The sequence below is a fragment of the Lutjanus erythropterus genome, chromosome 21 (assembly GCF_056507025.1).
Source record: "Lutjanus erythropterus isolate fLutEry1 chromosome 21, fLutEry1.hap2, whole genome shotgun sequence".
NCBI lineage: Eukaryota > Metazoa > Chordata > Actinopteri > Lutjaniformes > Lutjanidae > Lutjanus > Lutjanus erythropterus.
In genome coordinates this window covers 26,660,526-26,948,883 of record NC_139337.1, presented here as the reverse complement: position 1 = coordinate 26,948,883, position 288,358 = coordinate 26,660,526, and the positions used below count along the sequence as shown (strand labels likewise).

General features: G+C 39.6%; 7 protein-coding genes across 9 annotated transcripts; 2 read left to right on the top strand and 5 right to left on the bottom strand.

Annotated features, from left to right (window-relative positions):
- Positions 1-41,249: 41,249 nt before the first annotated feature.
- Positions 41,250-75,988, bottom strand: adgrg2a (adhesion G protein-coupled receptor G2a). The gene is made up of 37 exons (XM_084710404.1): positions 75,969-75,988; positions 71,854-71,951; positions 70,960-71,285; positions 68,650-68,908; positions 66,462-66,545; positions 64,698-64,745; positions 64,542-64,615; positions 63,020-63,115; positions 62,890-62,927; positions 62,179-62,321; positions 60,686-60,797; positions 60,543-60,601; positions 60,397-60,444; positions 60,015-60,082; positions 59,894-59,934; positions 59,374-59,413; positions 59,229-59,269; positions 58,926-59,047; positions 58,707-58,824; positions 57,483-57,631; positions 51,828-51,896; positions 50,961-51,395; positions 50,868-50,897; positions 50,433-50,564; positions 49,619-49,730; positions 49,377-49,533; positions 48,591-48,746; positions 48,300-48,422; positions 47,987-48,032; positions 47,795-47,898; positions 46,303-46,427; positions 45,926-46,194; positions 45,705-45,804; positions 44,124-44,410; positions 43,907-44,008; positions 42,536-42,655; positions 41,250-42,439 (listed from the first exon to the last, which is right to left on the bottom strand). Exons 1-37 carry the CDS (start codon positions 75,986-75,988, stop codon positions 42,312-42,314), a joined length of 4,479 nt encoding a protein of 1,492 aa, XP_084566530.1. The 3' UTR covers positions 41,250-42,311.
- Positions 75,989-84,252: 8,264 nt separating this feature from the next.
- On the bottom strand, positions 84,253-102,712 carry ptchd1 (patched domain containing 1). The gene is made up of 5 exons (XM_084710350.1): positions 102,317-102,712; positions 101,447-102,033; positions 95,265-95,979; positions 87,220-87,950; positions 84,253-85,915 (listed from the first exon to the last, which is right to left on the bottom strand). Exons 2-5 carry the CDS (start codon positions 101,858-101,860, stop codon positions 84,815-84,817), a joined length of 2,961 nt encoding a protein of 986 aa, XP_084566476.1. The 5' UTR covers positions 101,861-102,033; positions 102,317-102,712; the 3' UTR covers positions 84,253-84,814.
- A 13,102-nt stretch (positions 102,713-115,814) lies between these two features.
- phex (phosphate regulating endopeptidase homolog, X-linked) lies at positions 115,815-139,267 on the bottom strand. 2 transcript variants are annotated; one of them, XM_084746894.1, is made up of 22 exons: positions 139,094-139,267; positions 132,763-132,819; positions 132,500-132,661; positions 131,996-132,079; positions 131,140-131,366; positions 129,497-129,565; positions 127,426-127,542; positions 127,128-127,211; positions 126,365-126,507; positions 126,077-126,170; positions 124,438-124,566; positions 123,909-124,010; positions 122,819-122,896; positions 121,734-121,837; positions 121,575-121,633; positions 121,064-121,118; positions 119,949-120,016; positions 119,719-119,849; positions 118,843-118,908; positions 118,505-118,609; positions 117,121-117,197; positions 115,815-116,974 (listed from the first exon to the last, which is right to left on the bottom strand). In XM_084746894.1, exons 1-22 carry the CDS (start codon positions 139,215-139,217, stop codon positions 116,872-116,874), a joined length of 2,238 nt encoding a protein of 745 aa, XP_084603020.1. In that variant the 5' UTR covers positions 139,218-139,267; the 3' UTR covers positions 115,815-116,871. The 2 variants fall into 2 exon arrangements, with proteins under 2 accessions (XP_084603020.1, XP_084603021.1); XM_084746895.1 differs by lacking the exon at positions 139,094-139,267 and adding an exon at positions 132,925-133,065.
- Positions 139,268-142,621: 3,354 nt separating this feature from the next.
- Positions 142,622-161,030, bottom strand: mbtps2 (membrane-bound transcription factor peptidase, site 2). Its single transcript, XM_084746893.1, has 11 exons — positions 160,561-161,030; positions 158,224-158,372; positions 156,440-156,578; positions 155,517-155,620; positions 152,139-152,266; positions 149,941-150,059; positions 149,134-149,314; positions 147,615-147,718; positions 146,094-146,292; positions 145,632-145,707; positions 142,622-143,648 (listed from the first exon to the last, which is right to left on the bottom strand). Exons 1-11 carry the CDS (start codon positions 160,633-160,635, stop codon positions 143,426-143,428), a joined length of 1,497 nt encoding a protein of 498 aa, XP_084603019.1. The 5' UTR covers positions 160,636-161,030; the 3' UTR covers positions 142,622-143,425.
- A 3,417-nt stretch (positions 161,031-164,447) lies between these two features.
- Positions 164,448-187,782, top strand: smpx (small muscle protein X-linked). 2 transcript variants are annotated; one of them, XM_084747634.1, is made up of 6 exons: positions 164,448-164,471; positions 164,610-164,718; positions 171,370-171,429; positions 177,091-177,177; positions 179,039-179,191; positions 187,081-187,782. In XM_084747634.1, the coding sequence occupies exons 3-5, from the start codon at positions 171,394-171,396 to the stop codon at positions 179,186-179,188; spliced, it is 273 nt and encodes a 90-aa protein (XP_084603760.1). In that variant the 5' UTR covers positions 164,448-164,471; positions 164,610-164,718; positions 171,370-171,393; the 3' UTR covers positions 179,189-179,191; positions 187,081-187,782. The 2 variants fall into 2 exon arrangements, with proteins under 2 accessions (XP_084603760.1, XP_084603759.1); XM_084747633.1 differs by lacking the exons at positions 164,448-164,471; positions 164,610-164,718 and adding an exon at positions 166,935-167,090.
- A 3,686-nt stretch (positions 187,783-191,468) lies between these two features.
- On the top strand, positions 191,469-193,904 carry klhl34 (kelch-like family member 34). The gene has a single exon (XM_084747411.1). The coding sequence runs from the start codon at positions 191,753-191,755 to the stop codon at positions 193,550-193,552; it is 1,800 nt and encodes a 599-aa protein (XP_084603537.1). The 5' UTR covers positions 191,469-191,752; the 3' UTR covers positions 193,553-193,904.
- Positions 193,905-201,102: 7,198 nt separating this feature from the next.
- On the bottom strand, positions 201,103-261,539 carry cnksr2a (connector enhancer of kinase suppressor of Ras 2a). Its single transcript, XM_084710403.1, has 24 exons — positions 261,422-261,539; positions 260,703-260,866; positions 259,413-259,615; positions 247,780-247,867; positions 247,278-247,319; positions 244,351-244,470; positions 240,380-240,439; positions 240,000-240,068; positions 237,993-238,139; positions 234,446-234,558; positions 234,164-234,318; positions 231,152-231,241; positions 228,532-228,746; positions 225,346-225,397; positions 217,972-218,147; positions 215,804-215,877; positions 215,596-215,667; positions 213,523-213,590; positions 212,104-212,201; positions 211,329-211,547; positions 209,676-209,817; positions 207,693-207,917; positions 206,755-206,942; positions 201,103-202,647 (listed from the first exon to the last, which is right to left on the bottom strand). Exons 1-24 carry the CDS (start codon positions 261,537-261,539, stop codon positions 202,450-202,452), a joined length of 3,096 nt encoding a protein of 1,031 aa, XP_084566529.1. The 3' UTR covers positions 201,103-202,449.
- Positions 261,540-288,358: the final 26,819 nt, after the last annotated feature.

Genomic DNA, 288,358 nt, shown 5'->3' with positions numbered 1-288,358 from the left:
TACCACTGCTGATAAAGCTGTATGGGCTTTGGATTAACTTTAGAGCTACAACCTTAGCAGTATTCTAATAAGAAAATGCACCAAGGCCCAAGTGAGGAAAGTTTAGTGCGGTGGACAGAATAATAAGAAAAGAAAATAATCTCAGGGGCACAAAATAATAAGAAATTAACACAGTGCACAGGCCATTTGCATTTGGGGACAAAATAGAAGTCCTGAATCTGCCTTTTGCCTTGCTGCATATTATTGTTGTCATGTGAAAAGCTCCAGCCTTGGTGATTTTCATCTGTTTTGGTTGTAGGCTTGGCTGTGGTGGAGGTAGAGGAGGTTGACCATTAATCATTGGGATGGTGGTTTGATTGCTGGATAGTCAAATCAGCCCAATTACATACACAGTGGAAAACTCTGCGCTTTGTAAATTATGCTCAATGCCAAAGTTGAGTCCCAGCGCAGGAGGAAAGGAAAGAGTTCACCTCCTGTCACAGACCTGCAATTAGTGCTGGCGTTTATATTAATTAACCAAGTGTTTCAGCTGCTTTTCCCTAAACATGAATTAACCATAATTCATTTGCCATAACCACAATCAGTCCACATAACAGAGAGGAAGATGTTTTTAAATATATTGCCATGTTGTAATTGATTGTAATACAGGGTTTTGCAGAATTATCCATCATTGCTGTCTTTGTTTGGTAGCACACAGTTGAGACACACTAACCTGAGCAAGAAGCTGAAAGCCAAACTGTGGATGCATTGATTAGATATCATCATTTCACACTATTTTGACAGTATAAAGTTGTGTCTTTTGGAAGCAGATATATAAAATATATACAGTAAGTTCCTGTGGAGAAACTGTTGCAATCCAGTGTGATGTGTGTTCATTAAATCACAGGCTTCTTTGCTTCTTAAGAGTTGTTATTTCAAGGAACAAAGTGTCCATTAAACACCGATGTCATGCATCCACCTGTCACACAGGAGACATGTTAAACACAGGTGTAACTAATAGCATTAATAATGGCTGTCTTCAATCAGATGTTCCAGTTCCAGAGACTTGGCATTATAATAGACCTGCTGGCTTGCATGTCATGTCTTATAGGGATATTTAAATGGGATAAAGACATCATTATGAATGTTATTTGTTTCGCCTCTGAATATGCTGTGAGAGAGGTGTGCATGTTGGTGAACTTACTCACTCCGACGTATCCGACTTCACCTGCGTTTTCCTGGAAGTTATATCAACTACTGTGGAAACTCATTGTTACCTTGAACAAATTCCAGTTACTACTGATTTACAATAAAATATATGAGATATGATGCTCTATATCTGTGAAGCATCTTTACAGTTAGATTTTTCTACTTTAAAAAAATAAATCCTTAAATGGTTGGTTTGCTATTAAATTTCAAGTGACCAGGTCTGTCCGTAAGATTCCCCTCACTGACCCCATCATCTGTAGCTCTGTGACGCTTGCAGCTCTCGGCATAAAATAGACAGTGAGGCGGATCCACTGACAGTCATAGATATCATATCAGCAACATGACACCTCTCACTGCAGCTTCAATATCCTTATCTAGAAAATATGTCACTGTCATGAAAAAAAATCAGGTGAAGGGCAGGATTTTTCCTGTGCACTCTTTTCTCTTTCTGTCCCCTTTCCTTTTTCCCTCTCTCTCTCTCTCTGTACGGGAGGAAAAATATCTGAAGCTTTGGGTGCGTAAGGCTCTTCTTCTCTTAAGCTCTCTTCTGCAGACTCACTGTAGAGAGATAAGGCTGGTGGCAGCAGCGCTGCAGCAGGAACGCTGTCCGTGTGAGCAACAATGTTGACACAAACTGCAGCTGTTCAGCAAGGTTTCTTTACTTGATGAATGTGGGAGCAAACAGGCAAATACATCCAAAAAGGAAATCAAATTCCAAACAATATCAGGCAAAATCTAGAACACACCAGGAAACAAACATGTTTGGAACGCTTGACAGAAAAAGAAACTGTTCTGGAGTGAGTTGCAGAGTTTTGGAGCCGTAGAGATTTTTGTCTTCTCTCAGATTTAACTGAATAAGATGGCACCGGTCCTGTGGTGCTCAAAGCACTCAGCGGCGTCTCTTTCCAGAACTCATGACCCACTTGCTCAAAATAATCCACAGATCTTGTTGTGAGCAGTTTCATGTAGGAACTACTTTCTTCCTGCAGTAGAATTGTGTGGAAAGAAAGTCATTCCAACATGGAACTGCTCACAACAAGGTCTGCGGATTATCTTGAGTAACCAGGTCATGATTTGTGATTTGTGACATGATTTCATTGTGCTTTGAGCACCACAAGCTGAGCGCCATTTAGTCCCATTATATTGGAGAGAACCCAGACATCTTTACAGCCGATTTCTCCAAAATTCTGCAACTCACACAAAAAAAAAAATCTAGATGGATAAACAGCACTACAGGTCAGGGGAAAAATATGTATTCTTGATTTTGGGGTGAACTGTCCTTTAAATGTTCCAACCACTTAAACTTGAATGTGGTAGAAGTATCTTATCATGAAAACTGTGTGACTGTTCCAATCAATACTGACCCAGTTGTAAAAACAATTGAATATAAACTATTATCAGATCTACATTAATATGAATTCTCTGGTGTTCATGTCGTACTTATTAACCTCTGTGAACTCTGCTGGCAGCCATCGCTCCACCCACACACCATGGAAACAACTGCAGTGATCTTCTTACAGTAAGTACGTTTCAAGCTACAGTAGCAGTATTCTGCCGTGGGTTGTTTGAGAGTCACAGAGTCAGAATTGCAGGAAACAGGAGCGACATTGCATGTGCCAGCTGATCGCATTTGCCCAATCCCCTCAGTTCTACTGGAGCCTCCTTCCTCTATAAGGGAAACAGACGCAGCAAGGAAACCAAAAGGATGCTTTGGAGGCATTATCACAGAGCAATAACCATATGGTGAGAACATTCGCAGCATGGGGGGGAGTGAATTAGCAGATTCTGAACACATACTTCATAAAACAGCAGTCTGCGATGTCTCCAGCGCAGCTTGAAGGGAGCTGAATTTACATCTAAGAGAAATTTATGCAGTTTTTATTTATCCACACACATGCGCGACAGCCAGGCCTTGACTTAAATGTGAGAAACTGATATGACGCTCACACACTGCAAGAGAAATGTTCAGATCATCAGTGCAAAAGAGTAAACAGTCATTTCACAGCTCTTACTGCTCAAATTCAGTTTATGACATTGACAAATCTTAATCTGGTATCAATATAAAAATGTGCAGCACAGTCATCATCACTGAAAGCTTGTTTTGATTCATCAAAACCAGCTCATTTTTTTCAGCCCCCCCACTCCGAATTTCAGTTTTGGACAGATTTGTGTGACACTCCACGTTCCTCAGATTAATATTTCATTCATTGCTCGAGGCTGTATGGAGGCATTTTCTCCCATAATATTGCACAATAAGCTGTAAACCCTTACACAGATGTGTGACAGCTGGTGGCGTCATCCTGTTTAGTAACTCCACTGAAGCAGATGCTTTTTTCAATCTAATTTAGGGGAGCCAAAGTTCACAACTCTCTGCTGAGGTTTAGTTCGCTCAGACAAATTGAATATTTCCTCACAGTCACTTTTTAATCTTCAAGTGTAGTGATAGTGAAGGATGCATATATTGCACTGAAGCCTACAACCCATAAAATGAAGTTATTCACTAAATAAATGACATTTAGATTAAGTGATTACACTGCCTTACTGCTTTCTTGTCGAATGAGAGGATGTCTGGGAATCTGAATTAATGTGACCTATTCATAATGCAATATGAATAAGTAGAAGGATTTTTTAAAGATAATGCTGAGGACACACTCTCAGGAGACAACTTTTATTTAGGAAACAGATTTTGACAAACCACCAAAAAACAGTTTCCCATTAAGGTTTCAAGAACTGGGTCAGCTTGTTCTTGTAATAAATCAGTTTGTAAGTTTGTAAATTTGGCATTAGAGTGTACTGCAACAACAATAAAAAAAGAGTCTTATAATTATAAATAGGGCTGCAACTAACAGTTATTTTCATACTATATTAAGTGGTTTCTCAATTAATAGTTATTTGCCTAAAGAAATGCCAGAAAATGGTACAGAGCCCAAGATGACGTCCTCAAATGTCTTGTTTGGTCCATAACCCAAAGACATTCAGTTTACTGTCATAGAAGAGCAAAGAAACTAGAAAATATACACGTTTAAGAGGCTGGAATAAAAAAAACACTCAAACTGATTAATCGATTATTTAATCATCATTGCAGCTGTAACTATTATATTACAAATAACTATTTTTAAGACCATAAATAATTAATTCGATCTACTTGTCCTTTTTTGGATCAGTACATATTGAGGGTCAGATGACAATTGCTTCTGTACATGTGGAGCCCAAACTGCTCTCGTCCTGGCACCTGAGAGGAGGTGCATCTCTCTCTCTCTCTCTCTCTCACACACACACGCACACAGAAATGATCTCATCCTTCACATCTTATCTATGAATTTTAACAGAATAGTAGCCTTCATGTGTAAATATATACTAACTTTTTATCCTTGTGTTTGGCTGCGTTGTGGGAAAAAAGAGTTCATGGTTCCAGGATTTCACCTGTTTTGATGCTCTCTAAGCACTGATCAGCTGAGCTGAGAGTGCACTGGATGCTCTGGTTGCTGTGTACCTTGCTGTAGCACCGTGTGCGTGTGCGGTTTTGCATGCAAGTTATTAATAACTCACTCGGGCTTGCTGCTTTTGTCACTTGTCCCGTCCACGTGAACCCATAGTATTTTTTCTAAGTTGACCTGAATCAGTGAGCCCCCTGAACTGTGCTCATGGTTCTGACGTGTCTACATGCTACACTGGAGAGCAGACTGACAGCCATCAGCTCTCTGCCTCCCCAGTCATCCCACCTGCATTTACCAGAGTTCGTCTGGGAAGGTGAGAGGAAGACCAGACCTCATGTTTTGGTTCACCTCACTTTGCACTGCATCATAGGGCTTACAGTGTCTTGGGAGGATGGTGTGGGTGAAGCCTATAAACACAAGAGGCTTAAGTACGCTGAGCTGGCAGCTGCCGCTGAAGGTTCACCCAGTGGAGGCTGCCTGCAGAGCCTTTGTAGGCATGGTGACTACAAGGCGTCAGGCCTAATGTCAAGCCATCGTGGAACACTTGTTCTCACTGTACGTTTGCAACATGTGTTGACAGAAATAGTAAATCAGGATCAGTAAATTTCCAGCTGAACTGTATCTATTACAAACCTTCTGATAATGCTGCTGCTGAACCCGCAGCTCTGAGCCAGAGGCAGCATACTTTATTTAAAACAAAAGAGGAAGCCAAAGATAATCGTGGTCTCAGTAATTAAACGGCTGCAGCTTGATGTATCGGAAAATGCTCAGCTTTTATACCAGCAGGCCCCGCTCGTTCACTAATCCATACCACAGGAAATGCAAATGTCATTTCCTGTCTGGCTGCTGCAGTGGAGAATTGAGCGCTGCGGTGGAAACCTTAGCCAGGAGAGCAGCAATTACATTACTCACATTATTGTAAAGTGATCATGTGTGAAAGAAAAAAAAATGTAAGAGGGACGTTCAGCAGACAGAGATTTCAGAGTTCAAGTCAGTGCGTTTCATTTTCTCTCCTCTTCTGGATCGATTTCAACCGCTCTCCCGTAAGAAGGCAGGATTGACCTCTTTATGATACCAGAGATGGCTTCAGTGGCACATTCTTACTTATAGCACCATTATTGAAGAGCATTATAAATAACCTGTGAGTTTCAGTATATCTGTTAACAGAGCCTGATGCTTTCCTCTGTAGTTCACCCTGGTTTCAGCTTTATAGCTGAACGACTAAATTCCCTTTGATGATTTTAAGATCCCTCACCATTTTCCTACTTGAGCCTTTTTTTAAAAAAAACTACTTTATAAGATTATAGGTAGTTTATCTCAGCATTTTCAACCTGGCTTATATACACATTTATTGTATATAGTATTCTTACATTGTCTTATCTCATATATTTTCATTTTATTGTTTACTGCATTTCCCCTTTCGCTGCTGCTTCTTTTTATCTTGTGCTGCAGTGTCAAATTGAATTTTGACTTGGGGGATCAACAAAGGTACATCTTATCTTATCTAATCTTATACCTTAATCATCTAAAACTGCACGCTGCACAGTTTTTTCAGGCTCTCCTTGCTTCATTTGTTATATAATATCCATAATATATGCGACCTCATGTATCTATGCAAATAATAACTGTTGTCAGTGACTCAAAAAACCTTGATATTATCCGAACTGTGAGTTTTGTGAGCTGTCGCACCTCTGAATACTGAACTCTCGCTGAGCTCTGGGTCTTTGAACCATTCACACATACCAAACCTCACTCACATGGTTGAAGTGCCGACGTGCCTCTGATCCGGGGAGCTTTTGTCAGCGATCTCCAAAAATCTGTCTGCGAGTAGAACATCACAGCTGAAATTGTGTAGCATGAACAATCATTTTATTTGCACATACGTTTTTGTATGGATGAAACAAACAGCATAGAACATCTTAAAAAGTGAACTCGTTTTAATGGTATCTCCCAAAATGCCAAACTATTCCTTTAACCGAGTTTTAGTTGCCTAAATGTAACCAGACCTGCGAATTACAACTGTTGTCTGTCGCAAGAAAGGGTGGGAGTAACATGAGGTTAACAGACGCACACCATGTATGGACAGTTTCTACAGTGTGAATTCCTGGATTTTAAATGTTCAGCTACAATTTCCTGCAGTGGCCACAGAAACATTTGCTCTTAGTGTGCCGAAGCAGCAGATCACAACATGTTTAAGCTACATTTGAGTCAAAAAATGTTAGACGCATGCTGCAAGAACAATTCTTTCCACTCATATTGCATCTTAATATTTTTGTATTTATTTATTTTTTTATTATTTTTATATTTCTGGGAGCTTTTTAGCCTTTTAATGACGGCAGGAGAGGGAATTACATGCAGCAAGGACTCAGCGTCATGAGGCGTGCGCACTACCAGGTGAGCTAACCGACAGCTCTTGTGCCTTAAGAGGTTTCACTCGAAAGAGAACTTTTTTCCAATTCTAACTATTCTAATTATCTATTAACTCTATCTGCACTTTCATTTGTTTCTATCTGCAGGATATCGGTTGTATTCGGTGCTTGCTGGGAATGATTGTCATACGTGGTGCACAGAGAGCTGTTTTCTCTCCTCTGCTCTGTGCTGGACTGTTGCACTGTGAAACCATCGTCTCTGCTTCTCAGTTTAATGTTGTTTGTTTCCTGATTCATTCCATCATGGTGGGTATTGAATGATGTATTGTATTGTACTGTCTCTGTGCCATCTGTGCACATATGATGTAAGTGTGATGCGCTATAGTGACGTATTGACCAACTGTATGGACCGATTATTGATTTTCATAAATGTGTGTGTTTGAGCTCGTCTGGATGGACGCAGTAGGTCATGGACCATATCCTGCTTCGCATTTATCCAACTACTGACAGCCTTCAGGGGTGAAGCCTACACTAAACGGAAAGTAAGTCAGTATAAGCCGGTGGTTTTTGTGTGGGGTTTCTGGATAAGATGATTTTTTTGGGGGTCACCAGATGATCATGGAGGATAAAATAAAACAACATATTGTGGCAAACAGCAAAGAATGCGCACCAGAAATCAGTCTCCCAGGTAAAAACTGGTAAATGCAGGGATCTGCAACTTTTACTCTCAAAAGAAACATTTTTAGCCAAAAACAAGGAAGAAGAAATCTGTCTGGAGCCACAACTATTCTCTCCTCTGAGACGTTTTTTTTTTTTTGGATATGGCATCCATAGTTTGCCTCAGGAGACTCAAGACAAGCCACCAGCAAAATGTAGAGGAAAAGGCATCCAGCCACTTGGGCAATGACACACATTTTAGTTGATGAAATATTAACACATTAACATTTTTATCCTGTGTATACACTACACATCTTTACAACTGGAGATTGTAAAAATAACTTTAGACCTGCAATGAAAATTAAAGTGCCACTGAGAAGGGGCAAAAGAGCTGCAGGTTGCTGACCCCTGCTTTTAAAAACTTTTAAAAAGTGAGCTTCAGAATAGACATCATTAAGTTCAACTTTAATGTACTGTACTAAAATAAATATACTAATTATGGAATAACTGAAGTGATCTTTCAGTGTACTTACAAGAAGTGTACGTTTTAAAAGTATACTGAATTGCAAATACTTATAGAGGTTAAAAGGGAGCATTTCTTGATTTAAATATCTCCCAAAATACCAAACTATCCCTTTATCCATGTAGTTTTATTGCCTGGTCCTCACCAGACTCAACCACAGGTGGCAAATCAACACCAAATCAGGTCATAAATAACAACAGACGGCCTGTTTTGTTGTTCAGGTTGTCGAACATATTGGCTGTTTTCCTACACATTCAGTTTCACAGTGTTTTCTTTGTCTAAACATGTTAAATACGTGGAGGAAATAAATATTCAGAACTTCTAACCACTTCCATTACTGCCACCGTGAAATTACCCAGTTTAAACTGGAAATGTTGCTGGCATTCCCCAGACTGTGAGGTGCTGTGATCATTCATCTATTAATCAGCCTCCTGCTGAGCTCAACCGCTGCCAGATGCACGCATGAGGAGGCGTGTGCACGCTGGTTTGAAAAACAATTGAAAAAAAAAATAGTGGGTTTTACAAAAATGACTGCACTGTGTGTGAATGATAAGGGAAGGATGAAATAGCTTTAAAAAGAAAAACATTATTCAGATTTTTTTCATAAACTAATATAATTGTCATTTTTTAAAGCTCCAGCATCCTGTCCTAAACTATAATAACAGTGTTTGCAGTAAATCGCTGCATAGTTTCCTAAAATCACCGTCTGAATCGACACCAGTCATTGCAGGTGCAGTAATTTTAACACACTTCACATGCCACAGGAAAGTGCAGTATCACACTCATTACTTGTGCCACTAACACAATAAAAGCAGCACATGTTTAAAACAGTAGCTATGGCTGTATTTCTGTCCCCCCGGTGATATTAGCTGCTGAGCTCCCAGCTATTCATCGACCAAACTTTGCTCATGAATTACGCATTAAACACTGCATCTGCCATTCAAAAGACCTTGTCAGTTTTTTTTGGGAAGCCATTATGTAAATTTATTTCCAACATCTTTGACCCGATTATCATTCAGTATAAGTGAAACTGCTTTGATTGGTCAAATATTGGCTCACACTGTGATCTGTTGTTTACCGTCAGACTCCGCTGAGCCACTTTGGAGCCCAGCGCTGTTTTTTTTTTTTCCACCGATAATGAGGCTTGTGATTACCATCTTAATAGGCATTAATAAGAAATGAGTGATGGCACAAGGCACATTTGCAAACAGTACACAGAGAATGGAGTATCAAGGAATTAAACACACTTGGGAAGGGAGCTATAATCTCATGAAAATTCAATTAGCCCACTTTAGAAACGGATTATGCACGAGAAATAAAATTAGCAAGATAGGGAGGAAAATAAGAGCATGGAGCAGGAACCAGATAACAGTTGTTACTCCGACTTTCGCTCATACAGTCTCACAATTGTATTTTCACATTAAACACAACACACAGTCCTGTAGCAGTTGATGTGACTCCCTCCGTTGCCAGTTTGCCTCTGGAAATGTATTGACTTGACAGGGCCTCCATCATTAGTGTCTCATAATTAACTAATCAAAGAAGTCTCTCATTTATTGTAAATGCAACACTTACACAATGTTTCATTAAACAGCATCCAACTGATGTCATCTTCAGGATGAGAACGAAAGTGCGTCTGTGTGGGGGATGTGTCACGGCAACACAACCCTGGGAAAACTTGGCATACGCTCGTCTAGGGGCTTCCAGAGCTTGACTGCGTGCGCATATATTAACTTACAAGAAAGCCGTGTGTTCGGCTGCCAGGCTAAAGGTAACGTGTGTGGGCCCACCTGTTTCTTCTCTGACTCATCATTCAGCCAGCTCACTCTCCCAGGTCCATCATTCTGTTTGCGCTCCATTGACAATTTATTTTGTAGACATTAAACAGTGCAGTTGTCCAGACATTTGGCTCATAACAGAAATGTCAGCGTACTGACGGTGCCAGATTTAAAATCATCCATCACCAAAGTCAGCTGGATTTATACTCCAGGGAACATGAATGCCTGTACAAAGTGCCAATCCGTCCAATCGATGTCAAGGTATTCTCCAACTTTGATCTTCTCGTAGTGCTAGCTAAAAGTGGAGCAACAACTGAGTCATTTGAGCCCAACCCTCATCTGTCCAACAGCTGTTGAAATATTTTATTAAAAATCAAAAATGTCAGTTTCATTGTAAATCTAAAGGAAAAGTCAGGGGTCATCTCAGTCGTTAGGATTCATCATTCATTTTTGGGAACTTGAATTTCTGTATGAAATTTGCATGGCAATCCGTTCAGTAGTTTGGGAGACATTTTCCTCAGGACCAAATCGGCGGACTACCCAACAGGCGAACATCGCCTTCCTTTATCCTTTATATATCTTCTGGTGTATTTTTATTATCTGATCCAACGCAAACTAACTCTAAACTTACTGCAGCAGGGAGAAAAGTGTGTCTGACATAAGATGAACGAGTGCCCAGACATTGAATCAGAATAATGATTCTTTCTTTGGCAGCAGCTTCTGGTTCCAACAAGCTTTGTGGAGAAATTTCAAGCACCTTCGGGAGAGAATAATTGATCGGCTTCAGACAGTGTGATCAGCATGTTCCCTTTAAGCCTTTACTTTGTTCTTATTCATTCAAAGGACTTTAAAATTGAAAAATGATTGTCAGTGCCAGTCATGAAAGGGGAAGGAAAAAAAAAACATTTTCATATGGCAGTGGATTTTTTATTGAGCCAGCAAATATAACCAATACAGTTTTTGAAGAAATTAAAGTTACAGTAAAATATCTTGTTGTGAACCAATCAATTTGAGTCTGTGGAGGGTCCATTGATTCTCATGTTTGCAAATTAAGTGAAATGGAGAGTGGTGAACCCAGAAGTGACCCAACATGCTGGTAGTTTATCATCTAAACCTCCATATAGAGTGCGTTGAAAACCCATATAAAGATTCCTAATTGCCTAAATGAGTATTATTTTACAGTCACTTAGCAATTATTGAACAACAGCAACATTGTCTTTCAGCCAAGTGAACTAGACAAAAAGGCAGACGGACAGATGGATAGACAGATAAGTAGACGGTTGATTGGCTGCTCGAAATCATAGCGAGCTGAAAATTAGGCCATTTGTGGGTTAACCTTTTCACCTGACAGAGGGATTAAAAAAAACAAGTCTCCTGCAGTGAAATTAAAACAGACTTCAAAGTAAAGAGTCCAGATTTGTGTGATAATGATGTGGACTGGGCACTTCACCAAATTAAGGAGGTATGGTGCACAGCAGAAACTTTTTCTTTTCAGTTGAGCTGCAGCAGATCCATGAAGAGGACTGTGAAAAAATCACTTTCCATGGCAGGAGTCCTTGAATTTATGGTCTTATTTGTGAATATTTAAAGCCCCACTCCAGTGAATTTTGGTATTTTTATGATGTTTCACATTTTGTCTGACAAAGTTGATTTGCTAGGCCAAATATTTTTTTTGACAAATGTGCTTAATTTTGAAAAAAGCTGTAATAGATCATCTTCCAAGCTTGTTTGGGCTATATAAATAAAAAGTTTCAGCAATAAAATCCAAGAGCTGCTAGTCCTTTGTGTAGAAAGGAGCCAGTTGAGGTGGCTCAGGCATCTCATAAGGATGCTACCTGGTCGCCTCCCTAGGGAGGTGTTCCGGGCGTGTCCAGCTGGGAGGAGACCATGGGGCAGACCGAGGACTAGATGGAGGGATCTCCACCACGGGCTGGGAACGCCTCGGGATCCCCCAGTCAGAGCTGGTTAATAATGTAGCTGGGGAAAAGGATGTCTGGGGTCCTCTGCTGGAACTGTTACCTCCGATTTTTATACCAATTTTTCTAACACCAGTACTTTTACTTGTAACTGAGTAGGGTTGCAGTGTGAGCAGGGGATGTAGCTTGTCAGCAGGCGAGTATACAGATCTGCAGCTATATGTCCTGCTGAATTCAATGGGGGTGGTTCTCTTGGAGGAAGGCTGGGGAAGAGCAGATGCTGGGTGCCACCTTCCCTCAGTCACCTCATTGATGAGGGAGAAAGAGAGCCGCCCCATCCGAGCATCCAGCTCAGCAGCTCATAGTGAAAAGAAGCATGCATGCAACACTTTGATGATAACGCAATGTTTGTCACTCTGCAGACCATTAAATTTGCAAAAAAAAAAGGACAAAAATCTGAAACAAAAAAGTGTTGACTGTGAAAAAGGAGATACAGCTACTACTTCTCATCAAGTGTTTGCCAACCACCAGAATTTACGTCTTTCTGACTGTCAAGACTAAAATGATCAGTGTATGCTGATGTTGTTTGTCTGCAGCTTTTAAAGTAGACTTCTCACACACACTGCAACCTGTGTGTGCTGTCTGTGGTGACCTGCCCTACTTTCCACTGACCGGCACAGACTCTCCTCGATCTTAAAAATCAATCATGGTGAAATTGGGGTTATAACCAGCCTTTCTGCCTAGGAAATGTTGTTCCAGACTTTTAGCTTTGGACTCTTATTTCAAAAATCCACACTGTGAACAGATATTTGGCTAAAAGAATGGAAGAAATCCCCTCCAGGTTTTTAGTCTTTACTTCCAGAACAAATTGTTGTAACATCTTCCAAATTGAGAAAAACGCTGGCCGGTGTCTGCACTGTTTCCTTTGGTGACTGAGATGCACCAGGGATGATATAAAATCTGAGGGTCAGCGACCTTACAACCAAACACTGGTCATTAAACCTGCTCTACCTCTCTGAGGACAGATTTATAGATTTCAAGAAGAAGCTTTGCCTTACATCAATGATATAAAAGTGAAGTCATTCTGAGAAACACGCAGAGTGTCTTACAAAAATAATGACTTCTAGCAAATATGTTGCAGTTAATGTTGTCTTATAGTACATATTGAGAGAGGAATTTTGTCCATGCTGAAACATGTGCAGCCTGACAGGTCAGGAACAGGATGCTAAAATATGTATGGTTTGGCCTTTGGTCTTAGACCTATGGAGAGGCCATGAATAATAGATAGGCTATGGCTCCTATAGACTTATCTGTTTATGTTGGATTTCTTTAAAAAGAAGCATCTTCCTGAATTTCATATTGCACATGCAAGGTCAAACTCACGCCAACATCCTGCACCAGCAGTTACTCCAGGGTGACTTAAAAGAGTACAGTCTTAGTAGTTATGACTATCAAGTATTTTCAAAGTTATTTAGTTCTTAGCTGCTTTAGTATGAAATTGAATTGTTCTGGCCTCGTGTTTCCATGTTCAGCTGCAGGAAAATGGATGTTAATGGCCGACTGCAGTCACGTAAGTCGTCATCAATCTTCCCACTATTTGGCCTGACAGCATTTTTGCCACTGTTAGATTAGAAACCTTTTTTTTCCATTTGAATGCCATTATGCAGCATTGCAAATTGGAGAGGTTAAACTGCCAGTCAGAGCAATCGCTCAAAGAAGACCTTTCCTGCTCCAAGAGAAACGGTCACGTTTCATCTTTGTTGAAGATGAAGTAACGCTTTTTTTATTTGCTGAAGGAATTACACGTTTCTTTATTCATGAGCAACATACTTGGGCTTCTCTCTCTCTCGTGTTGAAAGATGCCAGTGGCGAGCCGTCTCGGGGAATCTTGTTGACAGTCATTGGATTTCAGGCTTGCTGAGTTGACAAAATGAGACAAGTCGACCGTGATGAGGTGAGGAAAACATGAATCAAGAAAATGTGTGCATGTGTGAGTGCTGCGTGTGTGAGTGCTGCGTGTGTGGTACTGCGACCATGTTCGGGAATGTCTTTCCTTTTCAAGAAAAAAAAAAAGCACTACAAGATACCTCTGTCCACTTCTGAGACTTCAACAAGGCAGCTGTGTGCTTTTTCTTTTTGTCACGAAGTGAAGCAATAAACTCGTATTGATCACTTTGTATTGCCAAACCTTCCCCAACTTTCTCAGTCACGAGAGGACTGATTTCCAAGTCCTAGACTCAGGACAGTTTTTCAAGTTTTTTAATGTTAAGGTGAATATTAGCATAGTTAACAAGCTAATGCTTAGCTAATGTTAGCCTCACAGCTAAGTAACCTTTATATCAGTGAGGCTGGAAACTCACTGTTTTATTATCACTTGTTTTACTTTCAAATTCAAAGTTTAGGACTTGGGACTTGCAAACTTTGGTCCCACCTCTGCTAATAAGCGAATTTCCGATAAGATAGTAAATTTGATTTATGTATATATTTTTTTATTTATTTAACTTTAGGACAGAGCTAGGCTAGCTAGAGGTTAGCAACCTGCAGCTCTTTTGCTCTTTTCAGTGGCTCTCTGTGACTGACAAAAAATTATATGCTAAGCTATGAGTAATGCAGCTGCTGCCTGTAGCTTCATAGTTAATCTCTGTACACATACCAGAATCTGTCATAAAAAAGGACTACAATCAGAATCTGTCATAAAAATGGACTACAATCACGTTTGAGCAGCTTTGGTTGCATGCAAGTAAACAATCTGTGCGGAGATGCATTGGGTGAAATGCAACCTCAGAACCCATTAGCTACTGTCTGACAGTGATTGAGCTTTTGATTAGCTTGTTTAAAAATATATTTGCATTCATCTCCAGATATCTATTTATAGAGAATAGCTTCCAATTCCAGTCTCACATCTCAAGTTGCTAATCGGACTGTAAACAATAGTCAGTACACCAAAGAGAAAGGATATCTGGATATCCACTGATTATGCCTAAAAGCTTTAAAACGATGGTTGTTGCTCCTATAGATTTAATTGTTGTCAGAAAAAAGCCAGTGGGTTTCGACATTCCTTCATATTTATCAGATAGACATGGAAAGTGATGTTCTTCTTCTTCTTCTTGATCTTCTCACAGAAAGCACACAAGTTTATCTCCCAAAATGTCAAACTAGTCCTTTAAAGGTGAAGGCTCTTTTAAAAAAATATCCAAATCACTTTTGGCTTTCTGTCTAGCTCATAAAAAACACACTCCAGCAGGACACCTGCACCAAAATAACAGATTGCACAAAGATGGCAGCGAGCTCTGAGGCTGGCAAACAAAGCACTATAAGTTGGCAGTGGACTAAATAAAATTACTATTAATAAAATATCTTAACTGAATTTCAGATTCTGTTAATACGACCTCTATTTTCTCTTTGTTCTGTTTTTTTTTTTTTTTTTTTGGCTGCTCATAATTCAGCCCTGTTTGTTGAATAGATATCGAGCAAACAGACACATCTGGCATCTGCAACCGAATCCTGCTTTCATGTCTCCCTGACCTCGTTCACATCCGTCCTCTGAGCCCTCTGGCCTTCACCTGCAGCCTCTCTGAGGGACGGATGACACCTGATGAGATCAAGCTTTACCTTCAGATGATCTCCAACAGATCTCATACAAGATACATACGGAGTACACAGTTCGTCATACTCGTATTCAATAACACTGCTGCCCACACGTCCATCCCTGTTTATAGACCACAAACTGAGAAGGAAATGGACAGACATGCAAAGAGAGGATGATAAAAAACAGTCAGGGATGGAGCTGGAAAGAGATTAAAAACATAGTGTCCGCTCAATATTTAGAAACTTATAAAAGCAGCCATTTCAAAGACTGAAAAAAATCCCATGAAGCAGGTGATAAAAGCAGTGAAACAGATGAGAACAGGTGGGTGCATGGCTACGAATATAAAGTCATCTCTCCAGGTGAGCTGCAAGTTATACACCTTTGATCATCACAACCTGACATAATATTTTTAAGGAGACACTCTGTAGCTTTTAATAAATGGACAGGTTTTGCCTAAAATAATCAACTGCATGACTTAAAGAAATATTATGTAAATATATCCATTCTTTGCCCTGAACATCTGTTCTCACACTATGTAACTTTGGTGTCCAGATACTGACAAGGATGGCACAAAGTTGGACCACCAACCCAACTGGATCATATTTTATAGAGATTTGTTTTTGCTGGTGTTCCCCCTGATGTCGTCTGGCTGCTGAAAGTGAGGATACAAAATCACAAGCGCAACCAAATCTTACATAATGTTGCTTTAATTAGCAATTGTATCATCTAGAAAAGGTGTTGGAGAAGCAAAACTCAGGAAATGAGAGAACCTACATCTGATTATAAAAGGTGTAGTGCCACTTTGTGGAGCTGCAGTCAGATAATAACTCCATTCTGTCTTTGCCTTTTTCCAAACATTGCCACGGCTTCAAGACCCTGTTAGGTCTATCTGTTAGGAATACAAAGATCCCCTCAGCTGTGTTTTATATAACACATATTTTCCTACTCTGTGAGATGAAGCTGTTTACTAAGCAATTTGTGTATGAAGAGAGAGGAGCACCCTCGTCAAGAGCGAGAAGCTGTGGATTTTTTTTTTTTTCGACTCAAAGATGCTTCCTCCTCAAATTGCAGGTCAAGTGCTCCTTCAGGAGCTGAATCCATTAATAGTAATGTATTATACACGAGGCACTCGGAAACACAGGCAAACACCGCAGGTTTGGGGAAAGTCTTGATATCTAACCTCCAGGTAATATTGGATGAAAGCACAGAGGAAACAATAAATTATTTGGCTGTTTGTGCGTGCAAAAATTAAATTACAGCCATTGGCAAGGTCTATGTAATTAGGACATTTTGGCTTCATTAAACTGTAATTAACCTAAAATGTGCCTTTGGAGATACTCAAGTTAACATGATTACAGTGAAGTTTTTTTGCCCTTCATTTCGAATTGCTTTCTGCTTTTACTCAGTCATGACCAAGAAAAAAAGAAAATCTTTTGACATTTTGAAGAGGAAACCCACATTTTTTATGTCAAAAAAATCCTCAAGGTTTCCACTTCTCCTACTGACAAGGAAAATGAGAAGAAAAACCTTCACAACAAACTCCCAGAAGTGTGTCATTAGTTTTTAGAGAGCTACCACAGGAGGTGTTAAATCACCAGAGAGAGGAGACAAAATCCACTTTAAGGAAAATACCTCCCGCGCACTGTAAAATGCAGTTGGAGAAGTTCCTCATCTGGGAATGAAAAAAAAAACAATCTATCACGGTGTAACAATTTAGTGGAATTGTGCAATAAAATCCTTTGCCTTCGGTGGGAGTTTATATGTAGTGCTGCTGGTAAAGAGCAAGTTTCATCCCGCGAGAAATGAGCTGATGGAGGCTGACGTGTATAGTGGTATTGATCTGAGAGGAGCAGTATGTTTTCAGTCTGCTGAACACCATCTCTTTATGCATATTCAGGATACTGTCAGGCTCTGTGCTCTGCATACACACACACACACACACACACACACACACACACACACACACACACACACACACAATAGACCTTACTCCCTCCATGACCATTTGGTGCTTTGAGCGTTGCTCAAAAAGGAAACTCTACCCGCTGTTCCTCCCTCTGGTGCAAGCACATAAAACTTGCACAGATGATGCATGTCACCTGCTTTGTGGTAACCTGAATGAAAATTTGAGTGGGAGCATAAACTCGTTATCCAATGCTGGATCACCAACTGGATGAAGAGGGTAACTGGTCGTATCCTAACACTATCAGGGGCCCCAAAGACCCTTGGTTTGTGGCAAGCTGATTAATCATTAATATAAACTGAAATGGAAATGGGAATGGAGCGGGATGTGGCTCAGGCAGTAGAGCAGGTCGTCTACTGATCTCGGTGGCTCGATCCCCTCCTCCTCCTGTCCATACGTTGGGTGAGACACTGAACCTCCGCCACAGGGGATACACACCGGGGACGCACAAGAAAGCACATTCCGAATTTCGAGACAGTTGCATCAGGAAGGGTCTCTGGCTTAAAATCAAAAAGAGCGCAAAGGCGACGCCTGCATTTGTAATTTATCTCAAGGTCGTCATTTAAAATACCTTTCTTACATAATGCATACTCCGAAGAAAACTGCATTTTGTCATCTGAAAACAAACTAAGCTGAGGAACACAAGAAGTTCAATTAGGGTCCCCAGCTCATTCTTTGTCTGGATAAATGTGGCTCTGCTGCACAAGCAACTGTGCCAAGTACCAATGTTCTGTTAGATAAGAGTCTTTTTGGTAATTGTGGTACTAAAAGCAATCCTGGTATAATACAAAGTGGATTATACAACCAGCATTTTTTTTAAAGAACAGCCTGCATTCAGGAGACATTAAAATATATATTTTAAATATTTAATTCTTCAATAACATTTTGAAGTAAACACATCATGGAGGGGGGACAAATGTCCAAAACAACATAATAAAGTGTTCATTAGGGTTCCGTCAAGAGCTGCAACAATTAATTGATTCATTAATTATTAATCGATTATTAAGTTAACTGCCCACTATTTTGATCATGGATTGATTTGAGTTCAATTTTAAGAAAAAATACAGTAAAATTAATATATTTGGATTGTAAGAAAAACAAGATATTTGAAGACATCATCTTGGGCTTAAAAGTCCTTCCATTGCATAAAACGTGGTGAAGTGCATCACTTTTGGTGCGCTGGTACGGCATCACATGGTCACCTTTTGATTTGTTTCCTCCTCCCTCAGACAGTCTGACACTGCCACTGACGCCAGCTACATAACAGCAGTCAGGATGCCGTTTAAACTACTTTAACATCAAGAAAATTAGCTGCCTGTCAATCAGGTAAGTCTGTAAAAATCACCTTGGTTCTGCACTCCATCATCAAACTGGCCTTATAACATCTAATGAAATCTTTACGACCTTACGAGGTCGAGGGAATTATTCATGAGAGTTTTACAAAAGCATTTGACGGTGTAATAAAAGTCAATGACATCTTTATGACAAGTCCAAAATGTACCACTTTACTTGAGGTCAAGGAAAATATTCATGATGCATTTATAATGGTCTCATGACAGCCAGTGTAAAAACTACCTGCATTAAGTTTAATGTGATGTTAATACAGAAAGGTTAACACTTCCTCTAAGTTTGATAAGTTCAAACAATGTCAACTTTATGTTAAAAATGACATAAAAGACCGAATTAAACATTCATAAAGACATTCATGACAGAGGTCATGACATGGACAGGAGTCACAGGTGTCATGACATGATTTTGACAGTGTAATGTCAGTCTTATGCACAAAATCAACAATACTTTAAACTCCTGTTCCCCTGATGTTATATATTAAAATGTAGTGTTCAAAATATTAGTCACTGTTAGAGTCTGTACTGCAGGTACTTTTTTTAATCAAGGACATTACAAACATACGTGCGTATGTCGTCCTCTGAGAGGACACCTTTGGTGGAGGATTCAGAGAACAAAGTTGGACAGCTGCTTTGAACATGCTTTTAAATATTTCACATAACACTGATCAGATTAGGAACGAGAGCCAATGTAGGTCATATAGATCTCAGGTTGTAACTTCACACCAAATCAAAGTAACATGAGACAGACTTTGAAGTTCACACAGAGCCATCCGGATGACCTTGGGATCACATTTGAAACGCTCCATTGATATTGAACATGCGACAGAGATAGCACAGACATCGCCATCTGTGGTCCAATCAATGGCGGGCCTTTACCGCTTTCTCCTTCCTCTACCTTGGGGCACTGTGTCGCTTTACAACAGATTAAAAAGGCAGAGCAGACAGCGATGTTTGGCAAATCTCTAAAGGGATTTAAGGCTACAAATAAAAGATCTGTGACGTGAGGAAATAAGAGGGGAAAGAGAAGGTGAGTGTGTACTTTGCAGAGCTGCTAACTGAACAGGAACCTGTTTGGAATGAGGCATTTATCATATCCGCCTCACTGGAGAGGTCCTGAATGAAGTGGCTGCTTGTGGAGGTATTCTGATCTGCCTTTAACAATGTAATGACAACCAATCATCACACGACAATTGATGTGTGCTTTTCTTGAGCAACGCACTTCATCCCCAACTGCTTCAGAGGAACTTTTCAAAGGAAAACAGAGGAGGATAGGCTAGAAAAGCAGTGCATTCATTTTTAAATGATCAGATCACACAGCTCCTAGAATCTACTTTACTCCTGAAAAGTTTAAGTCTGCCAACCTCAATAAAAAAAGAATATTAGTTATGTTGTGCAACTGATAATATTTAGCCTTTAAATGTGATGTAGGCTAAGGTATGAAGGGACATAATTTTGCTTAATATGCACCTAACTTTTTGGGGATTTTTACAGTATTTCTCACATTCAGATGAAGACTTACTTTTAAGAGCCTATGAAGGAGTTTCTGCACATCAGTCCAGAAAAGCTTAGCAACCACAGCTGGGAACCGTAGGTCTATCAACAGGTCTTTCCATCAACTTATTTTTATGCGCATTTTAAAGTATCACATTAGAAAAGGTAGATGGAAGCAGCAAAATTCACAAAAAAATCTTCTGGTTCACTTGAGGTTGGTTTTTCTTCTACTTTTTTTCATTGCGAAAAAGAGAAGTGAAGTAGAAGAGTTCACTCAGTAGAGTGCAGATCCCTGCCAGGAAACAGATGGTGAAGCACCTACTGCAATGCCTCCAACCAGCAGTTGATCACTTGTGGTCCCTTTCACTTTGCGACAGTCATAAATGGTCAGCTCAAGGCTTATTTTTGTCTACCCTTCTCTGAAATCAAGGACTTGTTGCAAAAAAAAAGGTTTAACTGCTATCAATATATTGGGTGTGTTTACATGCGCTGTAATATCCTGGTTATGGTCAGGTTTTTGGAGTATCCTGGTGGTGATGGCGGGCGCTAACTTTTAAGTTTGTGAGCACGGCATTGGGAGAAGGCGGGTGACAGCAGATGGAGTGGGACCTTTGGTGTCACAGTTAAAAGTTCAAGGACTGAAAAAATTGCATTTTATTTTCACACTCTTTGGATGTATTTACCGGAAAGAAGGCGATGGGTTTGTGCACGCACCATGTGGCAAAGGAGGTAACTCATCATCATAGGATTTTTTGCCACTACACCAGAACAGAACATACAGACCAGAGATCAAGACAGATCAGAAACCTGGAAACTGTTATGATCCTGCACAGGGACATGAACAACCAGGTTTATCAAGTTCCATATCCCAAATGTTATCATAAAAAGGATGGGACACAAAAACAGGATACTGATGCACAATAAAACACACTCAAACTGCATTTGTGCATGAATGAAAGGTTTGACAGACGTAGCAACAGTAACTAAGGGGAACAGACGACCAAGGTCTGGAGTACATGGAAGTAATTAATACTTTTGTTGCACATTATAAAAAAAGCTCTGCAAGACTATAACATGCACCCTGGACCTCATCAGTCCAGGGACTTTCTTTTTAATTGCGGTACAAACTCAGACGCTAACAGGCCTAGCTGAAGATTTGAATAGCTAAAGAGGACACGGTGCTCCCACTAAACCCTCTTTTGATTAAGAAAATAGATGGTTACACTGGTTGAGATGTCACGCTAAAATATAGTTGTTTTGAGTGCTCGAGGACATTCACATAGACAGATAATGAGCTGCTAATCAGCCCTATGACAACAAAACAACGAATACGATGTGCCATAATCAACCCGTGATGAGATAATTACTTCCTCTTAATGAACAGCTCCTTGACCTAATAATAAAACTGTCCAGGGAAAACCATCACACACATCCAGATAGAGCATCTCCACAGCACCGTGTTTGTATCAGATCGGCGGTTGTGATATGTTTTATGTTGTGTAACTGATGATGAGTCTCTTATCTCAAAGCACACGTGTCCTTATCTTACCATCTCTTATCTACTGTATTTCTGGCCCTCAGAAATCAAATGTGAACGGGTTGCGTAACAAGCATGACAGCCCAAAGGTAAAAGCTTGAAAGACGGAGTGAGAGGGAGGACTAAAGTGAGGGCCAGCGCTGAACTCGGCAATCTGCTGACCTTGGTTTCTTTTTTTTTCTTGTACAGACGAGCTGAGACACGAACAGACATTAATGGATAGTCTCACCATAGTAACACTCCACTCTCTTCGTCTGTTTGACTTTCACTTGCTCTCCATTGTCCGGTCTTGGCTAGAAGAAGACATTTCCAGTCCTAACACAGCAGGAAAACCCAGGTCTGAGCTTTAATGAGGCCCCTGAGGGTTTTAAGTCAGGGGCCTGAGGGGCTCACCCAGTGAGGTTGAATGTACAGTCGTACCAGAGGGAACAAAGGTGAAAAGGTACGAGTGGGGAGTAATATGGAATCAGACAGAAAAACCAGAACAGCAAAAGTTTCAGAAAAAAAGTTTAAAATCTCGTGAGAGTGATCATGCAAACCTGTCATCTGTATTTTTGTAGCCAAATCACAAATGGGCCACTGAAAAACCAGGACATATGGACAAAAACAACCCTAAATGCTGCAGCAGACACAGGTCTGTCAACACATCCTCATCCAAATTTTCCACACTGACGATTTGTCTCAATCTATTTGGTTGGGTTTAGGAAAAAGATCATGTTTGGGTTGACAGTGACTGGTACGTTACATACGTCACATCACTGAAGCAACCCAGAAGATGAAAGTCATGTAACAAACGTCATGTTTCACTGAAGCAACTGACATTAACATCACATGACATGTAAGTCATGTGACACATCGGGGTGTAACATTGCATTGATCTGGATCGATTTATTCATCCAGTGTTCAACAATCCAATATGATTGATGCAAAGTGAGAATACTGATCTGTATCTCTCTGACTGTTGGTTGGAACAGCAGTCGCTTGTGTTAAAGTCACACTGTGTCCTTGTTTGCTCCTGGCAGGCAGGAGTCATAATTACTGCAGCTGCCAGAGGGCTTTGACACTTTCAAACATATGTGGTTAATCAGGATTGTTAAAACAAGCTCTCATTTTTCCTGAGAGAGAACTCACATTAAATATGAAAGCTACAACCAGCAAGATCCAAGAGATTTTATTTGTCACATATACATACAAGAAAAAGTGTCATGCATGTGTTTGTCCTGCTATAGCCGTAAAAAATAAAGCTAAGCATCAATCCACCTGCATCAATGTGTTTGGAAAAAAATCCAAAGAGGCCAGCTTAAGATCCCAGATAATCCCAGTAATTTTTTTAGCATAATTGAACAAAATTCATGCTGCATTCTTGTTGGTTGGTTAGTGGACGTATATGATAGCAGAAGTCATATTGTGAGATGGTTATCCTTAATTTTTGTCTCATTGTGGTCATTGTGCATCTCTTTGTAAATTCTTTGCATCTCTGTGGTCGTTTTGCACCTCTTTGTGGTCATTTTGTATCTCTTCATGGTTGTTTTGTATCTCTTTGTGGTGATTTTGCATGTCCTTTTGGTTATTCTGCATCTCTACATTGCAGTTTGGCATGTCATTAATAGTGGTTTTGTGTCTCTTTGTGGTTATTTTGCAACTCTCTGGGGTCATTTTGTGTCTTTGTATGGTTGTTTCATGCAAATTTTTGGTCATTTTAAGTCTCTTTGTGCCATTTTGTAACTCTTTGTAGTTATTTTGCACCTCTTTGTGGTCGTTTGTGTCACCTTGTACGTGACTTTGCATTTGTTTGTGGTAATTTTGTTTCTCTTCATAGTCGTATCGACTTTCCAGCAGGAAAATATTAACTTTCGCTTCATTCTGCTTATGTCCTGCTAATGCTGCAAGAGCTGGAGTGAACAGAAGATCACGCCTGCCTTTGTGCCGTGGATCCTCCATGGTGAAAGCTTCAGTCCAACATCAGGAAACTACAGTAGCACTACACCTCCGTCGTACCAAGAATTAATGAAATGAAGTGCTTTAATCAGTTTGAGACTGGGGAGAAATTGCTCGTAATCAATAGAGCACCAGATAGTTATATATTAATTAATGTGCTCAGCATTGACCAGAAGTTTCCCACAGAGTATCAGGTGTGGATTTTATGGTGGGCGACACTTGCCTGCCATGGTGCCCTTTTCTATGTTCTAGAAATGCCGTTAGGTACAATTATGAATCTGACTGTTAACACATCAATCCTCCTCTTAATTAGTAACGTTATAAAGACACGGCGCCCCATTATTTTTGGCACAGATAAGGCTGATTGAACAGAATAAATCAATGTGCCACCGTGTGATTTTCATGACAGCGCTCCTGGTTGTCAGGGGCAACCGAGTAGATCAGTAAATTGCATAAGAGGCAGTGGCGGGAGAATGAAACACTTGCATCATCCAGAGAAAGGGGCTTTGTCACTTTGTGCCGTGTTCTCTGGGAAACAAGGAGCATATGGATCTCAAAAATCTTTGTAACTCAAAACTTTAGGAATATGTGAGTGTTTTTACAAAAAGGTCCACTCTCAGAAATAAAGGTTCCAAAGGGGTTCTACCTGAAGGGCTTAAGGCCTTAAGGGTTCATGGTGGAACCCCTAAGGTGGAATCTAGATGAAAATCTTGCATGGGTTCTTGTTAGCACCCTTCAAAGGTGGTACAGTTCTGCATAGAACCTCCAGAGAGGGTTCTTGGTGGAATCAGAGGTTCTTTGTAGAACTAGGGGGGCTCTGGGTGACACTTTTCACAGATGATTCTAGGTATAACCCCTTAAGTTGGGTTCCAAGTAGAACTCTTTGACAGGTTTAGAGGTGTAATCTTTATGAAAAAGGTTCTACCAAAAGCTATAAGGGTTCTCCTATCATGAAAAGCCAAAGAACCCTTCATGGTTCTAGTTAGCACCTTTATTTCTAAGAGAGTACAGTCAGTTCAGAAGAAAAGTACGATGAGGCAAACATCTTTTTGTCAGAGAAAGTCGAACTTACATAAGGAGACGCAGCACAAGACTCACTCAAGAGTTTCAATAAAAACTTCCACATTAACTCCTCTCCTCTCCTCTCCTCTCCTCTCCTCTCCTGTCTGTCGCTCTTCTCTCTGCATTAAAAGCAAGATGTCTGCCACTAACTGACATGGTAAGCATGTCAAATTGATGGGCTATTTTTATCCCGAAAGCAAAGCGCAGAGGAGGGGACAGAGTCCATTTATAAAAGCCTCCCCTGGAGGTAAAGCTTTCAAGAGACAGATAATGTGACTGTTTCCTATAGGACCGATTTAAGCAGCTTTTTTTTTTTTCATCTTTACTTGAGCTTTTGTTGTGTCAGGGTTGAACTTGGACTCAAGGTTGGCGTAGAAGTCAACACAGAGCTGCAAAGCTGCCTGCAGTTCTTTATTGCAAAGTCAATATAGCTGGTCTTCCAAAACACTGGTTCACCAGTGTGTATCCTCTCGAGCTTTTTCATTGATTTTCTCCTCTCAAAACGTGCACTTTGATACATTTATATATAAAAAATAAATCTCCAAATCAGAAACTCTGCAGATTTCAAGTTTCAAATAAGAGGCACGTTTCTTGTTTTCCAAATTTTGCAAAATGCGGAGTTCAGTTTTTCTTTTTAGCGTCACATACTTGCAGCACTCACACTCGAAATTATGGACCTTTTTCCACAGCAATCATTTTGACAAGTGTAAACACAGTGATACTAATTAAGGTTTCAGTCCATTCAGGTCAGACAGGGTCAGGTTCCTGCTTTGTTCATATTAAACTGAACAGGGCCTCAGTTAGTATCATTGGTAACACCTGTGTTTTCCCCCCATGTTCGATCAATATGGCTGCCGTGAAAAAGTTCTATTCGACAGTGAGAATTATTATGAAAAGTTAACTTGATTTGCTTTTCAGTCAGTTCCAGACGAGACTGGCAGATTTTGAAAAACTTGTAATTATATGATTACATAAATGGATTAATTTTCCCGTGCCCCCAGGTAAAATGTTTCCTCTCCAATATGAAATATGGAAATAAATTACCCACACACTCTCTGAGATTTACTGCTGAGGTGAAACTTAAGCTCATTATGTGTTATCACTGAAGTTTGGAGTCACCTTGAGACATTTGCTTGTGAGGCAACACATTTTTAATAGATGTCAGAACACTTTTTGGTTTTGCAGAGAAAACTGTCAACTCTGTTTCTCGGCTGTCCTTCACTGAACTTGTCTGACAAGAAAAAGACAAAACAAAGAATTTATTTTTTGTACTTCTGTGATTATGAGAGTTTTTACAGCACCGTAACGCCACACTGTACAAGTGTTTGTCCCCTAGTTTGAAGTCAAAACTGCTCAAAGATTGTAGGTTAACCTCTGGAGAAACTTTATGAATCATAACAACATTGCTTCTGATCTAAGCCATGTCCCGAACACTGAATACAGATTGTTACCGTACAACCCGAGACGATGACATTAAAATGAGGAACTCTTTGTGCATGAGTTAATCCTAAAACTAAATATGGAGGTTTATCCCAGATCAAATGTAGTTAAAGGGCCTTGAATGTAATATTTTGCTTTTAGATGGTTAATTCTGCTAATTTTTGTCTCTTGTCTTAAGTTTTTGTGATTGCAAAACATGTTAAACATATTTATTTTGTTTCTTGAGTGAATGTTTGTCATCCGTGATGTGTGATGCAAGACTTGTTCTGACAATATACAGTTTTCTATCTTTGAGTAAACTGATGATCCCTGACTAAGTGACATTTTATGGATATTTTATTATATAATTAAAGCATAATAATAGCAGTACAGAAAAGATAAACTATACAATTAACCCAAATAGTGAATGTAATAAATGCAGGAATGTGTAAAACATTTGGATGATATTTGAGCAGATTATTTCTTGCATCAGAGATGAATTTTCCGAATATTTGTAAGAGCTTTTTATACATTTCTGTCTGTATTCTGTGTTTTAAAAACGTTTTAACCATCATACATACTTCTATTTTTGACAAATTTAATGTTTTCTTCTCCCTGACCCTTGGTCATTGTTCTCTGAGCTCTTTGGTTGTGTTAGCAGCTGGACGAGGCTATAAAATACTGCAGTCATAAGCTACAATTATGCTATGTTAATAAAATTAAAAGACCATCAGAGTACGGGCAGTATTTTTCTGGTGCACTCTCGGTGCCTGAACTGAGGTAAACAAAAATCATGAAACATTTTTTATTATTGATGCTCGTTATCAAAGGATAACTCACTATAGAAAAATATGACCGATGAGTTGCGGTGCCGCAGCAGAAACACCGTCTCTGTGGACGCCACATGCGTGCGAGCCACAGCAGTTCAGAGAAGTAGCTGTCACGCACAGGTAGAGGGAGGCAGTTTGTCCCGGGCGTACAGAGAGCATATAGGTCTGTCCGAAGCAGCAGGTCAAAAATTTATAAGCCTTCACAGCAGCAGCAGGGCTGAGATGTCAGTGCAATGACAGGAGGAGGCTCCCTTTCATCTTAGTGTAAATAATGCTGCAGAAAAGACAACTGACAGATTTAACTTCACATCCATGAATGTTTGTCAGTGGTGGAGGAAGAACTCCAATCCTTTACTTAAAGTTGGGGTAGGCAGCATATTTTTAGCATCACTGAGCAATAATTCTGTAATAATCTTTCACTATAATGTAAATCAAGTGATCTGAAATCCTCTTGGCTTTGTTTTCAGGTAGACTTTGGCCAATCATCGGTCATTTCAGAGACAGCGTGTTCTACTAATTCAGCTACGCACACATTCAGCTACGAACACATACAAATGTTTTGTAGACTCTGAGTGGATAGTAGGTATGTTGAATGAATTGGATTGATTATAATCACCTGAAAATAAGAATCATTGTGTTTGTGAGTCATTTAAATCTACAGAGGGCACAGTTCCTCTTCCACGGAGTATGCCATGTTGCACCACCATGTTTCTACAGTAGATTACAACAAAACAAACGCTGGCTCTACTTAGCGCCATTCCACATTTTTCACGGCCGTTGTAAGTTTGCCTCTTGGAAGGGGAGGGTGTTGGTTAGAGCGGATGCCATTAAATCCTACACATTGTTCCTTTAATGACCATGAGCCCAAAGTGAACTTTAATAAAATGATAAAAATAATCAAAAGGAAAAAGTAGCAAACCTCACATTTGAGAGACTAATCCAATGCATACAAGGACAATATTTACATGCACACAAAATTCCTGTTTTTCCTACATATTCTTGATCAGAATATGCTCCACTCATATGTCCAACTGGTATCAAAATCAGGGTATTGCCTTATTCTGAGTTGTAGTGGAAAAATTAGTGTGCATGTAAACGTAGCCAGTGTGAGAGGTTATAACAATCGTTTTCCTCCCCTGAGGCTCCTTTTTATGTTTCATTAACATTTAAAAAGCCAAATCAATACCATAATTACAGTTCCCAGAATTTTAGGAAAGTTATAGCCACTGGACATTTAAATTGATGAAGTTTAACTACTAACTCTGCAGCTCCTCAGCCAAATAGTAATTGTGTCTGCATGGAACCCCACTGGTTGTGTTTACTGAGCAGCATTCAGGCTGTAGCGTGCCGGCGCGAGCATGTCCCCGCTGTGTTATCAGCGGACGCGGCCGTCTCACACAGATCTGTACGGCTGATTAATGCACAAACATTCACATGCATTTGCACATGCGACTGATGCCGATTTAATATCTGCATTTCAAATGTGTCTTTATTATCCTGCCAACAGTATAACACACATCCCCTCTGCAGGACGGCTGACAGCCAGCACTAAGGACGATGTAATTTCAGCAACTCAAGTTTAAATGAGCCTGCATGTCAGAAAACTAGACACTTTAAAATTATTTCTATTAAAGAAAAAACTGTTTTGACTCCTCTTAAATGTCAGAGTGAACTATTAAGAATATTTTTTATTAAAGAAAGAAAACTGTTTTGACGTCTCTGAACACATACATATACAGATAAACAAATGAAGACAGAAACTATAAGAGTGAACTCAGGTCTGCCAGCAAGAATATTTGGATGCAACTTCTTTGTAATTAACATTTTGATTAGTAACCATAATTTAATTACATTTTTTGTCATTTAATTCCATGCAACTAGTTACTTTACAGCACTGCTAGTACCCTATGATATTTCTAATCAGTACATCTGAGTGCAAGTGGGAGTTGGCATCAAGTTTGAAGAAATTCCCTCAAGGTGTCCTTAAAATATCGTGGTCACAAGAATGGGATGAACATGAATGATCTCCAAAATCTAATCAGTTCATCTTTGAGTCAAACTTGTCATTTTTGCCAAGTTTGAAGGAATTCCCACAAGGTGTCCTTCAGAAGTTCACAAGAAAGGGATGACCTAAAAACATAATGCTTGTGGCCATGACTGTCAGTGGTGTGGGGGCATAAAAATCATTTCTTCAAAAATTAATCACAGTTGTATGCCGCCACCAACCAGTCATTTTGCAGTTTACATGTCCAGACTTCTAGAAGACTTTAACAGAGTTTAATGAAAGCAATTAGTGTACATTTTCCAGGGAGAATCAAAATTCCCTCAAGGCGTTCTTGACATATCGTGTTCAACATGAAAGGAATGACCCAAAAACAGAAAAACAAAGTCACACGGCTGTCACAGGTGTAGACAAATTAAAAAAGCTTTTCAAGGTTTTACAAAAATTGTAGATCACAGAGGTCCTTCAGCATACAATCATGAATGTGCACAAAAAAAATAGGTTGATCAGTCTAATCGTATGTGAGATTAGCTGCAGACAAGCTCCAGGTGTTGGTCACACACATGCAAGCGATGCCTTTAAATACACTTAACAAAACAATAAGAAAATACCCCTTTTTGATGAGTTGAAGTAAGAGATCTGAGACTTTTTCTGTGCACACAAAAGGTTTATTTCTCTCAAATTTTGCCCACGAATGTGATCAGCTCATCAACAAGCCTCTGCAGAAGCCTGATAGCAACCTGATCATTTGAATCAGGTGTGTTGGAGCAGGGAAACATCTAGAACATGCAGGGCAGTGTGCCTTGAGGACCAGGGTTGAGAAACACTGACACAGAGATGCTGATTAAGCAGCTTGATTACTGCACAGGTGTGTCTTGGTCACAATAAAAGGACACTCTAAAATGTGCTGTTTAGCTTGAAAAAATACATTTATTAGGCTCTGATTTATATGAATATTTCAGAATTACTTGCAGTATAGTCCAGACTTGCTCTATATTGTTGCAGTGCCCTGTTAAAATGTGGTGCTATACAAATAAAATAAAATGAATAGAATGAATAATCTGAATTGACTGGATAGTACTTGTTGCCTTTGTTAGTTTTGGACACAAGGAGTGATTGATTAAGATAAGGATATCAGGGGAAGCCAATCAGATGGAGATTTTGACAAATTTGTGATCAAAATTGAGACAAAAGCAAGTTGCATTTGATGCATTTTCTGGAAGTTGTGATTACTATGCAGCCAGCTTTAGCTACAAAAGGCAAACAAATGTGATCAAGCAAAAGCAGGTCAGAGGAAAAACAGCAACATGGCAAGTTCTTAAGCTGAGTGAAAACTGGCTGATATTTATACACAGGAGCGTAATGAGAGACAGGTGTGCAGGAGGGAGCAGGGTCAGGTGACCGGCAGAGGAGGGAAACTCAAGAGGGACGACTGGTGGACAGATGAGGAACTGCAAAGTCTGGAAGGACTACACCTGCATGGTGAGGCTAAAAACAGCTGCTTTTAGCCACATCACAGTGAAAACGATTCAAATCAAGAGAATCAATAAATCAGTTAGACAGAGTTTAATAAAACCCTGAACATTTACATGCAGGTCTCTGCAGTTTGTTGACAGAGCTGCTCCATGTTTGCCTGCTTTTAGCCACGTGGATAACTTGGTGAAATCCAGTCTGACTGCAGGCTGAAGAGGGACAGAGGCTGAGACAAAAGATATTATTTCACAAGACAAATGGTGGAGTCAAAGCTGGAAATGCAGAAACCTTTTTGCTGTGATCCGTCTGTGCGATCCTTCTGTAGACATTTGTATGCAAACTGTCAGTTCCTTATAGTTCTATGATAACTTGGATGTACTGTATATCATTTATAATGTTGGTATAAAGTGTGAATCACTGATGTGGGAGAATGAGCTGACAGGATGTACAGCATGTGCAAAAATATGATCACACTTACAAGAACCATCTGTTCTTCAAGAGGAAACTCTTTGATGGCGTTAAACATTATGTTCATTCAGATGCTTCTAATGTTTGGATTCAACACCTCTACTGTTGCCATGGTAATTGACATCCAAAATTCAGATTCGCTGTGGGTTTTGGGGGGTTCTGTGCCTCTTTGCTGGCGACAGCTGTAACTGGAGGCATTGTGTTTTTGGGGTTGTGTGAACACAATGTCTCAAGAATGCTTTGATGGTATTTCGTCAAACTTGGTACAAATGTGCTTTGCTGGAAGGATGAACCGAATGGATTTTGGTGGTCAAAGGTCAGACGTCACTGTGGCGTCAAAATGTGCTGCAGAAAGACTTGAAGCTCCCTTTGCCCAAAAATACACTTATTATATAGTTCCTTCAAAGTCTTGAGGGAGTATTTCTGTTCAGCAAGTACAAACGCAATCATGAAAGCACAGAGCTGTGACGAGCGCGGGTTTTACACTGTCTGCGTGCTGGAAACTGCTCAACACTTGCTCGCTCATGAAGTTGACTTTTGAGACTTTGGAGGCGGGGATGGAATAGACTGGTGTTTCACTTTTTTTTTTTTCTTGGAACCCACTTTCAAAGAAAGACAAACCATCATCACTGATTTTATTTCCTCTCATCTGGAAAATGATAGAAAACACTGTAGACTAGTGAATTATAATAAAATAATTCAGATACTATTAATTTTTTAAAAGATACTAGAAGGAACATTCGTATTGTGTTGTTTTTGGAGGCCTTTGTGGACAGAAGCGGTAGTGTTTCCACCATAATAACCACAAAATATAATGTCAAAAATAAAATTACCTGAATAAAAATCTCTTTTTTTAACTGCCTAATGTATGACTCACTGGAAAAAATGTGAACACAGCCTGATTTCAAGGACACTCTGACCCAGGAGGAGATATTAACAAATAAAACTGTGTTTTCTTCCTCACAGACCGTGATTTTAGATGTTTATTTGTTGACCAGAAGCAGAACCCGACACAGTTTCTCTTGCTGAGAGTAAAGACGGACCGTTGGTTTATTTATGCTGATAATGACTGACTTGACCATTTCCAGCAGTCTAAGTGTTTTGCTGACATCTCTCCATTCAGATCGAGCTCATTAAAAGTACAGATTAAAAATAACGGAGGTTTCTTTGGAAGTGGCGGTTCAGTTCCAAACGAGTGGCTGCTTGTCCAAGTTTTGTTTCCTATACTTAGTGCCAAAGTTTGTGCTTTTGAGCCTCGTATTCATCGTAGAATTCATTCATCATATCTCCCGCTGAGTGTGTTTTGCTTGATTTAAATGTCATCGTCTGATTACGAGTGTTGTGTTGTCATGAGGAAAGAGTGCCAGTCGAGCAGCTTTGTGTCTGTTTCTGGAAGGATTATTTGTGGTGGCTTGGCGTGAGTAACTGGAAGTTTTACTGTCACGCTTACTGAAGAAAACATAGTTTGATCTTTTACCTTCTGACTAAACACGAGCTGCTTCCAAGTGTGTGATAAAACTTTCGGCAGCTTGTCTCAGAGATGCGTTGTTCCGAATTCCTTTTAAAAGCTGGTATGAAAGACGAAAACTTGTTTATTTACGACATGAAGTACACAGGGACAGCTAATAAAACAGTCTTCAGCCCACCTGCTGAAGCTTTTGTTTTGGACTTTGATACTTTATTTGTCTCACATACTTTCAAATGTTTGTAGCAGCTGTTTGTTGCGACTTTGATTTTATTAATATTCTTAACAGGAATGAAATGCATGAGAAAAACATATAAAAGCAGCAGCTTACGACTGTGAAACCTAACACATCAAATAATAGACTGAAATTATTATTTTTTTTAAATGAAGTGTTTATTGGATGTTTTGACAAAATAAAAATAAATCAATTACAAATGATTCCTTTGCTTCATATGTGATACATCAGGAATTTATAGCAATTTATTGATCACAATAATATTTATTTTACAGACAAAAACAAATATTGTCTATTACTTTTGGAAAATTTCACTTGGTTTGGTTCATTTTTATACCTGCTGTATCATATTTATTACACAATTTTAACACAATTTTAGTATAAAATAAGGCACAAAAAATTAAAGGACCAGTGTGTAGGATTTATTGCCATCTAGTGGTGAGTTTTCAGATTGCTCACTTTGCCTCACCCTCCTGTTCCAAGTGTGCAGGAGACCCTACGGTCTGTATCTAGAGACACTGTTTGATTTTTCTGTTATTATAGAAACATGGCGGACTGCGTGGAAGAGGACCCGCCCCATCTGTTTGGAAAGCACAGCAGTATTTCTGTCTGTTGTACACACAGTATTCTCAATGTCAGTATCCAAAAAATACTGTGCAATGTGTTGTTATCAAGCTCAAACTTTTCCAACTTGTACTAAAACACACTAAACTCTGTTGTCATGTTATGTCCAGCTCGAACTTCTGAAAGGTAAATGGAATGCACCACATAAAGGGTTCATTTTAAAGTAAAGAAACCACAGTCTTATTTTCAGGTGATTATATGAAACATACTTATGAATTTTCTTTTCTTTTCTTTTCTTTCTTTTCTGCTTCATTCTGTCTGAGAATCTGCGTCAGACTGCATACAACAGGTTTTTCACAAGGGTTTTAATCACGTAAGCATTCACATTTCCTCTTCCTTCCTTTAGTTCAGATGCAGTCGACACACACTCATCCTATCTGTCCTTCTTGCTCGGGTCACATCAGGTTATTAAAATACATATTTCATGATTCACAGGAGCAAGAACGTTATCTCCAACTCTTCACTGGAACTGTAAATCTCTCAGTTGTGTTCCTCCTGCACAGTGATGAACATCCTCCCTTCACCAGATGCAAGCAGGACAAATAGGTATTGAATAAGACTTCCCCTGGGACTCTGCAACACTCTTGTCTTGTAATGTATTGTGTAACCGTGTTGTGTTTTTCTTCCCCTCCTGTCTGTCTCTTTGTAGTTTTTCTTTTCACGCCTCATTGTCTGGGATGGGAATGTACAGAAAGGTTGGAGGAACAGTCAGCTTTGTGAGTATGCTGTTACTCATAATAAAAAAAAAACTGATAGAACAAGAGTGTTGACTGATGCTCATGTTCAGCTGCATATTTCTGCCTTTCCTGCCTTGACTTTTAGCTGAAAATCTCCATCCACAAGTTACAGGCTCAGAGTGAAACTCAGGTGCAACACATTTAAAGTCAAGGTGAAATGAAAAATGTATTTTTAACCTCTTTTAGCTTCTATAAACTGTGGGTGGGCTTGTACTGTTGTTATTACACTGATAATGCATAAATACGTAAAACAACCCCACTTCAAATAATCTAACCCTTTAAGCTAAATGAAAGCTGCACATCTGCACATGTCGAATTATCATAATTCCCAAATGCACTGTGCAATTGGTCGATTAACTCCTTGTGAGCCACACAAAACAAGTTTCCAAAACTCTGCAGTAAATTATGTAGTTTGGATTTAATGTGACATGTTAACAAGCTTTGACTTTCTCCATTGATCTGTGTGAAACTAAACAAACTGAACAACCAAACTCATGTGACATTTAACATCTCTATGCATGTAAAAGGCCTCCTGTAATAGCTGGAGGACAATAAGCTCATAAGAACGACTTTAAATTCCCAATTTGCCAAACAATAAAAATCCTGCTGATTCAGTGGGTCCCTTCAATCAACATTTGATTGAGAGGTTCGCCTCATTGATCTGATGGTTCCCCGAGGACGCTTTTATTTCTGCTGATGCCAAGGAGAACACGTGTTATTAGCCATTCTGTTTGAAATAAAACGTCTCTATGCCGGCAGTACGAACAGTTTACAGCTTTATATTAAAAACTGGCAGCGATGGGAGAGCGCAGATTACAGTATCAGTGTGTGCTTTAAACGTTATCGAGGCTGAAAAGGAACAGCGAGTTCAGACCGTGAGTTCTCTGACATGTTTAGAAAAATGATATCAAATAAAAAAAAAAAATATGGACACACACACACACACACACACACACACACACACACAGAAATAAAAAAGCTGTTTTGCCTGAGCTCAGTTTTCCTGAGTTTTACTGCCCTCCATCGCCACAGAAGCTTACACAGCCTGTAATTCACACAGTTCCTTCATTATACTGCCTCTGTATCTATGATAATAAGCCATGCTTCAGAGATTCACATAAAAACAACTTTTGACCTTTAAACATCACTGTTGGGACATTTATCAGTCTTCACCACCACTACTGTCTCATAAGACTGTCTGCTGAATTGTCAATAAAGAAGTTAATTTTAGATACATCCCTTCTGTCTGCACCACCCGTTTGGTCTGTTATTTATTCTGAAGAGGGACCGAGGCAAAAATATTCAGGTGTGAGACAAAAAAATATCACTGGAGGGTACAAAGGAGAAAAGTTTGCACGCTGTCAGGCTGCAAATAAATATTTATTTCTCTTTTAGGAGATTCTCTTAAAAGGCAGCGATTCAATCTGCGAGATTTTCCTCAGGCAGATGACAAAGAGGACAACAGGCAGTTCTTCTGCAGGCATAATCAGCTCCAATCACCATCGCCTGCTGATCAGCAGGAAGCACAAGGTGGCATTCACAGAACTGCAGGAAATTACAAATCCCAGAATATACAGTTTAAAAAAAAAGAAAAGAAAAAGAAATGTGACAACACCCCAAAAATACATGGTGTGTCGTTTCATGAAAAATGATGAGAGGAATCACACAGATTTTAGATGCCACAGAGAATAAAACACACTAATTGTTGAAGTTTTGAAAGTGAAAGCTTGGTGAACAATTTCAAGGGCTAAACAGGGTCTCTGTTGTCGTATTCTTCGCTTCATAACGCACCACACACTTTCAACAGGAGACTGGTCTGGACTGCAGGCAGGTCAGTCTGGTACCTGAACTCTTTTACCACGCAGCCACACTGTTGTGCAGAACGTGTCTCTGTATTATTTTGCTGAAATAAGCAGGGACGTCTCTGAAAAAGACGTCTGGATGGCAGCACATGTTGCTCCAAATCCTGTGTGTTTTTCAGCATTAATGTCGCCTTCTCCTTCTGAAAAGTGGACTCGTCAGACTGCAGCACACTTTTCCACTGTGCTCAGGCCAAGAGAAGTCTGCAACGTCTTTGGATGTCGTTGATATACGTCTTTCTCTGCATGGTGCCACCTGAGGGGTCAAAGGTCACAGATATCCAATGTTGGTTTTCAGCCTTGTCATGCAGAGATTTCTCTGGATTCTAAATCTTTTAATAATATCATGGATTGTAGATGGTGAAATCTCTAAATCCCTGTAGTTTTGTGCGACATTGTTCTTAAACTGTTGGTTTGCCCGACAGCTTTTAACTAAGTGGTGAACCTCACCCCATCCCTGAGTCTTTTGAGGCCCTTTTCTTACCTGATCTGATACTGTCAACCTGTTTACCTGTTGAATGTTCCAAACAGGTGTTTCATTTGAGGATTCCACAACTTTCTCAGGCTCTTGTTGCCCCATTACAAAACAATTAAGTTTATCAGTTTGCAAATTAAATATCTTTAGTCTACCAGAAATTTCTTGGACCCAGTTATAGTGATTCCTACTAACTTTTATAATTGAAATGTCATCTGTTGCTGAGAGTTGCATGTTGGGCAGTTTGAGTAATTATAATAATGAGCTAATTAATTGGCAAAAACCTGCTTCTTGTTAACTAGAAAGGTGATCTAAGAGTTCAAGTGCATGTTTGTGATGTCCAACAATGTACTCAAGAGTTGTAACAAATCATCTAATGATGAGAAAATGGCCAAAAGGCAAAATACAGCATCTCATCTCAAATAGAAAAAGGTGTTTCCAAAACAGTATCAACAGGAGGAGGTCAGTCAGTAGAGTGCAGAGCCCACCAGGAAACAGATGATGAGGTGATGCCAAACCGCTGCAAACAACTGCCAGATGCAATCAGCTAACCTTTTTCCAGGCTTCCACCAGGCGGGTCACTGCAAATATGCACTTACTGGATCTAAAACATTGTTTGCAACAGTGCCTAAAGTGATGTCTTCAAATTTTTGTCTAGGTGACAATCTGAAGCCCAAAGATTGATTTGTTATCATAGATGACAAAGGAGGACGGCAAATCCTGGAACCAGCAGATGCTTGACATCTCTGCTTGAAAAATGTCTGAGCTGATCGATTAATTGTCAAAACGGTCGGCAATTAATTTTCTTCCGATCAACTTATCCAATAATCAACTAAATGTTGCAGCTCCACTGCCTTGGTTCATCATGTGAAGGTTATGGATCGGGGATGGAGTGAGTTAAAGGAAGGAAAACAAGGGAATTTGGGGCCAAAGAAACTAAAATATTCAAAGAAAATAACACACATGGTTGTCATCAATCCTCGTAAAAAAAAAAAAAAAAAAAAAAAAAAAAAAAAAAATCTAAATTCTCATTTTTGGACACCTAATAATAACCAAATAGTTTACATGCCATGACAGGTGCTCAGATTTTAGATAACAAGGATGAGATATTTTCTAAAATCTAAAATGTTCTTATGAGTGCAGACTAGCAGTAATATTTCATTTTATTTGGAAATAGATGTGATGTTCTCTGTATCTGTATCTCTGTGTGTCAACTGAGCTGTGTGATATAAACTGAGATATTTTGCAATCTGAGGGCTGCAGGCTGCAATATCTCAGAGTTCGTAATGTGAGTTCAGCTAAAAGTGATAACTGTAACAGGTGAAGTGCTGGAAGAACACTTTCCGACATCTGAAGTTATAAACTACTCCAGGATGCACGGCGTCTTTCGGTGTATATTTTAGGTAAACAGCATTCAAAGGATGTTTTTATTTCTGGCTGTATCACTGCGGGGCTCGGATTGCACCTTTGCTTTGGGACACAGACAGCCGAAGCAGACGAGGTTGAAATGTGAAGTTTTGTGAGGAGCGAGACTTCAGACCAGCTGGGAAATCAGAGTTGGGGTTAGTGATTGAAGAAACCAGAGCTCAACAACAACAAACAGCTGCTGAAATGCCAATGTTCAATAAACGTGAAAACTGTTAACAGGTTGTCTGTGTGTATGAATGTATATGTGTGTGTCCCTGATTGAAACCAGATGTTTCCCTGATTAGTCATTTTTTGAGAACCCCGTCCCCAGATACTCCATGTGTTCCTAAGAACATGTTGCGTTACAGCCTGTTGAAGTCAAAAAACCTCTTGAGGTCTCAGAACATTCATGGCATACACAGAATGAATTACGCTGTTAAATAGAATATGAAAGCATTACAGTACATTTTATTTATGTGACATGTTGGCTCTAAACCTATATTAAACTTGAGCAGGTCTAACTTGATCAAGTTCCTTGAAGAATGTAACATTTTGTTTATTCTTTTAGCTACCATAAAACAATGTAACGTTTGGTTAACTTTTTAGCCAGCTACCAAACACATTTTAACCTTTTAGGAAGCTAGCAAATGTTTTGTTAACGTTTTAGTTTCTATCAAACATGCTATAACTTTTTAGGAAGCTAGCAAACAATGCAATGATTTGTTGACTTTTAATGAACTACTGAACATATTTTAGCCCTTTCCGAAGCTAGCAAACAATGTCATGACTTGGGAACTTTTTAGCTAGCAAACAAAATGATACTTTGTTTATTTTTTTATCTAGCTACCAAACATGTTTTAACTTTTCAGCCCGCTAGCAAACAATGTAATGCTTTGTTAAGGAAGAGCAGCCAAACGTTTACAGTTTACCCCCCTCTTTTATACTTACTAGGTTCACTAAAATGTATAGTGTATTAATCAGTTTATTTTAATTTGGGTTAGAAAATATATACATACTGATTAAACTATTAAATTTCTGTTTACATCAATACACCTGGATTTATTAAGTAGAGACTAGTTTTTAATATTGCAACGGAGCTCTGCTTAATTTTAAATCTGGATTTTATTCATGTTCAACCTAGTTTTGCTGAACTGGTCTAAATATTATTTATGTATCATATATATATAAATAAAGTGCATGGGGGGAAAGCATCAGATCATCATATGTGTGAACTCTGGTAGGCTTTTAGACACGTTTCTTCAAACAAAATGAAAGGCTGCTGGTGTGACTTGCATGAAAAATGCTGGTCAGGTGTTAAGCTGCAGAAGCAACCCCCAGGGGAGAGACCGACCTTTCATTTGACCTGGATTAATTATTGATGGCCTGCGATAATAGAGGATAGAGCACAAATGTCTCTGTCACAGCACAGCGAGGGGGGTCAATCCTTTGCTAATGAACTTTAGAAGAGGGATTTTTTTCATGCGTGTATTCCCAGACCCTGAGAAGAGTTGTAAAATGTCCATTTAGAAATTAAATGCTAATCGATTTTGATGCATTTCTTCACTCCTTCACTCTTCCCACACTTCCATCATCAGTGAGGTTATAAAGACATGCTTGCCACACATGCACAGCTGCACTGAATGTTAACCTTCAAATTTAATTAAAACTCCAGACAAGAAAAAAAAAAAAAGCTGTTACCCTCGACTGACGTGTGATTAGTTAGTAAAATCTGCAAATTAGTCAAGTGAACCAGACAGCCACATTTATTCTGCATCCTGTGGTACTGAACCTGACAGGATCACAGCCAGACAAAAAACGATTCATGAATAATCAGGAAGGAAATTAGGATTTAAGGATTATGTTAATCAGTTGTTTTGGGTAATTTTCAGGTTGTTCCAGATGCGTTGCAACCATTATTTTAGAGAAACAGCATTGTAAGTGGGATGTTTTTCTTTTTACAAAACTCAAACTCTTCCCTTGACAATAACCTGACATGAAATTTCTGCAGTAAAGCTTCTCAATAGCAAGAAGATCAAGGCTGAACTGCTCAAACACAGTCTTCTTTCCTCATATAAATAAGAGCTGATGTCTGTGATGGGATTAAAAAGATGCAGGCTTATGCTGACATCTGGTGGAAGGTGTTTGAGCTTGCAGGGTATATTACAGTATTTAAGCACAATTATCCTGTCAATAATGTCATTATTCATAGAAGACTATTTGTATAAGATGCCTGACAGTTTTGTTGATGTTGGTTTTACTTCCACCAGTCATTTTCCTTTATTTAAACAGGTTAAAGTCTCATTGAGATCCAAAACTCTTTTTTTCACAACAGACCTGACAAAATGACAATGATGGCAAGGAATCTATGCAGGGAAAAAAAAACAAAACAACAAAAATCCACAAGATAACACTAGGATACTGACAAACCGACAAGGGCAAACTAGCAACTAAGGACGTAAAGACAGATTTAAATAGACTAGGGAACAGAGAACAGGTGAAAATAATCAGTGATAAAAAAAAGAGCGGGAAAACAGACAAAGAACTAATCAGGAACAGGTGAAACAAGTGCTAATCAAAGGGGCGGGAAAAGAACAAAGACAGGAAGTAAAGACACGACACATGAGGGAGGACCAGGACTACAAAATTAAACATGAACTAAACCCCGAACCATGACAAAAAAGGAATTAATCGTCAATTCTGTGCATTGAACAACCGAATCAGGTTCAACTGACAAATTTCTCAGTCAGGTGGATCCCTATTAATGACCTACAGGGTCTTATTTTTCCTCACATTGGTGTAATGGCCAAAAGTCACACTGATTATTCTTAATAGTTAATAGTAATTTCTTATCTGCACCGGAATCAGGATGAAAATTAATTAATGCAACTCGTGCTCATCACTGTAACATCTGTGTCTCCAGCATTATTCACGCAGCGTGCTCCCTCACTGGGTTCATGTTAGAGGTCACACTGATCCGCGATCTGAACTCATGTAAAACTTTTTAATAGCTCGCTGCTGCCGACCTCTGGGGCCGACCTTCACGGGCTGCGATTGAACTGGCGCCGGGCGGGCGTGAGGCGCTCCGCCGAAGGTCACACGACGACGGCACCGTGATGAGCGGGGAGTCTGTTGCCGGGGTTATAATTGGAGGCTTTTTTTTCAGTTGAACAGGTTTGATTAAAGATGTAAAGATGTCATGGAGATGTGAAACGCTCCAAAAAAACCAAACTGAAGACAGGTAATGAGTTAAAGTTTTATTATCTCGTCTTTCATGCACATGTTCCTGCAGCGTCTGTCCTTGCATGACTGTACTTAGTGTCTTTGTGCTTAAAAAAATATCTAATATACAGTATATAAACAATATATGACTCTTGAGTCTAACATCAACACTGCTGTAGCAAAGCAAAACAATATCTCACATTAAAAGAGGAATATATCCCCAAATACTCTCAATGACCAATTTGTAAATAAATAATTTCCACACTTTTGTATTAAAGGGCTAGTTCGGTATTTTTCAGCGTGGACCCTATTTTCCACATGTTTTTGTCTCTAAGTGTCTGATGTGGCGCTGCAGCAGAAAGGCGTACGAGCCACAGCAGTTCAGCTCGGTACACACAACCAGTGTGACCCGAGTGTTACTCTGCACAGAAAGCTCAGTCTCTGTAGGGATCTCTTCCATAATGTTGCCCTTTAGAATTACACTTCAGCTTTGTGGCTGACGGCTGTCAGCGCTCTCCCTCAATACTGGACCAATTTAAAAATTTAAAGTTACCCTTTAAGATCGAGCAGTTGAGTTTTGGCCTCCTTCAGTAAACTTTCTTGCTACAGACACAGTATCCCTTCACAGAGTGCCTTTTGACACCCCTTAAACGTGGGGATCAGACTTAAGGAAATGGTCAGTGGAGTCTCATAAATACATTAGAAATATCTTCATCTTTTCCGTTTATGTCTGTGAACAAAAAAATATACAAAAATACAGCACAATATCTTCAAAATAATATATACAGTGTTGACAGTGTCTCCTTTAGGCTACTAATCAATGCAATTTTGGATCTTTAAGTTATGGCATAACTTTTCTTGCAGACTCAAAACTATGTAACCGTTATATTTAATATTTATGGTACTAATTCTACAAGCTTTGAAACAAGCTAGACAGTCTGTACTCACACTGAGTCGCAGGTCTAACAGTGAAATAATGACATTTTTCAGTCAGAAATACACCATCTGTACACGTCCCACTGCTAACAAGTCCCTTCTGTGTTCATATATTCTACTTCAATGTAGAAAAGGTGTCAAGTCATACTTGTTGTATTCAAGCAATGATCATAATTACGTCCTCGCTAAAGGTACTTCAGTCTCCTCGTCGGCCGTCTTCTGTCCTTCATGACACCGTTAAAACCTTCTAACACTGAGGGTTTTCCTGTGTGCATCTACCCCCTGTCATCAGTTTGTTTGTTTACTCCAGCTGCAGGAGATCATTAGTCTCTGACCGCTCCTCTCAGATTAGATAATTATTGTAATCACAAGTGAGCGTTTGACGTGGTTGTCTGGCTCTCGCTGTGCAGCAGCAGATTTCGTCTGTGCAGCTCGTTGAGGACCACGTCGTTGCTGGAGCCGTCAGATATTCCGCTGTCAGCGAACACAGAGCCTGTCGGGGACCAGTGCAATGATAATGTAACTGCATGTTGCGTGGGTTGTATAGAAATGCAGGTGAAACTTTGCAAACTGTGACCCGTGAACGTACCACTACTGTTGGTGGCACTGCTGATGACGGAGGAGCTTCGAGAGGTGAGGTGGGGCGCTGAGGTGGTTGCTGTGGCGATCGATTGATTCCTGGTGTTCTGGGTGGCGGTCCGACTCCACTCTGCAAAAAAGTGTACATGACCAACTTATTAACTAATTTAAACATGAGACTTATAATTTAAGTTTCCATTAATATTAACATGAAAATGTATTTTTTCAATCCTCTTATCTGTCTGTGTCTGACTTCTTTTGGGTAGATAATCATACAAAGTTTATTTTAGCTTGTATTAGATTACATTTTGGCAAACTGGGAAAATTAAAAGTAATTCCCAATTAACTATTAGCAGTTCCTGTTTGCAGTGTATCAGATGAGTAACACTGGATTACTTTGAAACGGAAGAAAACTTAAAAACATGAAGATTCACAGGAAAGTTCTGAAGTTATAAGGAAGACTGATGGACATCTGTTTGGAATTAACATTGGAGATGATGATATCTTTAACAAGCATACATCACACAATCTAAAAATATGTGCATCATGTATGTATGTTTAGATTTGACTGTTGACTCTTTGAAAGGACCTTAAAGCAACACTATGGAACTATTTTACCTTAAAATAACAGCTTTAAAATACTTTTGAAGCTACACTCTCTGTGCTCTAAACTGTTTTTGCACTATTTAACTTGGGTTGCCAGATACTACAGTGCATCCTGAGAGGGCATAAAGTTTTACAGCACCATGTCACACACTGATTTTGCTGAAAATGAATCGTAGTTTTGTTTTCTGGTTTTCCCTTTGATGTCCTCAGTGATTTCAGAGAGTCCTGATGGTCAGATAGATTTACTTGCTGCTGAAGTAACTAACTGAATCCACAATGACCGAGTTAGCTCAAATAGCTGTGCAGCTAGCTGACTCTGGCTGACTAGGAGCTCAGAGGGGGAGTGATTTTCAGGTGTGAGGCAGGGGCCCTACCCAGTAGGGAATGCTGGCAGGTCACAGAGAACCAGAACCGGATCCATGTGACCGGCAGAGGCAAAGAGACCAATGAGGATGAAAGACGTTATAAGTGTTTCAAGTGACTCAGAAGTAACTGCAGGCCTGTCTGGTGCTCTCAAGAGCAGCAAACTCTTGCCACGTGTCAGACTTGGAAAATAGGTCCAAAAATACTAGCGCACACGGCTGGAGGCAACAAACTTTAATTAAGTGACTAACCCTTTGACGCCAACTGCATCGACTGAAGATGCTGTTGACGGAGGAGGCTGAGAAGAGATGAGAGAGTGACCAAGCAAGAGGCCGCTGGACAAGAGTAAATGTCGGACAGAACCCTGTCCAATCACATTACAAGAGATATAACAACACACTTAGGTGCCCACCTGAGTTTTCAGCCAGTCGCAGTCTGCCACAGCAAAGATAAGTCCTCCACTGCCTGCGGACGTTCTCCTTTACAGCACAGTGGAACACAAAGACAAGGAAACCTAAACAGGACAAAATAAAGAAGAAAGAAAGGAGCTTTTTGGATGCATTTGTGTGTTATGGTTTGGCTAATGTAGAAAAGCTTACATCAGTTTTTTTAATTTAAACAAGTCTGACCTTGCAGCGTGTTGAATATAGTGAACAGGTAAACGAAGGGTAGGTAGAGGGGTCCCCAGGCGAACAGGGCGAACCCCCAGGTGAGGCCGAGCAGGATGACGAGGCCGGCGATGCTGCGCAGGTCCGTCATCACTCCCCTGTTGGGAGACTGGTTCTGAGGGTTCTGCTTCTTGATCCGAGCCAGCTGGACCATCACCATGATGAAGACCAGCAGGCACAGAGAGAAGATCACCAGGAAGTAGGCCACCACGCCCACGTAGAAGGCGATGTCGTTACGCAGCCAACAGCTACAGCAGGACAGAAAAGACACAGACATGTTGGGGCTAAATTTTCAAAAGAAAATCATTCTTGCTGTTGCTTTGGTGGTTGTTACGTCCCCACCACCGTGTTAAAAGATATTTTCCTTGTTGCTCAGGTTGGTTAACAGGGTGTCATTTAATGGATAAAATGTTTTCTGTGTTTAACAAGGTGTGGCAAAGGTCAATGCTTTAGCATTAAATATCACTCCTATGGAATTTCCTGGTGGTTGCTAAGCAGCTGCATAATCTAATTTGCATTTACTTCTATCTGTGCTTTCAGCTGAATAGAGCTTTCACAAGAGAGTCATGAGGAAGGTCCATCCAGACAGAGACATATTTCCAGTATATGTAACAACTAGACTTGACTCTACTTTGCTTTCCGCTGTAGGCTGTATTCCCTCCACAATGGTGGAGCTGATCATCATAGTGATGGTGTTCCTGCAGTTGGGAAAGAAGACTCACACAGGTGTTCTGGACCCTTTATTCTTTATCCTTTATCAACTGTAACCTGCACTGTACATTTACTGCCAGAGTGACGACTTCACTGCTCATCTTTTCCTCCGCTCCAACGCAGTAACCGTCCCTCAACCGCACACTCACTACACACTACATTACAATATACTACTCTTACAACAGATGATATGAAAGAATAGTGGTCTTGATACATTTGCCCTTCATCAGTGAACCACAGCGTGATTTTGCAGGCTGCCATTTTTGAGTGAATGAAAAGATTTTGCTCCCTTGCAAACTCGACCGAGATGATACCAAAAAAAGTTCCAGGTATCCGGTATTAGAGTCTAAGGTAACAAAAACAAAAACGATTCTTATATTCAGAAACATACTTATGAGTGCTATATTCTGTAAATCCCCCTAAATCTCACATACTGCACCTTTAAGTCTTTCAGTATGTCAGTAATCCTGAAGAACAAAGAGGAAAATATTTAGAAATCCTAAATTTTATGTTGAAACAGTTCCTTAAAAAAAAAAAAAATCTTAATGAAAAGGATATTTAAAAAAAAAAATACTGCACACTGATAACTGCATGTCTGACCCCTGTGAATCCACTGCTCTGGCCTTTGATGAGAATAAAAACAAGACCTAGATCTAGTATAATCTAAATAAATATGCTTGAAAACTTATTAACACACATTCAGGCTACAGGGCAAGTCTTGTTCTGCCTGCTCTATTACGGGCTGGTTGAAAAAACAATCCAGGATACACAGATAATTTAAAAAATTAATCTGTATTTATAAAAAGTTAATAAGATTTAAGTATAACTTACAAGTCATCTGAGGTGCCGTCTGTGTATCTTCCATATGTGACCAGACCGTAGTTGTCTTTGTCCACTGATATTACAACAATCACCACAATAAGAGGAATACCTGCAAAAACCAGGGTGTGACATCAGCAACAGAACTTTCTCAGTGTAAATAAATAAAATGAAGAAAACACATAAATATACTATAATGTCTTAATAAACTCTCGTAGCTCAGTGTTACTCACCCCAGCCCATCAGTGAGAACTTGAGCATGTATCTGCTGAGGTAAGGCGTGAACACTTTGACGACGCTCAGGTACATGTGCAGGGCCTCGAGCCCCGCCCAGGTGAACGATGTCAGCAGGAAGTAGTGCAGGAAAAAGGCGGTGCTGATGCACAGCCCGACCGCCGGATAGAGCGCCAGCCATCCGTCCAGCAGGAAGACCAGGTTGAGTAGAAGGAGGGACATGCAGAGCTGGACCAGGATCTTGGCAGGAATGTCCCGCAGCAGCTTTCTGCACAGAAACAGTTTGTTAGGATGATTCTTATTAATTAGCCTGATTATTTCTTGAATAAAGCTCAGACTGAAGTGGTTTGGGGTTTAAAAAGAAGTGGATTCTTACTCAAATGAAAGATACGTCAGTAAGGTGGCAGCGAGAAAGATAGCAGAGATTCCACAGCCGATGTAGGTGATGAAAGTAAGAATTTGTGCATGCTGACGGTCAGTTAGTTCCTCTCTGGCCAAATCCTGCATTTAGGACAAGGAACACACACAGATACACAGTGAACACACACTGTACAACAGCTGGCTGCTGTACGCAGTATCATTTTGCACTTTAACCATGTAGAAACACTGTTCTTCAACTTGCTGTTGCCACTTTAACCAGTAGTTGTTCATTTAAGGGTAACTTGGGTATTTTTCAACCTGGATACTATTTTCCCACAGTTTCTGTCTGACTACTGGGTACAACAATCCTTGACATTGATCCATTATTGAGTGAGAGTGCTGCAGCCATAAAACAGGCTGCAAGTAATCCTTATGAGCAACTGCCAACTGTTAAAGTACATCCACTAAAAGTGCTTGTTTTTGCATTTGACAGGTTCAGATTGTAATTCGAGGTGTTCGACAACATTATGGAAAGGATTCACAGAGACAGGCGTTTTGGTTCGATAATAAAAATTGCAAACTTATGGGGAAAAAAAGCTCTGAAAAGCTAAGAGCGTGTCTGTGAGACTGGTCTTGCATTGCTAATGCTAAATGCTAATGTGCTCAAGCTTATAGTGTTCAGGGATGTCTGGCTCTGGTGCATCATCGAGCCACATTTCATATTCGCCCAAAAACAAAACAAAAAAAAACCTGGACACAGAACTTTTTTCTAACATGTATAATACATTTAGATGAAAATCTCTGAATTTCCTTTACAGAGCCTTTAAAGAAACAGTAATTTTATCGTCGTAAAACACACTTCAGTCAAACTTAACAGAAAAATGTCTTGGTTCGTCTTTCAACTGCTCCAACAATCACCAACTCTGTTTTGGTTAGAAACAAACCCTTAATTCGTGATGTTAGATGTGAAAATATCAGGAGATGAGTGACACATCAGAGGAGCAGAAACAGCATGTAGAACCAGAATATTTTCACATCTAACTTTTTAATTAAGGATTTATTTACCAGAGTTGGTGAAGATATGAATCAACACTTTTGTTTTGGTGAGTTTTACTTTTTTCCTGTTGAATTTGAATGAGGTGTGTTTTACAGTGATAATATTCCTGTTTCTGAAAATGAGTCTGATGGCTTTGGCGAGAGTGAAATTGGCTGTCAAACAAAGAATATCTCTTAAAATGGTCTATATCTGAGGGGATCCTTTCCATAATGTTGTCAGACACTTAGAAAAATAATGTGACCCTGTCAGTGGCGTGGCTGATAGCTGCAGCATTCTTGCTCAATATTGGACCAATTTCAAATATTGTTGTTCACATTATCACTTTGACACAAACATGGGAAAATAGAGGTTGAGAAATACCAGTGTTACCCTTTTATTCCCCATGTACATATTGTAATTGTGATTTGAAGCACTTTATTGATACAAAACAAACATGAACATGCACACAAACCAGCAGTATTGCAAAAGATGTGAGATGGTTGCAGCTGCAGGTCGTCTCTTCCGCTGTGGCGTTGACAAGAAAGCAGCCGGCAAAGCTCCAGCCTCCGTCTCCACCTAAACGAGAGGAACACAGCGAACAGGAATATTGATACCTGTGGCAATTTGGCTCTTAACCAGTTCAATTTGGTGTGTACGCACTCACCGTTCTGGGTGAAGTCCCAAAACGCACAGGAGGCTGAGTAGTTTCCCTGCAAACCAGGAAGCAATTAGAAGAAGAAAAGCATCTCAGAGGAACTTTGAATGATCTTTTAACACTGATTTCACTTGCTTGTAACGTAAGCTTTTATTCTGAAAGGTTTACTGAAAAAACGTCAGATTTTTAGTAGCGTTTAAACAACAAAAAGGGTTATTGTTACCATGTTTTTATCTAATTTGTGCAGGCTGTGCTGACTATGAAATTTGCATTCTTATAATAAACAGTAAGCAACACAAAGCTATAAATAAACAACCCTAACCTGTACTGGATCGATGTTTCGGATGGTAAACTGGATGTTCTCAGACAGGTTGCTTATCGACAGATTGGCCACACTGGAGCCCAGGACTGGACTGACAAGGGTTTGATTATGTAAGGATGCATCCTGTGAAAAAACAAAGAGATCATTTTGAACAAGGGTGATTTCAGTTTGCATTTCATTTGATCACAGTAACTGCTCTGATCTTTGGTCAAGCGTATCACCGTTCAAATTTAAAACAAATGTTGGACTTAGTTAAGAAAAAGAACACAGATAAAATACTTCGCAAAGTACCTGGAAGAGGGAAGAAGTGGTGTAGAAGGTGAACTGCACCCTGCTGGCCTGCTGCTGCTGCTCAGGACTGAGACCAGAGGTGAGGGAGGAGGGCAGGAACACAGACCCCAGAGCAGAGTCTGACCTCTTGAACCTGGATCTGCCCAGACCACGAATCTGGACACGCAAACAGGCAAGAAATGGTTAATAGAAGCAAAGATATGGCACGATGAACAGAATATAAATTTTGCATTAAGTTTGTCTTTGTTATACATTTCATTTTAGTTCACTTTGGTATAATATTTAAACTCCAATTTCATTAATACCTAACAAATGGTACAAGAAAATTGGTGGCTGACACAAATTCTCTAAAATCGCTGTTTTATGCCACATAAGAATGAATCTGTTTGTTTGAGCACGGATGGATTATGAGACAACAGAACTCTGGGTACAGATGGGTAAAAAGCCTCCCCACTCCTCCTTTATGGAAGCACACCCAGATTAAAAGACACACGGCGTCTCTTTGTAGTTGTTTTGTCTCTCTTTGTAATAGTTTTGTCCCTTTGATGTGTTTTGTGTCTTTTTGCAGTTGTTTTATGCCTCTTTGTATTGTGTTTCTGGTAGACATTTTTGTTCCAGTGTGGTAGTTTTGTGTTTCCTTGTGATAGTCTTGTACCTCTCTTGTGGCGCTTTTGTGATTTTGTATTTGAAATGTTAATAGTCTTTTCAACACTCTGGCCTGTGCCCACTAATTCATCAATGCCCACGAGTGGTTCTGGCATGAGGCCCACTGTAGTCTCATGTTACCTGGACATTATCGGTGTTGAAAATGTTGACAGATGTTGTTGGGAAGTTGGTCCCATCAACTGTCCTCACTGCCAGAACCAGCGAATTAGAAGAGAAGATCTCACTGTCACCGGTCACCACCAGCTTAAGGGCCAGATCATCTACCACTCGAATCAGCCTGTCAGCAGGGAAGAAGACAAAACACTTGAGAAACATCTCATATATGTGGATATGTGTGTCTGTGTGGGCTGTTTGAGCTGAACCTGTTGGCAGATGCAGAGAGGGCCACTGAGTCACCCTCCATCAGGTTGCTGATTATGTTGAGAGCCTTTCGTCCCACCGCCTGAGAGACTGTGGGGCCGTCCAGAAGCTTCTCTAACTGCCCTGCAACCTGCGCCACCTGCAACATCCATAAAATTATCAGCCATTCAAAACAACTCCAATAAGAGAGTGGTTGACACGAAGTCAGATGGAAACAAATCATTTTACTGTTTTGATTCTTTTATCTGGCTGACATTCTTTTTGGCAAAACAGCACCGTTCACAATCAACCTAAATTATATATTGACAGGTGAAGGTTTTTTTGGTGTTTAGTTTTTATTTCCATTTTAGCCTGCCAAATGAAATTAGCACTATCAATTTGACAGATATATTGCTACAGAAAGCAACATATCCAAATTGTTATTATGAGGCAGTTATGAGTTTTAATACTGGCCAAGTGTAAACCCACTGTGACATGACCTACTGGTTTGAGGATGACCATTTTGAAGCCTCTAGTCTGGCATTATGACATCTGTTTTCTGAAGCCAGAAGTGTCCATATTTGGAAAATAGCATATATCCCTCTGTCAATTTTACTCTAAATGAGTAACCATATTGACCATAACTTACAAAATAAATGCTGTATCAAGTAAGACTTGAAACTAGCAATTGAGACCACAAACCCATTAAGAAAATATTTACTGAGGTAATAAATCAATGAGAAGTAGGGTCATTTTCTCATAAGCTTACATACAATCAAATTTCTTTTTGCAACCAGCGGATGATACTAGCTCATATGTTCCAATTATTTCTAATACGTAAATAGATCAGTAGCTTTACCTGAGAGGAGTTCAGCTGAGATGCATCCTGTGTCTGATCCAGCAGCTCGTTTGCTTGTTCCTCCTGTGCCTCTTGGCTTTGAGTTGTTTGTGCAGTGGTTGTTCTGGTACCTTAGCAAAGAGGACGGAAAGTTGTCAAGGCAAGTCAAAGATAAGGTCAACCAGTCAAGGAGACTTTTATCAATATATCCTCCTGTTGAATATCATATCCACGCAGATTAAGGAGCTATACAAGTAATAAATCTATTGTTATGATGCATTTATTACTGGATACATGGGCTGCACAGTTGACCTCTTTCACAAGTGATATAAACTTTAAAAATCTCTCAAAAACACAAACTAATCCAACATACTGAGAAGCTTTATTTGTGGCTTCAACCGAAGTGTAAATGTTGAATTCTCAACTGCACATACCAAGTTTTGTTGAGGTGGTGAGGGTGGTTGCTTGGAGAGTTGTAGAAGATGGAGCTGTTGCAGTAGTGGTGCTAGTCTGGGCTAAAAGTGGACCATGTGTGGTTGAAGTAGCTGCTGTAGTAGTTAAATTGCCTCCTGGTACTTTGGCTGTCGTTAAACTGCTTGTAGTTGAGCTCAGGTTGAAGCCAGTTCCTGCTGTTCCTGCAGTTTCATTGTGATTAATAATGGGAGTGACACCAGTGGCAGCTGTGGTGGAACTGGTGTCATTCTTGTTGGGTGCTGTGAAGCTGTGAGGCACTCTGGCTGTGGTGTGATTTCCAGTCTGATTGTTCAGTGGAGCTACACTAGGCTTCGTGGTGTTGTTGACAACAGACGTCACATTGTCCACAGTTGAGTTTTTTGTGGACGCTGTTGTATTGTTAAGAGTTTCAACTGGTCTCACAGTTGTAGACATTGTCATGTTTTTACGAAGAGCAGTTGTGTTCTGTTGTGTTTCCTTGGTGGGTGAAGTGGTTACAGTGTTAATGGCTGTTTTATTTAGAGAAAAAGTCATGGTGGTTATATTGTTGGCTGTTGTGTAATTGTTGGCAGCTGTAGTTATATTGTGTACCACTGTGTTATTAGGAGAAGGTGTAAATGTGCTCATTGTTGTGTTAGTTGTAATTGTACCATTGTGTATGTTCCTGCTGCTGTCAGTTGTAGTTGTATTGTAATCTGTTGTGTAATTGTTAGTGGCTGTTGTGTTCTGTGCTGTGCGAATGTTAGAGGCTGTTGTGTAATTGCTGGAGGATGTGGTTGCATTGTACACTACTGTGTAATTGGGGGAAGGTGTAAATGTGTTCACTGTTGTATTACTTGTTATAGTTGTGCCATTGCCTAGGTTTCTGTTGCTGTCTGTTCCGTTGGCGACTGTAGTTACATTGTGCACTACTGTGTGATTGGGAAAAGGCGTGAATGTACTCATTGTTGTGTTACTTGTTGTGATTGTACCATTGTGTAGGTTCCTGTTGTTGTGTCCTGTTTGATTGTAGGATTTTGTTGTGTAATTGTTAAAGGCTGTAGTTACATTGTGCACTGTTGTATCATTTGGAGAAGATGTCAATGCACCTGTTGTAGTTACATTGTGCACTGTTGTATCATTTGGAGAAGTTGTAAATGCACCCGTTGTAGTTACATTGCGCGCTGTTGTATCATTTGGAGAAGTTGTAAATACACCTGTTGTAGTTACATTGTGTACTGTTGTATCGTTTGGAGAAGATGTCAATGCACCTGTTGTAGTTACATTGTGCACTGTTGTATCATTTGGAGAAGTTGTAAATGCATTGGTTGTAGTTACATTGTGCACTGTTGTATCGTTTGGAGAAGTTGTAAATACACCTGTTGTAGTTACATTGTGCACTGTTGTATGATTCAGAGAAGTTGTAAATGCACCTGTTGTAGTTACATTGTGTACTGTTGTATGATTCGGAGAAGGTGTAAATGCATTGGTTGTAGTTACATTGTGCACTGTGGTATCATTTGGAGAAGTTGTAAATGCATTGGTTGTAGTTACATTGTGTACTGTTGTATCATTTGGAGAAAATGTCAATGCACCTGTTGTAGTTACATTGTGTACTGTTGTATGATTCGGGGAAGTTGTAAATGCATTGGTTGTAGTTACATTGTGTACTGTTGTATCATTTGGAGAAGATGTCAATGCACCTGTTGTAGTTACATTGTGCACTGTTGTATGATTCGGAGAAGTTGTAAATGCACCTGTTGTAGTTACATTGTGCACTGTTGTATCATTTGGAGAAGATGTCAATGCACCTGTTGTAGTTACATTGTGCACTGTGGTATCATTTGGAGAAGTTGTAAATACACCTGTTGTAGTTACATTGTGCACTGTTGTATGATTCGGAGAAGGTGTAAATGCATTGGTTGTAGTTACATTGTGTACTGTTGTATGATTCGGAGAAGTTGTAAATGCACTGGTTGTAGTTACATTGTGTACTGTTGTATGATTCGGAGAAGTTGTAAATGCATTGGTTGTAGTTACATTGTGCACTGTTGTATCATTTGGAGAAGATGTCAATGCACCTGTTGTAGTTACATTGTGCACTGTGGTATCATTTGGAGAAGTTGTAAATACACCTGTTGTAGTTACATTGTGCACTGTTGTATGATTCGGAGAAGGTGTAAATGCATTGGTTGTAGTTACATTGTGTACTGTTGTATGATTCGGAGAAGTTGTAAATGCATTGGTTGTAGTTACATTGTGCACTGTGGTATGGTTTGGAGAAGTTGTAAATAAACCTGTTGTAGTTACATTGTGCACTGTTGTATGATTCGGAGAAGTTGTAAATACACCTGTTGTAGTTACATTGTGCACTGTTGTATCATTTGGAGAAGTTGTAAATACACCTGTTGTAGTTACATTGTGTACTGTTGTATCATTTGGAGAAGTTGTAAATACACCTGTTGTAGTTACATTGTGCACTGTTGTATCATTTGGAGAAGATGTAAATGCATTGGTTGTAGTTACATTGTGTACTGTTGTATCATTTGGAGAAGTTGTAAATGCACCTGTTGTAGTTACATTGTGCACTGTTGTATCATTTGGAGAAGATGTAAATGCATTGGTTGTAGTTACATTGTGTATTGTTGTATCGTTTGGAGAAGTTGTAAATGCACCTGTTGTAGTTACATTGTGCACTGTTGTATGATTCGGAGAAGGTGTAAATGCATTGGTTGTAGTTACATTGTGCACTGTTGTATCGTTTGGAGAAGTTGTAAATGCATTGGTTGTAGTTACATTGTGTACTGTTGTATCGTTTGGAGAAGTTGTAAATACACCTGTTGTAGTTACATTGTGCACTGTTGTATGATTCGGAGAAGGTGTAAATGCATTGGTTGTAGTTACATTGTGCACTGTTGTATCGTTTGGAGAAGTTGTAAATACACCTGTTGTAGTTACATTGTGCACTGTTGTATCATTTGGAGAAGATGTAAATGCATTGGTTGTAGTTACATTGTGCACTGTTGTATCATTTGGAGAAGTTGTAAATATACCTGTTGTAGTTACATTGTGCACTGTTGTATCATTTGGAGAAGTTGTAAATACACCTGTTGTAGTTACATTGTGCACTGTTGTATCGTTTGGAGAAGTTGTAAATACACCTGTTGTAGTTACATTGTGCACTGTTGTATCATTTGGAGAAGATGTAAATGCATTGGTTGTAGTTACATTGTGCACTGTTGTATCATTTGGAGAAGTTGTAAATACACCTGTTGTAGTTACATTGTGCACTGTTGTATCGTTTGGAGAAGTTGTAAATACACCTGTTGTAGTTACATTGTGCACTGTTGTATCATTTGGAGAAGATGTAAATGCATTGGTTGTAGTTACATTGTGCACTGTTGTATCATTTGGAGAAGTTGTAAATACACCTGTTGTAGTTACATTGTGCACTGTTGTATCGTTTGGAGAAGCTGTAAATGCATTGGTTGTAGTTACATTGTGCGCTGTTGTATCATTTGGAAAAGGTGTAAAGGCATCGGTTGTAGTTACATTGTGCGCTGTTGTATCATTTGGAGAAGTTGTAAATGCACCTGTTGTAGTTACATTGCGTACTGTTGTATCATGCGGAGAAGTTGTAAATCCATTGGTTGTAGTTACATTGTGCGCTGTTGTATCATTTGGAGAAGATGTCAATGCACCTGTTGTAGTTACATTGTGCACTGTTGTATCATTTGGCGAAGATGTCAATGCACCTGTTGTAGTTACATTGTGCACTGTTGTATGATTCAGAGAAGTTGTAAATGCACCTGTTGTAGTTACATTGTGTACTGTTGTATGATTCGGAGAAGGTGTAAATGCATTGGTTGTAGTTACATTGTGCACTGTGGTATCATTTGGAGAAGTTGTAAATGCATTGGTTGTAGTTACATTGTGTACTGTTGTATCATTTGGAGAAGATGTCAATGCACCTGTTGTAGTTACATTGTGTACTGTTGTATGATTCGGGGAAGTTGTAAATGCATTGGTTGTAGTTACATTGTGTGCTGTTGTATCATTTGGAGAAGCAGTAAATGCATCAAGTGTAGAATTGTGCGCTGTTGTATCATTTGGAGAAGATATCAATGCACCGGTTGTAGTTACATTGTGTACTGTTGTATGATTTGAAGAAGGTGTAAATGCATCGATTGTAGTTACATTGTGCACTGTTGTGTCATTTGGAGAAGCTGTAAATGCATCAAGTGTAGTTACATTGTGCACTGTTGTATTATTTGGAAAATGTGTAGTTGTATCAACTGTAGTTACATTGTGAACTTTTGTATCATTTGAAGAAGCTGTAAATGCATCGGTTGTAGTTACATTGTGCGCTGTTGTATTGTTTGGAAAAGGTGTAAATGCATCACCTGTAGTTACATTGTGCGCTGTTGTATCATTTGGAAAAGGTGTAATTGTATCAACTGTAGTTACATTGTGTGCTGTTGTATCATTTGTAAAAGGTGTAAATGCATCACCTGTAGTTACATTGTGCGCTGTTGTATTGTTTGGAGAAGCTGTAAAGGCATCGGTTGTAGTTACATTGTGCGCTGTTGTATTGTTTGGAGAAGTTGTAAATGCATCGGTTGTAGTTACATTGTGCGCTGTTGTATTGTTTGGAGAAGGTGTAATTGTATCAACTGTAGTTACATTGTGCACTGTTGTATTGTTTGGAGAAGGTGTAATTGTATCACCTGTAGTTACATGGTGCACTGTTGTATTGTTTGGAGAAGCTGTAAATGCATTGGTTGTAGTTACATTGTGTGCTGTTGTATTGTTTGGAGAAGGTGTAAATGCATCGGTTGTAGTTACATTGTGCGCTGTTGTATTGTATGGAGAAGGTGTAAATGTATCGGTTGTAGTTACATTGTGCGCTGTTGTATTGTTTGGAGAAGGTGTAATTGTATCACCTGTAGTTACATTGTGCACTGTTGTATTGTTTGGAGAAGGTGTAATTGTATCACCTGTAGTTACATTGTGCACTGTTGTATTGTTTGGAGAAGGTGTAATTGTATCAACTGTAGTTACATTGTGCACTGTTGTATTGTTTGGAGAAGGTGTAATTGTATCACCTGTAGTTACATTGTGCACTGTTGTATTGTTTGGAGAAGGTGTAAATGCATCGGTTGTAGTTACATTGTGCGCTGTTGTATTGTTTGGAGAAGGTGTAAATGCATTGGTTGTAGTTACATTATGCGCTGTTGTATTGTTTAGAGAAGGTGTTATTGTATCAACTGTAGTTACATTGTGCACTGTTGTATTGTTTGGAGAAGCTGTAAAGGCATTGGTTGTAGTTACATTGTGCGCTGTTGTATTGTTTGGAGAAGGTGTAAATGCATCGGTTGTAGTTACATTGTGCGTAGTTGTATTGTTTGGAGAAGGTGTAAATGCATCGGTTGTAGTTACATTGTGCGCTGTTGTATTGTTTGGAGAAGGTGTAAATGCATTGGTTGTAGTTACATTGTGCGCTGTTGTATTGTTTGGAGAAGGTGTAATTGTATCAACTGTAGTTACATTGTGCACTTTTGTATCATTTGGAGAAGGTGTTATTGTATCAACTGTAGTTACATTGTGTGCTGTTGTATTGTTTGGAGAAGTTGTAAATGCACTGGTTGTAGTTGCATTGTGCGCTGTTGTATTGTTTGGAGAAGGTGTAAATGCATTGGTTGTAGTTAAATTGTGCGATGTTGTATTGTTTGGAGAAGGTGTAAATGCATCGGTTGTAGTTACATTGTGCGCTGTTGTATTGTTTGGAGAAGGTGTAAATGCATCGGTTGTAGTTACATTGTGCGCTGTTGTATGGTTTGGAGAAGGTGTAAATGCATCGGTTGTAGTTACATTGTGCGCTGTTGTATTGTTTGGAGAAGGTGTAAATGCATTGGTTGTAGTTAAATTGTGCGCTGTTGTATTGTTTGGAGAAGGTGTAAATGCATCGGTTGTAGTTGCATTGTGCGCTGTTGTATTGTTTGGAGAAGGTGTAAATGCATCGGTTGTTGTTACATTGTGCGCTGTTGTATCATTTGGAGAAGTTGTAAATGCACTGGTTGTTGTTACATTGTGCGCTGTTGTATCATTTGGAGAAGTTGTAAATGCACTAGTTGTTGTTACATTGTGCACTGCTGTACTGTTTGGAGAAGCTGTAAATGCACTGTTTGCAGTTACATTGCGTATTGTTGTATCATCTGGAGAAGTTGTGAATGCACTGGGTGTAGTTACATTGTACACTGTTGCATGAGTGGGAGACAATGTAGTTGAATCAATAGGATCAGTTGTAGTGATTTGTAATGTTGAGTTCAAAGAAGATGATGTTATGAAATCTGTTGTGTTTCGGTGTTCCATGGTTGTGTTCAGCAGTGTTGTATTTTCAATGGGTGTCAACACTGTTACATTATTAGACACATTTGTGTGCTGTACTGTTGTGCTGCCAGAGAGAGTCACAGTCATGTTTTGTGAGCTGGTTTGGAGGACAGGTTGTGCTGTCGACGACTGTGTGCTGTTAATTGCTGTGAGTGGAGTAGTCGCATTAGGCTGAGATGCATTTGTCAGCTGAACTGCTGCAGCAGTTCCAGCTGTCGTGTTGGTTTTCTCAGTGGTGTTGGTCACAGATGGTGGTGAGGCTGCAGGACTTGTAGTGATGTTGCTGTTGGTCAGACTGGAAGGCTGCGTTGTGTTTTCCTGGGTTGTGGGAGAGCAGCTGTCACTCAGAAGTACAGCAAGCGTCTCATTTGCCTCACTAAAATGGAGCACAAAGAAAAATATTATATAACTCATATGAAGTGAAACACAATATTAACTTCCTTCTTTGAGGCCAGTTCCCTGTGGAAAATGTGATACACATTCATCTTATTAGGAGGAAACTTCCTTCACAGATAAAATAAATGACAGCCAAACATTTTAAAGGAATAGTTTGACATGTTGGAAAATCCATATTTTTTGCCCACATTTAAACGAGAAGATTGATACCACTCTCATTTCTGTGCAGCAACTGCTAGCAGCTTTTTAGCTTAGCACAGGACTGGAAACAGGAGGAAACAGCTATCCTGGCTCTATCCAAAGTTGGGTTGCATATTCTAAGCACTTTCAGTCATTGGTAACATTAACAAGCAACTAATTGACTGTACATTATTAAAGATACCAAACAATACTAGATGCATTTTTTTCCTGTCAGTCAAAGTCTTCTTTCCACAGTGACATATCGCATATTCCGTGATGGCATTACATAGTCTATGAAACATATGAAGACATAAAGGCCTGCTTATTAAGTAGATATACTTGAATATCAAATAACATACTCATGAGCATACTCATAAAAATAATCCGTTATATTGCAGATCATTTGGAGATTGCACTTATTAGAATTTCAATATTTTAATTAGCTCAAGTAATTTTAGGACAGAATAGTATCAGTCAGTAAATGACAAAAATAATATTAATAATAACAATAATTATCCTTTGCCCTGCCAAAATAGAGTCAGTCAGTGTGTATGTTTGGATCTAGAGTCTAATTCTGCAGATCATTTCTGAAAGAAAACCCCACCTACAGTGTGTTGCTCACAGTGTTGTTGTTGAATGCACAGCAGCTAGCTTGTCTTGTAATTTACATTTTCTTTCAGCCTGACTCATTGATGAACAAAGTGATTTCCTGAATTTCCCAGAAAAACTATAAACATCATTAGAGACATCATCAGTTTCACTTGTCCCTTTTTTCCACCAAAAGAAATGCAGATTACACTTTGTACAAATCAAAGGAAAACTTTGCAATGTCAGTTTCCTAAACCCATCACCAGAGAAATGTTGTATAGATTTACCATTTAAACAGAGTGGGGTCAGGTTGGCACACATCAGAGATCAGCAGGTCGCTGTCAACCCAGGTCAGGTTCAACTTCAACAGTTCACGAGCAGACAAACCAGGAGGACCACAAACCACTGCAGACACACAGACAGCATCATCAGTAATATATGTGCACATTAGCTATTTTTATGTGAGAGGCTTTGATTTGGAAAAAAACATCAAACTGCAGACTAACCCATGCGTGTAAGCGGCCTCTCGTTTGTAATGTCGCTGCTGCTGTCAATGAGTTGCTGCACTATTTTATTCAGGGAGCAACTATCGACAGGTCCAGACATCTCCAGCACCACCATGCAGCTGCTCAAACTGGAGATCAGCAGCAAAGAGGTCAATGATTTTCAGTGTCAAATTTCTTTAATATACATCTTTGTACTTCCTCTTTCCCAGGAATTTTAAAGAAATTCATTAATACCTTTTTTCAGCATGATTTGTTTGATACACTATTTTTAAGTGCACATTATAGACAACAGAAAAAAAAAACATATACCTCTGGTTTGTCCCATGACATTCCAGATGAGCGCCCTGGATAAAGAGAGAAATGAAGAAAGCATGATTAAAAGAGTTCAATGCATTTTTTTTATTTTATTTTAAGTGGTTTTGGGTAGTAAGATAGCAGTAAGATTTACCCGATAGTGCTTTAAAGTCTTTGAATCTTGGCACGTTGACCTGAAAACAAAGGAATTGTCCACATGTGTGAATCATCACCATCGTAACCTTTTCATATTCAGTATTTCAGTAACTTCCACATCATTTTATTTAACAGAAGAATGAAAATTCAACCGGTGGACAAATTATATTCTTTTTCTTATTTACTTATTGCAGCTAAAACACAGAATTCAACCATTAATACACTATACTAGCAAGCTCATAATAAACTTAAACATGCTCTGTTTCTCCTACCTACTTTTGATGAAACTATGCCTACTACCGTATTACGAAAGCCTAAATGACTCAAACTTTTCACTCTTATTCTTTCAATATTCAGACATTTAATTAGCCCACTCAACAACCATGATTAGAAAATAGCCAGTTAGCTAACTAATTCCTATCTCATGTGTGGTCTTCCACCTTAATGTAGAAAAAATAGGTTGGAAAAACAACAGACATGTATGAACTGTCAGTGATTCAAAGTAGATAGAGACTTACCCTGACGTTGTGTTGCATGTGTGGGCTGCAATTCTTGACAACTGTCAAATAAGGTTAGAAAGTCAGCACATAACATTTATACAATATAAAGTGTAGTTAATAGTTACTGTGCTGCACATACCAGTTTTTTTAGGCCGTCAACCGTAAAAGATAGTCTTATAACATTGATTCTTATGGCAAAAAACTGACCTGAAGAGAAAAAAGAGCAAAGTAAAAGTTGTCAGTGGCAGCTTAGGACATAATTTACAAAACACTGAGTATCAGTAAGTATCTTCAAATAATCTGAACTATCCCTTTAATCTTCTCATTTAGGAAAGCCATCATATTTCCCAAAATACTGAGGTACAGTTTGAATAATGTCCCATATCTTGAAAGTACACACTTAATTTTCACATTTAGCGGCTGCGCGTTGACAGATATGTGAACACATGTATATACACAAATAATTTTAGCTTGACGTTGCAGTGCAAACGTTTGCAGACAGTCAGAAAGACTTTTCTTACTTGCAGAATTACAGAAAGCAGTGCAGTCACAAAAGCGAGGTGCTTCTCCTGAACACAGGCACAGACAAACATGGTTACAGCAGCAGAAGCAGCAACAGTGAATTTTGGTGGATATAATTATGTGCGTCTCTGTTTCTGGTACTCACTGCTGCAGGACTCTGTGTTAGTCTGTGGTGCCGGGGAGGAGTTGGGCTCAATGACGGAGCTGGAGGATAAACACTGATAAGATACAGAGTAAACACATGTACAGACGTGCTCAGTGAGTGTATACAGAAAAAGTATTGCTCACCATGTCAGCGTGGTGGGTTTGTTTGCCCGACAGATATCATCCAGGGAAGATGTGGATGTGCACCTCACAAACCTGCCACTGGAGGGCAGCCCATCCTCACAAAGATCTCGACCTGATGTGGGCAAAATCAGCATGAGTAAGCTAATTATACTGTGTGTGTGTGTGTGTGTGTGTGTGTGTGTGTGTGTGTGTGTGTGTGTTCTTTTTTGGGGGATTTTACATCTTGAGAGTGAGGATATTTCTGGAATGTGAGGACACTCTGGCCTTTCGTAACCTGTTGTTATGAGTCACGGTTCAGGGCAAGGCGATGAATTATATTACGGAAGGCCCTCGCAAGTAAAGAAGCAGAAACGTGCTGGTGTGTTTTTATGCAAGGGCCAGATTTTTTAGACAGTGAGGACATTATTGAGATTTAAGTTAAGGTTGCACACACACAAACACACAGTTGGACTAAGACTAAAAGTAAAGTACTGATTCTACCTTTTTACTCAAGTAAAAGTGAAAGAGTACAGGCTCGTCATTTACATTGTTTTACTCTTGTTGTATCTTGTTTGTTTTCTTCTAGTTATATTGTTTTTAGTTCTTCTTGTTACATCTTATTATTATCGTCTTTTATGTAATTTTTTGTCTTGTTGCTTCTTCCATGCCATTTTCATCTTGTTATGTCTCATACATCATTTTGGATTTATTACATCTCGTTATGTCCTTTTGGTCTTGTTATGTCTTTACATAATTTTGGTCTTGTTATGTCTTGTTATGTTATTTTCATCTTTTTACATGGTTTTTGTCAAATTTTGTCCATTATGTCATTTTCACCTTGTTACACCAATTACGCTGGCAATATATGTGTATGCATATAATATTTATGGGAGTGTATGTGTCCACATACATGTATGGATGCATCACTAGAAGTATTTATGCACATTATATCTATGTGCATTTGTTTCTCTATCTGTGTGCAAATGTTCATGTGCAGGAGTGCAGACAGTACTTTCTGTTTTTGTTTCAGGCACTGTTCCACCTTTTCATGTGACCCACCAGATGTGTGTGTTTTTCTGTTGGTGTTTTGCATGTATACACAGATACATCTGTTTTTGTGTATTCGTGTGCTGACCTCACAGCACGAGAGAATTTTGCATGTTTGCAAAATAGCACAGGTATTTTGTGTATACTTGTATAACTGTGTGACAGATCATGGAAATACAGTCACATGATCCAAATGTAAACTACTTTATTCACTTACAAAATGGCCTCAACTGAAATCGATTGATTTTTCAATACACAAACTGACACTCGACTCATTTTAAAAATATTTTTCTGATGTTGTTTAAGGTTTCTATGCTGTGGGGTTATAGGTGTGCCATAAAAAGAATCAGAGTCTATAATTATTTATATATATGACTGTTTAGTTGTGATTTATAGGCTCATAAACGTCTTTTAACAGCAGTGTGTTTTTGTGTATCTGGAGGATGACGAGGAAGGCACATGCTCACCGACTCTCTCCACCTCTCCTATGATAGTCGCTTGTATTTGTATTTCGTCTCCAGCTTGCTGCAGTGCAGAGACTCCAGTACGCTGCAGTTCACACACTGAGACAGCGTGGCTGAGCTGCAACAGCACATCGCAGGTTGTGTTTCTGAAAACAAAGTATTTACACCACAGTGAGGAGATGCAGTCTGATGCGTATGCAGCAGTGAGGCTTGGGGAGTAACAGATTACATGTAACTGGATTACATAATAAGCATACAAATAAAGGTAACTGTATTTCATTACAGGTAAAGAAAAAATATGTAATCAGATCACAGATTTCTCCAGTAAAATGGGGATTATAAGACACATTACAATTTAAAATAAAGAATGATATAGAACCATGCACAACTCTGGTCTGCAGTGAAACCAGCTTAACTAGCAGTCAGTTCATTATCATGACCTCAAGTAAAAAAAAATCTTTCCTCTGTGGAAATTACAACATTATTTTGTCACAGTACAGTGACACTTCTGCCTCTAGCTGTAAAAATCATCTAAGAACCCAACATCTAATTTAAAGAAACATTTACAGGTTAGATCAACTCCTAATGTTAGATACATAGAACAGCCACTAACTTTACCTACACAGAACAACTCCTAACATTATCTGCACAAAACAAACGCTAACACTATCTATACAAACCAGCTACACAAAATACCCACTGACGTGCTGTTACCTTATGTTGTTTTTGTGCTTGCAGATCACTTGCACTAACTGTAAAGAGGAGAGAGAGGTTGCAGTCATTTGCTGCCTTAAAGGAGCAATTTTATTCTGGAAAGTGAAGCCTGTTTCTGGGACACACTGACCTGAAGTTGTCTGTCACCCTGACAGAAATCTATAGAGCCTGTTACTCCCTGCACTGTTTTATTGCTGTCACCGTGGCAACCAAACGCATTTGACACCTGAGTGACAGATGGAGAGACAGAGGCAGACAGATGCTGATACTGAGCAGGAGATGATGAGAGCTAAACACATACAGTTTAAATATTAGGACAGCGACAGATGTTTTTGGTTGGGTTTCCATCACTTTGGACTAGAAATGAAACAATGACCAAGGTCAGAGTCGTGAATTTCAGCTTTAATTTGCAGATGTTTTCATCCACACCAGGTGGACAAGTCAGGACATAGTGTAAAATGTAAATAAAAACAGAATGCAATAATTTGGTGCAACAAGTCTACACCTAAAAACATCTGTTTGGAACTTTCCAGTTTAATTGGTAATAGGATAACTTACTATACTTACTTTACTCACTTTATTTACTATACTTAATTTACTTACTTTACTTACTTTTCTTACTATACTTCCCATTCTTACTATACTTACTTTACTTACTTGACTTGCTTTACTTGTTATACTTGCTTTATTTATTTTACTTACTTTACTTACTATACTTGCTTTACTTACTATACTTACTTTACTTACTATACTTGCTTTACTTACTATACTTACTTTACTTACTATACTTGCTTTACTTACTATACTTACTTTACTTACTACACTTACTTTACTTACTATACTTACTTTACTTGCTTTACTTACTTTACTTACTATATTTGCTTTAATTACTTTACTTACTATACTTGCTTTACTTACTATACTTACTTTACTTACTATACTTACTATACTTACTATATTTGCTTTACTTACTTTACTTACTATACTTACTTTACTTAAAATACTTGCTTTACTTACTATACTTACTTTACTTAGTACACTTACTTTCTTGACTTACTATACTTATTTAACATACAAACTTACCTTACTTACTAACTTGTAAGTGAATATTTTATGTTGTACAGTATTAGTATTCTTACTTCAGAAAAGGATTGGAGTACTTCCCCCACCACTGATGATTTCTTTATATATTAGCTCATTCTAAACAGAAATACCTTAAACCCAGTGGTATTTAAAGCTGACAGTCAGCAGTTACAGCCTCAAACCCATTGTTTCATATTTAAAAGCGAAGTACTCAAGTACAGAGAAATGTGTTTCTGTCGAACTTCTGAGTGAGTGAAATACACATACATGCACATACTAATATGATTGACAGAATTAATACTGGAACCCGAGAAGGAAGGACAGACTGAAAAAGGTCAGTAAGGGAACATTGTTGACACATTGCCCAGGTGTATAATTTCAAAGTGTTATGCAGCAATGAACGGCTCCCAGTCGCAATCAAAATTAATTTCAGGTGCATCACAGGGTTGGAATGTGCTGCTCCTTCAAACTAATCTTGTTCCTGAAAGACTTGTTTGTGACAGGGGTGACATTTAAAACTATTAAAGGTATGATACGATGAAGGGCTAGAAACAAATTTTCATTCTTACCAAGTTGTGGACATCTGCTTCGGTCTTACTGGCCCCTGTGGTCTCCACACGCATGGACATCCAAAAGTAAGCAGCTGCAGAAGAAAACGAAGTTGTGAGCCCACAGATGGACTGAAATGAAACAATCTGATCGGACAAAAGGTGGATATTTCTTACTTTCATTGGAACAGAGTTGGCTGATGTCACAGTTTACCATTTGGGACCCTAGAAGAACAGAGGAAACAGAATTTTTTCAAGAAAAACATTAATTAGTAACATTATTATATATAGTCTCTAATTATATTCCCACACAAATATGCACTAAATGTGTTTTGTGTCAACTGAATGTGTGATGAAAGTGTAAAGGCAAAGTTTCTGGTAGTCAGTTTTCCCACTTATTATTCTTATTATCATAAAATATTTTTGAAAATAACATTAAATTATATAAAAATTATACTGACCAATAAAATTGTTGTCTTAACGGACAAAAATTATGGACAAAGTTAGAAAAAATAGGCCCAATTAAAATCATCCTATTTATTCACATTATAAGGGTATCATATCCCAAAGAAATGATGGACAAAGCTATAAAAAAGTAGGGACAATTTGAAAATATCACATCCTTAAAAAAAAAAAAATAAAAATAAGTATTAATATTAATTGGTAGCAAGGGTCAATTGCTATTACTGCTACTGATTAAATATTCAAAGGGCTTTTCTTATCATTTGTTCTCTCTAATTCACACACATGCAGGCATATACAAATCCACATACAGTATGCACCTCAGACAAATACACACAACACACATGCAAGTGTGTAAGTCACATGAATACACACTAATTTTAACGTTTTTCTTACCGGGTGCCCGACGTCTCAACCGTCTGCGGTCTACAAGACACATGAAAACATGCAGCATTCAACATCCAGCATGCTCTAACAACATGCACAACTACACAACATGCACAAGCAGTGTTAGACATAAAGACACCACTGAAGTCAGTTCATAAGTGTAATGTTCTGCATGCACTACTGATTATTGCTTCACACCCACAGTGAACATTATTATGATTATAAGAATGAAAAAAGACGAATTTCCGAGTTAGACTTGTGAGAGAAGAGGCTGCAGGGATCTCTGTAGTAACAGACGGGATAAGACGCATGCTCAAAGATTTCTACATGACAAATATAATCAAACATGCACAATTAAATACTGTAAGCTGGGTTGCACCAACAAGGATTGATTTTTAAACTTACAAATTATCTTAAAAATAAGAAAGATCCTATTTAGACTAGATTTTACTTCAAACCTAGATTAATTTTAATTCTGTTGTACCAAAATGTTAAACTCTAATTTAAACCATGATCCAATATTAACTTTAAACTTACACCTTAGGAGGTTTAATTTTATTTAAAACAAAGAGTCCTACAACAATGAAATATATGGAATTATATAAAAACAAATTAATTAAACATATACATAAAAATAGAGGAATTTATAGGAAAAAACAAATGTGAAAAAATGTGAAAATAAATTAAAATGCTTATTTACTATTTTATATTTTTCTGTCTTCATATTTATCGATTTATTCTTTTGGAGAACAAAAAATAATCATTATTAATTGGCAGCAAGGGTCAATTGCTAGAACCTTTAACATGAAATAACAGAGCTACAATAATGAAATTATGTAAAAACAAAAAAGGAAATTTATATAAATAAAAATAGAGGCACTTATATGAAAATAAATAAATGAACAAATAAGTGTGAAAATAAATGAAAATGCTTATTTACTCTTTTATGTATTTTGTTATCATTTTGTTTTTCATGGCACCCCTAAGACTCCACAGGGAAACAGTCCTCAGCATCTCAAATAGCACATACTGTACATAATAAGTATTATGGTCTGTATTTGGGACAAAGCTCCTCCTGTCAGCTTCTCTCACCTGTGACCTGTGACATCTGGTTGCTCAGGTGAGGTTCAGGTGTTGTTATGACAGGACTTGAGGTAGATCTAATTGAAGGCGCTCCTGGAAAAAGAAAGAAGGAAGAAGGATGTCAAGTGATCAAGAGGAGGAAGTAGCATAGTTTTTTTTTAATATAATTATAGCTATTATTTAATTTGTTATTAATGCCCTGAATGTTGCTTACCACGTGGGGAAAACCGGCCATATCCAGCTGTTAGAGCTGAAAAACAGTAAATGCAAATAAGTCTGGTGTTCTTTTACTTTCAGACCTATTTATCTCTCTCTGTTATATTCACTTTCTGTACAGTTGTGTAACATTTTCCACACTCAAAAATCATTCAAGATGCCATAATAGTTAAATAAAGGTTAATTTACAAATGAATAAACACTTAAAAAGTGGGTAATAAAACTATTAAATTCTCTTTGTATGTACTTCTATCTGTCCCCTCTTTTGTATGGCAAGCCCTTTAAACATTTAATCAGTAGAAATGACTTGTTAATAAGGACAATTATTCTGAGAAATATATTTTAAAAGATCAAACTTTTGGCTGTAAACCTTAACAGGCCAACCTCCTAGTCATTTAATTTTTTATTAAATGTGGATGTCAGCTCCATCAGATGGAAAATCTGAGTTGACGTCTTACAGAGTTGGCAGAATGTAATTTTTTTTTTTCCATTTCACAGCAAAGTCGTAGTGAGTAGCCTGTTTATGTCCCCATAAACATAGTAAAAGCTGCCAGTCGTCTGTGTTGCACGATGCAAAGGGAGACCAAGAGACTCTGTGCTGCTGCCAGAGAAGTGCTGACTAAGATTACAGCATGCATGGGAATAAATAACAAGTAAATAGATTTATGTATTTCTCACTTTGCCCCTGATGATCTGAATAAAAGGGTCAATTGCTATTACTGCTACAAATTAAATGTTAAAAGGGCTTTCCATGTCATTTGTCTTCTCTAATTCACACACATGCAGGCAAATACAAATACACATATTGTATGCACTGAGACACATATTCACAACATACATGTAAGTGTGTAAGTCACATGAATACACACCATTTGTAAAGTATCTCATACCACGTATCCAACGTCTCAACCTTCTACGGCCTACAAGACACGTGAAAACATGCAGCATTCAACATCCAACATGCTTTAACAACATGCACAACTACTGTGTTAGAAATAAAAGTAACGTTCTGCATGCAGTGTTATTACTTCACACCCAACAGAAAGTTTGTGTCAAATTATAGCAGTACTTAAGTTTCTCTGCAGCTCTTGACCACCATGACAAACAGTCTGATGAGTGTTATTTGAAAAAGACAAATTTCAGAGTTGCATTTGTGAGAGAAGAGCCTGAAGAGATCACTAGCAATACAGGATAACATGCATGATCAGGTTGATGCTCTCTATGACAAGTTTTAAACATGAACGTCTATGTTTAGGCTAGAATTGAAGTGTTTTAGGTTGGGTTGCACCAACAAGGATTCAATTATGTTGCACCAAACTTTAAAACTATCTTGAAATCAAGAAAGATGTCCTCATGGCTAACTGAGCTAACTAACATTTTTGCTTTGTAGCAAACAATGTAACTTTGTTTCACTTTTCAGTTAGCTCATAAACAATGCAACTTTTTTTTTTTTTACTTTAGATAGATAGCAAACAATTTAAAATTTTGTAAACTCTTTAGCTAGCTAGAAAACAAGTATTTTTTTCTTATGGCCAGCTCATAAACAATGCAGCATTTTATATTTTTACTTTTTAGCCAGCTAACAAACAGTACCATTTTGTTATTTTTTCTGCTAGCTAGCAATAATGTAACATTTTAAGGAATACCACCAGGAAGTTGATGGTTTTCTTCCTCTTTTATACTTACTAGCTAGGTGAGAGAAGTTTTTAATTGCACATCAGAGCTCCGCTTAATTTTAAATCTATATTTACACATTTAAACATAATGCTGCTAAACTTTGATTAGAACTAATCTCACATTAAATTAATTTTTGTTGGCGCAACCCAGTTTTACACTTATGAATTCTGTTAGAAATGCAATTAATAATTAGTAAGGAAGGTCATTCATGCATCATCAAGACCCCAAATCCCTTCATTTATCCAAATTAAAACGCAGATTTGGATAAATTTAATAAAGACAAGCTTATTTATGGCTGTCTCACCACACAGAAGGTAAGGGTCTCTCCGTATGGCCTTGGGACTGGTCACGCCCCAATACCGAGCATTCCAGCCAATCACGGTGCCGTCCTCGCAGAGGCCGTGGTCACTCAGGTCCGCCCACACGCGGAACAGGTACAGTTCCACTTGTCCGAGGACGGCTCCCGGGGGTTGGTCTCTGGGCCGGCAGCCCAGCCACAAGGAGCCGGAGGGGGGGATGGCCTGAGCGATGACCGTCCTCTGTGCCACCACCCTCCCATCAACCTGAAACATTTCAACATTAAACAGATAAACATAATTCTAATTCTGTTGAAGTTGTAATTGCTGGGCCTACACTAAATTGACCTTTTCTAAGTCCCGCCCCTTTCTGCTCTGTGCCCCAATAACAATTGAGCTAGCTTGATACCTCCGTCAACTTTCTTCTTCCCTGTTTCCGGTACTCAGATATTGAAATTGAACATGGTTACAAGATACATAAACAACAATTCACAACTTAAGTTAGCTAATGTTAGCAAAATGCTAGCTAACGAACCAGCTAATCTACATCACTTGTTAACTGGCTATAATTTTCCTGTCTTTTTTACAGGAACAAAGAAAGTTGACCGAGGTACCAAGCTTGGTCATTATTGGAGCGCTGAACAAAAAGGGGCGGGACTTAATAAGGGTCAATTTGCTCTCACTCATTGAGGAATAATTCTGTTTTATTACAACTTTTCCCTACTTTAGTTTATTGATAAGATGGGAAAGTGGTGAAAAATCATTTGAGAGGGCAAGAAAACACTGCACTCAGACGATACACATTTGAAAGGTTTTTCATTTTCTAGTCAATGACCTACAACCCCTGCCATTTTACCTCCAAATAAACATAATTTGACTTCATCGTTAGCTTGTTTACAACCTGATTGTCTGTGTTTCTTGCCCTCTAAGGTGATGTTAACATATCCACAGAAATCAGAAATACTTTTGGTGCATACAAAGTTAGAATAACTGATGTTACAAAAATAACACCAAAGTCGTAATAAACTGAAGGTATCCTTTAAGTTGTTGTGATTAGCTTTGCTAGCATGAAGCTCAAATTGTACAGGGCCACCCCCTTTATTACTATAATTGCAATTAAGAAAAAAAGAGACACTTTCCTTAGTAATATACTATACACAGATATTTTTCATGCATACTTATGTCCTGGGGATGGAAAAGGCACAAATTCGGAGGAACGATCCAAAGAATATACATTTGGTCTAAGTAAGTCTAAGTAAATTAGCATTAGCATTTTCTTAGAACAGTGAGGTAGTAAGTTTTACTGTTTTACTGGCAGGTGCTCTTCTGTGTAGGTCAAATGTCTACTCAGCTTAACTGCACAAACGTGAGCTTGTTTTAACTGTTTGGTTACCAGTACATTGTTTTTTCTTTCATTCCAAACTCCACCCACAACGGGAGCTATTTTTGCCAGATAAACTTGTTGAGCTGTATAAACAATCTATTTTTGCAAACACTGCTGTCTTTGTTTTGTGTAGACCTTGTGGCATACACATGAGTGCATTCTGTCTATTGTCTAGCCTACTTTAAGGATCTCATTACAAACTCCAGCACTTGGCAAACTAATGCACAGAGGTGGCAAAAGTACAAACATTTTGTTCTCAAGTTGAAGTTCACATACTAAAAAAAGACTGATAAAAGTGAAAGCACTGATTCAACTTCTTTATTAAAGTAAAAAGAAAAGGTTTAGGCACTGAAATGTACACAAAGTACACAAGTAAAGAGATGTCTTATTATGTCTTTTATGTTGTTTTCATCTGTTGACTTTTTATGCTTTTTTCATCTAATTACATCATTTTACGTTGTTTTTGTCATGTTACGTCTTTTATGATGTTTTCGTCTAGTTCTTTTTTTGTCGTTTTCTTTTTGTTTCATTTTTATGTTGTTGTTTTTTTTTTGTCTTTTTAAGTTGTTTTTGTCTTCTCACATCTTTTAACTTTGTTTTCATCTTGTTACAATGTTCATTCCGTTATCTGTTTTTATGTTGTTTTTGTCTTTTATGTCATTTTTGGTGTTTTGACTTTTTACATCACTTTCATCTTGTTACATTGTTTCCCTCTTGGATTAAAACTTAAGTAGCAAGCCTGTTCTGAAAATATAAGGAGTGGAAAGCACAGATATCTGTGTTAAACTGCAGGGGTAAAAGTGAAAAGTTGTCAAAAAAAGAAATGCTCAAGTAAAGCACAGACACCTGGGAAATCTACCTAAGTACAGTAACAAAGTATTTCTGCTTAGTTACTTCTCATATCTGCTTCTACACTGTAAATACAAAGTACTACCTGCAGGCTAAAGGAGTTGCGCAGTACATCTCTCCTCAGACACACCCTGTGCCAGTGTGCAGGGGACAGCCGGATAGGAAATCTGTGTCGGACCCTCAGCAGCCACCCGTACAGCGCCTCCTCGTCTCCCTCCAGACCCAGCTCAGGTCTGGGTGCGTGGACGGAGCTGTAAGAGAAGGCCACCCAGGCTCCGGGGACGACCACGCGGATGTCGACACACACAGTCATCTGAAAGAGCAGCGGCATGGCGGCCCTGTCCTGCAGGGTCCAGTAGTCCTCACAGCCATTTAATACTGCCTTAGTGTCTCCCAGGAAGCTACACTGAGCTGGAATGGGTGAAAGAAAAGGCAGATTAAAAGTTTAATGGCCGCACAGAGATGAACTAGAAGCAGAAAATGCCTATTTACGCATCCAGCACATATACAGACATATTAGCTTTCATTTGTTGTCATGTTTCTAGCTACCTGGTGAATTTAAGTCCAATATTCACTCCCTTTTTGCTCTGTTTTGGTCTCCACCAACTCCTGAGGGATATATCTGGTTCTCAGCTAAATGTTCCAGCATTTTAGCTCAATACTGCTATGCTATGTGAGGTACAGCCTCACAGGCAGCTAGTTGTAGGCATTAGCCTTTTATATTATCACATTGATTACTGTTTTTGTGGTTGTTAAATTTAGTCAGCAGTTTTTCAACAAGATAAACATGCTAACTAATAACAAGACAAATGTTAAGAACCACCAAAGTGTGCTATTTCAAGCTAAAGGCCACTTCATTTGCAGAAGAAAAATCCCATTTCCCTGAATTATAATCAATATTTAAAACTCTGTATCTTCTCCTCTTCCTCTTGTGACTCACTGCTTCTCTTCTTGTCTGTAAATGTGAATCACTAATTACCTTCGGGTGGAGCTGCTGCCAGCAGCAAAAGCCAGATGACTAGAAGGAAAGGATGTGTCCATCTCCACCGCCGCTCAAAACGAAGGCCATGCATCCTCCTGGAAAAATAACGTGACATAAATACACAAAACTTTAACATCCTCTACTCTTTTTCATTTTTGATAGAGGCCTATTTGCCTCATTCATGTCTGTGCCAAATACGTAAATTTAAATAAATTTTATTTCAAGGGTTGTAAGTGAGAACAAACACAAAATCCGCCTGTTTGCCAGCTTCCTCTTCCCATATTTCTGTAATCATCTTCCCTTTTCGTGCAGACCGCGTTCCCTTGGCGTGCATGTGATCACAGTGTATCATTGTTTCAGTGGTGGGATTACACACAAATTCTGCTTTCCACCTGGTAAACCAAAACGATCTAATACTATCTGCGGCTTTGTCCACACTGAGGGACTGACTGCAGGGCAGGGGTGGTCACAATAGATCGGGTTACACCTCACTGCATTCACACCTTCATAAATTACAGGTTATTGTTGCGTGTGCTTTTAAAATTTAGACAAGAGCTACAGTGCCTCACACCACACAAGTACTTTGTAACATAACAACTCAAAAAAAGCAAACTCAAAGCAGAACAAGGCTAACTCCTGTATTCTCTATTTGCTGTCAAGCAGGGGCGGATCTAGAGGGGTTGCATGGGGTGGCAGCTGCCAACACTAAAAGATGACTTACCACCCCAGCTGCCACCATAATTTTGGACTGTTGCAGTTCAAAATACATACATTTAAAATGTGTGGCTGATGGAAAATTCACTGAAACTCTGAAGTCTGAGTGCAAGTGAATGCAGCAAGAAATTATGCTCTTATGCAAGGGTCTGCAACTGTCACTATTTAAAAAAGAGCCTTTGAAAAAAGCTTTTGAATTCTCTATTTTCCTTTGAGACTTCTCTCGTTTTTGGATTTGGCATCCATAGCCAGCCCAGACTCAAGAATAGCCACCGGCGAAATTTAGAGGAAAAAGTGCCGAGCCTCAGACATGTCAAAAAGACAGTATATTTGAAAAAAGAAAGTATATTTGGAAAAATGTTTGCAGATTTGGAAATAAAATAATTAACTGATTTCTAATGGCACCTTTAGGTTACTATTACTATTCAATGCTTCACTCGTGTGCCACAATAACGTAATATTTTAGAGCAACTGAAAAAAACAGCCAAAAGAAAATCAGGGATGCAGTCTTTGTCAGTTACGCCACAAAGGTCTGGAACACACTGTTTTGTTCTTTTTCAGTTTTCTTTAGTTGCTACGTTGTGTTTTTTATGTATTATATTTTCTCAATATGTTACCTGTTGCTGCATGTGTTTTTAATATATAGCACATGGAGTTTACCTGCAGTGATACGTGCCGTTTAAATAAAAACTATTAGCAATCTAGAGTTTGATTTTGCAAACAAACAAACAAAAGAAATAGTCCTTTATTCTCTTGTATACTTTCTTGTAAGTATTATCTTGTCCTTCATTTGTGCTGCATATGTAACACGAGTCACTCAGTGACGCTTTATGAGATGCTTTCACTATTTGTTCAAACATGATGTTCCTTTAGCCTTTGTAAAGTCCTATTTTTAACCTCCACCTCAGCCCTGCAAATTAATACTAATTATCACATGTGCGTATGTAGACACAAATGTTATGTCTGTGGATTATACTGTATTACAGGGAGTGCCACCAATTAAGCAGCGCCTGATTTAAAAAATGTTGATCTACAGGCTTTGTCAGCTGGAGTATGTGGCTCTAATGCCATGGGGTCAGATTATATAAACAGATACGACCCAATCACTGTTTGTTTGTTTGTTTGTTTTTGTGAGTTTATCACAATGTTGATCTGTATCATTCTTTCACTCTGCCACTGTGTTACTTTGTTCCCACACTTTATCTGATCCACAGTTATCTGAAAGTTTTGATAAACTGTTCACTCAGACCCATGAGGGACTAAATTATTAATTCACGATATAATGTCTGTTCTCTGGTTAAAACAAGTTTGATTGTGATTTAAAAATTCAAATCGTATGGCACTGTTTAAGAAAATCCAAAACCACATGATCATATGTGTAAAACCATTTTTGCATCTGTCTGTTCCTGTCTGTGATTATCATATTGTGTTACGTCAGAAAAAGAAACAGTACCTGCCGGAGCCTGGAGGCTACACAGAAACCATACTGTTATTGTCATTCCCAAACTCAAGTTCCCACAGTCAGACTCGCTGTCTTTGAACTCAGAACAGTGTCGAGACATTTTGAGAATTTCTTTCTTTGTTTTTCCTGATTCTTTTCTTTTTTGTCGGGGACATGAGTGACTTTGCCTACAAGCTTTGAAACATGAGATCCTGCAGATAAACAGCAATGGAGGAAGTATTCAGATCCTTCACAGAAGTACTAATACCACGATGCAAAAAACACACCACTTAAAGTCCTGCATTCAAAATCTTATTTATGTAAAAGTATCCAAGTATTATCAGTTAAATTTACTAAAAGTGAAAAGTAAAAGTACCTGTCAGTGTTTTACTGGTATAAATGCTGTTGATATATCACTGTTGCATTAAGATAAGATAAGATAAGATAAGATAAGATAAGATAAGATAAGATAAGATAATCCTTCATTTGTGCCACAACAGGGACAATTGCAATGAATACGTTGCATGTTGCAAGTTGAATTTTACTGTTGTAGATGTTTAAGATTGAGCTTGTTTTAACTACTTTATATGCTGTTGGGTAGTTTAATCTACAGCAATGCATCATGGTCTATAACATCACACGTTGTTAGCGTCTTGTACTGTCCTGTTGTCATCGCTGTAATGATGCATTTTGCAGCTAATCCAAGAGGGTTTTTAAATAGGTTATTAAAAGAAATACTATGCAGGATTTTCCTTAAAAAAAATAGGTTTAGACTCATACAAAAAGAATCTCTGTCAATCTTCACTTGTGGCCTGTGTCTGTATCTGCAGACACCAAACCCTCTGTCTGTATTTCCTCATTACTTTGCTGCTCTCTGAACGCTTTGCCAACTCAAAATGTAAAGTGTGTATCTGATGCCCAGGGAATGAGACTCAACAATCAACTATCTTTCCGGTGCCTTTACAAACAACTTACATTACTTCATAATGGGAAGAGGAAGCACCGCCTGGCTCGGGCGACTCTGATGAAGACTTTGATCCTTCGCTTGAGGAATACATTTATAGTGCCTTAGGTTTTTTCCCCATGGTTGCCTGCATAAAGTTACATCAAACAAGACTTCCTGAACTTTGTTTTGAACTGATAATACTTTTACTCTCCTTTTAAGAAGTAGTAAGACAAGTTGAGGTCGTTTTGTAATGATTCAAAACAAATAAGCGATTCTTCAGTCACACTGACAGACATTCATAACGTCAGTTAATTTCACTTTATCCTTCATTACAGTTTGGTGTGTTTTCATTATTGTGCACTGTAAAACAAAACGTTGAGAAAGCTCATAATTTCAAGATGACTGTCCTCAGAAAATTGTTATGTGAAGACAGTTTTCTCAACTTTTTGTGTGAAAACAGCCATGAAGTTTATTTGTCATATGTTTTCCTCAAGAGCTATAAAAAAGAGGGTTCTCTGGAGATTTTAAACTCTCAAACAGTGCATGCTGGGAAGTAAGCTAATATTTGATCATATTTCTTTAGAAGCTTAATTGAACTGTATACAGTACATGAATTCAACTCAACACTTCAAGTCAAACGAGTCCATTTTAATACGAACAAGTGTTCTGAAAGTAATCCTCTTCCTGAAAACAAAAACCCACTGCCACAAAAACACACACTCTGGAGGTGGAGTTCAGTGACTGCCTGTCTTACTCCCTGCCATTAACATATTTATAAATTTAACCCCTTTATAGAAGAATTAATGCGAAATGGGCAAACTATAGACCAGAACATCCCTGAGTATGTCACCTTTGTTTCCTTAATCTCTGATTGTCATTCTATAATTTATTGCAGTAAATATATTACATTTCTCCTTTAACTTGAACTTTTTTTACACTGTTCCACAGAATTTTAGTAATATCAGCAATTATCAAGTTTTCTTTTTCAGTCCACAGTTGGAGATTTCTTACCTGATGCTTTTCAAAAGCATCTGCAGAGTCTGTGCAGGTTTAAAAGTGAGTGTGGGTCTTTGTGAGTCCTACGGAGGAGGACTTGTCTTCTTCACACTGGTCACACAGTTCACGTGTCTCTCCATCATCCCCGTATTATCGTGTATCCATCAATCACAAGTTCAAAACACTGCCGCCGATGAAGTCTCCCTCTCTCTGTGTGTCTCTCTGGTGTGTTGGCTCCTCTCCTCTGTCCTCAGCTGCTCTTCCTCGCTCCTCCAGAATCCACCTGTCTCTCACACACGAGCATCGTCTGTCCGCTCAGGTGCCCGAGAGACACTGTGTGTGTGCGTGAGTGTGTCGAGGTGTGTTCAGGAAATCACAAATTCTGATATGTAACGTGAGGTCTGCCTGCGGGAGACGAATAATGACACACCCCCACAGAGGAGCAGGAGGAGGAGGAGGAGGAGGAGGAAGAGGAGGAGGAGCAGAGACAGACAGGAGGTACAGATAATAAACAATCACATCTATCCAGCTACAAAAGGTTAAAGGTGCTAACTAAAATACAAAGGGTTCTTAGCTTGTCCCCATAGGAGTTCATTTTAGAACCTTTATAAATGCTTCACTTAGAAGCCTTTCTGAGAGTTCTACCTAGAACCCAACATAAAGGGTTATACCTAGAACCATCTGTGAAAGGTTTCACCCAGAACCCACCTAATGGTGTAATGGTTTCACCCAGAATGCTGTCCGGGGGTTCTATGCAGAACCTTTCCTCCCTCTTAATGTGCTGACAGAACATTTTTTAAATTACTAGTATCATCTAGAAACCACACAGGGGGTTCTACCAAGAACTCAAAGAGCCTTATCTAGAACTTACTCAGAGGGTTCTACTGAGAACACTTTTTTCTTCCAGTGGTTTTTTTCTAGAAACTACTCAGACGGTTCTACCAAGGACACTTTGATACTCCAATTTTAAATTCCCTTTTGTATTTCAAGAGAGAGAGAGAACCCCTTTATATAACAAGAGTTTTATCTAGAGCCCACTCGGGGGGTTCTACCAAGAACCCTTTTTATTATGGTACAAAGAACCCTTGACGAAAGACTTCATCACAGAGCTCAACAATCCTTGTCCAAACTCTTGTCCAAAAGTCCAAAAAGTGTGCTTTGGATTACAAAGAACCCTTGATGAATCCTTTCTCCAAAAAAAGGTTCTTCACAAGCAAATGGTTCTGGGTAGAACCTCAGCCTCTGAAGAAGAACCCTTATCTGAGTGATGAATCTATCTGCTGTATCTCTGTGTTTTTGTGTCTCAGTGTGACTGGAGGGCAGCAGCTGCTCTTACAGGATGCAGGACCAGACAGTTCCTGGACAGAGTATTAGGCTTTATCTGGTGTGTGCGCGTGTGAGTGTGTGTGCAGGTGCATGTGTGTGCATGCATGAGTGTGTATGTGTCCGGAGACAAGAATGCGAGATGCAGCAAATTGCAAAAACAGGCAAAAATTACACGGTCGGCTCAAGTATGAAATGGATTCAGGCTGACAAACCGGTCAAACATCTTCCCTCTCTGTCTTACACACACGCACACACACACACTGGTGGCGTGGCTGCGAGGATGAGGAAAGGCATCTGACGTCAGACGTAAAATGAATCCAAACAAGACAAGAGCAGCCTCGGGGCGAGACAAATCTCAGTGTGTCTTTACTTGTCTCTACTGTGTGTGTGTGTGCATGAGGAGGCATGTAGATAATTAAGTAGTTGACACCGACCACAAGGGGGCAATAAAGTCTACAGAGCGAGTTTTCCACTGGAGATCAAGTGTCAGCCTTTGTTCATTTTTACTGAGGGATAACGAAACTGTATCAGATCAGTGGAGCAGAGCAGGACTGCAGCACGTTATTGCTCTTCTTCTTCTTCAGTGACGCAGCACTTTTGGGCGAGTTAGTTGTCAGTGTGTGCGTGTGTGTGTGTGTGTGTGTGTGTGTGTGTGTGTGTGTGTGTGTGTGTGTGTGTGTGAGCGTGTGAGCACAGTTCAAGCTCAAGAAGTGAATCAAAATCCCACTGGCAACCCCTTCTCTCTTCTCTTCTCTTCTCTTCTCTTCTCTTCTCTTCTCTTCTCTTCTCTTCTCTTCTCTTCTCTTCTCTGCAGGGGGACAGACAGAGACAACAAATTATTCAAACTGAAAACTCATCACAGCGTTTTCTACTCTTGAAGGAGCATCAGGGACGTCTTGTGTGACTGTATTATTGGGTTTTGAATGTGTGTTGTTGTGATGTGAAGACAATATGCCCTCATACCTGTATCTAGGAGTAGCATTAGCAGTCCTGTGCAGAAAGGTCACATCTTGGGTACATTAAGTCTCAGAGTGTCTTGCCAAAATCTCCCTGAGTGAGTGTTCTCCCGACCTGTTTTTGGACCAAACAGTTCTGGGGACTCCTTTAGAACTCCCCTGGGAACCTCATACTTTTGGGTATAAAAATAAACCTTTGGCTTTATTTTCTGTTTGCATTTGCACCACAGGGGGCTAGTTTTGCAAACCCGCCCGCACCCGCAATGCTGAGAACCAGCGCTGACCCATTACCCGCAATTATCTCTGAGTCAAATCTGCATCATCCAGGAATTATGAATGAGCCCCACAACCTGACCTGCACCTGTGATTACTGTGAATACAAAGTTGCAAAATTAACTATAAAATACAAAAAGAAAATACCCAAATACCCCCTTTGCTGCGGCAGGTGTTTGGTACAGTCCAGGGCCCAGGTGTAGACATTTAACAGCTTTTAGACTCAAAATTGCTGTACAATTACAGAGATTAGGATCAGAGATCAGTATAAAAATATTTTAGCGTGTGGAGGCAGTGGGAAGGGCAGAAGAAGAGACGGACTAATTAAACTAATCGAGAACAAAAGGACATTGAAAAGGACTGAAGGAGGCTGTAATGCAATGTGAAGGACTGCAGCTGCCATAAAAGAAGAAAAGAGCAAATATTTGTTATGTTCAAGAATTCCCAGTAGTGTGTTTACCAAAAGGAAAGAAAACTATATCAATGTAATTTAAGGATGGAAAAAATAGTGTTCAATACAATATTAACCTGTTGACTGCCAGTAGAACTTTCTTTCTTTTGAGTTTATTAAACTGTGGAGGGGAAAAGGGTCTCTAAAACAAACATATGAAAAAACCTTAAATTTTATTTATTACTGTATTGAGTTTGCTGAAAATCAATGTGTTTTTATACTTAAAATGTATTTATTTCTGTTAACTTATTACAGAGACTGGAAATTCTGAGTTGCAATTACTGAAAATATTGAAGTTGACTTAATCAATCATTTTAATTTAACTTTAATCAAGAGTGCATGTAACACTTTTGGATAACCTCAGACTTTTGAGCTTATGAACTCAACAAAATTGTGACAGCTAAAGTACTGCTAACTTATTTGGTTTTTACAGTGTAATGCTGTCAGAGAATATTCACTATTTTGCTGTGGAAATAAAAGTTTAATTGATGGGGGAAAAATGCATTTGATATTGTTTGGCATTTGCAAAATCTTTCTGTTTTGGTAATTGATCATTCATCTTACAAACAATCGATCTAGCTTACAATTTTCAACCTTAGTTTATACCTTAATGAGTGGAAAAGCTACAATGGAAGTGGAAATAAAATGTTTGTGAGACACTGTGAGACAGTTCATTACTTTGGTTTATGAACAAAAATCTGCAAAACTAACTAACAACTGTAATTTGTGAAAATTAGCCAACATTAACATGCTTAACATGGTATAAGCATCTTAAAAAGACCTCAGCTTCCCAATTCACCTCAGTCCTACAATCAATGACCTTAGTTACTGATGTTGGTTTCTTTATTTTTCTCCACAATTTCTCACTATACACCTTCTGAATTTATTGGACATTAAAGTAAATCGAAGCCCATTATTTTACATCTCACGTCAAACTCCACAGCTCCTACATTGATCCGCTTTACTTGTGAATCTAAACAGTGATGCAGTTAAAGCAGCCATAAACTGCCTTTGGATTGAAAGCATGATTGATTTGACCACAAGCGACCGAGTGTGTGAGGTGTCTGTGGTTACTGGTCAGCCTGCTGTATCCTGAGCACCTACTGTGAGAGCTCATTCTTTAGTGTAAACCAATGGGCTATTAGTTAAGGAAAAAAAGGGCTGATTTTGATTTCGAGGGGAGAAAGGTTGGATAGTTTGCACTGCAGGCTCTGTTCATGCCTGGCTTTAACATGCGTCTTGGGAGATTCGATCACAAGTGCACAGCTCTAGGTACAGGTGTTGGGTTAATGCACCCAAGAGACATTGAGATCACTCAGACCACATTCAGAGGTGGTCTGGGCTGTGTATGGCCATACTTTTAGCAGTGTGTGCAAATGAGTCTTGGGCCACAATGAATTACTGCCTCTACAACATTCTCAGTGTTAGTGGTACTTATGCAAAATGGATCCTCATGGATTGGGTACATGACATCCTCCAGCTGCTCTGCCTCAAGTCCCTGTGATTTACGGAGTTTCCTGGTGGACGGACAGCTTTACTTGTTGCTAAAGTAACCGCTGACTGCTGCTAACAGTGGCTGCCATCAGCTAGTAAGATCAGTTAGTTAGCTGTGCAGCTTGAGGTCATATTTGTAGGAGCTTTGGACTGCAGAGAGGTGAGGGATTAAGGGGAGATTCTCCATGCATGCTTGGTGAACCTGTGCCAGAAACATCACTGCTTGTTTCTATAGGATTTTGTATGTGGCCATGCAAAGAATGCACTTTGGAGCCAACAAGAAGGTATTTGTTGTTGTAATATTTTAGGCAGACTCGTGGGCATTTTGTGGGTGTTTTGGTGTTTTTGTTGCTTTCATTTCCTGCTCAGTCTGTTTCTTGATATTTGTTGTGTGCAACAACAACAAAAAAGGAATGTAGGTAATGTTCTGAATGGTTGGTTTTGACCTTGCAACTTATTGAGCATTTGTAATAAAAAAAAAAAACTCTTCAACAAGGGTTTTTCTCATGTCTGTCTTAATGGGGGATCAAAAGAAAAAGAATTTTACATTTCATTTCGAATTAATTGTATTAGTTTCAGTTACCCTAACCCTAACCCTCAAATTATATTCCATGGAGGTACTTAGTTTGAGTTGGGTCTACATATATTTACTGGATGGAAATCTTGCCCAGTTGAGTTTTATTTTTATTATTTTGAGTGATATAAGATAATTAGCTGCAGGGATACCTGAGCAAACTAGCTAACAAGCAGGTACAGTTAGCAGTAGTTAGCTGCTACTTCAGCACTAAAAAACAAGTGATCTTTTTCTTAATAGATTAAGGTCAATGCAAACACCGAACAACAAATGAACATTAATGTAAAATACTAAATCAGACAGGATGAAGGAAGACACTAAATGGACAATAATGAACACCAACAAGGAAGAGGGTTGCCTACCAGGGAAGCTAAAAGACACACAATACACCCTTTCTTCAAGATGGGAGCTAACTGACCAAACCTTGCCTATGCTTGTATTACCCTAGCCACATGCTAGCACTGGACTAGCACACAGACTGGCAACTACCAAATGGTTCTGGCCCTGTCTTGCTTCTCTCTCCCTGCTTTTAAGCACCAGGTTTGATTAGACACTGATGAGAGGTGCTACCAGTTACTGCAGCTGCAAGGAGGGGGGAGGTGCAGCACCTGAACACAGACGGCACAGCGAGAAACACACACACTGTGGCACGCAACGGTGTTCATCAGGAAACTCTATAAATCACTGAGAGTTATGGCAGTGCAACTGGAGGATATCACAGGGAAATTTTTAATATTTTCTCCATACAATATAAAATGTTCCACCAAAATCAGTGAATAAAGAAAGCTGTGTTTTTGTACAGTTATCACTTAGGTTACGCACCCATTGTCTCTCCAACCTAATTCTTGTCTTATTTGTGGTCTGGATAGTAATTTCATCAAATTCATGGTAAAAACAACAGCACATTTTGTCTTTGCAAATGGAAACAATGTATGTCTTTATTTGCATTTTGAGTGGGAAAGTGTGTGGAGACATTTTTTAATGCCAGGTGTGGACTGACGTACTTGTACTGCCAGATTTAAACAGGGCAGAAGATGCGCTGTTTTTCCAGGATGTTCAAGTTTGCTAAATTTTCCATGGCCTAATTTACCTTTTCTACATGCACCAGAGCAGAGCCTCCCTTTGTATGGGGATTATATTTAGAAAGAACTGCATTCAGCCCTATAATTCATGTTTTACAAAAGATTATCCAGCTTGGGGGTCATGCATGCACTTTCGAGAAAACCGACTGGCAGTGCTCATGGGTGGGAAGCAGGTGAGGGATCACGGCCTCGTCTTACTGATGGTTGTAGCGGCTGCACAGAGCCGGAACAATACTTTCATTCAAGTGTCACAGAGGCGCATGGATTGACAATAGGAAGCACTCCCACACACACAGACCTTAAACCAGAGATGAATTCAGGCATAAAGAAAGCAGCACGCTCCCTTTCCTTCAGGGGGGAGAATCGTAGGAGGTTAAAAGAGAACAATACTTTCATTCAAACCGATTTACGGATCAGAGTAACAGAAGCAGAAACACTCGTTTGGGTGCTGACATCACTTCCTGATTACAGCTCCCATTATAATGGATGCTTTTAGCAGTTTTAAAGCTCTGAGTGATTTGTGAATAAAACTTTTATCTCTGTCTATAAAAAGATTTTAAAAATATTTTAAAAAATACATTATGTGGCAGTGTGGTGCATTTTTACAGTAAAGTGTTTTATATTGTTATGTTTCTCTCAGGAGAGGTTTGAGGATTTTTTCTGTGCTGTTTCTCCCATACAAAGAAAATTGCTCACAACATGATTTGTATATTATTGAGTAACTGGGTCATGATTTCTAGAAAGAGACACTGTTTTTGAATGTTTTAAATGCTCGATCACCATAATCCAACTTCATCTACTTGTACATGATATATGACTAATATCTCCAAAATATACAAATTATTCAATATATCTTAAACTTGGCAGCTCACACCAAAACAATCTAGATGGATAAATAGCACCGCTGGTCGGAGGAAAAATCTATATTTGATCTTGGGGTGAACTGTCCCTTTAATGTTGACTATTTAATCATTATGGTAAGGCTTACATTAGTTCAGTGTTTCTCAACTCTTGTCCTCAAGTACCCCTGCCCTGCACGTTTTAGATGTTTCCCTGCTCCAACACACCTGATTCAAATGATCAGGCTGTTATCAGGCTTCTGCAGAGGCTTGATGACGAGCTGATCATTTGAATCAGGTGTGTTGGAGCAGGGAAACATCTAAAACGTGCAGGGCAGGGGTGCTTGATGACCAGGGTTGAGAAACCCTGCTTTAGTTGTCCAAGAGGGGAGTTAGAAAACCTTTACTTGTTGCTAAAGTAACCACTGATGTAATTGCTGCTAACTGTGGCTGCTGTTAGCTAGTTAGCTTAGTTAGCAGCATGCAGTCCTATAAGTAAATTATTCTACCATGACTGGAATCTCAGAGGATTAATAAAGTTAATAAAGTATTATTTAACCTTTAAAGCTAATAGGGCCACCAGCTGCACAGCTAACTGAACTAACTAGCCAATGGCAGCTACAGTTTGCAGTTCTTTGTGGCTACTAAAGCAATAAGTAAAGCGATTTGTCCATCAGGAAAGTCAACATATATGTATAAATGAGAGGGCAGAACATGAAGTCTTGTGTGTTCGAAACAAGTCTGAATCAACTGTGACATCACCAGTTCACTGGTTTGTGGGCTACCACTTTGAAGCCTCGAGTTTGGTATTCTGTGGGTCACCATCTTGGTTTTTTTGCAGCCAGAGCAAGACCAGTACCAAATAGAGCATGTTGGGTGATGAAATGTGACTTGGCCCGTGCTTGGTTTTGGCTTGTCCATTTGGTGGAAGATAATGATGGCCTGCATGACCACAAAGTTTCTCCTCATTTTAGAGCTAAACAGTATTCTAAAATATATTTTGGAAAAATAGAAATAGGCAATTCAGTAACAGATCCAGATTTGATCAGTACTGTCTAGTTTGACAGGGAGGAAAAGGAGTCCAAAACTCACTTTCAAGATGGACTATTTCCTCTTTTGATACCATGTTCTGTTTTTACCAAGAGTAACAGGAAACTGTCTCAGGACCACTAACCATCAAGTCAGTGTTTAAATGGTTAAAATGCAATTTTGGATTCATGATATGATAAGTTCATGATAAGTTATTTACCTCATTACTGTACTAAAAATATTACAACCTACATCAAAACCATGTGAGAGCATGTTTTCTTGATTTGACTTTATTTGTCCAGCATTAAAGTAGAAATACTCGAGTCATACAGATGATTGCCTCATGTCATTGTAGCTGTATTTGTGCAGAACAGATAGCAGTAGCCAAACAACGGATCAGATCTAAAGCAAAGTTTCGGAGACGTGAAAAATGTGGCACTTCCTCTGTGGGGTTAACGTCACATCCAGGCCTGACCTCAGCTGATCCTTTAACTTCTGTTTGACTGATTGGGGGAGCGAGCTCATTCACATGCCACACAGCACTAGTAACAAGCAGGTAACCATGGATACACTGCATTGGAAACCTCTTTTTCTCTCCATCCTCCCACTCTCCTGTACTTGTTTGAATCTGTTTCCTCTTGACCCTCGACCTCTATTTTTCTTCTCATCTTTCTCTCACTGATGCTCTCCTTTTCTTCTTCTCTTCACAAGGATCAGCGCTCTTATCTGCAGGATGCATAGCGGCTGCTCGGACTACAATGTACCAATTCCCTGCTGGCAGTCACCATGGCAACCAAGGGGCCTAAAAGAAAAAAACCCAACATCATCATCCCATGCTCAGACAGTGGTGATCTGGTCGACCACTCGAGTGCTGTCGTTCATCTCCACACACTCCACCTCCTGCCTCTGGCCCTCTCCGTCGGGCCGGTGGCCCCGGCTCTTGGATGGCGGCAGGAAGGTGAGGAGGGTGGGCAGGAAGGCGAGCGTGTGCAGGGCCGAGCAGCCGGCCGTGAGCGTGAGGCAGCGGAACAGTGTGCGTGTGAGGTTGGAGCGTACGGAGCCGACGGGCACCAGAGCGGCGCCGTAGCAGATGAGCGTCTGTAGCGAGGGGACCCCGTGTCTCTCTAGTGCCACCCTCACCCAGCGAGTCCTGCTTTCGCCCCGACCTGAGGCGAAGCCGCAGAGGAGGGGGCCGCTGCAGTCCGCCGAGTGCCCCAAGGCGGAGATCAGACACAACACAGACATGCAGTCCAGCTCCACGCCCCATAAAGTCATGAAGCCCAGCACGCCGAACTGGACGGAGAGCAGGGTGAGGCCGAGCCACACAGACACCAGCGGCTCCACAACCGCCAGCGACGACAGACCCAACAGGAAGAGCACCGCCAGCAGTGAGTGTCTGAGTGGGGAGCTGACCGCCGCGGCGTAGCGGTCCAGGTAGACAAAGGAGGGGTTGAAGATGAGGAAGCGGACACGTGAGGTCAGTGACAGGCGTCGCAGCGTGTCCAGCAGCACTGACATCTCCTCGCGTTTGTTCTCCGTCGTCTTGGCCACCAGGAAGATTCTTGACGCTGCCACGTCGGGCTCCTCGCCCTGACCACGCTCCGCAAATATGATGTCATCTGCGAAGTGGGCGAACTGTGGCTCGCGGAGGAAGGAGTTGCGGAGCGTGCGGGTGAAATTTTCCCGCGGCTGGCTGGTGGACTGGTTGCGATCTGATAGGTAGTTCAGGTAAGCTTCCAGCCAGCTGATTCGCTGGAAGCCTTTGGCGTATTCCAGCAAGTCCCGCTGCACTGTGGCGTTCCAGTAGGGGGCGCTCTCGTAGATGTAAAATCCAATGACAGGGGAGTACGAGCTGAAGTAACGCTGCTGGGCACGGGTGTATAATACTGTTGCTGTATCCATGGCAACCAGTGCACTGGGGTCTGAGCCCTGGGTCACCTGTCAACAACAAACATTTATTACAGGTTGAACTGTGCATTTATTGTCAGCCCCAAAAGTCTCATAAAAATCGCAACAATACTATAAAATACACTTAGGTACCAAAACTAACTTTTTAGTGTCAAAATTACATAAAATGCAATTGTTATTTGACACAAGTTATAAAACTATAATTCATAATACATGAGGCTTTTAGTCTGAAGGAAAAAAAACATGGTGTGATTGATTAGTGAAAAAGGACCACTGTACTTCTGTACTTTATTGTGATAAACAACTGTGAATGTAAGCCCTGTGAGCAGAAATCTCAGGTTTCTGACTGCTCTGAGTGCAACATTTCCAACTTTTTTTTTTCTACTTATCAAGCTGATGTCGGCTCGTCACTTATGTCTTTATTGGTCATCTACTCCAGACAGAGTGTGCCCACAAAGTACAGGGACGCACTCATCTACCCACTCAGTCTGTCTGTTCCCACAGAAGTGATTTACAGCAGGACTCTGTTCTGGTTCATATATCATGAAGAAATTATTTTCTGGTTTTCCATCTGATGTCCACCGGCTGCTTTGCCAGAACTGACAGGACAGTTAGATGCACAGCTAAGTGTCCTAATTAGTTAATGGAAGCTACAGTTAGCAATTGTAAGTGGTTATTTTAGCGACAACTAAAGCTATCTGTCCATCAGGAATCTCTGTAAATCACAGATATTTTTTCTATAAAATATGTGATAGGGGCCTTAAAGATTAACTGAGGGGCTGCATAAAGGGTCAGTATTAGATAAATAGGGAGTTTTGTGAACTGGACTCATGAAAACCTACGCTACTGTGGTCCCTGAATAAAAATGTAGAACTGGAAATTACCATAATAAGTCCTTTTTAACATTACACAGCCCCTGAAGTTACATGAGTCCTCCGTCCAATTAAAAACTGACAAAACGTCTAAATCAGGGTGATGATGGCAGGGTAAATTCGTATTTGTCAGCTGTTGAATGGCGCTGGACTAATGGCGACAAGCAGCAGCAGTCGTGCGCGTGTATAACCCTGTTGGTTGATTGTATTGTGCCAGCTGTGCAACATATTACCCCTCCAGGGTAATAAAAATTACATTGACCTTGATATGTGATATACATAAATATACACAGACTAGTGCTAGTGTGGTTCTAACTTTAGAAAGCTTTCAACCGTCTGTTTTTTGTTGTTCTGTCTGCTTGTGCAGTCGACTGCAAAACAGAAGAAAGATTTCTGCTTGTGTGCATGCATGTGAATAATAAAATAATAATAAAAAATAATAAAATTGTATTGTTGCCTCACCTGTAAGAATCCCATCAATCCAAACGAGATGTAAACCAGATACAACAGAACCACAAAGGGTTTGACATAGGTGTTAGTGATCCAGTCTCCATAGCAACGCCTCACACACCCCAGCAGAAGGTGAGAGTCCTGAGGATGGGGGTCCGTGCTGGCCGCGGAGTGTGTGTGAGGGTGTGGATGTGTGTGTGTGGAGTTAGCCACATGGCTGTGTCCGTGCACGGCGGGGTTGTTCACCGTATGTGGGTGTGTGTGAGTGTGCGTGTGTGTATGTGTTAGGTTAGGATTTGGCGTGTGTGCGTGACTGTGACCGACCCCGTGCGGAGGGTTGGTTGTCTGAGTCTCGTCCTGGTAGCGGGTGTACATGAGACACCTGTACCAGGCCGGTTTAGAGTCCAGCCGGTCCGGTTTGGGGACTCTGCGGCAGAAGCAGCCGTGTCTGTAGCCAGTCTCTAAATATCCGGTGAAAACCAGACAGGAGCTGTAGAACGACAACATGTAAACGTAGCTGATGGTCACGGCCAGGGCGGCAGTGCGGCAGAACAGCCGGACAGCCTCCATGTTGGTGAGCGGAGAGGCGGCCAGGCCCAGAGTCATCAGGTGGAGCATGGTGGAGCCGGAGAAACGCAGCATGACGTCCTCGAAGACGCTCGCCACGCGCTCCTTCACGTGCTGGTCCTCACGGGTCCGCCGCCATGATGACAGCATTTCGAAGGAGCCAAAGAGCCCGTGGCCTGTTGGGAAACAGAAACAGGACATTAATACTTTGGTTTAAAGGCAGTTGTGATATTTTACCTATTTACCCAAATAAAATAACTCAAATATGACTCTTAAAGCTGCACAGTGTTTTTGTATCAACATCCAATTAAATGACTGCAAGTACAATAAAAAAGGATTTCTTGTAGTGATGAAGCAGCAGAGAAGAAGCATTTTAGCTTCTTTCAGCTCATGGACTTGGTTTCATACCCCACACATTTAGTGTTTGGCTCAGTTTCCAAACATACAAACTAGCTAATTTCCAAACAACCTGTTTCCTTTTTCCTAAGATGACTTGATTACACCCTGGTGGCTCCCTCGGTTCCAGCTCCACAGGCAGCTTTTACCAACAAAAAAGCTCCGTTAAAGCCATTGTGTGCTACAAGCTCAGCAAAAAAAAAATAATCAAAACAAACAGGAGAGTGACAAAGTTAGCGACTAGCTGGTGGAGGATGTATCAGCCAGAGGCAGACATTTTCCTTTAGGAGTTATTGAAAACAAGACAGGCTGAAAAGGAGCGTGAATACTGGACAGAAACACGACTACAGAGGAATACTAATGTTGCTCCAACTGCTGCAATGATTACAAATTAGCAATGACAACTCTGATGATCGGCCAATATTCGTTCTAAATAGTTGGTTGGTGGTCTCTATAAGGGATGAACGGAAGAACCGATCAGATGACAAAGCAGCAGCGTCCAAAATTAACACCACTGAGTGTCAGTCTTACAGGATTTACTTGCCAATCAGAAAATCTTCTTGCATCTATTCACCACACAAGTGGGTAAATGTTTGCACCAAAATCATTGTGCATATTTTGGTATTATTTACATCATGTTTCTGTCCTCTGCTGTTTGTGGCCGAGCATGACACACAGACGAGGACTAGGACCTCATGGTGCATTCAGGTGCACATCATAAACTCTCAAATCTATCCTAGAATGGCCATGAATGTTTAAAGGAGGAAAGCTCCTGACTTTTCTTTTCTTATTTTCCTTTGTTGAAATATACATGGGCCGACAATATCCCACTCATTTCTACAAAGGCAGATTTTAAAAATGCTGAGAATTATCAAACAAATAAATAATGCTGCACAATAAATACCACACTTCAAGTAGATGTCACTGTCTGTGATCGGTGTCGGCCGATACTGCTTTTGGCAGGTGGTGATCAGTGTGGCTTTGAATTAAAATTTCTAGTAGTTTGCTGGATCAACTCTCCATCTTTGAAAAAGGTTTAACAACATATTACTCTGCTTTAGAGAGAAGCCGCTACTGATCCCACAGACGAAGAACTTAAGCTAGGCTACGCTAACTTCACTGCTTAACATACCGCACAACTGACAGACACAAAGCCCAGGTACTGGTTAGGTGAGACCAGTAATCCTCAAAAAGAAAGTTTTCCCTTCAGTGCAAGTCCACAAATTTTAACAGATTTTCGAGTAAATCTGCAAAAGACAATGCATGATCCCATGCTTGTTTCCACCCACTACTTTATGCAATTATTAGGAGCTGGTTCACTGAGCTAAGCAGCTGGTGCACCAGTCTACCAGTTGGAAAACGATTATGCTATTGCAGAAGAAGAGGGCGCAACAACATGATGTCATTAAAAGAGCGCCAGTCGAATCTGAAAGATGATAAAGAATAAAGAAAACATGATGGAATTATGATACTAATGATATATTAATGAATATGATGTTAATTTCATGTATTAATGTGAGGAAGGTTACATCAGATCAGTGTGGAGTCATCATGGATGCATCATAGAGCCTTGGGGGTGATGAGGAGACTGACATAGCAGAAACAGTGAGTTAAATGTTCACTACACCAGAACATAATTGGAAAAACTGTTTCCATCTCCCACTTAGAGCATTGACTCTTTCAAAAAAAAAAAAGGCAAAAAACACCTCAAGCGAGTGCCGATACTTTTTTTGTGAAGTTTTTTGTCAAATTTTTTCACTTCCATCAACTTTTTCCTAATGTGATATTTAAAAATGTGCATATAAATACATTGATGGAAACACAGCTAATGACATAAAAACTAGTTAATTTCTAACCAGCCTTTCCCTCGAAAGCTTTGATTGCTCCCCGCTCGGTTTCAATTTATTCATTTTGAGTCACAACGTTGCACAAGCAAGTGTAATAACTCAGCCTGCCTGAGTCCTCTCTGCATAATGTCACGGCTCAATCCTGTTTGAACTGGAAACATGTGAAATTATGGATGTGACACACTGTGGAACTGCGGTTTTCTTGCGACTTTCGTTTAGAAAGTGGAACATTGCAGCAGCAGCAGGACATAAAAATATGACTTCTATCCAACTGTAAATGCAGATAATAAGAAATTAAAACAAAACTTTTGTATTTTATAATAATGCAAGTAATGGGGGATAATACAAGAGAATTATAGCTTCAAACATCAGTAATATCATATAAAAAAATAAGATTTTAATACATTTTTGGTGTAATAATACAAATCAATGTCCTTTTGAGGTGACTGAGTGCACCACCAGTCCAGTCTCATGTCCATTCACATACATGTTTGTATATGTGCAGCAGATGGTTTTCCTCTTCCGTGGTTGCCATGGCACCCGTGAGTCACCAGTGACACACGTTACCCCCCTCCTCCTCCTTTCTCTCTCTCTCCAGTGACCTCACCACGGCGAAACACTTAACACCTTAGCAGAGGCACAACGTACCAACACTTCAGGCGTGGGTGCAACCGAGAAAGTCTGCAAATCTGTGAGTGTGTGTGTGTGTGTGTGTGTGTGTGTGTGTGTGTGTGTGTGTGTGTGTTTGACAGAAAGGGAATTAGACAGTGAATGACAGTGGATGAGGTGGAGAGGTTAATGTTGCAGAGAGAAGATGAGCACTTGGCCGAGGATTTTGATATTTACCAGAGCTTCAGACAGGCTAATGCGCACTCGTGGACAAACATGCACACACACATTCAGACATGCACACACACATTCAGATACTAATATGAGAAAATATCCAGAGGATGAGGTCCATTTGCCAGAACACTTTAAGTCTCTTGGTATTACTGTTGTGTTATAAAATAGATTTTAGATACTGAAAACTTTTCAGGTTTAAACTGTCATTCCGTCACAAACATGCAGACGTGCAACACGAGGACAGTTTGTGGGTCATGGTAGGTTCATTTTCAGTACTGGTGATACCTGTTCAGGTATCAATACCAAAACATTACTATTATTTATTACAGAAACTGAAAAAAGTAAAGAAATAACCTGCGTCTGTATTTAATAAAGTAGGCTAAATTTCTCAAATGCCTTTGTAGTTCATTTTTATACCTGCCTGGCCTGTGGCCTAAAATCTGGCCCCCGATAGTGTGCGGGGGGCCGTCCAGCCATATTCTAATTAGCAATGAAAATAAACTGACACAGTGTTTTTGCGAGGAAGGAGAGACAGTTTATCCAGTTTTGATGCCTACACTCCACTCCGCTGTGTCTGAAGTTGCAGAGCGGAGCTCACGGGCAACAAACTGGGCTTTTAGGCGACGCCGCCTTGAAGAGACGGGAGCTAAAACGGCTTGTTCAATAGAAGGGCTGCATAAAGGGACAATATAAGATAAATAAGGTGTTTCTGAAGTGTGAATCATGCAAAGCTACAGTTAACATAAACGGTTGTTCTTACGCAGTAACCGAACCCCCCGTCTCCTGTGTGAAAGTTTTCTTTATAACACCAAGTTTGTCCTTATTACTTTGAAAGTCGTGCTGAATGTCATGAACAATATTGACAATTCGTGTCCATGTACGAGAGTCTAGAGATTACATTTCGTGACTATTTCACAAACCGGGCTGATATTTCTCCCTCTTCCTGACTTTCGCGCTACCTCTGTCTCTGCTGTGTAACCACATCCTTCTTCCTCTCCTCACACGTCCTCCCACCTTTTTCTGTCTGCCCACTTGATTCTGAGAAATCCTCCCCGCTGCCTGCCTGCCTTCCCTCTAACTACAGTTTAACTTCGTTTTCTGCTGAGAGAATCCTTCTCTGGACCCCCGTTTGGAGTGATGTTTCACCAAGCCCCCTCTCTGCTTCTATGCCCCTGTCTCTTCTGCTCTCTCCATGGTTATTTTAAGCCTAACAGCAGCCTTTCCTCCTCCACATTACGGAGTAATTATGGTATAGACTACATGTGTGCATGAGTGGTCACGTATAGCACTTCCTACAGTATTTAGTATGTGTGCACTCAAGATAAACTGCAACGCCTTCGCACACATATGGCACGCATTTTCATTCTGACCCTAGTTTGTTTAATTCTTATTTACTATATTTAAGCTTTTTTTTTCATTTGCTCTCCTCACATCATTGCTGTACAAACAAATAAACTAAATTACTATTTTAACTTAGTAAATATTAAAATGCTAATAAAAATTTTATAGTCCCTACTCCTCATACGAGCAGCTGCTTATGACTGCAGTCACACTAAACTGCTAAAACAAACACAGTGGCTTCAAGAGATGAGCAGAGACGGTTTGTTAACCTGCTGTAAGACGGAGAGAGTATTTGGGAATAAAAAATGATAATACTTGCCTCAAGTTTTACACAGACTGCAGTGGTGTTGCAATGGTGATAGACTTATTTTCTAATTAAAGTATTTTATTCCCTATAATAAACTGAAAATGTCCGCCCTCCAGATTTGCGAGCCGGCCCCTTGAGGTCATGAGTTATAGAAACATGATGTCATGTTTCTATAAATTACGTTTAATCTTTCGAACAAAGTCTGCATCCCATAAGGATGAGGAATACTGACCACGATGTGATCGATAAACAATAAACACATTTTCTTCACTGCTTTATAAATTTCAGTGTTGCTGCTGTAATTTACATCCACTGAGTCACACTTGGCCACTGACTCAGGTTTTGGTGCCACTGCAATCCCTGGCCTAATGTTGCCTTCCATAAAATTTAATCCAGTGAGCTCACACATTGAATTATGTAGTATTTATTTTAAAAAGGGCTGTGACGGTATGGTACATGTTTTTTTCTTAACGCGACTGCTTTAATATTTATGTTATTGAAGTATATGGTCATAGCTGTGTCATTGCCTTTTTTTATATTATTTTTGGGGCTTTTTGTCTTTATTGGATGAGAGTAGAAAGGAAAGGGGGGTAGAGAGAGAGGGGATGACAAGCAGCAGGAGTCAAACCAGCGGCCACTGCAGAGGACGGACAGCCTCACTACATTGGACGGATTTTCTACTAACTAAGCTACAGCCGTGCCCTGCATAGCTCCTTCCTTCACACCACCAAGTGCAGGAGAGCAAGCAGCAGACTGACGGTGCTGCTCATAGCGGAGAATTGTCACTCTGGCAGTAAATGTACAGTTCAGATTATAGCGTGCAGCTTCTTCTTCTGAGCAGAAGAATGATTGAGAGGCGCTGCTCTGTGAGAGACTCTCATTCAGCAAGAAAATATCTTCTGGATTTTGCTCTGATGTCCTCTGCCTCACCTCCCTGTGATTTTCCTGATGGACAGATAGTTTTACTTACTGCAAAAGTAATTATTAAGTGCTGCTAACTGTACCTGCTGTTAGTTATTTAGCCCAGTTAGCCATACAGCTAGCGGGTCTACTATATTAGCTAACTCTGCCTGAGCTGGGAGCTCCAAGCACCAGAGGGGTTTTGGTGTTTACACGTTTGCTACGGCTGTTTTTCTTGTATTTATATGACTGCAGCATTTAACAGAGTTGTTCATTAGAAAAAAAAAGCTAAGAGAGCTTAAGTAACATAGAAAAATTACCACTCGCACATCTACCAGTCCAGTCCCGTTTTCACAAACTAGTTTAATTGTTTTTGTAAGTTGAGCACAAAAGTAAGTTTTATCATAATATATTTGTCAAAAACAGTGTGGCTAATCACAACAGTTTTAGGAAATGACTCAGAAAAGTATAAAGTATCATAAAAATTCCAAACTGCACTGGAGTGGGGTTTAATGGTACTTGTGATGAGGCTCACAACCACTTAAATGAGCATACTGGTACACATTTTCAGGCTGTCCTTCCTCAAAATGTCCATGGTGTTGCACTCATTTGTACAACAAGCACTATAGTTATTCCACTACTTGTGGAGGAGTTAGTGTGTGGAGAAAAAAAAGAAAGTTTAAGAGAGAAGTTCAAGTACACCAGGGCAATCACTGCATGAAGAGGGTGTGATTGTCGAATTGATAATTTCAGAAAGTTACAGTTATGGTGAGATGCAGCCCATCAGTTCCGGTGCTGGAAATGTGTGGGGGCAGCTCACAAGTTCAACAAGCACTTAGTTCAAAGCATTCTGACCCCTTAAAAGTGTCCTTTCATTCAAATACCCTAGAAGTCAATTTGGACTCTTATAAATGTAAAATAGGGCGAAACCTTCTGGTTCAGCTCTGGATTTGTTCCAGACTCCAGTTCAAAAAACCCAAACTTAAACAACTTAACTTTTTCGGAGCCTTTGTATTAACTTTCTGCCCCCAGTCACAAAATGTATTGTTAGTGCCATCCTCCTCCGCCTCAGTAAGTCAAGTTCATGCCCCACCACTTGTCAGTCATTTTGATGTCTGTCTACTTTGAAATGGCTTTCAGCCTGAGGCTGGCATCTGCAAAACCCATCACAGGTACTGAAAGAACAGACGGCGAACACAGGGAGTCTGTCATATAAAAGCTATGGCAGTGTTCGCCGTGGCTCCCACCTGACAAAGCTGCACTTGCCTTTGATTTTTCTGTACTTTCATCCATATGTTTTGGAGTTGTTTTCCTATGACTTCACTGCATCCAACTACCACAAGTTCTCAAGAAGTGTATATGCAAACAGAACCAACAAATGGAGGATGACGACATACAGAATTGAGTCTTTGTAATTCCTGCTCCTTTTTGCTCTATGCTCCAATGACAGCTGATCATGCTTGGTACTTCTGTCAACTTTCCTCCGGTCGTGTCTTGATGGGAGCCCCAGACTCACAAAAGATCTCGCAAGAGTGATCATTGTAACCCTAAACCTAAGCAGATCTTAACAGTTTTTACAACATGCACAATGAAGACACAACAAAACTTTACAAATTTGTGGTTACTATCTGGACACAACGACTTCCTCATTTCCTGTACTTAGATATGCAATGAGATAGGCTTATCTATGTTGAACAGAAAACCACATTTTACAGATGTATAAAAATGTTTCTGCCAGACCTGTAAAAGACACATATAGTCATATCTTAAGTGAGTATGTGTTAGCAAAATGCTAGCTTTCAAGACTCAAAAGTTATTTGTTTTTTAACTATCAGAAGTGCAAGTTTTAAACCTACCCAGCATGACGAAAGGGATGCCCAGGTACGTAGAGTTGTAGGTGGCCCCGGTCAGGTTGAGAATCCCAGCAGCAGTGAGGCCTGACAGTGTGATTGACAGCAGAGCCAGCAGTCCCAACCAGGGCTTAGACCTCACACAGTCCCTCATAGAGCAGCAGAGGACGGCCAGCACGCCACACACCCCCAAACTGGCCAACAGTGGGCGGCGTGCCAGCACTGAGGAGAACTGGAAGTCTGTCCTCAGAGAAGAGGAAGTGGATGGGTACAGCCCCAACTTAGGGTGCAACGCTGCAAAGTGCTGCAACTCAGCACAGAAGGCCTTTTCCCATTGGCTGGCCACCCGGTCCATCAGGCCACCGCGGGCTTGGAGGTAGTAGGTGAGCTGCAACGCCCTGGCTGAACGTACACCTTCTCCCCTCGCGCCTGTCCCCGGACCACGCACCGCCCCGCTTGGACCCCAGCCCTGCACGCCACCCAGCTGGTGGCCGATGTACGCCTGCCGTCCGTCCGCCAGCTGCGTGATCGGGTACCGCAGGATCGGCACGGAGCGGTTGGAGGTGCGGGCTGACTGAATCTCCTCCATGGCTCGAATGATATCATCGATGATGCAGATGTTCTTGTCATCGGGGAGACAGAGGTAGGAGAAGGAGTAGTTCAAGCTGTTGAAGCCGGTGGCCGGGACCGTCACCTGCATCTGGTAGATCCGCCTGTGGAGCTGTGTGCAGAGAAAACACACACAAAGAAGAAGAAAGTTAGCTGCCCCGTGGCCCAATTCTTCTATAATAAACTGTGGCAAGAGTTAAAAAAAGTTCCATCAAAGTTTTTTACTGTACAGCTCAGAAAAGCTCATCCTGTGTGAGGCTCAATCGCCTACTTTGTGTGTTTTGACTTTCTAGCTGTTTGTCGAGTACACACACACTCCCCCACACATCTCGCTGTCTTATTCACGCAAACAGAGTAACAATAGTGGTCTCAGAATCCTGCCTCCGTTTCTATGGCGAGAGGACAACAGTGCCAGCATCCACAGGGCTGGTTACTAAGCAACAGGCCTGATGCCAGTCTCTGCCACAGCGAACATGGGCAGAGCTGCCTCCTGCCTCAGAATACTGCATTGACTTCACAGAGGGAGGGTGTGTGTGTGTGTGTGTGTGTGTGTGTGTGTCTGTGTGTGTAGGAATGTCACTTGAAAATTGATGAGGCTTCAAAGTTTGTTCCTTGCACCATCCTGTTATTTAATTTTTGTCACTTTTTACTGCCAAAAGACACCAATCTGTCATTATTATTGTTAGCAATGTCCTGGTAGGAACTTAAAATTCCAGATCTAGGTGCCTCGGATCACTAAATTAAATTTAAAGGCCAAATAAGTTTTTTTAAGAATATTAGCTGCAGGTATACTCACATACACAATTAAATTTAGGCATGTTATCAAATCTATAAGCACTTGTGGTTGTTAGATGATCGTAGTTGAAAAAATAGTCCTGATTTACTCATCAGAAAACATGAATAATATAGATTCGGTTCTTGTGTTGGCTTCACTAGAAGGATTGCATCTTTAAAGGCAAAGCATGTGGGATTTTCCCCCCAAAAAAACAATACATAGACAAAAATAATTCCCCTCATTCATCGCCCACAATCCAACAGAAGTGTGTGGCAGCATCTGCATCCACAGAGACTACACCCTCCGCCCGAACCTTCTTATTTTGTCAGTATTTTGCTGTGCTCTGGACACTTTACCAACACAAAACATCAATATCTGACGTCTTTGGAATGAGACTCAGCAACTATCTTTCTGCAAACAGAAACTGACTTATTCTACCTGGCAGGTAAATTTTTTACCACATTAAGATATTAATATTATCTTCATTTAGGCTGTTTGTGTTTATCACTAAGTAGCAAATATTAGCACACAAAGTAGAGCTGAGGCTGATGGGAATATAATTAGTTGTGGTTCTAAACCAAAGAGTGGACTCATTTAGACCTGATGGTGCTGCTAGATTAAGAAGATCATCAAAGTTATTAGCATTTTATGGTCTGGAGACCCTGAATGTATGACCATGTGTTAGAGGATAATATTTCAGAGATTTACCACTTGAATCTTTGAAATTCAGAGGTTTTTGTTGAATAAAATCTTGAATATTCTCTGAAAATAAAAAGTCATAAATGTGACAAAAACAAAAAAAATCTTGTAAATCTGTGACTTTGGTCTCAAAGAATTTGAGTTCTTTCTTCCAAATTTATAAATCTTAGAGAATATTTGTTTGTTTGTTTGTTTGTTTTTAAATGTGTGCTTTTTCTTGTAAATTTACCACTTTAATCGCAGGATGTCTGCAGCGTTTCTTCACATATTACCCCTTCTGCTGGATCTGTAATTTTTTCTTTTTTTTAACCTACAATGGCCCTAAAACACCGTCTGCATGAATGCCAGTCCATCTCGTAGATGCTGTGACATTTTACGGGGAAAAAACTTTGACCTGCTGTTGGTAGATGAAAAGGTCAGGGGCTTCGCAAGAAAGTCAGTAAGCTTCATGCTCTGGGGTCTGTGAAGGTCTGTGCAAAAAAAGTCAGTCCATCGAACAGTAGTTAAGATATTTCAGTCTGGAACAGAGTATTGGACTGACTGACAGACCAACATTGTTGTCCTCAGAACTTTACTGCTGTCTGACTGAATACAACTCTAGACGATTCATCTTGTATTCCTGAGCTCCTGATTTGTTCTTTTCTGACTCTTGTGGATACTTGATGTGGGATCAAGTCATTGATTTGCAAGTCTCAAGTCTTTTCACTCAAGTCCTGAGTCAATATTGACTAGTCTCATGTCCCAAACTTTAAATTTTGAGTCCTAAATAAAATGTAACAGTGAGTGTCAAGCCTCTAGCTAAGCATTAGCTCGCTGGATATGTTCATATCAGCCTCAACTTAAAGGGCCTGTGTTGGATTTAGTGGCATCTTGAGGCATCTAGACTCTAGTGGCATCTAGAGTTTCATAGACTATTTCCTGCATTCTGCTAGCATTTGAAGAATGAAAATAACGAAATAATTAGTACACACTTCTAATTGTACCTGACACTTCTTAGCTGGAAAGCACAATAGGATCACAGCATTTAGGCTCATCTGGTCTGTTTTCTAACTTCAGTACAGTAATACAGAAAATTAATATTTTACAGGCGTCTCTTAGGCTGCTCTTAGAAAAAAAAAAGTGCCTCTTTCGTTTAAAATTTCCACAAGAAATGGGAATTACTCTTTCCAGGACGTTATAAACTCACTTGCATTTCTTGCTGTGCTATTTTCTTTTCGTACTTCACACTTCTTTTTCCATCTCTCACTCGTTGAGGAGAGGGAGATTTGGCTAATATGGTCTAAGTCATGAGACTTTAGTCACACTGTGGATACCATGTGACATCACACCAGGTATTTCCAGCGTGGACCAGACAAAAGAGAAAATCAGCTCCCTGAACGACTGCATTGAAGGCAAGGTTGTATTTTGACTTTTTAATAAAGGAAACAAACTAATTAATCATATAAAAGAATTATATTTATCATAGACGAAGAAGAGTAGACCAAAGCTTAAACAGCCCAGAATTCAGTGCAATCATTGCGTGTGACTCACAGTTCTCACTCTTGTTGTAAGCGTATCTCCTGTCTGGTACCGGCTATCACTGCTATTGTTCTCTCACGCAACAAGTTCAGACCATTCTCACAGGGTTGTTCGATGGCATTTTGGGAAACGTAGGAAGTCACAGACTGATGCACAAGTAAGACAAGGCAGGCTGGGAGTATAAGATTATGTAACACTGGTGTTTTTCTCTTTCACAGCACTCTCTTTTAAGCACCGTGTGTCTCGCAGCCTGTTTCGCAGTAGATGATGCACGGCTCTAAACTAGCCCGTCTCTAACTGTGGCAGTCCTCTAAGGACGCAGTTCTGGGTGTATATAAAGTGGGTCACACTAACCATATTTGACAAACACACACAGACACATGCATGGACAGGCACACACACAGCCTACTGTACACAATGGCGCTCAGTGTCTCTGTCCTATTAGTCAGCAAGCTCTGATTACAACTGCATAACTTCATGAAATCATTTGGCTAATTGCTCCAGGGGTGTCAAGCTAATACTCATAAATCCATTTAGGAATACCAACGCAGAGACAGAGGCCTCAGAGCTGCAGCTAACTCCACTTTGTAATTAAAATGCTCTGCTTCATAACTACAGAGGTTGCCGGGGTGATTTGAAATGGGACCGTGTTGTTCTGCTTAATGACTATCAATCACTGAGAATGAGGAGGAAGACAGCCTGCATATGTGCGCTGGCCTGCAGACACTGACCTTTACCTCTGTGTGTGTGTGTGTCTTTCTGAATGTGACTGGGAATTGATTTGTTTTTAAAGTTGGACTCTGCAGATGCATTGCAGCCAGGAGTGAACCAGCTGTGACGTCACCCACTGATTTGAAGGACTACTGTTTTGAAGACTAGAGTTTGGCATTTTTGGGGGGGTCATGGTTGTTTTTTGCGAGCACTGAGTCGTAGGACGACATATGCCGACTTTACCAGGAAATAATCCTGCCTACCTGGTCACAGCTGAAAACATTTTAGGCAAGAAACAGGCAATGTAGTAACACGATATTGGCCACCAGGTCACCATCTTTCTTGTATTACAGCTAAACAGTACACAAAGTTATCTTTCTGAAAACATTATAATTAAGAAATGGGCAATGCAGTAACATAATCTTGATCCACAACTGATCAATACTGTCTAATTTGACAGTCTGATCTGAGTTTCATGAGCCCTGTGTGTTGCACATGCCCTGCTTTATCACCTGTTTTCCTCTAAATGGGACAATAATTAACGAAATGAACACCATGCTGCATTAAAGAAAACTTGAAACTAGCGATTGAGACCATAAATCCATTAAGAAAGTCTTTACTGAGGTCATAAATCAAATGAGAAGCAGGGTTATTTTGTGATAAGAGTACATACAATCTGGCTTCTTCTTGAAACCAGTGGACTCGCCCCCTGCTGGCCACCAGGAAGAATGCAAGTTTAAAGCACTTCTGCATTGTTTTCACTTTTCAGACTCAGAAGATACATCCACTATTTAATACACAGTCTATGGTTGCAGCCTCAGTTTATGGTGTATATACTGTGAACTATACTGTTGAAAGGCACAGAAGCTAAACTGTCAACTATTCTGATCAAAAACTCATGACAAAGAGATGTAAATACAGGCAGTTACACTTTAACATAAACTTTATTTTCTTAAATGACAGTAAACTGCAAACTAACTAGTGTTTTTAAGCATTATAATTGTACTGAAACTGCAATATGGCCTGCTGCAGGTGCATAATTTGCTAAGGACAAAATGTGTGTCAAAGTATAATTTTTTAAATAAATTTTGTCATGCTGCAGTGATGTCCTGGCCTGCACATAATATTCTACATTTAGTTTGTTACAGATCCCTGCTAAAAATCACACCATAATCATTTAAATATGTTTGTCAAGTGCAATATCAGTCAAAATAATCCCAACAAGATATTTGATGATGAAATATGAAAATGCTGCCTATAAAAACAATCTGCAAAAACTTTTCAAACTGGTGCATATGTGATAATAATGATATTGGTCAATCAGTATATCAATATTATTACATATTTATCAACTGTATTTTAGATTCAATATGTTACTTTAAGGGACAGTTCATCCCAAAATCAGAAATACATGTTTTTTTTCCTGCAGTGTTATTTTTTTCTAGTAGAAATAAAGTATTTCCTACATGAAATGGTTAAAACAAGGTCTGTGGATTATCTTGAGTAACCGAGCATAATTTCTGGAAACAGACACAACAATTTAACTTTTCAAATTTTTTGTTTGCTTGCTTGTTTTGGGCTTTAAACACCACAAGCTCAGTGCCATCTAGTTCCATTATATCTGAGAGAAGACAGACAACTCTACAGCTGATCTCTCATAGATAATAATAATATGACTCATAAACTGACACCAAAACAAACTAGATGGATAAATAGCACTACAGGCCACAGCCGAAATATGTAATTTTTATTTAGAGGTGAACTGTTGCTTCAAACATGCTTTTATTGATGCCAGTTCATTTATTAGTTTATCACTGAAGTACACTTACCTTTTAGAAATGTATTTAGAATTACTGTAGTGTGTAGAGGTGCATACCTTGAGTATGGTGTCCAGGTGCAGCGGGTCCAGCACGCTCCCCTTCCGGGTGGTGACGATGACGCGGCCGTACCGTCCCGGTGTCTGCAGGTCGGAGTAGAGCGCGTGCTTGGAGCGGTTGACGGGGAACAGGCTGTCCACCAGGTTTCCCTCTATCTTGGCCAGGCTGTGTTTGGGTGCCAGCAGGCTCTCCACGTCCTCCTCCACGCGGTAGCGGCTGAAGCTGGCGCCCAGCAGGATGGAGAGCAGCACGGGCGCGGAGGCGAAGAACACCGGGTGGCTCGCGACGAACCGGCCCAGCGCGTGGAACGACGTCCTCAGACCCGCGTGCAACACCTGGCGCAGCATCCTAGCGCGCGGCCGCGGCTCGAGCCTCTCCCACCGACCTGAAAGCCCCGGAGCACTGCCGAGCATCAGGGGCCGCCGGACGCATCGGTGGGCTCCGTCCTTCTCGGGCTGCTGGAGGAGGAGAGGGGACGCCGGGTGGTGGGAGGGTTTATGCCCCGGAGCAGGAGGTCACCAGCCGGGGAGAGTCCAACCTCCCTCCGGTCACAGGTGCGCAGCTTTCCCCGGGGTCCGCTCATCCGCTGGAGGAGCGCAAAAGACAGAAAGCTGCAAAATGAGGCAGCACTTCTCTGCTCTGCGGTTACAAAGCATATGAGAGCCTACTTTACATTTAATAGACACAACCCTGCTGCGTTCACAGCCTCCTGCATGCTGCATGGATCTGTGCGCAACAGAAAAATCATCGCAGAGCCAGAGTGGTGTCATGATTAGACTTGTTAAAACTGACCAATGATGAGAGTAGTTTGTGCACTCGGACAGGTTGCAGACACACACAGTATTAAACTGAAGCCAGGCTGTACATACCTAAACAGGGAGGTCGACCCGCAGATGGCGGAGATCATGTCATTCACACCAAGATGCTGTCCGTGCCGGCTGTCCGTGCGTCCAGCTCCACCCTACATCACACAGCCTGATGGTGATGGGTGGTCGTGGTGGGTGGCAGTCGTCGCAGGGTAGGTGGGGATGCCGGTGGAGCTGTTTGTCAGCTCAGCCGAATCAGGGTTTCCTCTGCGGCAGAAGGCTCTCTGTCGTCCGTCCTCTCCTCTCTCATCGCCCCGGCGGTTTGACGGAGGAGCCCCGGTTCATCCTCCACCGGGCTGCTCTCCCAGCAGCGACTGGCAGCTCTCCTCGTTGGGAAGGCACGTCACTAATTACCGGCTTCAAACCGGGGACCGCGCTCTCTCTCACTCTCTCTCACTCACTCACTCACTCTCTCTTTCTCTCTGCCTCTCTGTCTGTCTCTCTTGCATGCACCGCCCTCACGACCCCGCCTCTCGCCGTTCCGCGCCGCTACAATGCAGAGAAACAAACACACTCACTACATACTGCGTGAGTGGCAGCCTGTGTGTGTGTGTGTGTGTGTGTGTGTGTGTGTGTGTGACAGAGAAATTTCTAGGAATTTAACATATTTAAAGTGCAGCCAACATTAATGAAAAAGAGGCTTTCTATCTATCTCTATATCTGAATATTCCACAAAAAATAATGTTTCTCTTGGAAAACTAGTGTCAGTTAAAGGACCAGTTTATCACAAAATTAAATATACATATTTTCCCTCTTACCTCAAAGCCTAACTGCAGTAATTACGCAAAGGTTAAAACTGAGAAAAAGTAGCTTTTACTGCAATTTTAAAAACACTTTTTCTCAAGTTAACTCCAGCACTGACCCAGCCTATGGCTGCGACCATAGGCTGGGTCAGTGCTGGACTAATGTTGTAATTTTGAAGGACAGTCAAGAGAAAGTGTGAAAATTAAGCCTCACTTGCAGCCACTAAATAACGTGAGTAGCCGGTTGAATACAGATGACTGTTTTTTATGTTGGTCTATGAGGAAGTCTATACCGCTGTGTTATCTTTGTTGTTGTACAGAAGCCGGCCGGTTCTGCTCTGCGATCCTCGCCAGAAGTGTGTTTCTTCTGTATGTAAATTTACTTGTAAGTCATGCCCTGAAAGTACAGGTATATTGCAACATCTGAAAAAGAAACGGTCAAGCTGCAGAATTCATTTGATTGGCAGTGTTGGATCACTAGCACGCACTAGCTAGCTTGATCAGATGATACAGTTGCCCGCTGGCAAGTGAGGTGAGATCCATAGATAATGTTGTACACTTGTAAGTATATTTAGCATGTGCTAATACTACATACAACACTGTTGAGGCAACCTAAATAGCCACAGGGGAAATTCCAACACTACAACAGCCCTATCAGCTGTAGAGATGCATGCCTTCTCTTGAATATAATGGAACCAGCACTAGCAAACTCAGTGGTGCTAATGTTACAGTTTAGACAAGGAGTACATCATTAATGTGTCACCATTCTCCATCTCAGTATTTTTGATTTTGGACTGTCCCTTTAACATTTTATCCATACTGTATAGGGTTGTTGTGTTTATGGCCTATAGATTTTATACATACATAAAAAACCCCAAAGGTTTTTTTTTTCATTATAGCCTGGTGGAGTGTGTACATGAAACTGCACATGAGCAGCAGCATTACGGCAGCACATTCATCCTTTTTCCTGCAGGATAATATTCACATTTGATTCTGTGGCATCCGTGCAGTTGTTTAATTCTGCTCATATAATTACGGTCATACACAATATAAAGTGTCCTCAGCCTTGTTGCAGATGCATGAAGCAGCATCTCTCAGGGTTTGCTGTTGTGTAGCACGTTGCCGTGGAAACCAGACGAATTACTTTCTTTTTTACGAGAGCCCTGGTTCCCATGGCAATAGTGATGCCACCCATCCCCCCACCCCCACCCCCACCCCCCCACCCAACACACACACACGTACATACAGTACACAGTAGTGCACACACACACTACACAACACTACACACTCTCTCTGTCATACACACACCTGCTGACTCCCAATCTGCTTATGGTGTGGAGGTGTTTGACACAGTGGCATTAAAAGCACGAGAGAGGCAGAGAGCAGGGAGGGGAAGAAATAATGAGTGCAGACAGACCAAGATCACACTCTCCCTGTCTGTCTGTCCGCGTGTATCTGTCTGTCCATCTTTGTATTAAGAGCCATGAAATCAAATAGCCTTTAGTCTGTCTGCATGGGACCAACTAATGGCTCCTTCCTCTCCCTAGATATCACAAATTAAAGGCTGTTTGGATTAAATGCAGAAAAAACCTTTATCTTTACTTCCTGCAGAAATGTCAACAATTCCAGGTTCCATCTTCTGAAATGTAAGGATTTACTGCTTTTCTTTTGTCATGTATGAAATGGAGCGATCACCCTCCCTGGTGCCCCAGTGTTTGAAAAAAAACACAGCAAAAGTGCCCTCAAGAATGTCCCATCAGTGGAAAAAATGTGATGAAATGCCCTCTTAAGTGCCCTTCCAGTGGAGAAAACATGAAAAAGTGCCCTTCTAGTAGACAAAATGTAATAAAGTGCCCTCTAGAGGGCCCTTCCAGTGGACAAAACGTCATGAAGTGTCTTCTAGAGCAGGCTTCCAGTGGACAAAACATGATAATGTGCCTTTTGAGTGCACCTATGCACTCTATGGTACACACCCTCTGAGCTGGAGGACGAGAGGGAGGAAAACAGCCTATACAGCCAGAATATTTTCACATCCAACCAGGGTTGGATCTGTGAAAGGACTAACCAAGCCATTTTAGCTTTAGTTTAGTTTAGTTTTTCTGTTGAATTCGAGTGAAATGTGTTTCACGTTGAGTTAATAAGGCAGTTAAACTTATCATAGTTTGTTTAAAGAGAGAATTTGGGGTTCAGCAGTATTTTTACTTTTTATTTTCATGTCTACATTTTTGTGTGTTTTTGTTTAGAACTTGGCGCTTGACTTTGGACTCTCCTGTCTTGACTTGGGGCCCGAATGCAAAGACTTGCGTTTAGTTTATTTGACAAAAGCTCAAATGATAATAAAAAGAAATACCAGTGTAAGGATAACACGGCAAATTCCCAGACTTATTGCAATCATAGCCCCTGATGAACCATCAGACTGTCCTTGCTACATGATCGTACCAGCCGATCAATATCCATGACAGGAGGACAGGCAGTCATGTCATATCACATCAGAATACAACAATCCTCTTACAGTTTAATATGCCAATAAATTAATAGTTTATACATATCTACATGTCTTTTTTTAAATCCAGTTACAAGGTATTAAACTGTTCTTATTTGTTGGATGTTTTTCTTAAAGGCCTGTGAATTCTGCACCCCCTTGACTTATTTGTGACTTGCAAATCAATAACTAAGTCCCACCTCTATTAAATTGACAAGAAATTAAAATATTTCACTCATCACTCCAAAAAGCACATCAGCATTCAATTGGAGCAATAGAGGTCTCTAAGAACACAAAGTGATGCTCAGAGTAACTACTGTCTGCAAGGTCTTGAAGGTCACCTGACCCACAACTGTTTAACTGAAGTGTGAACACGCAACTGTGGGTTTATCTTGCTGGGAAAAACTATATGCCCATTACGAAGACTTTCTAAAAAAAGTTTGATAAAAACTACAAAAAAAAGCATCTGCGCACATGTGCTTATGCATGTTCTAATCCATTATTCAATTAAGCCTCAATTAGCCTTTAATCCCCATTACCAGTCCGGTGAGAGACGAGCGGTGAAGGAATGAATGAGTAAGTGTCTCCCCGGGGAGGAAGGAAGAGCAGAATAGAAAATGAAAGACTGCAGAGATATAGGGGGCTCGGGGCAGTTTCTGATAACAAAAGTACTAATTAGTGTCGCTAAAGGATTTATAGAAATCAGAATAGTGGGAGTGTGAATATGTGTGTGTGCATGCGTATGTGTGTCCATGCATGTGTGTGCATGCGTGTGTGTGTGTGTGTGTGCGTGTGTGTGCGTGTGTGTGTGCGTGTGTGTGTGCGTGTGTGTGCGTGTGTGTGCGTGTGTGTGCGTGGGATGGAAGGGAGAAGGTGGGGAGAATGAATGGAGTCCTCTGAAAGCGTGCCAGGTTATTTTCTGCACCTAAAGAGTCGAAGAAGGAGGGCGAAAAGATGGGGGAAATCCTCCAGGGGGCTGAAAACTGCAGACAACAAATATACTGACACACACACACACACACACACACTCAGACAAGATGGACAGATGAGGGAAATAGTATAGGCAGCAAAGATGAGAGCATCTCTTACACTCTTAGAAATAAGGGTTCCAAAAGGGTTCTTCCTGAAGGCCTGAGGTACCTAAAGCCATTTGCTTCTGCAGAAATCTTTTTGGAAGAAAGCGTTTGTGAAGGGTTCTATGTAAGACTAAGGGTTCTGTTAAGAATGCTTATCATGTAAAGAATCTCTTTTTGGAAGAGTTTCTTCAAGGGTTCTTTGTACCTTTATATAAAGAGTTTTCAGTCGAGTTCCTGGCAGAACCCCCTGAGTGAGTTCTAAATAAAACACTTGGAATAGAAAAGAGTTTTGGGTAGAGCCTCCTGGGTGGGTTCCAGATGAAACGCTCTGAATGTAGATGGGTTCTCAAAAGAATGCCCTGGATGGGTTTTAGATGAAACATTTGGAATACACAAGGGTTGTTGGTAGAACCCCATAGGTGGGTTCTAGATAAAACCGTTGGAATGTAGAAGGATTCTCAGTAGAACCCACTGGGTTAGTTCAAGAAAAAGCCCTTGGAATATAAAAGGGTTTTCAATAGAACCCCCTGAATGGGTTCTTCCTAGCACCCTTAGAAGGTAGAAAGATTCTGGATTGAACCCCCAAGAGAGTGTTCTGGGTGGAACCATTAAATCAGAGGTTCTCAAGGGTTCTCCTTCAGAACCACTTCTGGTTTGCAGATGGTTCTAGGTTTAACCCTCTGAAAGGGTTCTAAGTAGAACCTTTATAGTTAAAGGTCATACCAGGAACTAAAAAGGTTTCTCCTACAGGGACAAGCCGAGGAACCCGTTTATAGTTCTAGTTAGGCCCTTTGTTTCTCAGAGTGTATGATTTTTGGACAGGCTGTCATTCTGTGCGTCCACAGTTGGACTCTGTGCTGATGTTTGTCCGTCTGTGTGACGTCTTCCCTCCATAATTAAAGAGCTTTATGGACGCAGGGTTGGTCAGATATCCATGAATAAGGCTCCTCTCTTTTCTTTTAGCTCTGAACCAGTCCACCCTCCTCGTCCTCCACCCCTCCCATCCCCCAATCCATCTGTTTTGGTGGAGGCCATCCATTAATAAAGAGTCTGTCCTTTCATTTTCTATTTCCCCCTCCTTCTGTATTATTTATTTACCCATCTATCCACAGTTATGGCGAGCAGATATGGTTGGCAGATAGGGATGCAGCACATCCACCGTCTTCTATAGGGGGAAACTGAGAAAAAACTTAAGACTTGACCCTTAAACTCTTTTCCAAATATGGAAACAAAGTTTAGAACTGAATGTGGCTTAAACCTTTTACATACATTAATCAGAAAACCGTAAACTTTCTGAAAACCACTTAAACAGACCCTGATTGTCCATTCCGCTAATATAAATGAAGTAAGTTTTCAGAGAGTAGGTGTTACAGCAGCAATCCTGCCCAATTAGAGGAACTTTTACACTCCAGCCCTGCAGAGTTCTGATGTGATGGCTGGAGTCGGAAAAAGCCTGTTAAAGTATTTATTAAAATGGTAATTACTGTAATTAGCTACTCAGATTAAAACTATACTTTAAAACTTTATGACACATCTTTGCATATATTTGAATAAACGCTACGATAATAGAGCCCATTTAAGTTGCAAATCTTCACCTTTCACAGAGAAGCATTTAACCTAAATAGTGTCATTCAAAATGGGCTGAATACAGTCGATATATATGCATTTTTTACATTTTAATTAATATAAATCAATGTAAACATTAAATTAAGCTCAGCAGTCTACTGCAGGATGGAGACCTTTCTACTTTTCCCCATTTTTGTTTTGGTGTTGGTTAAGATTATAGTTAAATCTGCATTCTTTTTTCAAGCAAATCAAGCTTTAATAACAACTCTGACATATTGTCACCTCATCAAGTTGATATGGTGACGTGTTAGCAAAGAGCAGACATAGAGCAACATTATCATTCATTTGGACTCTAATAATCATTCTGTTTAAGCTCTGTTTTTAGTCTCCACCATCTCCTGAGAGAAATATCTGTTCTTTGTTAAATGCTCCATTAATTTGGGGACAAGTCCATTTATTTGACCCCAACAGTCAAATAAATTTGTCTGACATTCTGTTACCCGCAAAACAAATGCACATTGTTCCAAAGGCCAGTTGTTCTGAAAATACACTCTCTCTGCATTTAGGATTAGAATCAGGGTTATTCCATACATCCACTGGCATCAATGCAGCAGTCTGCATCAGCTCTGACTCCAGGAACAATGAAGACATGGCAGGTTCAGTAGGTGACAGTAGTTATAGAGAGTTAATCTGTAAGTATGCATTATACTTTATGTCAATAAGTCTGCAAATATTTGATTTTGGTAGGTTGTAAGTTATTTGATCCCATGTGTTGAACAAGACTTCTGTGAAAATATTCAGTCTGGTTGTTCCAACTTTCTGTTAGCATTTAACAGGCGGCTCGCTTTGTGCTCCAAATATATCTATTTGAATAATAAATTAATATCTAATGTCTTGAACTAATGACTACTATTCAACTAGAAAAATCTTATTCATATCATCCACTGTCAGAAAGTTTAAAATATTGATTAGGTTAAAGAGAAACAACAGCAAGCGGTTATTATAGAGGAAATATTCACGAATGCACAAATGGTGTGGATGATTTAACAAACACCACCTCATTTTCCATCATATAACTTAGATGTCTTCACATTTTTTCAGTGCTATTTAAATTGAAAGACAAGCTGTCATCCTGTGTCTATAAAAGACAGTCTAGTCTGTTCAGAAACTTCAGAATGATTCATGCAGAAGTGTGCTCAATCCCACAGTTTCCTCTACATCTCCATCTCCGTCTATCTATCCATTTATCTATCTTTATATTCCCCTGCTATTTCTGTCTTTCTATTCTGTGCATCCTCTCGGTGGTCAGCAGCATTCATAATTTCTAAATGTCATTTGGTCATTAGCTCATGAGGCCAGGAAGGACGCTGTAGGCTAAGTGGAGGGGTGATGGAAGAGGGAGGTCGCAGGGAGGGGCATGAGATGAGAAATACAGTAAAGTGGTCTTCATGGCCTCTTGGAGACTCAAAGATTTGATTACAGTCACAGGCCAGAAACAGGGAAGATAGATGCAGACGGATGCAGATAAAAAGCGTATCACATGCTCACTCTGCTTCTCGAGAACAATCTGTGGAGAAGGAGACAGAAAAAGATAACGCGTGAGGCAGCTGAGTGCCACAAGCTTTGATAAAGAAAACTGGGAGAGGTCTGATGACTTCAGCAGAGCCTCAGGAAAAACAGATTTGCTAAAAGGTCAGAGTGTGATATCTGAGAAGAGCCATTTTCACCTCTCAGAAAGCTAAATTTAATCTGTGTGATTACAGGGCCCATCTGTAATCTGTACACCACCTCAGAAAAGGCCCTGAGGGCATGTTTTTCTGCCCTCTACTGGACAGAAACATAACCGCAAGACTAGACTGTATGTGTAGGGATTGTCCTCCGTGTGTGTGTGTGTGTGTGTTGAGTGGGTCTCTTTGACTGCAAGTTCTAATGATAAGGTGATCTGATGTGTTTCTGAGGATTATCACCTTTGTCATCACCTCCTCCACGTACGAAGAACTTGAAGGACACAAGTGTTTTTTTGTTCTGGGCATCGGACCAAGTTGGAGCCTCTGATGGCAGAAATAGCTGCTGCCTTTTGAGCTGATGTTGCTGCAAACTGACATCCACTCACCAGCCACTTACTGCTTGGTTTGACAAACCTCACAGTACTGATACATACTGTACTTTGTGACACAGTAAATTTTCTTTAAGTTCAATTGATTGCAAGCTGATTTCTCTGAAACGGTCGTGATCCTGTCAGTATCCTGTACAACTTGAGTCAACCAGTTGAATGTCGACTTTGACAACCGTACACAGCAGACATTTTGATGATTTTGGTGCTGCTAAAATGCCTAATTCAGTGTTTGCAGCTTGATAACTCATCTGAATGACTGGGGAGACCGCTGCTTCCGGTCTCTTTCTCTTACATGATCATCATAAATTAACATATGTACATGAATTAAAACAGCTCAACAATGAATTTTGGTTTTACACAGGACACCAACTGCTGTTTCCTGTGATTGGTTGACCCGTTCATCCACCCTGATCTCTTTGCTGATCTTTGAACTACGTCATCTGACATTTCTTTTCTCCATGACATTTGTGCATAAAATTCATAAAATGACACACTGTTTCTGCACAATGGAAGTCAGTACAGACTAAATTGCTTGGCATGACATGTGAAAAGCAAAACACTTTTTGACATTTGATACCAAGAAATGAATTGAGGCATTGCAGACAAATTTTGTGAAACCAGACTGGAGTATGACATGTTCGTGACAAAATGTTGACACTTTATGGGGAAAAAATTAGATTTTAATTTTAAAAACTATTAAAACATGGCAAACAGATGCCTCTGCACATGGGTCCAATGCAAGTATGTAATAATAAAGCCAAGCTTTCTGTCAGTGAACCTTTGCCAGAGCAAATGTTTGACACAAGGGTGTACCATATCTTATAATGACATCAAACAGAACTCGCTTAGTCATGGAGGTCTCACATGCAGTTTCCAAGGTCCAAAATAGAAAACTCTGCACATACAACATGTCCTTATATTTGAGCATAAGTCAATACAGAAAGCAAACAGGATATCAACTAGAGAAGTAATAAAAGGGATGAAAATATTGTACAAATATTGGACAAATGTGCAGTTTCTGTAACCCTCAAACACATCAGTAAACTCCAGCTGTAGTAAGGCTCATATTAAAATCTGTGAGTATCTAATAAAGCTCTTTTGAGCTGTATTTCTGTACACATCTCTTGGTAATTGTGCCTGATACTCTGCAAAACACCATGCAGAAGACAGCGGTTTTTAAGCCAACATGCTCTGAAATCCATTTTTGATTTACAATGCTTTGTAAGACACAGGGGAGATTAAAAAAAAAAAAAAAATCAAATGTTTGAAGGAAATCCTCTAAATTAGTTGACCCCGTTGCCACAAACTTCATCCAGAGCTATTTATTTAGCGATTGTTGGGGTCTATTTTTGCCCTGCTGTGACTTGATTTATCAGTGTGTGCAGATTGGTGTGGTTTTGTTTAACAGGGACTTGGTCCAGGTGACAAATCAGTGGTTTAATCACCTTAGCTGTCATTTTTACGCTGGCCACTAAAGTAGATTTATCACAATTCAATGAAGTAATGGCACAAAGTCAGGCAGTGGACTCATTAAAAGCACTAACACAGAGCGTCGAGGCAGCTGCAGGGACTGAATCTCATGTTAGTCGCTGACTGCACTTTATACCTTCATACATCGATGTATAAATACTAGAAAGAAAGTCTGAATCTTCTCAAATCATATTTTCAGGTGCATTATTAAAATGCAACAATAATTCCGAAAAAGTTGGGAGATTGTGTAAAACGGAAATAAAAACAGGATGCAATGATTTGCAAAAAGTTTTCGACCTATATTTATCTGTGCAAGCAAGATGTTTAATTCTCCCAACTGTTAAGCACAAATTTGTTTGAAGTTGTGTTAGTTAGCATTTCTCCTTTGCCAAGATAATTAATCCAGCTGACAGGTGTGGCATCAGAGTTGCTGATTGAGCACGCTTGCTGCACAGGTGTGTCTTGGACCGGACTGAAAAAAGCCACTCAAAATTGTGTAATTTTATTTCATTAATTTTTATTAGACATTGAGCTATGGCCATTTCTCATAGGGTTGCAAATGTGCATTTCTGAGAGGAGTGAGAGCAGAAAATCCTTCAGAGTACAAAAATTGTTGCCCTCATCCATGGTCCTGAAGAATGACAATCAGACCAACCAGTTTGCTGTTTTCCACAACCTTTTATGTCCTGTCACCTGCTGCCTGCGGCCAATCAGGGAGGGTCTTTGGAATTAGCGCCATTTTGACCCAGGTGGCATCAATCTACCCACAGTTAAATAGGCTAAATGGTGCAGAACTGTCTCATCTATGAAGCAGGCTAAAATGACCTATAGGAAATTAAAAGTGTGCCAGGAAGGAGTGGGAAAAGACAGAGAGAAAGTAACAAACAAAGTGAGTTTCATCTATTTTTTATGTACATCAGTGGTGCAATCTGCCATTGATAATGAATGTCAGAGCGTAAGAACAGCTGCCAGCGGCCTGATCCATGAACTTGGTTACACATCTAGTAAAAAGAGATCTCTGCTCTTTGTCTTTGTCTCTTAATCACCCCAACACACACGCACACAGAGTAAACACAGCACCATTATAGACTGGGGCACTGGACTGTTTTACTAATTGGTGTGTATTGATGGGACTGCCGCTGGTGTTTCCACAGATACAAGTCATTAATGTTACCCCCCGCCTGGCAATGTAGAACACACGTACACACAGTGACAGGTTCAACAACTTCCTGTATGAACATAGAATAAGTTGCCATGGGAACTGCTGCCAAAATGAATGAGATATGATGTGAATGTGTGTGCACCAGCAGGCCTGGAGGAAAATCAATAAAATGGACATGCTTTCAGATGCAATCCTGATCTCTTTATGTCTTTTGTCCTTCATCCGTCAGCATCTTCCATTCACTGACTGCCTCCTCACGCCGCTTCTCTCTCACACGTTTTCCAACCTCCGACCTCATCAATCATACAAAAGTTACAAGGTGAAGGAACGGCCGAATGCCTCAGAGTTTTATTAGAACCTGACAGAAAGAAGCACAACCGAAAACAGCAACACACCAAAATCACAGCATACCAATATTTAGTACAAGCAATAATTCATCCCATTAAGTTACAAAAATATTATATATCGAGAAAAACAATTGATGATAATAAAATGTAAGTAAAGAACCTCAACTTTTACAGTACAGTGGTTTCAGCTGAATCTTTTCTACTGTGAAGCTGTGGATGCTTCAACATTTCAAAATAAACCTTACTGGGTGATTTTGTAGGGCTGAAACAAACCCTGTTTTATGTCATTGTAAACAAATTAAACTAAACTGATCTTTGGGTTTTAAACAACTGGTCAGACAAAGACAACATTTGAAGAAATAACAACTGGGCTCTGTGAAATTATACTCAACAGATCAGTCACAAATAAAAAAAATAGCTGTTAGTTGCAGTCTCACTATTGTGTCAATAATATATTAAACATATTTAGGAACCTCAACAATTACCCATAGAAACTGTTAAAAATACTGCTTGATTTAATATTAATTTTCTTCACTGGATATTATTTCAGAACTTAACTTTATTTAAAACATATCTAAGAAAACACAGTATACGCATAGAGGGGAGGAGTGCTGCCTTAGCTAGATAGTTAGCTAGCTAGCTCAACTAGCTAGTTTTAAAAACTGGTGATTTACTAAATCAGGTCATACCTTCAAAACTTGAGCAATGTCTCAGTAAAAGTTATTGTGTAAAACAGATGCTAATAGTTTTAAAGGGGGAGATAATATATTAAAGCTACCTGCTAATCATTTGTAAGGTTTCATAATTTGAGGTATATAATTATTTATGTGAAATATAATTTAAAGTCTTCTCAGTGTAACATCATTACCTGTTTAACTCTTCATATGGGTCATATATTAGCAAGCTAACATTAGCTTTGTCAGTTAATTTAGCTAGTTTGGTTAGCTAAGAGTTACATGTGCTATTAAACTGCATTTTATCAACTGTCAGGTCAGATTTGCCACTTATACCCCGTTACCTCTTTAACGCTTTAATCAGGATCTGCAAGCTAACGTTAGCTTTGTCAGTGAATCTAGCTAGTTCAGTTAGCTACGTAACAATTACACCAATCAGTTTGTTCTTATTTAGAGTAGTTGACAAACAGATGATTTGAGTATTACAACCAATTTTAATTTAGTGATTTGTATCTCCACTATAACTAGGCTAAGTTCAAATAAAGTATGAAGAGCTGATGCTCTTTTCAAAATTGTTTCAAATTTTCTGGTGACAGTCATTTTAATCTATAAAGAAGAATTTGAACATTTGGTTCACGAATAACAGTGATGTATTTCAGTGATTACTCCTGATAAGCATACTTCAAAAGAAATATCTTTCGCATTTTCTGACTAACTTGTGAAATCTGTCATGTAAAATACTCCCTTTATTCCGCGGCAACATCAGATACCACAAACAAGCCGTCTGCTGTGTGAGTGCAGCTCAGTAAAGGAGACAGAAAGATAAATGGAGGGAGTGCATCTTGTACTTTGAGTGCTTGTAATTCTGTGAGTTCATTTGCCTCGGGCTGAACTGCAGGAGAATGAATATAAATGTCTGACACAAGACCGAGACTGAAACAAAGTGGGACACAAACAGAGACATATCAAAGGAGAGCCCACACACAAACACACAATACAAAACATACACCATCTTAACCTCATATTAAGTCTTTAAAATATGTCAACAGGTTGATATTTTTCTTGCTGAAAATAGAGGGAAAAGGATAAATAAGACTTAATGAGCTAAAACTGGACTGTAAATACTTAACTTGAAATTTCTGTATTATATTTGGCATTTTTTCACTCATATTTAAACTGAAAAATAAATTAATTATCATTATGTTATTATAAGTGTTAACCTTTGGTTTAAGAAGTTGGGGAATTCATCAACGAGTCTGCTAATTGATATGTACTGATAATATCTGGGTTCCGATGCCAAAAGCCTCAAACTCAACTTTCATGTCACGACCCCTAAAACCAACCAACCAACTTGGTGATTCATTTACTTACTAATTTTTTAGGTTCGCAGACAATTAAATCTTCATACTGATCAAATTATGATCACTATAAATTACAATATATCAATATGGTCAATCCTCTTTCTTCCATTGTTGTTCCAATCTCCAACAAAAGTGATTAAAGTTGGACTATGTTCCTCCTTTTGCTGGGGACCCCTTAATATCCACTCAAGGACCCCTGTGGGTCCATGAGCCCCGGTTTAAAAACCAATGGCCTAAAATGCTGGATCACATATCAGTGAGTCTGTGCATCAATCCAGTATCATGTACTTAATGCTGAATGCTGAACGACAGCAATCACATCACATCCACGCAGAGTTAAGGCTAATTTATGCTTCATTTATATGAAAATAGATATGTCCCTTTCAAATGATGTAACCATCACTGTCCACTGACTTCCATGCGTCCCTTATGTTGACATGAATGTAAAGCAATACTTCCACTAGAGGGCGTCACTCAGAGTCAAACGCTACCTTAAAAAAGAAGCATCAAAAAGTTATTGACAAGATACTTTCAGATTTTTAAAACATCTTTGTAGTGTTTCATTTGATCTGTTGGTTACACTGCCCGTCATGACCTCCAGAGGTACTGCTGTGTTTTGTCCATATGTGTAAGTCTTCAGAAAACGTGCACAAACACAAATGAATGCACAAACAAAATGCACAAACAAAAGCCTCCATCCCTCTCCATGTTTGTACCAATGTTTTAGTAGCATACAGCTAATAAAAAATAAAAATATAGGACAACATTTTCACTGCCCACTTTCCTTCTTTACGTTAGCATGAATGTTAAGCAATACTACCACTAGAGGGCACCAGTCAGAGTCTGACAACAAAAAACACGGTGATGCTCGATGATAGGCATAAATGAGCCTTTAGTAGAATAAAGCTGTTAAAAACTAATAATATTCTCTACATACTTTTTTTTAACGTACCGGAATCAAAATCAGAACTCAATATTGTCTGATACACCAAGTTCAGGTATTGTAATTGATATCGGCAAGGAAAATATTGTATCAGAACATCACAAACACACAACAGATACTGACCTGACAAGTATTGTAATATTTGAAAATATATAGGTTCCTGGAAAAAATCACATCAGTGTACCTCTACTTTAATATATATATATATATATATATATATATATACATATGCATTTATTCCCATAAGAAAGGTTCTAGCTTTATCAAGTTTCACTTTCAGTACAGTTTAGGGATGCTGTAACATTTCTAAAATCCATAAATTATGGTCCTCCCTGGCTTGAGTCGTGATTTATGCAGTAACTGCAACATGTGCAGTAAATGTACCTGTCAAAAAACGTACACATTTGTTGCTGTAAAAATATAGAAAAGCCCATCAAAAATGGCTCGCACCCCGACATGTTTTTACGTCAGGATGTATTTTCTTCTGTGAGAACAAGTCTGCTTCATTGTTCACACATCATGTAAACCATGTAGGCTAAGTGCAGCATCATCGGCCTCTCCGACAGACGTCCTGCTTGACAGCTCTGGCCTGGTTCAGGGTCAAGCTGAGGTCAGGGGTCACCACACCCGGCAGGACTTTGCACCTCGGTTCATCACCGATGACTCAGGACAGTTGAACGCTTTCCGAAACTCTTCGTAGTTACTCATCACTCCGATGACTCTGCAGTGACGTTAAAGGTCAGGGTGTAAGTATCGTGTGCATTCACCAGTTTGTGAGTGAGTGTGTGTGTGTGTGTGTGTGTGTGTGTGTGTGTGTGTGTGTGTGTGTGTGTGTGTGTGTGTGTGTGTGTGTGTGAGTGTGCTCACCTGTATTTTGGTGGACTATGAGCTCCACTCTGGATCTGGTCCCTGGCTGCTTCGGGTCTGTATGAGTTACATCTCACCTGCAGAGTATAAGTACACTGGATGGATGACTCATACGCAGCGGTGGAAAAAGTACTCAGATCTTTTACTTGAGTAACTATAGCACAGTTAAAAATACTCAAGTATGTAAGTAAAAGGTTGCATTATATTCGATATTTATATTCTATATTCTATACTCCTCTAGGACAGTAAACTGAATATTTTTTGAGTTGTGGGCAAAATAAGATGTTTGAGGACGTCATCTTGAGCTTTTGGAAACATTGGTCAACATTTTTTGCCATTTTCTGACATTTTATAGGCAAACAACTATTAATCAATTGATTGAGAAAATAATCTGCCAATTAATTGACTATGAAAATAAAATAAAATGGTAATTAAAGCTGTCATATAAAAGTGGTGGGGTAAGAAGTATATTATCTGCCTCTAAAATCTATTGGAGTAGAAGTATAAACCCTTTTACAGCTGACGTCATCAAAAAGCTGCATGTGCAATCGAGTAACGGAAGTATTGGTCTCCCTCAGTCATCCAGACGAGTTATCAAGCTACGAACACTGAGTTAGATGGCACCAAAATCACCAAAATGTCTGGTTGTTGCATGTTGTCAGAATCTCAGAAACTGCCTCCAGTCATTTCAGTGAGGGGAAGCGGTTTCGATCACGGTCGTAGGGGTAAAAAGCGGGTGCCACCCATGTGAATTTTCTCTGCCACTCAGAGTTCAGCGCTAAACTTCTAGAGGTTGCCTCCTGGCACAGACCAATCAGTTACAAGTGGTTGGGCATTGTGGGTGAGGAGGAAGCAACCAATGAAGGAGTTGATCATGGCAGCGTATGAATACCTGGTACAATATGACCCTTGCGATGTACAAGGAAAAACAGTTCATTCTGCTTGTTGGACCAACAATTGAAGCTTCCTTTCTTGGGGAATTATTTACAAGATAGACAAGTTTTTTTTTCCTCTTAACTTTTTTGTACACAACCTAATATACACAGATTTGCAAGCTATTATTATCAGTGTTGTGGACTACAGGTTGTATCAATCCTATGATGTTCTCCAAAGCATCTGTCTGTCATTGGACCACAGCTGCTTTTCCAACCTGCATATCCAAACCTCCATCCATTACTTTAACCCAAATGTAACTGTTTTAAGCTCTTTACTTAAACTTTTACTTACTGGTTCAAGCCTCACACCTCAAAATCGAGCTTAAAGTACAGCCACTCTGGGGGAAAATACCAGCATACTCTGACATGACAACAGCAGCGCACAGATACACTCTTACCGGTTGAAGCATTGGCAGGGAGGCAAAAATAGTATCTGTGTGTGTCCTTACATGTGCATAGCTCAAGAAGAAAAGTTGGTTGTTGTTCAGTCCAACTCCAGGCAGGCGAGGCTCCTCCACACCACCTCTGCTTTCATCTACCCACCGCCTGTACGCCTGCACACAAGGAGGAAGAGAACGTCTCTCACCTGGACTGCTTAACACGACAACTGGAAAGTTGTATAAAATAGTCCAAGGACATTTTGAGTTACGAAATACAGATGACTAATAAATAAATTTGAAAATAATAACAAGCACAGGTGCAGCTAATAAACTTGTGCCCTAAGAAAGACTATGTGGTAGAGGCAGATAATCCCAGAGAGTGTGTTGTATAAGAAATCAGATCCTACCCTAAAAGCCTCTCTTATTCCACCGTTGTCTGCTATGTTTTCTGCCAGAGTCCTCTTGCCCCGAACCTGCAGAACAAAAATCCACAAAACACAGATTCTCACATCTTGTTCCTTCACCAAGTGTTTCCAGGGACTGCCCATTTGTTCCAAAGGTCCATTATTCTGAAACTCCAATAGTCTGAAAAATGTCCCATTGGACTGAAAGCCCGTTATGCAGAAAACAAACACCCACTGCTCCTAAAACTCTCAATCTCCCTGCAGTTCCATGACTGCCGGACCCGTCCATTGCGCAGAGTTGGCAGGGGGTTTGCCTTTAACTCACCAGATTCACACGGCGGCAATTCTCCTCTGACATCACACTCAAGGTGGGGAGTTCAAATGTGCTGCTGCTGTGTAACAGGTTGCAAATTGCATAAACAAAGGGAATCTGAGAAATTGTTAGCATTGCTCTGCAACCTACAAGACAACGGAGAGAGAAAATCTGGAGGGACATCGGACCATATTTCAAGCTAAAGCGACATATTTGATACTCCTTTTGCTACTGTAGCTAACATTAGCATTCAGCCACTCCCTTGCTAACGTTACTGTTTACCGTTACACAATACACATAACTAAACATATCAGTTAACAGGCATTACGGTTTGGGTTATTTCTCGGAACAATGGGCCTTTGGAGACCTTCGGACTGTTGGGTTTTCAGAACAATGGCATGGCATCATATTTCCAAAGGTCATAATAAAAGTTTATTCTGGATCAGAATATTCTTAACTTTATTGTTGTTTGAATACATGTCTGTGTTTTTTTTTGTGGAACTATAAAAGCTTATTTTACTGTTACAGTTGTTATAAATTCAGTATATTCAACCTCAGGTTCTTACCTTTAGGCCTGCCTCCTCCCATTCATAGTCATTATACTGTTTAATCATACACTGGGTCTTTTCATTGAAGGCTGTTACAGACGAGTTGCTCCACCACTGGTCAAGGTTGCCATTACTGTCATACTTGCGACCTGTTCAGTAAAACATCACACAAAAATCACACTGTTAAAAATGTGTTTCTTTTTTGTGGATGTTTTCTGATGTTATTTTTGGTGATTTAGTGTATTTACCATTATTGTCAAAGCCGTGTGTTAACTCGTGTCCAACTATCACACCGATGGCACCGTAACTTAAAGCTCTGGAAAGAGAAAACAAGGTGATGACGTTTAGTCACGTGGCTCCTGTTCTGAGTAAAATGAGTAATGGTCACAGTCACAGCATAAAATGGCTAAATTTCAATGACATGGAACGGCTGCAGGATGAATAAAATGGTTTGCAGCGATGGTACAAATACGTATCTTGAAAAAAAATGTTAACTTTGATTAGAGAGCAAGAAAACAGAACATTCTAACTAACAGTTTGCAGGTTTGCTAGCAAATATACTTTTTTTACTCATCAATAACTCTTTATTGATTGATGGGTAGATCTTGTGCTGTATAAGCACACATCACATTGACAGGAGGTACATATGATTGGATGTTGTATTATACATGCACAGTGTGACTGAGGATGTGCTCTAAAGGCATTTTTCATTTCCTCTTGACTTTAAGCCATCATGATACTGTAGCAATGTGTTTTCTACCCCCCTGCTGCGCGTGCATCCTGGAAACCTGTCAACAAGTTTCTAGACCCACATATTTTGCAAAACTGAACGCATAAATTTCACTGTGCATCGGGCCTTTGATGTACAAATGTAGTCTGAGCTCTAGTTTTAGGAATGTCACTTTCATTGACTGTATTAATTAAGGCACAGTATGGTGACATCAAGAGATTTGCTTCAACTTTCATTTGAAAAAAGACGGGTTTAGAAGTTATTTGATAGGATTATGACTAATTTTAGTATTTGGATGACAAAATATTGATACTTTTACATTCTAAACCCTCAAAGTCTCAGACATATCTTTCATACTGTATGACAGTATTGAGGACTACATTATTTATGGCTGTGAAATGTTTACCATTGATTTTTATTTGCTGCTAATGACCTGTAATTTCATTATCAGTGGAGCATGAGGTATTCAATTGAGCTGTTTATGCACAGGCCTCATTGCTCAGCCCTTCTCTGTGGTTTTCGGAGGTTCATGTCAGAATAATTATTTCAGAGCTCGACGTTGCTCCTGAGTAAAGCATGCCGTGACATTTCTTTGGTCTGTTAGTAGACCGTGGCACGGTTCTTTAATCTCACCTCGGATAGTCTCTTCCCCAAAAGAAAGGTTTTTGAAGCTCTCCAGCAGGGAATCCTAAATGAGAGGATCAAAATAGTTTGTTGTTTGTGTCTTTAGCTCTGTCCAGACAGGATTCATTTACTGCAGAAGGCTGGGCAATTTTCAGTGGCCCCTTTTTTTAAGTTCACCATGTTTAAAGCAGTTATCTGCAATTAAAAAGTGAGATTTCTTAAAGTTATTACCATTATAAAACAGATCGCATTTGACCTGTTTTAGAAAGCAGTCCTCCTGCCAGTTTTAGTTTGTATTTTAATGCAAATTGCTAATTATTTCTGACTCTCAAATGCCTACTCAGCTATTTTAGAGGAGTAATATTCCCCCTATAAATGTATCATAGGCAGATAGTTAATTGAAATCACTGAGGTGCAGTGTAGCGTCCTCCTGCCCGGACAGAGCTTCAGAAGTCAATCATTTCTGAATAACTGAGTAAAAAATTGGCGTCTCAGTAATAAATCACATATTTTATCTTACTGATTTGATTTGTGGAGGAACTGTAGAAGGCGTTCACAGTTGTTGGGTTTGTAAACCACCTGCAACACAAACACAAATACACATATAATGGCTCGTCAGTGAGGAAGCTAAACACCAGAGGTCATACAGCAGGTTTTACAGATGAGTCCTGCCACTCACTCTGTACGTGGGACCCTCTTTCGGAGCCAGCTGATATCAGACTGGGCGATGAACTTCAGCGTCTGCATCACATTCCCGTAGTAGTCCTTCTCGCTGAACTCTAGCTAAGACATACACAAATGCAAGTACACACCAGTGAGTACCGAATTTATCAAAATGTTAAGCTGGAAATATTCTAGTCCGACATCACCAGACTAATTTGCAAATGAAAACTCTGCAGTTTCGTCTGGTTCCCAGGGAGAAGTATTTAATCAGGATTAGACATTTACTTTCAGCAGCCTCTAGGAAATACGGTCAACTTGCCAACTTTGTTTATCTTTAACTGTCAAGAAAGGGGTGATGGTGCCTCTTACTTTTCCACTCTTGCACTATGTAACTTGAGGTTGTCAGATACGTTCTCCCGCCAGAAATCTGTAACGCTTTGCAGTGTTAAATCGCACACCACCAAGTATGTCACTGATTTTAGTGAGACTGGATCATATCTTATGGCTTTCTTTTCCCTCTGATGTGTGATTTATAGCATTTCCAGGTGGACAGATAGCTTTACGTCTTGCTAAAGTAACCGCTAATTGCTGCTAAGTGTGGCTGCTGTTAACTACTTAGCTCAGTTAGCTGTACAGCTAGCTGCCAGGGCTCCCTGAAAAGTTTATTTAATGCATGTCAAGTATGAAGGTATACAGAATATACTATTAATATTTTCCTATAATTTGTTAGTTTGGCCTCACACAAGACAGACGCTGAACTGCCTTCTTGCTGTTGGACTATTCAGTAATATTAGCTTTTATATTAGATTCACTAGTCTTTGATCATAAGTAATGTCATTACAACAAATGTACATGTGCATCTGTCCATATTTACAACCACGGTGTATAAGTGAATTGCACAAAATTGCATAAATTCTTGCATAAGGAGGTGTGTAATGTTCAGTTATTTTCTAATCAAAAACCGATGCATCTTAAACAAACCGGTAAGAATATTTAAGCCCAAGAATCACCCTTATTCACCCCCCCCAAGCCTTATTCATATCTGATCTCTTGCTGTCTCCTTGCTGTGTAAGGAGTCCTGCATTGCTCCAGTATACACACCTGCTTTAAATCTTCATTGAGGTAGGTGTCATTCAGAATAAACTCTGGGTAGCCGACTTTAGCCAGGACAGCATGAGCCTTTGGAGGGTGAGGCAACAACATGAAGTTAATGAGGAGTTTAAACGGGTTTAAACATAATCATAAATAGATTTATCAGACACTCGTTCAGAGTAACTGACAGTGAGAGCAAAGGCTGAATAAAGTTAAACTCTTGCAATAAAGAGTGAAGAGAGACATGGTGCCCTGACAGAAACTCCTCCTGGATCTCTGCAGTGACTCTTACATAAGAAATAAAGAAATACATTTTTAGGTCGTTGCTGAACTGAACTTGTGGCAGAACCAAAAAACCCAAGGTGGACCTGTTATTTCTTATTTTATTTCTTTATATTTTCAATATTTTCTTTTTAGCAAAGTTGGTGGTTGAGGAGTTTGGGTCAGGGAGGAAAAAAAAGAATGAAAAGAATGAAAAGCACTTTAAAAGTCCATGGTTATCTGTTAACAAAGTCAGTAAAATGAAGGACAGCAGGGCGCCGCTGTGTCAAAAAAACAAAAAAAAAAACAAGGTCCTATATCAAAAATGTGTGAGCGCTCATGATGAAATGAAATGAAGCAGAATCCGCAGACATTAAAGTCAGATCCTCAGTACAAGTCCGTCGATATTCTGGTTTAAAGCTGCAATAATTGATTGCTTAATATCAAGAATAAATTAAATGGCCAAATGCAGATGCAAGCAAACGGTCTCCATGGAAACTATAGAAATGTCAGGCTGTGTTTCAGCGCCTTAACGTTTCCCCGCTAAATAATTCAAAAATACATATTTTTTCTCTCACCTGTAGTGCTGATTATCCATCTATATCCGTCTGATGTCTGCCTTCTCACGGCCATAAGAAAAATATGAATTTTGATTTTGGGGTGAACTGTCCCTTTAAGTAAGTCCCTGAGCTAAGGAGAAATTAAGCCTTAAGTGCCATACTTAAGGAGAAAACTTGCTGCCCCCAAGTGGCCAAAAACATTAATGCAGCTTTACTTTTTATTGCAGTTAACATATGAAGTAATGAGAAACATGAGGATGAAGTGATGAAGGTGTCACCTTCTCTACGGCTCTCTTCTTCGTCGGTTCATCCATCCAGTCGTTCTCCTTCTCCAGCATGTCGATGAACGCCCAGCGAATGCCCTCGATCAGCTCCTCCATCTGACACGCACGCGCACATACTCAAATTAATTAGGTGCAGACAGGATTAAATGTGTGATGTGACTTCTGGAGGATGTACACATAAAAATTACACACACACACACACACACACACACACACACACACACACACACACACACACTCAGAGGTGTGTCCACAGCAGCACGAATCTGTTTACAAAAAAATAAAGCACTCACTGTCATCACCACATAAACACACACCGCCACACTGACACACGAGGCATGACATCAAATGTCTGACATCATCTCCAGGTGACAAACAGACAAAATACACTCAAAATACACACACACACACACACACACACACACACACACACACACACACACATCTGTTCCACGACTAAACATATCCAAAAATTAAACACTCGACCCATGATGTCATGGTGTCTTATAAAACACACACGCACCATGTGTTTCTTGTCCTCCAGGAAGTATGTGTTGACAAAGAGGCGCCCGGTGGCATAAACAAGCGAGTTCTCGACGTAGTTAACACACTTATCCCAGCGCGGGGTCAGAGAGGTGGTTCCCGTGGTTACCTGGCGGGGGTGCGAGAGACGGAAATGTAAGGTGACATTGCCTGTGACACTGTAAGCTGACTTGCACTGTCAGAGTCTCTCAACCCGAGAATCTGGACCTGATATTTTTTTAAGTAGAACATTCTTTTACATATATCATAACTTGTGTTTATGGCGAGCAATAAAGTTCACTTTGAGCTCTATTTAAGGTCTTAAAAATAGAAAACCATAGTGCTCAAAATCACATAACTTTCCCTGCTCTCTAATTACTGTCATCAACATTTGAGGACAAAAACCAGTCTGAGAAAAGTTAAGAAACTTCAGAATGTGCACTTACTACTTATATTTTGAATATCTTTTTAAGTTTCCCTCATTAAAAAAAAGTAAGTTTTAATATTGTTTAAGGTTTAAGCCAAAATACATATGATGCCAATTCCATACTGCACACCTAAAAATCCCATAAAGAATGAATCTGCTAAATAAGAAGAAAATATAGAAACATAAAGATGAATAAATAAAAGAATAAGTAAATAAAAATGTGAAAAAATGTAAATATATGTGGAAATATAAAGACAAAGAAATGTGTAAAATAATTATAAGCATTTTCATTTATTTTCACTTTTTTTTTCACAGTTTCACAGTTTATTTCTTTATTTTTTTAACATATATTTTTAAATATATATTTACATTTTGCACAAATATAAATTCCTTTTTAGTCTATTTTCAGATTTTTATGTTTTATAAATATAATATTTATAATATATAATACAATGGCATTTATTTATTTGTAGCCCTTATTTTTCCTTATTCTTTCCCTGTTGCTGTAGTCAGGTCTGTCTTCAGCCTGAACAAAATATAGTAAATAGTTTATTTTAACAGAAACAGTGGTGTGTTGAACACCCCACTATGTGCAAAAGTGCACATATTTTTGACAATATCTAAATAAATATATATAGAAATGAATGAACAAATAATTTAAAGTGTTTATTTTTTAATAGTCTTTATATTTCCAGATTATTTTCTTATTCTTTTAACGATTTATTCAGTTTCCTGTGGTTACATTTAGGACATATTTAAAGAAATTCAAGAATTAGTTTGATTCTGGGTCAGATTTATAGTTTTGTTTAGTTTTTTTTTAACTGGGAATTCAAGACAGATAAATGTTGCATGTTGAGAGTTAAAATTAGAGTTACAGTAAGCAACAAGTGTAGGCAGCTGAAATCCTCACGACCCACTTTTTCTGTTTACAGTTGAGCTACATGTGTAATTTAAACCAAATTCCACTGTTTCACAGCCAGACAATTACACACACATACAAACATCTATCTGCAAAATGTCAACTTGGAATGAGAAAAAGGAAAAGGAGCCCTATTTTAGGCTTTTTACTGTACTTTTTTTCATTACTCAACTGTTTTTTAGAGGATGTTTTTGTCCTTAAACCCATGATGGAGCATTTAATTCTTTAGTTCATCTAAAACTTAAAAATTACTAAATGTGGACAAAGAATTTGGAAGATTCAATCTGCACCAACCCGAGCATAGTCCAGGTATCTGTAGAGGAAACGACGGCTCAGGGTGGTGATCCTGGAGAAAACTGTCCTCCACTGAACGTAGTTAGCAACAGTCCTGGAGACAGAGACAGAGGGAGGAGGGACATTAATTAAATGCCTACATGTAATCTCATTATACACTATAATATACTTATAATGAGAGACGGGAGCCCTCGAGCGCCAGTGTGTGTTCATCAGTCTGTGTGTGTTTTCTGTCTAGCTGTTCGTGTGTGTGTGTGTGTGTGTGTGTGTGTGTGTGTGTGTGTGTACCTGGGATCTGTGTTGTCAATGAGCTTGAAAAGTTCCTTGAAGTACTGCGGGGCTCGGACGATGACATGCTCAGAGGAGGAGATGGACCGGACCGGCTCGACTTTAGACTCCACCACAGCTCTGACAAAACCCAGCCAATCAAACTGCACCAAACATCGGACGAAGAAACGTGTACAGTGACGGTTACTTGTATATCTATTTAAAAGCAATTGTGATGATATTTAGATTTTTTTTTTTTAACAGAAACAAGAAATATTTTCAGTTTAAAACGCATTTTAAACAATATAAAATAAGATAAATAACTCAGACACTTAATTTACTTATCTGCAGAGGGAGGACTCTCTAGTGTTTCCAAAAAGTTTGTAATGCAACCTTCACCTCCACATCGTGCCTTCAAACCGTTTAATGCACATCAATTTGTTGATGATCCTTTACAAACACAACCCCTGCCATTTAGAAAGCAAAGTGTAGTTGAATACGCCCTAAATGCACTTTAGACCACGCTCTACAGATCATCTAAACTGGGCCCAACCACTTAAAGCTCACAAACACTGAAGTCAGAAGAACAACTTCCCAATTCAGGAAATGGGACCATCTGAGGAGCACTTGAATACGACATTTGTAATTCTCCTCCAGTGCCACAGTGAGGTTTATACAGTTTGTGGTTTTGAGTGAAATATCTCAACAAATATTAGATGAACTGTTATAAAAGATTCATAGCAGCTTTGGTGGTTGTTTATGTGAGCGTATACATTTAAAGTACCTGTGGTATGGAGCGCTGCAGGCGAGAGAGTGTGTATCTGTTGTACATGTTCTCACTGGTGCGGTTCTCATATGGAATCAGGATCTGCAGACACAGTGAGCAACGTTACACTGACGTGACTTATCATAAATTTAAAAATAAGGTATTTTACCTTCATGCTGATGGTGAAGCTGATGCACAAATTAATGTTTCAAAGTTAATAATGCTGGGTTTTAATTTTCCCCAGAGCCACTGAGGCCTTATCAAATTATCTCCATACATTAAGGGAGGTTATGTTTATCTGACATGACGTCTTTACATGAGCCAGTTTGGTCTCGAAGTCGAGAGCCTTTTCCATCTGGGTCAGTGCTGCTTTCTCTGGAGCGCCCAGCATGACGGCCGTATCTACCATCAGACTCAGCAAGGCCGCACGATACTGGAGAGAGAGACGGAGGAGGGGAGGGGTGGTGGGGTGAGAGACAGAGAGGGTGAGAGAGAGAGAGAGAGAAACAGGCAGAAAAAGACGAGTGTTACTTTATTCTTTCATTGCTGTGAGCTACTGTCACGAAACATCAGACGCCATCAGACATAAATCAAAGACTTACACCCACACTCAGATACTGTACTACTCCTACTGCTCCATCAGTCAATGGAATTATGTTTTCATCATTATCTGGTTTAACACACAATATAGATAAAACTATACAAAACACAAAGAATATAAAGAAAAATTAGTGTGTCATCACAGTGGGTTAGAACAGGGTCCACTTCATTTACTTGCTCACTTTAATTTCGCTCAAGTCTTGGATGTCTATGAGATCATGACTGTATTATTTCATCCCAGAGACACTCAACAATTGAGCCAATATTGTCTAATATTGCTGTTTGGCATAACTTCAAACTACATGTAATGCATAAAAAGGGACTTTCCAAAGGCATTTAGTTTCTGACTCTGGGAAAGTGAGAGAAAAACGGATAATTCTAATGTTTTCATTTCCATTCACTGAACCTCCCCAGAAACTGTTTGCCTCCCACTGTGACGTCCTCTGTCATCGACTGGACAAAAGAATTGGACTTAGCCTCCATGTCTGAAAAGTGAAACCAGTGAGGAAGAGCCGTAAACCTGCATTCTTTCTAATGACCAGCAGGGGGCGACTCCACTGGTTGCAGAAAGAAGCAAGATTGTATGAAAGTCAATGAGAAAATGACCCTTCTTCTCACTTCATTTATGACCTCAGTAGAGTTTCCTGAGGGGTTTATTTTCAAGTCTTCTTTAGAACTGCATGATGTTCATTTTGCAAAGTAGCATCCATTTAGAGTAAAATAGGTGCTACAACAGGTAATAGTTTAGGGCGTGGCTACCACGACAATGTGTCAGTCAGGACAGAGATATAGCTTTGCGTATCCATGGTGCTCTGTACATGAAAATAGCCAAGAACTTTTTTTTTAATGGGTTTTGTCTGCTTTCGTCTCAAAACTTTCACTGTGTTTTCAGTTTATATAACTTTTATATATTAGTTGTAACATTTTATTTGCCTAAAAATGTCTTGCATAGCATTTTCTTGTATTAAAAGACACTCTAAATAGTTGGCAGTTAATTTTTTCCAGTGAGTACATTTAGTTTTAAGACCGTTTTTTGCAAGCCAGAGTTAGCATCCCAATTATTATCTCAGTCAATGTGAATTACGGACGCACCTTGCTAACCAAGCTAGGTTAGCTAGTGCCAGCCCCACACTCATGTCTGAACATGGTCACTTTTGGCTCCAAGAAACCAAGATGGCGACTGACAAAATGCTAAACTTGAGGCTTAAAAACACTCCAAACAAAGGCCTGACATCATGGTCAGCTACATCCACTTCTTTTATATAGTCTATGGTGATTACCCATGGTCACTAATCAAAAATTGTCTCTTTGGATTTTACTTGATAATATTAATTATATTTTCTATTAATATAATTACTAGTAATTTGAAAACAACATGGTTAACCAGACCAGATGGTGGACTGCATGTACACCCTTGTGTATACAGCATATGAGAAAGAGTTTTGCTAGTTGAGAAAAATTACTTGCTGCATACTCATTGCACTTTGTTATTCCGGCCTAATGAGGCAGCTATTAGTGAGGCAATCGGTATCGGCTGCCTCTCTCACAATTAATTTCTTGCATTATGACTGCCTGCCATTTGTGAAACTGTTGAGTCTGCAAAGAAGCTCTTGTTCTTATTATAAGGTGCTGATATAAAAACCCCAACATTAACTGCTGATTTTTCAAGTGGCTGAAATTCTCCTCTGCGACAATTTATCACTCAAACAGGGGAGGAAATAGCTACTGCAGGAAGAGGAGTTTTTAGATGACAGGTAAAAGGGGTGAAAGATGAAGCAGAAACTCACCGCTCGGGCAGAGGAAGTGTTGGTGATGTAGTCTTCCCTGGAGGGCAGAGACAAGGACGCCTGATCGAGCTACATAAAGACAAAGAGCACAGGTGAGCCTCTGCTGTTTTTTAGGTTTGTTTATCTTGTGAGTTTTTGCTGCAGCGATAGAAAAAACAGAAAAATGTGACTGAGCAAGGCAGTGATTTGTAATATACTGTATCTTTTAACCACAAATTGGATTACATTAGTTTGAAAAAAAATACAAATGTTTGTACATTGTTTGCCTCGCAGGCAACTACTGCACTTCATTCTTTTCACTATGGCATGAAAATCAATGTATTTATATAACTAATGCACCTGGACTTGGATGGTATTCTTCATACCTTTCTGACATTTAACAGATGTATACAGTATATGCCAGTACCTCGCATTTTTCATAACAATGAATCATTATTGTTGTTTTGGTGAGGACGAGGGTGTTTAAGCTGCTGTATAGCTGCTGTATATCTTTTTCCAGTTGTTCTTCTATAGACGATGAGCATTTTGTATTCTGCCACTGTGTTTTTTTTCCCTCATTGTCCAATTGGATTTACTGAGCGGGGTTCTTCTGTGGTGGTGACGGCAAAGTTTACAGATGCTTTGAAATAACAATCATGGAGGATAAATTAGTGGTGTCTAGTGCCGGATACCCAGAGCTATATGATTTTACCGGCTGTAGTTACTATGATTTGAACAGAAAACAACAGCCTGGAGGCAAATTAGTGTGGTACTTGACATTTCAGGCATGTTGTTTTCATTCATTTAAACTGTGCTAATAACTGGTAATATAGAGTTCATGGTTTGGGGTAAGCCAGCATTAACTCACTTGCAACGTCTCACTTTCCACATCTCTCTTGAGAAGCTGCCCTTTGATTTCTCCTCTTTCTGAGGGTGTCATGTACCCACACTCAACTCTGTTTTACTTGTGTCAGGTCTGGTATTTGAAAAAAGCCTCTCATCCTCCATCAGATCCAGAGCAAGTGCCCCCCACCTGCCCATTTTTTATACAGATGTTTAGGTAACAGACTAACTATTGAATGACTGGGACAGAGGTCTGCAACCTGCTGCTCTGGTCCTGCATGCAGCTCTTTCACCTCTCTGCAATGGCTTCATCTGGCTTTGACATGATCATTTGAAATTATATTTTGTTTATCATTGTTGTGATGTACAGTGAAGAAAAACTAAACATCTAAAATGTAAGTCCTGGCCTTCATCTACAGTTTAGTGCCTTTTCTTCTAAATGTTGCTGATGACTGGTCTTGCTCTTGGCTCTAAAAAAGAAAAGTCTCAGAGAAAAATATACTAAATATAAGTATATAATAAGTTATAATAAGTATTAATAATAGTTGCAGCTTCTTTCTATTTTGGCCAAAAATGGCTCTTCTGATTGTAAAGGTTGCTGACCCCTGAACTAGGAAGCTAACTACTTTGAGCTAACCAAAATAAAATATACAATATATCTGTCCTCTTTAATCTGTACATAAATAAAATTGTAAAAATGACAATTTGTGGTTTACTGTTGGTTATGCGCCAAAATGTCAAACTATCCCTTTGGGAATGCAAATGTGAAAAACATGTGTGCATGCATGAACAGCAATAACAGTGAACTGAAGATGTCTGACCTTGATGATGTAGTGTGAGGAGTTTTTATCATCAGGGGAGACGTACAGGCGGATCAGGGTGCTCTTACTGTGCTGGTTCCTCATCTCTGCAAGAGTCTTCAAGAGGTTCCACTGGTCCGCCGACCACTGATACTCCCCGCCGAGCCCATCCCCCACAATAGGCCACCGAAACTCGGGCTGTTTAAGTGTTTTCAGCATTGGTTTGGCGTCCATCTGCTCTAGTATAGCTGTGTAAACACGCAGAGAAATTGGGAAACTGAAACACAGCATTTTTGTTTGATTGATTCTGTTGTTTTGAATTGTTATTTTCTAATCAAATCGTTTAAATGCTATTTCCCTTTTTTTCACCAGTTGCATCTTATTCCTTTTGCTGCTGCAATGATCTAGATCTGCCATGGGGCTCAATAAAATCTCAGCGTGTCTTGTTTTGTTCTATTATTGTGTCTATGCTCTTAAAATACAGTATCTTTGTGAGGACCTGTTATTAGACCTGCAGAATGGGGACATCATGAATAAATAAGACAGGATAGACCTAGGTTTAGATACAAGTTAAACTAAGTGTTGGGGTCAAGTGTGTAGATGGGATTGCAAAAGTTTGTTTAGGGGCTATGGAAGCATTATGTAAACAACAGTCCCCACAAATGCTGTACAAACTTGTGTGCGCGGTTTTGACTGAAAGTCTCTTGTGAGGATCTGTTAATATACCTTCAGAGTGGGGACATCTTGAATTATGAGGACATTTAGGATAGACCTAGATTTAGTGATGTATGATTGACATACAGTAATGATGATGTATGTCAATGCAGATGTCCTCCAAAGTGATAAAACCAAGTTTGTAAGGGTGTGTTAGACTCACTCTCATTCATACAGGAGCGGTACAGGACCTTAGCCTTGGTCACTGCCTCCAGTTCATCAGGATCCGAAGGAGCTTCTAGTAACTCTGACAGAGAAGAAAACAAACCGTGTCATAACTCACAGCCCAAACAAATAATTTCACCTGAACTAAACTTACTGTACTGTGTACTGTATCAGTCATATTGTTTTCAATGAACATGTGAATGAAGCCCAGGATGCCACGACTGTGCCCTTGCTCATGCTAGCTCAGTGCAGATGACAGACCATGCTTGAACTTAGAAACTTTTTCCAGAACGTTTTTCCAGAACATGCAAAAATACCCCTGACTGTAAGAGTCAGCTAATGTAATAACAACAGCCTCCTCCCAGTGAGTCAGACTATTTCACTTTGTCATGTGAATACCAAAAACAGCTCTTTTTCCTTTGATAGAGCATTTTATGTCCTTATAAGTCAAGTGTATTTTCACCAGGGTGGATGAGCTCAGTTTGCGGGTACACACACAAACCTTTGAGTCGGATGTCTACATGCTGCCGCAGCCAGGGGTAGATGCCGTACGAGGATGAATCTTCAGGGATCGGGTTCTCCTTTAACCAGCCGCCACAGGCGTAGGTATAGAAGTCATCGCAGGGGTTAATGGACTGATCCATTTTATTCAGAATAGACCCCGCTACAAGGTGGAAGGAGACAGAAAGTTAGAAACGCAACCCAGTGAGTGCAGACATTTAAGACACAACCAGATTACTGGAAACAGAGAGCGCCACTCCTCACCTGCTTCAATGCATTCTGTGTTCAGGCAGAACTCCTCCTGATTAGATTTCTGAGATACTGAGAGAGAAGAAAAGAGGTGACAATGAAGCTTAACAACTGAAATGTGAAATCACACTGTGACTGAGAGTTTCTATTCATTTGTAGAACATTTGGGTTGCATACATGTTCTTTTCCACCTCACATCTGCATACAAAGAGTCCTCTACTGCTTGATGGAGAATCAGGGGAGAGCATTGTTTCCAGAGAGGTGTGTCCCCAGCAGCTGTACTTCAAGCCATCCAAGCAACTGGCTTGCATTTAGAAATCTCCAGATGATTGGCAGGCGGCGAGATTTCCAATTGTCCGGTATCATGAGACTAGCTAATGCCTCCTTTTCTATTGCCAGTGTGATCTCTGTGACAAGTGATCAAAATGCTGATAAAGTCCAAGAGATGCAGTTGAAGAGGCGAGTAAAACCATATTACTAGTATTACCTGGGGGACCGCTAGTAATTTGCAATAATTTTGGAGGTCTTAATGTCGTGCAAATCTGCCATGTCCTTAATTTATAAAGCCAAAAATCTGCTACAAATATTACCTCTCATATTTCACCAAACACAAAGGTCCCATGATAATATTAGTCCTGTGTGAATCAGCATCTTGGTGATTTGGGCTCTTCAGCTGTTTTTAACATCTGTTTTCCATCATCAAACAACTGAACAATTATAAAGTTTGATTGCAGCTCATAATACGTTGAAGAGTCAACAGCTGTGCTGTGAGAACGGCTATATCAACATTTAAAGTGACTGATTTAGAAGGTTAGGAGCAAGGTTGTCATATTGAAATACAGCCACAAAGCATCTGTTAGTCGATCTAAATGAGCTGCAAATATGCATTTATGAAAACATGGACAAGACAACTCTAAACCGTATAATCAATGCTGCTGCTGAAGAACAGACACTCAGCTTCTGAAATGTTGGTGTTACACTGAGCCTTGACATCATATCCAGGATAATGTCAGTAAATTCAAGTAAAATACAGACTTGGCTTATGCCGTGCAAATGCGCCACATGAAATACAAACGTGTCTGAACCTCAAGGTCTCCTGGTCAGACTCATCCTGTGCAAACAGGGCTTAAGTGTGTAAAGTTTGTTCTGTCAAAATGATGCAATTATGTTCAATGAACAATAGTTTTGCGTGGATCAAAATAAAAACAAGCATACTGTTATTGAGAAAGTTAAAAGACAGAAAAATCAACAAAAAAATGTGAGTAAATAATTCACATGAGCCATTTGTGTGAAATCTATTTTTCGTAAGACTAACACCCTCAGCTGTAACTCCTCACACAAAAGCAATGACCGCAGAGCAGTTAAATGCTTTATCATGGAGCTTTTACCAGTCATTTAGTCACCAGTAACAATATTTTAGATAAAAAACAAACAAACAGTATTTTTAGTTCATTTATTTTTCTGCCTAAGAAACAACTAAAGTCCAGCCACTTATAAATCAAAATCATGCTGAAAAACCTCATTAGGAGCAACTTGATTACTCTATCTCACATGTTACTTGTCTCACAAAAGAAAGCACTTAAAGACTTCAGGTTATTCAAAACTCTGCAGCTTGGTGATTAACCAGAACCACGAGGAGCGAGCACATTAGTCCAATCTTAGTTGCTCTGCACTGGCTTCCCGTAACATTTTCATTTTAAGATTCTTCTCCTTATAAACAAAGCCCTTAATAAGCCAGGACCAAGATACATTGCTCCCTATTTGCTTTAAAGAACACTATCTTGTTATTATAATACAAACTATGAATGAATGAAACTGAAAGTGTCAGATAATTGTTCTTCTATATGGGTCAAAATGATAGTGGTTATCAGAGGGAAGTCAGTAAGAAACATTCCCACAATCCACTCTTTATCAAATGGTACAAATACAGACCAAAGTGCAGTTGATACAGCTGCTGACAGAGTAAACAGTTAGTGGACTGGAGTTTTTAACCTCATGCCTGCCTGCACCGAGGAAAGTCACCGCCTACATGTAACTTTGAGCTCTGTGATATGACTCCATACACCACAGAATTATTTATTTTATCTTGAGTAAAACATACATCAGGTTTTCCCACTTAAATTTGACTGTCAGTCGTAACTGCTCGACACACGTCTAATGAGGGCAATCAGAGCGCCACAAGAGGACAGAATAGAGCCACCCGTTGTTTATGCCGCTCGCAGTGTGACCACAGCTTTACCCGTTCACTTCCCTTCCTAGAAGGTGAACCAGAGCCTCCTTCTCTGACCTCTTGGCAGAAGTCACTGTAATGTGATGTGGCTCTGAGGGCATACAGAGGCAGCTCAGGCCCACGAAGTGACAGATTTAGCAACCAAATCCTTATTGTGAATGGATGAGTGGAGCGTTACAGAGCTGCGCTGCTATGTCTGACCTCAGAGGCTGACTGGTCTTGTCGTCCAGTTAGAGCTGCTTAAAGGGATAGTTTGGGTTTTTGAAGTGGGGTTGTATGAGGTACTTATCCACAGTCAGTGTAGAACAATTAATATCCGTTTAAATGTAGGCTACATTCAGAATATTTTCACAGCTTTACCTTGCCATCAAACCGCCTTTTCATCTGGGAAATCACCGTTATATAAGCCAAATATCGTTCTGTCCAAAGCCAGCAGACTCCTTTGACAAACACAGCAATTTTACCTCACAATTTTAGAATATTTTCACAGCTTTACCTTGTTGTCAGACAGCTTTTTTCTGATGGGAAACCATCGTTATATAAGCCAAATATCGCTCCAAATATCACATCTAAAGCTACCAGACTTTTTTGACAAAAACAGTAATTTTACTTCACAGAACACAGGACTTGCTGGTCTACCACTGCCTCAGTTTCATAGTCTGTGTTGTTGTATGACTTCATGTTTTAAAGGTTTATATCAGATTCACCAAAGTTACACAATAACACAAACTAACCGACTGAGGCAGCAGTAGACCAGCAACTCCAATATTCTGTGAGGTAAAATCAATTTTCCATCGTAAGTAAACCAAGATAAATCCCCTTAGAAATCATAGAAAAAAGCTGTTGCATATAACTGCAGAGCTTGCCTGAGAATCATCACGTTTTTAAGTTTTCTTCAGTATCAAAATAATTGCATTAGAGCTGTCTGCACATCAATGAGTGCACTGTAAACAGGAACTGCTGATAGCTAATTCTGCATACTTTTAAGTTGGCCAATTTGCAAAAATGTAAAGAAAGAGAAAGCCAACAAAAATGGGGCTCTAGCTGTCCGATAACAAACTGCCCACAGATAGCTAACTGACTCCAGGGAAACATTATACTTCCTGTTTACTTCCCCCAAAGCATTGTGGGAACTACAATTCCAAAACACAGAGCATGATTATCCCCCAAATCATAATAAAATTAAAAATGATAATGAGAGCTACAAATCCATTAATATTAAAGGGAGATTTTTTTTAAGCTGGGTTCTATGACATAAAATTACTGTTCTTTTTTAATGAAGTTTAGGGAGAGCGGTATTTGTCTTATATATTGGCAGCTTCCTGTTGGTAAAGGCTGTCTGACAGCAAGGTAAATCCTGTGAGAATATTCTAAATATAGCGCGCTGACCCTGTCCACTTAGCTTCCTACACTGGTGCTCTTGGTGCTTCTCCAAACTGGGGCGTGCCGACCACCAACTACTGTAAGTAATAAAAATCCAAACTCTCCCTTTAATTATGTGCCCACTTGTAGTAGAAATACACAATACTCACAGCTTCCACCCTGCTCGACCCACTTGGCCTGGAACAACCTCAACAACCCCCCTCCTGACCGCTCCGTCAGGAACATACACACAGGGGTTTAAACACGCGCACAGATGTCTGAGGCTCCGGTGTCACAGCTAATGCTATCCTCATGTTCATTACTCAGATACCAGACAGGCCACCGAACGCTAACATGCATGTACACAAACACACATTTTCTCTCTGAACTCATTAAATATGAACATTCAAACAACCACTCAGCATTCCTGTGTCTGGTCATTCGCATGGCCGGAGAGCAGAGGAGGGTTTCCATTAGAGTGTGTGTGTGTGTGTGTGTGTGTGGTGGTGCATACATAGAGCACATAACACTTCAATACCACCACAAGAATGTTGGCTTCCCTCAATAACAAAAAAACAATGTGACCCCACCCCAGACACACACGAACACCCCTCCCAACCACGACCATCCTCACAGCAACCACGCACCACTGAAACTACTGAAACAGTTGACACGGAGACTTACTCTTAAAGAAACAGTTTCATACTCCAACTTGGTTTTTCCCAAAGATTAAAACTCACTAAATTAACATGTTATATCTTGTTTGTTTAATCTGTGCCAAACTGAAATGCAAACATGACAAGTGGTTTTTAAGGGGCCAACGGTGGAAGTTTTGAGTTTTAAACGTGCTAGTTGCAAGATTTGTGTGTGTGTATGTGTGTGTATGTGTGTGTGTGTGTGTGTGTGGGTGTTCTTGGACTAAACTGACCCAGACTTCCCATTGTTTCCAGTCTTCATGCTAGGTTAAGCTAACTGTCTCCTGGCTGCAGCTGCATATTTAACATACAGATAATTTGCTGCTTAAGCAAACTGACTAGGTTGACAATTCAAATTATCCTTTCTTTTTTTAAAATTCAAATTTGATTTTTCTTCAGTTCAAAAAGGTATTAAATTTGTTAAGTTCTATAAAATAGATTTTTAACAGCTGTATTCTATTAATATCTAGTTATGTGAGTACTACAGTGTTGCTGTCATTGATCCGTACATCAGGCGGCCTGGTCATATAAATAGAGTGTGTCTCTCCAGAGGGAAGAGTCTCTGTATGCTTTTACGCACGAGACACATCAGCGCAACTTCACTGATTCTCTTTCCTCCGGAGAGTTTCTTGTGTGTTCTGTCGAGTTTATAACAGTTTGCTGCAGTGACAACACTGCATGCATGGAAATGAAACTGAAAGCAGCTTCTCTGATCATTAAAGTAAATTTAAAAAACAAAACAAAACACTCAGACATCAATATAATGCAGAAGAGATGTTTGTGCATGTCTCTAAATTGGAGGAAATAATATATTCAGGTGGGTGGCGGGTGGATGAGTTATTCATACATGCAAAATTGGATGAACTCAGAGCATCCGTGCATCATTAAAGCTAAGCAATGTACTGCAGTGGACAGGGCCTGCAGCAAAATGTGTTTTAACCACCTAAACAAAAAAGGTCCATCTGAAAAAAGTATCCGTATGCTATATCTAGAATATTTCCGCAGCTTTACCTTGCCATCAGACAGCCTTTTCTGATGGTAAACTGCTGTAATAAATGCCAAATATCACCCTCTCCAAAGCAACCAGACTCCTTTGCCAAACTTTTACCTCACAGAACACAGGATTGGTCTGCCACTGCGCTGATCTGTTAGTTTGTTTGTGTTGATGTGTGACTTTTACAAGGTCGGTTCAGATTTGCAGAGGTCACACAATAACACAAACAAACTAATGGGGTGTGCAGACAGTCATCCACTGTAGGTAGCACTTTATCTTTCTGTTCATACTTCAGCCAGTGCTTCAAAAAAAATTCAAGCTGTACATGTGGCCTTGTGTCTAATATAGCAACTCCAAGAAAAAACAAGAAAAAAAAAAGGGAAGTTGCCAGAAGCGACTGCATTGTTCCACTGAGATGCAGCATGACTGACAAATCAGCATTCTCTGTGACATCAAGGAACATGTGGAATTGTCCACCTGTGGAAATGAGGAACTGCATGCATGTCTTGTCTTGTCTTTCTTATATCTTGTTTTAATAGCCTTTATTTTTATTTTTACAATGCCATGTTGTGCAATGCCTGTTTTACAGAAGCAAATCGTGTTTGACGTATCTATCTAAAACATCCGTGTTAATTAGTGTGCACTGTCCCCCTGGAAAATAAACATACATGGACACACCCTTCTCATTAACTCTGCCGCACAATTCACTGCTAATTAATTTCACGTTCTGCAGGGCATGTCACCCACAGAGTGTCAACATACACATTCTTTCCTCTTTTCCCAGAGTTCAATTTGACTCCCACAGTGCACTACGGAGCGTTCGAGGTTGTGCATGTGGGCGTATGTATGAAACCTTATATGAACCAGAAATAGGTTGACACGAGTTACCCGCGAGCCCTGCACACAGACCTTTGCTCCCACCAGTGTGCTTGTGTGTATTTACAGTCTGCATGTACTATAATCTGAGGACTGTACGATACATTTCCTCTGAATTCCTCTAAAATTATAATGCAGGTTGAGGAAAAATGTGTATTGCATGCTTTGTGTGTGTGTGTGTGGACTTACCCAGTATGAGTGCAAGCAGCAGAGCGGCACAGAGACACACACACATGGCCAGAGCTATCTTGTAGAGACGACTGTTGCCCCTCTCGGTTTTAACCCCACCACCACCTAGACGCTCCAGTTCCATGACTTACTGAACTATATCACACACACACACACACACACACACACACAAAAAAAAAAAAAAAAACAAAAAAAACACACACACTCTTTAAAAATGTTACTTTCAGGTCAGGAAACACTGACAAGATTGATTAAAAGAAAAGACACCAAAAAGAAAAAAAAATCTGGAAGAAAAAAAAATAAAATAAAATAAAAAAATCACATTTATGGACAAAATTAAATCCAAATTAAATCCAAAAAGTTAAAGTAACGTCTTCCTAAATTTACACACTGGTCTCTTTTCCAATTAACCAGATTTTATTCACTTTCCCAGTCTGTCTTTCTCTCTGTGCTGCTATCTGTCTATCTGTAGCTACTCCAACTTCACCCTGGCTCTTCAAACTGTTCCTCCCTCCCTTCACCATCACTCCTCCTCCTCCCCTCTCCTCTCCTCCCTCCCTCCGGGACAGAAGGGACCAGGCTTCCCAGTGATGAACAGAGATCTTTTAATAAAATCAGAACATTATCTGTGGAACCATTAAGAGGCTGCAGACCTCGTTAGCGTCGTACAGTACATGTGAAATGTGTGTGTTTTTATGTGTGTGTCTAATCTCATGTACAAAGCAGCAGGGCACTCTGCTCGAAAAACATTTATCAGATCAGACAGTCAGTAGACCAGAACAAAATTAGACACTGATTACAATCGATTAATCTGATGATGGTGATGTTCCCTCCTGTAAAAACACATCAGTGTTTTTGTCAGAAAGCATCGATAGTTTCTTTGAACAGACAGAGGTGGTGAGGACATGGACACCACAGCTCCTGGTTGGTTCTCAACCTCCTCTAACCTCCCCCTTTCCCCCGACTGTGGTGAGGACTCTATCTGCACGTGCTCATTAGGGTTTGGGGCGTCGCGCCACAAAGTCCTTATATAGACGTGACTTCCTGTGCTGCTAAAAAACACCCATTCATCAAGAAGACACATCAACCACGATGCTATTGTTCACCATTGTGACTCACAGTCACTTGTGTCCTGTTTTTATTCTTATTGTTTGACATCTCAACTGGGACCATTTGCTCTAGTTCTGATTGTCTCTGCTCCTGTTTTAGTGTCTCATTTTTAGCAGTGTGGCTTTAGGTACAGCAATGATGGCCTGTCAGTCGGTCGGCACGCCACTCTAGTCCAAACTGAAATATCTCAACAGCTACTGCAGTTGTTCTTTTCTTTTTTCAATAATGTGCATCCTTTGAAATATATTTTCAGTCAAATACCCCCTGGCCTGTGCAATAAAAAGAGGTACAGCGTAGCACTGCGCCATCAGTGTGCAAGTCGGGATACTGTGTAAAATAAACAAAACCTTTTCAACGTCTATTAACTTTCACAAACTGCTCTTCAATAAATCCAGCATTAAGTTCAAAATTGGGGTTGTACAAAGTTTTGAGCCAATCCAATTGAGATATTTTGCTGAATTGCTGATAACTTTGACCTCACGGTGACGCTACAGAAAAAAGTCAGTCGAATACGTTCTCTGAGGACCAAAAAAGTATCAGCAAGTGATGATGCCATGGGCACTACACACTCAAACACCATCACAGTTGCTGTCTTTTGAACTTTGCTCTGACACCTATCTGGATGGTCCTTTTCCTCTTTAACCCAGAGGACACAACATCCATGATTCCCAAAAACAATCTGAAATGCAGACTTGTCAGACCACAGCACACTTTTCTGCTTTTCATGAGTCCATCTCAGATGAGCACAGAAGTCGAAGATGTTTCTAGAAGTTGTTGATACAGGCCTGTGGTTTTCATTTCAGATGGTAGAGTCTTAACGTGTTGCCTTCTAATGCAGTGCTACTCACAGGATTACACAACAGATTATCTAGCGCCATCATGACATCAAACTTTCTGTTTGTCCAAAACTTTGGTTCATGACCAAATACTTGCACAACTATTGATACTCCCTTTAGCTTCGGCTGGACTTTGTATTTAGTGATAATTAGCAAATGTTAGCATGCTAAAACTCTAAAATAAGAAGGTGAACATGGCAAAACATACCTACTAAATACACACATGCTAGCATTTTCCATGTGATACTATGCCAAAGAAGAGTCAGACATGGCCTCTAGATTCCTGTTTATAGGTCACTGAGTTAATTCTTGGGGCCTCCTTTCTGCCCTCACCTCCTCTTCCTCTTCATCATCCTCCCATGTCTGTTTACCCAAACATCCCCCCAGGCTGTCATAAGTATGAGATAAGCAACAGAAACACACATGCAAGGACACACAAGCAATCTTTCAACATGGATTAGGGAAAGAAAACCATCCTTCGAATTGGCTTATCTGAAAACAAACACACACACATGAAAGTTGCCAACTTCTGCATGCAACAGAGCCCGATCCCCCACAAACTTCCCCAATTATTCTATGATAAAGTCACCGGAAAGGCAACAATTTTTGAAACCTGCTGACAGAGGTGTCTGCTCATCTTTGGTAAACACACCTCTGTGGCTAAGCTGAAGGCTGTTCAGTATTTATATGTCTGTGGGAAACACCCTTCCAAATTACCATGTGTCAATGTCTCACGCTCACACACTCAGGAAACGTAATCACTGCACGACTCCTTAAAACACTAAATTAACACTGCGGTCTGGAGCTGTTACTAAAAGTGTAGCATGTGTGCTTTTGTTTTCGGTGTCTGAGGAGGACAATGTGCCGATGAGCGGGGAGTATGTCGGGAGTTAAATTAGAAAGGCGCTCTGCAGTCGAGGTGCTTTCCCAGGAGGGACTACAAAAGCCAAAATATGACAATGCAGTTAATGAAACAGAACAAATGATTTTATTAAGTAACAGTTTTGAAGAGCGCTCTTCAATAATCTCAGTCCTTTATCACACAGTTTTGACAATCAAATCACAGACAGTGACAGGCCAAAGAAAATAAAAATCAAACTTGCACTTTGAGAAAAGGTGGGAAAAAGTTCATTTAGAAAACTATTTTCCCACTTCAATGCCCAACGAGGAGAAAGACACTTGACTGATTAAATCTGTAGGACATCTACGGAAGAGGATTAGAGCTACGTAAAAAATGTATTAGTCAGAGCAGCATGTGAAACATTTATTTCACTTCTGAGTGAAGAGTCAGAATTCAGAGTTTAAAGTTCGAACTTACTTTTTTCTCAGAATTCTGACCTTTTTTTTCACAGAATTCCAACTTTGAACTCATAATATTGACTTTAAGCTCAACATTTCAACTTTAAACTCAGCAGTCCGACTTTAAACTCAGAATTCAAACTTTAAACTAAAGAGTCCAACTTTAAACTCAGAATTCCAACTTTAAACCACAAACTCTGACTATAAACACAGAATTCTGACTTAAAACACAGACTTTTAACTTTAAACTCCAAATACTGACTTCCAGATAGAAACTTTTTTACTTTTCCTCAGAATTCTGACTTTAAATTAAAAATTAAACTCTCATGAACTCATTAAAGTCGTGACTTTAAAAATTTTTCATGTATGTCCCTATTCCTCTTCTGCAGATATCCACCTTTAAAAAGGTTGGAATAATTTGAGTCATTTGATCTAATTATTCACGTGTTTTCTTACGAGGAGGCAGTCCTTTTAAAACATACTAGGTAGTTTTTCCAACAGTGATACTGAGTCAAAGATCAAGGTATTGCCATGCAATCGCTGATAAAAATGAAGGCTTTTTAAACTTTTTGTCCAAAAATGGCTTGGATTCATTTTGTTCTCTCTGCAACACACTGAAGCCAAGTGAGACAGAACCTCCCTGTTGTTCCAACGGGGGGAAAATATGGCATTTTGGAATCAAACCCTTCAAAGATGGTTGTCTCTCTAAATTCACACACAAACACAATACAGATATTACGATTTGGAATTATTGTGCAGTCTTTGTAAACAGTCACATAGGACAGTGCTTCGCAGCAAGTGCATTATTCGTTTGTATATGTGCTTTTGTGTTTATGGCGGCAACAAGGTGGAAGTCAGTTGTTTATTATTTTCCCTGGTGCTCCAATAAAGTCTAAGAGGCAGAGCAATCTTCTGCTCAACAGTCTCCAGAAATTGGGCAGTACTGCTGGGTAATGCAGTCTGTTCCCTGTGTGTTCACAGTTTAATGGTCCACGCGTGTCAAACACATCCTGAGAGAACAACTCTCCGTCCACACGAGGGTTTATTCGTTTAGTTTTTGTCTTGTCAGAGCGGTGGACCGCTGCGGCTACCGCGCCGTGACCATCCACAGGCCCAGAGCCACGTTGGCCGCCAGCAGGGCGCTGCCCGCCAGCAGCAGGAAGAAGCCAATCAGCTCACGCTTCTGGCGGTCCGTTACCACAGTAACCAGCGTGGCCTCCAGCAGGGCGTTCAGCATCCACTGACCGTCGAGAGCGAAGCACGGCACTGAGTTTACTACTGCTAACGCACCAGAGAGGGACACCACATATCTGAGAGACAGCAGGGTTAAAGATAATACCAGATTACACACACGATGCACACACACATTATCTCAACACGGCGTCTATTTAGCAGCTGTTCCTGAGCTTTCGATCATTTCACTTGATTTCATCAGCAGCAGACATTCAGTTTAAAAACTTTTAGTCCATTATGGTTTAAAAAAACAAAAACGAAGATCATGCAAGAGGATCAAAAGACCAGAAAAACACCTAAACAGACTGAGTGTGCAGATTATTTTCCATTGACTGATTCTGACACTGAACTGAATCACAGGAGAAATATCTTAGATAGCTCTAAAGCTGTTCACTACAGTGATATTTTTTCATTTATTTTGTTCATAGACAAAGAGCTTGTGTGCAGATATCAGCTGCAATAGATTAGTACCATTACTAGTATTTGCATGACTTGACTTTCAAAACATTATAAGTAAACTGGGAGGAAATATAAACTCTGGAAGCAACAAAAACAAAGAGCCTTCAAAGTGAGACTGCAACTTTTGAAAGAAGACAGAACAAATTCTTCCTCAGGCGGAGGCGATGAAACACACCTTTGATTGTAGATTTAATTCACTCGTTTTTTTCTAATTCTTGCCAACACTGCTTTGTAACTGGCATGACTATATTAGAATATATTATTTATGTTATTTAAATTACTGGGACTAGATGGGGCAAGATACGCTCCAACAGATGGCTGTAATACGGTACGTAAGGATGTAAACTGCCCCAAAACAGGAGAAGAAGACGTGTTAAAGGCCTGACACACGTGTATGTGGCAGGAAAGTATTTTCAGGAACATTGTGGATGAGGAGCTGTGCGAGACATAATGTTTTCTCATGATCTACTTCAATTGCAAACACACATTCGATGCATTTAAAGAAACAGTAAAATAACGCTGGATGTCCGGAGTCACTCTGGACGGATGTCTGGTTTGCTCACTCCACGTGAAGGCATTTTTCATGGGACGTTACCCTTCACTCTTGCTGCTTTAACTGGCAAAATAGATTTCCCTGAATATAGATCCCTGCTCCCATTCACACATGACCACATTCAGGGATTGACTGCATGTATCAGAGCAGCTACAGTCGAAATACTATGAAACAATACTGAGGATAAAACTGAGTTAAATATTCATCATTCAGACAGTACAGACAGCACTCTGGTCACACAGGGACAAATATTATTTTAAAAAGTTGCATCATTTGTTTAAATTTTAAGTAAGTGACTTTGACAGAAGAGTAGCGTTCAGTTTTCTAAAGCCACCTCCTCATTCATCCATCATCTGATTAGAACCGGCGTCCTTTAAACATGGCTGCTTTCACGTATTCACTCCAAACTCTGTCCTGAGAATCAGGCCCGTGTCAGACGTGCTCACATGTTAAAAATACTCCTCATGGTTGAGGCGAGGGAGCGCCTGCAGAGCAAGGAGGAGGAGGAGGAGGAGGAGGAGGAGGAGGAGGAGGACTCATCTGTAATGATGACTGTTTGTGCTCCGATATCAATAGTCTTTAAATTAACAGACAGTGATGGAAGCAGAGGAAGATGCTGAGATCAGCTGACTGCAGTGTGCCGACTCTGCAGTGATTTTTTCCCCCCAGGATGGCAAAAGCATGGCAGGACATGCCTTAAAAAAAATAAAAAATCACTACCCAGCAGAACAGACACTTTGTGGTGTGCTGTGTTTCTGATGTTTTCATATCACAGATGATGAAGAAAGGCACTAAAACGTGAGCTCAAAAATATTGGACTCGTGTGGGCTGATAATGATTGGCAGATATTCTGTATGAAAACAAAACAGTCAGCGGCTTCGCAGGCGAGCAGCTTCATCAACACGCCCAGCTGCTCCGACTCTGAGCTGCTCGATTCACACACGCAGCTCACACCAACATTTGCGTTTACAGACACAACTCCTCCAGGTAGTTTCTAGATAATTGCAGAGTTGCAGCTGATGTGTGAAAGGGGCTCATGAAAGGATACTTGCAGAAGGTCTCCAAGAAGATGGGCAGATCCAGGTGGAGGAAACCGAAGCGGGGCACGAAGTTGGTCAAACTCACTTGGGGAAACACAAAACACAGGAGGTGTAACTGCAAACACTGTGTGGGTGCAGAGTTCATCAATGCAGAAATATCACAGGGTTGAATCATTCACCAAGACAAGACAATAAGCCTCTGTGACTGCAGAGTCAGCTCATCACCGACACTGTAAACCACAATTATATGAATAATACAGATACAAGCTGCCCTCCAGGGCGGGAACTGTTCATCTAAAAATGATCATGTTGCAACTGGTACCACTGAAGTTACAAGACTCCAATTTACCTCAGAATGGCTGATACAGTCCTACTTCAGCTCATGATTTCCTCCATCTTCAAACTTGCAAGTGAAATCATAAAATACATAAAAAACTAAGGTGAACACAGCAGCTCAACAGTGTGCGTACCAGCGTACTGAAGGTGCGGCGGGTAACCCACAAACAGCATGTGTGTGTTGGGCGGGTGCGTGACACGGATGAAGCGAGTCTGGTTCTCCAGGGACGGCGTGACGCAAACACTGGCACCGTGGGAGTGTGCGGCGCAGTTGTCGTCGGTACGACACACCCGTGTCCCCGTCACCATCTTACGGACCGGCATACAGGCGTACTGCAGCCACAGGATCAAAGAGGGAGGGCAAATGTAAGAAGAGAAGTCAGAGGAATTAGCAGCAAAGCATTTTTAGTTTTTGACTTTAAGAATTTAAAGGGTAACTTTGGTGTTTATCAGCCTGGACCCTGGACCGCTGGAGAGCGGGGCAAGTGCACACGGTCGAAGTTTGTCCAATAAGAGTCCTTGTTTTTCTTACCAACAGGCTCAGTGAGTTGGAGAACATTATGGAGAGGATCCCTTCAGGAATAAACCTTTATGTTAAGAATAAAATCCTTTTTGTTTGACCAGAAACAGTCATTTTATCATCATCACTGTCATCTTCATTGAAAACTTGACAGAAACAAAAAATTTCACATCTAATGCTGTGAATTAAGGGTTTCACATCAACCGAACCAGAGCTGGTGGTTGTTGGAGCTGTGGAAAGACAAACCAAGATGTCAGTGTTTCTGTAAATGGAGTTTGGTGAGAACAATGAAACAGCTGTTTCTGGTTAAATAAAAAGGATCTCTAGGGATCCTTTCCATAAGACACTCAAAATAATCTGAACCTGTCAGAAGTGAAAAACAAGAACTTTTAGTGGATGTGCTTTTGGTAGTTTGCAGGATTTCACTGCTGCAGCATTCTCCCTCAGTACTGGACCACCTTCAAAATCTGGTGTCACCATCACAAAACATGGGGAAACAGGGTCCAGGCTTAAAAATACTTTCACTTTAACTTTTTCTGGTGTTGTCTGTCTTGTTTTTGGCTTTCTTGTCCATACATCCCTTTGTCTCTTAACAATGTCTACCATCTTGTTTTCTTTTTCATAAATCTTTATTCATGATAGACCACTTTAATGTCACACTTCTCATTATTATTCTGTCTCGTTGGCTGTGTTCTTCCACGACTGTGACCTTGTGAACACCGTCACACTAAATGTGTGATATTTTGCAGCCAACATACTGGAGGTGCAGTATTAGTGAAGCATTAGTAAATCCAGAGAAATCCAACAGGAGGACACATGTTTTATTTTCCTCCTGCGTTAAGAAGAATAAACTGTTGAAATTTGGTTTTTATGTATATTCAGAATTGTTCTTTTATTGTGCATTAAACTTGTGTAGCTGGAAACAAAGTGGCACAAAATGGGAATAAAAGGAACTAAATTAAATAAAGGAAGAAACATAAATACGACTGTCTGAAAGGGTTGGAAACCTGCTCACATGATGAAGCAGTCACAAAAAGTCCCAGCCTGTCTGCCTCTATCTGTGTGTGTGTGTGTGTGTGTGTGTGTGTGTGTGTGTGTGTGTGTGTGTGTGTGTGTGTGTGTGTGTGTGTGTCACCTCTCTCTCTCTGTTCCTGCCATTTGGTTTGATGTAAGAGAAGCAGAGGTCTGTCAGGCTGTTGTTGCTGCAGCAGTCCATCGTTCCATCCAAACGTTTAAAGGCTGGAGGAGAGACGGAGAGAGATAGCGGTTGATTAGATCTGTGCGTCGGGCTGAAAAATCACACAAACTCACGTCACATCACACACATCAAGATGGACGACTGAGGTTTTATGTTCTATGTTTTGACCCTCTGAGCTGATTAGACAAGAACAGAGTAGCAGAAACTTTATGTCATGACATGTGACATCTCCAGTGAGCAGCAAATCCTGAGTGGCAGATTCAAAAAGTTTAAGATTTTAAGGTGCATCGTTATTCGTTGCCTTAGATTTTGAGTTTTAGTTATTGTTCAGTTTTACTGAGTTTTATCTATAACATTTTAATTCTCACGCTTTTAACCTTTTAATGCATTTCAACTGAAATTGTAAATACTGTTATTACCATTTTTACTGTTTTTTGTGTGTTATTGTCTTTTCTCTACCCTCTATTTATGCTGTTTTATCAAACAATATATGCCTTAGTCTTCAGTGCTATGTTTGTTGTTATGCACCAACATGCCACCGCAAATTCCTTGTAAGTGAAAAACTACTTGGCGATAAAATAGATTCTGATTCTGAAATCTTGCATAAATCTATTCATTGTCGTCTTTTTGTTTCTACTTTTATGTTGCACTATTTTAATCTTGTCCTGTGGAACATTTTGGGCTGCATGTTTGTATAAGAAGTGCTTCATAAATTAAGTTGAGTTCAAGCCACAGAAATTACAGAAATGTAACACTTGCCGTCTTGAAGAGGATAATGTTTCCTGTGATTGGACGATGGAGGGAAGGTGGGAAGTACAGTCTTTAATCTAACCTTAGACTAAGATAAAATAAGGGCTGCAACCAACAGCTATTTACAACGTCCAGTGTGATGACTTTAGTTTCCTTGTTCTGATCGACCAAACAATTAAAATATATTCAATTAACTGCTACATATGACACAGAAAAACAGCTGCAGATTGATGTTTTGCTGAGTGAAATTGTGGTAATTTGACAAATAAATTAACATTTTTGTCATTTATTTCTGAATTATGATGTCTGATGTGTGCCACTGGAATAAATACAGACCACGGAGAAGCAACGGGAGCTCTGATTGGCCAGCTGTTGTCTCTGACCTCATACGTGACTCCAGGTTACAGCTGGCCAATCACAGCTCCCGCTGCCGCTCCGTGGGTTTGACCTGGTTCAATTTCTAGGAGGCACACTGAGGTGAAAATATACCAAAGATAATTTAATTTTTACAGAGTTTTTAATGATTGAATCAATTTTATAATTAAAAATTTTGAACAGAGTGTAATTAAACAGTGAATAAGTCTGCAGATTCTTTATTGAATTACACTCACAAAATAAAGAATAAGCCTTTTTCATTCCCCTATAAATTAAAAAATGTCGTCTTTACGCTTTGACTGAACCTCTGCCCTCGCCGCAGCACGCTCACCTCGTCCGTGGGCCCAGCTGGGCTGCAGGCTGGCGACGGGGACACAATATCCTGTCTGTGGGGTGTGAGAGAGATGAGACAGGCAGCTGCTCCAGTCCTCCACTCCACGGACCGGACAGTCCTCCAGACCCGTCACGATGTCCCCAACTGACAGACCCCGGGGACCGTCAGCCGCAGAGCCCTGCTTCCGGAGACACGGGCAGATAGAAGAGATCGATTCAAGCAGCCCAGAGGTCACTAAGTTCGATGGTTTTATGGTTTGAATCCTGCAATCTTGCATTATTTGGGAAAGTCCGGGCGGGGGCAGGGATTGGCAAATACAGTTCTCACTCCCAGCTACTGAAAATGAGTCCTTGAGCAACAGACAACAACAAACTGTGGCTGAATTGCTGCCTTTATGAATGTGCAGGGGGCCATCATAAAAAATCATTTCATGCCCTGTCAAATCAGCCCAGATAAATAACAATTATTATTGACTCTGACTCTGGAAAACATGCTACAGCAGTGCAGCAGTTTCTTCCATAATAACAGACAACTGATGACACCCATCAACGATTATTACATTTTGTTGCACAAAGGTCAATCTGAATGCTGCGACTCCCTGGGGTAAATATTCAGATAGAAGCAAATAAATGTTGATTCTAGCGCTGCAACTAACATTTCTTTGATTGCTGATTAATCTCTCAGTGATTAATCGATTACTTGTTTGTCTATAAAATGTCAGAAAATGGTGAAAAACGTCCGTCAGTGTGTCCCAAAGAAAGCCCAAAGATATTCAGTTTACTGTGAGAAATCTGCTGCACTGACCTGGACGACCTCGGTGACCAGCGCCCCGCCGCCGGTGGAGTACGCCGGAAACAGAAAGAGCGGCAACAGGAAGAGGAAGGCTAACGCTGCCACACACAGAACAAAGTTGTGCCAAACTCCTGCAGAAAGAAAACAGAAACATTTAAACTTTTATTCACTGTAAATTGTCTGTTTCAGTTTGGATGTTTTGTTGGGTTTGGGTTAGTTTATTTAAAGTATTTAGGTTTTATTTAAAAATAGTCGTATCAAGGTGGGACTGGTGTTTATCTAGAGCGCAAACCCTTTTTAGATCAATTCAAACCAGGACGGTTTTATAAATGTCCTGAAGTACAAAACCTTGAAAACTGTAAAGATATCTGTTCAAGTTAATCCTCACAAAGTGTCAGACACACTACAATGCACCAGTGTTACATACTTGAGTCTTCATTCTCTGTGAACTGTTGTGACTGCAGTTTCCGACTATAGGATGTCGTGGCAGAGCAGAAACCGCTGCTCACTGATTATAACTCTCTATACCATCTTAATTATGTGACACAGTCTGTCTCCCAAAACCACGAGAGGAACATTTTTTTTCATTGCCTGATGAGGTCAAAACAGAACTTTTAGGTCTTATTTTTTCCTGAAAAATTAGAAAAAAAAGAAGCTATCATTCAAACGAGGTGACGGCAGCATCAAACAACAGTACGTGAAGTTTCTGGTCAGGAGAAAATCATCAGAAATACTTTTCTCTTGGGGAAAAAGCGCAGGCATTACCGGTCACTAGATCCAAATTCAAGTGAGTAAAATGTTGTATAAGAGTCTAATTTTAGGCCTACAAGGTGCATATATTTTCCATATTGACTTGAGACAGTAAACAAACTATTAAAGTTGCGTCACCTATCTCTCCAGGAATAAATAATAAACATGTTATGTGAGAGAGGCCCCCTGCGTACACAGCGATCTCCGCTGTGGAGAGAGACAGATGCGGATAAATAAACACAGCATGCTGTTATGTCACCACTCCCCTGATGGGAAAAGCATCTTTCTCTCCCTGTCTCTGTGTTGGTTTTTTTTGTCATATGAACTTGATTGGACGTCTCAGTCTGGTGCCCGCAGTCACTTATTTTCTTGTCATGTTAAGAAGTGAAAAAGCCTGGAGGAATCTGCTTTAAGATATGGATGGTTTTACAGTGGCTCTTCACTGCCCCCTGAAGGCTCCTGACAGCACAGAGAGAGAGAGAGAGAGAGAGACAGAGAGCCATTTAGTAGTTTTACATTTGAAAGTGTTTTGCTCTCACACACTCTGACAGCTGACAGACACTTGAGTATCTGCAGGGAGTTTAGCCACCGAATCATCCTGACACTCATTTCCTTGTTTCTGCAGGATTGTCCTGCATTTCCCAGTGGAACTGACAAGCGACACAAAACATGCAAAAACTTTAAGGACTGAAATGATGAATTCCTTAGTATTTGAATGCCGGCTCCCCCTCTCAGGACGGCCCATTATTTCCATTGCTCTGAAAATACGCGCTCATACTCTCATGCAGTTGTTAGTTCAGTCGCTGTCCATGAATCACAGCGGGGTTTGACCTTAATCACTCAAAGGAAGAGTGACTGATTTAACAACAGGCACTTTCTTCTCCTCTTCTTCCTAAAGTTCACACGTTTACACCAAAACTCAGAAAATAAAGGCTGAATTAGCACATCCGTGATAAGTTTTAACTTAATTTCATTGCTAAAATGTATGAAAGAAACAGGAAACAGTTCCTTTCTCTCTCTCATTTTCTAACACTCGAGTATTGAGTTTATATAACATCGCTTTTGCAGTAATTTATCATATAAGCATTTTTTTCTGCTGCTTCAAACTGCCCTCTGCAAAACTGCTTTTTAATCAAAAACTGTAACATTCTTCTTGACCAGACTGCTTTAGAAATAATCAGCCTTCAACTGGCTCCCTATGGTGGCCCATAGGAGACATCAGTCGCATTCATGCGTGAATAACTGCCCGCCCCACCAATCAATTCATTAAAATCTAATTTTCTTAATTGCAGAGAGAAATGATTTGATGTGAAGCAGCTGTCTGGTGTTCAGATATTAAGGACCTCGGACTGACCTTCACCGGCTGAACAGAAACGAGAGTTTGACGAAGCGTTCGGAATAACTGTGATTAATAGCTGTGATCGCATCAGCCGGCAAAATCGTCAGGATTATCATCTTACCGGCGCAGAAGATGCGGAGCTGCTGAGCGGGCGATATGAGGTTGAGGTGCGTGGTGAAGAGGTCCACAAACGCGCCGGGGTACACCACGAACACAAACATGCCGAAGCCGTTCACTCGCACCTGCTCCCTGCCGGGGTGAGAAGAAATATCAAAAGGTTAGAAGAGGCCAGCTATTCTGATAATCGATTAATCAGTTTGAGTACGTTTTTAAGAAGACAAAAAAGAAGACAAAAAAGGTGGAGCGCACGGTCCATGCGCTCACATGTTTGGACCTATTTTTCAATTGAAAAGATTATGACAGGATTAATTAAATGATTTTCATTATTTTCTGCTATTTTATGGACCAAATAACTAATTGATTAGTGGAAAAATGATTTCCAGATTGATCACTGGTTGAAAAACAGGTGGAGCGCACCATTTTTAAAAAGTGGGTCCCCAGACAATTTTTTGGGGGGGAAACACTGGTTTAAGAAACAGAAAAAGAAACAATCAATCAACCTCTTACTGTGAGCGATGAGATTCTACATGAACACACTATTTTCTGCCAGAGTTAGAGCAGTTTTGATTATTTTATAATAAAGATATCTGTGTTTATTTATGTATCCATTGTGTTGCTCTTCTGACCGGTTTGTCGTGGGAGTGATAACGTCACATTCCTCTGTGCACCAATCAGAATCGACATTTGCATCAGGATCTGCTGTTAGTTGGCAAATCTGATCAAAAACACGCCCGCGCAGGCCTGATGGAGCACACGGCTTAGTTTCTGGTTAAAAGCTCTTCATGAATAATACCATGAGAAGTTTAATTAACTTTGTTGCTAATTAAATCATGAATATTTAACATCAAATGTTTAATATGAGAGATTCAAAGCCACGTTTTTTGGTCAAATGCAGCCAGATCCTGAGACTCAAACACAGATATTTGGAAAAGGACGTTGAGCTCAAACATTGACGGACAAAATGACACCAGACCAGCTTAAAAAATAACTTAAATTTATATTTAAAATAACACAACATGCACCCAAAGGTTCATATCTTTTCACTTAACAAGCTCATGCACAATGACACCTCAGAAGATGCTTCCAGTGTGAGAGGTTTTTGAGAAAATGGGGAGAAATCAAATAAAATCTGCTTGTTATGAGCCACATCCCTCCAGCTAAGTACATAAACAACAAACAGTTAAACTACAATAAGCGTATTCTAAAAATTGAAGAGGTAGCACATCTCAAGTTCTCAAGTCAAGGAGGATAAAATACTCACATTTCACTTATTTATTTGGCTCACATCAGGTAATATGATGTTAGATTTTGATTTCTTGTCTCCACTTTAATTCGAAACATTGCTTATTTATAGTGTAAAAATGTAAGCCTCATCATTTTCGGGGTTTCAGTGATTTTTGTCTAAAGAACGGATCAATTCAATCTGATTTTCATGCACATTTGAGGTCGTGCTTCACTCAAAAATTCACTTTTCCCACTACAACGGTAAAAATGATCAGCGCAGTTGCATCGTGACTCAGAAGATGTTCCCAATAAGCAGAAAGAAAAGTGGAGAGTCCCTCTGGGTGAGTACAAAAATAATAAACAATTTAATTACAGTGCTTGTGCTGCAGACCATATTTGTCTCATTTTATTTTTACTGTGTTTATTGCAACATTATTATCAGTGGCAGCATCAGCAGTAGTAGCAGTGATTTTAGTTGAACATCATGTTTCTATAGCAACCACTAATATTTGGAAAAGTTAAGTGAGTGGCACCAACATAAGGGACAGAATGACAGTAAACCAGATTGAAAAATATCTCCATTACAAGTCAGTCTTTTTAAAAAACACCTTTGTGTAAAATTAATATGACTTTTTAATTATGTTTTTGAATCTCTGCTTTAATTAAAAATCTCGCTAAAAACAAACTTAAGGCACACGTTTACTGCTACGACGGTACAATGAGCGCCACCGTTCACGAGCTCGTGCTTCGTGACACCTCAGAGGATGCTTCCGATAAGCAGAGAGGAAACTGGGGGGAAGCACATAAAAGCTGCTTGGTATGCAGTAAAGTCCCTCTGGGGGAGGACAAGAACAATAAACAGCTGAATTACAGTTGAACTACTCTGCTTGCACTGCAAACTGTCTTTCAAAATTTTGATTTTATTGCATTTTTGCAATTTTATCATCATCATCAGCAGCAGCAGCAGCAGCAGCAGCAGGCCTTGTATAAGTGAACCAACAGTAGTTGTCAGCAGCTGGATGCTGATTTATAAGATTAAAACTTTTAACACAACTGTGACCTGTAATATACTGCATATTTTATGGGTAACATAACTTAATAATTACCTTGTTAGACAGTGTCGTAGAAAAAGTGCACTGTGTGTAAGAATGTAATGAACCAACTGTGAGTGACTCACAGCAGACAACTTCTCTTATGATCGTACTAACAATTATTTTCATAGTTGATTAATCAGTGAGTTATTTTATCATCTTTGCCCAGGATGACGTTTCAGTCTGCTGTCCTACAGTAGTGAAGAAACCAAAAAATATTCACACAATTTTGTTTTTCCTAAGACATTACTCAAACCAATTAAATCAGCAATCAAAACAGTTGGTGATTAATTTAATAATCAGTTACTCCTTGCAGCTCTGGATCATACTGTTCTGAACACATAATAAAACACAGATATCAGTCACTAGAGCTGCAACGATTAGTCGATTAATCAATGAGTTGATCAAATGAAAATTCACCTGCAACTATTTTGATAGTCGATTAATCATTTCAGTCATTTTTCAAGCAAAAACGTCAAACATTTTCTGGCTCCAGCTGCTTAAATTTAAGGATTCGCTGCTTTTCTTTGTGATTTACAACAATAAATGAAGAGTCTTTGGGTTTTGGACTGTTGGTTGGTCGGTTGGTTTTACAGACTAAACAATCAATCGTGAAAGTAATTGACAGATTAATCGATAATGAAAAGAATCGTTAGTTGCAGCCCTATCAGTCACCACGACTGTTACAACAGCAACATGACCAGCTGATCTCAGAGCTGTGCAGGAAAACTGATCTAATTAGCTGCTCGGTAAATACAGATTGATGGACTGCAGTAGAAGAAGGTCTTTTTTTCCAGCTCTTAATGTTGTTTGTTATATTATAAAACCAGTCAGATATTTGCAAATAAAATCAGACACTAACAATAATGAGTCCTGAAGGATGAACAGGAGGGATGAAATAATGTCACAACGAATCAAAAACCCTTTAACCCCCTTGTGCATCACGTTGGTAATTCTCCCATTTTTTCTTTCCTAATCGCCATTGGATACTCTGCTGGTTGCCATGGTAACAGATTATGTTATGGAAACATCTCTGTGTGTGCGTGTGTTTTGTTTTTTTTTACCTCAATGCTGCCACGGCGTGGCCCAGCTCATGTATGACACCGCTGAGCAGCAGGGCGATGAAGAAGTAGGCCAGCTGACTGGTGGGTAGATTAACACCAGGGACCTAAAAACACACCCGAGACCAGAAAAAAAAAAAAAAAGAGCAACACACAACTGTGAGTGATACAGAAACACAACAGGAACACCAACAGTCATCCTCAGGGAGAAAAATCAACATATTTCATGGGTTATTTGCCTCTTTGATCTGATTTTTGAGGGTATTTTAATCCCTTTTCAGCAGGAAAATGTCATTAAGCTGTGATGTAATATATCTCCACCGCGCATCAGAGACATAAACACAACACTAAATGTATTTAAATCCTCCTCCTCACTCTTTTTGATGCATCCTTCTTCACATTAACTGCCTCACGTTTTGCTGAAACGGTGGTTTTCTGTGTGGTCTCCGCTGGCTGTGTGGTGCATTTTGTGCCGCTCCAGGGCTGAATACTCAGTTATAAATGGACCATTAATAGCTTCCCATGAATCACCTGCACCACTGCTCTGCTGGGGATAGTGCTCACATTAATGCACGGCTGTTTGACACCTCAATGAATACAGAGTGAACAGGAGAAAAATGCTAAATAAGAGCCTTCCTCATAATTGGGGGCATTTGTCGCCCCCTCGTTTGAATATCAGAGGCTTTGTGTGAACTTTCAAGGGCATTTATGTTCTAATCGCTGACCCTGCTCACTTTAAAGACACACATAATGCTTTATACATCTAATTTGAGTGAATATTTGATAGAAACAGGAGTTTGAGACGTATTTTCCTGGTGTAAAGGACACTCAAACTTCCTCTGTCTGTTTACTGTGTTTAAATTTTAACTCCTCTCACGTGAATTAATCATAAAAGCTCATGAATGTCCGGCTCGGTGTGTACGTACCACCACCTGCAGGGCCTGCTGACCTCCTATCCGAGGGTTGTCCGTGGTCATCTGAGCCAGCGTCTGCTGCAGCGTCTTTATCAGCAGCACCACCGAGCCCAGCATGGCCAAAATACCGAACACCAGGCCGCTGTTGAACCTGGGAGGGAAAACATCGACACGACAAGAGCGTTCAGTTCAAGCAGGACTATCTGGAAATAAAGTAGAAGCTTCCAAGCAAAGAGCAGAGAAGGAAAAAGTGCTCCATGTTGAAGCTAAAGTGTGTATCAAGATTTTGGAAGACTTGCCTGATCATCCATTGAGTGATGAGAACAGACGCACAAAAACCAGCAGACATTATGTTGAGCAACAGCTGGCCAGTGAAAATAAGTCATAGCTGAGAAAATGAAGGTTTTTAGCTTGTGAGATTCAAACATTTCCAACAATTTCACAGTGTTGTTAAGTTTCCGACGCCCTTTATTCCTTACATTAAAATGAGTTTTGGATGACTGGATTGCAATCGGACAGTGCTCGACCACATGAAAGTACAAATTTAAATGCATTCGAGATGCACCGAGGACGGATTGTGATACGATCGGCCAAACCGCCTCCGGACGTGGTCTGGGACGCACCGTGACCACGTTAAGCCCAAGCGTGAATGCACTTTTGTTTCCAATCCACATAAAACAACTATGTGGGTGGGAAAAAAAACACGATTTAGCGACTTTATCCCAAAAGAACGACAAATTTAGCAACTTATTCTGCCAACAGCGGCAGGGTGTCTCGGTCTCCCTCTCTTGGGTCATGCGTCGGCAGTCAGTGTGATGTTTGTGTCGGGCAGGACACTGACTCAGAGTACAACTGAGCCTCTCTCACTCTCTCTCTCTTTCTGGATTAGGTGTTCCTATAGCTTGTAAATATGCAAATAAATAGCTTCTCTCTCTCTGTTCGCTCTCTGTATTTACAGATCTCGGTTGTTCCTACATAGAGTCACAGAAGTGCCATAAAAAAATAATTCATGTGTAAAAGAATAAGATAATAAATGTGGAAATATAACATTAGGTAGTTAGTTTGATCTTTAAAAATATGTAAATAGTTCCTTTGATGTTCTCCCTCCCTTTGTACATGTTTTTTAAACTTTTTGGTTATAGATTTCTCCATCTACCATAGCTGGTGATCTCTCCCTTGTTGCTGCCTACACAACCACTAAACTTTAAGTAGATGAACGCCCGATGACGCCATCAACAGGCAAATGAGTGAATGACATCATCTGGCAACTTTTAGCAACAACTGGTGCTCGCTACTTTCACTGTAAAAGAGTTGGCAAGACTCAATGTGGACACTGGAGACACATTTTAATATCAGGACTAAATGTAATTGCCATTGTCGAGTCAAAATTTATTTGAAAAGACACACCGTGGTTTTATCTGACAAAATATTCTGCTCCAACACATATTTGTCACCGGCTGGTGTTTCCAAAATAAATAAATAAATTTTCACTGTGGTCAAAACACTGTTTTGCTCTCCCACTTGCTTGACAAAGGAAGGCGTCCACGTGTACAAAGAGGGCGGTCCAGCTTAATCTGATGAATCAATTTAATCAAATTTTTTTCCAGGATTTCTTTTAGGGTTATGATACCAATATCTAAGCAAAATATAAGGAATATATAAGCAATATAAGCTGGTGTTGAAGTGATATAATGTGGTGTTTACATACAAGTATGAATGAGGAAAGGACAGAAATGATGCAGGAAACAGGAGAAGTGTAGTTAATTTATTTATTTATTTTTAAAAAGTGTCCTCACCACAGGTAGAGGGCTCGGGGGTTGATGCGGGCGCAGTACGCAAACAGCCGGTTGAACATGGTGGTTTGCCATCTCACATGGAAAGGAGACAACATCAGCCCGCGACTCGCCAGCCAGGACTCGTAGCTGATCCGATGAGTCACTGACGACTGCGGGAGGAAACCGGAAAACGGACACGGTCAATCTAAGAGTGCAGCAAACTCAACGCACCTGTCAGCTTAACGTGAAGAACGACCAGGGAAGTCACTAAAACGAGAGACGACCCTCATTACAAATTATCACACAGAGATTTTATTATTTAGTACCAACATTTTCAAATAGATCTTGGTGATTTATTGAGCAAAATGATTTATATATCATAAATCATGAATCATAAAAATGTACAATGTTGGCAGAGAGGAGATAAAACTCTAAAAAGTAAGAATATTTCAGAGAGCACTGTTGACGTTCAGTGATGTCTGTAGGAAACCTCCCTGTTAAAGCTGTTGTCTCTTGCAGTTCTTATGTAACAACAAAGAAACGTCTGGTGATTTATTACAACGACGATGAGACACAGCAGCATCTTCTAATGGACTGTCACAGAGCTCAGGATGCCTGAGATAAATTGAAAGGGTTCGGTGTACAGTTTGATCCATGTTATAAATCTGTCGTGGAGCATTATGGAAGATAAATCGCCATCTAAACTTTCGGAACTGATACAAATAATTGTAATTGTATTTTATGTGAAACAGGATGTGTTATGGTTATACAGCAGACTGTGATCGATGGAAACACAGTAATCAAACAGACTGGCCTGATATGGGCCTACAGAGCGTTGGTTCCCCCTTTAGGGACATGCCAGACATCACAAGGGGTCCCAAAAACTTTGTTTGCTGTGAGGTAACAACAGATTTATAGTATGTCACTTAGTCGTCAGCAACTCTGTGACCTCTCGAGCTCTGTGATAATGAATTATTCTTCTTCTGGTAATGATGAGTGTGTGTAAGCTGTTGGGTTGTTGGAAGAAAAAGTACACAACTTACATTAGAAAAGAGACGTTTACCAAATATAAAGGTTCTTAGAACGGAAACAATTATAACTGATGTTGATTTTGGACAGTAAATTCAAATTAAGATAAGATAATCCTTTATTATCAGCTGTCCTTAGATACAAGTAGAGATATAACAGAAAAAACAATGTTTGAGGTGATTTAGATTTAACACAATGAGGGGCATTTATGAGGACTAGAGGAGCCCCCTGCAGGGCAACCTGCCTCTGATTGACTGACAGGATCAAAATATTCAGCAACTGACTGATACTGAGCAGGACATTATTTTATTTTTATTTATTCTTTATTCCCTCTGTGTTCATTTCAATAATTGGGTGGCATATGTATGTTAAATTAATTAAAAATGGTAAAAAATTATCATTCCCTTTAATACTACAAATGATATCGCAAATAATTAATAATTGTAATAAATAATTGTAATCAGATAGTTCTTCAAAATTGTTCAGTCCTAATCAACACACAACAATATTTTCATTTGTCGATTAATCTTCTATTATTATTTTTTAGTTAACTGATAAATTGTTTAATCTTTAAAATGTTGATCGTTTCCCAAAACTCAAGGCTAAGTCTTCAAATGTCTTGTTTTGTCCACAAGCTGAAGATATTCAGTTTACTGTCACACAGAGGAGTAAAGAAACCAGAAAATATTCACATTTAAGAAGTTAGGAAAAGAGAATTTTGACTTTTTTTTCTTAAGACAATTACTCAAACCGATTTATTGATTATCAAAATAGCTGGTGATAATTTAGATACTCAATTAATGATGGATAATTTGATAAATCACTGAGGTTACATAATTTCCCTTGCAAGTTGTGGGACTAATCTTGTTTTTTTAAATAAGTGTCTGCTCATTCTAGTTACCTCAGACCAACCAATCAAATGATTGTTTTATTTGGGCATTTTGTAGCAACAGTGCAATAATATGTTTGCTGTTTGGCTGCTCATGTTTACAAAGTCCAGGATGTGAAACCTTATTTGTCAAATTTTACCTAATGTCTCAAATGACCTGATTTCCTCATGTTTCCACAGTTTCAAGACTGTTTTTTAGCAAAGTCTTCAATATTTATTATTGCATGTAAATTGCTCTCTAATGGGTGACTGTGATGAATGAAACCATAAAAATAGCAGGAACAGGTGGAAGTTGAAGCCCTCAAACACAACACGTCGTGAGGCTGTTGCTGAAACAACTGTTAGCTCATGAAGCGGCTTCTCTGTCTCCGCTAACACCTGTATGCTAACCGAAATCTTTACTGGACACCAAAGAAGAAATAACAAGAGTTTATATTCACCCTGAGCATTGTGTCGAAGAGATAAACAGCACACCAGGCTGCCATCACACACACCAGCAGAGGAACAGGGATCATCCTGCATCAGAAGACTCTCCGAGGACACAATGAACCAAACTGAGCCGCGTCCATCACTCCGTCTGTCCGCTGCTCATCACGGAGCTAACCGACATTACATATCTATAACACTACATACAGCTGTGAACATTTTAATATGAAATATAAAAGACTCAGAAATGCTCTGTTTCCAGGGATGCTGTGAATGAAAAGAATCGTCAGCACTGTGCGACACACTTCCGGGTTCTTCTTCTTCGCTTGTATTATTAAGGTCAGTCAAACGGAGCACTGCCGCCACCAAGTGTTCAAAGAGAGAACTTCACTTTAAAAATATTTAAAATTCAGAGATATTCAAGATGTTTATTGTCACGCCAGTTGCACAAGTACAATCGTGTGAAAAACTTTGGCCGGAATGCTACTGTATCTGAGAAAAAAAAATAAAAGCACATAAGTAACAGAATAACAAGAAAATAATAAGCACTGAACAATAATAATAAAAAGATAAAAATATACAATAAGATGTGTATACTTAAAAAAACAGGATATACAATACTGAAAATAATTTAAAAAATTGACATACACACACACACACACACACACACACACTTATATATTTACACACACACACACACACACACACACACACACACACACACAAAGCAGTGAAGGCTACATAATTTTAGTTTTGCCCAGATCCACAAGTTGGGATATGTTATGTTATAGTTGCTCCCAATCAAGAATAGAAATAAATAAAAACAATAAATAAGTATGTCAACATATCTGCATTTTACAGTCTACTACAACATATAGGCCTCGCAACAATATAGGCCTTTAGACAGAAAAACAGAAAATAAGAACATGTATACAACAATAAAATTATAACAATAATAATTTACAAAAGGTGTGTTAAAGGTTTTATTGATAACATTTTCATATTAAAAAAAATAATTCTGAAAATATAATCATGATACTAAAGGTTTAGTTTTTTAGTCCACAAGACAATGTTGGAGTTTCACAGGAAAACAGTGTCACAGAATCTCCCAGACATTTAAAGTGAATGGTGACCAGTTTTCAAACATAAACATAAATGAAATGGGGGGAAAAAAACATTAAAAAATAAAGAAAGGAAGATCTGCAAATGAGTTTCCCAGGAGATTCTGAAGGCAGCACTAGCCCCTAAAATGGAGCCCAGAAAAATCGATCAGAGGCACTTTAGCTGAGCTGCAGCAATATAAAATGAAAAGTGTGAGTGTGGACATTGGATTTCATCAGAGCAAAAGGTCAGGGAAGTAAAAGGACACCAATAAATGTCGATGGTCTGACACAGATGCAACAAGGAAACGAGTTCCAGCTCTGACTCATTAAGCCATAAAAATGTGACCGAGGGAACATAAAACTGCTTGTGGATAAAGACTTGTGTGTGTGGATGCTTTTCACACCGATATCGCCACAATTCAGTGTCACACAAAACCTGCCGCAAATGTTTTATTCCAGTAACCTGAAGACTCACTAAAATGTCTGAAAGTCACTTTTTTGGGAGGGAAAGTGTCTGTTTCTTATTGTTAGTCAGAAAAATGTTCAAAGTGAAATATTCGTGTCTATTTTCTGACAATATGAGCACCCTGAGCAGACAAACAGGACAGATCCAGCTTCCCATTTACTGCCAACTGCAACAGCTGCTGGTGGACAAGAGGGACGAACTGTCAGGCAGTGAAATCAATTATCTGATCTCTGATGAAAACAGTCATCATTCATTAAATTAGTCTTGACTGTCATCACTGCATGCCTGGTTTATTTATCACCTAATTTAAATTCTTGTCTTAATTCTAGTCCCAAATCTACCTGAGCTGTCCCAAATGTAAACTGAAGTCTTACCCAAAAGAAACTAATTTAAGAGAAACTGGCTAAAATGTCTTCATTGAGGTTGTCTATTTTTTAATCTGACTCACTCAGACATTGTTTTAAAAAAAACACTCATCTTCTTTTGTAACTTGTCCTATACGTGTGGACAGATTAACCTGCTGCAGGGCCATGGGACAAAACTGAGCTGTGGGCCACAGTGAGGGAGCTGAGACTCCCCCCTCATTGAACAGGTGGAGAACACTTATAAACCATGTTGCCAATTTTAACCAAATTTTGAGTAAATCTGCAAAAGAAAATGCAAATGTATGATTATGAGGAGGTGATTCATCAAGATAAGCAGTAGGTGGAGCCAATTCTCCAGTCAGATAAGCATTATGACATGGTAGAAGAAGAGGGTGCAACAAGGTGACATAACCACCACCATTCAAACCTGAAACAGTGAAAAACAATGTAGAAAACACAATGGACATGTGACATTTCTGTTAGTTTCATGCATCCATGTGAAGACAATCAGAGATCAGAGTGGAAACAGCTGATCAGTCATGTGAGTTTAATGTTCACTGTACAAGGAGATTTATTTATCATTTTCAACAAAGCTGTATTATAATATTTTGACACTGTTCTCTCTTTAATTGATTGATTGGATTGCCTGAAGAGGTTAAATAAAAAGCTGCTCTTCAGTCTGAAGTGGATAATTCTTTATTTCCTGATGTATCACTATACTGATACTTCTGTATCCGCTGCCGTACCACCAGACTGAAGCGAATACTTCTGTATCTCTGGCTGTACCACCAGACTGAAGCGGATACTTCTATGTTAAGGACTTTTTTGGCTCTTTTGATGTTTCATCAACTTTTTCTAACGCGATACTTCAAATGTGCACAAAAATACATTGATGGCAACAAGGCTCATATATAAATATCAAGTTTTTAGCAGGATTAGCGAGCTTTCTGTTAGATAATACTGATATATTACACCATATATACCACAGATACCTGCAGCATGCACTAGTTTAGTTTGTAATTTAGTTGTTTGTTGAGTAATTTGATATGGATGATATATTTATCCACCTCTGTTCAGTGAGCTGTCATGATGCACTCATGCAAGAATGCAGCTGCCCAATTTTAATGGACTGTACCAACTTGTACCAAGGAGAAGGGTGATCCAGTGCAGATTTTAATAGACTTTGTTTTGCTGTTTGCTTATGAGTTGTCATTGCGTTCTGTTGCATTTTCAGTATGTATGTATTGTAAAATTTGATGTTATAGATTTGTACTTTACATTTTAGGCCTATTTTTTCCTAATAGAATATTTGTACCATACATTATGTAGAGAGAGTTGAGGGCATTGTTTTGGTCTTGTTGTTTCATTTTGTTGTTGAAGTTAAATATGGATCTGTGACAGTCTGTTTCGAGTGATATTGCTCTTTGCTGTGGGTCATCATCACCAAAATCCTCATGGCCTCCTGATCTCCCAGTCTCTTTGTGTTTGTAGCCAATCATCATGCAGAGTGTACAACAGACGACACATGGGAGCGTCATTATATTTTGCCCAGATCCTCCCTTAGGTTTGCTGTTTGCCTGTAGGCCAAAATATGCCAAAGCACCGTCCACATTTGTGCATCTTGTAGAAGTGTTCAAAAAATTTTATCTCTTGCTAGAAAACACATATATCTACTGCAACTTCTCTGCAGCTCCTCTCTTTAAATACTGTATTTTCTTTATGAAGTTTGGTCCATCTTATTGCAAACCATTCACCTATAGCATTTGTAAAATACAATAAAGACATTCATGGCGGGGTAACAGGTGAGGGCTGTCCGTACCAACAGGTGAGACCTGTGTGTGTGGGTTGAATTTGCATAGTCTGAAATATATAACCAGTCTACAGTCTGTCTGAGTCTGTTCATTTTACTACCTGGGCACACAGTGGATTAGCTTCACAGGCGAGACTGAGAAGGATCAGTCAGGACTGATGTGAGGAAAAGTTGAGAAAAGGTAGGTGGAAACACACACACACCCTCCAAATATGTATAAACAGATGAGAAAACACACACACACACACACACACACACACACTCAGAGCTGAAAACTCACTCTACTTCTCTCATGATGGGTCGGGTTCCGCTCGGGGAGGAGTTTCGTGTGTCTCCGAGCCAATCAGGACGAGCGGAAACAGGTCAGGTAGCCGAAGAGGACCTCAGAGAGAGCGCAGGCAGGGCAGAGCAGCCACGCACGACAGGAGGTAAGAGCGCACACACACATTGACTCACACACACACACACACACCTTTAACTCTGTGAGATCAGACTTCCCCTCAGGGCCTGCAGTGGATGTGCATCAGTGTATAAATGTAGATATACCAGCATTACCACTTCTGTGTGTGAGTGTGTGTGTATGAGTGGGTGTGTGTGTGTTTGAGTGAGTGTCAGAACAGAAATAGGACAGTGCCATTTTAGTCACTAAGATTAGAAGAAGTGTTTTGAGGACTCAAGTGTCAGGGTTTGATGAAGATGCAGCAAGAAATGACCACATATGTCCTAATAATGAATATCATACAAGCAGACAGTTTTTCATGGCAAAATGTTATTTTTTTAAATAAAGTTTGGTCCTACAGGTAAATTATTTCCCTCATAGGAACATTTTACTGTAATTATAGTTAAAAGATTTTCAAATCAGGACCATACTTGTCATTATAAATATTTGTGAATATCATATATGCAGAAAGCTTAGTATTATGTTATTGAATGTTAAATGTTAAATTTTATGAATGAAGTTTAGTCTTGCAGGCATTTTAAAAAACTTCAGAAGATGATCAAATCCGTAACCACAAAATCATCTGCAAATCGAGGCGGACAGTTTTGCAAATTACCCCACTGTGGGACTAATAAAGGATTATCTTATTTATATCACCAGCTTAAATGTTAAATTTTCTGAATTAAGTTTGGTGTTGCAGTTAATAATTTCTCTCACTGTAACATTTCACTGTAGATATGGCTGCAATCAGTGACCATATTTGTCACATTTGTGAATATTATACAGCGGACAGTTTTGTGTTTTCATGCTTAAATGGACCAGTTTTGAGGGACGTGCTTAAAATATTAAATTTTCTGAATTAAGTTTGGTCTTGCTGGTAAATTATTTTCCTCACTAGAACATTGTACTGTAATTATAGTGAAAAACTGTAAAAAGATGTTCAAAGATGTTCAGGGACCATATTGGAGGAACTATTAATCTCACTGAAACATTTTACTGTAATAATAGCAAGAAACCCTTAAAAAGATCAGATTATGGACGGATGATTGTCATTATAAACATTTGTGAAAATATATGCAGACAGTTTTGTGTTTCATGCTTAAATGTTCCATTTTGTGAATGAAGTTTGGTTCTGCAGGTAAATTATTTCCCTCACAGAATAATGTTACTGTAATTAAAACCAGAAAAAACATTAAAAGATGTTAAAATCAGGAGCTGTGTCTGTCATTAAAAACATTTGAGAATATAAAGGCAAAAAGTTGAGTTTTTCATTCATAAATGTTGAATTTTTTAATCAAGTTTGGTCTTGCAGGTAAATTATTTCCCTCAGAGACATTTTACTTAAAAACCTTTAAAATGTGCTACAATCAGGGACCAAACTTTAACCTTTGTGAATATCATATAAGCAGTTAATTAAGTCTGGTCTTGCAGTTAAATTCTTTCTCTCTCTACTGTAAATATAGCTGAAAAACCTGTTAAAAATAAATCTTTTTAAAAAACATGCTTAGGACAGGGACATTATTTATCATTATAAACATTTTTCAATATCATATAAGAAGAGTTTATGTCTGAGTGTTTCATCCTTAATTTATTTTTTCTTTTTTTCTTGTAGCTAAATTTTTTCCCTCACTGGAACATTTTGCTGTAGTTACAGTTGAAAGCCTTAAAAATATTTGGACCAGTTTGTCACTATAAACGTTTTGTGAAGCAGACAGCTTTGCATTCAAGTGCTTTTTTTTACAATTAAGTTTGGTCTTGCATGTAAATGAGTTCAGTCATCAGAACATTTCAGGACTCATACTTCATCAGAAACATTTGTGAGTATAGGCAGACAGTTTTGTGTTAAATCCTTAAATGTTCACTTTTTTGAATGAAGTTTGGTCTCGTAGTTAAATTAGTTGAGTCACCAGATCATTTAACTCTTATTCGAGCATAAAAAAAAAAACTTTCAAGCGATGTTCAAGTGAAAGAGATCCAAGTGCTCCGTGCTTCTGTTTGATAATGTTTTGGTCCGTCACCGTGTGTGTCCATGTGTGCTTAAAAGCGTGTGTGTGTGTGTGTGTGTGTGTGTGTGTGGATAGAAAGCAGGTCCCTTCTGTGTATCACTCTTCTATTTATAGAGAGAACAAATCCCAGATATGAGAGGAATCCTTCTACCACTTACGAGGCGAGAGAGAGAGAGAGAGAGAGAGAGAGGGAGGGCGGAGAGGAGAGGAGAAGAGAAAGAAAAAGAAAGAGATGAACACTAGAAAGAAAATGAATAGAGAGAGAGATGGATAGAAAGTGTAAGTGAACAGGCAGAAGTCCAGGCGTGAATAAAAAAACAGGTTATTAGACGATACAGTAGTTTGGCAGCAACAGGTAAGTTACATCTGATTTGTTTATGGTGTGCATTTGTGTTTGTTTGTTTGTTTGTTTGTTTATGTGCATGTTTGAATAACAGGTGTGTTTAGGCCTTTACTCTGAGTTCATTTTCATTCAGCATGTCTTAAAGGAACAGTCTGTAAGTTTTCAGTAACCCGCAGTGCCACTTCTTAAGTTAAGTTAAAACTTATTTGGGTCTGTTTTAACTAACTTTTATTCTTTAAAGGTAAGGATGCAATGTTCTATGTTTTTCTTATTGTCAACAAATCTTAGTCTCTTTCACATTTCCTTCCCTGTGGTGCTCAGCCATTATGCCCAATGGTTTCTAATGTTTAAAGGGTTGGTTTAACGCTTATTTGCTTTCTTAAGAGTGAAATGAGAGCGATGGCACCACTCTCATGTCTCTGTGCTAAATATGAAACTACAGACAGGACATGGTTAGCTTAGCTTAGCTTATCTTAGCAAACATCGGCAATGCTTTGTGCCAAGGAATAGTTCAGCAGATAAACTATAATTTGTAACTAACTAAACTTGTTTTTCGACGTCAGTATTAGAACAACAAAGAAGATATAACATGCCTATTAGTGATCTTAGAGCTTAGAGGAGCTGGTTGGGCCCATTTTGTTACTTTTGGACAGAGCTAAGCTAGCTGTTTCCCTATTTCCAGTCTTTATGCTAAGCTAAGCTAATCACCTGCTGGCTGTAGCTCCATATTTAGCATATAAGAGTGGTATCACTCTTTTAAACTAAAATCTTTGCAAGAACATGAATAAGCTTCACAAAATGTTGAACTATTCATTTTAAAATGGCTCATAAATGGCTATATAATTTAAGATTTTTTTTTTTTACAAACCACCAGTGTGGCTTATTTATGTGTTTTTGAGGCACATGGAATATGTTTTATTTGCTTTGGCTACACAGGCAATACTTCATCGCTGGTTAGCACCTGGCTGCTAACAGTAGCCTGCAAATGTAAACAAGCTAGCAGCTGTTAGCTTTTCTTTCATGGGGATTTAGGAATTTTATTGCCAACGTGTAAATGTCCCTGCAAAATGCATCCCTCGACTGATACTATTTTGCAGGGGCATGTCGCTGCATCCTGGACCCGCCCAAGATGATTGTGATTGGTTGATAGAATACAAACTTTGTCTCCCCCATAGCAGAGTGGTAATGTGTGGAGCCAGACCCATGTCCAGAGAAAAATCTGTGTTTTTCCAGCTATAATGACACTAAAATGCTCGAGTGAAGATAATAATTTGACTGCAAGACCAAACTTCATTTTAAGCATGAATCACTTAAACACTAATCTGTATGCCTGCAGTTGATGATAATGGACATGTGTCAAGCTGTGTCCATAACAGTGTCATTAGTTTTGCAGGTATTTAGTAACCAACTAAAGTAAAGTCAAGATCTTTCAGGCTTCATCCTCCGAGGACAATGAATGTTTAAACAAAATTTTCATTGCAAACTAACAGATTATGAGATTCTTCAGTCTGGACCAGAGTGATGGACAGACAGACATCGCCATAAAGCCATGCTGTTACCATGGCTGCCGTAAAAACAACATATTCCCACTTTTATTATTATTAACAAAACAAGAAATCATACTTTTTTGTTCTTCAGTTATATGCAGCTTCAGCTTTATAAACACCACCTATCGCTGATGTTCCAGAAGTGCAGTGATAACTAAAGTGTGATTTACGGTTACTGCAGTGTTTGCGGCGAGTGCGGAGGGTCCACACAGAGCTCCACACTCCTGTCAAAATATGAAACTGGCCTCTGCAAACAACCCTACCTCTACCTTAACGCGTGCACATTGCACACAAGAACACACACACACACTTGACCTCAAAGAGGCTTTTTGTTAGGCATCTGCACAAACCCTTCACAGGTTTCAGTGTTTGAAGATTTGAATAATTTAAAGTATGTGGAATGATTGTACCTGTGGTTATGAGCGTGTTGGGGTGTGTGTGGTCATATAGTATGTGTAAAAGTGAAAGGGCTTGTCAGGCTTTGCAGCGTGGCGTCAGAGGGCAGCTGCTACTCATGGCCAACATAAATATCATCCCCTTGTGTAAGCACAAGCATGTGTGTGTGTCTGCGGCTGTGTATTTCGGGGTGTCCAGGCTTTTGCTCTCATGTCAAGGACAGCAAAGCTCTTACTGTATGTTGTTGCACAAACAGCACCCTGGAAACGGTATCTAAGCGCTGCCATCGAAGGCAGCAGCAGCAGCGGCAGCAGGTGGAGGGCTCGGGACACTCTGTGGTTCTTTGGTCGTCTCTGCTGTGAGCCACTCATAGATAAGATAAATAGGCCATGGAAACTTCTACGATCGGGAACCACTTGGGCTGATCTGTGAAACTGCAAAACAGGAGGGAGGAAGTAGAAAATAACAGACAACATGCTGAGATAAAAGGAGGAAGAGGGTCACAAAGTGAGGGATTCATAGGAAATTAACTTAGATCAGTTATACTTGTAAAAGCTGATTCTAGCAGATATTTAGTGCAGGACAATTATATTTTACAATTTTAATGCTGAAGATGATCTGGATTTGATGTGAGAGTGGCGTGACACAACAGAAAGCTACAGAATTTAGATCATCCGGAGGATCAAAAACACTGTAAACTGTTCATTCAGCGCCCTCAGTTACAGCAGATTTACCTCTCAAAATGATCAGTTATCATTTCAGCAATGGGTCCTTAAATTCTAACAGAGGTGGACAAAATTTATTTTTCGTGTTTTCTGGGAATCACTGATTTTTCTTGCTGTAGTGACAACTTTGACTTACAACCTTGAAGTGAAACCTCATATTCAAACTGTTAAAGTAAAGCATCTGTAATTAAAAAAAAAGAAGTGGTGAAAGATTGGTATGAGCAGGCGTGTAGCTCCCACTGAGGACACCAAGGTCATGTCATCTGTATTGTTTCTGGGTCTGATCTGCTTGGTTGAAGTCGAAAGTGCCTGCCCTTTTCCAAACAGTCTCCAGGAACGACTTCCCAGATGGTTTAGTGTTAAAATCATGACCTCATGTTCAGAGGCTAAAGCTGCACATCCCACACAAAAAGCAGTCTTTAGCATCCTTAGCAGTCAAATTGTGACACCGTGCCTGTGATGACACAAAATGGTCATGATAAACATAAGTGACTAGTAGAGTGATTTTGCACATGTGCATTTTAAACACTGCCACCTAGAAAATACGTCTATATATAGTACTAATTTGATTTCCAAATTATGTTGTGATAACTGGAAAACAAATTAAATATGTTGCCACTGAACATTTTAATGATCCATTCAGTATCAACATTCTGCAGCTTTGAAATATTTGACTATATTTAAATTTTCTCATTACATTGATTTAAAAAAAGTTTAAAGATATAATCCACAACATAACAAAAATAGTATAGACTTATGTAATCCCTTCCAATCACGATCCAGTAGAAACATGTATCAGCTGAGACCCTGTTTGGCTGCGTTCAGGACGTTTCACCAACCCAAATTTGACGTCCTGATGCATTTCGGAACAGCTCAAACAAATCCTAGTTAGAGACCTTTTGTTTGCTGTTGTAAATTAGTACATGAACATCATTTCAGTGGGAGACTGGGTTGATATTTTTTCTGACTGTCAATAGATCCCATGACCTTAATTTATCTCTACATCAGACAGTATAGTGCCAGAGCAGAGGTGTTTATGAATGAAACTGTATATTTGTGACCCAGTTTCAAAGGTTTCAGTCTTCAGGAGGAATGAACGACCTCAGGGCTGGTTGCAGCAGACGGGAGGGAAGCTGGAAGCTTTGGTCCTTTAGTGGGATTTATTATTAAGAAAATTATAGAATAATTCCATAAATCCATGTTGGTTATACAGGTAATATGCTGCAAACTTTAACAATATGTAACATGCAATTAATGCATGTGTTTTGTTGTTATTCAAATTGAATATTTATGTTCATGATATTTATAGTCGTCATTGCTGCTTCTGAAATGTATTTTAATTTACATTTCTTTCACTACATTAAATGTAAAGGATCACTGTCACACACTTTTATTTTGACATTCCCAGCTGTCTCTCCGTCTCCCTCTCATGAATGATTCAGAGAACAGTTCCTCTACCTGCTTCACTCTGTAAGAGTCGCTAAGCAACTGAAATGCTATCCCAGACCTTGAAAACCACAGAAACAGAGTCCCAGTGCCCCCAACACACACACACACACACACACACACACACACACATTTAAATACACACGGCTGAATGTCTGTGATCTGTGCTTCCTGCAGGTCAGTGGACTTACCGGGGGGATTATGTCCAAACCTTCGTCCAACGTTAAGGCCCTTCAGGTAAAAGATTTGCATCTGTGTGCACTGTCAGCTGTGGATGTGTGTCCTGCATGCAACTGTCACTTAATTTTACTACTTTAAAAATAACATGCTGAAGTTTTGCTGTCAAACAAGAAGACAGTAACACTGGTATGAGTTTGATTTCTACCCTGACAAACAATCAAGAATAAAATTGGAGAAAAGCTTCAACTGAATGGCAAAATACGGCCATGCTTGTAAATCTGTTTTGAATGTCATCACCTTGTATGCTTGTATTTTGAATTTATATACAAAGCAAAATAAAAGGTACTTTATATTTGATTCTTTGGTGTGTGGTAAAAAATGGTTTGCAGCATAATTTGCAAAGTACAATTTTCTGGTCTCTGCCACACTTTTTATACATAAACTAGTGCATGATACAGACATTAGGGTTGGACGATGTTTAAAGTAAAAACATCATGATGGACGATGATACTGTTGCTGAGTCTATAAGGGCCCTTCGTCTCGCAACAACATGCTAGTAACTTAGTTGTGTTTACTAAGAAAATTAGCAGGACACAGAGACACAGTGCATTGAAAAGCACTAGTTTTTTTTTACGGTAACTCTAACACACTACCTAAAATACAGAAGGCTTTTAAATCACGAGGTTATGATGGTAGAGCCATTATCAGCCATCATGACGGATGTCCATCTGCCAAACCTTAACAAAAAATGGCTCCTCTTTAAAGGTACGATTTCCTCGTTTTATCTTGGCTGGTTGGAGGCGGAGTCCTTCCTTCAGAATTTCCACGTTCTGTGTCACGTTCACTGTCCTTGATGCTTGTGTGTTGCCTTCATGCATATTTACTGCCTACATCCATGGGGTTGCAGAGCAGAATGGGCCACCCTCCATGTATCGACAACAAAGCTAACGCAGCAGTAAAACGCACCATGCTGCAGGAAATCTCCACAAATGGCAACATAAAAAAGTCACAAGCATCCAACCAAACAACTCTTTCTTTTGTTGGCTTCAAATGAAGCTTAATTTCATGCACTTTCTCTTAACTGTCCCTCAATTTTTGTCCAACATCGCCGCAGCCTGTAGGAGTCGCCACTTTAGCATCTTAACATACTAACACCAAGTTTACCAGGTTAAACCAATAGTTCCCAGCCCTGGTCCTGTTGGCTCACTGTGGTGCATGTTTCAGATGTTTCCCTCTTTCAACACACCTGACTGAAATGATCAGCTCGTCATCAAGCCTCTGCAGAAGCCAGACAGTGATCTGTTCATTTAAATCAGGTGTGTTTGTGCAGGAAAACATCTAAAGCATGCAGGACAGTGGGTCCCATTACGACCAGGATCTTGTATTGCTTGCCAATTTTTTAAAGCATTGATTCACAAATTGTAACATGCACTAAAGTTTAAAACAAGAGGGGCCTAGCCTCATGAAAAAAGAAGATATCCCCGCTTTTCACTTGTCAGTAGCACAGTATTTCAAACTTGTGGTTATTGTGACACACCTAGAGGAAACAACCTTTTGCTTTCTTGTGATAACTGGTTGATTACCTAGTTTCCTCGAAATATCAAAGCTTAAAAATAATTACAAGCATTTTTTACACATTTAAGTATTTATTGGCAAAGGCAAATACAGAGTTCAGACTGTGCATATACAGTGTCAAGGCTTTGTTAGTGCAGAGTTGTAGCGAGGCAAAGGATGAGGAGTCGTCTGTATTACTGTGTGTGTGTTTGTGTAAATGTGTGTTTTCTGTTGTAATGGCTTTGTGAGTGCGTGTCAGAGAGGGTTTCCACCATCGTCTCTCTTCTCATTGTGCTCATTGTCATGTCTAACCATGGGGTAGGCATTTGGACAGAGGAGTTTTATACACCAGTACAGTACAAACATGAGGTTCATCATTTAGTCTCCGTCTCGCCGCTTCATCATCAGTTATTAATGTTAATCACAAACAAGAACAGCAGCACAGCTTTACGTTATAAATAATTAACATTTTCATAATAAAAACTGTCTTTAAAGTTCCATATCAGCAAGCTAGTTTTAATATTTTATCTTTCAAAAGCATCCCATATCTTTATTATATTAAATTCTTATTTTCCAGACACAGTATGAAAAACGATTCTTACTGATTCAGGTAATGCAGGTAATGTAAACTCTCCCTGTTTGTGTTTAATGCAGCTGCAAAATCCAACATTTACAAGTGCTTAGCTTCCGCCAGTCAAACACAAACAATATAAAAATATACAAGATCTCATTTATAATGTCAGTGTTTGATTTACTTGTAGATCTGAATTTCTGTGAACACAAACATGTGACTGTATGAGGATTTTGCTGTGTTCTTAAAAGCACTGTCAAGATTGCACAGCAACTGTATGACTTTGACAAAAACAACAATTGACCCTTTCTAAGTCCCGCCCACTTTTGATCTGTGTTCCAATGACAGCTGAGCAACTTTGGTATCTGTTCCTGTTTCCTGTACATAGATATGCTGTATGCTAGGCTCCTCTATGTTGAAAAGAAAACATTGGAGGTAAATATCTTACAGGGACGAGAGGAGGTTTGGGTCTAAATTAGAGGAAGTAATATGTTTGGTTGGGTGGTGGACGGAGGATTTATGTGTGCATGCTAATGTTCGCTAATGTTAGCAAAACACTAGCTAACTATAGAGTTGGGGATTGATGTACAATGGCTAGCTAGTTAGCTATTTTTTTTTTGCTAACATTAGCGATTTTAAAGACTTGAGTAGCAAAATGAATTCACATTTCAACAATAGTGTCAGCAAACCACCCAGACACTGCAACAAGTACAACAACCCCACCCTTTGTAGCCTCCATGTTTTTCCACACGCAACTTAAAAGCTCATGAACACACCAAAGTTGTAATAACAACTTCCCAATTTGGGAAATTGGAGCATCAGAGGAGCATGTGAATACAACAGAAGTTGGGTAACAAGCTTGGGAATTATATTTTATAAGGTAAAACAGGTCAAAAAGTCAGTCTGTAAACTTAACTTTAGTTTGTAAATGTGTAGTTAATGCATTTTGGCTTTGTAGGGCAGAATAGTGCAGCACTAGCATACAGTAGTACAGGAGTGAGAAGGGACATCTTGGTGGTAATGTTATACAGAGAAAACCGAAAAACTACAGTTTTAATTAACTGTCACTGAATAATAAATAATTGGAAAACAGGGTCTGTCTGGGAGATAGGAAATCAATTTAGAAACTGTAACGCTTTATAAAATGGTTAAGAGTGATGTAAAATATTTTTGACTTGTAGTTAAATGCTGCACAAACACCAGCAGGGACCTTGAATGAGATGTTCTGTGCAGAACAACTGAACTTATTTCTCCTCTGGCCACAGAGGCTAATGACTCCCATAGATCACCTTTTACACTGGACACTCTGTTTTATAACCAACAACTATAAAATAGAAAACAACCACCAAACAGTGCTGCGTCGATGCTTTAAGGGCTGTTACAGTCTGCAAATGTACCCCACTAATGCAATAGTGATAAAAGATATTTGGTCAGGGGTGGGTGTCTCAAATCTGAGCCAGAAAGAAATTAGGTTTTGGTTATTCATCCTTATCTAGACGTTCCCTTCATGTTCACATAGACTTTCTGCAACTTTACTCAGGGGGCAACCTTTAAAGGATTATTTCACCTTCAAAATAACCGATTATTTTGTCAAATACGTGTTAAAGTTTGGTTGATCGACACACAGAAAGTAAAACTCTGCAGCTCCATCTCAGCCTCCATCTGTCTGTAGCTCCAAAAAGCAAACATTAAAGGTCCATTAAATTCTTCCAAACAGCTTGTGCAGCACAATTGAAGCATTTTGTGGCCAAATGTTTCCAGTAAGTCCAATATTTACTTCTCTGATACATATCCCTCACTGATATTGCTCTGGCTGTATATGCAACCAAAAGTGGGGGAGCAGAATTTAATCAGTTTGCGTTATTAATGGAAAAAAAAAAAAAAATAAAGATGATAAATAAGTAAATATTTGGGCCCACGGTGCAAACGCTCAGCTACAAAACACTTGGAGTGTTGTGCATAGACTGTTTGGAGAAGGTTTAGGAGAACACAAATCATGTGTTCATTCCATCCACTGGTTTCTATTCATTTCAAACTCTGGTGCTGTTAAATCAGTTCTCCATCAGTGAGCATCAAGTCTGCATACATTTTTCTCAAAGTTACATTATACTTATTATGACTTTGCAGGTTTTATTTCTTTAAACAGACACTAAAGAGCTTAAGTCTTACCCTATAAAGTTTAGGGATTGCCCAGAGACAGATCTGAAAAACAACTTATCTGTTAATGTAATTTAAAAGCAGAGTTGAGAAGCTGAAAAGACGCTGGTTTGGCATTTTAGGAATGTAGGGAGGCTCAGATGGAAATACAGCACATTATTTCAGAGTGTGTTTGGTTTTACTGTAAATGGTGTTTGAACAGGGTTAAAGGAAGAGTTAAGTATTTTGGGAAATATACACTTATAAATATTCACATTATACATTACTGAGTACTGATCCGATACTAATATATTAGTTTACAAAAAAAGACAGCTACTGTTGTGTTTGTGATTTACGGAACGTCTTGGTTGATAGAGGGCTTTGCTTGTTGCTAAAGAAACTGCTAACAGTAGCTGCCATTTGCTAGTTAGCTCGGTTAGAAAACCACCTTGGTACTGTACTACCTGTCATCAAACTGGCCTCCGTCAGTTTCAGAGGCTGCGATCAGACGGCTAGCTGCAAGGCGGGGGGAACTTCGAGTCTGCAGCTACAGCCAGGAGATAATTAGCTTAGCTTAGCATTAAGACCGGGGGCAAGTGGAAACAGCTAGCCTGGCTTTGTCTTAAGTATGTATCATACAAATTATAACCTTAGTGAGCTATAAAGGTGCTGGTACAAATGTATAAAACTTTGGACAAAACCAGGCTAACTGTTTCCTCTTGTTAGCAGTTTTTATGCTAAGCTTACTGTAACCTGGCTCAAACAGATCTGAGAGTGGTATCTTAGCAAAAAAAACAAAAACAAACAAGTTTCCTAAAATGTCACACTATGGTTGAATATTTAGTTTATGTTGAAATAATCCTTTAACCTTTGGTTGCGCCCAGTGGAATGTCAGAAGATGATTGCTAACAGCACGCTAAGCACACAGACGGTAAACAATCCCAGCCAAAGCAACATTACAGTGATACAAATCTGAGCAAACATGCTGCTAATGAGGCGATTTCTTCCAGAACTTTCTAACCAATCTTTAAACCTTAAACTCTGGGGAAAAAAAATAAATAAAACCAGCGTCCTCTGTGACACACACACCACACTCCCTCTCTGTACAGCTGTACAATATGAGCATATATACAATACATTACAATACAGTACAATGCAAAACATCAAATCCAAGTGGCAGGACGTCAGGGCAGGCAGCAGTAGAACATCAAGTTAGCAGGCAGGTCTCTGAGCTCTGCATGTGTGTGTGTCGGTGTGTTTGTATGGATGTGTCCCAATTTTCATAAAGACACATTGCTCTTTTAAGGACGTGATGAAAACCAGGAAGTCGTGGTCATAACCAAAACAAGGGGTTTTGAGGAAACAGCACACACGTACACACACACACGCAGAGACAGGGAACTTTATTTGTTTAAAGTGTTGAAAGTATCTCATTGGCTGTTCCTGCTGTCCGTCAGGCTAATTTGAATATCCCGATGGGAGCTCTGCTTCCAGGGGCGGGACATCCTGTCAAGAGGAGAGAGGAGACGGTAGACACAGAAGAGGTAAGACAACACACACACACAGAAGAAAGTGAAAGTAAACATTTACCAGCAGGTTTATGTAACTTTATCAAATCAGATCACAATAGTTTTTGTGTGCAAACCAGAAGCGTATTTCCTTAACTTTGACTTCATTCACTCTGTTTGTGTTGCATTGATCCGCAAAACACACTTTTCCAATGTGTACTGCCATAAAACCATGTCAAACAGATTCTTAATAAATATGTAAAACATACATTTATCATATCAAGATGATGATTATTGCACAGGTGTGCCTTAGACTGTTGACAATAAAAGGCAGTTTTATCACACGACAATGCACAGATGTTCCAGGCTTTGAGAAAGTATGCAATTGGCCCTTGTGAAGTCCCGCCCCTTTTATAAGGTTGAATCAGTTCCTCCTTTCCTGTTTTCTTAACTTAGATATGCTATGTGTAATAGACTAATCTACGCTGGAAAGAAAACCAAATTTTGAAAATTACATCCTTCTGATCAACTCAATAGTCACATCTGAAGTTAGCTAATGTTAGCAAAACACAAGCTAACTAGCCTGCTAACTTAAGATGTGACTACGTATATTTCACTTTTACAGGTCTCCCAGCCAAACTTGCCTATGCTCCTGACTTTCCCAGGAGACATCCTTTTCTCATTGCCCTTCCCTGGTTTCCAACTGGGGTCACAATTCTCCCACGTTTAAAGTCACCAAAATGCAGAAAACAGAGTCTATAAAATTCAAATTTTCTGAGGGAGAACCCTGAGACCTCTGCTTTGGCAGGTTTTCCCCCAGTACCATCTTTTAACCATCTTTAAAATGTAGTTTTCTTTTCAACATAGATGAGCCATACCTAAGTACAGGAAACAGGAAAGGAGAAAGAGGACAGACGTACTGCCAGGTACTAAGTTTGCTCAACTGTTATTGAGCACAGAGCAAAAAGGGGTGGGGCTTATGAAGAGTCCATTAGCATGCTGACTGCAGGAATGTCCATCCAAGCTGAATCAAATGTTCATTACAAGACTAAAAGCATCTTCAATGTCATGTTTGAGAGTCCGGCCTCACAACCGCAGACCACGTGTAACTAGTTCAGCCCACATCCAACTTTTTTACCTGCATGGTCTCCTGAGACCAACCAACCAGACAGCTGATGCTACTCTTGGTTTGCACAACCAAAGAAATTCTGCACAAACTGTCAGAAATCATCTCAGGGAAGCCCGTCTGACTGCCTGTCGTCCTCACCAGAGTCTTGACCTGACTGCAGTTCATGACTTGACATGAGGTGAGTGGGCAAATCCTCACCTTCGATGGCATCTGGCACTTTGCAGAAGTGTTGTCTTCACGGATGAAACCCAGTTAACACTGTGCCGGACAGATGGCAGACAGCGTGTACGGCGCCATGTGGGCGAACAGTTTAATAAGGTCAACATTATGAACAGATTGATACCAATTTGAATGCTCAGAGACAGAGACCAAATCTCCAGGCCTATTGTTCAGCCATTCATCTGCCACCATCGCCTCAAGTTGCAGCAAGATAATGCATGGCTCCATGTTTCAAGGATCTGTAAACAGTTCCTGGAAGCTGAGAACATCCCAGTTCTTGCATGACCTGCATTCTTACCCGGCATGTCACCCATAGGACGTTTGATATATTTGGTAGTCATGTGAGGTCCATAGTTCAGTGCCTAATAAATGTCTCTTTGCAAGATTAAACTGCGCATTTTAGACCTTTTATTGTGACCAGTCCAAGACACACCTGTGCAATACTGTTAATCAGTGTTTTTATATGCCACACCTGGCAGGTGGATGAAAAATTCGTGAACAAAATTTGAGACAAATAAACCTGCTTCTGTTTGTGTCATTTTATCTTAGGCCCATTCACCAGACCAGACCAGCGCTCCTGCCCAGACGCCGGAGGAGAAGAAGGCGTTGCCGGGCGCAGTCAAACTACCAGGTCCCGCTGTTAACCTATCAGAGCTGCAGAACGTCAAGAGCGAACTACGATGGGTCACCAAGGATTAACATGTAGGTGATCAAAATCGTACCAACGCGCCTCTGAGTATCCTCTTCTTCATTGTTCTGGCAAGCTACTGATCCTTGTTTTCTTTTCTTTCGACCATGGCTACAAACTGGGCTTGCACATACGATGAAAGCGTTCATAAAGAATTGTTATTATGTCAAATGAGTAAATATTTTATGAATCTGGTTTGGCAAGAAGTCATTCAGGGACAACAAATGTACAGTATGTTGTCCTACATAGTGACCTCATTTACTGTATGTTTTGGGTCAGTTAAACCCCAGAGAGGTCAAACAAACTGCTAAAAAATACAATTAGGAAAATCCATGAAGTATTAAAGTGATCAAACAATGTAAAGTCTGTTTTCTGAGCTGTTTAAAAAGGTTCCCAGGGCCCCAAAATGAACAGAAGGCTTCAAATATGAAGAATTTCTACCCAAAACACCAACAATCTTTGGCTGTTGTGGGTTAAAACCGTCAAGTTTTAACCTTTATAAAAGTTATACAGATGTGTCTAATCAACAGGTTATTTGCATTTCTTTCTTGTCTTTTGAAAACGTTATTTGGACACACTAAATTTCCAGGGATCTTTCGTGATCTTACTTGAAATATTACTTGAAATATTCAGCGCAGCTCTTTTGATTGCTGTGCAGTGCAGACGTGGTCGAGCTTAAAGGGTCCAAAGAGAAAAATGCAAATCAGAACCAAAGTGTGACAAGAAACACACAAAGATGAGTTTACCAACCGAGTCACCGGTTCTTTGTGAACGATGCAAATCCTGTTCAGGTGTCTGAAAACAACAAATACTCGGTCTAACTCTGCAAATACACGTCTGCATGTGCACACAGAGCGGCTTCTGTGCAGCGGAGCAGGAAGTATTCAGATCTTTTACTAAAGTAAAAGAACACACTGGCATTAATCAGCAAGCAGCATTTTACTGTTGTTTTCTACAGGAAACATTAATCAACGATTAATTGAACTGAAACTATTTTGATAATCAATTAATCACAGTTTATTCCATTTTTAAAAGAGAAAAATGCCAAATATTTTAATGACCCAGTTTCTCAAATGTCAGTTTTTAATGCTTTTCTTTCTCATGTATGAAAGAAGACTGAATATCTTTAACGTCTGGATCGTAATCTATCTAAATTGATCCCCTCAGGCTGTGGTTAACTGGCGTTTTTCACCATTTTCTGACATTTTACAGACAGAGGAATGGAGAAAATCATCTGCAGACTAACTGAGTGCAAATAATCATTAGTTGGAACCCCAGATTAATCAATCAATTAATCAGTCGTTAGGTTTATAAAACGTCATACGAGTGAGAAACATCCATCACAAGTATCCAGAGCACAAAATTATTTTTAAATTCACTGCAATTTAAGAAAAAAAAAGCAGCAAATCTTCACTTTGAGTAGCTGAAACCATGAATCATGTTAATGAAATGATCATTTATCAAAAGAGATCTTTTTTTCCCATTATAAATTCCCCAAATAATCAATTGACTGTTTCAGCTCTAAATTTCACTGAGTAGTTAAATCTTTTATATGCATCATATTTTAAAAGGTCTTCATATGATTTGTATGTAAAATTTGAATTTGTAAAGTAACCAGGAAACGGTAGTTGTCAAGATAAATGTGACGTAGAGTACACATATAAATTAGGAGAAAATGTACATATTCTAGTAGAGATTTGTCAAATTTTAATAAAAGCACAGAAAATTCTTCCCACAGATACACACAGTGTAATCACTCCATATCTTGTCTGCACACATCTACAGTTTCTACATGTTTCTGATGCAGGAAATTTAGAGTTTCACATCCACACAACCTGCATGTCAGGAAACAGCTCAGACACTGGGAGGACATGCAAACTGGGAAAACCCCAGCTGGACAGGTCGATTTGCTGAAAAGTGACAAAACTAACCACTGAGCCGTCATCCTGTTAAATCATGTAAAAAAGCCCGGAGGTTTGTTTTGGTGGAGTCGGGGGGATAAAATGAAGTTTTCAACCAAAAAATTATTAGTCCCTGGATATTTGATGTAAAATGCTGTATTATTAATTCAGTTTAATTGTTTTTTCAGGAGAATCTCAACAGTGAGTCAAAATACATCATATATAAAATTATTCTTATCATTCTACTGAAAACATGCTGAAGCCTCATATGTCGCCTGAGAGTCAGCGAAAACAGGCCACAAACACATACAGCTGTGTGCGACATGAGGGTGTCAACATTTTTACCAACTCATAACTTCTGTCACCAATAATAATCAGAGAAAATTCATTATAGAAATCTAAGTAAACACTTAAATATCTTTTATCTTCATAGTTTCTAGGTGTTTGTCTAAGATCTGAGTCACCTTTAATTATTTATGGTGCCTGAGAGGCAAGTAAGTCTGATCTGAATAATTCCTCTCCTTTCTTTATGAAATAAGAACAAGTGAAAAACAGGTTTTGTCAGGATAACTGGTAACTTTTTAAAGTCATTTTGTTTTGTTTTGTTTTTATGTTTTTGTTGTTGTAATACTCATTTTGGCCACCAGAGGCTGAAGTTCACCATTATCTCATGTCCTAAATATGACAAAGCATTAATGTTTCCCCTGGGTGAGTTTTAATTTTCTCTGTGCACTCGAAACACAAGGTACAAACTGTATGTTAGTTTAGATTTTTTTTTTTCATCAGGTCATAAACACAGGAAAGAAAACAATTTAGATCAGACTTTAAAAACTGATTACCAGAATTTTCTCACTTACCTCTCAGACCTTAAAAAAACTTCTACCATCATTGTTTTTATTTTTATTTGGAGTTAAAACTGAGGCCGTTTATTTTTGGTGACATTGAGCAAATGCTGAATTGAAATGAATCATTAAAATGCACGACTGAATCACTACACAAACCCTATTTGTGGAGGAGTCGCTATGAAGTGGCATGCAGGAACTGTGCAGTGACTGTGTAGCTTATGAACACCAGTAGAGTTCTTTAGCTCCCTCATGACAAAACGATTGAATCACTACTATACAAAAGCTAAATCTAGTATGATACTGAAGAGGCAAATAGTAGAAAATGTGTCCTTTTCAATGGTAGTTCAAAACAGATTGTGTAGAAATGAAAATAGATCAATAGTAAGAGGTGGCAAATAGAAGGTATACTGCAGTAAATGTGAAGGCATTGTGTAGTAATTCAATAATAAATGTGAAGGAATGAGTAGTTTTTATCTAGTTGTTTCCCAAAAGCTCACAGTGAGACAGAAGTAATTAAGTAGTAATCATGCAGTGATTTAAACAGTCATTATGTAGTAATCATCAGTAGGCACACGTCCCAAAACTCTATTCATTACAAATGAAATTATAGAAAATCACTATTAGTTTGCTGCACATCTTTATGGCAATGAAGTAGTGAAAAACTAGACTTCTGCTCCTCCTCTTGGCTCCGTTTTCAGGATTTAGAAAATCTGACCCTGAGGAGAGACTTAGAGCAATCAGGCTGGTAAAATAGTTGATTGTCTTATATCCAAAACATTTAGTGTTCGACCACATTTCTTCAGAATTTATTGCACCATTATTCTCTTAAAAAGGCACTAGAACTGATTGTCAATCAAAGACAAAATAATAGAACAGCGAAAAGTTTTTTGTATTATAGATTTAAATACATTATGTCATAAACTACCATGTAATCTATACAAGAAATTAGAAATAATTTAAGATAAGTGCATTAGCAATACTCAGATTCACATCACATTTTTGATGCTGCTGCCTCGGAGCACTGTGACCAATTTGATCCTAATTTTGTAATTGCTAGCTTGCCTGGAGTGAAAGTGGCAGCTATTAGTGTGCAACTAAGAGACGCTGCCGGATTCTTTAAAAGCTTTAAGCGTCACAAATAAAAATCTATTGACCTGCAGAGCGTCGGAGTGGAAACACAAATCTCAGAACCCGCGGTGTTATATTTGTGCCTGAGGCAGCACGTCGCCACATGAATTAAATTTTGTTGAGATATTATCGTCACCGAGGAATAATTTAGTTTGAGCTCGGGAGCTGACGAAAGTCAATCTTGTGAGGTTATTGTGCACATATGTGGCAGCCCAAACTAGATTTTTACATTATTCTTTGCATGATAATAACGCCACTGCAAGTACAATTTATACACTTGCAAAAAGTCTTTTTCTGTCTCATTGTATGCTCATGATTCAGGCACAAATTGAATTTTATAAAAACCTTGACAAAGTAAATCAAAACTATCTGTCTGCTAGATACCTACAAGGGATAACAGAGAAAAATGTGCGTTTTTAATCATATTTTATGTCCTTCAAATATGTGGGAGAGTTTTTTACTGCATATGAAATTGTGAAGATTTTTGCAGTCAAATTTTTGCATTCAACCCTAACAAGACACTAAACTATTATATATGAATATCAGTGTCATTATGTCTGAGTTAGAGTGTGATAAATGCTGAAGACTTCACAGCTGCAGTAGCTGCAGCTCACCACCAGGGGTCAGTGTGTGCCGCTGCACAGCCTTTGTTTGGGTCAAGCGACGTGTGTGTTGATGGCTCTGTGTGTGGGCTGGAGAGGTTGAGTCAGGATCTATATTTATACTTTATATGAGTGTGTGTGTGTGTGTGTGTGTTTTAGAGAATGTGTGTGAGTGTTGAGGGGCAGTCTGTGCTGCGACTTTCTCAGCGGGACACAGAAACCACAATATCCAAACACTGTGGCTGTTCTGCCCTGCCCAAACCATGTGGGAGTGGTGTGTAGGAGATAAATGAGAGAGAGAAGCCGGAGCTGCCGCAAGTGTGAGTTATAAACACGTTTCTCTGAGGCAGGAAAAATAATAATAATACTACAGGCTATTTCTGAGCAGGTTCACAGTGTGCACTTACTCTGGGAAAGTGACAAAAATACTTAAAGAAGTCAGCAGCACCGCACTACATCCTCCTGACTTCTGACTGTGCTTTTGAGCTGACTCCGTGTCCCATAATGCAATGCACAAAGAAAACAGAGGAGCGTCACAGCTGAAAAAAAAAAACAAACAAACAAACATGAAGTGAAAATAAAGTGTTAAATATTATAAAACTGTTTTGTTTTACTGAAGGTTGATGGTCATCAGGTTACACCATAGGAGGGTAGGAGGATTCTTTGTACAAACCTTTCACAGATGGTTCTACATAGGTAGAACTCCCTGAAAAGGTTCTACCAGGAACCTCTTCCTCCTATTGGGGCAAGCTAAAGAACCCTTTATGGTTCTAGGTGGTACCCTTCTTTCTAAGAGTGCAGTTGATCATTATCTTGTGTCCAAATCTAGCAGCCACTTTGATATTTTACCAGGATTTGGCTGCTGCTGGTGTTAATTTCCCACCCTGACGGTTGTTCCAAGGTTGCAGTTTGATTGACGTTCTTCAGCTCAGCGTCTTGTACACAACATGGCCAAAAGTCTGAGAACACCCAAACATTACACCAATATGTGACTGTTGAACATCTCGTCCCAGAACCATGTGGGCATTAATCCACTGTCACAACCGCCTCCAGTTTTCTGGTTTTCGGCGTTCCACCAGATGTTTGAACCTGGCTGCAGTGATTTGCTCAAATTTGATGGTTTGGTTTGTGCACCAACATTAGTGTGTACATGTGCCGACACAACTCATGTCTGTGCAGGAGATCAGCGTTTTAAAAGTCTCTGGAGACCCTTTTCCACCAAAACCGCTCTGGTTCTTGAACTGGTTCTGTTCGAGACTCTTGGAACCTTGGCGATATTGAGTGAATGACAAACAGAATGTGACATACCCACTTTGGTTCTTCCTGGATGATTTCCTTTTGTAGAACCCCTTTTTTTTTGAGGAAAGAGTTCTTCAAGGATTGTTGAGATCACTGAAGAACTCTTCTGTCAAGGGTTTTTGTACCATGCTAAAAAAAAAAAGGTTCTCAGTAGAACCACCTGGGTGGTTCTAGATGATAACCCTCCAAATATAAAAAGGTTCTCTGTAGACCCCCCTGGGTGGGTTCTAGATAAAACCCTTGGAATATAAAAAGGTTCTTGTTGGAACTCCCTGGTGGGGTCTTGATAAAATTCTTGAAATCTAAAAAGGTTCTCAGTACTACAGCGCCCCCCTGAGTGGATTCTTGTTCATGACCCCTGTTGATGGCAGAGGGTGTTCCACTACAGTATGACCTGTAGAATGTGACACGCTCACTTTGGTTCCCAAGAAAAACTAATAGTTTTTTGGTTCCAGCACAGAACCAACTTTTTTAGGTTATTTATTTTATTTGTCTATTGGTAGAAATGCTCAGAATGGTTCACAATCAGCTGCTTGAACAGGAATGGGTCCGGTTCCACGTTGGTGGAAAAGGCCTCTGAGTGTTCAGCGTTCAGTATTTTTGTAGCTTCTGACTGGATCTCTGGTTTGAAGTTTAGTTTCTCTTCTGTGTTGCTGTTTGTACTTTCAGGTATCTGCTTTATTTTTTTACTCTCATTTTTGTTTTCAGGAGTCGTGTTAAGTTACTGCTGATTAAATCCCTGATTTTGCTGCTTCACAATAAAAACTTTTAAATCACAAAATATATAAAATACTTGTGAAGAATTCAGAATAAATTAAACGTGATTATCCACCATTTCACCATTGCACAAAACAGAAATGGAAAAGAGGCATAAGAGTAGCAGAAGTTACTGACAGAGGCAACAAGCCTTAATGCTTCTGCCTGAAACAGGTGAAAATTAGTGTGTCCATCACTGGAACCAATAAATACCTGTGACTACTGCACTGGAGTCACTCGACCAAGGAATAAATGTTGATTGTAACCTTTCAAACTGAGGACAAAAGCCACATGTTAGTGGGTTTTTTGTCCAGTGGAAAGTGCTTAAGAGCCTCAAATGAAAGAGTTCCTGACAGGGCACGCCGTATTTTTTTCTTCACCTGGAGTCATTTAGTCTAATCGGGGTTGATATGTAATTGTCGTTATGCCCTCTGGGGGGCAGTGTCTCTCTAGAGTTACTACTCTACTCTGAGCAGGCCAGCCACTTCTTAACTTTATTTATGGACCTGGCTTTGTGCACAGAAAGCAGATAAAAGTTAAATTTACAGGTAAGAGCATACCAAATAGTCTAAAATATCATTCTTTGTTGTAGCAGTAAGATTGTCTCTGCTTACAGAAAACTGATCATAAATGTCACTTATCATTGTGTTTGTCAAGACAGAAATATAGTGGACCTAGCTACTCTTTTCTGGACATGGAAAATCAGTGAACTGCAACATGCAATCCTTCAAAAATACATACAGTTTTAAATAGTTAATTGCTTTTATTTCAATTATACTCAACTGAAGGGTAGTTGCTAATTGCTATACAACAACTAGAAACATAAATTTTGACCCCTGCACTAGAGACAAAGGCAAAACTAAAATTAATTAAAAAGATATAAAGCTAACCTAACTAGCACACAATTTAGCATTGGACTGCACTGTCTTTAAACAATTTGTTTTTATTTTATTACACTCTTTTCTCTCTCAGTCTCTTGTATTTTCCACTGGGCTTCAGTTTAACATCACAGTTCAGTGTTTCCACTGATGTTTAACCTGAAGCCTGAAGACCTGCGCTGCCGCTGCGAGGTGTTTGTGTGACTGAAACTGGAGCCTTTGAGATGGAAATAAACAGAAAAATGTGTCTGACGGCGAGACGCAGGCGGGGAAACAGAAATGGAAAAAGGTCAAGAGAGAGATAAGTACAGAGAGAAAGCGGGTGATGGATCAACCAGATCTAATATTTCTCCACAGTGAATTCGGTGACCTGGCCTTCTCCTCGTCGTCCCGGCCCTCACGCTGTCTGTCTCTCAGGGGTCAGCGGCTCTGAGAGCGCTGATAGCAGATGGTGAAAATCCCTCACAGTGTCTTTATCTGTCTCTTTCCTGCAGGATCCTCCAGCCAGGCGGAGAAGGAAGGCTGATAATCTTCATACACACAGACTTGCCCACTGCCACTGACGACTAACAAACAATCTACAGCCTAATCCCAACATGTTCGGAAACAAAAACAGCTCTCTGTGAAGCCAACGTCTGAGTGACCACCAAGAAGCAGCAGCGTTCATAAACTCTCTGTCAGTCATTAAAAATATCTGTGTTTATCTTATCGTGTCAGTTGGGATTCTTTTGTCACTAAATCCAAATAATAATTTGCACAAAAAGTTAAGAGATAAGGCGACATATTCTGACTTGTGTCTGCTGCAGATAAGACTCCACTTTACTTGGACTTTTAGAAGTAAGTGAGTTGTATTGCAATAACAGCATATTCTTTGTTTTTTGGGGATATTTTTACATCTGAAATAGCTGGTTTAAATTTAAGTAATTCCCTTTCCCTTCTAACTCTGTGATGACCGACTTGAAGACACTTCTTTTCTGTCAAAACTCCTCCAAACTATTCAGCACTGATTTATACTGACGCTTTCTATTAATTAATTAATTTCTAAATGTTGTAACAAGTTGAAATGGGATTTAAGTTAAACTGTACTACTTTTTTGGGATGGGGGGATTATAATGTTTTTGTTGTTTCATTGTTATGATTCCCAGAAACTGTTATCTTCAGGAAAATATTGCAATAAATTAAGATGGTTCTAAAAATCACCGTCCAATTTCTTTTATTCATTATTAGCTACATCTCCTATTTCAGTAAAGAAGAGTAGTGGTTGTCTGTGCTTTATAATTGTAATTAAAACATTTCTAAGTTTTTAGCAGCATGTCTCTCGTGGCTGTAGACTCTCAAGCTCTGTTCCAGGCAAAATCGGATTTTCCAAATTGAAACTTCCTACTGCTGATGACGCCAAACTTAAACAAAAAACATGGCTGACAGTGAGAACTGATGTTTCTTTGGCAAATGTACACACAACTGAACTCTAAGAGGTGCAGCCTCTTTGTATACATACTGGAGTCTGAATCTTTTCATGATATTATAGACTGTAGATGATGAAATCCCTAAACTCCTTGTAACTGCACGTTTAGAAACATTGAACTTCGTCCACTCCATCTTTTGAGGATGGCTATTTAATACACAATCAGGTATATCAGGTGTTTTCTGACCATTCCACAACTTTCACAGTCTTTTGTTACCTCTGTCCCAACTTTTTTGGAACATGTTGCGGGCATCAAACTCAGAATGAGTCTATATTTCAAAAAACAAAGTTTAAATGAGTTTAAAGCTGTTGTTTGTTTGTTTTACACAACGTTTTTGGAATAGGTGTTGCAACAGTGGCGACATATTTTGAAATCAATTTACATGCAGAACAGGTTTTACCATGAGATGATGAGTTATTTTAATTAAATACAGGCAAATATACTTTAAGTCGCCTTTTAATTGATGGTTTATAATGTGCAGTTTCATGGGTGTTGTCATTGCTGCAGGACATTAGACAACTGCGTCTTCATGAGGTCTGGGTAGATGGATTTGCTTACAAGCAGGAGCTCCAGCTTTGAGTGGCGTTCCATTGTACTTTTTCTAGTAGGAGGTCTGAAATTTCAGAGCTCCAAGTTGTCTGGAACACAGCATTAGTCTCTTAATCTTGTTTCCCTGTCATTTAAAAAAAATATCATCTTGCTTGTGCAGATGACGGCTGTATCAGCTAACAAAGACACCACAAATTAGACGACAGGGCATGACGGTAAAGTTTTGAAGGTGACATGTTTAAAAGGGATTATTTCGTGGCGGAGGCTTCCCTTTTTTCCTGCGGGTGTCAGGAGATTGACAGTGAACGGAGCGTGACATAATGCATGCGCTGATTTTAAAAAGCCCTGCATTCAGGCGAAATTAAATAACCTGAAAAGTCTGACAAAAGTTAATTAAAACTTCATGTTTACTGTGATGGAAAATGCAGCTTGGAGAGTCAGTTTTCACATGACTCGCAGCGCACGAGGAGCAGAAAATGAACCCTGATATTTGCAGCTGTAATATTCCTGTATTATGTGCATATTTAATGGGTATTACTGGGTTTTAGGTGGGAGTCGGGGGCATCTTTGTGCGTGGAGTCACTTTGATCCTGACCTAAACCTCCAAATCCAACTGTTTCAAGCGCAGCACCAGTCCCTGATACCCCCCACGTCTCTCCCCCCATTAGAGCATATATCCATCATCACATCACATGTCTTCCTGCACACACACAGACAAACACACACGGAGCAGCTGTAGCTAAGTTTAGCCTCCATCAGGTCACAGTGGAATATTCAGCCGAGAGAGAAACACTGCTGGCGTTTTAACAACCATACGGGAGGATTTGACATTGTGTGGGAAAGATTAAAAACACTCTGCAGTTTCAAAAAGGCGTGAGTCTGTTTTTTTTTCTCTTTGCGAGTAGCCTGTGCGCAGAATTTTGAACTAGTGTAACTGTTCCATAAAACAAACACACCCACACCACACACACACACACACACACACTCATCTCTAAGTGTGAGCCAGCATCTACTCAGAGACCCTGATCATAACTCACTACAAAATGTACATCGAGGAGAATGCTGCAAGAACTTGTAAGTGTGCAATAAAGCGATGTTGTTTGCATATTGATGGTGTGTGCGAGTGTGTGTGTATCAGACAGACAGTGGCACACACTCACACAGTAGCTCAACATTAATCAGGCGCCTGTAAACACGCTGGACAACTTGGAGCCTCATACTGAAAACCAATCCTTGCTTTATTATGTTTCACTCTCCTGCTCCAACCACCCGCTCCGATCTGTGCATAAAATAATAGGTAACACTGTGTTTGAAGCGGTGTGCATAACACTGTCATGACCTGACATAACCCTGACATGACGCCTGTCAAAAACATGCAGGAGTCTTCATGAATATTAATGACTGTTGTCCTTGAGTGTCATTCTGTCAATTGTCATTTCCGCTGCAAAGCTGACATTAGACTACCTGACATTAACCAAGCCAAAACCTTCTTTGTTATTACATTTTGACATTAATCAAGCCAATAATGTCTTTTTTATGACAACATGACATTATCAGATTTAAAGCTTTATGTTTTAACATTACATCAAACTGGCATGTGTGGTGGGTTTTGACACAGGCCATTATAAGCGTGTCATGAATATTTTTCTTGACCTCAAGTAAAGTGGTACATTTTGGACTTGCCATAAAGATGTCGTTAAATGTTATAAGCTATAGCTGCTCTCTGACTGAACTAGCTGGCTAATGCCGGCTACAATTAACAGCAGGGTGTGGTTAGCCTTCTACTTATTAAGTACCTCTGTAAATCACCTTGGTATTGTACTCTCATCAGACTACCCTCATAAAATTTGGTGACAATATCAAATGGTACCATTTTACTTGAGGTCAAGGAAAATATTAATGACAGATTTATAAGGGTGTCAGGAGAGCAATAATGTTAATAATATTAATGTTAAAACATAAAACTAAATAGTTTGTTTAAGTCTGATAATGTCAAGTTGCCATAACAAAGGCATCTCAAACAATGTCAACTTTGCATAAAAAGTGACCAAATGAAACTAATGACAACAGTCCTAAACATTCATAAAAACTCCTTCATGGTTATGAACAGTGTCATGACATGGTTAAGTGTAATGGCAGCCTTATGCACACCCCTTCAAAAAAAGAGGTGTTACCACTCTGTTATCCGCTCTCTTAATCCCTTCCATCTCTGCATAAAAATAATAACATGACATCAATACGTGTGATTTTGAAGCAGCGCAGGTCATAATGAGGTTAAATGCCTCCCAAAAGGACACGCTGCTCACGCTCATACCAAAATACTGCGCATGCTACTAGTTTTGACACTTGTAAAATCTTTGACAGCTTGGCAAAACTTCCTCTGGTTTGATATGTGGCACCGCGCTGAATCCCGCCAAGCTGTGTCTGTGTTTCTATTCCTGTCGCCATGGCGATGAGGGCACAGATAGGTGCCGTGGCAACCGTGCCCTGGAATCTTGGTTCGCAGACTATAGCAGCTGTATTTACCAATGAGTTCATCCGCCGGGATAGACACTAAAACCCTGCCAGGCTCCCTCTCACTCTACTCTGTGTGTGTGTGTTCATCTGTCTGCTGGCCTGGTTGGTGTGTGTGTGTGTGTGTGTGTTGGATGCATGTATTTGGGTGATACTCCCTGCTGGACGCAGAGGAAAGGGCAGCAGACAAACACAAAGCCAACAAAGCCAGGACATCACAGAAAGAGACAGGAGGCTCTGGGATGTTTAAGGGCCAAAAAAGGGGGTTAGGGGGGCGGTACACAGGACATCGGGGGCAGTTGTTAACCTTTCTATCATGGTGTCACATGCTCGCCGCTGCAGACAGAGCAGGACATAAACACAGATGGAGAGACTGAGACTAAGGAGACGAACTTTACTCTTTTCTTTTCCTGCTTCTTGCATTCAGCAGCCTATTATCCTATAATCTTCCTAACATCTGACTCTTTGCTCTCTTGTCGGCTTTGTCTTTTTTGACAACACTCACTGCTGCTTTCTGCATTTAATGTTTCTTCCTCTTCCTGCTTCACTGCTCCTTAAGGCTTTTTCTTTAACTTGCCACTAATCCCCTTTTTCTTGACTTTCCTTCTCTCCTCGTCTCCTATCTTTTTTTTTTTGGATGGATAGGTACTCCGTCCTCTATAGTTCCTCTCAGAGAACCGGACTCCTCTCCGGCTTCCAGCGCCTGCGCTCTCAGAAGAAGATGTGTGATGTCGTCCTGGAGGCCGGCGGTGTGTCTTTCCCATGTCATCGCGCCCTTTTAGCGAGCTCCAGCGAGTATTTTTGGGCTCTGTTTGGAGAGACTACCACTGAGAGATTAGCTGACTCCATTAGCCTTCCGGTGCTAACGCCTGAGGGTTTAGATGCCATTCTGGACTTCCTGTACTCCGGCTGGCTCAGCGTATCATCGTCCACCCTTCCTGTCGTCTTGGAGGCAGCCCGGTACTTGCAGGTGGAGCCAGCGGTTGCGATATGCGAGCGCTTTATGACGGATGGTTTGAGCGCTGAGAATTGCTGCTGCTATGCTAACCTCGCCGAGCTTCATGCCCTTTCAGATGCACTTGAAGCTGCCAATCAAACCATCGCCATGGAGATGGCGTCATTGCTACAGGACAACAGGGATGACCTCCTCAGCCTGAACATCCAATCACTGATGGTGGTGCTCGATGCCGATGAGATACCTGGTGTCAAGGAGGTGGAGCTCATAAAGCTGGCTCTGGATTGGCTGAATGAGAACGGGCCCCTCCCTCTGCTGAAATCAAATCTTATCCTAAGTCGCTTGCGCTTCGGATTGGTCACCCCCACTGACCTCACCGATCTCAGCCACGCCCACAGAGCCATGGCCACGCCCCTCATCAGAAGTCAGCTGACTCGAGCGCTGGAGTACCACAGGGTGGGTTCAGCTCAGCCAATCAGACAGAGCAGACAGACGATGCTCCGGTCGTCGCCCAATCGTGTGCTGCTGGTGGGTGGAGGATCCAGCCCTGACTGCCCAGAACAGCAGCTGCTGGCGTTTGATCCTCGAAGCAGGAAGTTTTCATCTCTGAACGCCACAGTCCCACTGCGACTGAGGAATCACTGCGTGTGCACGGTGGGCGGTTTTCTGTTTGTGATAGGAGGTGAAGAGGTGAAAGAGGGAGACGAGGATGGGAAAAAGTCAGTTACCATGGCAACATCCAACCAGGTGTGGCGCTACGATCCTCGCTTCAACAGCTGGGAGAAAGTAGAGTCCATGCTGGAGAGGCGGGCGCAGTTCACCTGCTGCGTGGTGGAGGATGTTATCTACGCCATCGGGGGTCGGCACACACAACCAGACGCCGACACACACACATCCGTGGCGTCTGTTGAGTTTTTTGACATGGCTACTGGAGCATGGCGAAGAGGAGCGACGATGCCTCAGCCTCTTTATGGCCACGCTTCTGCTGTGCTAGACAACAACATCTATGTGTCAGGCGGTCTCCCAGGCAACCAGGACAGCAGTAACCCCGGTGATAACCAAGGCGAACATAGAGGTAGCAGCAGAGAATTCCTCCTCTGGGACCTGACAGGTAGAGCCTGGGAGAAGCGAGCGCCAATGTCCATTGGCAGGTTCAGCCACCGCCTGGCGACCATCAACGGTCACATCTACGCCTTGCTGGGAATGTACGAGCCGTTCTGCGACATCGAAAAATACGATTCACAGTCGGACCACTGGACCCGCCTGCGACCTCTCCTCATCAGCTCCTTCAACTATGGGATGGTGTCGACGCCATCAGGGAACCTGCTGGTGTTCGGAGGGAGGAGATGGAGCGACGGACAGGAGGTGATAGTGAAGAGCGTGTTGGAGTACGACACAAAGAAGGATCGCTGGAGGGAGATCTGTCAGCTGCCCAGACCTCTCACTGGGACTGAGTGCACTCTGCTGCCCCTGCCTGACTGAAGTGCACATTGTCTAAGAAAATATTAACATCAGAGAATGAAATTATTTCACTTACAGGTGCACAATAGTCTCAAAATACCAAGAACAAAGTACAGATAATGGTGGGATGCTAACATGAATTGAACTCTCACTTTTCATGTGTTTGTTATATAAACAGCAGTTAAGTTTAGGGAACTAAAACTATTGTGGGCAAGCACTATTCCTCACATCAGACAGCTCTGTGGCCTGTGTTGGGAAATGAAACTTAGTTGTCACCACCATCTCAACCTCAACATTTTCACTTTCCATCTCATAACATATTTCAAGCCGCCTCTTGTCCTGTCTCGTTATTGGAGAATAGATGTGCATCATTTCAGGATATTTAAAAAAAAAAAATTCAAATAAGATAAAATTAAATATAATTCAAATAAGTGAAATTTAAAATAGTTTGACATTTTGGAAAATACACTTTAAATGAGATTGATACTATGCTATCATGTCTGTTAAATATAAGGTAATGCCAGGAGACTGTTAGCTTTAGCATAAAGCATGCAACCTGCCATTTTCAGAATCGAGTTTTTGTATGGATTACACAAATCACATAGCCTATAAAGTGTTATTTGGTGAGCTTTACAGGTGCTTATACACAGATTTTGTTACCTCTGGACAGAGCTAGGCTTTTCCCATGTTACCTGTCTGCTAAGCTAAGCTAAGCTATTTGGCTGCATCTAATAGGAGCAGATTTACATTTTGGTAAATAAAAGTATTTGTGTTTTTAGCTGTTTGATGAGAAGATGATATCAGTATCTGTCCATTAATATGAAGCAAGTGGGTTAGCTTAGTCAACATGTTAAGCTAATTTGTGAGCTTTTGAGAGCATGTGGACAGAGCTAGCTGTTTCCTTTACCAGTCTTAATGCTAAGCTAAGTTACTCTACTACTAGGAGTAGTTTGACATTTTGGGGTTTACATTCTCTTTCTTGCCATAAGTTAGATGAGAAAATCAATATCACTCACGTTTGTGTGCTAAATACAAAGCTAACATTAGCACCAGAAGATGGTCATTGCTTAGCATAAAGCATGTGACCTCTCATAAAACCACAACATATAATGTGTTAATAGTGAGTTTTAGAGGTGTGTTCAGCAGATTTTGTTACATCTGGACAGAGCTAGGCTAGCTGTTTCCCTTACTAGTCTTTATGCTATGCTATGCTTCTCTACTATGGGAGTAGTTTAACATTTTGGGAAATAAAATTATTTGGGTTTTGGGTTAGATGAGAAGATTCATATCATTGTCATATCTTTCCATTTACCATGAAGCTAGAACCAGGTTAGCGTAATAACATAAAGCAGATAACCTTTGTGAAACCCAAACACTTTAGTTTTTGAAGATTAAACAAACAAAACAAGTTAGGCTAATTTGTGATCTTTAGAGGTGTTTGTAGATGAGGTGCCAGGGTAGCTGTTTCCCTTTGTTAACAGCCTTTATGCTAAGTTAAGCTACCAAACAACTATTTATAGAAGTAGTTCAACATTTGCACACACACACTCATTGTTTTTCTGGCCAAGACTTCAATGACAGGATCAGTACCACTCTCATGTTTGTGTGCTAAATATAACGTGTGAGCCAGAGGATGGTTAGCGCTTAGCATGTGGCCTCCTTTAAAACCACAGCACATAACATCAACCTCAAGTAAAACCCCAATCTGTTATTTGAGATGGAGGAGATAGTTAGCGCTTAGCACAAAGCATGTGACCTCCTGTAAAACCACAGCTTGTTAATTAGTGATCTTAAGAGTGTTTTTTAGCAGATTTTATTACATCTGGACAGAGCTAGGCTAGCTGTTTCCTCTGGTTACCGATATATATGCTATGCTAAGCTACTCTACTACTATTAGGAGTAGTTCAACATTTGAAAACATACACTTCTTCTTGCTGAGAGTTAGATGAGAAGATCATTACCCGCTCTCATATCTGTGTGCTAAATATGAAGCTACAACCAGACAGTTAACCTCAGAGGCGTAGGGCACCATGTCATTCTCACAGCTCAGTTTATGTAGGGATTAAACAAATATCATATAACATGCTAATTAGTAAGCCAAAGACGTGTTTGTTAGCAGACCAGTCTTTGTACTAAGCTAAGATACTCTGCTTCTTGTTAAAGGAGTAGTTCAACATTTTAGGGCTCTCATGGGACTCTCGAACTGGAGTCAGTTAGCATAAATTAGCGTAACTTCATATTTTTACTGTTCGATTTTAGTATTGATTAACCAAACATCAATCAGTGAGCTTAAGACGCATTTGTAAGCATTTTTTCCTTTTAGGCAGTGACAAGCTAAGCTAACCGTCTCATTTCTAGCTAACAGAAAGAATGACAGAGAGCGACTTGTTTAACTCTTGACTAGAAAGTGAATAAGCGTAGCTCCTAAAAGGTTGAAATTTATATAAAATCATGTCCAGACTATAGTTACAAAATTAGACAAGCTACAATAGCATTTTGTTGTATTTTTGTTGTTTTTCAAGCATCTGATTGCTCATGTGGCTCGTACTGGCTGCAAACTTCACTTTGTTGATATAGTCATTGGAAACTAATGAATGTCATAAGAATAGAATAACTTTAAAGTACTATAGGTCACCATAAGTGATAAGCAACCCCTAGAGATAAGTGAGATATATGGCGCTTTGTGACTGATATTCCTGTGACCGAATGTGGCAATGTTCTAAGAGGAGAAATAAAACAAGAGCTAAGGCGAGAGATAAAGAGGATTTTGAGAACAAGTAGAGGAGAGGTAAAGAGATTTAGTGGGAAGGAGGTAATTCCTGCACAGATGAATTTTCAGGAAGAGGCTGAGCCAGGCTGCGGAGGAGGCTATCACACATAAGAGGGAACAGAAAAGAGGTCAAAACAGGAGATAAGGTGATGAAGGTGGAGGTGGAGGAGGACATCTTTGAAATAAAGAAACAACAGAAAAGCTGAGCTGAATATTTTATAGAAGTTGTAGATAAAAGTTCCATGCATGTGACATTCCTGTTTATTGACTAGTGATAAATAATTGAAGTTTTCTATAAGATAGATGTAGAAATAGAAGCAAACCACGGATATTGAGTGACCTGTTTTCTGTCTTGTTTTCTTGTTTCATCCATTTCGATCTGCACTGACAACTGAATGGACAAAGTAGGTTAAAGCTGCAGAGTAGAAAAGCATTAGCAGGAAATCATATGCATGATTTGTGGGTGATAGCTAGGTAACCTGCTGGAGTTCATTATTCATGTGCTTGTATCTACTTCCATTTAAACCAGAATACTTCTGCTGTCTGCTCAAACATGATTTATTTAACATGTTGTATTATGTTTGAAGCTAATGTTGGATTCAAAATTAATAAAGCATTTCTGTAGTCATTCCTGTCAAGGAAAAAAAAAATGCACTCAACTTGGGTAATAATTTCAAAAGTTATACATACAGACAATTTAAATTATTAAATGTACAAATCATGTTTTTTAAACTTCTCAGTTGCCTATTATTGTCAAAACATTGTTGGAATGTAATGTATGTTTTGCAGGATTGTACAATTAAACATTCCAACTGGTAATTATCATGAAGTCATGAAAATGTATTATGAATTCTGATTATTAAAAATCTGAAAACAATCATGTATTTATTCAATTAATATTAAGAATCAATAAAACTGAATCGTAAAAGTGATTAGCTCTGCTGTGTCTTGTTACTTTATCTATATGTAAATAACGTGCATCAAGAAAACAAATTACTACACAGCGTTGTTAAATACTCGATTCTGATAAGCAGGATAATGTCCTGCATCATCCTGGCAGGATTTATTTCGCAATAATGACCTGCTCACTGTACATTATCCCTTCATATTACATGGCTTTGTTAAATACTTGATTCTGATTGGTCAATTACAGCATTCTAAGGTCTGTTACTTCTGTATAACAGACCGTTGCTATGAAGAGCAGACCGTTATGGACACAGTTCTGATCATAAACTCTGGAAGAACATTAAAACCTTTTTTAAATCATTAAAAAAAATTCAAAATTAATATTTTGTCATATTATTGATTTTCTTTTGGCACATAATCATGTAACAAGCAAGATGATGTACAGTGAGCAGATCATTATTGTGAAATAATGACAGGGTGATGCAAGAATTAAATAATGCTGACATAGTATCCCATCTTCTTCTGATTTGTGATCCGTAGCATATAACTTATTGTTTGTTGTACTACTGTATAGTAGCCAGATTTCTATGCATATGTAGCGCAAATTTTTAACAAAATTAACAGAAAATCTGCAAAAGAAAGTACAGATTTATGTGCATTTACACTGTGAAAAAAATAGTTGAGATGACTTAAAATTTCAAGGGAATGCGCTGCAATAGATTTTTGAGGCCAATTCAAACTTTTGAAGTAAACTTCAAATAGTTTTGCTGACCTATAATCTTTATTTGAGATATTTTACTTTTCTTCTTTAGATAAATTCAACAATTGGTGACAGTGAACTGAGAAACTTATTATTCTGTTTTTAACATTTACTTTCACTTCAGTGGATTCATTCTATATTTTTAATACAACGTTTTGAGTTTCTAGAATTCAAAGCTTTAAGTTAATCTAAAGAAGAAAAGTAAAATATCTCAACAAAAGATCAGTAGTTGGTAAAACTTTTTCAAAACTTAAGCATTTGATTTGGGCTCAAAACTCTATTGTAGTCCATTGCCTTGAAATTTTGAGTTTCCTCAACTTTTTCATTTTATATAATATAATATAATATAATATAATATAATATAATATAACGAGTTGGTTCACTGAGATAAATAGCTAGTGGTGCTAATTCTATAGTCAGGTGCCATTACAGTACATCAATAAAGAAGAAGGGGGTGAAACGAGATAATAAAATTAAAAGAGCTCCATTCCAACCTCAAATGTTGTTTGTCTCCCACTATATTTTCTCTTCGGTGGACATTAATGTCATAATTTATTCAGTGAATCTGTTTTTCCTTGCACTTTGCATTTTCTTTATACTGATACACCATACTTCGTCTGCCACAGGCCCGTGTCAGTCGTGGTTGTTATAGCAACAGAAGACCCAACCGAAACGGGCTGCTGGTGTCATATCAGTCCTGCTGCAGCAGAGTTGCAGAAGAGTTTTTGCTCAGCTGTGTTTGCAGCGCTGAGGGAAACGGGCAGGGATTAGGATTGGTCAGTTGGGAGGATCTGTGTTGGTTTGTTATGGACTCTGTGTGTGTGTGTCTCCCCTGTTGACAGAGACGGTGCGGCAGCTGTTACCGGTGCTCATCATCACCATCACATCCCGTCTGCCTCGGAACGAAGACAAACCACAAAAACACCTTCATCCAAATGACCACACTTTATTGATCCAGCCTCTTCATCTCCCGACAGAACACGCAGAATGATAAATAAATACTGTTATTTTACCATAATTTATAGATTGAACATTAAACAATCTTTACTCAACTGTCCAAAAAAACCTGACAGAATTAGAGAACATTATCCAAGACACTTAGTTTGCACTCTATAAAGAGAGATCTACTGTATCTAGAGATTCAAACACAAAAACAAAAAAGTAATATTGTGTTTATCTACAACAAAGACATGCTACTACAACCAACCACGGGCAGCAGCATAAAGAGCATTCAAACTGTGTTTATTTATTGTTTGTTGTTTATTGGTGTGTGTGCATGTCTGTGAGTGTTTGTGTGTACGATTGCTTTCATAATTTTGTGCAGTGTCAGAGTATTAAGTCATTTGCCAGCAGCGTACAAATAACAAACTAATATATTTTTATTAGATCCATATTTCAATCCTTATGCAAATATGTCCTCATATTCTCTATGTGGCATGCAGGATACAGAGAGCCTCTGAGGAAAAATCCACCCCGAGAAACTTTTACACCGTTATTAAAAATATAATTAATTCATGATGTTTGGGAAGTTTCAGGAGTTATTTTGTGATTTTCTACTTAAATGTGAAATGTTTTTTTCTATGGGTTTACTGGATATTTTTCAATGGCAACCAGAATTCATGAACTCCACCGACTGGTTGATTCATATACTTGTAGTTGCCATGGTGACTGAGTGTGGATGCCCATTAATGCTGCTGCAAAACGAAGGAGAAAAGGAAATGGGTCCAGAAGCATGTTCAATCCATAACACGTTCTCAGTAGGATTGTTCTGATAGCAGTACTGGAAATGCCTAAAATGCTGGATTGGGGTATCGGTGAGTATATCAAATATCACTTAATTTATTACCCATATAATCCATATCACATCCATTCAGAGTCAGTAGAATATAGGTGATTAAAATGATCATTTTAATGCATTCCTATAAGATCAGCACTTGGTATCGGCCAAATACGCAAAGTTTAGGTATTGGAAAGGAAAAAAATTGTACCAGAACATCTCTACTTGTTAACCAACTTCTTTTAGAATTAAATAATTTAATTAAATCTGTATATCAAGCAAACATCAGGTTAAGGTTTCTTCTTATGACAGCCACAGGGGTAAATTTGGAGAATTTTACTCCGGTTGCCACTTTGTTAAAGGACAGATTAGGTTAGGTGGCACTAAAATGGTCTTCTGAAGTAAGTATGAGGCTTCTGCACTGTAAAAAAAAAAATAGTTGTGACAACCTAAAATTTCAAGGCAATGCACTACGATAGATTTTTGAGTTTTGAGCCCAAATCAGTCGCTAAAAACTTTTGCAGACCTGTAATTTTTAGTTCATATAATTTACTTTTCTTTGTTAGACAACACCAAATCTTTGACTTTTAGAAGCTAAAAACAAATCATTTACTTTCACTGCAATTAATTAATTCAGTATTTTTAATACAATGTTTTGAGTTTCTAAAATTCAAAGCTTTAAGTTTATCTAAAGAAGAAAAGTAAAAATATCTCAACAAAAGATCAGAAGTTGGTAAAACTTTTTCAAAAATCAAAAATTTATTGCAGTCCATTGCCTTGAAATTTTGAGTTTTTATAGTGTGAAGTCTGAGTTAGACGAGTCAGTGGATATTTTTTTAGTCTGTTCAGTATTGAAGTGTATGTCTAATTTTTCACACAGAACAGGGACTGTAGAATTTGTCTCTTACAGTGAAATTACCTTGAGAAAGTGTCTCTGAGCAGCTGTTACTGACGGGAGTAACTCTTTCAAAGTACACGTGGGCATTTCACTATTTTTACAAGACAGACTTGAAAGAATGTGAACCTTTTCTTTACGTAACATCATGGAACTGTGGAATGTAATCAAGGATATTAAAGTGTTGTTATGTAGATATTAGAGGACTTGTTTAAAGTAGTATTTAAGTGTATTATAATATTCAACTGAAGATGTTTCGTGTTTCTGTCAAAGTGATTTAAATCAGATATTTAGTTAATTAATGAATCTGATATCAAATGTAAAATTAAGTTTAGTGGTATCAACAATTATACTGCAGACAAGTTTTACAGCAACATCCCTGAAGTGATACTAAAGACGAGACTGAGGCATAACAGCATGACCGGCAGGAGTTGACAGGAAACAGATCAGTTTTTAAGGTTGTTCCAATACTGATACAAGTATTGGAAATTCCTCTGATACCTACTAAAATGCTGGATCGCATATCTGTGGGTATGCAAGTCTGTGTATCGATACGACATCACATATTTTATTATCTGCAAAACGTGACCGAGCAGTGTCCCATACACCAAAGTTTTTAACCTGAGTAAGGCGCTGTCATCATGTCGGCTGTGTGGAGTTATTTTAAGCTCAATTTAGGCAATTTATTTAAATTTTTGAATGTTTAAATGGTGTTATTATCCTTCAAAAATGCTGCTTAAAGTTCTCTGTGTGAACAGGTCAAAAAATGCAGCAGTATTGCATAAGTGAGTCATGTTGTTAGCTGTGTATTTCTTACTTCATGGGAGTAGAGTGTTTCACAGTTTGAAGATGGCTAGGTTAAGCAAAGTGCAACCATGCAAATGTATTATTTAGAGGGGAAAGAGGTCAGATTGGTAATGTATCGGCAGATAATCAAGGTTACAGTATTCGTACTGGACATCAAAAAGCGGTATTACGCCATTTTGTGCAAGAGTAACAAAAAAAGTGGCCTCACTAGCTGTTTGAAAAGCGCGTAAAAGTGTTTTTAGGGTGGACTTTTCCTTTAAACGGGTCGTATTCCAGGAGTGTGCATGCTTCAGGTCCAGCCCAGCACAGTACGTAATAATTCTACCAAACCAGCACAAACAAAAGTCTCTAAAACTAGATAGAAAGTGAGACTAGTGGATTTAAAAAAGAGCTGTGCTAATTGTTGTCTGCTGTAACACCCACTGTACAGAAAATATCATCATAGACAGCAAGTATAAGGCTTGATAGAATACAATGTAGATGTCACTCTATGAGACTGTCTATGAGACGCTGTGCAGTCAGTATAAACATGGCACGACAAGCAGGATGAAATACTGATAATGGCAGCTCATGATGATACTATTCTGAGATCTCTGTCCATGTCAGGAGGAGCAAACTGATGTCCAAAGGTTAAGTTGTTGTTGCTTCTTTATATGGCGTTTTCCAAGAGCACAAAAGCGAGCGTGTAATACTTAAGGATCAGTTTATCGTCCGCCCCCGAGCCAGCTGGAGTGGCATAACCAATCAGCTCGTAGATTGATGAGACATGAGGGCCACGCGGGCGTCTCCTCGGAAAGCTGTCATGTTGCGCTTGTACACTGCGGCTGCTGAAAGCGTATCGGGATGTCAAGTTGTCCCTACTCTCTTCCTCTCGTCTCCGTCCCTGATCGCGACCCTGATGCATCGAAACGTCCGCTGCAGTCTGTCCAACTTTCCAGAATCAGGACTGTGAGCGTGTGTGTGTGTATGTGTGTGTGAGTGTGTGCGGGGTGTGTTACACTCGTCAGACGTGGGTCTCGATGTAGGAGTGCGTGTGAGAGAGCGAGGGTGTGAGGGGCGGGCCGGGGTCGGATTCAGCGGTCGAGTCTGGCTCCTGAGAGAACAGCTCCTGATAGGCTCTTTTCCACTCCTGGAACTCTGCCGACGACAGCTGGGGATTGGCCAGCAGCCTGTCAATCAGCGCTAGCTCCCCCTCCCTGTCCTATGGGGAGGATGCAGAAACACAGGAGGAGGGGCTCTGTCACTTTTTTTTTTTTTTTTTTTAGATTTTTATCATTTGTTTTAAACCACTAAGCTTTAAAACGCAGACAAACGTGAAGCAAGACAAACACTTAATGAGATACACTAAGTTTGGGGGAGATTAAAACATTTGTTACAGACACTGAGACCATCCATCTGTTCTTGGTGAATTATTTGTGATTTTCAAACGGTGCAATAGCAACATCTCACTCAGGTATTTTATCATTTTTGATGGTGCATTATCAATATTTCTATATGCAATGGTGTAAACTGGTGAGTCTCTTACTTGTTTATATTGCACATATTGTTCTATTTTTCTACTTTTTAGTATTTTGTCCTCTTTATGTTGTTCCTATTTTTTATATTTCCTATTATTTATACTGCTTGCCTACTTATTTATTGTATTTTATTAATGTTCCTCTCTATTTTACTATCCTCTCTGCTGCTTTAACACTGCAAAATTCTCCATTGTGGCAGACAACTCTAACATATTAGATTTGTCACGATACCAGAATTTTAAACTTTGTTATAATACTAGTATAAAAAAAGATACTCAATAGCTCTTTTGATACTGCAGTAAAAAGAAAAATGAGTCCTAGGCAGACAAAATAGGATATCTTTTTTCTTTTTTAAATTAACAGCCGGCACATCTGCAGTGCAGGGACAGAAAAAGTCGCTGAACACTGTCTGGTTTTGCTGCAAGCCAAAAAAGACTAAAATGAACTAAGACCTTGAATGTGCAATTGGAACATTTTTTTTATAGCTTTAGCACATTCAATACAACATTTAACAGATATGGTATCACTTTAAACATGTGGTATTGAAAAACTATTCTAATACTAAATAGTAGGTGAAGACGCCTTTACAAAGGATTTAGAAGTTGTAACAATCAGTATTATCAGAGATAAGCATTTACCACTACTTGCATGAGCCATTAATGAGAAAAGTGTTTGGGTTGCCAGGTTGTCAAAATTGCCGCCTAACAACCAGTTTCAAGGACGCACCTTTTTGGGACATGCTGCTGTGTCCCCATTCTCCTCAGGAGTCAGATGTACAGACTTTGGATTGGTTTGGCAATGCATTCATTTAAACCTGCCTCACGACATTCATTCATTTAAAAGTCTTCTGACACATATTTTTGCTTTTAACAAATTTTGTACCTCCTGTGATTTGAAAATCGCAGAAACCCATATTGTGGTTTTGATAACATTTGAATTAACTGTGCAGCCCTACTGACTGAACTGCTTCAGTACTATTGAGTATCAAAAATGCAATATAATTTAACAGCAAATATCAATACCTAGGGAGTAAATCACATCAGTGTCAGTGAGCCATGCAGCAAGTTTGTACCAAGATCTAATGATGCTGGTGATTGGCCGTCTAAAGTGACACGTCACAGAGGCATGCAGGAAAAACACGAGGAGAGCAGCTTTATCCTTTAAGAGTGGGTCATTCTACTGTAATGTGATCTTATGTAATGTGATAATTTTCTAATAAAGTAGTGCACTTAAAGTGTTTATTTTGTGTCTTTTCATAAATATATAAAAACTTTACTCCCACGTTAATTTGCTTTGCGGTAACTCATCTTCTTCTGGCTGACTATCTGAGTCTGGTGGTGCATGCAAATCAAAATCCCGACAGGAAAAATAAAGTTATCAGGGCCATAAATGCAACGTACAAATCACTGGAGGGTTATTTTGGCTGTTTAGAAGTTGATGTAGCAGCTAACATTAGCTGTGGCCTAAAACGACATCTTGCTTAATGCTCACTACACAGTGGCTCTGATGTTTGGTGTCACACAACTGGCAAATGGCACGTAAATGTTTTCCAATCGAGTCCAGCCATTTTGTTTCATGTTTTCCCGCCACCTGCTGGACAGCGGGAGCAGAACGATAAACTGCGTATATGATATAAAGAAAAAGAAAACAAATTAAATTATAATAATCATCGTCATCATATATTTGTATGAATAAAAAGGAACTTTTCTCATCATCTTTAATTTTATACATTGCTGTAGCTGGTACTCATCTTCACATGTCATCTAGACTGTAGTTTGTTTGTTTCAGTTCAGTATTGATTCATAAAGATAGAGAGAAAATACAAATTTCTTTGTTGTTTCCACAGCAACCACTGCTGGTAAGCAGTGCCTGAATACACAAACACAACCTGATTTAGGGTCTACCAGGGTCACATGGATGACTGGTGTCTTTTGTAGGCTCTCATTATTTGACATGGCATCAAAACTTCCCCCACAAAACTTGGTGTATTCCTTTAAGAGACGCCAGACAGGGAACAAACATGAAAGCTCCTCCACCCAACCTGTGACCAGCAGACACGTGCAGCCAAAGCCACAGACCCTCGCAAAAAAGCTACTGCAGCGACACAGGCCCCCCAACAAAATGCCCTCGCCAACCAACCCCGCCCACGAACACGGAGAAAGCAACAAAGATACAAACTCCAGAGACACAAAAAAAAACACAGCCACAGCAAAAGAGCCATTCACAGGCACCCAGCCCAGAAACACAACCACTGTTCATATAGCATAAAGCCACAGATGGCTGCTCGACAAAGCTCAAACCAAACCGAGGAGACAGACTGGGACAGATGACGGCACTGAAACTAACAACACAGAGACATTTTCCAGCATGTGTGTAACTGTGTGTATACTGTATGTGTGCATATGTGTACATCAGCATCAGAAATTCATGGTAAAATGCACATTTAAGTCTCTTAGTATCACTCTACAAAAATAATTAGGAGTACAAATCTGTCCATTTCACCGAGCTCACATTTAATGTGGTTCAGTGCATTGATGTGTGGATGTGATTATTGTAACCCAATGAGCCAAGAATAATCCACTGTGATAAAGGTCATTCCTTCAGTCCACAGCAGAGAAGAAAAAAACAAGGTGCATTTTGATCAGAAAGTGATGAGATTTCAGTCCAGCAAATGTTAGCAACACAAAGTGAGTTGTATCAGAAACTGCAAACCCCATACAAATCATATATTACTCTGAGGGGTGAAAGAATAATGTGTGAACAAAGAAAAGAGAAATCTCCTGCAAGAATTGCAACAAAACATAACAGTGGGATGTCAGATATGAGGTTTAAAGTTATAATCCTTAAGATTTTCATGATATCAAATCCTGTCTTTGATAATATTCATGGCCTGCAATTTTCTGCAATTACAACTCAGCAAGTCAACATATGTTTATATGCATTTTATCGCATAACAAAGGTTGGTGCAAATAGCAAAATGCGAAAAAAACATTCTCAATTTCACAAAAAGTTTTTATGATAGCTTTAGCTGTTTTTTGTAGTTAGAGCTCCACACAGATCTGATGTAACCTTCCTCATATTAATACAAAAAATATATTTTTCATATTTTCCTCCTGCTTGTTTTTCACCATTTAAGGTTCGACTCTCTTAATGCTGTTATCTTGTTGCGCCCTCTCCTCCTGCAATGATGATTTTCCACCTGCAGAATTGGCACCACCAACTGCTTATCTCGATGAACCAACTCCTAATAAGAGCCGTGAATGAAAAAAACATTCATTTGCGTTTTCTTTTGTTAATTTACTCAAAATTTGGTTTAAAATTTGTGATACATTCGGATGGAAACACGGCAATTGTTAGTGGCGGAGCCTCACACACGAGAAGGATTCATCAGAAACGATGCCGAATGTAATCCAACATTGCCATTTGTAATTTCATCATATCGTGTAAGTTTATTGTGGTGAATATCCATTGTTATTTCAACAAGCTGTCTAGCTCGCTAATGGACAGTCTTTTATTGATTTCCTGCCTTAAAGATTCCAAAGAAAGACAATGAGATTAGATGTCCTATCTGTGATGCAATAAAATATTTGTGTCTTGTAAGGTCAACTTATTCTAGTTTGTTTTAGTGCCATTTTAAAAGTTTTACAAGTTTTGAATCACCAAATCATCCAGGACAGAAATCTTAAGGATTATAACTTTGAGTGTGTGTTTGTGTTGGGATGTTTAATCCTATATATTCCCCCACTCATGTGTGCTTGTGTGTGCGTGTGTGTGCTCATGTGTGAACCAACCTTCAGCGTGGACGTCAGTATGCGGAGGCGGTGCAGACGCTCGTTGAGCTGAGGGTCGGCGGCCCGTCGCAGGAAGGACTGCCTGAACTCTGACTGGTCTTTGCCCTCCGACCCGCGGCCCAGGGGACACACCCCGCCCTGCTCGCACGCTCGAAACAGGTCGCCCAGGGACGCACCCTCGCTGCCGCCTTCACACAGTCAAGAGACAAAGACAAGAATCACTCATTTGATGGTGATATAAACGCTCCTTCACTCTAAAGATTTGAGGTAAAGGCTAAAGAGCTGTCAGAAACCTGATTAGACTGAGTTATATCTCAGAGCAGCCACTGGAGGACAGCAGCACACACCTCAACACCTCTACTACACACTATAATGACTTCTATTAGTCATAGCAAGATCATTAATGATGATAAAGTCCTGTTCTCTTTTTCCCTCCAGCCTCAGATTCTCACTTTTGGCAGTTTTAGTTCCTCTGCTTGACGAATTGAAAGAGAATTCACATCATTATATTTCACTGTTCATGTTTTTGTTACTGTCTCTTGTTTACTATTTTATTTTGGCACTTTTCTGTCTGTACGCCGCTGGGCTCACCTTGGCAACCACTGCACCATTGTCTCATTAGCCTCATTAGATCAGTGTAGGACTGGAGTGTGTGTTCGATTTAAATGATGATGATTTAAATGGAAATGTGTCTGCCTGAGAGCGTTTTTATTTCTGGCACATGTTCTGACGTCAGCGTCTTCACCTTAAAAACCTTTTTTTCTCAGTCTCTAGTGGCTGTCATTCAATGTGAGACACATTTTTCCTCTCTGCTCTTACCTAACGTCCGCCCACCCACTCATTACCAAGCTGCATTTATTTCTCTTTGTGCTCTTTCTCCTCCTGCTATTGTGTCCACGTGTTTCACCGGACACGTATGTTCCTGACTGTGAACTCACCGTTGTGTGTTTGCTGTTCTTCTTTCGCAGGCGGCGCGAGGAGCGTGTGTAGGTTGCTGTCTCGTGGCAGCGTGAAGCTGCGGGGTTTCCCTCCCTGGGTTGCCATAGGAATCAGCCTCTGCATCGCCATGGGCAACGGGACATTCCTCTGTGCAGGGAGAGTGTAGACGGCTCCGGCCATCATAGTCCCACCACCAGGACCGGGCTCAGCAAAGACTGCATCCTCTGTAGCATAAAGAAAACATGAGATAAAGAATTATAAACATTATATTTTCTGTGCTCTCTTCAATCAAACTACTGACTGAACTATTGACTAGAAAGTCAGTACAGCATCAGTCATTTTACAGGTAGAAAAAGTGCAAATAAAACACAAAAAATATTCAATATCCAACCTAAAATTCTCCAGCACCTATGGCCCAGTTTACACCTGGTATTAAAATGAGTCTTGGGTGATCTGATCACAAGTGGACAGCTCTACGCTAAGTACAGGTGATCTGGGCTGCATGTGACCACACTGAAGGACCACCTACTCAACTGAGTACATCACTCAGTTTGCTGTAATCCAAATCACGTTTTGTGCTCTCTTATCTGTCAAAATAAGCAGCAGATGTTGGTGAACACACTGTCTGTTTCAACTGATTTAACTATTGAGCTGTAACGGCAACATCGCCAGACTCCCTGAAATAATCACACAATTTTGAGAGTTGTTGAGTGAGAAGAAACTTAATAAACTTTGTGAAACAGCTATGGCAAATTTAATCATTTGTTCCTTTAGTCCTGGGTGATATAGCTGAAAAACCACAACAGCAAAGTTTATTATAGGTTGATATCAATAATTATTGATCTTATAAGTCGTGACTGACAACATGTTTTGGACTCCAGAGGGTGGAAGCGGCCAATGTGGTAAAATAACTTTGTTGTATTATCACTGGGTCATATTGGCAAAATCACATCTAATGATATTTCTGACCAAATATGGTGATGTAATGACATAGATATTGGCAACAAAATTGTAGGCATGACTATCGGTGCTTAAAAATATAAACATTAACGCTAACAATCAATTAAATCATTAATATTTATTAAGGCATGTTGTTTTCTCATTTTATTCTAGCTTTCATTATTTTCTCTTTTTTACCCCACAAGTTTAAGTTTCCTTATTCAACACGTCTCAGCCAGACAAAACAATGTCAAATTAGGCGCAATTACCATTTGCGTATTCTATAATACTGATGAATTATCAATTAGTACATTTTTAATCAGTTAAATTTTTGACAGTAATTGATGATTAATCATTAACATCCCTAATTAAATAATTAAATAAAAATATAATTTAAAAAAATGAAAAATCTTTGATAATTTGGATATAATGACTGAGTAGGTAAAGACAAATAACAGAACAGCTAGAATAGTCTGTAAGTTTAGAAAATCACTCCACTCCACTTATTCCATATCTAGTTTCATATCACAATACAATATATCAATATATTGCCCAGCCCTGCATGCCTTCTTATAAATTTGGCATCAAAAGCAAAACATGAAGTTGTTTCTTTCCTTGTAAAAAAAAATACTGTCAGTTGAAGCATCGTTGCACTGGTAGAGACTCTGGGTCTGAAGTTCATCTTACATGGCAAACTTTAGCAGCTGCCTGAACACACTGATTCAAATGTTTCAACATTCTTTTTCTTTTGCTGATTTGGACTGAAATACAGCAACTGTTCGTGGCGGAGTCCGCCATTCCCACACTGGATTTATACATTCAACATCCAACATTGCCTTTAGTAATTTTATCTTGTCGATAACAGCATCAGAGTTGTATTATGTTACTGCCTGTGCAAACACTTTCTGCAGCTGCTAGTTCACACTGCTAGTGTTCGAAGTCAAAGCATCGTTGTACTGGTCGCTACTCTGTGTCTGAAGTTCGTCTCGCATGCCAACATTTAACAGCTGCCTGAGTCAAATGTTTCGACACTGGAGTGTTACCGAGAGGTCCAGTTTGTAGGTAGTGCAGTCCAGCCTCTGTTAATGGTGTCTCGATCAAGTCCTGCCAGGAGCGTCTCTGGGATGAGGAAGAGCGTCCCGGAGACCCTGTCTCACTACTGCCCCCCGCAGGGCTGGAACGGTACTACAGGAAACAGTAACAGGGAGAAACAGCAATTTTTTCTGCATTATTACTCATTCATTCGTGTTTTGGGATCATGGTAACTCTCCTTATGATCCATGCCGTCTCTCAAACAGCTTTTCTGTGCAAAGATGTATTTGACACAATGTGACAGTCGGATGTAGCAAGGTTCATTTGTTGCACTGCTTTTATCTGCTTCACTTCACTTCCCTTTGAAAAGCAAGTAAACAGAAAACCACAGTCCCAGACTCCTGGATTTGGTGAAGTGAAAGAATAGAAAATGAATAAATAAAACCCCTTGAGTCTAAAATATTCAATACACTCTACAAAAATGTTGGGAGGTCCAAACATACTGAGACTTTGCCCGTCTCAGACCTTTGCGAGCACTAGGACTAAAAAAATGTAAATTTTCTCCTGTGGGTGGTTCTGGAACAAAAGCCATTAAAATAATTTCTGAGGTAATAAAGAGTCCCTACTGGTAGAATGAAAGTAATCCACCGACTGTGTGCCAATTACATTGTGACATTACATTGTGTGCCAGTGTGACATTTTAGAGTGAAACATCCCAAGAGCGAAAAATGTTGCTTTGAAATGTTCCTGGAATGTTCCCGTGTGGTCACGATGTGGAGTTTTTTTTAAAGCCTTGGTGGATTTTCAGGGAGATTGTGGGAACAATATTGAAATGTTCTCTTTGTAGCAGTGCAATGTGACCAATAACCTATATGGAACATCCCCCTAAAGTCATATCGGGAACTTTGGCCTACACCACATTAATCAACCATTTAGGGAACACTATGCAGGTAAGTTATTTAAGAAATGAATTTTACTGAGAGAAATACCTTTCTAAATTACTTATTAAGGAATAGCTGGGCATTTGGGGAAATATTTCAGTTTATTTAGGACAGTTAGCCTAGCTTAGCATGTAGACTGGAGGCAGGGGGAAACAGTTATCTTGGCTGTAAAACCACACTTTATTATTTTTACATTTTAGTTTTTGTACAGATTAAACAAACAAGATATAACTTGTTATTTATTGAGCTGTAAAGGTGCTGGTCGATGTTGTTACCTATGTAAAGCTGTTGCACGCAACTGTTCCAGGCTTTACGCTAAGCTAAGCTAGTTGTCTCTTGGTTCATATAGTCACTTCTTAAACTAGCTAATACTAACCAGTTAGCTAGTCCAGATCAATCCTCAGCTAGCTAGTTACATCTGACAGCTCTACACCAATTGTTACCTAGCTAATTAGCTAGCATTTGGCTAACATTAGATAACTTATGATGTGACTATGTGTGGCTTTAAAAATGTGGTTTTCTTTTCAACATAGACGATTCTAAGACATAGCATGTCTGAGTACAGGAAACAGGAAAAGATAAAGGTGACTGAGGTTCTGCCAGGTACAAAGTTTGATCAACTGTTACTGGAGCACAGAGCAAAAAGGGGTGGGACTTACGAAGGGTGAAAATTAAAGGCCGTTAGTTCTTGAGATATTTTGCTTTGGACATGCTGATACGCACCTCTACAGGATCACATCTGTACTGCACATCGCTGCTGCTGCTGCCCCCCGGCTTTCTCCCACTGTGTGTGGTGCCTCCCCCGAGAGGGCCTGGATGGTACTGCGGCTCCGCGGCCGCCGCGGGGGGCTCGCCACAGAGGAAGTCCTCCTGGGAAGATCGAGAGCGAGACGTCTCTGTGGAAGACAGACGAGTGGTCCGGCCTTCCAAGTAGGCACTCATCTGACGGAGAGAAGAAAGACGTCAATTGATCGACGGGTCTCATTCAATTGACACACTTGAAAACAGGATTTCTATCTAGTGAGGCAGTGAGATGACTTCCAAAGAGGCAGGGTGCTGATTGAATAAGTATGTGAGAGAGAAACTAAGAGACAAAGAAGAAGAGATGAGTGTTTGGACATGAGTGGAAATCAGTGTTTGGAGAAACACCAAAGACTCTTTATTACAAGGATTTCCAAACATTATTATCTGAACAATTTAGCAGCCTAAAAAGGTGTTGTAAAAGCTGTTGTTGTTCTAGATTTTCATTTTATCCCAAGCTACAAAATACAAGCCAAAAGACAAAGACGTTTAATGTGGAGCAAAGCAGCATGAGGGCCAATTATAGCAACAATTATACCAATTTTAGCCCCACCACTCCCTGTAGGCTAAATTGGCAAAAACATTAACTGTTAAAATGGACTGCGGAGGAGCACTGAGCGTGATTTCAGCCTCCTTCAAGTACAGTATGTACTTTATACGAGTGTGTAATACAGTCGTGTGTGTGTGTGTGACTCACTGATGGAGGCCGTGGGTAGGTATCGTATGGAGGTGGGGGACTGTCCTGTTTGGGGCTGGAGGTGGTGTCATCCTCATGTTCACTCTCACTCCAGTAATCTGCAGGAAGCCCACACACACACAGAGTCAGAAACACCATCAATTCATATCTATCTATCTATCTATCTATCTATCTATCTATCTATCTATGTCTCTCTCTCTCTCTCTCTCTCTCTCTCTCTCTCTCTCTCTCTCTCTCTCTCTCTCTCTCTATCTAGTCCAAAAGAAATGGATTATGAGTGTGTCTGGTACTTGAAAACATCATCTTTCAGCCACCATCTGTTGAAGTGCCCTTCATCGAGTCCCTGGATGAACCCTCACCCTGCTCCTGGCGTATCGTCTCTCGCTCGGCGTAGCCCACAACAGCCATGTTGAGACTATATATCTATCTATAGATGGTTGACAAATTAAAAGGCTACTTAAATCTCATAAAGAACCCCTAAAACCTTTTCAGCAGTCATTAAGTACACTAAAACCTCATAAATAACCAATAAAATCTATGACAAGACTACTAGAACCTCCTTAATTAGCCCTCAGACCTCAGGACTCCAAAAGTACTGCAGAATCTCATAAATAACTAGTAAACGACCAACAGAACTTCCTTAATAAGCCTCCTACGAATTTCTGGAACCTTCTCAATGGACACCAAAATTCCTAAAATATTCCAGGACCTCTCCAATAACGGCAAAATCTATAAAACCACCCCTATAACCTCCTTAATGAGCCCTCGACCATCATCCAAACTCCTAGTGTAACCTAGAATCTCATCAATAACCACTAAAATTTACAAAATCATCCCTAGAACCTCCTTAATGAACATAGAACCTCCTAAATGACTTCTAAAACCTACTCCGACACTCCAACTGTACTATAGTACCTCATCACTGGCCACTAAATCTATGAAACAACCACAGGAACCTCCTTAATGAGCCCTAGAACCTCCTGAAGGACTAAAGTCTCATGGGCAACGAAAACCTCTTACAGGATCCCCTCTGACCCGTTTTGTCCATCAAAACTCCTAAAGCACTGTAGAACCTCCTCAAAGACCACTAAAAGAAAAATAAAAGAACCTCCTGAAAGATCTCTTGAATCTCAGTTACAAAAAGGATCCCAATAACCTCCTACATGACCTCTAGAACCCCCTCAATGACCACTAAACTTTAAACCTCCGCCAACTCACAAAACATCTTAAAAGACCCGTAGAACTCCTTTTTAGATTCTCAGAATAATGTACTAATGTAATGATGTGCGTACTGTGAGCGAAATCTCTATCTATAAGGAAAATAAATAGGAACATGAGTGTGTCTGGTACTTGAAAACATCATCTTTCAGCCACCATCTGCTGAAGTGCCCTTCAGCGAGTCTCTGAACGAACCCTCACCCTGCTCCTGGCGTATCCTCTCTCGCTCGGCGTAGCCCACAGCGGCCATGTTCAGACGACTGAGCCATCTGACGGAAGGGAGGAAGTTCAGGTTCAGATTTATGGATTCATGTCGTAAACAAAAACACATAGTGAGACAAATAAAGCACAAACACCCCTCTGGATATCACGACCAGCCCACAGGGGCTGCATAATGAAACCACACAACAGCAACATCATCAACACAAACACATTATGAGAAAAAGATCTTAAATTCAAAAAGTACTCCACTGATTCATCATTGCACTCCTATAACATTGTCTGAGTCACCACTGACAGTTAAAAAACAAGTATAAAAACTGATCCAGCAGAGGCAAACATCCTAATTTTTAATTCCAATGCGTTCTCCTTCCTTGTCAAAACCTGCTGCCTATATTACCCACAGTGTGGTCTGAGGTTATTTTTGGATGTGTGATGTTGGTAGAGGCTAATGTAGCCTTGAGTCGCTAGCCTCAAACAGAAACGCGGAGCAGCTACAGAGATCTGGTGAGCTCACTTCGTTTTAACTCCACACCCAGCAGATATTTTTCATTAAACTTTAAACTTGTAGTCTTCAGTCCCAACCGACGCTGAATCAAATGACTCCAGGCAATTTATCAGACTTCGTACAGCTCAATCTGGAGCCAAGAAAGGCTTTATTCAAGTTTTTATTTTTTGCATATAGAGTAGTACTCCTCTACACCTGTAAACAGACTGACATGTGTTCCTCTTTAAAGGAGACCTGCTCATTTCATGGAGTTTTTATATTTGTAAAACTTTACTCGAGCTGAAAAAAGCAATCAAAAAATTGCTGATGTCTTCACAGTGTGAAGTTGATGGGCCGGGTGGGAATTCATGGGTGGGGGGCAAGAGGGCAAACACTACTGCACATATTCAGTGGGCCATATAACCAGGAAGTAAACCCTGAAGCTAGAAAACTTTTTTAACTCATACGCCAGGCGAGCAACTCTCACTGGACTGAATGGGTGCCATGTTTGCATCCACTATCTAGTTCCTCATTGTACAGGAAATCTATGGTACATCATTGCTTCCTCTTGTCGATGTGCTCGACAACATACGACAGCTACGTTGAAATTAGAAAAATAAATGTTGGAAATTTAGAGCATTATGAGGCCTGAGGTTTTTGCTCACGAGGAACACTTTTGCATATGATTACCTCATAATTTCAAACTTTGGCCATGTTTAATATGAACATATGACATTGTAAAACTAAGCCTATAAAGCACAGTTATTAACATGATTGAACACACAACATTTAACAGAAGTGATTATATGAGCTGGGAGACAACTAGCTTAGCATAAAGCCTGGAAACAGGGGAACAGTTAGCCTGGCTCTGTGCAAAGACAACAACAGTGACCAACCAGCACCTATAAAGCTCAATAATTAACACGTTATACATTGTTTCTTTAATCTGGCCAAAGTGTGAAAGCAAAAATTTTGGTTTTACAGCAAAGCTAACTGCTCCCCCACTTTCAGTCTTTAAGCTAAGCTAACAAGCTGCTTCTTCTTCTCATCTAACTCTCAGCAAGAAAGTCAATAAGCATATTTCAAAAAAAAGGTCAAACTATCCCTTAATTTGTAATTTAGAAAGGTCTGAAAGACTTATTTCTCTCAAATATGAGTAAAAATCCCCCACTGGGGTGATATTCTTCTTTTTTCCAAAGCAATGCAACCAATTACATTTTTGTAAATCACTTATTATTTTTAATTTGTAACTCATTAGAAACAAGTGAAATTATTAACAGAATCCTTTCTGTGGTTAGGGGGTGATTATGTAAATTACAACACAGTTTGGAAAGCCCCTCGCGCAGGATGAAACTGGAAGCACGGTGGAAATATCTTGGAAAATTATGTGTTTCAAACACATCAGTTTCCAAATAAAACAGGCCTTCTTTTTTATTATTATCAAATAAAAACATATTTGTTTTGTGCTTCAGGGATAGTAAACAGGAAGCTGCACTCTGGCCACCCGGCTGGCAGGGAATTTGCCCTTCTACATAACCTTCATCTGTGTTTACCACATGCTGCTTTACCTGTTCATGTCGTCCACTCCATCTGCTGCAAAGTAGAAACTCTTGACCTTGGGGTGACATGCTTTGAAAGCACTAGAGAGACACGAGGGAACAGAGGGAGTTGTTTTTTTCAGGCAAACATTTACTCACGAGAGCATGTTAACTGTACATAAACAAGTGGCCTATATGCACATAAATATTTAGTGGACCGTTCTCATCATGCACTTACTACTTCTTGCGACATTCACTGGCCCGATCGATCTTAAACTCCGGAAGACTGACGAAACCCTCTGCCTTCTCGTCCTGAACAGAAAGAGAAATGAAAGATATCAACAGAAAGATAAATACTAAGTTAAAGCGGAGTGGGAAAGGCTAAAAGAAAATGTTCAGGAAAATTCTACTTCATTTCTATCTGCTTGATTTCCCAGACTGTAACTCTGTAGGTTGTGCTAAATTTGCATGTTGTAGAGTTTTACGAGAAGGAGGAGCGACTCCCACCACATCAGGAATAATTTCAAATCATTGCCTGCATTTACATGCACAAAATATTCCATGTTTTGCCCAAAAAAGAAAATATATTAATAGATACTATAGCAATATTCCTGATTACATTCAGCTCTGCATTCTTCTTTAAAATGTTGGCGCTGCGATATTCACACATCCAAAAACCTGTCCAGGTGTTTCATAATGTTCAAAAGTATGTGTGTTTCACCTGCCATCCAGATATGTGGGCTTTTCTTTTGTGCAGCATATCTGACCGGAGCTGACTGTGAACATGCAAGAGGACGTGTGACGCATAATACACTAAAAACCACCAATTGAAACGCATATTCTGTGTGTCTTTTATACTATACATGTCCAAAGACTGCTCCTAAAACCTGAATAATATTAGAATCCCACATGACTTAATCAGAAAATGCTACATTCAGAATAAGGCCTGATTTGGAATATCAAAAATACAGAATATGCTGTTTATATTACCTGTATCACATTTGGAATATTGTTATATTTGTATTAGAAAATGAATGTCATGTAAAAGTAGTTGTCTTTGAGTCTGGACTTTTGAGATTGTGATCATTTCCTGTGATTAATTTCGTTGTAGCTGAACTAATCTTTGAAGTCTTAGTTTGACAAACTTAAGTTTCTGACAGTAGTTATTTTACCGTGGTATCTGACTTTAACGTGCCAGAATTTGCCAATTAGCAAAAAACAGAAAATACAGCAGTAGGGAAATGTCATTAGTTTGTGGGTATTTGGTCGTAAACCAAAATAAACTGACTAAAAATCCCAAATGTCAGTCTCGTGGTGGTGATCGCTTAAAATGTCAGGCGATCACCAAAGTTGTTAGGATTCATCCCGTGGGCACTGTGGATATTTGTAACAGATTTCATGGCAATCCACTGAACAGTTGCTGAGATATTTCAGTCTGGACCACAGATGGACTGACCACATACGACATCTCTAAAGCCTTGCTGCTAGCATGGCTAAAATCTTCAAGGGTTTTTGAAACATTTCAAAGACTTTATACAACTTATACTATCGAGTCACATGTCACATTTCAGTTTGTAAACTGGTCACCATTCACTTAAATTGTTTGGGAGATCCTGTAACACTGTTTTCCTGTGAAACTCCAGCAAACCCGACTTATACACTTTTTATGTACCTTTGTTTGTGGGTTTTGTTAGCCTCTTGGTCTGCAGTAGGTTGCCAGGTTTACGCACAGTGCACCAGAAATCCCCAATCACCATGTTTCCAAAACCAAATGTAGCTTCTTAATATCTCAAAAATTCAGATATTAAATAAAAAAGTCAAGCCCTTTTGAGTCATCTGTCCCAAGTCTATGTCACGTCTCATATCATGAAGTCAAAGACAAGTTGAGTCTTTTATCAGTGTCTCAAGTCTGCAAATTTACAGACCTGTCTCATTCAACAGGTCAGTTTTTATTCAGCTTCATGATATATTTCTATCTTTCTTCATCGCTGTTTGAATTGCAAATTAACATCTGATACACTGGTCACACTATGATACTACACTTTCTCGTCTACACTGTATCAAATAAACCATAAATAAATCAGGCTGACATCTTTTAGTTTAATATTCCAATGTAAAGTCTTCCTGTAGCTCAGCTTCAGGATACCACAGTGTTTTTCTCTCTTTGTCTTTGCCACAGAGCTGCACCAACAGAGCGATTACAAAAACTTGCATAGCCCCTATTAAGTTACAGCAAGAACAGATTATGACAAATTTCATCACTGCCTCTTTGTTTCAGGCCCCGACTTTATAAAACACAATGAAATATGTTCCAATTTTCGGGAAACTGCCTCTTAAAATACTTTTTCAGCATCTCATACCAATAAAAAATTCAGATAAGAGGCTGGAGCATAAAAAGAGACTTGCCTCCTCGTTGATGTACCAGTACAGGCAGTTGTCCTTCAGAACAAACCAGTACTTCTTCCACTTCTGAGAAAAGTAACCCTTCGCATCTCTCTTTCTCCACAGCCAGCCCTCGCAGTCTCCTCTGCCCAACGCCTTGCAGGAAACACGCCTCCGACTCAAGGAGGCCAAACTCCGTCCTGGAACAACACGGAGGAAAACATGAAGGCGGCGTTGACAAACAGAGAATATAAATCAGAAAATCTGACAGAAAGTTGGGTTGAAAGCAAAGACAGATTGTCAGTCAAACGGCGGAGCATAGTACTAATGCTGCTTGTAAGTGCTCACTCTTTCATAGTAAGTGTGAATAAAAGCATTCACAAAATGCCACATCCTAATGTAGCAATAACACTTGGCAAGAGTTCAGCGTCTGGATTTGACAGAACACTGCTGCACTGCAGTACGGTAAGAGGTGTTTAATAAAAATTGCCTTTTTTTTCTTCCTTCTGGCATAAAAGCCCTGTAACGTTTTTCACAGCAGGCTCCTCATTAGAGATTACCAGGGAAAGTTGGCTCTCAGTCGAGGGCGGCCAAGAAACTTTTATTGTGCTGTATCAAAAGTCTTGCGACTTTAAAGGAGAATGCAATTCAATATTCCATTTATTTCTGTGGAAAGTGCAGCGTTCGGTGTATCTCTAAACAAGAAAAGTTTCTTCCACAGTACACAAGAAAAACACGAGGAAACATGCAGCGTGGAAAGGTTTTGAGCCTGGAGAGACTTTGAAGATAATTAACAGGTTGTATACTTTGATATCGTGGGAACTGAACATCCTGTAAATGTACAAGAGTGCACTCCTTATATTTTCAGTTTCCATGGAGCAGCTCCACATTAAAGACAGATACCATCACCAATTTGAATTTTGGCTTTAGGACTTCGGACTTATTCATTTTAGAAAAATCAGGATTGGCCTCAGGCTGGACCGAAAGGAGTAGCTAATATTTCATTACCTTATAGATAAGGGTGCAGAACATTTAAACCAACATTATGTAACATTTCACTTACATCACCATCATCATTTATTTATTTAAATCCTTGAAAAACACATTGAGGGGGAAACTCTCATTTAGACTATAATGGTCCTGAAGTACAACTAAAATCATCAAAGAGAGCTCAGAGGTAGCAATAAAGACAGAATGCATGGCTAAATCCAGGTAAAAGTAACAAAGTTAAAAGGTAAAGGTGCATGAATTAAAATCATAACTTTAAATTCCCTTAAAGTAACAGCATCAAAATCATTTTGACACGACTACCCACCACTCAACTTGGGTTGCAGGGTACGCTTCAAATCCTTTATGGACTTCGACGTTTAGCTTCATTTGTTGCTATAGTAACTGCTAACTGCTGCTAACTGTAGCTGCAGTTAGCTAACTGACCTGCCCCCTTTTCTCTCTGTGCTCCAGTAAAAGTTGAGAAAGTTTGGTATTCTGCCGCATCGTGGTCAACTTTTCCTTATATGCTGTGTGCTAAGCTCATCTATGTTCAAACAAAAAAAAACCCACACATTTTGAAGATGGTTAAAAGCTCATTTTAGCAAAACACATGCTAACTAGCTAGCTAGCTAACTAACAATTGACGTAGAGCTAGATAAGGTAGCGAGTTAGAAAGCGTTCTGCTAACATTAGCTATCAGCTATAATTAGTCTAGCTAGCTAACAAGTGATGTAGATTAGCTAGCTTTAGCTAGTTAGCCGGCATTTTGCTAACAACAGCCATCAAATCTGGTGAGAAACTGACAGATCCATGTTATATTCACTCTTCTCTGACTCGTCTCCCTCTGCAGCTCAGCGCAGTTCGCATTCGTTATGGTGCGTTCAAGTTCAACTGGAAAGTCGGAATTTCGAGTTCCCTGTTCCCTGAATTTCAACAATATGTTGGTGTTCAAGTTGGCTTTCTGCTATAGTGTAAAATGTTCTACAGTTTTTGTAAATCGTTGTTAATAACCATAGACACAACTAATCCTGTCCATTCAAATTATCACAGTTTTTAAAATGATTATTATTAACCATCACAAAAACATTTTGTATGATGCTATTATATAGACTCCAGCATCCCTGATAGGAGCTTCTATTTAACACGTGATTTAGTTCATTTTGGGGACCGTGAACTTGAACTTTGAATGTGAATAAGTTCATTTTAATCTCTCAAATGTCCTTGTATGCTGTTTTTAAACGACAGTTTCTGCCTTAAAGGACCATTAATACCTTAAATGTTTTTCATTTAATTGTTGATTATGTCCTAAAAAATATATTTTTGGTTGATCTATCAAATGGCCTGCTTTTTATTTATTGCTATTTCCAGTTTTCATGCAAAGCATTTCAAGCTGCATGTTTTAAACATGATTTAAACATGAGACGCAAAGAGACGGAAGAGGACGTTGACGGAGGAAGATAACGAGAGAAGGGGCCACCTAAAATCTCAGACTTTTATTCTTAGGTGAGATCTTTGTGAAATAAATAGCTCATTTGTTGTCTTGTGTTGCTGCAGTTGCTTGTTGTTAGCAAAGCTGTCGGCTCGCTGCTTTTTTAATTGTTAAGTAATGTAATCTTAACAAATGCTCACGTTCACCAGTCCATATTTCTGACAGCGGTGGGTAAGTGAAGGTGTCATAATGTTAGATAATGCTGCTTTAAAACATCATTAAATCATTATTATTATCATGTTCATTTTCAAACTTTGTTTTAATTGCTGTAAACAAACAAAGGCGCCTGAGAAAAGTGCAGATGGAGCTAAAGCTTTTCAGAGCTTCTCACGATGGCAGATGGTGAAACAAGTGAAAAAAAAAAATCACATCCAACATGTTGATCCTCGTTAGTGTGGTGAGAGGAAAAGAAAGCTTCGGTCAAAGAGGCAAAGAAACTGATACCAGGGAGTTGGAGAGAAGACAATTACAGAGTAAAATTAACTCAAACTGAGGGAGCAAAATGATTTATGTGATACAGTTTGTGGCTTTCAAATCCTGGTCTCATTTGTCTGAAGAAAGAAAGGAAAAATTATACAAATAAATGTACAAAATTACCACATATTGCACTTTTAATGCTCCACAAATGTGACCCAATCATGAGTACTTTTCGTCTTACATTAATGCCCTACAAAGAACTGCTGAATCACTGGGTTTTTAGATGTAAATGCTCATGTGGACTAAGAGCAGAGTATATAGCAAACAGATGGAAAACTGCCTCGCCTGCAGTCCAGTCAGGGAAATCTGCAAAATCATCATGATGTGTTAAAATGCAAATACAGTCATCTCTGCACAGAGTGTGAGAAAAATGTTTTTCCTTAACTTCGAAATGATTCTGTTGTTGGAGGCTCAAGTTGAAGCAGATAATAATTTGACGACTCCAGAAGGAATTAATTCCCAACTTATAGGATATAGATTTCTGCTCGGTGAAGCTTTTATTTATATCTCACCAAAGACATAAACAGTCTTTTCACCTACACATAAACATTAATATATGAGCAAAAGACCCTGCTAACCCTGCTGAAACGATTAGTCGATTAAACAATTTGTCATGAGACAGAAAACTAATCAACAACATATTTGATAGACAACCTAAACAACCTGCATTAGCAGGGTTTGTACAGTTTTTCAAGCACTTTTAAGGTATCTAAACCAAAAATTTCAAGACTCTTCACATCTTCATCATCACATCTAAGTCGTTACTATTAATGCAATTGCAATTTTGTTTTTATATCCCCAGCAATCAATGCATATTGTCACTTTTACCAACTGTTCATGTTAACTTTGATCGATCATAACTATTTAATGCTTAATTTCCAGATTAAGGGACCAACAGGTTTTATCTGGCTATCAAGCATTTTTCAAGGATTACATTCAAGTTAAATCATATTCTTAACCTTGAAAACATAAATAAGTAAATTGTTTATTGTTCAGTTGTTTTTAATTCTGTTGTTGTTGTCATATGGTTTATTTGATTGGAGTTATTGAGTCTGGCATGGAGGATTTATATTCTTTCAATAAGTTTTAATAAATACATTTAAAAAATAATTGTTAATATTAATAGTAATATTAAGAATTTTTCAAACTTTTAAGACTGCAAACCCTGTGTGAGGCAAAAATATAGCAGCTTCCAAATTCTCAAAGACTCACAACATTTGTCTGTTTTATATAAATGTAAAGTATTTTGGGGGGTTTCAGACATTTGGTTGGTCACCTTGAGTTATGGAAAATTGTCATGGCCATCTGATTGATTAAAATGACTAATTCATTAATCAAAAATCAACACAACTAATAGAAAATCCCCTTCCTCCATATTTGATTGAATTCTTCAGTCTGACCTTATTAAATCACTGAACCCTGTTTGTTCATTAACCAACGATCTTTGAGCAGATTTTTATTTGGCGGAGCGGTTTTGACTTCAGAGTAACAGTCAAACACTTGTTCCATGTAGTATTACAGTACTGCAGAACAAAAACAAAACAAGAATTTGTCTACTCGTCCCAAAAGACCTGAGGCTGCTGGGAAAATAAATTCTTTTTAATTTCGGTCTTTTTCACTGTGGTCTTTCCAAGACAGCAGATGGTCTGTGTACCATGGTATAGACTGATACTGTGAATACAAGCATTTAGGTCCATAGAGTAATCAAAGTGTGTGCTGTTCAACACTTAATATAGTTTCCTAGAAAGGTGCTGTTATGTAACTGTAAATTCATGCTAATGTTTGTGGAAAGGAAGATGCAGACGCTGCATTCAGTGGTGCATTTTTAAATAGTTTTTTTCCAATTAGTTCCTACCATAAGAGAGTCTTTCAGCGAGTGCACAGCAGGTCAGCTGCTTGTGCAAAAATATGAAAGTCCTCCTCCTGCTTATTGTTCCTTTACTTGCAAGCTTCACTGCGCAGAATGATGTCTGTGCAGAGCCTGACAATAAAAGTCTGTTTTCATTTCATCTGCTGAAGAGAGAGAGTTTCCCTGAGATCACTTTAAATCTCAGTTTAAGACGTACGAGATGATTTTGTAACAGCACATCACTGCTAGTTTGGAAGCTGATCGTGCAACTGGCAATGTGGAAACTTTAAAAACCCTCCAGTGCACACAAACACACACACACACACACACACACACTCACACACACACACACACACACACACACACACACACACACACACACACACACACACACCACACACACACAGACGCTGAAAATCGACTTTTCACTGAAGGAGGAAACATTCAGCAGAGATGAAATGAACAATGAGCCTCATGCATCGTTCTCAGTGGTTTGCATGAGTGATTCAGGAGAATATGACACATTCATTTTCTTATAATTTGAATCTTCTCTACGGTATGAACATATTTTATGAGGCGTGCAGACCTGTCGAAGGAGTCATGTGCATTTAATCTACTGTTATACAAAACAAAGACTGTACATTTCATTTCTTTACTACTTTTACTATCCTGTTTGACTCTGCAATTTGAACTATAACACAAATCTTAATTTATTTGTTACCCATCATCATTCATTTAAATTGGTGTCAGGCCTATTGGTCGTTTTTATTCCCTCAAGACTGTTCTGCCTCGTCCCGCCTTACTATGCTATGATTGGCTAGTTCTTGTTGCCTCGACAACGTGTGTGTGATTGCCAGAGAGTCTTTTGTAATGTTGTGAAACACTTTATTTAATTTTATTTAAGTTTTCGTGCCTATAAATAGTGAAACAGGTAAACCTGACCACATAGTTGTCTTGCTTAAAGTTACCAGAGTAAAACAAACTGACTGAAAACTGAAAATAACAACTAAACTAAGTCTAAAAAAGCTAAAAGTGACATCTAGCTTCAGACAGGACACAAAGACTATAGTTTTCTGTGTGAAAGTCCTGGTTTTGATCCATTCATCATCATTAATCATTAATGTCTCCCAAGCACCATTGCCACCACTATTCATGCTCACAGCCAATCACAGCACAGTAGAGTGGTGGAAAATAACACTGCCTGCCGGTGTCTATCGTCCATCTCCGTGGTGGAAACTTCCTCTTAATGCCCTCCTCCTGCTGCAGTCATTGATCGTCTTGTTGTGGCGGGACTTTATTTTCATATTAAACCATTTCTTCTTAATTTCAGTGACAGTATGAGCCTCGGGTGACACACTGACGCTGTTAAAATTATAGACTTCCCTGAATGGATCTCCAAAAGCGGAGGCCTCATTAATAAAATGGAAAACATTTAAGCAAAAAAACACATTTAAGTAGTTATTTATAAAACCTTACTTTGATGTGGAAATTATCTTATTTCTAAGGAAAGTCTAGACTTGACGTAAGTGAACTTCCTGCAGCCTGTGGCGAACTTTGCATCAGTGTGATTGGATTTATCAGTTACAGGTGTGAGGATTTAACAGCGACACACTCCATAGAGACGATGTTTGTTGAGTCCATCGTGTCATACGTGTTGTCTGGCATCGATCACCATGATCTGTTGTTTTCTTTTAGGCCTTGGCTATTACTGACTAAACCCTCATTTGTGCTGCATTATAAACCTGCTTAAAGGAATATTCTGGCATTATATCTTCTCACCCTCATGCTAATTGAAGGTTGGGTTTAGTTCTTTTAGTCCACAACTGCTGGAGTTTCACAGGAAAACAGAGTTGCAGAATCACCCATTCAACTGAACCAGACGAGCAGTATGGAGAACTGATCAGCATTTACTTAAGTTATTTGCAATATTCTGCAATGCTGTTTTCCTGTGAAACACCAGCAGTGTTTTGTGCACTAAAAAACTAAACCTGACCTTCAATCAACAGATAATGATGGAGTTTTCTCTTTTTTTAATGAAGATATTTTATGCTCAGTATCTTTTCTGAATCTGAGAAAATATTCATGCACGACGCTCATTGCTTGCATTCATTTTTGTTGGAAAATCACATCAGCCTCAAATTTTTGTGCAGAGTATTTTTTGGAAGGGAAATGTGTCCGCAGCCAAGCATAGAGGTTAATTAACTTTCCTGTACTAAAATAATAATGAATGAATATTTATTTGTGTTAAAGGAATCTTGTATTTAATGAAAAATCTTCTGGAAATCAACAACTATTTAGAAACACAATAAAAGTCTCAGAAGTTTGCCTCTATTTCATTTTTTAATTAGGACCAAAATACATATTTTTCCCTCAAAACTTTCTAGGAAATGATTAGTGAATTACGGACCCGTAAATTAAAGTGTTACTAAGATAATTGTCTCAATCAAAGCAGCAGCTGCTCTCTCATTTTGGTACATCGATTAGCTCAACAACCCCTGAGAGAGAGAGAGAGAGAAGGAGTGAGCGAATGAGTGAGTGACCACAACTGGCGTGTGTTGGACTATGAAAGGGAACAGGTGGCGTCTCTGCTTACCTTTATTCTTCTTCCTGGTCTTTGACTGCAGAGAGGACGACTGTTGGTATGTCTGAGAGCGTGTTGGAAAAGAAGAGGAGAAGAAGAGGGAGGGTGAGCGGGCTGTCAGGATGAATCAGTGGCCTTTGTTTGCTGCAAAGAATCCCGAGATATAAAGGATGACAGATCTTAGGGAGAGAGGAGAAGAGGAGAGGAGGCAGGAGGCGCACAGATACAGAGGGAAACACTCTTCCTCTCTCATTATCTCTGTCTCGCAGGGTGGAAAAGTCGACCTCATGGAGGACTTCGGCAGCTCTCACACCTCTAAACATAGAACAGAGGGACGGACAGGAAGGGACGGGAGGGGAGGGAGCGGCAGCACAATAGGACGCCCAGGTGATGGAGGAAATGAGGGAAAATAGAGCTCAGCAGCCTCACGGGATTAAAGTGAAATATCAGTAAGCAAAACGTGAAGGACAAACATCTAAAAGGGAGGATCTCAAGGTCTGACACTGAGACAGTTACTTAGCTGTGAACTTGAACCCCATTTTTTATCCCATATTTGTTGAAATTTTGGTAAATTTCACCAGTAAGAAGACGAAGACTACTAACAACACAGGACATGCCGCATTTGTTTCCAAATTTCTGTGAAGAAACAATCAATAGCACTTTGGAAATATTGTCAGAGATATACTTGCTGTTTAACCATGTGAATGTGTAGTTATTTTCTAAGGATGCACACAACCATTGCTCCAAATGGACGCAGGATGTGTGTGCAAACACATAGTTAAATGCAAATTTAATCGGTTGAAAGTGTCAATCAGTGTTTCCCAAAGTCCAACATGACGTCCTGAAATGTCTTGTTTTGTCCATAAACCAAAAATATTCAGTTTACTGTCAGAGACGAGTAAATAAACCAAATATTTTTTGTTGTTTTCACAAATATCTGACAAATATTGACATTTCCGAAACTGAAATCAGAGAATTCTGACTTTTTTTCTTAAAAAATGACTCAAACCGATTAATTGATTATCATAATAGGCAATTAATTTGAAAATCGATTACTCGTTGATTATTTGACTTACCGTTGCGGCTCTAATGTTCACTGCAGAGGTGAACTGAAAATGTCATCATTTTATATAAAACATAATTTGAATAATTTGCTTCACTGCGGCAGGAACTGTCATCAGGGTGGAGGAGGGAGGAGAAAACATGACATGAAAGCAGAGCGAAATTCTTAAATATCCAGCCTTCGTTTTCCAGATTTCTATACTGAAAGCAAAGTTCATAGGGAACCGATCTAAATGCTGTCATTATTCTATAGCTATTACTCTGTACAATCAAATTAACTTGATAATAATAAGTTAAACCAACTTTAAGTAAAGGATCTGAATATTTCCTCCACCACTGACGATTTCTGAGCAGATTTCTTGATGTTTATTTCCATCAGTCATCAGAGATCGCAGTATTTCTGCCTCACATCTCGTCCTCTTCGGCTCCACACAGAACCTCAAATCTAAAACATTTGACGTCATCATACATCTGAGATGTGACCTCTCTCAGTGGGTCAGATGGGGCAATGCACCAGCTCTGATGTCACAACATTACACGTGTCAGAGTCTGGAGCTCAGCCACTCACAGCCCTCACACTCAGCAAGACAGATGACATGGTCCCGCCCACACCCACTGACACGCCATCTGCCATCGCAGCATCCGTGCACACTGCAAATACACACACACACACACACACACACACACGCTCATGAAAACACATTTCATTTCCAAAGAGATGCTGTCAGGATGTATAAGGTCACCGCCGGCCACAGTGACTGTCTGGACCTGAGAGCGGCGAGCTCAGACGGACAGACAGGGCGGACAGATGTCATGGAAGTGACAGCGGGGTAATAACGAGTCAGCATTCGGCTCAGATCACGCTTCACTACGGCGCCGTTTCATCCGGGGTAAAAGCTCAAGTGTTTTCTTTTTCCCCCTCAAATCTGAGTATCAAAACAAATCAGAGAGGAGGCACATCGTTACGTCACTTAACTTGTTTTTTCTCCGAGGAGGCAACTGAGGAGACAAGTCAGAGCAGTTTCATAACCTGGTTTGATTATGCAACGACATCATGCAATCTTCAAGCTACAACCTGCAACTTCAGGTAGAATTAACTTTTCACCCTTCAAATCCTGAGCACTCCTTTCTTCATCAGTTCTGGCATCTTTGACATCTTTCAAGCTAAGAGCTCATTGCTTTTCAAACTAGTTCTCTTCAAGGAATAGCTTGACATTTTGGGAATTGCACATCCTTGCTCTACAAGAAAATCGAGGTGCCATTTTTCCAACATGCCATTTATTCCAAAACCCCAACAGATCGTCAAATGCACTCTCTCCCTGCAGCTGTTGTGAGTGACTGTCAGCCCTGTCCATGCTGCTGACTTGAGGTTTTGCCCTCAAAGGGGTTATATGTAGCAGCTACACATGCAAAAATGAGTACAGCAAATAGCATATCTATGGAGCCATGGGTGAAGCGAGTTGTTTCCCTCCCGCCCACTTCTCCCCAGACTCAGGGAAGCTCTACAGGCTGCAGGAACACTGCAGGAGTGCAAGAACAAACTGCCAGTTAAGGCCGTTAACTATGACAACGAAGGTCACCTCATGTTTTCACATCAAAATAGAGTGAGATATTATGGGCAGAAACTCCAAGGAAAGTGTGTACTTTCTAAATAAAGGGATTTTGGAGCAGTGGGCTCTAGTTTGAGACATTTTTCATTTGAATAAAGGTAGTTCCCAGGATCAATAACTCTGAAGCTGGATCCAGTAGTCGTTAGCTTAGCTTAGCTTACCTAAGCTTAGCGTAAAGAAACAAGGGTAAACATCTAGCATTGGCTTCCTCCCACTTAACAAAGCCTTGGACTCAACAAGCAAATCATCATCATTGTCGAGAATCGCTTACTGCGCCTCCAACCAAGAGAGTTTTTTTTATGCAGATGATGTAGAAAATTTTTTTAAAAATAGACCATTTTGGGAAAACAGCTTTTTGATGCTAAAACATAAAGACCAAAATTTGATTGTATAATGAACAGAATGATACGAATGCCTCAAAAAGATGCCTGAAAATAATGGAGCCGCCCTTTAAAAATGGTCAAAACTTCTTGTAAGGAGACAGAAGAATTCAAGGGATTTTAGGGAAGATTAATAACTGACTTACATGATAAATGGAGGCGGGGTCTCTCGGCGGAGAATCTCTCTGGTTTGTCTGGAGGACGTAGTGGGAGGGGCTTTGGCTGTGGTGGCTCCGCCTCTTGGCTCGTTTGGCCGTGTCATTGGACCGCTTGCCCGGACGCGCCGTGTGGGAGGAGTAGTCCTCAGAGCCGGTCCTCTCGTCCATGCTGGACAGTCCCACGTAACGCATCAGCGACGCTTCTGTGGAGTTAACCAGTCAAATCAGCACAAATACATCAACTCAAATATAGATGAAGTGCTCAGATCATTTCTTTCTATTTTGTTTGTTTGTTTGTTTTCTAACATTTTAACCTCAGTGAGGTTTTCTGGGGTAATTTGAAACTAAATTTAAAATACATAAATAAAGCACAACACCAAAAGGTCACATCACGCAAAGGTTAGGTTAAAAAAAAGTCAGTTACAGATTTTGACCTTTAATCACAGCATCATGATTGAGCTAATCAGTTATTTTGGAAATAACAGAACAAACACAAAGCCTTCAGATCAAATCTGAACTGGAAATGCACCACAGCTTTTCAAAGTCAGTTCTCTGACTTTCAGTTTTAGCGCCACCATCAGGCTAACTGGTGTTGATCAAGACAGAATTCACTGTCACCTCTATAATGTTTTGGTTTGAATTTAGGCGACTAAAACTAATGGGTTTAAGGTTAAGCAAAGGTCACAGTCACATAGAAAAGAAACCAGTTTTTGGTAGGAAAGAGGAACCACAGAAAGGACACACACAGGCGATGCAATACACATTCTGCTGGCATGTTAGTTTCATGTGATTTCATTTATTGTTGCTGGTGGTGATGCAGCAGCAAATGTTGAAATGAGCCAACAAAGGAAGTGAAGAAGAAGATTCAGGCATGCAAACGTGGATTTAATTTAAAATGTTTGAAAACTTTTCTTTTGCAAATGTTTGATGAGACCAAAACGCACTAAACACGCTGCACAGGGCTGCACATTATGGATTAACATAACCTTTGTTTCAGTCAGTCATGTATTAGCAAACAGCTCAGATGAAAAATGAAACGAGATGAAAATTTCATGTCATGCTTATAGTGGCTAAAATGATCACATGAATCTGCTTTTATTTATGATTGTGGTATTGATAAAAGGTGCTGATAGACACATTGAAATCATTTCACCAAGTTTTATATTGAAAACCTCTCATCGGTTTGAAACAAAAAACAAACCCTCCTTGCTGCTCGTGCCTCTGAGAGACTGTTGCAAACATTAGAAGAGTTTTTCAAAGCGCTGTAATCAAACACGGTTTTAATAATATTTGAAATTTTAAAGGGAAATCTAATCATCAAGAATTTCATTGTGGTTTATCATTAAAGCCAATTATCGTTTCACGCCTAGTCAGTTCCTTCAACAGATAATTAACTGGTGATGTTCTGAAGGTTATTTTCCTCACCGAATCCTCAAAGACTCTCCTGAGCATCTGGAGGAAAAAATACTCTGATGCCGCTTCTGCTGCTGAATGAAAGGATTTTCACACATTTCCCAAGCTGCAACTCAGAAAGTTAAAACTACTTAAAAAAATACTGCCAGAACAAGTGTTTTTACATCATGACCTTCTAGGTTTTTTTAATATTGCACTGCACTCCTCTAACAAGCCTGGCAGGTTAGGAATGGAAGCTCTTAAAGTGGGTTGGAGAAAAGCAGGTTTCAGGAAAAATGGATCAACTTTTACTTTGTCAGACGTCGGGGGAACGATAATGTGATCTGCCTCTAGGGTTGAAAACTGTGAGCACTTTCTTTAATTGATCATTAGTAATGAATAGATTAACAAGATTAAAAAAAACTTTGCTAATATCAAACAATACCAAATGCATTTTTTCTCCCTCAATCTAAGCTTCACGCCAACAAGTTTTATCAAAATGAGGGCGCTAGTTTTTGAGATATGTTATGTGGATCATCTATTACAGTGTCGGGGACAATAATGATGTATTTTGTGTGTGTGTGTGTGTGTGTGTGTGTGTGTGTGAATATTTCTGTATGACTGAGAGTTTATTGGATTCGTTCAGGTCTCCTCCGTCTTTTTCCACCAACTTCCTCCTCGGCACTCCTCCGCCGGGGAGTAAAAACTCAGTTCTCTCTACCTCTTCTCCACCGTTCCCACCCTGTCCTCCCCTGGTTGCTAGGCAGCGGCCAGAGGAAAGTGAGACACTGAGAAGAGCTGCTGTCAGCGTTGCCATGGCAACTGCGTGAGTGATTCAGGTGGAGGTCAGGGAGAATAGTCTTTTTTTTTCAGTTTCTGCCTCCTCTCATCCCTCCTTTTCTCCCTCCTGTCTCTCTTCCTCTCTTTCTGTCGCTTTTATTCTTCCTCCCCTTCATCGCTGCCTTTCATTTTCTCTGCTTTTGTGCCAACTGGTCTACCTTTTCTCCCCCCCTCCTTCCTTTCTCATCCCCTCTTATTTCATTTCTCTGTGATGCTAATCACAGAGAGAATTAGAGAAAGGATGGAGGCGCATTGATCTCCACACGCACACGCTGATCTCTTCGTAATTCAGAGAGACGGGAACATTTAACTGAATCTAACAGGCTCTTCGGGAGGTGCACGCACACACATATGCGCTCCACACGCCGGCACTCACCTCTGCGGTTCTCTCTGCTAAGCTTGGCTGGGTCTTCGTAGTCGCCCACCCAGTTACACTCCACAGGCATGGAGATGGGCCTCAGCCTGCCTACAAGCACACACACTCAATTATAAAACTTAATAACCACCTTAGAGAATATTAAAGGGATAGTTCAGATTATCTGAAGTGGCGTCGTATGAGGTACCTATCTGTGGTTATTAGCTACAGTAGATGCTGCAGTTTGAAGAAGCTGCAGGAGCATCAGTGTAGGAAGCAACACAAGGGTCAGCAGTTGTGTTGTACCAAGTTTAGTATCACGATACAAAACACCAAAATGAAACTTGAAACTGGAACAATACTAGTTTGATGCTCCATAACTAATAGATCAGCTGGAAAGTCATTGGTAGAGCGTCCACGTACTGAGGCTATCTGTTCCAGCCCGTGGCCCTTTGCTGCACCTTATCTCCCAACTCTCTACCTCACTTCCTGTCTGTCTCAGGCTGTCCTATCAAATAAAGACTAAAAAGCCCAGAAATAATCTTTAAAAAAAAGAAAAGAAACAAGTTCCACAAGCATGCATGCTGCAAAACCACGAGACCCACAAAATGAACAAAATACATTTACAATGACTCTGATCTATTTCAATTTAATTGCAAATTGCTAATCTATGGTCACGTTTATTGGGTCGAATGTTAATATATTATGTATTATAGATCAATGCCTGTGTATTATTCTATTAATAGTTCCAAAACTACAAATCATGATTTTACCATCAGACCCAATCTCTTTTTTAATTCACCTCATGCATGAATGTTTTCTTACTTTTCTCTTAAATTTGATCTTAAACAAAGCAGTAGGAGGGAATCAGAAAATTCCTACATGGGATTCATGAAACGTGGGCTGACAGCCAAATCTGTTCTTACCCACTTGAGTATGTTGATGAATCGCGTTTGATCTTAAATTGGATGTGCGTGCCAGGAAGTTTGCAATTAGGATGTAAAAACACCCCAATAAAGTCATATAAAGGCTGCAGAGTTAAATGCTGCATGCAAACGTAAAAGGTAAAAGGTAAAAATCAGAAAAATAAGAATATAAAAGAAATAGTGGGAAAATGACACTCGAATGATCCTTTTTTAACAGACACAAAACAGATGTGGAGATGTGCACACAAAGAATTCTGGTCTGCTGAACAGTGGTATGTAAGCTGAATGTACTTTGGTCTTACTTGGCGAAGTGAAATTGGAGAAGCAATCCAGCTTTAATACAGGTTAAACAGTGGACTAAGATATGTCAGACCGCTCACCAAACTCTCTTTGGAAGGTCAGGAAACTGACAGCGGTGAGTACTTGCAGATGACGCGGACTAGATCGTTTTGTCTCTGATCTAAATCCTCCAGAACGGCACGCAGGTTTTGAAGAATCTGCCTCGGTAACATAATCACGTTTAAAAATTTAAAAAATATTATATGAATAAATAGTTGTTTAGCAATTTTTCTTCTGTGTTTTCATGAAGCAAATTACTTTCTTCATAAATATTAATATTCCAGAGCACAAAACGTGGGTTGGCTTTTGTGCGTACTGGCTTACAAGTGGTCTGGAGCAGTCTGTTCTTACCGAAGAGCAAACAGGCAGTACAAAGCATGAATGCAACAAAAGTTCTTATACTGTTTGCACGCACATTTTAAGACCAAATCAGATCGTACGAATGATTCATTCATTCACTACTGGCATTGTTATGTTCTCTAGATTTACAGTGGGAGTCAGTGTGCCTTTTTTTTTACTGGTCGTTCTGTCTCTTCCTACAGTTTAGAAGTGACACACAGTTAGTGCAAGTAGCTCTTGCTCTTTAGTTATTAAATGTTTTGAAAAGCACCAAATTGCAACCCCCAAAATAACTTGTGCTTAATGCATTCTTGCAAGTAACACTGTATTAAACACAAGTTGAAAGCACAAGTTGAAAATAATCAACTTGATCGACCGGGCGGAGCGGAGGGACAGAGCAGCCGCTCGCCGACAGAGAGCTACTGAACTCCGGGGAGCTCTGGAGCAGAGAGGAGGGGGCAGGGCCGGAGTTTCTGGAGAAAGAAACACCCCGAGTCACATCAGATTCTACTCTGATCTGACATACTTCACATCATGGAGTGCAGTCAGAGGATGAACTGAACACAAACACCCCCTCGGTGCTGTGCAAACACACCAACATTGACCCACAGCAAGTATCGAAAGTCTTATAATAAACCATCTTAAACAAAAAAGTCTAGAAAAAGTACCTAAATTTCACTAGTCAACAGCAAAAGGACATTTTAGACACTTAAAAAAGACCCAACTAAAAGAAGAATATGCTGTCAGACAGCCTTTTCTAATGGGACACCACTGTTATATAAGCCAAATATCGCTCTCTCCAAACAAACCAAACTCCATGAGTGAAATCAATAAATTTTACCTCACAGTGTACAAGAGTTGCTGGTCTATCTCTGCTTCGATCTGTTAGTTTGTTTGTGTTATTGTGTGACTTTGGTGAATCCAAACTATCCTTTTAAAACACCAAAGTCAAACAATAACACAAAAAAACTAATTGATCGAGGCAGAGGTAGACCAGCAATTCCCTTGATCTGGAAGGTAAAATTATTGATTTTTCCCCTGGAGTCTGGTTGGTTTGAAGGATCGATATTTGGTTTATATAACAGCAATTTCCAGTCAGAAAAGGATCATATACACTTAAACTGACACCTCATACACCCCCACATTAAATAATCAGAACTGTCCCTTTAAGTTTCTGGCTCAGAGTCTCCATTTTTACACTCTGATATGTGATATTTAAGATTCTTGCAAAGTTTTTATTTATTTTATCCCTGATGTATAGAGCTGCAGCACTTTCTAAAACTTTTTATTAGTCGCCTCAGGCTGGGAGGTGGACTCCAGCCTCATGATTGTTTGGTGAAGTGGTTCAATACAGCAGAATGAGATTGAACTCAATCCCTCTTTCTCTCTCACACACACACACGCACACACTTTCACAATAAGAGCGTACCATATGTAGGCGTGGTGCAGTACACGGACTCCTCCTCTTCTCGCCGGCGAGACTCTTGATCCAGGAAGGAGTTTGGTGACTCAGAGCGCTTAGCAGCGCTGACGCCACCATGGTTACGGGATGCCTCATCTCCAGACAAGGCTCCTGTCTCATCTCTATGGCAACAGCAGAGGCAGATGTACCGGCAATCAAAGTCAAAGCTCCCTTTTGCTGTCACCAGTTTTAATTGCTTATCAGGTGAAATTTTGTTCTTTGAAAGCACATAAAACAGAGAGACTGTACCTGGGTGCGTATGGCTCAGAAGGTGGAGGGGGGATGTGAAGGTCCTGGAGGGCGGAGTTCTTGGTGGGTGTGCCTGAGGGTGTGGCCGAACTGCTGCCGGGACTTCTGGTTGGCTGCAAAAGTGGATATGGTGAAGACATTTACCTTTTTTCTGACATCTATAAAGCTACAGTTGTTAACTTTTAAATAAATGACTTTTTGTGATATTTGCTAAAACTATGACTAAATCCTGACAGTAATACAGATAACATGAAAAAATCAGGTTCCTCTGAATCCTCCTAACGCTCAGTTAGTACCAGAAGGAATCAATCAGCTGTCTTTCTCCAGCAAGATAGACAGCTGTAATTGTAATTGAATGGATCAGTTAATTCAATTCAGTATTTCTGACGATCATCGCTATTTATAGCAATACTTTAATACCTGTTGCAGCCAATATCAGAGTTTTCAAGCCTCCAGTCTCCACCTGAACCCGTCATGTCTTCATCATCCCTGGAGTCAGAGTCCTATACATCACCTCAATAACTTTACTGTATTCCCAGTCATCAAACTGGCCTCCATCGTGTCCCAGTCCAGCTGGACCACTGACTACAGCTGCAACACAGTTAGAAGCAGTCCACTGGTGACTTCAGTGTTACAAGGGAAAAGGTCTGTGTGTCCTCAGGCTTAATGGTGAAGCGCAGTGGTGTGTTTTTTTTTTTTTTTCTGCAACTAACTGATAAATGTATTCGACTTAGGTTCTTATCACCTACGAACAGCTTAGTGCATTATTAGCGTGCAGCCCTAAATTTTAGCCATGCAGAGTTCCTCATAATTTTCTGTCTGAGGAAAACGTTGATATTCCCAAATACCTCATCGTTTCATTATGATTCTGAATTTCCTTCAAGGCTAACTGGCTTGCTAAATTGTTAGCTTTGGTGGCTTCTAGACACTGACAGTTTTGGCATCTATTGTTTTCAGGATGTAACCACTCAAGTTCTATTTAAAGTCGAGATGTACCGATCCATTTTTTTCAGGTTCCATTCCGATTCTGATATTTGATTTTGGATATCTGCTGATACCAATACTACACCGATACCAGAACCCTTTTTTCTTGATGTTTCTTGATTATTTAATATTATCACAAGTAGGTTCAGTCAGGAAAGCTTGTGTAGTTTGTACAATGTAACTCATTCTGGGGTGCTGTGCAATTGTGACACATGTACATCTTATAGGCTGAGAGATGGTCCACATTTGCATAATTCCCAATGATACACTGCTGAGAGCTTTCTATTTTTTATTTTTTATATTTCAAAACACAAATATTTTGTTTGTTAGTGCTTCCAATATTTTTTTAGAACATGGTGGTTTCAGATCAGTCCCATCTCTAATTTGAAGGCAGCCTCAAACCCACTGCGACCAGCCGCAAACAGTCATGTTCTTAAGGTTGGTGTCTGTTGTGTAAATAACAAAATTCAAGCCGTTCATTTACCACAGTGCCAGTTGGCTACTTTAGTCACCAAACCTTTGGAGAATTAGCTGACAATTAGGTACAACAATAAAATTGTATTCTCTCTCCAAATGAATCATCACTTAAGAGAGGTCTGGTGAAGCAAGGAAAGACAGCGGGTTTGCATTTATTATTTTTTGTGCATTTTTGCCTTTGTTAGAAAGGACAGCTGAAGACTTGACAGGGTAGAGAGAAGGGATATGATGAACCGGGACCACTTAGATAAACTTTTGGCAGAGAAAAATAACATGAGTGGCAGAATAATTATCCAACTTTTCCCTTATAAACATCTATCACAGTTTATAGACCAACTTCCTGCTTCAGTCTTTTCATCTCACAGTTTTTTTGTGTAATGAGGGATTGCTCACATTTGGTTTTACCTCCAAATTAAAGACAGTTTTAAGTTGATATGATGAACTTGTTAGCCACCTCATGCAGAATTCACTCTGCACAATTTTTGCAAACGGCTTTTGGAGAGTCAGAGCCCCCACATCAGAGACATATTGGGGCAGGGGAGTCATGCAAAAAGATACAGCCAGTGAGAGCAGACACAGGCTTTCTGTCATCCACCGTCGCTCTTTGAATGCAGTCTTATCTTCTATTTGTATGGAGGTGGCACAATAATATAGTTTCTATCAGAATACATCGGTATAAACACAAGCTGCAACCTTGTCATCCTTGCTGAACCACAATACAAGCAAGCTGCTTGATGTTTTCACTGCAAAAACATTTATTCACCTCCAACTTTCTCTGCAGAGCAGAAATACCTCCTTGCTTGCTTGCTTCTCTCACCCATATTATTTTCTTCTTGTTTTTTTCACTGCAAATCGGCACTTCGGACCACTTGTTTCTTGTGGTTACTTCTAGCGTGCGTTTTCAGGACAAAACATAGTTTGGAAACCAGACAGGCTCGTCGGGGATTCCTCCTGGGGAGAGATCTGGTGATGTGTGACCTCCTGTCACTGATCAGTCATGTAGTGGAACAAACCACAGCAACTTTAAGATTCCAGATGGCGAGCCAGAGAGCCGTGTAGTGTGAACAGTACAGACATCTGATGGCTATGAAAGTCATGTAGTGTGACCAAGGCTTAACAAATATTAGTCCAACTCTTTTAGCTCAATTTTGGTCTCCACCCACTCCGACCACCTCCCCATGAAATCTTCACAGTAGAAAACATGACTGAAAACTAATGTTCTGATTTGACTTTGTCACCTGTCTATCCAGACACTTAAATTAGAAACTTCTCCTCGCACATGCTATGGATAAGAGACGTTCTTAATTTTGTCCAACTGGAAAGAAATAGGTGCATAATGATGTGCGAGACTTGGATGTGTGAGAGACCCCGATCAGGTATTTTACGTACATTAAATTGTGACATGACACGCAGCAGACTGACCAACTATTGCTTTTTTGTTTTACTATCCTATCCTTTTTTATTTTGTATTTTCTACTGGCACTTTTGCTTTATCACTGTTGCATTGACCAAATGTCATCATATTGTTTATTTGCACGATGTGGAAAATATCAATAAACAGATTGTGAAAGAAAAAACAGACAGCATGACTGGAAAAACTGTTGACAGTGTATGTGTTTGCAAGCTGAAACTACAGTTGCTTCAAAGCGTATTAAAATCCAATTAGCAGCAGATAAACATAATTTCTAGGAGACAGCGCTGACAGAAAGTTGTAATAGGGCAAATATTTTCCTTTAAGAGTCACGACTAAAGTGGCCACGCAAAATCAAACAGTAACAGAGGGCAGAGGAATCTGTTTTCCTCTGTGTCTCCTCCTGATTGTGTAGATAATCAGTGTTAATTAGGGGGATACATTTCATGATTTGCCAGAGCAGTGGGAATGTGGGTGGATGGGTGCCATCAATTTTCCCTTCCCATTCACTCCGGTTTGTTTGAGCTGGCAAACAAAACCCTGCTGAGCCACAGTACCCTGACCTAATTACACGCTTTGGCTGCGGCCGTACAGGGAGAGTGGGAATGCCGTGGGGAATTATGTGGGCCAATGCAGTGTTTTAATAAAGTCTATAAAAGGTAGAGTCGGTCCCACCTGCAGAGCGAGGGGTTTCCAGCGCATGTTCTTCAGCAGAGCAGGGGCGGAGCTGAGCGTGCTCTGCGGACGCTTCTTCAGGGTCAGGGACACGACGCCTTTATCGGCCCTCAGTGAGCCGACCAGGTTGCGTAACTGCCAGCCCACCTGTGGACAAGAGAAGACAGGGGGTCAGAGCAGACGCAGACCTGCCGACGAGTTATCATCATTGTGGATGAATGCATCTAATGAACAACACAATCACAGAAGTGCATTTATATTCAGCCTGTAGTTTGAATTCGATCCACGTCGTGATTGGACCTCGCTTGTTGAGCCTTCTGTGCAAAGGCAAGTGGGTGTGGAGGTGGTGAGTCTATCTATAGAGCTTTCATGTGATGTAACCTGCCCTCAATTTGAAAACAAATGCAACTTATCATACATCTTTCGACATTTTTAGCCACTGTTTTCACAAACCCATGCCAGCGCTCCATGTTTGTAGGACTTCTGTGAACAAAAACCTCCTGCAAACTCCACAAATATAAATACAGCTACAATAAGCTCACCAGAACTTTATCTCTCTTTGTTGTTCAAAGCTCTTAAATCTGGGTTTTGTAGGGATTTATTTTCAAATTAAGGCAAAAACACTATCTTAATTGCATTTACTGGAATGACCTGAAATCTCATATACTAATGTAGTAATGACTACTGAGCACAAAAACCTACTGCAAACTCTACAAATGTAAAAACAGCTACTGTAAGTTCATCAGAACTTTGTTTCTTCTTGCTGTTCAGGGCTCTTTAATCTGAGTTTTGTGAGGAGTTATTTTCTAATTAAGGCAAACACACTATCTTAATTGCATTTACTGGATTGACCCGAGATCTGATCGTAATGCAAGAGGAGGTGCAGAGAGGGTTGGAGGATCTGATTACACTAATTGCGATGCACGCCGCGTGCGTTTGCACCTTGTAAAAGTGAGAGCACAATCTGCAGTACAGATGTAAACAGACGAGTCGGCCTGCCACAAAAATCCAAGACACATAACTGCAACTGACTTTAATTCCTAATTCAGTTGACAGGTTTCATGATACAAGATAACACTCGGAGAAAACAAGATGGTCCATCTCACAGGGTTCATCCTAATATATAATAAATTGGAACAACACCAGATAAACAACAAAATCTTTCTGTTAAAATCTTAATGCAAAGTAACAGATTATTTCTGATTCTTTTAAACCTGCAGCAACTGATTTTGGTCACTTTTGATCAGTGCAAACAAGCTGGAATACAACATGGTCATATTGTCACTTTTTAAGCCTTTGAAATCTGCAATAAAAATGGTCCGTCACTGTCAAAACTGTATAACCCCAAGATGAAACATCTCATAATACAACCAACAAACATAATAATTGTTAAAAGTACTGAAATTGTGTCATCTATTTAAAAAAAACACAAAAATATCTCCTGTTAAGTTGCTAAATGCTCTACTACGGCTGTGTCAATCTGCCATTTGGTGCTAAACAAGTAAGACCTTTTTTTTGTTAAAACAGTTGAAAATGTCAAAACAGTATGAGAACAGTAAGAGAGAAAAAAAAAGAGGCTGTGGGCCAAAAAAAAACAAAAAAACTTGATGCATTAATCGAATATTAAATCAATCACCAACTATTTTGATGATTTGATGATTTTCTTTACTCCTTTGAGGAAAGTAAACTGAATAATTTTGGGTTGTTGACAAAATAAGACATTTGAGGACGTCATCCTGGGCTCTGGGAAACACCGATCAACATTTTTTGCTATGTTCTGTCAAATATTTATTGATTAATTGCTAAAATAATTGGCCAATTAATTGACTATGAAATAGTTGTTGTGCAGTCCTCTTTAAATTCACCCTTTATGTTAATTTCAAGAATATTTAAGTGCATTTTTCTGCTTTCACACACAGAATCTATAAATGAACACCTGAATAAACCTAAAGATATATTTAGCACATGCAGGAGAACACAAACACAGAGACGGAATAAGAAACCCACCACAGTCTGATGATTGACTTGAATGACTTCATCTCCTGCATGGATCTTCTTACAGCGGTCAGCTGGAGACTACAGAGACACAGGAGACAGAGACTATGAATTGATCCAAGCGTATTGATCCCTGCGTACAAGTGTGGGCAAGTTGTCCAACAAACTGTACTCCAAAACGCTGGGAGGGGAGGCCGGGCAGAGTCGTCCCTTTGGGATCTGACACGCCGTTATGGATCTGTTATGTTCTGAGGAAAGGTTTTCTGTACAGTTCAACGGCCGAGCGCAGTGGGGAATCCACTTCATTGGTGTTTGTGTGTCACAGATAAATCTGACTGCTGGGCTGAAGTTTGGAGCGTGAATGTGTGGAAATGGGATTGTAAGCCTCTTACCCCCTCGGTGGTTCCTGTGATCACGTGGAGGCCGTCGTAGGTCGACTTGATGTACATCCCCTGATGGACAGAGACGAAGGAAAAGGTCAGAAAGAGGCTGCTGTTTTACCGAATCCCTCATCGCATCTGATCAGGTTGACCTTTCAACAATTACAAGTAACTAAAAGCTTAAAGGGATAGTCTGGATTTTCTGAAGTGAGGCTAGTACAGTAGATGGCGCTCAATACGCCCCCAATCTGGAGAAGCAGTAGGAGTAATGGTGGAGGAAGCTACGTGTGCTGACACTTTTGACAGGGTTGCAACTAACGATTATTTTCACAGTTGATTAATCTGTTGATTATTTCCTAGATTAATCATTTAGTTTTTTGGTCTATAAAATATCAGAAAATGGTTAAAAATGTTGATCAGTGCTTCCCAAAACTCAAGTTGAGGTCCTCAAATGTCTTGTTTTGTCTACAACTCAAAGATACTCAGTTTACTGACAAAGAGGAGCAAAGAAGCCAGAAAATATTTACATTTAAGAAGCTGAAAATTACTCAAACCAATTAATCAATTATCAAAATAGGTTACCACAGCTGTAAGGTGTTTAAAAAACTTGAAAATGAACCTTGAAAATGCTTGAATTTGACACTGGAAAAAACATGGGGAAAAAAATTACATCAGTTTAAGTACACCAATATTTTTAATATTTTTTCTTGCTATCAGACAGCCTTTTCTGATGAGAAACTGACGTTATATGAGCCAAATATTGCTTTCTCCGAACCAACCAAACTCCATTTGCAAAAACGGTCATTTTACCTCACAGAAAATGGGAGTTGCTGGTCTACTGCTGCCTCAACTGATTAGTTTGTTTGTGTTATTGTGTGACTTCTGTGTTTTAAAGGGTTAGTTTGGATTCACTGAAGTCACACAATAACACAAAGAAACTAAGAAAAAAAATGTGGGATAAAATTACTGTTTTTGCCCATGGAGTTTGGTTGGTTTGGAGAGAGCTATAAAACAGCTTATATTACACCGTTTCCAGATGGAAAAGGCTGGATGACAGCAAAGTAAAGTGTAAAACATTACTGATATTGATTTTTTTAGTTGGCTAAAATATATTTTGTTGCTGACCCTGTCCACAGCAGGACACGTCTTCGCCTCCTTCTCCAGTACTCCTGCTGTTTCTCCAAACTGGGGGCGTTTTGACCACCATCTACTATAGGCAATACACAATACCACCCCACTTCAAAAAACCAAACTGTCCCTTTAAAAAGCTACAACTCGCATGTGTCTAATCAGCTGCTGTTGGCTGAGAAGCCAGAAACACCACAGGTTTTAGTGGCAGTCTAATTAATGTTCACAACCTGTACCTACAACCTGAAAATGAGATGAGCAGCAGAATATATGAAATGTTAATTAAATAAAATCTGACACATTAATCTAACAGCTGTGGGCTTCTGTACGACTTACTTACGAATTCAGAGCGATGAATAAAATGTTGATATGAGTCAAAATGTACCTGGGAGGTTCCTGAAACGACTTGAGCACACGAGGCACCGGGTTTGTCTCGTTAGTTGTGACTGGATTTAAGTTAATTAGCTGCAGCTGATGTCTGACACGACAGCCACGGTCGGCTAAAACTGAGAAGCTGCTACCTCTGTATGTTTTCTGACGCTCTTTGCTGATAAAAATAGCGAGGTTAAGGTAAAAGGTTTGATAAGAGAGTCGTTAGCGGCAGATCCTCGCCAATCTGGATGTTTTTTCCAGCCAGGAACTGGATCCAAATTGGAAGCGGCTGTCATCTCTGTCTGACACTGTTATAAATCTCTCAGTGTGTTGGAAAATATAACTTTTGCCTCTCATGCAAAAAGTAGTTTATGCAATAACATTGTGCAATAACACCATTATATGGCGCTGTGGGTGTCATTTATAAACTTCAGAATAATTCTAAAGTAGTTCGGCGTCTATATTCAGAGTGTCAGCCACTCTGAGTCAACAGACTGACTCCTCGACTTACTTTATGTCACCTCTCAGCAGTTATTACCAATAACTAAAAACTCCTCCGCAATTACTCAAAGGTGCAACACTCATTCTGTGCAATAATCTAACTGCGCACAACTAATTTGACACGACAATAATGTGCAATAACTCAACTGCAATGCTGTGCAATAATTCAGTAATTCAACTGTACAATACTTTGAACAGCATCATTTATTTGCACTGTTTGAGTCTAATGTAAATAATTCTTGACATTTGTTATGTTGTGTATTTCTCCAAGATATTAAATGGAACCGTTTCCTCATCCGGACGCCGTTTGCTGCTATCGCCCACGGTCGGACACCTCCGCCTCAAAACGTTGTTGCACGTTTATATGGTGAGGAAACACAGGTGTCTGAATGGGGACACACAGCTAAAACACCTGCGATAGCACCCTTTTACCAACTCTGGTAAAAACAAGACTGAAGTAAATTGTCAATAGGTCATACTGCTAGAAAGTTAAGAAGTTACACTTTACTTTAACAACATTATATTGGCTGGAAACATTACTATGTTATTATTGTGCTTCTATATGTTCTTTTCTGTGTTTCCTCCTGGTGATCAATAAAGTTGTTTTCTACCCTTATTACAGTATTTTACCACCGGTGGAGATTTTGCCTGCTTTATATTTGACCTCCCTCACTCGCACACATGATGAATGAATTTTTATTTTTCATCATCTATCACACGGAAGGTGCCACTACTATGTGAGCCCACACCAACATGCCACTGACATATTTCATATAAATATGTATTGTATGCATCATTTATTTATGGTCTACACTATATGTGGTGATACATTTTTTATATACTGTATATTATAGCTGTCAGGCTCTCCATATTTTGTCATTGAATTTATTTTTTTTTTTCCATAAATCATTGCTTTTGGTCACCAAACCGCTAAATGCTCTGATTGCCTGACTTTATGTACACAGTATGTGTGTGTGCAGCCGCCTCGCTCTGACATCTCTGTGTGTCTATTGGGTCTGCGTGTGTATAAAAATCAGAACAATTACTCTAAACACAGGGTTTTTCCTGAAAATTAACTGTTTTGGGCATCTGAGAGTTTAATTGTACACAGCAGAAACCTGTGGATCCTATTAGGGCTGAAACAGTCCATTGATCTGGATCAATATATTAATGCAAAGATCAGCAATCCAATATCATCGATGCAACATGAAAAAATGTATTCATATCATCATCATTTAGATATGTTTTTATTTTGAAATTCTCCTGCGCGTCTGTTTTAATTTTGTTGTTGCTTTTATCTTATTTTGATCTTGGTTTTATCACAGGATTGTCTTAAGTTCTGCACTATTACATTATGGTATTTCTCGCCTTCTTTGTATTATTGCTAATTTTGTATTATTGCATCTATTTCTTCTGTCGCCTGTGTGTCCTGGTAACTTGGACAGTAGTGCATGAGTCCCATGCTATGTCCCATGGCTGTGAGTCCTCTGCAGTGACTGAGGACAAACCCCTGTTCTCTCTTCCCCTTTCTTGTCCCAGTGATGGAAAGTAACTAAGCACAAATACTTCTAAAACAGAGTGTTTTTTCACCTCAAGTATTTGTACTTCTACTTCAGTATAGAACGTGTGTCCACACATCAGCTGTCCTCTCATTAAAGGCTTAAAAGGAAAAAAGGCCTCCAAAAAATACTAGACTTACCCTTTAAGTTATCAAATATAGTAAAAAGGAGTAAAAAGTACAATACTTCCCTCTGAAATGTAGCATAGAGAATAAAGTAACATGCAATTATACACATATGCACAAATAAAATCTGAAATATCCACATTCACACAAACAAAGAGGTTTGATACCACTTAATAATATATTAAAGCTCAGCACACACACACACACACACACACACACACACACACACACACACACACACACACACACACACACACACACACACACACACACACACACACGCACACACAGTGATTACCAGGCCTTCAGAGGGTTTGATGTTGGTGAGGTGAACCAGCTCAAGGTGGGCCGACTGAGACACCAGCGGGTCCGATGACACACACACAATGTGCTCACACACCTCCGACAGAGTTTTACACTACAGAGGAGAAGAAGAAAAAAAAACAACAGGAGAGAGAGGACAACAAAGCTTTTTAGAAAACAGGTTCACCAGTGAGATGAAAACAAAAGAAAAACACACACAACTTGTTTTTTCGTTTTCTTCATGTTGCTGCCTTTGTGTGTCTTTATTAGATGTTTTCACTTCGGCTTTACTGAGAAAACAAACATATTTCCCCTCCAAATCTTAATCTTAACCGCTCTGAAGTGACTTTGTTAGAGGCTGCCGCTCCGTTTTTTTTTTCTCTCACCTCAGGAAGTATGGAATCCCATTAATTAAATAAATAAAAAGACAGATAGATAGATAAAAAAAAAAATAAATAAATAAATAAATAAAAGCTATAAGATAAATCCTGAAACAATTAAACGATTCAATAAATAAATAAACAAACAAAATTGCTCTATATTTGTATTTACTTACTTTCAGGTCATGATTCCACATTTATTTCAATAGACTTTATTTATTTTATGGCCATATTTATTCATGGAGCATAATTATTATTTAATATTTATTTATGTATTTATATTTATATTTATATTTAATATTTATCTCACCGTTACCATATATAGTATTTCTATTTTTATCTGTTTATTCTGGATTCTATTTTTTCATTTGTTTGTTTTACTACATTTCCTTTTCTGCAGCTACTTTTTGTGCTGCTGATTCTGATCTAATTTTCTCTACGGGGGATCATTAAAAGAACATCTTATCTCATCTTATTGACTTAAATTACTTCCTATAATTATTTAACTATGCAGAAAGTTTTGGTTTTATTTGTCCTGTCTCTCTAAAATATCTGCCTCCACACAAACATAATGGAGGTGAATTGAATTGTGGTGCCCACAGCACTGAAATATTACATTATATAAAAAAAGAGAAATCCTTTTTGCAGAAACAACAGAGGACTTTGCACAACATGCTGTCGACAGTTTTAGGGACTGTTTCCCGGGTACAAAGCAGTTCAAATAAAAACTCCTGACAGTATATTTCCCAGATAATCCACAACAGCGGCTCCCAAACATTTACAAAAGACATAAAACTTCCTGTTTGGCTTCATCATATTTTGCTGGAAACATTTTGTCAAACCTGAATTGGACTCACAGACCTTTTCCACAGCAGACGATTTGACCTGTGGTAGTGGGTAAAGCACAGGTGTGACTAATAACATTAAGGTCGGCTGTGTTCCAGCTGTTACTGCAGTGCAGTAATTAGAGAGCGTATTAGTAACAGCTGTGTTTGACACGTCAAAATGTCTGCTGTGAAAATGATCAATTAAACTTTAGCCTCCCCCCAGTTTGGAAACCACTGATCCAGATTAACACGGACAGTTTTTTTTTTCTGTGAGGAGATGTAGCTGTTAAATTTTTCTTTTTTTTTATCCTGTGAGCGCCACAAACAAAATACCACTATAAATACAACCAGTCTTTAAAGGAACATTTTAGGAAATGTGCTTGTTCTCTATCTTACCTAAGATATGGTGTGAACGCAGCGTTAAGTAGGGAGATGGAGTCAGCAGGAGGTTTGCCGCGGTTGTAGGTGTTAACAGTGTTACACGGTGTTCGGGCAAACGCCGATTACATTACTCGCCCACCGCCTCCACTGTCTGAGCTTGTTATCAGTACTTAGTCAGACGAAGGAACTGAAAGCGTCTGCTCCGTGCAGCAACAGCAGCAGAAAACTTAACGCTAATCGCAGCCTGACAGGAGGTTTCTTGACAATTGGAAATCGCTGCACAGACTAAAATTTGCTGCTAAGTTACTAGTGGCATGTACTTTACTTTAGCGTTACTTTACAGTTTCTTGTTGGGGTCAGTTTGATAGACTTTAAAGTTAAAACTTAATTTCTTTTCTTGTAAAATGTCAGGTAATCTTTCATCAGTTTAGTGACCAGTGGGGAAACTTCCTGGCATCATGGCATCCCAAGTCAGGAGGTGGTAAACCTAGCTTAGCATAAAGACTTAGGTAGCTTAGGTAGTCATATTTTTGCTAGCTATGCTAGCTGTTTCCCTCTGCTCCCAGTCTTTATGCTAAGCTAGGCTAACTATCTCCTGGCTCAGGATGCCAACATGACGAAATTTTCCCACTGGTCGCTAAACTGATGACACCAATTTTATGGATTACCAGACATTTTAGAAGAAAATAAATTAAGTGAGGGTTGTGTCGTGTTAGTTGGTAAGCTGCTAGCCTCAGTAGCTTCTTGATGCTAACAGGTTTAGCGTCCATGTTGCCGTTGCTTTTCCAGTTCCATTCAAAGGGAGCATAAGTATGGAGCTTAAACCGGGGAGGCAGTTAGCCTAGCTTAGCATAAAAACCGGAAATGGGGGGAAACAGCTAGCCTAGCTCTTTCCAAAGATATAAAATATGGCTACTAAAGCTTTTGAATGAACACATTTCATTTTGTTTTGTCTTTTTATTAGTACACAAATTTAACTTAGTATGAATTTACCATATATTAATGATGGTTATTATAAAGTGTTATGATCACTTGTTGGCTGGTAGCTTCATATTTAATAAACAAATATGAGGAGGATATTGATCTTCTCATTTAAGTGTCGGCAGAAAAGCAAAAACATATATTTCCCAAAATGTGCCAAAACACTACAGGATGTAGAGTTGAGATTTATTCAAATACTGACTCCAGCTGAAGTTTGAGTTTCTGTGTTTTGTGGAGCGTTGTATGGTTGGGTATGAAGGAATGTGAGACCTTTGAAAAAAAAACAAAAAACAGGACGCTACCCATCAACACAGAGCAAATAAGCGACAGCTGGACGAGGAAGCAGGACTCACCACATGAAGGATTTTGTTCTCCGTCTCAAACACCGTACAGTCCTGGGGGAGAAGCAGAATTTAATGTAGCGCGAGCAGAACATCCTGTCTTGCAAAAAAAAAAAAAAAAGAAACTCACACAACACACCACACTGCTCACACTGTATACCGTCTGGGCCTCGCAGAACTGAGCCCTACACCTGCTCCGACTATACCCTCACAGATAGAAAACACGCCCACACAAACAGACACATTTATGTTTTATTTACACACACATCAGTCAAACAAAAGACACACTGTAAGGACATAAATAGCAAAGACTCGAGGATGCAGAGAGCAGAGTCTGAGGCTGCTGCATCACACCCACACACACACACACACACACACACACACAACGTTCTTAGGGGGATATGACAACTGTGGCAGAATACGAGCTATCCGCCTTCAAAACACACACACACACACACACACACACACACACACACACACACACACACACACAGAGATAAACAATTGCACACACCTGCTGTACAATGGTGGTGAGCTCCAGGCAGAGCTGAATGACATTACTTCGGGTTACTGAGTAGTCTGCCACTGCAGCAAAGGGAGACCTGGGAGGAAAAGATAACACAGCGCTATGTCTTCAAATGTTCCTGCTGCATTAGATAATGTACAGAGGAGACGGACAGGAGCATTGTTACTCAGACACTGAGATACTCTGTGTGTGTGTGTGTGTGTGTGTGTGTGTGTGTGTGTGTGTGTGTGTGTGTGTGTGTGTGTGTGTGTGAGCGTACACAGGCGCACGCATTTATAGAGAAGCAGTTTACGACTCATTCACTGCAGTGCAACGAGCTAAAAATGGACTAAAGTGAAAGATGAGTCACTTTGGAGAAGAAGAAAATTATGTTTATGTCATTTCACTTTAAATGTTTGTTTGTATTGTTTTACTCAGAAGAGCAACACGTATACAGGTGATCGCACATGAAATTACGTAAATTTTCAGAATGTATATTACAACTACATCACAATGAGTATTTACATCATTCAATTACTTTTTAGACTAATTAATTATTTGTTTAGTCTGTTAAATTCACAGAGACATGCTCACAGTTTGTCATTTACCCTTGATTGGTTGCCAAATGTCACCAGGTTTTATCTAATGAATGATAACCCACTTTGATTAAGTTTTTTGCTTCAGTATATTTCTGTTAAATGAAGTAAAACCGATGCTTATCACTTTCTTGTTGTTGATAACCAAGGCATTCATTATTTGTTGTGGCTTTAAAGATGCCATATAAATATAAACATAGAAATATTAAAGAATCCACCTGTTGAGTTTATCCAAAATCAAACACTCAAAACAAAGAGGGGGCAGCATATCACCAGAGTAACTGTGATCTGCTTCTACCTGTGGCTGCTGTTAGCTAGGTAGCTCGGTTAGCGGTGCAATGCCACTCGTTTAGGTGTTGAGACTGATGGGACAGTGGAGACTGTGGTGGTGAACTGGCACCAGAACCAGAGCACAATCAGGCCCAGCAGCCTCTCAGTGAAGATGGTTGGACTGGGACCGAACACAGAGGCTAGTGTGATGATGGGGAATACAGTAAAGCGGCTCCAACCAGGACTCTGACTCCAGGGATGACAAAGACACGGTGGGTTCGGGTGGGGACAGGAGAGGCGTGAAATAAGAGAGGAGCAAGACGGCAGCTGAGTATCAGTCAGCGCCCTCCTCCAGGCCTGAGTTGGGGTTACGGAGAGGTCAACCCCACACTGCCAGGAGCCAAACCCAGCAAGAAAACCACCTCACAAAGTGATATTACTAGAGGGGATGCGCAGAAGCTAACTGGTTAGCATGCTAACTTTAGTAGATATCTCTGCAACATAATAAGTTGAGGTGAAGGTTCATTTTTTTGTCTCTCTCAGATAACAGGAAAATGCTGCATCAAATCAGACATTACAGAACAAAAAACAATAAATAAGAGCATTAAATAGGTCACATATTTTTACATATTTCAGGAATTTTTGGATGTTTTAAACAAAAATAAATCTTACTCATTGCACCCTGATGTAAAACAGTCTCAGTGATTGTTTCAAGATCTCAAAACAAATAATTTTATCAGCATTAATTGTGCTGTGACACTAATTTATTCAAGTTACAATCATGTTAAATGGTGAAAAGCAGCAAATCCTCTCATTTAATGGAGCTGGAAACATGATGTGAATGTGTGGCATTTCTGCTTGAAAAATTACTTCAGTGATTAACCAATCAAATCACTGTTAGTGACTGATTGTATGTTGATAAACAAATCAATTAATCAACTAATTGCTGCGGTAGAAATTAGTGTAAACGCCTCTCAAATCAAGTCATGAATGCAACCTGTAGTTTACTTTAATGAGTCAAGACGACGGACTTCACACAAGCGAAATTTTGGATTTTGGATATTTTAGTGATGCAGCCAGCAGAGCCATAACAAGGTGTTCCCTCTGTCGCAAAAATGACTTCCATTGGAGTAAATGGGCCTCTGCAACCCCATTCATAAAACTGTTCTTCGTGCCACACTTGAGCAAAGAGAAGTGTTCACGCCCAAAGAAAAACTGATTTATGCTCACCTACATGCAGTTTTCTGTCTCTGGAGGTGATGCACATGTGACCAGGCCTCAAACGAAACTCCACTAACTACTGCAACTATATATTACATCTTAAAATACATATACTTTTCATGACTGTGCATCTGCTCTGCATGTTTGAGTTAGTGTCTAACAATGCGGCGCCATTTTTTTCATATATTATTTATGGATTTTGTTGTTTTCACTGGATTATTTGTTTACTGACTGTTTTCTACTCATTCGGTCTGTTTCTTGTTGGCATTTTTTTGTTTTTCTTAAATCATGTTAGTGCTAGTTTTGATTAGTATTTTTGCTTTTATTTGTTTGTTTGTTTCTAAAAGGATGGGAGGTCCTTTGTATAAGCCTGTGGCTTCCTGATCTCTCCTGACATATTTCTTCTTTCATTATTCTATTTTATGTGTGCAAAAAATATTCCATGTTTCTAACAGTAATATCCCTTGTTGTGTTGCATGTTTTAAACAAGCTTATGTAGTATTAAGCATGTCCTAAAATACGTTTCTGTTCACATTAACACTTTCTTTTCTTTTTATTATTGTCCTGCATGCTTATAAATGATAAATGATGAATGACTTTGTAATTTAAAGCTTATATTCTTTTGTTTGTTTGTTTGTTTTGTTGGTGACTTTAAAATCTGTTCAGGGACTACAGATGAAAAATAGCCTGTTGGGTAACTAATGTGGCTAAATAAATAACAAATGGGCACTGAGCCCTTCAAATAAACCTATAAATAAATAAATAATGTAGAAAACATGATTAATTAAATGTCTGTTATTGCTCCGGTGTGACCAATAAGAGAAAGGCATCCAAGGTCAAGAATTAGCTCAAAATTTTGCATGAACACGACCAGTTCAGAAATCCAAACCAGTACAGGTACGCTCACTGGAGAGAACCGCCTCTGATGTCTGGCTGCTTTAAAGTGGTGATATATTTCCACAGAGGAAAGGGGACACAGCTCCGGTGGACAGATGAATGAAGAGAACAAGGTAAATAGGCCACTGTGTTCCGAGTGCAACAATTTACACACCTTGCACTGGTTACTTGTCATTTCAGTCCAGGTTTTGGAAACAAGAAACAAACAAGAACAGCACAGTTTAGGCCTGGCTACGTTCCTTTAGAGAACCGAAATAAACCGTATGAGTGAGGACGGTTATTAGCCCACTGTGGCTTTATTATGCTTCTACAATCAATCCCCAAAGTCTCCCACATGTTTGAATGCATAATCAGAATTTCCACAGAAGTGTGCTGTCAAGTTCGCTTCTATGAAAACCTTTTCTTTCTCTGAGAAGTGGGTCTGTAAAGCCCCCTTTTTTTGTGCAAACACAATGTCTATAAATGAGGCCCCAGGTGAATTGTAATAGACTATTCAGGTGTGAACAAGGTGTTAATGATAAGAAACATTCTGCAGCTAATGGAGTGCTAATGACTGCACGCACACACAAAGGCACATTAAAACTAACTTACTGATATACAGCAAAGTCATTATAACAACGCACACAAAGACGACACACACCATTACTTTGCTTCATTGTTCTAAAGACCCAGATTAAAATCCGGCCACAGCCTCTAGTGTATGATGTAGGCTATCTGTGGTGTGTGTGTGTGTGATTTGGGTCATCAGTATTGAGGCTGTGTGCTATATATACGCAGGACCTAAGGCTACACAGACTGTTTGCGAACCATCAGACTCCAACCCTCAAACAACGCTCAGAAAACACTTTTTTTTTTACCAAACTCAGGGTCCAATTTGCGTGACGTGAACAGCAATTAAGGTCATTTAAAGTGCTAAAAACCTATTAGTCAAATCTTACCACACAGATATGATACATATATTTTATATTCAGTATTCAGCTAAACTTTCCCAGGACTTCATTATCCATTGTCCATTGCGAATAAATGTCAATAAATCTGCTCAGAAAGCATAGAAATAAGATGTTCCTATAAATGCAGAACTTGCCTGACAATCATCATGTTTTTAAGTTTTCTTTAGTATCAATGTAATCCAGTGATAGTTGTGTGTACATTAGTGGTCACACTGCAAACAGCAACTACTCATAGCTAATTCGGCATACTTTTCATGGTGCTACTTTGCAAAAATGTAAAAAAATATAAGCTAACAAAAAAACGTGCTCTGGTTGTAGCCCACAGCTATGGGCTAAAGCGCCATGGCAACATTATGTTTCCTGTTTACATCTCCCAAAGCATTATGGGCACTGCAATTCCAAAAAATAGAGGCTGATTATTCCCTAAATCAAAGTAAGACAAAAAATAACAATGCAATCCATTGACATTAAAAGAGTAGTTCAGATTTTTTTAAATGGAGTTGAATGAGGTAAAATAACTGTTTTTGTTAATGGAGTCTGGTTGCTGTATATGGACCAGTATTTGGCTGTGTAACGAGTCAGCAACAAAACATATTTTAGACACAAAAAAAATCAATATCATTTTAAGTGCATGCTATTTTTAGAATAGAATATTAGAATATTCTTCTGATGGAAAACCGCTGTTAAATATGCCAAATATCGTTCTCTCAAAACCACCCAAACTCCTTTGACAAAATCAATAATTTCACCTCACAGAACACGGGAGCTCCAGGTGTAATGCTGCTTCAATTTGTTAGTCTGTTTGTGTTACTGTGTGACTTTGGTGAATCAGAACTAACTCTTTAAAACACCAAAGTCACACAGTAACACAAATAAACTAACAGATTGAGGCAGCGGTAAGCCAGGAACTCCAGTGCTCTACAGGGTAAAATTACTGCTTTTGCTAATGGAGTTTGGTTGCTCTGGAGGGAGTGATATTTGGCTTATTAAACAGTGGTTTCCCATTGGAAAATCTTTCTTAACTGTATTTGTTATTTATTGCAGAAAGTAGAAAATCAAACTGTAGAAAATCAAACTGTAGAAAACCGTGCACAGATTTGAACAAAACCTTCCTGAAGGCGTCCCCAATAAAGGATAAAGATCCTTCTCCTCCACCTCATCTGAGACTTTGATATTAAAGACGAGTCGTTGTGTAATAAGCACACCGTGAATTCATGACTAATACAGGACAAAAGGTCACCAGAGATGAGTCCACGTTTGAGAGGAGACGATACCCTGAGTAACTCTAAAACTGGAGTGCTCGCATCATAAAATCTTCACACATCCTCAACATCTTCCACAATTTTAAGCCTCTCTCCAGGATTTCCACACCGTCAGCTTTTACAAGATGAACAATATATTGCTACGGTAAATCGTGAATGACATAAGGCATTAAAAGTTGTCTTATTCTCATTTTAAAGGCTGAACTTCAATTTTAAAAAGTTAGTGGACTTTGATTTGAGGCTGACTAGTGGTGAACAAAATAGTAAGTCCCACAACAATTAATGCAAATTCAACCAATGCCTGTGAATTCTGCATGACTTTGCAATTTGTCCAGTATAGCTTCCTGTGAGTTCCACCAATCACAGCAGTCCCCCGTGCAAACATTATACACCTACGTCCCAATGAACTGACTCAGTGTTTTATTATTTACCATTTTTAGGATTTGCACGTATTATTATTATTATGTTATTTCTTTTTTTCCCTCCTTTATACGTTTTGGAGGGCTTAACATTCTCGATGGCGCATGGAACTTTCATGTGAAATAAGTTTTGGAGTTTCACCGATATCTTTGAATATCAATAATATCTGCACTTTTATATTTTACTTGCTGTTTCTGACTGAGATTTGGCTTCAAAAAGATTTTGCTTTTCTGTGAAATACCCCCCAGGTGCACTTCTTCAAGCACAAATGAGGCATATTTTGTTAGATTTTCTGTAAGTAAGGTAAGGTAATGATACTTAAACACTCAGAACAGAGTGCGGTTTTATTCTCTCTGGATCAAGTTGCCTCTTCTTTTTAATGAATTATACAAAAAAAGAAGAAATATTGCAACATTAAGTAGTAATTTTCACTTGCTCCTTCAATTTCATTGCAAAAAATACATAACATGCATCATAATTTCTTAGAAAAGCTGCTGTGCATTTTTTCCTTATGAGTAGAAATATCAATTCCACAATATAAAAGAACTCCAGCACAAGTAAATATCAGCAGTATTTAAAAGTACTTGTTTTAGTACTCAGAGTGTTTGTGTTATATGACATTATTAGATAGATAATACTGATGCATTGCTGCTTTGTAGTTTAAGTGTAACTAGTTTTAACTGCTTAGTGAGATGGTTTCATCCAGTGTTCCCAACTTTGAGGTGGCAAGATGAATCTGACAGATCGCGAGATGATTAATGAGAGAGGGAAGGAAAAAAAAAAAAAAGAACAAAGTTCTGATAACAAAACCTCTATTCACTGTTTGGGACTTTTTTCTAATCTAATCTTTGCCTATTTTTGTGAAATACTGGAGACTTTACCCTTTTTTGGCCTTGAACAGTTATTTAAATGAAACCATCTGCAAAGTTTAGAGGGGAAATTAGTTTTTGATAGAGCGAATAATAACTCATGGACCTGAAAGAGGGACCTCAAAAAGACTCAGAGTCAAAATGGTTTGAAACCACCAGTTTAAAGGGATAGTTTGGATTTTTTGAAGTGGGGTTGTAGGAAGTATGTATCCATAGTCAGTGTGTTTAATGACTAGATTTTAAAGGTATAATATAATATATTTTCTTTAAAAACAATGTATAGATTCATACTTACATAATCCCCTTCAATCATCATCACTATGACTCATTAGAAATGTCGTGTGGTTCTTGTATCTGCAGAGACTCTGCCCTCTACCTGTATTTTGCTGTGTTCTGGAGGCTTTACCAACCCAAAACACAGGTATTTAAGGCCCTTAATCTTTCTGAAAAATCCCACTGAGGGATATTGTAGGGCTAGTTAGTCTTAAGGACATCAATACAATTAAGTACGCGCTTAAGTACAATTTTGAGTGATAGTATTGAAGCAATACCCAGCCCAAGTCTGATGCCAAGATAAAGCTGTCATAATATTCTCAATATAACGTACACTTAAACTAATATTGATTTTTCAAGGTGGCTAAAGTACATTTTGTTGCAGACCCTGTCTACAGCTGTGTCTCAGCTTCCAGCACCGGTGCCCCTGCTGCTTCTCCAAACTGCGAACGTGCCGACCGCCGTCTACTGCAGGAACCTCGTACAACCCCCACTTCAAATAATCTAAACTAACCCTTTAAGTAAAATACTTGAGTAAATGTAGTATTGATTCCCCAAAGACCAGCCAGCCCTACAGCATTCAACACATTATGATCAAAATTTAAAGTCTACGCATTCACTATGCTGGTTAAAAATAGAAACGCACACCCCAAAAAAAAGAGAAAGGACCCACTAGTTTTTAAGCTATCAGCAAAATACATCACACATTAACTCTAGTCTCTGAGGACATGTTATTAATTCATGGGTAGGTGCCTCCAAATGTGCACATAAAGAGGAAATGGATAGTTCAAAGAAAGAGAAATGATGCATATTTTAGTCATCTGTTGAACGATAAATTCTACTTTCCTCCGCGACAGGAAGGGTTTGGCCTCTGCAGTGTGTCGGTTTGATGAAAACGGTGGAAAAAGAAAGGTGTATAAGGACACGTCGGGGTATCGGAGGTAAAGATGATCCCATGCTGTTATTTTATACATGAAAAGGTTGCAGAATGTCATTTGGAGAGAAACTGGAAAGTGCTTTACATTTGCTGGCTGAGCGCTGAACTGATGTTGCTCTTTCCCTCCATCCCTGAGAGGTCTAATAACCAGCAATCAGGGAGAGATGAAAGTTCAGTTTTAACACGATTTATGCTAATTCACTGCTGTTGTAAACCTTTTAGAAAGGAGTCATCTTGCGGGTAGTAGAACAAGACAGAGTGTAGCCCAACACGCTTGGAAATCATAACCTTTTCCACGTCGTTAGGGTCCATTAAGGAATTCAACATGTCATCCAGCTCGCAGCTCTTATTTCAATAAAAAATTCAGCCTGTTTTACTCGCTCACAGGCTGCAGAAATCGATGGCTGGAGATGAGATTTCACTGAAACAAAAGCTCCGGCGCTCTCTGAGAAATAAGGGTTCCAGACGGGTTCTTCCTGAAGGCCCGGGGTTGTTCCCAGAACCATTTGCTTTCAAAGAACCTTTTGTTGAAGACAGGTTTGTTAAGGGTTCCTTGTAAGACTAAAGGTTCCACTGAGATCGCTTTTCGACTCTTCTGTCAAGTGTTCTTTGTACCATAACATTAAAAGATTCTCAGGGTTCTTCCCTGGGTGGATACTAGATGAAACCCCTGAAATATATAAAGGTTCTCAGCAGAACCCCCTGGGTAGGTTCTAGACAAAACCCTTTCAATATAAAAAGGTCCTTGATAGAACTCCCTGGGTGGCTTCTAGATAAAACCCTTAGAACAGTAGAACCCCCTCCTGGACAGGTTCTTCATGGAACCCTTGGAATATAAAAAGGATCTCTGCAGACCCTCATGGGTGAGCTCTAGATAAAACCCTTGGAATATGAAAAGGTTCTCAGTAGAAACACCTGGGTGGATTCTAGATAAAATCTATATATAAAAGCGTTCCCGGTAGAACCTCCTGGGTGGGTTCTCAATGAAGCCCTGGAATATAAGAGGGTTCACGGTTGAACCACCTGGAAGGGTTCTTGATAAAGTCTTGGACTATAAAGCGGTTTTCAGTAGAATCGCCTGGATAGGTTCTAGATAAAACCTTAATACAAAAGGGAACTCAGAAGAACCTCCTGCATGGGTTCTACATTGAACCCTTGGAATATAAAAAGGTTCTCTGCAGAACCCCCTGGGTAGGCTCTAGATAAAAGCCTATAATAAGGTTCTGGTAGAACACCCTGGATGGGTTCTTGAGAAAACCTTGGAATATAAAAAGGTTCTCACCAGAATCCCCCTAAATCCCCTGCGCGGGTTTTAGATAAATCCATTGGTGCTGGGTGAGTTCTAATTAGCACCCTTGGAAGGTGGAAAGATTCTGGATAGAACCCCCAGAGAGGGTTCTTGGTGGAACCATTGCACAGAGGGGTCCTCCTTTAGAACCTTTCACAGATGGTTCTAGGTGTAAGCCTTTATGTTCAATTCTACATAGGACTCTGTGATAGGGTTCTGCATGGAATCTTTATAAAAGGGTTCAAAAAGAGTTCTCCTATGGTTCTGGTTAGAACCTTTGTTTCTCAGAGTGTAGGATCATATGCATGCTAAATGTGTGGCTGAGTTCCCTCTCACAGCTCCTTTGTTCACGTTTTTTTGTGCGTAACGTTCAGGATGGGAACATAAAAGGAGTCTTTGACGATACTCGAACAGAAACGGAGAACAGAGAACATGAAGCCGCGTCTCTGCTGAGTCTATCCCTTTCTCAATGTCGCTTTGCCATTTACAGTTGCATCATTGTGCGTGGGCGAACGCGTGCGTGCTTGCATAAGTGTGTGTCAGTGCGCACGGATGTGGGTGTGTGTCTGCGAGTGTGTGTTTGTGCGAGCGCGTGGGTGTTCTTCTATGGGTCTGAGTGTGCCGAGTGCGGACGCAGCTCCGTATACTTTCGTGTGTCTATCTCGATGGCCTCAGGACAGATGTGGGTGCCCGGCATTTCAAGAAGCGAATGTCAGAGACCTTTAGTCGTGTATCTGATGTGTGCGCACCGTGTGGCGGGGAGATCGAGTCGAGTCATGAATAAATGAAGTGACAGCGAGGAGAAGAAGAAGAGAGCCGGGGAGAGACAGACAGAGGAACATGGTGAGAAAAAGGTCTGACATTATCCCTTTGGAGAAAAAAACATATTTCTGAAAAGATGTCAACAAGCAGCAGCTGCAGGAGAGTTTGTGTTTTGCAGATCAGAGCTTTAGTTGTAGAAACAGAGAAAAATAGAATAAAGAACTTTTACAGGAGCTTGATCAAAGACTTCAACAGAGGGAAGATTTACAACTATGTTAGTCTGGAGGCTGAGAACGCTTGCAGTTATGTTTTTTAACATTGTTATCAAGATCACACACTAATTATTTTGTTATCTTGACAAAATGATCTTTGATTACTCGTCATTGTGACAAAACAAAATGCCGTTTCCTCTAATTACTTATTATGTTTATCAGAGATCAGGAGTGTCATGCCAGCGTGCAAAGATCTTGAAAACTGAAGCAACTGATATGAGGTGAAAACGTCAGATTAACCAGTACCCATCATCAAATCTCACTTATTTACAATGCAGAGTTTTTCAAACACCCACCAACGTACAACCCCAGTTCCAAAAAAGTTGGGACATTGCGGAAAACTTAAATAAAAACAGAGTGCAATGTTTGCGAACACTTTTTTTTTGCAAAACTGTGAGAAATCTCTGCACCTAAGAGGCGATTATGGACGTTGTTGTCACATCTGGAAAGTCCCTCTAATGCTGAAAAGGTACAATCATGTTTTTTTTGATCAGTTTGAACATTAAACATCTTGTCTTTGCTTTACTGTATTCAACTCAATATGAATCTAACAAAGTCATTTTTTGTGAGATATTGAATCGTTTTCTCAAGAAAATTGGCCTTTTGTTTTCTCAAGATAACGAGAAATAATCCCTTATCATGAGAAAACGAGCTTTGTCACCTCGAGATAACAAAATAATAAACCACAAGCAGCACTTAACAGCATTTTAAAATATAATTACAACCATGGCCGTTCTCGGCCTCCGTACTGTGGGGCTGCAACTAATTATATTTTTAATTAAATAGCTTTTTAATTATATTTATTACCCATTTAGTCTATAAAATGTCTAGACTACCACATGGCCACTTCAGGTGTCCTGTTTTGTTTAACCAACAGTCTAAAACCAAAGGTATTCAGTTTAGTGTTATAGAAAAAAAAAGTAACGTACATGAGTTCTTTTAACCCAAACCAGGAAGTTTTTGTGACTTTATTTTGAAAGTCTACTCAGACGGAGCTTTGCACGTGCAAAATTGACACTAGTGGGACACTTAAAGCGTCACAGTTTGAAGCCTAGGGTCGCTGTGTTTAACGATTTGGGCGTGGAAAAACGTTGTTCAACTCTACACGTATGTAAAATACAAAACTTATCGCAATTACTAAAATGGTTGTATTTATTTTGAAACAATCAAAAAAGTCTAAAAATAGGCACCTTAAAATCCATTATTAACAATAATTTCTGCTCATTTAGAAAAGAGTTGTGTACTTGTATCTGGTTTCACTTGTTATTGAGTATTAATAAAAAATTAAAAGCATCTCATCTGATGTGAGTACAATGCTTCCAAGTCAGAATAATGGAAGTTTTTTCTCTTCCTCAGATTCTGAATTCAGCCAAATTATTCTTATCTATTATTCATGTTTTAACAAGCCTTTTTCACGGAGGACATTTTGACATGTCACAGTCGGGAAAGCACAGGTGTAAATAATAAAAATCAATATTAATGTCATTAATGTCACCTGTGCTTTTATTTCTTTGAAACATGATGTTCCTGCTGGTGTTACAATAAGAAAAATCTGTTAACTCACATCTGTGCACAAGAGAGACAGAGAGAAAATCTCAGAGGAGGTGACAGAGTAATCAGATTACCTGTCCAGCCAGGCTAGCAGGCTCTTGGCGGCGGTGATGAGGTCGACCACAGAGGTCAGGAGATCGTTGGGGAGCCGCCGCGAGGACCTGCTCTCCGATTGGCTGCTGCGACGGCGGCCGGAAATGAAGTTCTGCAGGTTTTTGGCCGAGGCACCGAGTTTGTGAGCCAGAGTCCTGACGCTCTCCGTCTCCAGACCTGAGTTCTGCACACACACACACACAAACACACACACACACACACACACACACACACACACACACACACACAAACAAAGATTAGCTGATCCTCCAGACAGTGAACCGCCATGAATACTAATTAGCATCTTATTTGTCAACATGTTTACCAGTTTTTCTTCAGGAGTCTGGTGCATATTAAATCATTATATTACATATTTGGTCACAAAAAGGTCACCACACAGTGTTGTTGTTTTTAAAAGCATATTTATTCATGTTTACATCCATTTTAAGTAATTTTCAAGTAATTCTTAAGTAAAGTTAAAGAAATATGATCTATTTCATCAGATTAAAGTAGATAAAATGATGCAAAAACAATACAGAAGGGTGTGAATGCAACATAAATTACTTGAACAGATTCCAAGTCCCTTTGGCTCATCCAGACGTTCACTTAAAGGTCAACTTTATCATCACATACAATTATTCATTCTCTGCATTTAACCCATCCTAATATTAGGACAAACACAGAGAGAAGCCACCGCGCCCATAAGCTATGTTTACTTATTTAACCATTTAAAGGAGCCTTTTCCTATTTGTCAAGTTGCATTTTGACATTTGAACAAGACATGATACTTGTCTCTAATTATAGAGACTAATTATACCACGTACATTTGCTTATCTATGATATTGTATTCTACCATATTAGTGTTATTTTAAGAAGTTTATAGCAAGTTTAATGTCTGTCAGGAAGACAGACGTGATGTTTCCAATAACCGAAACGTCATGAATTTAATAATTTAATTAATAAAGTAATTTTAAAGTAATTTTAACTTTCAGTGTGTACTTAAGGTGTTCAGTTGTACCTTTTACAGTATCTATATTTGAGCAATCCTCCACACTTATTATAGTTTGAGGGGCATTTAAAGTTTTGTGTTGAAACTTTATTTTTAGTTTGTGATTGTGACGATCAGGAGATGTGATGCAGCGACTATTTACTTTCTGCAGTCTATTACTTTGTGCAATCAAGCAGAACATGAATACATTAACAGCTGCAGCCGTGAATGAGGCTGATAAGAGTCCGGAGTCGACTGCATCGAAACCACACAACAGACTCACCAGAGCGCACAGCAAGTCGACGGCCTCCAGAATGAGCTCCTGGTGTCCGATGCGAGAAACTCCCAGCTCCTCCAGCTCGGCGTGGCTGATCCTCAGCAGCCTCTCGCCGCACACACCTCCGCGCTCAAACACACACACGTATTGCTGCAAGCAGTCGTCCAGACCTGCAGCAAACACACACACACACATATTATGAGGGTTACTCACAGTAAATACACTCAGATTTGTTCCAAAATGAGATCATGACCACAGAAGATAAATAAATTGTTTTCTTCTTCTTGGAGACTGGGAACAAAACGTGGTAATGTCCTGGGCTGACACCATATTTTTTTTATATTTCGCCATATACTTTATTATCACTATATTACATCTACACTGCTGATGATTTAGTCATAAAATCCTTAACTGTTTAAGAAAACAAAACATATTTCAACCCATTTCAGGAGATTTCGAGGAATAACTGTCAAAGGAAAAGGCAGTTTCATCTTTTTTTTTGTGCTGGGAAACAACTGGCAGATTCTTGTTTCAAGACTTTAAACCTGCAACCCAGCCAATCTGGGGGAGCGGAAACAAGCTGAGAACACATCACTGACACATCACAGGTACATTATTCTTTATTAATTTATTATTTTTTAGCTGTTTTGTATATCATTAAGTAGTTTCCCATTTGTGTTTCTTATGTATTCAAATCCAAACATTCAAATTTTAGCCCAAGTGACCTGAAGTAGGTTTCTGCATGATGGCGTTGCTACATATAAATCCTCGGTTGAGGGAGGGGAGGGTGTCAGCGCCGTAACCTCCATCACCACTTTGAGCTAACGTCTGAGCAGTTTTCATTTGAAAAACCCGGAAAGAACGCAGAAGGAGTCACCCCTTTAAGTTTATATGATTAACTTGTTGGCAAACAGTTGCTTATTTACACACCCAGCATTGCATAGCAACATTAACATTAATCTGGAATCATGTTTGTTTCCATTTGGTGAATTGAGTGCAATATTCACTCGCTTTTTGCTCTGTTTTTGGTCTCCTCCATCTCCTGATTTGCACATATGGCTCGTTAGCTGCTAAATCCTCCATCGGCTAGTCGGTAACTTTGCCTGCCTTTTGGTGCCTGTAGTGGGTTTATTGGAGCTACCAAATGCCACTGATACAGTGTAAAATACTGGATCGGGTGTTCGCAGGTATGCAAGTTTATGCACTGATTTGATCTCATGTAATTTATCAGCTCTAAAACACCTTTTTCTCCTTACCTAAGCCAGGCCATGCAACATACAATGATAATTAGTCATATAATATCTGTAGACGGTTAGTAATATACAGCTATTAGAAAATGACAATAATACTTTTTACATTTTTTAACACAGTGGAATGGGATTAGTAATCAATTTTAGTCGATACGCAAAGTTCAGGTACCCAAATCAGTATTGGAAAAGAAAAAAGTGGTATCAAAGTATTTTTTAACTACGGGGGACCCCTTTAACATAACATACAGTCATTTGAATCATAAAAAAAAGATTAGTCCAGCTTTAAGGACTTAAATGCAAATTTGTTGTAAAAAGTGAAAATCTCATAATTTCTTTATGGACTTTCACTTCCATGAGAGACAAATACCTTAGATTTCTTGTAGTCCTCTGAAACACTGTTTTACTGCTGCGTTGAGATACATTGTCAGTTGAAGGTGTTTATATCTGCTATACTGCCAGTAATCATATCTTTTTTTTCTTTTACAGCAATTATGAGAGTTCACATAAGGTAGACAGAAATTATGGACCCTAGCCACAGGAGGGAAATCTCATCCCGCCAACACCATCACTCCTCATGACCCGACCGCAGCTAAGACTCTCTTCAACACCTTCAGTCCCTGATCGATGACCACAAATGTCTCGACTTGAAATTATAGGTATCGGGCTGCACTCCAGAAGCAGTAATCAGCTTTCGTTGCCATACTTTTTCCCTCTTCAAAGTCAGCCTATGGGGAGCACGGATTTTCTTTAAGTCTGCACAGGAAAATGCTAGACACATTTTTAACTTATTCCTGTTTGTCTCAGATAATACAGCAGCTGCTGTGTCGTTTTTTCGAGACACTTCAGTTTGTTTGTGGTTTTGTAGATTTCAGCCCGACGCTGTTTCAAAGCCACAGTCAGGTGAAGTAAAAGTATAAAATACAGACACCTTGTTTTCCGTCTTAGGTTTTTTTTTTGACATGAGGCAGAAAACGTTTTGTTCCCGTCCATTTACGAGCTAAATGTGCAACTTTGAGATCTGTTTGACCATGAAATGAGGGTAAACTGAGAGAGAAAAGAAAGAAAGACAGACTGTTTCCCTTCCTCCCACGGTGCAACAGGGACTGATAAAGATAATCAACAGTATTTCGACTTGAATCGTGGCCAGAAAGCTTTTCAACCAAAAATTATACTTTAGCTCTCAACATCACTTCAGAGGATCATGCCAGAGTGTGTTTGCAAATTTTAGCACGTAACTGCAAATCATGATTCTTAAAATTTTTGCTGACCGTTTTCAAACGCACAGCGTACAGACAGGAGCTGACTTTAATTTTTCATAAAGCAATGAAGTGGTGGCAACACCACAAAGTGACATTCGCTTGTCCATGTGAAAGAGCCTCTGGAAGCACGGTGATGGCCTTGGTCGGGTCTAGCAATAGTCAGTCAGTCTCTCTACTGCTCTGTTTACTTCCCCCTGACATTTTGTTCACCACTGCAGAGTATTTCAGTCAATAAAAAGTGATTCAAGAGGGATATAAAGCTCTCTGAGCCAGTGGCGGACTCAGGCTGTCTGATCGGCAGGGGCAAAAAAAATAAAAAGGGCCCCAACTACATTTACTTAAGGGCACTGCTTCACATTTTCTCCACCACACGAGCACGCTAAAGGGCACTTTATCAGATTTTTTTTGCCACTGGAAGCACACTCTTGAGGGCCCTGCATCAGGTTTTCTCCAATGGAAAAACAATCTTGAGGGGCCCTCAAGTTTTACTTTCACTTTACTACTATTTACTAGTAAGTGCATCCAAGAGGGCACTTTTGCTGCATTTTGTTTGAACATGGGGGGCTGATCCGAACTCACAAACTCACTAACAGTCATTTGGTAAACTTGTTAGCTTAGGTCTGTTGCTAACGGGACAATAACTTCACACAGTTTATTCCAAAGACGTATTTGTAACACTAACTTCTTTCTCAAACCATCGCTAATAAGCTATGATGACTTCATCCATTTTGGACTCTGATGGCTCACTCTCCCAGTGAACACGGTGAGACTGAGGCTGACACAGCCTCCGACCAACGTAGGTGTGGCAACCAGGAACACAATACAACAGTTGTTGTAGGTATTTAGATGTGCAAGTGTGTGTGGACATGCAAATATGTGGATTTTACTGTCTGTGTATGCAGGTGCAGGTGTATGCCTCTATCTGCATGCATACAAATTTATGTTAAAGTATACATGAATGTGCATGTTTGTATATTACCTGCACGAACACCATACAACAGTTTTCTTGCTAGGTTTGGCTCCTGGCACCCCAGAGCTTAGTGAGCTAACTTACAGCAGTTACTACTTTAGTAACAAGTAAAGCTCAGCAAAGCATCAGGAAATTCTTTAAATGAACTTTAAATGAACGCTGGGGGGCTGCTGTTGCCTGCTAACAGCAGCTAAGTTAGCAGAAACTCTGACCCAGAGTAGAAGCTGAGCAGCTGGAAAACATCAGAGGAACAAAAAAGATCCACTTTCACCGAAATCAGTGAATAAAGTCATTACATTTTGCTTTTGTAGAGTTACATTAATGACTGCGGCCCATCCTCTAGCTCACTGTATGCTCCATGTAGCTATCGTTAGCTAGTTGTTGAAGCAGTCCACTGTAAAATGCCTCATGCATCACCCGCTGTCACAGATACAACTTTCACCAAAGAGAATAAATTCTATCCAGTGGTCCTTTAACAACAGTATTTTGGTGAAACAGAACACCATTGAGGTGGCGAGTATCTTGGACTTTGCTCTGCAAAGTTGAAGATTGATTGACAGGTGGAGATAACCACACTATTATGTAAGCACTAGAGCTGCATATAGACAAGAATCTGGCAATGTAATGTTTCTCACAATACAGGGGTTACCATTCAATATATTGAGATATGCTGGTGATATATTGCTATTTTGTCGATCTATTTTTTTGGAAAATTGACATCACCATGTGCATAACATTTGAGTTAGAACCATTCACTATTTTTATGCAATCAGAACGTTTAAGATAGATAACAAGTTAACTACTGTCACAAATCTTTGCATGTATCAAAATATCATAAAACATTGTTTTAAGAATCAATGCAGTAACACAAAACATAACATTACAATGCTCGATATTTACAAAATGTTCTTACACCCCCGGTAAGCATCCATCAGATTACAGGATTTACAGCATGATTTTGGAATAAAAACACAAAGATTTTTGGGTTTTTTTTTGTCATATATTTTTATATAGGTGCACAGTATGACTAGGGATGTGATTTAAAAGGTTTAAAACGACATTTTTCATGTCAGTGTCTATTGGCGATACTTATTGCTATTGTTTTGCTGCCCACGTCTCACTCAAAGTGAAAAATTTCTACAAATTTACTCTTCAAAGGACCTAAGATCAAACTCTGTACCTGAAACAGGAGTCTGGAGACTGGAACAAAAGAGGTAATGGATGGGCAATGAGGCAGCCACCCAGGTAAGACTTTACTCTCTGTTGGATTGTGTAACGTCTGTGTTGTGAGTGGGCCGGTCTCTCTAGATCTGAGTGTGTGAGCGTGTAAGTGGGCGGGTGCGTGCATTGTTACTGTGTGCGTGCATATGTGTGTGTGTGTGTTTGTGTGTGTGTGTGTGTGTGTGTGTGTGTGTGTGTGTGTGTGTGTTCGTCTGGCCTGGCCGGGTTTGCTGAGTCAAAGGAAAGCAGATCAAGACAGAGCGGCTCAGCTGCAGCCCCTGGCTCCCAAAACAATGAATGTATCCAGCTTCTAACCTCTTAACAAACAGCCAACTGGCAAACACACACGCTCCAAAACGCACACACACACACACACACACACACACCTCTGAGGAATGAGCATTGATTTCCCCCGCTTCAAGTCCCCGCTTTATAATACACTCATCTATCATAACCACACTAACAAAGATGGGAGAGGAAAAAAACAGGATGGGAAGAGTGCGGAGGAAGAGAAGAGAAGAGAGAAAAAAGGAAGGAGGCAAAGTAGAAAAGAAAAAACCTTATAAGCCAGCTGCTAAATTGCATTCAAACTATTTAACACACGCTGTCACACACACACACACACACACACAAATTCCATCTCTCATCAGCAGCGAGCAAACAGCATTTGTCGCTTTCTGCACCCTCCCATTTCTTCCTCCCCCCTTCAGCCGCTGCATCTAAAGTCTAAATGAAGCGTTCAGTTCCAAAATTCCATATATACTGAGCTTGGAAAATAAATTTGGAGCCTGAAATGCATAAAAATGTAAAAAAAAAACGCACCATTTAATCTTTTAAAACGTGAACGAACAAGGCTTTTTTACGGTCTAAAAATGAAATACCAGCAATCAATTTTGAAGATGAGGCGTCGTCTTTTCAGCATTATCTCTTTTTTTTTTGGAAGGAAACGCCACAAATTGATTCCACTATCTGGACCCCCAAACACTTGGGAGTCGATGAGCGATATCTCGGCTCACAGCTCCCACTGACAAGCATGAAAAGACTTGATAAGAATAAAGACAGCAAATGGCTCAGATGTGATTTGTGCAGCTTTCAGTTTTAATGTTAGGTGAAGGTCACTTAGGTGCACTTGGACAGGACTTTAAGAGTTTGACAAGAGGATAGTCTACTTTGTGACAAGTGTTCGAGGTGGTAACCCATGTTTGTATCTAAAAAACATGGATCTACTAGTGGAAAAGCTATTTTAATGAACATTTTACGCCACTTTACAACATGTCAGAGTAAAATATTATGCTGTTAGTACTGTCCATCCCTCCATTCATCCATTTTCTAGGGTTGAGTCATGGTGGCAGCAGACTAAGCAGGGTATTTCATACGTCTTTGTCCCCAGCAACGTTTTCAAGCTCCTCTTGAGGGATTCCGAGGAGTTCCCAAACCAGATTAGATATGTAATCCCCCCCGCGAGCTCTCAGTCTACCCCTGGGTCTTCTCCCAGTTGGACATGCCCAGAAAACCTCCAAGGAATGGCGCCTGATCAGATGCCAGAACCACCTCAGCTGGTTCCTTTGAACGCGAAGGAGCAGTGGTTCTATGCGGAGTTCCCTCAGGATGCCCAGGTTCCTCTCAATAACTCTAACACTGCTTCCTAACTGGAGACGATGCAGATTTATCAGATTGGTTCAGTTTTTCCCAATGAGGTTGTCCTAATTTTCTGTGGTCATAATTGATGCCTTGATGTTCCTGTTTCCCATCATGAAAGCAGTCGACCCTGGACCTGAAACTCTGCTTTTATCCACAATCACATGTGTTTGATCACTACCTAAACCTCAAGATCATAGGTGAGGGTTGGAATGTAGATGAACTGGTAAATCGTAAATCGTAAATCGTAAATCGTAAATCGTAAATCGTAAATCGTAAATCTTGGGGGCAGCAAGTATAGGAGTTATCATTTATTTTATTGTTAAACTCACTAGTTACCATGAAGATGTTACATACAAAGCATATGATTATCTCAATTAAGTTGTTTGGGCCTCGTGCAAGAACATTTTTGCATTCTTATCTTAAATTTCTCTTTATCTTTAATTTTTTTTTTGCATGGTATGAACATCAACAAGTTGCATTAAAGGACCTGCTAAAGCAAAGAAACAGGAAAATGAATGCTGTTAATGCCGTGTTACCTGAGGGTCGGACTGTCACTGGAATAAAGAGGACATGCCTCGACATGAAAATGACTTCAGGGGGAAAAAACGTCTCGCCACAGCAAGGCGATCGATGACAGCAGCGGGAGGAGGGGGTCAGCGGGAAGTTTTCATCACAGAGACAGAGGACGGAATAAGCGAGGATGTTTGTCTGGACAGAGACTTCACATGTGAAGATATACATCCAATACACCTGACGGCAGGAAAGAGTCATTAAATTAATGATAAGAGGATTTAAACAGGATAATGCTGGCATAATTATGAAGTGTAATTTATTTTTCAAACTCAAAACATCTTCAAATCACTCCTACGCACCACTTAAGAACAAATCTGTTCGTGCAAGTGGTTCTCACATGAGGCCCAATGATACCATTCTCATTTCTGAGAACAATCCTAATCCAAGATTTGCCAGCTAGCAACATGTCAAACTATTCTGCAAAGCATCTAACAGCAAATCAAATGACAGTGCAAAAGGGGTTACTTGTAGTAGTTTTTTAATTGTGCCTGAAAAGTTGAGCTCGTCAGCTCCTGTTACAGACAAAATTCTGTCTGAAACCAACCCGAAGCCGAACCCTCATTAGCATATTTCAGCCCGAGCCCGATTGCAGCCAGAAATTTGTCTTAACAAACTTCCCTCTATGCACCTGTAGTTTCAGTGACTGGGGCAATACATGCAGGGAACTTGAATTGGAAAATTAAAATAAATACATAAATAAATAAATATAGTACAGCCCAAACCCGACGTGAGCCTATGAAATATGTGAGAAATAAGGCCCGACCCGACCCGAACCCGTCGGATCCCGTCTGGTCCCATCAGGTTTGGGCACAGATCTCAAGCTTTAACTCGTAGTGATGAATCTACATAGAATCACCTGAATCTGCCCATCCCTTTGGTTTTACACAGCAATATGACTTTTGTGTTTTTCGTTCTCTCTCAGTGCTCTCATGTCACTTTTGGCCAAAGCAGCCACCTCTTTTTGACAAATAAGCTCTGAAAATCCACTGTAAACTACCTGCTCAGCACCATTTAATATCTAAAGAGACAGACATTTCCCTCAGGAGTTGGTGGAGACCAAAACCGGAGTGAATACTGGACTTACATTCATCAGGTGGACAGAAAAACAATTCAGTTTATCACCCTCAAAGGTGATGGATGATGATGTCAGTGTTGTGTTCACAACTTGTTTCCACTGCCCCTAAGTGGCCAAAGAAATCAGTTACTGCAGATTTACCTACTAAACAATATATTAAATAATTAAAACTAGCTCCGTTTTACCAAGCTGCAATATTAAAATGCTAGAATCGATTTGATTTATTTCAAACGTTAAAAAAATGAGATATATTTGTAGAAAAAAACAGATACAAACCACAAATAATGAACAGACTTACAACGAGAAACATTAACATTTGATGTCAGAAAAGGAAAAGGAAGTGGTCGAAAGAGTACTGTTACATTACTAAAATAATATTCAATTACAAGTAAAAGTACTGGTGTTAGAAATATACTAAGTACTCCAGACATGTGCTGCCACAGCATATTGTTTTGTTTTTGGTCCATATGTTCTGGTTTTTCATCAGCACGTTTTGCATTCAGAGAATCTATTCATAAAAGTACAAGTGCCCAAATAAACTACTTAATTACAGTAATCACAGTATTTGTAATTAGTTACTTCCACCGCAGCCCCGACTAGTGGTGGGTGGCTGTGTAACACACTAGTATTTCTTTAATCATGCAGTTGACTAACCGAGCACATCCTTATTTATAGCAACGATCACGTGTTTAAAGAAATCCCAGTTTGATGTGGAAGAACTTGACCGGCCTGCGCTGAGCCCCGACCTCAACCCCTTCCAACGCCGTCGGGATGAACTGGAACGCCACCTACGTGCCAGGCTTCACCGCCCCAACATCAACAGCCGACCTCCCTCTGGTGCTCTGAATGGGAACAAATCCCTGCAGCCAGGTTACAAAATTTTATGGAGAGCCTTCCTAGAAGAGCGTGGGCGTTTATAGCAGCAGATAATACCCTCGGTTTTAAGATGTTCAGCAATCACATATGGCTGTGATTTTCAGTCATGCGGCGTATTTTTACATCGTGCTACTGCTATTTTTACTCGAATAAGGCGTCTGAGCACTTTTTCCTTCTAACAGCGAGACTTGTGTGTTAATGAGCGTTAATAGCAGCTGATTCCTAATAGACGTGAAGCTGATTAAAACAATGTTGGCTCTCACAGGCAAAGTGTTACTATTGCTGAGAGAGGCAGAGAGAGGCAGAGAAGCAGAAGGGGAGATGTACACTGCGTAGCAAAAGTTCACTGATAATCAGCATCGCTTATCACTGGCAGTGAGGGAGAGCGTGAATGCCCTGAATACTGATGAGTCAAATTGTTAGTGACATCAGTGAGCACGCACGCACACACACACACACACACACACACACACACACACACACACACACACACACACACACACACACACAAAAAGAAGCTAAAACAGTGCTATACACTTAATATATAGAGTATAATGACTGAAATACACGATTCACTCTTTTACTGCAGTGGTTCACAACCTTTTTTTTTTATCAATTAAACCTGCTTTCGATTATTTAACTTTAACTGCAAGTGTGTGTATGATTTACATTTTATCGGTTAAGCTAATTAATTAATTTGTTCGCTCATTTTAGCTAACTATTTCAGTCATTAGCTAACTAGCATTTAGCCATTGGATTACGTTTAGCTAGCAGTTTCAGCTGTCTTATGGATCCTTAGTACTCGTCAGTATAAATCAGTTGTTCTATATTTTTATTTCAACCAATTCCAATCAATCAATCAATTAAAGAGGTAATAATATCAAAATCTCATTATACAGCCAATTTGTAAATGATAAATAAATCACCTTGTATCTTTGTATTACTTTAAGCTAATTAACCAGTTGTCCATTAATTGTAGCAAGTAATTTCAGCTGTTTATCATTTAATCTTTCTTAGACAAATAACATGTTTTCACTCTGTTACTCACACCCAGGCCTGAAATTAACCTCCATATTTCGCGAAAAACACACAGGTCGTGTGATAGTATTAGTCCCGTAACATCTGTCCCTCTGATGTCAGACAACTAAACAAGTGTGAAATTTGATCGTGACTCGTAATATGTTGAACAGCAGTCAGCATCTGTGCTGTGGGTGATGATGACAGAGAAGCTCAGCAGAAAATATGTATTTGTGCTTGTAACAAATGCAGGAAGATGGCAAAACAAGTCTAAACTATATTATTAATTTGGCTGCTGAGGAAGAGACGCTCCACTTCTAAAGGGCTGAGGTCACGCAGAGCGTTGACATCACATCTGGCGGATAATGTCAGTAAATTTGAGCGTGACCACAGTTTGTTCATCCCATGCTAACGCGCTACACAGAACACAGATGTGGGGGGGCCATTTCTGAATCACATGTTCCCCTGGTAATAGGGCTCTTGATGCTAACTGGTGTTTTAAATTCACATCATAATTTCTGCTTTTTTTTTTTTATTAAGTGTCCCCCTGGTAACTGCAGAAGCACCACCTGGGAACAAACTCCCCTGCCGAAATGTACCTGCTCACGTTTTTCTATTATCGACCATCACAAGCTCAGTGCCTGTGTGGGTTTGTTGTATAATGGTGTCTAATCTGTGTAATCATGCACTCGTATCTCTGTGTACAGTATACATGTGTGTATGTGTGTGTGAGGGAGAGAAACGGTTCATGTGTGCGCATGTGTTTGACTGGTACAGCAAAAGTGTGATTCATAGCTGACTCACACACTTAACTCCCACAGAGGCACACTTTTCACAACAGCAGGCGAGCCAAACACCCACAAACACCCTCTTTCTCTCTGTCGCACACACGCGACTAATAAAACTAGATTTTGCGGTGACTTCTGGGATGTTCGAGAGTCCTATAAAAGATCCAGCCCTCCCAGTCGGGTTATGTGTCATCTGTTCTGAAGCTCCGGTAACAATAAAAGTTAGACGAGCGTTCACGGTGTTCCTGGGATTTGTAAATGCGGGGATGTTAGAAGCCCGACAGCTATCAGACAGGAGTTTATGGCCGGAGGGTTGCCAGTTTAAATCCCAGTGTCGCCTGGCAAGATTTTGCATGGGGGAAATTAACCAGAAAAACTCTATTCCTCCATTAATGACATTTTTTGAGCTTTTAGTCTGTATTTTCTTGCAGTAAATGTTGGTGTTTACTATAAGTGCTGCTCTATTGACTTTTCTGGTTGACCTAAACTACAAAGCCGTCTGCATTTCTTTTCTCTCGCTGTCAATCTCCCTGTCGGTCTTATTCCAAAATAATTAGGCAAGCTAAAGACAAAAAAAAAGCACCGCCGTCATGCATGAAAAGTCAGAATAAAGAGGCAATCGAGGAAAGAGGAATCCAACTTTGCCACAGGCAATCTTAAAGCAAAGAAATGTTCCCATGAGTTAGACGTTTTTTGCATTAGTCAATAAACAGAAAACCAATCTGCGTCGAGCAAGATTATATCCAGGTGCCTGTAAATCTCTGTTCCCATCTAGCATTTACAGCTGGAAAAATGTCCATTAAATTTTGACCACCATGAGCACCAAAAGCTCACAATGGGACAAAATTATTAAAATCCAGATTACTTTTTTGAGGTAAAAGTTTGTAAAACATTATGGTCCAGTTAAAACGGAGCTGGCCTATTTTAAAACAGCTCATACCAAATTGCTAAAGCATGTTTTTTAACCCTTACATGAAGAATAGAAATATTCCAAATATTGTTTTTACCTTACTGATAACAATTCTGATACCTGAACTCAGCAAACATTGAGTTCCCCTGACAGCAGTCAAATGAAAAAATAAAATAAAACAATATAAACAAGCACATAAAGAGAATGAATGCCATTAACCATGGGGCTGGGCGGTATGTCCTAAAATTTATATTACAGTATTAATGGAAGTATAGATGGTAATATTACAGAATAAACATTTAAATAGAAATGCCTCTAAGGGGTAAAACACTGGCACAACAACTGCATGGCAACGTTTTACAGCAACTACCTGGTGAACAAAGTAGCAAGTAGCAGCTAAAGAGCCAGATATTTCCCTCAGGGGTTGGTGGAGACCAAAAACAGAGCTAAAAGTGATTGAATATTGGACTTGGATCCATCAGATCACCAGAGACACGACTCCAAATGAATTATATTTGTTGCTCCCCGTCTGCTGGATGTGTAAAAAGGCAATTGACTGTTCTCTAAGGCCTGGCTGTGTTAGCTGTCAGCCTTACAGTTTTCCCACAGCACATATGCAGTTTACAAAGGAAATGGCAGCAGATTTACCACTTGAAATTGCTGTTTTACAACAAAACCCTGTAAAAAGGGTTTTCAAAGGTCCAGTATGTAAGATTTACAGGGATTTACTAGCAGAATTTGGTAGTATGGAATATAATATCCATAACTGTTTTCATTTGCGTATAATCACCTCAAAATAAGAACTGTTGTGTTTTCATTCCCTTAGATTGAGCCGCTTATATCTACAGAAGTAGCCATGTTGCACTGCCATGTTTCTAGCCCCAAATGACAAAACCAAACACTGCTGCCTTTAGCATTTTGCAGGAGTTTCATGGCCACCGTGGGTTCTACTTGGCTTGGAAGGAAAGGTGTTTGCAGTCTGCAAGCTCACTGATAGATGGCACTAAATCCTGCATAGTGGTCCTTTATGCACTTGATGGCTACATACATAATACTGTGCTAAAAGACTGAGGTTGGATCCCAGGCAAAAAGACAGACAAGGAAAGAAGAAACATTGCTCTAATATTGCAGTGTAGAGCTATAATGAGACTAATGATAAAGTGCATTTGTACCAAACTGTTGAAATGTCAATTAACAGTATAATTGCGTGAAAATAAGTGGGCCTTCTAAACCTCTTGTCTCTAATAACTCTGCCTGTTAAGTGCTGTGGTAGCATACGGTCTAAAATAAGAAAATCACTGAACAATTTAATTGATGCGTTTTTAAAAAAAAAAAACAGAGTTGGTTTACTGAGCCAGGATGTAAATGCCCCAACCCAGAGCTGTATCATGCTGGAGTGATTTTTACAGGCCTGGACTGTTTGGCCTTTGAATGACCGGAACAGCTCAAATTCCCTCACGCACCACTTGTTTGCTCAGTAAACGCAAATGAAGCAACAAACATAGAGTCTAGCTTTTCTGATGCAAGCTGGCAAATGTTTTGAGAAATCTAAATCTTCATTAAACTCATCATGTCTCCCCTGAAAGGGATAGTTCAGGTTTCTTGAAGCGGGATTATATGTGGTATCAAAATGACGGTCAGTACTCTCCTAGTTTGGAGACGCAGCAGGAGTACCGAATCTAAGGTTTACTACTTAGAAATATTTTTAAACATCTGTTGCATGTCCCAGTGTTGGAATCCTTTAAAGCTAGCTAACGGTAAGCTACCTGCTGCCATCAGAGCAGCTGCGATGTAAACTACAGGAATTTTTGTTTTACTCTGTCATGGAATGGGATGAGACAGGAGCAAAAATCCACTCCAGTGTCGCCCTCTAGTGACAAAAAGACAGGACTTGCTGTCAGAAAGAAACTGCGAGAAAGTGCAGCTGGTACCAGAGTATCAAAACTGAGAATAATTAGTGTTGAAAGCATTTCAAATATTCAGTATCAATATTTATGTCAAAGAGTGCAACACTAAACAAGATGGTGGACCCAAATGCAGATGGGATGAAGCAGAAACTGTTAAAAAGCAACAGAGTCCAACAGAGTCCAAAACAAACTAATCCAGCAGGAGAAAAATGAGGAACACAAAGTCCAAAGACTAAATTACTAATCAAACACAGGTGAAACAAATGGTAATGAAAAGGGCGGGAAAAGGACAAAGACAGGAAGTAAAGTCGAGACACATGAGGGAGGACCAAGACTACAAAGTAAGCAAGAAATGACCAGATAAACCACAACACTAGAGTACAGAGGGCAACATTCAACAGCTCAGGCACTTAAGTGGCACCAAAATGAGGCACCGAAGTTTGCGTTACTGTGTGACTTTGGTTAATCTGAAGTAATCTTTGAGAACATAGAGGTCACACAATAACACAAACAAGCTAACAGATCAAGGCAGCGGTAGACCGGCACCTCCCATGTTCTGCAGGGTAAAATTACTGACTTCACCAGTGGAGTTTGGTTGATTTGGAGAGAGTGATATCTGGCATTTGAAAAGGTTGTCTGAAGCAGTGAAAATATTCTAAATATAGCATACAATTAAACTGATATTGATTTTTTAAGTGGCTAAAATACATTTCAGTGTTGACCCTGTCCACAGCAGCACACCGTTTAGCCTCCTACAGCGGTACTCCTGCTGCTTCTCCAAACTTCTTTGCCACTCGCCATCTACTGCAGGTAATATATTAACTATGGATAAGTGCCTCATATAACCCCACCTCAAATAACCCGTGCTAACCCTTTAAAGTCTTAAAAGACCGAGTCCACAGAGGAGAAATCCTCTGATCCTAAAGACTGTGACTATCGCTCTGGCAGCTTTCTCTTGTGGCAAGTGGTGTCATCAGATGTGCTCGCATGCTGTCACGGCGAATTTCGCTGCTGATTTTCAAGTCTAGCAATCAAATTCATGCAAGGGAAATGAGGTACGATTAAGCCTGGTTTCCTGCGTGAATGTATGATAGCAGGACGCAGGGGCAAAAATTCCCATCATTCCCAGCAACACACAGCAGGTTCTCATATTACCCTTGAAGTGAACCACTCCCATATTGTTTTAGCCTCAGACGTGCCAATGCAACACTGTCGCCAAGTCAACAAAGACCAGACCTTTTGGCCCCAAACGCCTGGAGCATATGTGATCTGTACGTTACTGTATACACACACACACACAAACAGAATATCATGTTTCCCTCTGTCGCCACAGACACACCCAAGAGACCCAGCATGAATTGAATACCACACTAAGGCATGCCACGTGTGTTATGTGTGTATATGAATGTAAATCTGTGTGTGTGTGTGTGTGTGTGTGTGTGTGTGTGTGTGTGTGCGCGCGAGCGCAAGCGCAAATGTCCGAGGACCCGGGTGGAGCCTTCTGTTCAGAGCGGGTGCATGTGTGTGTCTGTCAGCTGTTCTGCACAGACGGTCTGAGACGACCAACTCACCATCCACCCACACGCTGACTACACACACACACACACACACACACACACACAGAGAGGGGCACACATAAACACATGCCATATGCACATGACCAACCTGTCCAGTGATGAGGCTGTGAGAAACTGACACAGTACATCATGTAAATAAATCTTTGTCACGATTCTATTTGCATTTTATCGAAGCGTGTGAGTCAATAGATTCTCTGACCTGCTTTTTATGCATCAAACAGACTTGATGAATAACAATTATCGCTAATATTAGTTGTTATTAGTCATTTTTCTCAGTTTGTGTGCAGGGAGGGACTTTGGATCGGGTTGTGTTTTGTGATAACAGCCTGATGAAACATGGAGCGACGATGATGCATCTTGGCGCTGCGCTCCAGCATGTGAAAAATGTCACCGATTGACCCGATGAGGGAGCTGATAAATGCCGAAAAGGGCCAATTTAAAGGTCAAAAAAACTGTCATACAGTAGGTGGCACTACTGGAAGCATTCAGGGTTTCTGCAGATTTCAACAAGTTAGAGTAAGAGCTTCTTAAGACTATTATCAATGCAATTTAAGACCTATTTCTCATCAGGTCCTGCATAAAATAAAGTACAATGTTTTTTAGGAACAGGGTCTGAAACAGCTCACCCATGTTTTTGTTGCACAGGAGTTTTGAGTGAAGAGTGGGTCCATGTTGGTTTCATTTTGTAGTTATTACTGCATGTTTTTTTTTCCAAAAACACATTTAAAATTGATACTTAGGTTCATGCAACTTTATAAAAGTGGTGTTAACTTAATCGCCATCATAATCCAATCAATTTTTAGCAGTCAAGACTATTTTTATGACATTTTAAAACATTTCAAGGCCTAAAATTCAGATGATTGGACTTTAGACTCTTTGCGACTTTTTCAGGATCTGTGGAAACACTGAATGATGCATTCTGGTGTCAGAGTTTACAACAGTACACTGACTGGCCTGATGGCAGCACTATAGTTTAAGGTAAAAAAAAAAAAAAGAAAAAGAAAACTAAACAAATGTTATTTTTCAGCTAAAACAACTGGGTGGAATTTGCTGAAACTAGTTAAATATCTTTCTCCCTATACAAAATCTAAATTGTTAAATCGTTAAAAAGTCTTTCCCTTGTTTTATCACATTATGAGATATGCATCATTTCAACAGTGATGGTTTAATGTGATTTTTATATCATTTTGACACTTGGACGAATTGTGGCATCCCTGTGAGTTTAAATTTAAACCTAAATTAGACAATAATTTGCTCAAAACTGAACTCAAATCGCTAAAAGAAAGAGCAGGAATTTGTTATGTTCCACATCTTATTGTTTAGGATTGTGATACTCACCACTGTCACGACTTATTTACATCATGAACGCAAAAGTAATGCTGTTAATGGCTCTGATACGGACCGTGGGCAGCACGAATGTGGTTTGGTTATCAGTCAGATCTACAACTGTACATTACATGTATAATGTAAGAAGACAGTAACAGGAAAAGAAGTTGCAACAACAACAACATTATTTCATCATCTCCAGCGTCCAGCTGAGCATGTGGAGAGCCAGAAACGCTGTGAGGGGGAGGGAGCAACAGCTGATGTACAGAGAGGTCTAAACTACCAGACTCCCTGCATGGGTCCAATTAATACTAATACATTTCTCTCAGTATCATAATGTCAGCAATAATCTGTATCATTAAAGAACATTTCTCTGCATCTACTTTGACTTCCATCAGCCAGTTATTAAGAAATACATTTGGAGTAAGGCTGCAACTTATGATTGTTTTCATTATCGATGAATTGCTTTATTGTTTAGTCTATAAAATGTTTTTTAAAAATGTGAAAAATGCTCCTCACAATTTCCAAGAGCTCAAAGTGACGTCTTCAAATGGCTTCTTGTGTCAAGCCAACAGTCCAAAACCCAAAGACTCTTCATTTACGGACAAAGTAAAGCCACAAATCCTTCTTTTAAGAAACTGGAACCAACAAATGTTTGACATTTTTCAAACTCACCACAGCCTCCATTTTGCAAAGACTACAATCTTTTTGCAGCCACCTATTCGGCTTGTAGGGAGTGTTTGGTACTAAAAATAGAGATTTCGGGTGGAGCGCAACTTTAATGATACAATCCCTAATTTTGCTTTTGCACCAGATAACGCCCACAGATCCCATAAATTTCCTTGAAACTTGACTGTAAAGTGTGATGAGTTTAAAAAACACCAACAGCTGTGAAACTGAGAGGAAACTTCAGGATATGATTCCATCTATTGACTGGCACCAAAATCAAGAGTATTATATTTATTTAAAGGACCAGTGTGTGGGATTTAGAGGCATCTAGTGGTGAGGTTGTAAATTGTACCCTCACCCTCCCCTTGCAAGCACCAGTGTTTGGTTTGTCTGTTCTGGGCTGCTACGGTTGCAAATTTTGTGCAGCTGAAAATGCTAAGAATCAATTAATCATTCATATACAAAGCGTATGTTTTTCCTCATTTTTCATTTCTTATTCAACAAATACCTCCGCCAGACAAAACAATGCCAAATGTGGTGAAATTACTGCCATTTCTAGATGATAAATTAATCAATGAATACCTTTTTAAATGGTTAGATCAATCGATTAAGGATTAATTAAAAATCCAGACAACAATATGATATTTGCCGATTTCATAAAGTCTGGCACAAAACAATTTCAATTTATTTAAATCCAGACGATCAGACAATATCATATGTCCATTTAACACACTCAGTTACATTTATGTCAACTCACAAAAAGCAACTAAATTATGATTCAAAAAAATTTTGTGACTTAACTCTTGACTTTCACTTTGCATTGATTATATTGGATCACTGACCATTAAATCAATATATTGATCCAGGTCGAGGTACCCCTAGTAGAAGCATAACGGTGCAATATGAATGAACTGTGACCTCTGTAGATATAAACGGCTCAATCTAAGGTGACGAAAACGCAACAGTTCTTATTTTTAGGAGATTATACACCAATCAAAACATACTTTTATCCATTTCTGCCATATTCTGACAATAAACCCCTGTAAATCTGGACTTTTAAGGCCCAAATAATGTTACAAATTGGAGCCCTTTATAAAGTCCTGCATGACCTTAACAAAGTTGCTTTCTTTGGCCAAACTGGACTTTGGTTTTATTACTTTTTTTTTACTGTACCTGATACTCACAGTGTTGGCATCACAGTTAAAACTTGGCCGTTAATTTAAACTAAATGAGGTTTGATAATAAATCTGATTAATGGACCGGACTTTACTGTGGCAGGTCTCTTTCTTTTTTTGGCAGGTGGTTTTGGGAAGGCTTGGGTGATATTGGCACTGCAAGTTGAGCCAAACTGAGTTGTTACCACATTCAGTATGTTACAGATATGTTGGCAGCAGCTCATATTGAAAGTGTGTTGTGTAATGAAAAGATGAACGAGCCATCGATTGGTGCGTCGAGCCTAAATATCACATTCGTTCTTGACATTTTGGAACATTTTATGATATCAGACTCTATAAGAAACGCAGGAGGAGTACTGAAGCTGCCAAACAGCGGTGTGGAAGCTGGAAAGCACAATGTATCAGCAGTAGCCATTTCTTTTTAATGTGTAAAAGAGTTTTACAATGTTCACACAGGCCCACGGGTACAGACCTAATCAGCCTGGCTCTTGAATTATGCATGAATGTAATCTCTAGTCTGATCACTGCAACGTATCACAAGCACTCGTGTAAACAAAACTCAATTACATTTTCGGGTAAATACTCATTTAGGTTTTTTGTGTGTTTTTAATTGATGTCTTGTTCTTTAAAGGACCTGTTCTAGTGCTCCTCGTTCCCCAAACTCGGTTTGACAGCACTTGAGATGTGCGACTATTGTCAGTCAAAAAAGCAGGAGTGAGCTGAGCTTAATCTGCTCTGTTAGTCCTCGCATGTTGACAGTCTGTTCTCTCAGCCAGAGGCGGCCCCAGAGGGGTGGCACTGGCACTAAATGATGGAAAACCACTACAAAGAGATGCAAAGTGACCACAAAATGAAGCAAAATGATCACAAAGTGACACAAAACTACTGCAAAATGATGCAAAGCTACTACAAAGGCACACAAAACGACAAGAAAATAATGCAAAACCGGCCACAGAGGCTCAATACGACCACAATGAGACGCCACATGACCACTAAAGCCAGTTTCAGACCACATGATATCAAGCGGATTACAGCTCAGACCAGCAGACGGACGCTGGGGCTGAAAATACATCATTTTATCCCGTGCAGTTTGTCGTAATTGACAACATCTGACACGACATCTGGGACGCTTCACAACGTCCCGACAAAAAGGCTAACATGTTTGATTTTTTTTTTCTCCACCCATCAATCAATAACAACACAGAACACTGATCCATGAACAACTGTAAACACACAGAAACAAAAGAGTTATGATGTTTTCGGTGTCTGATGTCACAATCACAATTTCAGTCAAAACAATCACAATATGACTTTTTTTTTTAACCAAATCGTGCTGCCCTATTTCCAGTCCCCGGCTCTTCCAAACACGAAACATTGTTTATTTACATCGTTGCTTCCTGAAGTCGGTTCAGGAGTGCCTCCTTCCTGGTGATGTCACGCGTGTCATGAAAGACGGCAAGCGATGATTCATCAGGGTGCAGCGTGTAATCTGTCATGTCTCTCAGCCGAGATACAGCAAGAATTTGGCAGAAGAGACGCAAAGTGACCCGAGCCACAACAATCAATTAATCAATTATTAATCGACTACTGAATTAATTGCCAACTATTTTAATAACCGATTAATCATTTTCAGTCGTTTTTTTAAGAAAAGAAAAGTAAAAACTTCCTGATTTCAGCTTCTTATCTATGGATCATGTAACTATAGTTACTTTAGTGAACTCTGAGTGGGCGGAGTCACAGCCTCAACCAATAGCAGACGTTTGTGTGTGTGTGTGTGTGTTGTTTGCCCTTATTGTGCTACATGAACATGACAACATTGTCAGTGACCTCGGCACCACAACCAGAAACACTAGACAAGGAAACAGTTCAAAATCAGATTTCAAAATAAAAGTCTGAGCATGGAGAATTCACAATATAAAATAAATATTGTTTCTTCCTGCGAAGAAGGGGAAACACTTTATTATTGCCAAGAACCCTTTAAATTATGAGTCTTAATGCATTTTTTTTTTCAATCAATTTCCTAAATGTGGCCCCCGACCCTTCTTTAACTCTGTGCCCCCCATTCAGAAGTTTCTAAACCCGCCCCCTGCTGTCAGGAGTGAAGTTTGGCTGGTCCTCCTCCTGTCACTCACACATTACATCATCTCCCACTGATCATCAGGTGCCAGGATGACACACACAGAAACACACACACCTCCCACGCAACATAACACCTTGACAGCCTCTGTCTCCCCTGCACTAATCTTCATCAGTCATGATCACTCTGACAGAGTGTGTGTGTGTGTGTGTGTGTGTGTGTGTGTCAGTGTGTGTGTGTTTATGCGCATCCAGGTGTGTAATTCATGAGGTTTTTGACTATAAATTAATCGTGCGTGTGTGTGTGTCAGTGTGTCTCACCTTTCATCCAGTCCACCACCTGGCTGGTGCTCCATTTGCTCACCGGCTCCATCACCAGCGCCATCGAGGAAACTTTGCGCCGACTCTCCGTTGCGCGCAGGCGGTGTCGTTAACCCCAAACAGAAGCTTGTGTGAGCCGGGCACGGCTCCCCCTGCGACCCTCCCGCCCTCCTCCTCCTCCTCCTCTCCTCCCTCCTCACTCCTCCCTCCAGGTGACTCCTCTTCACTCTATCCCGGTCCGGTGCTCCCTCCCCCGGCTCAGCCCGGTGTCGTGTCCCGGTAACGCAGCGCAGCCGTCAGAGCGGGACAGCAGCAGCAGCAGCAGCGGTGGCAGCAGCAGCGGGCTCCGGTACATTCCCCTGCTCGGTCCGCTCTCACATGTGTCTCTGTCTCCTCTCCTCCTTCTCAGCTCCTGCTTCCCAGTGCGCCAGTCCGGTGTGTGTGTGTGTGCGTGTGTGTGTGTGTGTGTGTGTGTGTGTGTGTGTGTGTGTGTGTGTGTATGACAGAGAAGAGAGGAGTGTGTGTAGGTGTGTGCGCAGCCGGTCCGTTACCGACAGCAGCAGCAGAGTGGATGGAGAAGTCACACCGGACTCACAGCACCTCTCTCTCTCCCTCTCTCTCTCCCTCTCTCTCTCTCTCTCCCTCTACAGATATGATTAAGCCGTGCACGCGCCCCGTGGGTGGCACCGTGCGCGCGCACATATCATCGAATTTCCCTGTGGAGCGACAGACAGAGTCATGCAGATATGATGGAGGGAAAGATAATTCTCTGAAGATGTTTAATCAGGCCGTGCGTGTGTGTGTGTGTGTGTGTGTGTGTGTGTGTGTGTGTCTCTGTGTGTGAGTGTGTGTGTGTGTGGGGACAGGAGGGAAACATGGGGTACCTACACACACACACACACACACACACACACACACACACACACACACTGCTGCTGCTGTCAGAAAACTTAATGAATCCTCAGAGGACCTCTCACCTTTTGCTCTTAAGATCATTTCTCATCTTCAAACTATCCCTCCATCTCTGTCTTTCTTCCTCTTCAGTGATATACAATTAATAACTTAAACCTGCAACAACTGATTTGGCCACTTGGGGGCAGCAGAGACACGTTGCAAACACAAATTGACATATTAACACCTTTTAATTTGCAATGGTAGCAAACAACCGTTTCAGAGCAACATTATAATTGATTTGAAGTTTTGTTTGTGTCCACCTGAGGAATTCAAGTCAAGAGTTCACTCCAGGGACGTAAATATAGACTGTGCAGGCAGTGTGGTTGCACTGGGGCCGGCCCTCAAATGATGTGCAGGACAGGCCCTTGCAAGTGATTCAGAAAACCAGTATGGACAAATGCCAGTGTCCAAAGAGGAGCTTCTGTTCAATTAGAACTGGTGGTCAGAAGCAATCTATAACAAAAATGGATAGGCAAAATTTTTTGGCATCAATAAGCAATAATTCCATAATAACCTTTCAGCATATTGTCAATTAAGTGGTCTGAGAGAGAACTACACTTTTGTACCTCCTCTTGCTGTTTTCATGCTTTAGGAAATCTGGCTCTAAACCAATCACAGGTCATCTCAGAGACTAGGCGTTCCTATTGGCTGTCTGTGCACGTTCCTTCAGTGAGAACCTGGATCAATGGTGGACACAAACTCAGCCCGGGAGTTTGTCAGCTCACCCAGTTACTTTTGGCTTTACGTTACGCTCGTTCACGTCTATCACAGGGCTTCTTTTAGCTCTGTTTTCGGTCTCTACCACCTCCTCAGTGACATATTTTTCTCTTTAGCTGGTGGACATAGTGGAGCATTTAGCAACCAATCTCTGTTTGCTGTTTGGCGCTGAGCAGGTTGTGTACAGTGATTTTTTTAGACTGCACAGCTAGACAGTGAGCTGAAACTCACTACAAAGCTCTGTTCACTTTCAACCAAAAATATCATGACAGCATTGAGCTAAGATTTAGCTAGCTAGCAACCGAATGGTACGTCAGATAATGACATGCCCAGTTTTCAACGCTCAAATCAAATTCCTAATATGATACGATACAAAAGTCTCTTTTAATATTTTGTTGTTTTTTCCTTTTTCTTTTGGCTCATTTGTACTAACGAATAAACTGGTTTCATGACCTTCCGAGACATAGAAGTGCTTCTACTGTGAGTCACATGAGATTGTGGAGAAAATGACTCTGTCAACTCTCCGGTGTCAAAAGTTCAGAACAATCTGACAGACCAGTGAAACGTACAATCAATGCAGCAGGTCATTTTGACAGCAGACATTTGGCTTCTCAATAGAAAAAAGCACAAGTGTTCCCAGTGTGACAGTGAGCTGCATAATGTCAGCACCCTGAAACTGAAGCAGATAAATGGAATTCAGGGGGAAAAAAAACTTTTCCAAAATGAGGGATTTGATCTGGAAACAAGTTAAAAATTCAGTTTAGGGTCAGATGACCTTATTCCACCCGTGAGTCAGTGGTGGAGGAAGCATTCAGACCCATTACTTAAAGGGGAACTCCACTCCTTTTGCACACAAAGTTCATTTAACTATAAGAAAAAAGTGTTTTTTGGCTCTGGGGGAGGTTAAGCAAGTCTGTGACAATCACCCTAATGATGTCACAATGATGTCATCAGGGTTATCTTGGGTTAGGCTTGGAGAAGACAAATTAATACCAAAAGCTTGTGGGAATTCTAAAGACATGTGATTTTTATTTGCTAGCAAAAGATGCTATTACAGTCACTTGCATTATGGGAAATGTAGGATCCAGTCTTCTTATCCAACGTTTGACTGATATAAGGGGCTAAATGTCATGATGCTGCAGCCACAACTGCAACAGTTATTATTATTTTTTAAAATGTTTGTCTTGCAAGTCTTCCAACATTGTGGGAGTGAATCACTAAATCAGTAGAGTAAAAGTACTACAATACCACACAGAATAAGTACTCCATTACAAGTAAAACCTGCACTGAAAATCAGGAAAATGTACTTAAAGTATTAGAAGTAAAAAGTGTTTGATGCAGAAAATTATCCCTGATGACTGTTATACTTTTACATATCTTATATAATAGATTACTGGCACTAAAGCATTAATATAATTAATTATATATTATAATTATTTCTCTGGAACACAAACTCAACATTGAAAATAATCACTGATTATACTGTTATTTGTTCCACCATGAATTTTTACTGTATTTGTTACTATGTACTTGCTAGACTGTTTGTTAGACTCATTCTGGAGCGAGGCACCCAAGAATATCACTTTAAAATGTACTGTGTATGATTGTGTATTTGACAATAAAACCTTGAACTTGAAATATTTTGTATTCTTGGCACGAGTGTTTTGTATTTTTCCGATTAATTGATTGAATGTTTTGGTTTTTAAAAAAATCTGAAAACAGTGAATAATGCTGTCACAATTGCCCAGAGCCCCAACTGACACCTTCACAGTGCTTGTCATGCAAAATATAAATAAAAAAAATACATTAAAATTATTTAATAATTAAAAGGAAAGCAGCACATCCTCATATTTGTGAGTCTGGAGTCACAAAATATCTGCAAATTAGTTTTCTGGTAATTGTTTAGTCGACTAAAGACAAAACAAACAGCCTCTCACTGTTTCCATCTTGAGTTTAATTTTACTTTCATTCGAATCACGTCACTGTTGAACTAATCTTGTTTCCTTTTCCTTGGCTGCGGTATTACACTGTGATGCCTCCTGTATTAGTGAATAAAGTTAATTCCAGTCACACTAATGGATTCTTTATACATATTAATGTTTACCAGTGGGATGTTAAGCTAACACATTGTAGTAATTTGACTCAGTGTGATCTTATAATCAAAGTGTGATTAGAGCATCATTCAATTTAATCAAATCATTAAAGATTCATTGCCTGTGATACATTAGTATGTGCTGGTTGTGTGTGTGTGTGTGTGTTAGAGGAGAACCTACTCTTTTAAGCATTTCACACACACACACACACACACACACACACACACACACACACATATGGATGCAGGCAGGCGTTGCACCCACAGTTGAGTTCTAACAAAGGAAGAGACAACATGTTCTGAAGATAAAATCAGATCTGGTTCCTTTTGATTTGATTCACTGCAGCGTCATCGCCTCTGTAGGTGGATGTATGCACACATACAGTACAGTACAGAGGCTGGAGCACAGTGAACAGAGCAATAGCTTCACAACAGAGACCTCTGCTGGTCACAAGTGTTGTTGATTTTGGTCATGTCGAGGGAAACACCACCGGCAGCGACTGCACAGACCCGAGAACTGCCGCCCCTTTGTTGGGATTTTGCGGAAGGAGCAAAACTTGTAAATAAAAGCCCTTATTAGTTTTTCTAGTCCTGACTTCTCATGCCTGCCTCTGATTCTTGCAACATTTTTGCTTGGCTTCTGCGTCTCTTTAGCTCCTCTTCGGTGGCTTCTGTTGACCTCAAACTTTCAAAGTAACGAACTGCAACAGATTCTTGAGTTTAGAACCCAATTTAAACTCTCTGAGTTTTGAAAAAGTTTTGCCAACTACTAAACTCTTGTTGAGATAATTTTTTTTCTTTCTTTCTTTTTAAGATATACTATACTTCAGAGAGCATCATGATCTGGGGCTCAGGGTGGGGCTACTTGCGCTGAAGCCCAAAAAAATGTTTTGGGTGAGTTATTGCAATAGATATTTGACATCCCATGAAACAGCTGTGACAACTGCGCTTACAGTTTAGAGAACATTACGACTTACACAGAAATGAGTCAGATCGATTGAGAAAAACTGGAACACAAGCTTTTGTCTGCTCATTGACTGAAGAGAGAACCGAAAGTTCATCGTGTACCAGACATATCCTCACTAATCTATACAGGACCTGTGTGATAAAACTACTTCATGAAAATTATCACTGCAGGTTAACTTCACATAATAATACTTCCTTCTCTAAATGTTACATCCTTTTTCCATTAGTTTCAACTCGTGAGCTCTGTTTGTCCAACAACGATTTTTCGTGTCAGTTTGAAAACTGAAAGTCATTGAAGAACTTGCTGCTAAACCTTACAAAATGGTTGGGCTGGAGTTCCAGAGAACCCAGAGAACCTGGAGTCCTTTTCTGTGGGATATTTGTAGTGTTATATTTACAGTCACAGTCTTTTGTATAGTATAGGAGTGTATATAGCTGTACACCCAAAACACCATGACCTAAAGCTTGTTTATAATAACGGTGACATAATGATGGTTAACCGTCAATGAAGAAGTGAAAAGGGGAATAGAGAATATATGCTTACAAAACATAATTTTCCCACACTGAGGTGACAATGTTTGGTGTGAGCTACAGAGGGAAAGTGGACTTTTTAATTCCGCAGTAATAATAATAAAGAGAAGAAGAAGAATGAACTGCTGGCTTGTCTTTCACACAAAATGACCACATATTACAACACATGCATATTTTGTCATCAAAGAGAGAAACCATGGAACCTTACGTCAGTTTTTCTTCTTTTTTTTTTTTCAACAGTACCACAAATCACACATGTGATGTTTTTCAATTTAAAATATGACTTGACAAGTCAGGAAAGTTAAGACTTGTCATAAAACCATTAAATATAAGACTGTGAAGGTGGAGGATGGTCGCGCAAGTGACTTCATGACTTTCCTCCTCCAAAAGCTAACGTTAGCCACTGAAGCTATGATGCCTGGGTGTTTCTGTAGCGGGATGTAGTCACACAAGCAACGGGTCTTGCTCGTCCTTTGACTTCCCGACAAATAAAAGGTCCAGGAGTCGTTGGACAAAACACTTAAGATAGGATAACCTTACGCAGAACAAAATGTTTTTTATATATTTTTTTTTGTTTTATTTTTTAGCTGACATATGAAAATAAACTAGGACAAACCAACCCCAAACTGAACCTTCATTGTCTTTTAAAATGATCTTTTAAATTGACAAACATCATATAATTCGTGACAATTCATACTGGATAAATATATATATATATATATTTTCTCTTCTCATAGACTACAGTTCATATTTTTCCAAAGTAATGTCCCACACAAGGGGAGGGACGTCTCCATTTTTAAAAAATTAAAAAAATTAAATTATTAACTTAACTTAACTGCCAAATCTTTTACAAAACTGACATTAGAGTGTTAAATAGAAGGTAATGTAGTTTGAAGCATAGACCATGCTGCCGTATTTAATGAGTTGGGAGTGAGAATGTGTTGATATTATATATACACAGTTGATTAGTAATAAAACTCTAATAGAAGAACAAAAAAAAACCCCACAGGATAGTAGTTAAAAACCAGCAGCTTCCTTTTTGGTTATTTCCATTTGATGCCAACTGAAACCTAAAACATTGTGCAATAGCATTTCTCCCCCCCGAAAATGTTGACAAAATGAAAGTAAGTTTGGTCTGAGCCAAGAAAAAGTCACTGTCAGCTGAGATTTCTGGCTTAAAAAAAAAACATCCCAGCTCCTTCTGTTTAAATAAACTTTCTTATTTAAGGACAAATCAAAAAGAAGAAAAAAAAAAAAGAAGAAGTGAAAAAAATCCCTCTGGTGTCTGGTGTTATTTTTGCATTTCTCATGCGACTTTCTTTCCTTGAAGTTGGAATCGAAGTATTCAAATCACACGCTTAAACACACAGTATGAAAATTCTGCTGCTGAGGGTTTCTCTCATATTAAAGCAATATCAAAAAATGTAGTTTGATGATATTCACTCTTAAACAACCCCCATATGTGATGAAAAATCTATCTAAATCTAAATGACTCAGGCTTGAATCAGACAAGCTAATATTAAAGATTTATTCACGTTACGTTTAGTCAAACGTGCCACCTTCCTTCCTCACTCTCTGACGTATCCTGTGTCTTCCCAGAAGTTAAAGCAACTACCAACTTAGCTAGCAATGGCTAGCAAGAAACACACCGTTAGCTAGAATAATTTACAGAAGAAATTTGGGATAATGTAAATGTAAGGCTTACATTAAAATATAAGGCAAAAAGCTCCGCTGCTGAAACACATCTGGAACGCTGCTGCTTGAAAACGAT

Bases quoted from the DNA above. Each gene is read 5' to 3' on its own strand.
- ptchd1 (XM_084710350.1), bottom strand. From the start codon at position 101,860: ATGCTCGGCAGTGCTCCGGGGCTTTCAGGTCGGTGGGAGAGGCTCGAG. The intron at 87,951-95,264 runs GTAGGTTTAAAA...GTTTCCCAACAG, and splicing joins CATCCCTTTCGTCATGCTGG to GCCACGGGCTCTTTGGCTCC. The intron at 85,916-87,219 runs GTGAGGCAACAA...TGTTGTTGACAG, and splicing joins GATTGATGGGATTCTTACAG to GTGACCCAGGGCTCAGACCC.
- klhl34 (XM_084747411.1), top strand. From the start codon at position 191,753: ATGGATAGGTACTCCGTCCTCTATAGTTCCTCTCAGAGAACCGGACTC.
- cnksr2a (XM_084710403.1), bottom strand. From the start codon at position 261,539: ATGAAAACTGCTCAGACGTTAGCTCAAAGTGGTGATGGAGGTTACGGC. The intron at 231,242-234,163 runs GTACGCTCTTAT...GTGTGCTTGTAG, and splicing joins CTGCACCACGCCTACATATG to GCAGGCTGAGGCCCATCTCC. The intron at 225,398-228,531 runs GTAAGTCAGTTA...ACACGCTCTCAG, and splicing joins ACCCCGCCTCCATTTATCAT to ACATACCAACAGTCGTCCTC.
- adgrg2a (XM_084710404.1), bottom strand. From the start codon at position 75,988: ATGCTTTTGAAAAGCATCAG. The intron at 59,935-60,014 runs GTATGTGCAGCA...CTTATTTGACAG, and splicing joins TTGACGGCCTAAAAAAACTG to TTGTCAAGAATTGCAGCCCA. The intron at 59,414-59,893 runs GTAAGTCTCTAT...CTTTGTTTTCAG, and splicing joins ACATGCAACACAACGTCAGG to GTCAACGTGCCAAGATTCAA.
- smpx (XM_084747634.1), top strand. From the start codon at position 171,394: ATGTCCAAACCTTCGTCCAACGTTAAGGCCCTTCAG. The intron at 171,430-177,090 runs GTAAAAGATTTG...GCTGTCCGTCAG, and splicing joins CCAACGTTAAGGCCCTTCAG to GCTAATTTGAATATCCCGAT. The intron at 177,178-179,038 runs GTAAGACAACAC...ATTTTATCTTAG, and splicing joins AGACGGTAGACACAGAAGAG to GCCCATTCACCAGACCAGAC.
- mbtps2 (XM_084746893.1), bottom strand. From the start codon at position 160,635: ATGATCCCTGTTCCTCTGCTGGTGTGTGTGATGGCAGCCTGGTGTGCT. The intron at 149,315-149,940 runs GTCAGTGCAGCA...CTCCGGAAGCAG, and splicing joins TGGTCACCGAGGTCGTCCAG to GGCTCTGCGGCTGACGGTCC. The intron at 147,719-149,133 runs GTGAGCGTGCTG...TCTCTCCTCCAG, and splicing joins CAGCTGGGCCCACGGACGAG to CCTTTAAACGTTTGGATGGA.
- phex (XM_084746894.1), bottom strand. From the start codon at position 139,217: ATGGAACTGGAGCGTCTAGGTGGTGGTGGGGTTAAAACCGAGAGGGGC. The intron at 127,212-127,425 runs GTAAAGACGTCA...CTGTGTCTGCAG, and splicing joins TCGAGACCAAACTGGCTCAT to ATCCTGATTCCATATGAGAA. The intron at 126,171-126,364 runs GTACACACACAC...CTCTGTCTCCAG, and splicing joins ATTGACAACACAGATCCCAG to GACTGTTGCTAACTACGTTC.